This window comes from Meriones unguiculatus, chromosome 11 (genome assembly GCF_030254825.1).
Source record: "Meriones unguiculatus strain TT.TT164.6M chromosome 11, Bangor_MerUng_6.1, whole genome shotgun sequence".
NCBI classification, from domain to species: Eukaryota; Metazoa; Chordata; class Mammalia; order Rodentia; family Muridae; genus Meriones; species Meriones unguiculatus.
This window is the reverse complement of record NC_083359.1, coordinates 82,229,811-82,516,330: the sequence shown is the minus strand read 5'-3', so window position 1 is coordinate 82,516,330 and position 286,520 is coordinate 82,229,811. Positions and strand designations below refer to the sequence as shown.

At 41.5% G+C, this 286,520-nt stretch overlaps 10 protein-coding genes, 1 long non-coding RNA gene, 9 other non-coding genes and 1 pseudogene across 24 annotated transcripts; 6 read left to right on the top strand and 15 right to left on the bottom strand.

Annotated features, from left to right (window-relative positions):
* Window positions 1–6,404: 6,404 nt before the first annotated feature.
* Window positions 6,405–17,493, top strand: Prdx6 (peroxiredoxin 6). Its single transcript, XM_021656475.2, has 5 exons — window positions 6,405–6,597; window positions 10,019–10,175; window positions 13,427–13,573; window positions 14,987–15,133; window positions 16,587–17,493. Exons 1-5 carry the CDS (start codon window positions 6,503–6,505, stop codon window positions 16,713–16,715), a joined length of 675 nt encoding a protein of 224 aa, XP_021512150.1. The 5' UTR covers window positions 6,405–6,502; the 3' UTR covers window positions 16,716–17,493.
* A 4,967-nt stretch (window positions 17,494–22,460) lies between these two features.
* Slc9c2 (solute carrier family 9 member C2 (putative)) lies at window positions 22,461–92,361 on the bottom strand. Its single transcript, XM_060365093.1, has 27 exons — window positions 92,223–92,361; window positions 90,342–90,442; window positions 88,126–88,254; window positions 86,794–86,959; window positions 77,462–77,578; window positions 75,765–75,926; window positions 72,940–73,039; window positions 70,630–70,773; window positions 69,776–69,944; window positions 68,171–68,252; window positions 67,073–67,236; window positions 66,027–66,146; window positions 64,710–64,807; window positions 63,439–63,558; window positions 54,307–54,505; window positions 53,284–53,472; window positions 48,641–48,790; window positions 43,126–43,177; window positions 40,437–40,585; window positions 39,555–39,680; window positions 37,434–37,532; window positions 33,010–33,177; window positions 31,808–31,939; window positions 28,519–28,704; window positions 27,566–27,650; window positions 26,097–26,152; window positions 22,461–22,864 (listed from the first exon to the last, which is right to left on the bottom strand). The coding sequence occupies exons 1-27, from the start codon at window positions 92,359–92,361 to the stop codon at window positions 22,829–22,831; spliced, it is 3,438 nt and encodes a 1,145-aa protein (XP_060221076.1). The 3' UTR covers window positions 22,461–22,828.
* A 6,088-nt stretch (window positions 92,362–98,449) lies between these two features.
* On the bottom strand, window positions 98,450–126,467 carry Ankrd45 (ankyrin repeat domain 45). 2 transcript variants are annotated; one of them, XM_060364554.1, is made up of 6 exons: window positions 126,394–126,467; window positions 117,102–117,441; window positions 111,735–111,902; window positions 106,036–106,130; window positions 103,357–103,495; window positions 98,450–101,614 (listed from the first exon to the last, which is right to left on the bottom strand). In XM_060364554.1, the coding sequence occupies exons 2-6, from the start codon at window positions 117,424–117,426 to the stop codon at window positions 101,583–101,585; spliced, it is 759 nt and encodes a 252-aa protein (XP_060220537.1). In that variant the 5' UTR covers window positions 117,427–117,441; window positions 126,394–126,467; the 3' UTR covers window positions 98,450–101,582. The 2 variants fall into 2 exon arrangements, with proteins under 2 accessions (XP_060220537.1, XP_021512144.2); XM_021656469.2 differs by lacking the exon at window positions 126,394–126,467 and adding an exon at window positions 122,034–122,152.
* On the top strand, window positions 107,185–110,066 carry Tex50 (testis expressed 50). Its single transcript, XM_021656473.1, has 2 exons — window positions 107,185–107,508; window positions 109,824–110,066. The coding sequence occupies exons 1-2, from the start codon at window positions 107,185–107,187 to the stop codon at window positions 110,064–110,066; spliced, it is 567 nt and encodes a 188-aa protein (XP_021512148.1).
* A 6,645-nt stretch (window positions 126,468–133,112) lies between the features above and the next one.
* Klhl20 (kelch like family member 20) lies at window positions 133,113–172,786 on the top strand. The gene is given in 13 exon segments (XM_021662586.2): window positions 133,113–133,330; window positions 133,333–133,363; window positions 134,241–134,304; window positions 149,432–150,005; window positions 154,625–154,783; window positions 155,883–155,977; window positions 157,284–157,399; window positions 160,081–160,264; window positions 162,320–162,463; window positions 163,424–163,557; window positions 165,264–165,472; window positions 167,062–167,168; window positions 170,830–172,786. Coding segments are annotated over 13 exon segments (2,085 nt in total). The 5' UTR covers window positions 133,113–133,147; the 3' UTR covers window positions 170,915–172,786.
* A 1,752-nt stretch (window positions 172,787–174,538) lies between these two features.
* Cenpl (centromere protein L) lies at window positions 174,539–189,690 on the bottom strand. The gene is made up of 5 exons (XM_021662580.2): window positions 189,139–189,690; window positions 182,766–182,939; window positions 181,178–181,429; window positions 176,462–177,004; window positions 174,539–174,891 (listed from the first exon to the last, which is right to left on the bottom strand). The coding sequence occupies exons 2-5, from the start codon at window positions 182,934–182,936 to the stop codon at window positions 174,820–174,822; spliced, it is 1,038 nt and encodes a 345-aa protein (XP_021518255.1). The 5' UTR covers window positions 182,937–182,939; window positions 189,139–189,690; the 3' UTR covers window positions 174,539–174,819.
* Window positions 189,691–189,826: 136 nt separating this feature from the next.
* Dars2 (aspartyl-tRNA synthetase 2, mitochondrial) lies at window positions 189,827–218,559 on the top strand. Of its 2 annotated transcripts, none has more exons than XM_060364547.1 (17): window positions 189,827–190,436; window positions 191,429–191,528; window positions 195,256–195,322; window positions 196,871–196,972; window positions 197,550–197,645; window positions 199,804–199,927; window positions 200,812–200,858; window positions 202,383–202,489; window positions 203,679–203,748; window positions 206,758–206,937; window positions 209,438–209,545; window positions 210,686–210,745; window positions 212,707–212,859; window positions 214,416–214,634; window positions 215,020–215,130; window positions 216,041–216,116; window positions 218,171–218,559. In XM_060364547.1, the coding sequence occupies exons 1-17, from the start codon at window positions 190,313–190,315 to the stop codon at window positions 218,386–218,388; spliced, it is 1,962 nt and encodes a 653-aa protein (XP_060220530.1). In that variant the 5' UTR covers window positions 189,827–190,312; the 3' UTR covers window positions 218,389–218,559. The 2 variants fall into 2 exon arrangements, with proteins under 2 accessions (XP_060220530.1, XP_021518263.1); XM_021662588.2 differs by having other exon boundaries at window positions 210,683–210,745.
* Window positions 218,560–218,709: 150 nt separating this feature from the next.
* LOC110565007 (small ribosomal subunit protein eS27-like) lies at window positions 218,710–223,358 on the top strand (annotated as a pseudogene).
* Window positions 222,522–222,597, bottom strand: LOC132646564 (small nucleolar RNA SNORD81). The gene has a single exon (XR_009584830.1). It is a non-coding gene; the product is annotated as a small nucleolar RNA SNORD81 (small nucleolar RNA).
* Window positions 222,751–222,828, bottom strand: LOC132646580 (small nucleolar RNA SNORD47). The gene has a single exon (XR_009584843.1). It is a non-coding gene; the product is annotated as a small nucleolar RNA SNORD47 (small nucleolar RNA).
* On the bottom strand, window positions 223,212–223,293 carry LOC132646583 (small nucleolar RNA snR60/Z15/Z230/Z193/J17). The gene has a single exon (XR_009584846.1). It is a non-coding gene; the product is annotated as a small nucleolar RNA snR60/Z15/Z230/Z193/J17 (small nucleolar RNA).
* Window positions 223,359–223,474: 116 nt separating the features above from the next.
* Window positions 223,475–223,558, bottom strand: LOC132646565 (small nucleolar RNA SNORD79). The gene has a single exon (XR_009584831.1). It is a non-coding gene; the product is annotated as a small nucleolar RNA SNORD79 (small nucleolar RNA).
* A 348-nt stretch (window positions 223,559–223,906) lies between these two features.
* LOC132646622 (small nucleolar RNA SNORD78) lies at window positions 223,907–223,970 on the bottom strand. The gene has a single exon (XR_009584876.1). It is a non-coding gene; the product is annotated as a small nucleolar RNA SNORD78 (small nucleolar RNA).
* A 235-nt stretch (window positions 223,971–224,205) lies between these two features.
* Window positions 224,206–224,266, bottom strand: LOC132646582 (small nucleolar RNA SNORD44). The gene has a single exon (XR_009584845.1). It is a non-coding gene; the product is annotated as a small nucleolar RNA SNORD44 (small nucleolar RNA).
* A 565-nt stretch (window positions 224,267–224,831) lies between these two features.
* LOC132646380 (uncharacterized) lies at window positions 224,832–226,045 on the bottom strand. The gene is made up of 4 exons (XR_009584608.1): window positions 225,907–226,045; window positions 225,280–225,327; window positions 225,062–225,090; window positions 224,832–224,868 (listed from the first exon to the last, which is right to left on the bottom strand). It is a non-coding gene; the product is annotated as an uncharacterized LOC132646380 (long non-coding RNA).
* On the bottom strand, window positions 224,939–225,021 carry LOC132646562 (small nucleolar RNA SNORD24). Its single transcript, XR_009584828.1, has one exon. It is a non-coding gene; the product is annotated as a small nucleolar RNA SNORD24 (small nucleolar RNA).
* Window positions 225,165–225,226, bottom strand: LOC132646624 (small nucleolar RNA SNORD75). The gene has a single exon (XR_009584878.1). It is a non-coding gene; the product is annotated as a small nucleolar RNA SNORD75 (small nucleolar RNA).
* Window positions 225,614–225,690, bottom strand: LOC132646581 (small nucleolar RNA SNORD74). Its single transcript, XR_009584844.1, has one exon. It is a non-coding gene; the product is annotated as a small nucleolar RNA SNORD74 (small nucleolar RNA).
* An 817-nt stretch (window positions 226,046–226,862) lies between the features above and the next one.
* Zbtb37 (zinc finger and BTB domain containing 37) lies at window positions 226,863–251,699 on the top strand. Of its 3 annotated transcripts, none has more exons than XM_060364551.1 (4): window positions 226,863–227,001; window positions 228,437–229,367; window positions 231,612–231,711; window positions 239,622–251,699. In XM_060364551.1, the coding sequence occupies exons 2-4, from the start codon at window positions 228,439–228,441 to the stop codon at window positions 240,105–240,107; spliced, it is 1,515 nt and encodes a 504-aa protein (XP_060220534.1). In that variant the 5' UTR covers window positions 226,863–227,001; window positions 228,437–228,438; the 3' UTR covers window positions 240,108–251,699. The 3 variants fall into 3 exon arrangements, with proteins under 3 accessions (XP_060220534.1, XP_060220533.1, XP_060220532.1); XM_060364550.1 differs by having other exon boundaries at window positions 226,876–227,001; window positions 228,411–229,367; XM_060364549.1 differs by having other exon boundaries at window positions 226,885–227,001; window positions 228,408–229,367.
* Window positions 232,626–236,277, bottom strand: LOC110560728 (small nuclear ribonucleoprotein F-like). The gene is given in 3 exon segments (XM_060365004.1): window positions 232,626–232,631; window positions 235,928–236,226; window positions 236,229–236,277. Coding segments are annotated over 3 exon segments (354 nt in total).
* A 5,784-nt stretch (window positions 251,700–257,483) lies between the features above and the next one.
* On the bottom strand, window positions 257,484–272,495 carry Serpinc1 (serpin family C member 1). The gene is made up of 7 exons (XM_021656756.2): window positions 272,336–272,495; window positions 270,052–270,412; window positions 265,377–265,592; window positions 263,857–263,994; window positions 261,503–261,893; window positions 259,500–259,564; window positions 257,484–257,757 (listed from the first exon to the last, which is right to left on the bottom strand). Exons 1-7 carry the CDS (start codon window positions 272,374–272,376, stop codon window positions 257,581–257,583), a joined length of 1,389 nt encoding a protein of 462 aa, XP_021512431.1. The 5' UTR covers window positions 272,377–272,495; the 3' UTR covers window positions 257,484–257,580.
* Between the last annotated feature and the right edge of the window lie 14,025 nt (window positions 272,496–286,520).

Sequence of the window (286,520 nt, the reverse complement as noted above, 5' to 3'; positions counted from 1 at the left end):
GGCTTAATGCCCTTGGCTTTCAAACCTGGAGACCTAGAGCCCTCAGTGCTCAAGTCAGAGGCTTAATTCTCTGGACTTTTAAGTGTGAGTTGCCCTGTACCCAAAAGAAAGTATTATAACTCCAAGCTTTCTGTGTCAGGAGCCATCAGCACTTAACCTTCCGTGGCTCTCTAGAACCCCTCCAGCAGCTGGGGTCTGCAATCACTTCTCTTGGCTCTTTGCAGTCTTTTGCCCTCCATCTTCTCGGCTCTTCTCAGAATTTTCCCTGTCAGCACTTCTACAGCCATTCATAGTCTCCATTCCTGACGGTTCTCTAGAATTCTTGAGTTAGTCAAGAGCATACAGCCTCAGGAGCTTCTCAGGGCCTAAAATGCGGGCATCACTCTCCAACCGCCTTGTAAATGACATTACTAAATGCCTACTGAGTGCCAAGTCTGGAAGCCACAGGGTTTTGTCTGCTCTAAGTGCAATTGGCTCAGCTATGCTGCTTGTTATAAAGACAACAAGCAAGCAATAAAAAGCAATTGGGAGGCTTTTATTGGGGCCTTCTGTTACCAGACAGATAAGATAATATACAGGAAGGAAGCCTCCCAGACTGATGTGAGGAGAGAATCAGGATGCTCATTTGTTCAAAAAAGGGGCATGGTATGCTTGTATCCAGCTTTCGGTTCTACCAGCCACAAGCTTTTGCGTAGAGGAATTTAAATTCAGAACATGACTGATCTGGCAAGGGATCATATCCAAAACGACCTTTTAGGTCTGTTTGACCTGGCTGGAATACAGTCATGCCTTTAATTCTAGGAGACAGAACCAAGCAGATCTCTGAGTTCAAGGCCAGCCTGGTATAGAGGAAGTTTTAGGTAAAGAAACACTTAGGTCCAGGCAAGGTAGCACATACCTTTAATCCCAGCACTCAGAACACAGAGGCATGCAGTTCTCTGAGTTCCAGCCAATTCGGTTGAGTCAGTGAGTTGAGAGGCAGTGCAATGGAGCTGAGTTTGTGGCAGTTCAGTTCATGGAATTCAGGGGCAGTTTTGCCAGGAGAGTTTTACAGAGACAGGATGAAGAGAGAACAAGCTAGACACAGATGAAGACAGAATGAGCTAGAGAATGAGAAGGAGACAGAAGATTTGAACATATTGCCAAAGTTGGTATGAGGCCAAACACAGCAATTAAGTCAGAGGCCGAAAGAAGTCAGATTCAGTCAGCTAGAAAAGGAGTTTGAGCCAGAACAGCTAAGTTGAACCAGCCAGGCACAACTCAGAAAGAAATAGAAAGGGTGAGTTTATTCAGCAGTAAATTTCACCAGCTGGAAACATTCTAGGCCTAGATTAGATTGTATGGAGGCCAGAAGTTTCCAGGAGTAGGCCTAGGTTAGCAGATGGAGGCAGTAAGCCTGGGAGATGTCAATTAAATCAGATGAATAAAAGATACTTGAACACTTTTAATATAGTTTCCAGTTTGCCAACCACAGCCTTTTGCTAAGTCCTCAGGGAAGTGTTTTCTTCCACTGACGGAAGATGGCTGGGGCTATCCACAGGAACTGCAATAAGATCATGGTCAAAAAAAATCTCTAGAAGTTATTGGGTATCGTCTACAGCAGTTTTGACTGGAGCAAGTCCCCTTAAAGCAAATATCGTGGCTGCTGACGACACTGGTTTTAACGGCTGGCATGGATTTTTCTCAGGGTATCCATGAGGGAATCTAAGCAGCCCTGATGACAGTCTAGCTGGTTGCCAAATTAAAAATTAAAAAAAAAAAAAAAAAGAGGTCTTCTTGTTTGACAGGCTACCACCTAAGGTGGCTGGGCACAAAGAAAAGATCCAACAGCTGTCAACCAATAAGTCAAATGGTTCACTCTTGACAGCGTATTCAATGAAGATCTGCCACAGTGATGGGGACACACCAGTAAAACACCAGTGCTTAACCCCCAGCCAAACAACAATGAGAGACAGCTATCCTCCCGCTCTGTCTCACAAAGGCCAGCTGTAGGACGATCTGTTCTCTGTCACGTGAAAGGGAACAAACAGAACAGGAGAAAGATAAGGCCTTTCATCTTTCTCCAGCCTGGACAGTCCGTTTCAGCACACCCTGGCCTCCAATGGACAGATCCTAACAGATGGCCAGCTGTCTATCAGAGCGGGTAGATGTAATTTACAGAGTTCTGATCCCATGACTAGGACAATGAAAGGCAAGTGTGCAGCTAAAACTGAAGAGCATACCTCCATAAAGAGGCTAAGGGCCAGGCAAAGGTCAGCTGTTCTAAGATACGCAGCAAGAATCACTCATAAAAAAGAATCACCAATGACACACATAGGACAAATAAGTGTGTGGGGTGGAGGCAGTGAGAATTAAGGATTACATATTGGGCATATGTGAAATGAGCAGGTGGTTTTTTCTCAAGATAAAAATGGGCATTTTCTGGGCTCCCTAGTAAGGAGAACAGGAGCTATCTCTGACATGAATTCAGTGGCAGGTTCTTTGATCACCTCCCCCTAAGTGGGGAGCAGCCTGATCAGGCTACAGAGGAAAGCTATAAAAGACAGTCCTGATGAGACCTGATAGGCTAGGAAGGGGAGGAGGTCCCCCACTATCAGTAGACCAGGGAAGGGGCATGGGAGGAGATTAGGGAAGGAGAAAGGGCGGGATTGGGAGGGGTTGAGGGTGGGGTTACAGCTGGGATACAAAGTGAATAAATTGTAATAAATAAAAAATTATATTTAAAATGGATATTTTCAGCATATAGACGTAATTTAAAGCCACGGGACTAGATATATCACCCAGAAAAACTATGCTTTTTTTTTTTTTTTAAAGAATATGCTCTGGAAAGAACCAACACTTGAAAGAAAGAAAAAGGAGAAAGAACTGCCAATAAGAGAGGAGGGAAAAGTTGGAGAATTTGGTGTTATGGAAGCCAGAAAGAAGTGGCTCCAAAATTAATAATCAAGTTGTCAACTCCCCCTCCCCCAATATATAGAAAGCGGAAGAGAGATGAACAGAAAAGTGAGAGCAGGAAAAACTTTCTAAAAATGTATTTTTTTTTTAATGTATGAGGGTGTTAACAGGTGGCCACTGAGCCCCAAGAATGCAGAACACCCCTTTCGTGTATTCATGCCTTTTTGTCCTATTTATACCCAGACCAGACGAGCCCACCCGTCCACACACTGCCTGCTAACCACACTCGTTCTACTCGTTTGTAACGAAACGTGATGGAGGACAAATAGAGAGACGGGATGTATTTGAAGAAGATACATTGAAGAAGCCCTCTTCTTCAAGTCTGTGAGATGCAACCGCGCTGCTTTGTGGAGTCACGGGGGCTCCATTCCACTTGCTGTTCAATACTTTACTGCATGGCTAACCACAATTTATTTCCCTTGTGACACAAATGAATGATGTGAATAGTTACTTTGTCCCTGGGGCATTGCTCTTAGGAATATTCTAGTATAATCTTTTTGGTAAACATACATGCACTTTAAACCAACATTTCTGAATTTTTTGGTTAGCATACAAAGTGTTGGGTTTCGATATCTATACTTTGCTCTTGTTAATCTTCTGCCCTATCCCTCTTTTCCAAACCCTCCTGTCCCTGATCCAGATGGTCCGTCTTCCTTATAGTCCCCCTCTGCTGCCATGTACATAAAGAGAGAGAGAATAGGCCCCATTATCAACACTTCTATCCTTTCTTGAAAATTTTTGAGGCAGTGAGAACGGGACAGACTATGTAAATCAGACAACAGCTCCACTGGAAAGCCCTGCACTTCCTTGTTACCCCTTAGGAGATAGTTCTAATGACCTCAGCATTCTCTCCAAGCATCAGGTTGCTTGAAAGTATTTTCTCCTGATAACAGAACCTTCCACCCTTCATAGCAAATGCTTCCTTTAGCCTGGTTCTTTTCCACATTCTGTCCTCTTCCTGGAATCCCTCTCCCACAGTGCTTCCTTCCCTTCTGTCCCACTATACTTCCCACTTACCCTTGAGAAAATGGTCTTAAATTTCCTCCCGGGACTCCCTTGTTACATAGATATAAGTCAAGGTTAAACTCACTCACCTACAAGGGCCAAACAACACAGTGGTCTTCCAGCTTTTATTCACATGCTAACTACATGGGAACATTCTTTGTTTTTGCAAGGAAAAATACTGTGCTAGTTTTTTGCCTTGAACGAAATAGCCTTTGTTTTTCATGTTCACAATACGAAAATCAGAAAGAAGAAACAATAATAAAGAAAAGAAAGCTACTCTCTAGCCACTGTTTGCAAGCAGACCATGGCCTGCTGTTGCTAAATCTTCAGACTTCTCAGAAGACAGAAATCCAAAGTGTTTTGTGAAATACAGTGTGTTGTTAAAAATATCAATGTCAACTGGCCGGTGGCAGTGGCGCACGCCATCAATCCTAGTACTTCGAAGGCCGAGGCAAGTGGATCTCCTTGAATTGGAGGACAGCCCAGTCTACAGACAGTGTTCCAAGACAGCCAGATATACACAAAGAAACTCTGTCTCAAACAAACAAACAAACAAACAAAAATGTTAATCTCTACCTTAAAAAGAATTTCAGTTTTTGCCAAGGCTAAAGCACTTTGCCAAATCATCACTGGCATGATAGTTCCAGCACTGTAAGTTAAAATAGGTGGTTTTTCTTACTCTATTTGCTTAATTTGCGACTGGTGGCTGTGCAATTATGCCTTTGAGAGTGATCAGTCATTCGCTTCAGCATCCATTCTTTGTGTTGTGGTGCATCTGATTTTTACCCCATTTTAGGAACACGTTCATAGTGCCTTAAGCTAACCCCACTCACTGTATTATGGTGTGTTTGGTTTCCAGCCCCATCTTTGCCCACTGTGCCCTAAGGTCAACCTGCTTTCCTTCCCTACCACGAAAATAAATGAGATATGTGCCTTCAAAACGCAAGGGTGGAGTCAAACTGGAAATTAAGTCTTCGTAACTTTAGAATGTCGGCCAGTAATCTCACTGTGAGTTTGCATACTGTGAGGCAGGTATGATCGGCAAGCATGCACACATAAACACAGGGCACCTGATAAAAACACAGGTCTCCGGGGCTGCTAGGCCCAGCACTGCCACAGGGTTCCTTTAAATCTGTGGAGTCTGTTCCAGAGGGTTCCTCACACTGACTCCCAACCAATCGTAACTTCCGTGTCAACATCACCTTACATTATATCATAACTGCATGTGGTTCACTTTTCTTATAAGAGCCGGAGCTGTGTCTCACATCAGGCCTAGCACAGTGTCCTGCTAACAATAGGTAAGAGTTATTGCATGAATCATATATAAATAATAGCTACCACTTCCAGAGCGTTGGCCATGTGCTGAGTAGCTTGCCTACCAAATTACCCTGCCGGCTTTCCCAGACTGGACCACACCATCTGAAACCATCTCTGGTCATCCTTACCTGGCTTACACAACCTTACCTTTGTTTTTCCAATTGGGACTTGGGGCTGTCTACCATATTCTTCCCAACCCTGCCCTAGTCCTGGTGACTGGACCTAGGGCCTCCCTCTCACATTTGAGGCAAGCATGTAGACCTGCTTCCCCATCCCCTTCTTCACTTTTTTATTTTGAGACAGACGCTGAGTTCCCCAGGTTGGCCTTCAACTTCCTCCTTAGCTTGGAACTTCTGGCCCTGCTTTCTCCACAGTAACTGGGGTTTCAGGCTTGCCGTCAAGGGGCTGAGCGGCTAAGAGAGTCTGGTTTCTGCATGCCCTCCGGTCTCTAGTGAGAGCAGGCACCCTCTCTGCTTTGTGATAGGGAAACAGAACGTGGAATAAAACCTCCCGCTTGCCCAGGTGGAAACTGACGAGCATACCTTCGCTCTCAGGAAGCGGTTTGTGAAACTTGTATTCAAACTTCAGGATTAATGCGTTGAGGTTTTATAGCTCATGTGGAACTCCAAGGATGGGGAGGCAAAATAAAAAAGGCTATTTCCATTGCCCTCTTACTGACATTGGTACGGAATTTTTGCTGCAATAAGAAAGCCACTTCCTCAGACTTCGCCTCCACACACGTCTGACGCTTGCCACATCCTGAGAAACCTCTGAAGACTAGGTTAGCCGAGTATTCAGGCAACTACTAGATGCTCACGGTAAAAAAGGGGTGGCACCGCAGCCCCCTCGGTTGGAAGTCTGATAGGGGTGGGAGTACTGGAGGGTCTGTGCTGCCTTCTACTTCCCCTAGAACATCTTTGCAGAGCCGCCAAACCCTACAGGCCCCGGCAGTTGTACGAATTAAGCTCCGTTCCCTTCTCACTCGCCCTGCACGCTCCACGTGAGGGACCGGAGCTGCCGGACTCGCGGTCGTCCCGCCCCTCCCCTCCCGTCCCGTCCCCTTCTCTCCCCCCTTCCGTCCCTTCCCCGCCTCGCCCCGCCCCGCCCCGCCCCCGGGCCCGCCCATTCGGCCCGAGCTGATCTAGGCTTCTCCTCGGGAGCCCGCTGGCTGCTCGCTGCTGCGGCTGCGCCTCCCGTCCGCCGTGTCACCGCCGCCGCCGCCGCCATGCCCGGAGGACTGCTTCTCGGGGACGAAGCCCCCAACTTTGAGGCCGACACCACCATCGGCCGCATCCGCTTCCACGATTACCTGGGAGACTCGTAAGTGGCCACCACGTCGCCCGGCCAGGCGGCGGGGTCCCCAGAGCTGCCTTCCCCGCCTCCGTTTTCCGCGCTGCGCTCGGCCGCGGCGCGCCGCTGGCTCACCCTTCACCGGTTCCCGCACGTGCCGGCCGCCGGGATCCCGCCCAGCATCACCGGGCGTTACTGGGGACCTGTGACCTCCGGCTGGCCCTGCGTGGATCACCAGATCCTTCCCTGACCCAGCGTGGCTGGGCCGGCGTGGGGAGGAGGTCCTTGCCCGGGACGGTTTGTAGTCCCTGTAGCCTGGTTTTGTAAACAGTGCTAACTTTGTTCGGAGGTCTGAACGAAAACCCGGGGGAGGTGGGGCGGGGTGGTTGGAGGTCATTTCCTGGGACGCTTGCCCGGGGTCGCACTGCCCGCCCTCCCCCCCGCCCCCCGCTCTAGAATTTGCACCCTGCGGAAGGTGGGTGCCCAAGGCGAAAGTTAAAAGCACACAGCTGCAGATGAGGGTTGGGCCCGGTGTTAACTGAGCTCCTGCTTAACTTCGGGGAGTGGTATTTGAGGACTTCTGAATTTTTTTAAAAAACCACCGTGTGCCGAGTAAGTGGCCAGAAGACTTTTTGTCCAGAACCTCCTTCGGTGGTCAAAATAAGATTTTGCGTAACAGCCCTGGGAGGAACCTAGAACACTTTGTGTAGGTGTGGCGGTCATTCCAGAATAATCAACACTTGGAGGGAGGGGCTGTCCAGCGCCTTGCGACCATTTTGCCACTGTGGGCCATTCCAAGGCCAGGACACGTGTACATGCCTACTTTGAGACTCTTTTGTTTCCCAGTGGTCCCCTCCCCCTCTGCCTTGCATCCAGCGCCGGGCCATAAGGGCCAGAAGTACACTGGTGTGGTCCCAGTTTCACAGCTCCTGAATGCACAGATTGTAAGGTGCTAAGTTTCTGTCAGCGAGTCACGGCTCCGCTGTGGTTCTGGAGTTTGCATGCCCCTACTACACTCTTAGGACTCTTAGGTTTGTGTCATATATATATATATGGCGCAGTTTTTGAAACTCATCCATGATCAGGCAGGGAAGCTTTAGATTCGGGTGAGGATTTTTAACTTGGCATCCATTTTCCACCTACCAACTAAGGGAAAGCAGCTTTTAGAAGAGAATGGTAGGCTAGAAAAAAAAAGTTGCAGATGGAACTCTCAGAGCTTGCTGGAGAAGAGTCTGGAGATAAGCATGACTGCCAGCCTCACGTTCAGAACCCAGTGTTGACAGTTATCCAGACCGCTGAAGGTTTGTTTACACAGTGTTCTTCCCTTCCTGTCTGCAGCCCACACCCCCGGGAAACCGGAGGTCTTGCTGGAACTCTTCGTCTCTATAGATTGGAGATAAGTAAGACTCCCAGAAGCACCTGTACTGTGAAGATAACTTCAGGGCAGGGGGGGGGAGGGTCGTGGTGATCGTTTATTGACCCAGATCTGATCTGAAATGTTCAGTGTCCGTGATGCACTGTTATGCCAGCTAACCCAGGAGACAGATGGGAAGATCCTAGGTTCAAGGCCAACCTGGGTCACTTAGTGAGGCCCTGTCTCTAGAGAAAAACTTAAATAAGCAAATGAAGTAGCATCTTAGGAAGAGGAGGTGGATTTATAAGCAAACACACACAACAGCGTCCTTTGCGCCAGGGAGGCACCGTACACCTGCCACAACCAAGAAGGGCGTTTCCGCCCTGTGCATCGTTATAATCCATGGAATTTGCCTAATTTTTTCCAAACTCCATTCTGTAGATGGTTTCAAGTCAAACTGCCAAATACAGGCTCAAATACCCTTTGGAGAGAAAAAAAAATGATCTTTAAGATTACTCTAACCGTAACTGAAGGTTTTGGGTGTTGGGTGTATTTGCTTAGCTTAGTATGGTCTCTGTAAAGTACTCTGTGGAAAAGTATCTTTACAATATTTCCCAGGGCTCCTCACTAATCAAAACACCTGCACCAGAGGTTTCTGGTAGAAGTGTGGCATAAAACTAGCTCCCCAGCTCGACTCAGCAAAACATTTGCTTCACAATTAAAAAAAAAAAATCTAATTCATCACTCCTATAGTAGTACACAAAGTAATGCCCTGTTCCATTTCTTTGCTGAAACTTTTATAGCCTTTCTCTTAAGTCTCATCTTAACCCCCATTGGTCCGTTTCCATAGAATCTAAGGCCTAAGTGTCACAGCTAGATTAAATCTTGAAGGACATATGTCACCGTGCTAAAAACTGAACACCATCATCTCTTCACAATCTTCAAGTATTGCCCAGTTCTTTCTTACCGTGGGGCCTTACATCCTTTTAAAAGAAGGCCTTGCCTTGCCTTGCCTTGCCCCGCCCCCAGGAGTTGAGCGCAGGAATAGATAGAAGGCAGTAGCTTTGTCCGCTTTGTTCTTCGTGCTCAGGGAAATATGCCAACCGGCAGCAACTAGGCCAGATTGAGCAATCTTCTGGTTTGGGACCTTGCCCCTGGATGGCTCTGGCAGTGGAAGTGTACAGGCCTGGGTGCTCAGTTTTCTTTTACCCTTGAAAGAACCGTGTCTGTCACCAAGGAGAAGGGAGTAGGACTCCCAAGTTTCTTGGAACTCACCTTGAGTTATCCTAAAACTCTGTACAACATTAACCTTAGACAACAGCTTGATTTTAATCTTTACCTACGAACTGTAGATGTGGAAGTCCGCATTGTAGGGTATCTGTGTTTTCTGCCTGCTTGGTCGAAAGTAAGAAAAGACACTGCGACTGTTAAAAAGTGGTATTTTGTCATGGTGCAAATATGGGTGCCTTGTTTAACAGGTTAGGTCAGTCCGCTGGCTTTGTGAAGGATTTTATATCTACCTGCTTCCAGGAAGCCAAGTGCCAACCTAAATTTTTACCTACAAATTGAGGCTAGAGCCCTGTCTGTGCTGAGTTACATAATCTGTTTATTATTGTAGTCACGCATCTTTGAATTTGGGGCATAGTAGGCGCCCAAAATCAAGGTCTGTGCTAGAAAATAAACAGAAGGCCTAAGGAGTATTTCAATAGGGTGCCTGACTTGAGTAGCACAAATTTTATTGACTGGAAAGGAGTTGCGTTACAGCTAGGTGTGATGGCTCTCTGAGTTCAAGGCCAGCCTGCTATTTTAGATTAAAAAAAAAAAAGTGACACCCTAAAATGAATCCTTTTGAACCCTTCATCGTGAATGTTATATATATATATATATATATATATATAGTTTTATATATCGATAGGTGTTTGAGCAGTCAACTTGGGCTTGTCTGGAGGCAAGGTTGGAACTAAAGAGTTTAAATGTCTTCATTATGTGCAGATAGCTTAAGGGAGGAAAAACTGTTTTAAATGCAGATATCGACTGTTTCATTCTGCGTGGTGATGGTGACTGCCCACTCAGTTGTGACCTTCTTCTTCGTTCCAGATGGGGCATTCTCTTTTCCCACCCACGGGACTTTACCCCAGTGTGCACCACAGAGCTTGGCAGAGCTGCAAAGCTGACGCCAGAGTTTACCAAGAGGAATGTTAAGTTGATTGCTCTTTCAATAGACAGTGTTGAGGACCATTTTGCCTGGACCAAGGTATAGTCCTATGATCTGAGGGGTGTGTGTGTGTGTGTGTGATTTATATCCTTCCTTTCCTGTTCCCTCCCACACATTCCTTATAGCCTGACTATCTTCCAAGAGGCAATGTCTTAATTACGTGCTAGTGATTGGATTGCTGGCCACAGCTCCCTCCACAGCTTTGAACAGAGCCAGGCAGGACTAGGGGACTTTAATCCCTACCCAGTCTGTGGGGAGAAGCAGCTGGAGGTTGAACTGTGCATCAGTACTTGATGATTTAACCAACTATACCTATCAAGTGTCCATAGGAATCCTAAGAGGTAGAGTTCCCTGATGTTCTTTATTGCCAAACGAGTGTGCTTACCTGGGGCACTGAGGCTCCATCCTGAAGTTTGTAGTCTGTTCGTCTGCATTCTCTGTAAATGCATTTCCCTACATTCTGTAAGCTCCCAAGTTACAGTCCCAAAGGGAGGAGCATAAGAGTCCCAAATTTTTAGCCAGCTTGGAGCTTGTGATTGGTATCAAAACGGGGGTATCTGGTTTGGTCTGAGCCTTCTGTAGAATCTGATGCCACCTCGCCAGGTAGATAATGGCCAGGCTGAGTCAAATTGAAGACTCAGTGATAGTATACATTGCAGAACTGATTGGTTGCTGGAGGGAGAAATGCCTGTACACTTCCTGGTGGCCAGAGATGTCACCAAAGTCTTTATGTTCCTTAGTAAGAGGCTAGGAAAACCCACTTTGCTTTCCCCACCTCTGTATCAGAAGTATCAGTTGGCGTGCGCTTTGATTCTGAAGTCACATTTCCTTCAGAATATTTACTCTTAGCTACACAGAGTGGAACTTGGTTTCTGAGGTAAGTGTACACCCACCCTGGGTTCAGAGTTCACTAGTCAGCTGAAGTCAGACTTCAACTCTGTCGCAATGTCTATGTTGTTCTCTCCAGCGGTAGATTCCCAGTCACCATCTTCCCTGGTTTACCAGTAGCCTTCCGCCCAGTTGATCTCTCTGAACCCCGCTCTCCTGGCGTTCAGGACACTGCCTCCAGCTAGCCATGCTTAGAATTGTTTTCCTTTTCTCCTAAATTGTGCTGAAGTTGACCAGAACCTATTTCATGGCCTGCTTCTCCCTTTCTATCTGTACTCTCTCCCTTGGTGTGCTCTTCCACTCACCAAGATAAGCTAAAGAGAACATCCACAATTGCTTCTCAGAGTCCCATATCAGTCCGCACTCTCTCCTGGCCTCCGTTCAGTAAAACACACCGCCTTGGCACCTCCCGAGGGGTATCCAGACATGTTAAACCAAGTGTGTCTAAAATTGGACCCCGTTATTTCTTCCAAGATTTTATTCATCTCGGCTGATAGCAGCTACATTTCTGGAGTTGTTAAGTTGAGGCTCCAGAGCCATTCTTAACTCCTTGTGTTTTCACAGCTTCTGTCTGGTTTATCCACACAAACTCACAGGCACTCTGTATTAAATATATCCATCTGCCTTGCCTATAGTGCTGTTGGCTTTTACCTCAAATGGCACCTCGTTAAAACCCTTCTTTTTGTCTTCATCTGAAATTATAATACCTGAGCATACTTCATACCTCCTCTTTGGCGCTTGTCACTGTCTAAATCTCTGCATGTGGCTCATCCAGTCCCTGTGTTTTTCCCTCTTGGAGTGGGGCCCAGCAGGAATAAGCTTTAGCTCACTGCTACAGAAGTAATTGGTACAGTTGGTATTTGTTGAATGAGTGGATTGAAATTGTCTGCTTTGGACAAACTTATTTACAGGTATTTGGATATGATGCTTTAACTGACTTCGCTACAGTACACCACATAAGGCCTACCATTTGTGTGTGGGTACTGAGCTCTGCCGATCACATACAACTGAGTAAAAGCTGGCATTTTGGTATGTGAGCTGGTCTGCATCCCATGGCCATTTCACACCAGTTAATCCTAAATGTCTAGGATGGAAAGGGTGATGGGTAGGAGAATAAGGGTTGTTGTCTTCCCTGGGCTATATTTTTTTTTTCATTCTGCACACCTTGACAGTGAATGGTAACTGGCCTTCCCACGGCCGCCTCACAGGCAATTTCTCATTAGAGCTCTTTACTGTAAGCTGTTTTTGTAAGTGAGTATTGGAATGACTTGCTCCACCTCACCCAGGTGAAAAGGAGATCCATGTCATCTGAACCTCAATATTCTTTCTGTGCTAGTGGCAAAGAGTGAGATTGTCCTGACTTAGGGTAAAATAAATACAAAATAATGAGGCTCTTTGGTGTCTGAGTATAATGTACTGTCAGCTAAACACGTGACAAGGTCAAGAATTAGTGTATACCAATATTAATACATATATCCATATACAGTAATGTCTGTTAATATCAAAATATAAATTGCAGATTGCCAAAAGAGTTCAAAGCTCATTGTTACATAACACCTCTAAATATAGGAACATACCTGGGTTCATTTTCTCTGCCTTAGACATTTCCAAAATTGTGTTTATCCGAAATAGAAAATAAGCCCAAACGTCCAAAAGCAGTGCCAGCTTTGACATATAACTGATTACATGGGAAAGTTCCAGATGTCCTGGTAGGAAACTATTGGCTTTTCTTTAGCTGGTGACTAGATAGATAATAGTCAGCTAGTGACCAACAACAAAAGGTGATTTCAGGTAATAAAATCAATGAAGATCAAATCTTTTGCTGTCCATTCCAGAGTTTGTCACCTTTTATCTCCTCTCATCCCTAAAGAAATTTGAAACGGTTTCAAATCTGCCATCCTATCAACCCCATTTCCAGGCTGATGAGCGTCACATGAGTAATAAACACCTTTTTCTAACATTAAATCCACTCTCCTGTCACTTCTAACCCCCCTGGTTCGCTTCCTCCCTGTCCCACAGTAGATGATGCATGGACTTGCCTACATGTCTCTCCTCCCCAAAATGCCTTGCTCTTCCAAGTGAAAAGTCTCACCTGTCTTTCAAAGCCCAGGTAGACGTTACACTCCTTTCTTGAGGCCTTCCCTCCCCCCTCAGTCCTAGAAGTTTAAAGAGAGTTCAGTGTGGAGAGGGCTTTGGCTTATGAATACCATACCCTGCAAATATCCCTTTGAGCTAATAAATTGCCGTGAGAAGTGTCTGGTCATGCATCTTACGAAAGTTCCTTAGAGAACATTATTGTGATGATGGCTCCTCAGCTGTCAAAGAGATGCTTTCCAGCTGGTGAAATGCAGAGAACCCCGTCAGGTTTAAGATTTTCTCTCTCCCTTGTTCCTCTGTTTCAGGACATCAATGCTTACAATGGCGAGGATCCCACAGAGAAGTTTCCATTTCCCATCATCGATGATAAGAACAGGGACATTGCTATCCTTCTAGGCATGTTGGATCCAGCTGAGAAGGATGAAAAGGGCATGCCCGTGACAGCCCGTGTGGTGAGTCCTCACAGCCCCGTGTAAATGCTTGAGCCAGTGCAAGGAAATGGAGGAGGACTGTGTGCGGTTATGAAAGAGCTATGTGCCGGTGTCCTTCATTATGTGCTGCTGGAGAGTGCCTGAAATATTCAGCTAACATGTCTGTTTAATCCAAAGCTGTTCTCTAGAGCTAAAAAATCTTACCTCCTGCCAGCCATCTTTAAAGCAGCTCTTGACAGGACAATCCAGAATGTTATTGTTCTGTCATTTACTCACTGGGGAACAAGCCTGAGCTCCTGTAATACAGAGCTGTTTGAGGCCCCATATCAGCTCACACTAGGAATCTGCTCGTGATAACCATCTAGGTAATCACCCAGGGAACCTAGTACATCTACCTGAGGCTTGTCCCTGAAAATTTGATTACGGTTTCTTTCTTTCTGGAATAGCAAACTTTGACGTGCACATAGAAAAGAGAGTGGCCTGTGTCCCAGACAGAACCTTGTCCATCCTTCCACTTCTTTGTTGTGTTTCTGGTTTTTTTGTGTTTTTTTTTTTTTCTGTTTTTCATTTTTTTTTGTTTGTTTGTTTTTTGTTTGTTTTTGCATCTCTGAACAGCTTTGAATCAGGCCTTAAAACAATGGACCCCCAAAGAATTAAAATTTCTCCAGGAATCTTGGGCTAGAATGGAAAGTCTAAGGCATCCACACCAACATAGGAATTTTCTTTGTCACAGGAAAATTCCTCCACCATTTGGACGGCTGAGTAAATGGACATGTGGGTGTTTCTGTCCCATCTCTGCTGTAACACTGTTACAGTGGAGCAGCTTAGCAGATGAGAGCACTTGCCGCCAGACCTGAGGATCTGGGATTGGATTCCTGGAACCCACAAGGTCCAGGAAGAGAACCAACTCCTGCAAGCTAACCTCTGACCTCCACTCTTACGGTGGCATGTGTTTACACCCACACCCTCACACACAAAAACAACTTCTTTAAAAAAAAAAAAATTATAGAATTGTCAGAGCAGTGGTTCTCAACAGTGGGTCATGACCCCTTCAGGGTCTAACAAGCCTTTGACAGGGGTTATGTATCCTATCCTGCATCTCGATGTTTACATCATGATTCATAACAGTAGCAAAATTATAGTTGTGTAGTAACAACAAAATAATTTTCTGGCTGGCGGTCACTGCAACTTGAGGAACTGTATTAAAGGGTAAGCTTGCAAACCACTGTCTTGGAGAAAGGATGGGCAGACTAGGAGTCGTCTGTCCCGGGTCTGGCTACCCTGTAAGGAAGTCCATTTTCCTTTCCCAGTTCTGTTTTCTTCCTCTCTTGGGCCAGGGGGAAATGAGGCATTGAACTCATGAACTTGAATGTCCAGTAAGAGCTTTACTGGCGCGTGTACTGAAGAAACCCCTCGTGTCTGTGTGCTCCGCAGGTGTTCATTTTTGGCCCTGACAAGAAACTGAAGCTGTCGATCCTCTACCCAGCCACCACGGGCAGGAACTTCGATGAGATTCTCAGAGTGGTTAACTCCCTCCAGCTGACGGCCACAAAGCGGGTTGCCACCCCAGTTGATTGGAAGGTAAAAGCTGCTCAAGAACTAGGAGCCCAGCTTGCCCGAAAGGTCCGAAGGACGGTCTGTCATGGCCGCCTGCAGGAGCTGGGTTTTCTGGGGCTGTTTCTCTTGTCCCGGTGTGGTGTGCCAGGAGGATGTGTTTAAGAGATCGTTTACGCTGTATGTATCAAAACACAAACTCTGGGTAACCCTTGTGTAATTCCAACACATCGGTCACAATGATCCCTTATTCATCTAGAAGTTGAACATCCCTAATCCAAAAATCCCAGATCCACAGTGCTCCAAAATTCAACTGAGATATGCACATATTCCGTATCCAAAAATGCCCAAATATGAAACACTTCCTACCTTTCTAGATACAGGATAGTCAATATTTACAAAATTAAAAAAAAACTTTCATCTAACCATTACCTGATATAAGAAAAATATTTAGAACATTCCTGGGATGCAGTGGAACTTGTTGTAATCCCTTGCACTCCAGAGGCGAGGGCTGGAGGATCACAAGTTCAGGCTCAGCCTATGCGGGTCCTGTCCCAAAAGGTCGGGAAGAAGAAGAAAAGCTTAATTAGCTGCTTCACGTCTGTCATGGTGGCTGTGTAAGGGTCGGTGTACTGGTGTTATAACATCTTATTCTCTAAGCTCCAACCTTTTAAACATACAGGCTTTGAAACTTGCTCAGAAGTGAGGGGAGGGTGTGAGAGAGAGAGAGTCTCATGGTCTCATATAGCCCATGCTGGCCTCAAAACTCACCAGTTGCCAAGAATGACCTTGAGTCTCTGATCCTCTTGCTTCTACCTTAAGTGTCAGGATCTCAATCATGTGTCACCATGCCCAATTTTACATCGTCCTGGGGCCCGAACCCAGGGCTTCATGCATGTCAAGTAAGCACTCTACTGTCCGAGTTAATCCCCGCACCCACTCCTTTCAAAATAGGAGCTCGGTATTATAGACTGGCCCTCGACTCTTAATCTCCTGCCACAGTCTTTATTAGGCTGAGATCTACAGACATGCACTGCCACACCAAGATTGTTCATAAACTTTTAGTACCTAAGAAATAAATAAGACATAATAAATAAGCAAATAAATAAGATAATAGACCAAGCACCTCTTAGTGTTACTTTATAACCTGAGTACGGGGTTTTGATGAGAGAGGGTGAGTCTAGTCTGACCTAATCCATTAGGATCTGTAAACCAAGGGGTAGGTTTTGAATTAAACGTTAAGGTCTGGTGGCCAGAGAGGATGGGCTTTAAAACAGGACTGTTTATACTTACAATAGGGAAATACTTAACTAACAAACATGTCAGATCAGTTTGTAAAACCAAAGTAAGTTTCTCAGAGAGAATAAAGCATACTTGCTTACTTTCATTACCACCTTCATTCACAACATAATTAATTCTTAAAGACCTTTTTCCCATTACTGTAAGATTGAATGGCACCATTCTTAATGTCTCCCAACAGGAAGGAGATAGTGTGATGGTCCTTCCCACCGTCCCTGAAGACGAAGCCAAACAACTTTTCCCTAAAGGAGTCTTCACCAAAGAGCTCCCGTCTGGCAAAAAATACCTCCGTTATACCCCCCAGCCTTAAGTCTTTGTGGGAGTTGGGGCTGCCGCTGCTCTCCCAGCACGGTGTACCTGAGGAGGCCAGCTGACAGTCACGTGTCCTCACAGCAGTTCCGTAGAAACATCCCGGTGTGATCACAGCCGAAGTCGTTTAGGTCACTATACTACTGGCTCATTAAATGGAAATGGCACCAAAACTTTCTCGGGGTTCTTTTCTGTGTGCCTTCACCAGCATTCTGCCCCTCTGTCCATCTCCAGGCCCTGCTGCCTGGCTTTCCTGGACACACATTCTGTACTGGAGACTCAGATCTTGTTAGGTCTGTGAGAATGTGTGATCGATAAGGTAGTGTCAGGTGGTGGTAGAGGAAGCTCACTCCACTCCGTTGTAGAAAGGTTATCAGAACCTTCTGTAGCTTTTCAGATTGAATCTGCTGTTGCCTGTTTTGGAGAGCGCTAAAATGGGGGCAGGGGCTTTCAATTCGGTACTTTTAGTCAATAAAATGGGAACAGCACGAGGAGAGTTCTTTATAAGAAATCTGTGGTGAGTTTCTATTAAAGCAAGATAAAAGCAGCCTTTCTTTTTTTTTTTTTAACCTCCCTGGGAGGGAGGTGCACCCAAGCGTGTAAGCAAGACAGGGCATGTAACTCCTGGCATTTCCATGTCTGCTCTTATAATATGTGCATGTGAAGACAGGCGGTGACAGAATGTTACAGCACTAAGCTGGCCTAGTGGGTTGCCATTTTCAAAATTTTGCTTTTCAGGGTTCAGCAAATAAAATCTTTGTTTAAACTGGATCAGAAAATTGTGTTGTCACATCTTGAAGTACTAGCTTAGACTCATACCCTAAGGGACAGGGGCACACTTCCCTCTTAACTAGGATTGGCACAGCTGTCCTTCCCGAACATAAATCAAATTTCATGTGAAGTGTGCCACCAAAGGGCAGGATTCCCGTATGTATGCTGGGTCGCTTTGCTGGGTCCTGTTTGCCTAGTCTTGTGAGTGGGTATGCAGATCACAACCTTCTAACGCAGTGGTTCTCAACCTGGGGTTCCAACAACCCTTTCAGGGGTTAATGGCTGGGGGTCACCACCACATGAACTGTATTAAAGAGTCACAGCATTGGGAAGGTTGAGAACCATTCCTGGAATGGTTAGACTATCTTAATGTGGGGCTTAAAAATAAGAACTTTGAGATGGTGATTTTTTTTTCTACTCTGAACTGAATGGTTTCTCTCCAGCATATATATAATGCTACTAAGTCAAGGTAGAGAGGCATGTGTGGATCTGCATTATAACCAAGATACCAGGTACTGGGTGGCTTGAGCAGTAGATGTTTATTTCTGGGTGTCAAGCTAGAGAGTACTTTTATTTTTACTTATTTTACATCCCAGTCATTGCCTCCTCCCTCTTCTTACAGTCCCACCCTCCCTGTTTGCCCTGTCCCCACTCCCCCACTCAGAGAAAGCGATCCTCTTGCCTCCCACCCACCCAGCAGCCACCTCCTTTGTGGCCTGGTGAGGTAGCCCTTCCCAGGGGCAGTGATTGAAGAACAGGCAACAGAGTCCATGTGAAAGATAGCCCCCATTCCTCTTACTTGGGAACCTATATGAGGACTGAGCTATCTGTGTAAGGGACCTCGGTCCAATCCATGCCTGGGCCCTGGTTAGTTGGCTCTGTTGGTCTTATGGACCTCCTGTCCCCCTCGGTCCTTCTAAACACCCCCCCTCCCAACTCTTCTACAAGACTCCCTGCCCTCAGCCTGGTGGTTGTAGGTCTCTGCATCTGTTTGCATCAGCTGCTGGGTGAGGCCACTCAGAGGACAGCTATGCTAGGCTCCTATCTGGACCCATTGCAGAGTAGCAACCATGTCAGGGGTTGGGTGGCTCCCGTAGGGTGAGTCTCGGGTTAGGCCAGACATTGGTTGGACATTCCCTCAATCTCTGCTTTATTTCTGTCCCAGCACATCTTATAGGCAGGGTATATTTTGGGTCAAAGTTTCTGGGAGTGGGTTGGTGTCCCCCTCCCTCCACTAGGAGTCTAGTAAGTCTTGGGTAACTCAATTGATAAGACTCCTGACCCTTAACTGAGAAGCTGGGGAGTCGTAAGGTCAAGGCAGTGGGTCCTCTCCCTACCAATTAGGTACTTCACTGCTCGCTCGCTCTCCTCCCTTAAACATTTGCCTAGTTTGGTCCTTGCTTTCCATGGGAAGTCTGACTTCCAATTCCTGTTGAACACATTTTTAAATGCCTTGTTGGGTGGGGAGGGTAAGTTTGGGCCTGGATTTTTCTTTAGCATGAATCTCATTGTCCATGTGAAGATTTGTTTCTCCAAACTGAATCAGGGCTGTGAAAAACGGAATTTTCTTGTTGTTGTTTGATTTGAAATAGGAACTCGGTAATGTAGCCCAGACTCTGCCCTCAAATTCTCAAGTGCACTTGCCTCTGCCTTCCGACTGCTGAGATTAAAGGTGTGTGCCACAGCCTCTGGCCCAAGAAACAAGGAATTAAGGAGGCAGCTCTAATGATGCTTCCTGAATTAAGAAATGCTTTAGTTAGAGCAGATAGCCTTCTGAGGTCCTCACGGCGAAAAGCTGAACTCTGGCCTTGAGAAAGTTGGCTTCCTTTCCATCCTTACATAGAGATCAGTGAACGGAGAACTACCACATCTAAAGGGCCAAGTCTTGCTGCCAGCTCCTACATGCAGCACCCTGGCGTGGTCCCCTTGTTGTCTCTACTTGTTTAGAGCCGTGCAAGCTGAGGAAATGGAATTATGATTCTAGTTTGAGGGCGTGTTAACTGGCTTAAAAAAAAAAATCATTACCAGGGACCTTGGTGGAGTGCTTGCCACACAGACCCTACAGTCTACAGAAAAAGCAGATATGGTAGGGTATGCTTATAAACCCAGCACTGTAGAGGCAAAGACCGGTGTGTCTCTGCGGCTCCCTGTCCATCCAGCCAAAGCTAATCTGCAAGCCCCAGGCGCCAGTGAGAGATCCTGTTTGCAAATAAGATGATTGGCTCCTAAATAACACCCATACCTGCGTACACACACACACATACATACATACATACATACATACATACATAAAGACATGTCATTACCAACTGTGACTGACTGGTTCAGAAAGTGGTGTGTGGAGGGCCTCTGAAAGCCTCTGCCCTACAGACTATCAAAGCAGATGCTGAGCCTTATGGTCAACTGTTGGGCAGAGTGAATGGAATTTTGTGTAAGAAGTGGGAAATAGTAAGAGCTGGAGAGGACAAGGTCTCCACAAGGAGAGCAACAGAACAAGGAAATTTGAACACAGGGAACTTCCCAGAGACTCATACTCCAGCCAAGGACTATTCATGGAGATAACCTAGAACCCCTTGCACAGATGTAGCCCATGGCAGTTCAGTGTCCAAGTGGGTTACATAGTAATGGGAAGAGGGACTGCCTCTGACATAATCTGATTGGCCTGCTCTTGGATCACTTCCCCCTGAGGGGGAAGCAGCCTTACCAGGCCACAGTAGAGGACAATGCAGCCACTTTTGATATGAACTGATAGACTAAGATCAGAAAGGAGAGGAGAACCTCCCCTATCAGTGGACTTGGGGAGTGGCATGCATGCAGAAAGGGGAGGGAGGGTGGGATCGGGAGGGGAGGAGGAAGAGGCTTATGGGGGGGATACAAAATGAATAAAGTGTAATTAATAAAATTTAAAAAATTTAAAGAAAAAAAAAAGAAATTTAAGACTAGCCTACTCTACATTGTGAGTTCCAGGCCAGCCTGGACTACATAGTGAGACTCTGTCTCAGAAATAAATAAATAAAGTAATAAAGTAAAAAAAAAAAAAAAAACACTAGATACAATAAAAATAGCCTAAGATTAACAAACAGACTTAAAACATATTTAAGTACATATGTTCAAAAGTTTATGTACAAGCTTCACAAGAAAGAAAATTCCTGAAATAGAAAAAAAAAAAAAAAGAAAGAAAAAAAAAAAGAAAGTGGTGTGTGGTTACTTTTGCCTGTGAGACACAAAGATGATTCCTAGGATTTAGATATTTTTTTTTTTTTTTTTTGAGTCAGCGTTGTGTAGGCAAGGCTGACCTCAAACTTTTGATCTTTCTGCTTTTACTTTCCAAGTGCTAGGATTCTAGGTGTGAGCCACGATGCCCAACTTCTAAAATAATTCTTTAGCTAAAGAGTAATTAGCAGGGCTTAGGGGGTTTAATGGAGTTTTTTTGTTTTGTTTTGTTTCTTTTTGTTTTGTTTTGGGGGTGGGTTGTCTAAAACTGGATGTGATTTAAAAAATATGCAACCACAAAATAAAGCTGAACTGGTGAGTAACAGAGTAGAAAGAGAAAAGCTAAATCTTTGATAGTTTCCACACTGGGAAATTTCTACACTAGTTTAGGTTGGTTTTCTATTCACCTGAAGCACAAATTTCTGTACACATAGAGTGAGATGCCATCTTCTAATCATTTCAGGTACATGCTAATATACCTCGTAAGCAAGACTGTAAAGCTTAACACCTTTTCTAGTGCATCTATACCACCTACACTTGACTGCAAAGTTAAGTATGCAATAAATATGCTGAGCAGGGCATCAAAATGAAGAGCCCAGAGATTGAGACCATAGAGCCATATGGAGTCTAGGACCTGGTGACAGGCGGAGCAGACACTGTTGTTGCTCATCATTGTCTGTTCCTCTCTTGGGCCTGATGAACACCCCCGGCTGGTCAGAATATCCAGGGGAAGTGCCCGCTGCTCTCAGAGTGACAAGAGCAACATGTGATCACATAGCAGTTCTGGGCGAGGATGAGGTCCCTTCCTAACCGGAAAAGGACAGAGGCATCTGTTCTTGTTTCTGGGCTACAGTGCTAAAACACCCTGACCAAAAGTCACAAGAGGGGAGGGTTTATTTCATTTATGGTTCTAGGTTACAGTCCGTCATTTTGGGGAAGTCAAGGCAGGAACTGGTCAAGTCATATCCACAATCGAGCAAAAAGGATAAACGTGTCTTTGCTTGATTGATGCATATATTTTTTTCACTTTTAAACAGTTCCAGGCCCAGCCCATGAAATGGCACCACCCCATCAGGCTGGCTCTTCCCGTATCAATTAACAATGGGGGCAACCCCCACTGCACCCAGGCCCACAGGCCCACTTGATTTAGGTGACTCCTCAACTGAGGTTCTCTCCTCAAGAAATTAATTCTGCTGTGGCAAACTGACAAAACTTACCAGCCCTTCCCCAAGAATGAAAGCTCTTCCCAACACTCCTGAAAAGCAAATGGACACGACCACCCCGACCCCCACCCCACCCTGGTGATACAGGTGTTTCACTGATATGAGAAGACAAGGACGAGTGAGTGGGACACTAGAAGAGGCTTGGTCGGTGACACCCTCAAGCCAAATACCAGACGTCGCATCAGGAAAATGAACCTCTGTGGTCAAGCACAGTCAAGATTCTGTGGTGTGCGGCCACACGTGGTATTTCCTGACACAAGTGAAGGCCACTCAATTTTTTTCCCTTACTTTTTTTTTTCTTACCCTCTATCATGGTTTTCCCAGAACTATCATATATTCTCAGTCTGGTTGAAGTGTAAAGGAATAATGGATTCTAAAAAGTTATTCATTGGCCATAACATTCAACTTTATTTGACTTTTAAAAATGAAATGGAAAGTTTGCATCAAATAGGAGTATGAAATGGAAGAATTTTGATTTCTCCTGAACCTTGCTTTCAGTAACCAAGATTGTAGAACATTTCCCCACTTTTCGGCACATACTAAGTGAGAGAGGGAAGATACAGACTATCAGAAGGACACTAACTATAGCAATGTCGCAAGGAAAGATTGCAAGTATTGTGATTTAGATCACCATGCTAGCTGCACATCTCATTTGCTGATTTACTGTTGTGGCTCGTGCTCAGCTGGGGGAAAGGCCCCATCACTAAGTTTTAAAGAATTTTATATTACCCTGAAGAATTCCGAGTATCTCGAGTATGAGGCAACTTCTCTGAAACCTTTGTGGTAATCAATTAATTGCTTATAAGATAAACGCAGTGGTGAGCCGTTGAGCAGTTCTAAGTCGGCGTCATTTGCACCAGGGTGTCAGCTCCGCCTTTTTCTGACTCCACATGTCATAGCTGTCTCATTAGTACGTCTTTCTAAAATGGTGTCCACCTTCAGGCTGCAAAAGAAAGCCAAAAATATTAGACCATGAACACTTTGGGGGGAAAAAAAAAAGCTTTTTACCAAATGGAATAAAAAGTTAATGGAAGGTTTAAGGTTTTTTATTTTACTACCTGGAACATTTTCCCTTAAAAGAACCTACATACTAAAGACTAACTCTGAGTTACAATATGACTGACATGCATATTTCTAATTTTTATTTCTTTGTTTTTAGTTTATGTGCACCATATATATGTGCCTAGATCCCCTGGAACTCTGGATCCCCTGGAACTGGAGTTACAGATGGTTGGGAGCCACCATGTGGGTACTGAAAATCAAACTTGGGTCATCTGCAAGAGCAGCAAATGCTCTTAACCACTGAGCCATCTCTCCAGCCTCACACATGTACTTAAAGAGAAACTGCATTGCCAGGTAGTTGTGGGGCGTACCTTTAATCCCAGCACTTGGGAGGCAGAGATAGGCAGGTCTTTGAGTTTGAAGCCAGCCCTGTCTACAGAAAAAGTTTCAGGACAGCCAGCACTACACAGAGAAACCCTGTCTCAAGAGAGAGTGAGAGAGAGAGAGACTGCATTAATTTAATTAGCAACTGATACATTAATTCAACTATCAAAGGAGTACTTAAGAAAAAGAGAATACCATGAAATTTAAATTCTAGTTAACGTTATGACTGAGTATTGAGTATTGGGAACATGACTCACTGGGACTCTGTACCCCTAGCACGCTTGAGACCCCAGCACTACAAGTAACACTGGTAATGATGACACCCGGAAGAGACAGGAGGAAATGAGGAGCCCAGTTGTTTGATTCTCAGGATCTCAGCCTACGAAATAAGGTTCCTTTAAGAGGAAGGAGAGAGTGCCCCAGAAGAGCTACCTAAAAAGAGCTCAGTTGGTCTTTTTCAAAGGAATTACCGCCCCCTGACCTTGACTGGTTCAACTGCCCTTTCTTCTGACAAGCACACTGCGTATCACCTCGATCGTAAATGTAGGTGGTAGAACTAAATTCTTTTCTTAAAAGAGCATTAGCATGGACATCTTGAGGATGGAATGAGCTAGCGTGTGTGTGTGCACGTGTGTGAGTGCGTGCGTGTGTGCATGTCTGTGTGTGCATGAGTGACTTTTGCTTAGAGGGCGGTCTCATTTAGGGTGACTTGGCACCTAGTCATTAGAAATCAAAACGAGAGAGGCTACTGAAAGCCCATGAGGCCTGTCTTTAGCACCCGTCACTGCTGTACCCAATAGCCCTGTCAGGCCTACCTGCCCACACACTCCACCCAGCGGTAGGCTTAGTTTCAAAAGAACAGAGACTGAACAGAGACCCTATCATCCTGAGAGTTGTAGACAGCTCCACCACCCAGGTTCTATTCTGTTCTGGCCCCAGGTAACAGGTCCTTTGCCTCCACAAAGCCAGGCCTGGCCTATAGCACTGGTCAGATTTCCCTACAACAGCCCTGACAGCTGAGGAGATCAAGAAAAGTGAAGGCAAAACTACACATGGCTTGAAGAACATGTTTCAAGACTTCTGGGGTTTGCTGTGATGTCTGTGAACCACAGCAGTGATCAGCACTGCAAGGGATCCCTAAAAGAATGATAATGGCATGAGGTAAATGTAGATCTTACCCTTCATCAAAGAAGCTTCTTTTGCAGCAGACAGAGACCATTACAGAAAGCCCCAGTTAGTCAAAGTGTAGAGAACACTGACTGTGGGGTTCTCTGCCCCAGTTGATACCCTACAGTACAACCCTTCAACCTAAGGCTCAGCAAACATCACAGAAGGTGGTGTTCGAGGATTGTCATAACCAAAGGAACAGGAAGTGTGCTGCAAGACTGTGCCCCACATCCATGAAACCTCAACAACACGGCTGTCTAAACAAGACCTGAACAACGGGCACCCAGCTGACATGCCAGTGTCATGGGAGAAATCACCCTGAGATGTGACTCAGACAATTACAAACTTCTGGGCCAGGGAGAACTAATCTTCCCAAGAGATGACCAAATGGTTATCTAATCCCAAGTGGCCGGCCCTACCACCCCTAAAATATACATATAAGCAACACCAAGCAAACACTAAGTACATTTATATATTTACTCACACATATATAAATGTGACAACAATAATTAAAAAAATAAGGGGCCATTCATTTGAAAGGGAGGGGACCCATGAGAGGGGTTAGAGAGAGAATGGGGAGGGAGACATGATGTAATGATATTTTAATCAAATAAAATAAGATCTTCTTACATTTCTGGTTTTATCTTTAAACAATCCAAATAAATTTGCCGTCCTCCTCAACAACGTTTAATAGAAAACTGTTTCTTGGTTTAAGCAAACGAACAGTTAAGTTGGTTCTTGCTCTTGGAGCATACCCACACTCCACACCCGCAGCTTAGCAGACTCAGCCTGACGGACGGCCAGACGGCGCCCTCCGAACCGGAGAAGCACGGATGGCTTAGACAGCGATGCTTGACTCTGCACTGGGTGGCTGTCCCTCCTCTCCCCACAGACCCTCACTTTCTGAAGTAGCTCTCAAAGAAAGAGAACGAGGAGAGGAAGCCTGGGTGTGTCGGTTACACATGTCTACGTCTGTCCATGCGTCTGTGCACACAGGTGAACTCCACCGTGCTCGTACCCGGACGGGGAGCGGATGATGTCGTCGGCTGTCTACCCCATCGTGTCAGTAAAAGACAAGGCCTGGAAAGGTTTTTAGACGGGCTGGCCCGTGAGCTCAGCGATCCACCTGTCCTCCCCATTCACAAGCCACAGCAGTGTGCTGCCGCGCCTTGCTCTTCCGTGAAGACTGGCGATCCAAACTTGGGTCCTCCGGACTGCACAGGAGGCACACTAGCCTCTGAGCCATTTCCTCGGCCCTCAAAGTTACCCCTTTCAAAATGATGTTCCCTAATTTTGGTTTTTAAGTAATACAGATTGGCTTTGTCTCAATTAGTCCAATGCAGTGAACTGCAACAAGGCGTCTTTCCTCACTGCCTGCATGTTGCTCCTCCATCTCACTATTTACTTACAGCCTTATTTAGGGACAGGGTCTCACACAGCTTGGGCTGCCCTCAAACTTGTAAGGTAGTCAAGAATGACCTTAAAGGTCCTCCAGCTTCTGCCTCTCAAGCGCTGGGATTATAGCTGTGTACAGCCACCCCTGACTTGTGCAATTTAGTTTTCAGCTATGTAGATTAATATTCACAATAAGGAAAATCTATTCCAGGTGCCCAGTTTATTACCTCGTCTTTTCTCTTCCAGTTATAGTCTCTCTTGGTCGTTCGAAGACCAGTGCTGACTGAGGTGAACAGAAAAAAAAAAAAAAAAGTTAGGAATATTTGGATAAAGATAGCAAGAGGTTCTGGGTATCTGCCTGCTCTTTGCAACATAAGTCTTTTTCTTCCCCTTCTCCTTTCCAAACAGCATCTCCACTTTCTCCCAAGCAGGTCCCACAGACGAAGCAGGCTGAATACAGGTAAGGGGGTGCAGAGTGGGATGCAGAGGAGGGTACCTGCTCCCACAACAATATCTCACTAATTGTTGCCACATACGGGAATGAGGGCTGCATGCTGGCAGAATTCTTTTTTTTTTTTTTTTTATGAAAATTTTTCATCAAAATCTACATTTTTTTAAAGATTTATTTATTTTATGTATATGAACACTGTTTTCATGCACAGCAGAAGAGAATGAGATTCCATTACAGATGTTTGAAAGCCACCATGAGGTTGCTGGGAATTGAACTCAGGTCCTCTGGAAGAATAGCCAGTGCTCTTACCTGCTGAGCCATCTCTCCAGCCCCCAAAATCTACATTTTTAAACGTGTAATTTCTATGTTGTTTTTTTTCCCCATAGCAACTTATTGAAATTCTTTCAAAGCAAATATGTGTCAAGGAACTGGATCCAGTCCTAGTCTTACCGCTTGGGAGTTTCGTCTCAAGCCCACCAGAGAATTCTAATGGATGTGCTACCCTTTGTCTAGTATCTTGCCAGAGGGCCTGATGAAGAGGAGGTCTCCTCTCAGATTAGCAACCCATTAAGAACTGCATGGTCTCATGCGCCACCACACTCACAGTCACAACTCAGGCCGACTCTGTGGGACGGGGAGATGGTGCTGACACTGAGCCCAGCATGGCCTGGACAATGAGCACGGAATGAAGTCCTTGGGTGTATTTTCTCCAGTACAGAGCCTTCCTGCCTCCTCTTCTCTGTGTGATCAGTGCTCAGCAGCACGATTGAGCGTTGCCTGCACTGACTGCAATTATGTAGTGACCCTCAAAGCGTAATTAGAGCAAAAGCCATTGGATTTGTGGTTGTGACTGCAGCTTGCAATACACAAGCAAGGTGGGTCAGGTTCCATATTCCCTTCTGGTTGCCGGGAACAGATCAGTTTCCTATCCCTGCCTGACCCCACTGTGGAAGTACTCCTCTCTGCATTTCAACAGCGCCCCAACAGTACCTTGTCAGTCCACCCATGCAGCCTGGGCTTGTGGTCTGCTATCAAGAGTGTGGAGGGAAGGACAGAGGAGAGGCCACAGGGATTATAGAGCCTGGACCTTAGTCTCTGAGGTGACCTCTCAAAAGCAAAGTGGAAGCCCGTGTGGGCCCCAGGGTGGGGACGATGTCCAATAAACTTCCAGACTTAGAAGAGTTTTGCGTTTGCCGAAATGCTTTGCAGTAGTTTTCTCGACAGTAAAAGGCTATCATCCCTTACCCATGGCATGCGAGGTCGCGTCATTTTTGGCAGGCTCAGATGTAGGGATTATGAGAAGTTTGCTTACATCTGAAATTCCCTGGATCTAAAGGCAAAATAAAATAAAATAAAATTAGTCAAAAGACCAGACATCAATCCCCAAGTGGCTGCTTCCCAACCTTCTTTGTAAAGACTGAAAGGAACAAGCTAAAGCCTTGAGCTAGGTCTCCAACCTAAGCCGTGTGTGTGTGTGTGTGTGTGTGTCTGTCTGTCTGTCTGTCTGTCTGTCTGTCTCCTGGCTGGCTGACTGTTTTCTTGTGTTCTGAGGCAGGGGCTCATTAGGTAGTCCAGGCTAGCCTCCAACTTGCTAACATCTCTCTCTGCCAAACTGCTGGAACTCCAGCACTCACCCTGCAAACCTAGTCAAGCCCTCTTTTTTAACTCTGAAATCCCCCTTCGTGTTGTTGCAAAGAAATCTTAGGCCAGGAAATTGTCTTCTGCACATTTAGGAAAGCTAGAGCAAAAACTTCTACTCCTTGCTTATAACTGGACCAGAATACCCCATTTGGGAAGAAGGAACTAGCCAGCAAGGCATAGGTTGCTTTTACACCTACACCGACAGTCAACGAATCAAGACCAGCCTCCTCACTGGCCTCCCAGAACACAAGGAGCAGAAGAAAAGGGATTAAACTAACATCTCTAAACACTGAATTATCTCATCTAGTCCTCGCAATAAACTAACAACATGGCTGCTGCCGGTACCTTCGATGTATTAAGTAGCAAACTAAAGATCATTAGAGCTAAGTAGCTTGCTTTTGTTCCTGCATCCAGTAGGCACCAGTCAGCTGTTAAATCTCGATCCCAAACCTTACCCTCTTAATGGCTAGCTATTTTAAATACACAACTAACTGCTGTCATCTGAGTTTTAAAGCCACTTAGGGTGCTTTACACTTACAAAGCAAATGGCTCCTTACCTGCTCACAGGACTTAGGAATAATGTAGGGAGCGACATGTGGCTCTTCCGTCTTGCTGTTAATTACGTGGCCGTACACCAGGATAACAAGTTTCATGGTCACATGATTAAGAGTCATTTCGTTATAACTTGACAGAGTCTCCACATATGCGTAATTGAACATCACACACTTCTGAAAGTTTAAATCCTACAAAGAAATTACAGTTTTTTTCCCATAAGTCAGACAAGTGGATACAATGACATCAAGGAGGAAACAGATTCACTGGCCTGAGGTCCTTGAGGTTGACAGAACGCATGCAGTTACTGGAATCGATAGAACTGGTTTAGAGGTTAGGCTTACTTGTGTTAAGTGGCCCTGAAACGCGGTTTCCCTGCCTGATCAAAGAGCTATCAACTTCACCATGTGATCAGCTATGTGCTATTGGATTTCTAGGCTTGATCAGGCTTAAGACCCATAGGTTTCTCTTAGCAGTGAGCAAATATCCCACATGACTACTGAATAAGCAATAAATAACAGAATCCAAAACCAGAGCAAGAAGACACCTCATCTGGGCCATACATGAAGGCTCTGAATCGTGGACTTTAGAACTTGAACAGAAGCTGTTGTGGATGGAACTGAGTCTCCTTCCCTAAAGGTCTTACTTGAAGTTCTAACCTTCAGCATCTCAGAGTGTGACTTTATTTGGAAGTAGGGTTATGCAGATCCAGTTGGTGATGAGGCTAATGCAGGAGTGGGAGAAATTTGTAGACAAACTTGAATACAGGAAAGAGACTGTGTGACGACAAAGGCAAGGAAGGAAGCCTGGGCCAGTTGTTGGCTCCTGTTGGCAGGAGCCAGCCTCACTTTCACGACAGCCCTTGGTTGTCAGTCACTGACAGGCAAGTTAAGTGGTTATTTTCTGAGGGCATCAGCACAGCCAGGACACCAAAAACATAACAAAGTCAGCAAACATCTTATCTAAGATTTTGCAACAAGAATAAAAAAAAAAAAACCACTAGAAGTATGATATTTGAAAATGCATGTATATTTTGACGTAGAGGAAGACTGACAAGACTGCTTGTCTGGGGTGTTGCAGGTCATTTGATCACACTGTGACCCCCAAGATTGTGTTGTTGACTAGAAAAAAACCTGTTTCTAGTTGTGGTGTGGCTCAGCCCTAGTGCACACCTTTGATCCAAGAGCTTTCTGTTTGAATATTGTAAATAGGGTTAAATAAAGTCAACTATAGATCAAGAGATGGAATAAGCAACTGGTTGACAGGGAGTGAACCAAGAAAAACCCATAAAGGTTGAGAGGAAGTCAGTAGGACGGATAGAGAGACGCACAGGAAGTAGATGGGAGGGACATTTAGTTTGAGAGATTTTTGAGACAGGGTAGGGAAAACGCATTCCCTTTTTCTTTTGGGGACGTTGACTGAGGAAGGTCAACTGGGTACTTTTGTTGTCTCTCTGGGCGGGCAGGCTTTCACATCAGCATCTTGGCTCCTTAGTCTTCATTGGTAAAAATCAAATGATTGAGATTCTATTAAAAACAACACTGGTATGCTAAAAATTCTTAGCTGATTAGCTTTTTCATGGACTGATCAGATGGAAATAGTTCCTAAAATCTTCTTGAAATGGATCTATGTTTTTTTTGTTATTGTTGTAGCTTTCTTCTCACTTCAGTTTTTTATACCTAAATACTTTTGTTTGTTATATTTTTAGTTTTGTTTTAAGACAGAGTCTCAGCCTGTAATTGAGGTTGGTCTGTTGCTCTTGATCCCCTTGCCTCTACTTCCCCACCCTCAGTTGAAAATGAGGATATTTTTTAAGACTCACTTACATAACCATAATGTCATTAACTACCTAATAATAAATAATTATAACTCTTTAGTATCAATCATCTAATAGCCAGTCCATACTCAAGTTTCTCAAGCTGTATAAAATAAAATTTAAGACCCAAAGTACAAAATTTGGGTGGTTTTCTTTTTCTGTATTTACATTCTTTGACCTGGAACAGTCTCTCTTCCCCTTTTTAAAGTCATTGGATTATTGGGGGAAAAAATGAAATGAGTTTGTTGATAGGCAGAGTAAACTAGATTCTGAACTTCTCTGGTAGGGTAAGGTAGATCCAATAGATATTCCCTGAGGAGTAAGGCTGAGGAGGTAATGGTTAATGTCATCAACTTGTGAGAATCTAGAATCACGTGGGAGGTAGCCCTCTGGGCATGCCTGTGAGGGATTACCTTGTTTATGTTAATCAATGTAATCTTAATTAATCAATGGAACCTCCACTGTGGGCAGGGCCATTCTCTGGACAGGGGATCCTGAACAGGCTCAGAGTAGAGAAGGGAGGCTGAGCACTGATTTGCATCCCTTCACCAGACAAGTGACTTCTCTTCTTCAATGAACTTAACTTTGAACTGTGAGCTAAAATAAATGCGTAGGTTGCTTCTGTCAGAGTATTTTTACCACAGAAATAGCAAAATTGAGCGGGTTGTGGGTGAACATTATTGTCCTTAACATTTTCTATTTGACCACTCTCACTTACATCAGGAATTTGTGAATCAAAATGTAATTATGGCGGACAGTTGCCCTGCTGTCGGGAAGGTCAAACACCCTGCCCTTAACTTTCCCCTCTGGAGGTTTATTCTAGTCTATATCTTACTCCTCATGATATGGCAGTATCAAAGGCAACGAATCTTAGTCTCCTTACTCCTCCACTAAAACTTTCCTGAGCGTCATTATTGTAGGGTTGTAAATGAAACCTGACTGGCTTGACGGACATAGTCTTTTTAACCCAAGATTAAGAGTTAATCAGTAAAAATTGTTGAACTTTTAGATTGTCACCTCCTCAGCTCCTGAATCACAGTAGGGGTGGGAATAAATCCTAAGTCATATACAAATACAGGACTACAAATTATGCTGGTCTGGGGACAGACTTGGGCCATTACTCTCTGGCAAAAAAAAAAAGTTCATAGACAGGACTTAATCATTTCAACAAAGTTTTTGAAAAAATTAAAGATATATGTCCAGGGCTGTTCATTAACTACCAGTTGGTAATATGCTTGGCTTTTGGGGGTTCTTATTTAATATTTTCTAACTCTATTTTTCTTAATCTTTCAGGCAGCTGAAAAAATAACTGTGACAAGAGGGTATTTAAGATGAGTAGTTAAAACTCTGAGGTTAAAACTCATTTTAAAGACTCAGACACCACCTTCCTTTCTTTCTTTGTCTGAAAAATACGGGATATACTTTATTTTAAAAAATGGTAGCTACAAATTCATTTATATTCTCTTTATATAACTTACCTCGCCAGCAATAGTTGATTCAAAATACTGATTGGCAATACCAAGAGCAAGTTTGAGCCACATTTTATATTCCAGAGATGGCCAGAAGACATCAAAGCCTTCATATAAATCCTCCAAGGGGATGAAGAATGCCTGAAACAACAGGGTTCCAGGATATGTACTCTATTTGTACAGTGTATGGTACTCTAGCACTGACATAATACTCTAATATCTAAAGGAATTGGCATTGTGGAAAGACTATGTAAGATAATAATGTGTGTGGTCCAGTGAAGGCTATATACTTAAAAAGTAGCCCCAGAGGGACTGTAGAAATGGCCCAGCAATTAAAAGCACTGGGTTTTTCCCAGGGGGCTTAGGTTTGGCTCCCAGCTCCCATATCAGGTGGTTTACAATCATCTGTAACTCTAGCTCCTAGGACTCTAATGCCTCTGGTCTCTGCTGGCACTGGAGCACACAAGCACACATGTATGCACATGCATACACACACATACACAATTAAAATTAAAAAAAAACCAAATCTTTTTAAAAAATATACCCAGGATATTCATCACTCAATAGATTGACATTTTGGCTCACAAGCCTGAGATTCAGGAACTGAGCTCTCACAGTAGTTAATCCACAGTGCTCCCTACTCACAGTGCTCCTTTCCAGAGGTAAACTGCTTGTACTCTGTCAGGATTCAAGCTCATGAATTGTCATGAGTTCATTCAGACCTGTGACTAAATAAATGCCTTCTCCCATCCTGCAGAAGCAACATGGCATAATCTGATGAAGTACCACACCTTTCTGCTGCTCCACAGTGCCCCTAAGACCTTCAACTTTCCCTACTCTGTTCCTTCTATCAGCCTCAAAAACTGAGAGCCATTCATAGCAGGAATTTTGGCTCCTTTTTAATGGAATTATTCACACCAAATGGAGTTTCAGGTCACTCATTTGTTGAACAAATAACTTATTACTTGGCAAGTGAAAGAGCAGGGTGAGGTTACAATAAAAGAGTCTTCTTACAGAATGCTGCTTTCAGAATGGTGACAATTTCAAACAACAAAGCACTAAAAGCAATTTTCTAATCTCTATAACATCAAAGGATAAGCATTCTCTCTACTTAATAAGGAAATCAAGACTCATCCACAAGTAGACTGCAGCAGAGCTCAGCAGAACCTCATAATCGAGAGATTAAATCTTACAACAGAACTATTTCATACCTGCAAAGTGGTTTCACAGATGGCCGTATATTCAATTTCACGCTTAAGCAAACAGCTCAGCTCCCCAAGTATGTCACCGCTGGTACAGTACTCTGTATACGTAGTCTTGAACTGTCTGTCAGCCCTCTGATTTGCCTCTATCCCAAAGGTGGGGGATGAGCTATGTAACTGTGGAGGTGAAATTATGACAAGGGAAATAAAAGTGTTAAGTCGTTTGAGTACACCAATAGCTTCCACTCTTTATTACAACTGTTCCAGAGGAAGTCAAAGGGTCTTTAATGAACTGTGTCAGGAATGGAGGGAATGTTAGCTTTCACAAAAGTCATGGTTTACTTCATATTTCAACAGCTCCAGGCAAAAGTTTTCCTTATAGAAAATGTCAGCTTATTGGGCTAGGAATGTAGCTCAGTGGTACCACACTTGCCTACCATGCTTGATTAGCACTGAAAAACAAAACAAACATACAACCCAAGACTCTCATAAGGATTAAATAACGAAACACATTGCCTTTTCTTGATTACTTTTATAAAAATTAAACTTAAACTCTTCATACCTGTATTACTTTTAAGATACGGAGGGCCCAACTCTGAAATCCAAAATGCTCCAAAATCTGAAAATCTCTGAGGACTGAAATAACACTACTGGTAGAAAATTCCATACTTGATCTTAGGGCTCACAGTCAAAATGTAGGCACAATAAAAATACTGTCTAAGATTATATTTCAGATACACACAAGAAACAAAAATGAATTTCATGTTTAGATTTGAACACTACTCTAAAGAGATATTGTTATAAACATACCAAAGTCTGATTCCAAGCTTGGGGGGGAGCATTCTGATGAGTTACATGGCAACAGAATTTGGGATTTCCATGCTGAGAGTAAAAATGAGGCACCCAAGGATCACTAGTGCCGGGAGACTCACTTCCCAGGAGAAAAACTACTGCCATCTGCATATTTGGGGGGGGGGTTCAAGTTCTGTTGATTTTTATGAGAAATGCATAGACACACTGAGAATTTTCCTCTCCCCAGTTGTCCATAAATTATATACAAAGCTTTAAATAAGGTAATTTCCCCATTCTTTATGTTATGTTGTTTTCTTCATAAACAGTGAGAGGCACCAACATTGTAAAATGAGAGCGAGAGAGAGAGAGAGAGAGAGAGAGAGAGAGAGAGAGAAAGAGAGAGAAAATATGATGGTGCACATATTTAATCAAAGCACCCAGAAGCAGAGGCAAGTGGTTCTCTGGATTTGAGGCCTGCCTGGTCTATAGAGTGAGATCCAGGACAGCCAGAGCTACCTAAGGAAATTCTGTCTCAAAAAATAAAACAAACAAACTTCTGAGGACCAGATAGCCACAGGTGAAATTCTAGGAGTGCCATATCCAAAAGACTCAAGATATTGTCCCTTCATGGCCACTACTTTACTTTGTTACTAGAGCCTCCACTCACATAAAGCCTCATTTTGGACTGAAATGTCAACTTCTCAGAACATAGAATCATCTGAGATGAGTCTCAGTTGAAGAATTATCTCAAACAGGCTCATCTGTGGACATATCTGTGAGGGATTATCTTGATTGTTTATTGACCAAGCCATTGTGACCAAGCCATCATTCCCTAGGTCAAACCCTGAACTAGACAAGAGTGAAAAGAGCTAGTCTGAAGTAGAAGTTTCTGGTTTCTCTGGAAACTCAGTTGTGTCATGTGCCTATGGTTTTTTTATTTGAGTCCCAAGTGTTGGATGTAGGAATGTTTTTCCCCTTTCAGAAAACAGCCCTGGTGAAAAGGCTTGTGATGTTGGTCAGCTGAAACCTCCCTCCTGTGAGGGACCTGAGTTTTGTGAGCTGCAAAACATCCTTGTGTGGACTCTGAAAAGGGATACATAGAAACCCAGAGACAGACAACACTTTCTGCATCTCCACGCTTTTGTATTGCTGTGGTTTGCATCCTTCACTGGTCTTGGCAGAGAAGAACGCTCCAAAGAACTTCTCGGGCTGCTTTGGCAGAGCTTTGCTGCTTCGGTGGTCTTGTGTCATTCGGGTGGAGTCTAGCTGCTTCTCCGATGCTGTTGACAAGTGTTGCTGCTGCTCCTTTGCTGTTTGACTAGACTGCTAGTATCCTGGCAACTGAATTTGGTAATCCCCCTTAGGACTCGTGGACCCTAATCAGCAAGAAGTAGATAAAAGAGGTCTATAGCCCTATGTAAGGTAGGGGAGGGCGTAAAGGCATTTAAGAACCTTAAATAATGTAGGTGTTTGAAAAATCTAAGGCTAGACTAGTTGAACATAAGGAATGTGTTTGTTCATTCTTTGCATCAGAGGTGCTATGAGTAGCACCTCTTCATTCCCAGCATGAAGTTTTCCTAGAGAAATCCTAATTCCTAGGACATCTCTTATACAATACTAAATGCGTATACATTTAACTTATGTTGTACATTGTGCTCTCTCCCTTTATCCTTCTACTGGAAAATAAGCTCCAGATGAGCCAAGATTTTTCTTTTTTAGTTTTGTCAATCCTGTACCTAGAATGACCAGTGCTTGCTCGTGATAGTAACAAAGTAATTATCTGTTTAATCAATGAACGAAACTGTCTAGAATCAGATACTCTGTATTATATTGTCTTCATATTATCTTCATCACACTAGTTTATTCTCTCAATAGTAAGAGGTCTGAAAAACTCATTTTAAAATTTGGAAGTCAAATATATTCTTTTCCCTAGGATAAGGAATTCAAGCATCAACTTGGAATTAGGAATTATCAGTGTACAGGCCAAGAGGAACACTTCAGTCAGCTACTAAAGAACCAGTATGAAGACACAGCATTCTTGCCCCACTACTGAATTCATATCCCCTTTCTCCCTCCTCTCACCTCTCTCTCCCTCCTCCCCTCTTTCTTTCTCTCTCCCTGTCTCTCCTCCACTCTCTCTCCTCAAACAAAAGCCTCAAATTAATCAACTGAAAAGTTTTATTTTGATCTTCATCCAACTTGACCTCTGTGAGGCTCTGAGTTGCAGCCAAGCCCTTATGCCTGAACTCTCATTTAGGTCAATGAGTCCACATACTTACTGGTTGAACATCCTCAAAGCACTAATTCCTCCACTTTTCTTCAAAGAGTAAGTAACAACTCTGAGAGAACTTTGTAAACTGTGTATTAAGTGTGAGCATTCCTAGGGTTCTCCTTAGTGTTTAGCTTCTTTAGGTCTGTAGATGGCTATCCTATATTATACAGCTAATAACCACTTACAAGTGAGTGGATACCAGACCTGTCTTTCTGTTTCTGGGTTACCTCACTCCGGATGATCTCTTCTAGTTCCATCCATTTGCCTGCAAATTTCATGATTTCTTTGTTTTTAATAGCTGAGTAGTATTCCATTGTGTAGATGTACCACAATTCTGTATACATTCCTCCACTGAGGGACATCTAGGTTGTTTCCAGATTCTCGCTATTACAAATAAAGCTACTATGAACATAGTTGAACAAATGTCCTTATTGAGTGGTGGGGCATCTTTCGGGTATATGCTCAGGAGTGGTATAGCTGGATCTTGAGGTAGTGTTATTCCCAATTTTCTGAGGAAGCACCAGATTGATTTCCAAAGTAGTTGTACAAGTTTGCACTCCCACCAGCAATGGAGGAAGGTTCCCCTTTCTCTATCTCATTCATAATGGCAAGCAGGATAGACACCAGAAGTGATGGAAGAGAAGAAACAGTATGGGAGGATCCTCTGAAAGAATTCACCCAACAGGGGATCAAAGCAGGTGCTGAGACTCAAGGTCAAACTCTGCGCAAGCAGAGGGAGTCTTATAGAGGAAGAGGGGGCTGGGAATAGAGGGACATGGAGGGGACAGGAGCCCCACAAGGAGACCAACAAAATTAAAAGATCTGAGCCCAGGGGGCCCTGCAGAGACCGATGCACCAATGGAGGACCATGCACAGAGAGGACCTAGACCCCCTGCTCAATTGGCAGCTCAGTCTCCTTGTGGATCTCCATGAGGGGAGCAGGGGCTGCCTCTATCATGAACTTGATTGCCTGTTCTCTAATCACTCGTCCTGGGTGATGCGGCCTTGCCAGGCCACAGAGGAAGAGTCCTGATGAGACTATGGGGAGATGGCAATAGTGGAGAACTCCCCCTTTCAGTGGACTAGGGGAAAGGGATAGGGGGAAGAGGGAGGGAGGATGGGATAGGGAGGAGTTAAGGGGCTTCAATCGAGATATATAAGGAATAAATTGTGAAGAAAACGTTAAATTTTAAATTAAAAAAAAAAAGGTGTGAGCATTCTGTCTCAGCCATCACTCTTAACTCTCCACAGAAATGGTTTCACGTGGGAAGGATTCATGATCCAAACTTTTCATCTCCAAAACATACCCCTGAGTTACAACCACATATTCAAAATGCATTTAAAATTTTTAAAAATTAGTCAGTCTTACGCTTGCCATTCCTGAAATAATTAAGAAGATTCCTTGTGGCATTTCACCTTCTCTACAAATGATGTCTCCATAGTCAAAGTAGGTGAGTCTAGTTCTTTCCTGAATGAAAAACAAAAACAAAAGTGGGGGGGAGGAGTAAAATTAAATCCTAAAATTTCATAGGCCACTTGCGTAAACAGAAATAAGATCTTAAAATTAAAAAGACTTTTCAAGTAGCATAAAAATTGGAAACATATTCTTGGATTGTTATAGTATATATCACATCAGCCTTAAGAAATAAAAATAATGCAAATAAGCAAAGCGTGATTACTTTGTAATCAGTACTTGCACCACAAATAATGCTAACACACTGCAAATATTTGGGGGCTGATTGTACAAACTAACAAACAAGAAAGTGTTTAGCCCTCTCTGGGGCTTGGGCTCTAAATGCCATGCCAGGAAATCAACTTCTTGTCTACAGAAGGTCTTTTAGTTAGGCGGGAGAAGGTATTGCCAATAGAGTGCGTTCACTCTGTATCCATGTTCACGTTTGTATGTGAAGTCAGAAGACAATCTTAAGGGTTTGACCTGGCCTTCCACCTTGTTTGAGGCAGAGTCTCTTGAGACACTGCGTATACTAGGCTATCTGGGCACAAGCTTCCAGTTTTCCCATGCCCACCTTCCGTCTCACCATAACGAGCATTGGGATTACGGAGGAATGCTACCATGTCCAGCTTTACATGTGTTAAGGATTCAAACTTGGGTCCACATGTTTGCCATGGCAAACACTTCACTATCTCCCAGGCCTAATATACTTAGCTTTATGGTAAGTCGACAGATGTGAAGTAGAAGTTTCTATATATTTTTATAACAGGCCTACAAAGGCAAAATTGCTAAGGTCCCATGAAAGTCATAACATATCCCCAGTGGAGACAAGGCCAGAGCCAGGTCTTAAAGAGGCTCATGGGTATTATAAACAGTTTGGGCTTTAACCAGAGTAAGTGGGCCACTGAAGGGTTTTTTTAATAGGAAAATTATGATAGCAGTTAGCATTTGAAAAATATGTTCAATAAACAGGTTTTCAAACCTCCAATAAGGGCCATCTCAGAACATGGGGTTTAGATCCAAGAAAGCAGCTCTCACCTCTCACTTCCCATGATTCTGATTGTGTAATGGCAAATAAGCACCAGCAATTCTACAGATAAAAAATTCAACTGCTTACCTAAGGTTAATTACTTGCCTTCTGTTTTCAGCCTTGATTGTTCTACCATCGTCTTTGCCCTCATCTTTATAGACTATGCGTGTGTGTGTGTGTGTGTGTGTATGAATACTGGTATGCACATGCCACAGTATGTGTGTGAAAGGTAGCAGAGGACAATGTCAGGTGTTGCTCTCCACCTTCTACCTTGTTTGAGACAAGATCCTGCCACACTTGGTCAAGGCTGGACATGTGCTACAAGCTACACCAACTGGACTTCCCAAGAATCTGAACTGAGGCCCAGAACCTAGGATTTGAGAACCAGTTTGTTGAACCTAATCATTAGAAAGAAAACTCCACAAATTCCTGATAGGCCTTTTCACCCTGAGCAAAGTTGTTGAATGCTATAGACTGAATGTATCTCCCTAGAATTCGTATGTTGAGGTCCCAAATCCTAATGTGAGCATATGAGGAGGTAGATCCTTTGGGAAGTAATCAGGTCATAAGGGTGAAGCCCTGTTTGGGATTAGTGCCCTTATGAAAGAGGCATCGGAGAGTTCTCTTGCTTCTTCTACCAGGTGAAGACAGTCACTTAGGAACCAGATGCCGACCTCACCGGATACCACATTTGACTGTGCCCTGATTTCACATTTCCCAGCTTCCAGAACTGTGAGAACTTTCTGTTGTTTGAAAACTATCTGGTCTGGGTTGCTGTGCCATAGCAAATCAAGCTAAAATAGCCAAGCAGCTCTTCACCTGTGAAAACAACCACAATTCTTCAGAACATTTTCTCCTTGCTTCAACTAGGTTTCTGATGTTTTCAACTGTTAAAAAAAAAGGCTTAATTTAACTATATTTATGTTTTTATATGCTTTTCTTTAGCCATTGGTTGGGGCGGGGGAAATGTTTACATCAAGCCTGAGCCAAAACAGAAACACTATTACCTTGAAGAACTCAATAAGAACGTCTTTATTTTCCATCCAAAGGATGTTGGGAAGGTATTTGTCAGGAGTGGGAGGTGGGATCGCCATTGGAAAGTTATTCAATGCTTTTACTTTTTTAAGAAGTACCTAAAAATAAACAGGCAAAGTTATGGTGATTGTTTCTGTGACAGAAATTGAACATGAAGTAAAGGAAATCTAGATTTAACTTGAGTTTTGACTCACAGATTCTCCCCTCACATGCATTATACCCTTTCTGTCCCTATTCTCTTCCTCTTATTTTCACCTATTAACTCAGATCAAACTTGTCATCTTTATAATTCAATTACGACATCCTACCCTGTCTTAGAAGCACAGACACACACAGTTAGTCCCCTCCAAATACTCTCTGTCTCCATGTTAGTGTCTCCATGGATGCCTCACCCAAGGGAACCAGGCAGTACAGATTCCACCAGTGTCTAAAGAAGCAGGAAAATAAATAAATGAATACATCTACTGAGTCTAGAGAACAAGCCAGATGAGGACTTCACAGAGGCAATCTTGATAAGAACGAAGGAATCTGGAAAATTTTCTAGATCTTTCTTTGAGTCCCTTCCTGAAGCCTGACCAAACAGTCCTTCTTATTGAACCTCCAATCCTACTTCTTCACCGAGCTTCGCTGCCGTTGATTTCTGTCACTTGCAGCCACTTCGTTTCTACCTGCTGGAGCATGCCAGGCAGCACTGGTTTGATGGCCACAGGCATTGAAAATGCTGCAGGGTATTATAGGCGTAGCGCCTACGGCTAAACCCTTCACTCAAACAACTTACACTCTGTTACATCCTGGGGTGTCTGAGGGGGTGTCCGAGCTGATGAAACCAAATGAAGTGGGAACTGCATTAGTACCTTGTTCATCTCAATGCCCTCGTGCTTGTCAATGATGCCTCTTGACCAAAGGAAGGTGAGGTTTTTCAGGGCTTTCGCAATCACATTGCGGATTGCCTGCTTTGTCTTCAGAGCAATCACAACGTCACGGCCTTCGTGCTCTATGAGCCCTGAGGAGAACTAAACTCGATAAGCAACCTGGGCAATAACCACAACAATGGCTAACACTGTGTTAGAATGTTCAAAGTATCTGCAGAGTAACCAACTGTTCGCTCTAGCTTCACACAGAACTCATGAGGCTGGCAGGATGAAGATGCACCCCCACCCTATGGATGAGAAAATTGAAAACCAGCTTCCCCCACAGCTAAGTGACTCTGCTTTATCCCCATGGCACCTTCTACCTACTTCTACTCCAAAACTCATTTCACTGGAGTATTGTTTTGATGTCTCTGCCTCTTCCTCTACCTATTTTTTGTTGGTTGGATGAAAAAACAACAACAAAAACAAAAACATTTCAGTCAAGAGAGCATCTGGACTTAGGTGGATGGGTCTGGTAAGATCAAGTGGAATACTCACTCCCTTTTAATAAACACAGGAAATTAGGAACTAGACTCACTTCATCTTTACACTGAGCACAATGTCTGTTATATGGATGGAAGGCACTTACACTTCTTTTCTCACTAAAACGAGTTGATCAGTAAAATAAAGGGTAGCCATGGTAGTCTAGAGCACAGGTTTTAGTAGCAGAGTCACCAGAGCTAGAGATCTGGCTGCCACTTCTTGGTCACGTGACCTTAGGCAAGCTAACCACAGTAAGCACCTGCTTTCAAAAGCTGCTGATGAAGGCCATTAAAACAACAGTGAAAGCAATAAGAGTAACTATTTTAAGTATTAAATTAGATAATATATATGTATATATATTTTTATATATTTATATATTTATAAATATATATTTATATGATTTATATATATATACATACATATATATATACCATATAGCTCCTTATGAAATTCTCATTCCATAACCACAGACAGTAGCCATGTGGAAACAGACACTCCATTTTTCAAGACCATATTGAGAAAACTTCCTAGTACTCCAGATCATCTAAAACCACAGCACACGATGCTACACAGTTCCTCGGCCCTGCTCTGTAAGAGCATAGAAGTAAAAACCTTCTGCTAAGTAAATGGCCACAATGGGCATGGGGTTTCCTGAAATGGTGCCAGAATGTTTATCCAACCCAAGCACTGACAGCCATTAGGCTGTGTTTTTTCCACTGTGATCTCGAAAGCATGATCACTGTAAGGCCAGACAGCATCTTACAATGTGGCCGTGAGTAGGAAGCAGCCTTTATTTCTTTTCCAATGACTTCCATTCATTAAGGGTCTACCTTCGGCCAGAGCCATGGCCTTATGCTTTAATGCTCACTACAACTTGGTCATAGGAGGAAGAGTTGTTCAGCACAAACTCCTTGGGCTCCTATTATCTCCTTCAAGTAAAGCAGCCTGAATGTAGACGCTCAAACAGAAGCAGCATTTCTTGCAGTCCTACATTCTAAAATATCCTTACCAAAAGGGGTGGGGGGCATAGAGTAGGGGGAGAGGCTTAAGAAATGCCAAGTGCTGACCTACTTTCTGAAGTCTACTGGATGAAGCAAAGCAGAACAGCTTCTTGTCAAAGCTGTAGCAACCTTCATGTGCCTTTTCCTAAAAACCTTAAGGACTCTGGCCTTGCCATCTTCACACACCCCTGCTTCCGGCCTTTCCCTACACCGCCACAGCAGCTGACAGGATCCCCTCATATTCTGCAGTGATATCCTCTGGCATGCTCAGACGTGCCACCAGGACGCACATTTTTTTTTTTAAGAATCTGTATTTACCCAACACTGCTTTTGCATCTTTGGACCTTACAGGTGGTCAGTAAATGCTGGCTGGATGAATGGATGCATGAGAAAATGAAGTGGAAGACTTCGCACGCTGGAATGCCCTGCTTTTTCAGGTGCCTGTCCTGAAAGAACAAAGCTCTCCTGGGATGTTCCTGTACTTACCTGCCCTAGGAGAGCAGAGTGAGGAGCTTGTGGTGAGAATAAGTCATCCCCAGAGCAACAGAGCTCGGAGGAACAGCTGTCAGGAAAAGGCTTCCCCCAGGGAGACGGGTGTTATTGCTCAGTGCAACCTTCCCAATTACAAGAGAACAAACACTCACTGCAGAGAGTTGGAAAACTCAAATAATAGAGGATGTACACACATATGAAGTAGAAAACCCAGCCTATCTGTGGTTTGGTTCTCCAGACACATCTGTGGATGTTTGGGCCTTTTTTCTTCCCAGATCCTTTTCCCTCCATCATGGACTGAACTGTGCCCTGTTGATGTGACACACTGAAGCTTGAACCCACAGTGACCATATGTAGAGAAAGAGCCTTTACAAAGGTGGTGAGACTTATGGTGTCATAAGGGTGAGCCCCTACCTTGTAAGAATAGGCCCTCACTAGAGAAACTGGCACCGAGTTCCTGTGTGTGGAAAAAAGGTCAAATGGGGTCACAGTAGTAAGATAGTCATGTTTGCTCTACGAGAAGCCAGTCTTCATCAGAAGCCAACCTTGACAGCACTATCATCTGGGATTCTGGTCTTCAGAACCACAAGAAAATAAAATCTACAGAGTACATGAAAAGAAAAGAAGGAAGAAAAAAAAATTTTCCAAACACTCACCTAGTTCTCTAACAGCTTCTCGTTTGTTTTTTTCTAAAATGTCATATAATTTCTGTAAGAAATTAAGAAATGTTTATTACTACAGCAAGTGTAATCACATAATTAAAAGCTAAATAAGCATCACAGAGGAATTCTCACTTAGTTTGATTTAGGGGAGTTTTTGTCTTCTGGAACATCCCCACTGCATTCCCCAGCCTGGGACTCAAATCGCACTGAGTGTTGCATGGCTGGCATTTTGCATAAGTTCTTTGTTTCACTGTAAGTATTATTAGTTCTCAAGACAGACAGAAAGAGAGAGAGAGAGAAAGAAAGAAAGAGAAGAGGGGAGGGACCAACCGACGGATGGATGGACAGGGGGACAGAGGGACGGACGGAGGGACAGAGGGATGGAGGGGACCCTGCACTTCACTGTGCACCACTAAAAATATTCATAGGCAGAGACCAATTTGGATATATGCCAAGGGAACAGCTATTTGGGGATTTATTCTGCCAAGAGTACAAAAGACAAGAGAAATGATGTGAACATGCCCTAGAAATGAGTTCATGCTCCCTAAAGGCCACTCCTTTCTTGTTTGTTTGTTTGTTCTCTGTTTTGTTTTCTGAGACAGGGTTTCTCTATGTAGAATTGGCTGTCCTGGACTCACATAGTAAACCAGGCTGGCCTCGAACTCACAGAGATCCGTCTGCCTCTGCCTCCCCGAGGGCTGGGATTGCAGGCGTGTACCACCGTGCCCAGCTAAAGGCCACTCTTTAAATAGTTGAAGAAGTAACTCCACATGGAGGCAAGCAGATTGTGTGATTGTTTTTCTATCACACAACAGATAATGTGGGGTGCTCACTGAGTCCCGGGCACTGTTCCTCGCTGACTTCAAGTTTTTCTGGAGCATATTCTTAGCCATGCCAACATTTCTGAGGCAGCAATGAACATTTCTGTGGGTTGACACATGCAGGTACCTGCAATGTCTTCAGATACTGCATACCATGGGACTACTTATAGGGAACCACTGGTCTGTTATCTGAGGCTTAAACAAAGCAGTTTTTTTTTTCATTTTTGTTTTTTCTGTTTGTTTTGGGATTTTAAAATTAAACATAAAATAGGCCCCTTGCTTTGAATGTGCAAATGAATATGTTTTTTATGAAACAGTTCAATATTAATAATAGTTATTAGACTTCTTTTTGGCACGAACATACTCATGTCCAGCCCTTTTTGCATTGTATAAGGCCCCTTCATGCAGAATTGAATTTATATTCACACTGAGACTGTGGGCAACAGTAACTCCCATCTGCTACTGGGCCTTTCAGTCTGTTACTTCTCTGCAGGTAAACTGCCAGGGTCCAGCTTCCAGAAACACAAGTTGCTTCGAAGGAAGCATCCATCTAAAACACACCTCAAGAAGCCATTTAAGTTCTTACTGAAGTCCTCTGTTTCTTAATCTCTAGATTCTTGAATGTGTGCAGGTACTTTGTCTGAATTTATGTCTCCACCATAGGCATGCCTGGTACCTGTGGAAATTAGATGAGGGCACCAAATCCCCTGGAACTGGAGTGGGTGCTGAGAATTGAACCCCGATCCTCTGAAAACATTCAGTGCTCTTATCCACTGGGTCATCTCTCAAGCTCCCTGGTCTACTTAAAAGTGCCAGTGAAGGTCTGTTTTATACCTGCTATCGAGGCAATTCCCTCTGCCCTCTCCTAAACATCTCAAAAACATTTGTAGTTCCCTCTCCAACTCCTGTTTGTCTTTTCTAATCTTCCTCCTGAAGTCTTTTCTCTTGCTGGACTTCTCCATGCTGTCTGTTGTTGTTGTTTGTTATTGCTGTTTGGAGAGGGCTATGGCAGAAGAGGGACAGGTTCTCATCGTGTTACCCTGGATGACCCGGAACTCCCTATGTAGTCTAGCATAACCTAAAACAATCTTCCCTCTTTTAACCTCCCATCTGCTGAAATTACAGTCATGAACCACCACACTGGAATCTCTATATTCTTTCTAAAGAAGAGCAACCTAACCTTTCAGTAGCTCTTTTAATTTCATTCTCCATTTTTGAAAATAAATCAACAGGATAAAATTGTGTTCCACGTTAATGTTGATCCCGTAAAGAAGATCAGTAACTTCATAATCTCTTTTCTGGACAGAGGCCTGAGGCCACTAACGGTCACTGTGCCAGGTATGCATGGCAAGAAGATACACTCTCCAGCCCTCTAGCTACATAACAACCCATCAACATTGCTGTGTTAAGGATGTAATGCTTAGGATTAAAACTCATTGCTGTGTTTAAAATCAGAAGTTTTATTTGAGCTGAGAAAGCGCCTCTCAACTATCATACCATTTAGTTTAGACTTTGGTCTACACTGACATCAAGAAGTATTGGAGTGAGGGGAAAAAAAGAACAAAAGATAAGAGACAAATATAACATATATGAAATGAGACTTCAAGAAAGCAGAATTCATGTACAAAACAGAGAAACTTTTAAAATAAGAGATTCAGAGACTATTAATTTTTTTGAAGAGAGAAACCATTGCTTGGAGAAAGAAGAGATTTTAGTTTTTGAAGAAGGGAACATGACTGTCACATTTTTAAGACAATGGTTTACTAGGTCCTCAGAAGAGCAAAAGGGAGACAACAGAGGACTGGAGGACACAGCCGAGGACTGGAAGAGAAATCTAGAAAATCACCCCAAGGAGTTCTCGTGGCAAAGGGGGAAAAATCTGGAAGTTCTAGAAAAAGCTGAAACAAGGGCTAAGCCTAGAGATCATCCATGTGAACGTGATTAAATGATTATGGCAAGCAGGAGAGGTTTGACACAGGCTGTCTCTGACTAGGACTGGAGTAGCAAGCTGAGTCACATATTGGACTTTTTACTTGTCAACTCTTTTTGGACCAGCGGCTCATCTTTGACTTACCCAACTTTTTTTTTCCTCCATAATTCCCCCTGTTAGTCTACTAAAAGCCCCCCTTTACATATACATCTTTATTGTCATACTATATACAATAAGCTACATACAGCAAGAAGAATCACAAAACAACCAGGAAAACTATGTATAAAAGTTACAATCATAGTGTTTTACATCTTTGTATTTGGCAAGCTTGAAGAGGAGAGAACCTCTTCTTTACTATCTTGGTGAATCTAAAATTCTGAGCCTAAATCAATCTCTATCAACCTAAAAACATCTATCTAGACTTAAAAACATCTTAACTCCTAAAGCAACTAAGCAACTAAAGCAACTAAGACTATATCTATCTAGTTTTCAACTCCATCAGAGACTTGAGAAGAAATAAAATTATTAAAAGCACAGGCAACAGCTCCCAAAACTATAGAGATGACAGAGGCAGTCTGCTGCCTGGACAGTCACCTAAAATTTCTACATGATGTTGGAGCATCATCTTCAGCGTTCTAGCTCAGACTATTTGACAGACTCTTCTGTGAAGCAGGAATTATAAAGGACTTATCTACCTTGTCCTTACAAAGCTTGGCAGTCAACTCTCCTGCATCCAGTCTGCCCAGTTTTGGACAGTATTCTGTCTTTGACATAAGGGCATTCTCTCACTCAGTGACTAGCTTGTCACACATGAAGCCTTTGCTGCTCTTTGAAGTGGAGTGGGGGTGTTTCCAGGAGCAGACTACCTCATGTCAGAAAGTCTTAAGTTAATAAAATCTTTAAATGTCACATTGTGTGGATCTCCAAGGTTTTAGAAGACCATCTATCTATCTTACCTGGATTGTTTTTTTCTAGCTTTTTTTTTTTTATCTGTCAAGCTAGGAAACATGTTTTTGTAATTAACTAAACTAGTATTACCATGAGCTTTATTGTGTAACTGCTAATATGCATTTCTTAATTATCCTAAATAGTTGGTTATAACAGCTTTCAAAAGGACTAGAACTTAACATTGTAGTTTTAAGAGTTTCATAGGTACGATATCTTAGCATGTTGTAACCAAATATTATCTTAAATCTGTATCAATATCCAAAAATCTACACCAATGAAAACTTTAAATCTGTACCAATATACAATAGTCCATATTAGTGTAAGTGAACTATATTTGAGAATGACAATAGTACTAAGTTGAAGAGCAGATTCGATGACCTACCTTTATATCCTATTATTTCTGTATTACCCCTATATTAATCCCCGCTTTCTTCTTCTCAACCCCCTTCCCCTTACCTATGAAGGAAAGAAGAATAGAGAAAAGAAAAGAGAGAAATACCTGAGTCTAAGTTCCTAAACCTTGCTTTTTCCCTGATCAAGACTACTTCATAATTAACTCCACTAAATGATGACGAACATCCATAGCCCAACAGAATAACCAAAACCTACCCACCCCAACCTAAGGGAATGAGACATTGTTCCATTCCAACCTAAGGGAATGGGACCTTTGTCTTCTTAAGATTGCTTTCTGCTGATTTGAGGCATAAGATGCCTTATTGGAGGGCCCAATGGAAATAGGGGAAAAGTGGTTGTTTAAGTTAGCACTAACATTTGTGGTCCAGTCTCCAAATGTTGAGAAATTCCAGCCAGAACCTCAGCTATGCATAGTCAATAAATATTGTTGGCTACAAAATCCTCAAGACTTATCATGCCATTCTTTTAAATGGTATAGGGAAGATTGGTATGCTATCCAGAATGGCTTAAGAAAGATAAATATCTTTCTTCTGCTCATGCAAAGAACAGAAAAAGAAAACATCCTTAATTGATTCTATGCATCCTGTACATACCTTACAAGACTACGTATTTCTTGTAAGAGATCTTATGTTTTCAGGGCAAAAGAACTGGACACTGGTGATGTTGGATCAGACCTGACAGGATTCATCCTGGAAGATGCTGAAATGCTGACACAGCTATTCCAGCATCCTACTCTGTTCTGCCTAAGACTGCTTCAGTTGCTCTTCATCAGAGCTTGCCCTCAGGACAGCTTCAAATAAAGCTGCTGATCCCAACTGGTCCATCCTTTCAGACTGCAAAACAGGACTTGACTTACTCAACTTTCGCCTCTATCTCATCGCCAGCAGTGATTCCACAACCATGAACTTCACCATGATGCTCCACCAGCGCCCAGTTCGATTCTGGCTTCCTTCAGTGTTTTCAGTTCTCTTTCTGGTGTTTTTTGTTTGTTTGTTTGGTTGGTTGGTTGGTTGGTTGGTTCGTTTTGGTTTGGTTTGGTTTGGCTTTAGTTTGGTTTGGGTGGTTTTGTTTTGTTGTGTCTTGTTTTGTTGGAGATAGGGTCTCACATAGCACACCCAATTGCACCCACCCACACACAACCATGCATCCACATGCGAGAGCACACTCGAGATCACAAGCTTGTGTGCGCACACCCACACGCAAATTAAAAGTTCAGACTGTTCTCTGAAGCATCTTGTATAACAAATAGTTGAACCTGTTTGACTACTGAAATCTGTCTGTTGGTCAAATACATGACAAACTGACCTTACAAGATATGAATACTTCTAAGTAAAGCCATTCCCATCCACACCATCTCCTGAAAAAAATTTTAAAAAGGCCACTGCTTGTTTCTTACCTGATAAATTGATTCACGACCAGAAATTTGCCTTACCAAAAGTTTGGCATCTTCCTGACTTTTGACATAGCCTTTTGTAATACTGTACATCAAGCTGAGGCTCTTTTTGATCTGTACATCTGCCATATTGATTAGTATTGGTATTATAATCTGGAATAACAGGGGTGGGAAAATCATACATTTCATTCAGTATATGTTCTTTCATGAGGCTCTAGTTTGCAATGGTTATGTGCATAAGCAGGGGTGAGTGTGGCTACAGGCCACAAAACCACGATGGAGACCTCACAGGAGGGCTAGAAGGCACTGAGGACAGTAGGGAGGGCAACAGAGCATGTGCGATGTAAAGTAGAAAAGAGCCTGACAAGAGGGGAGTTACAAGAAGAGGAGAGGGTTGGGAGAGAAGAGGAGAATTAATAAAAATATAGTTTTATTTGAAAAATCCCATGATAAATTTTTAACAAAGAAAGGAAGAAAGACAATTGTGAAGAAAAACATCATCCCCAGCAAAGGTTCTCAGTGTCATGTATAGGCCAACAAAAACACGTCCAGGAACTTTCTAGAAATGCAGAGTTTGGGTCTCTCCCTGAAGTAGAGCCAGACGCTGCGGGGTGCGATCTGGCAGGGCCTGTCTCCAAAGGGCCTCTGATTCCACACACACTTGGGTTTGCAGTCACTCCCTGAAGAAATCAAAGTTTTATGAATAAATGACTCTGTGGCTTTAGGTGGACTCTCTAGCATGCACCTGTCTCTCAGTCTCTAGACTGTCCGATTTCAGAAAGCACAAGCGGTGGGTGGCCCAGTAACCCGGGTAACCGCTGGGGAAGAATAAACCTGCTCTCTGCACCAGGCAGGCCACCTTCCTTCCTTGTTCCACAGGTCTCTACTTTTAGGCCGAGGCCAGCCAGTGCAAGGACTTAAGAGAATAAGGATCTTTTCTACCAGCTCTCCAGTGGCCAGATCTGTGACCTTCAGCAAGTAACCCATGACTCTGAGGACTCCATTTCCTCCTGAGCAAAATGCGTACAATACGTAAGGTCTGGAAATCTGCTGAAACCACTGTCAATCACACAGCAGGGCTGTCAATCACAAACCACTGTCAATCACACAACAGAGGACATGCTGGTGGTAAGGAAATATTAAGAGGAAATAAAAAGAAAATAGTAGTGAAGGAATTAAAAGAACAGAAGAAGACTTTCTTAGCTGCCTTTTGGACTATGAACTTGGGGTTGGGGATCTCGTTTAAAGAAAATATTTCCAAAGCTTTCCTCTGTGACACACTGATGCCCACTGAGCTAACTACTGAAAGGGTTAGGCTAACTTTGTAACCTATATGTCCTCTAAAGCCTATAGTTTTGAGTTTTAGGTCCAGGTTAAGCTAAAGCCTCTTAGTACCTTTCCAGAGAGTGAAGGAATGTGACCCTATCTGTGAGGACAGATATAAAAAAAGGGCAAGCAAGCAATGACCTTCACTCAGCAAAAGAACGACCAGACCCTTGTCCTTGAGATAGCGTTTCTTAGCAACAAACCTAGACTTCTTCTGAGTAGCTTTTGATCTCCAGCCAAGAGCCCGCAGCCCTAATCTTCAAGGATGAACTAACCACCCCCACCGTCAATTGCAGCTGCATCCACACTTAGCAGGACTGGCCAAGCTTGAGCACCTAAGACTAACCAATTATCTTACTTTATAGCTTCCTTATCCAATCCTAAATTGCCGAAACTAGAACTTCAAATCTCCCGCAATTTTTCTTTTAAAAACCTAAAGGCCTTTGTCTCTGGTGCCACTCTTTGCTGACCGGCAGGGGTGACCCCATTGTACAATGGTTAATAAACCTCTTGCTTTTGCAACAAGTCTTGGTCTGGGGGAGTTTCTGGGAAGGGCGCGATTGAACTCCTGAGCTGTGAGACCCCAGGTCTTACACTACCACTCCTAGGGCAAATAACATCAAGATCTCCAATATTCTCCCAAGCTTCACTGAGGCAGATAAGTTTCTTTTCAAAGTCACATTGGGCTGAGTCTAATTTTTAGGGTGCCTAGCTTTATGTAGAAGCTGCATCTACCTCACAAGGCTATCACAAGAGTGTAACTGGTAAGTTATATAAAGTGCTTTACCCGGTTCCTGGCAAAGGGTAAACGCTCAAATAAAAAACCCAAATATATAATAATATTGATTTCTTAAATATACTTTATTAAGATTTTGTTCAGGCAGTACTAAACAGAAGGGCTATCTAATTGAGAATTGCTGGGGGCACTCTGAATAGATTTGTTGTTTAACAATCTCCTCTAAGGGCTTTGCAGCCAGTCCTGAAGATACCTGATAAAACAGGATCAGATGAATGGGGAGGAGGTCCCCCCTATCAGTGGACTTGGAAAGGGGCACGGTGGAGATGAGGGAGGGAGAGAGGGACTGGGAGGGAATGAGGGATCGGGACACGGCTGGGATACAGAGTTAATAAAATGTAACTGATAAAAAAAATAAAATAAAATACATTATTGGACAAGAATGACAAAAAAAAAAAAAAAAATCTCCTCTAAACTGAAACATTCTATTCCGGAGGAAGGCTCCTTAAGACTCAGGAAATAAACCACTCAAAAGTATCAGAAAGTCTCTGAAACTTACAAGGGTCACAAAGCCTCTTCCTGGACTAGAGAGATGGCTCAGAGGTTGCGAGCACTGGTTGAACTTCCAGAGGCCCTGAGTTCAATTCCCAGCAACCACATGGTAGGCTCACAACCATCTATAGTGAGATCCGGTGCCCTCTTCTGACCTGCATGCAGAACACTATCTACATAATAAATTAATCTCAAAAAAAGAAAAAAAAAAAAGCCTCTTCCCAAAATTATTTAATGGCAAAGACTGCTGGGAAAAGGAAACTTTGAGTCACCCACATCTCTGTAACACCAATAAACTCATAAGTTTGCCAGGGTGGACTGGAAATCATTCCTTTTGCCTGTCATTGATGCCCCATTTGAGGTGTACAGTCAGTTTTTCCACATCTCTGCCAAAAAAGTCACACAAAAATTTGGTTTACACAATAGTATATCTCTAAAACCTTATTCCATCTTTAAAGCTTTTCATAAAGTACTATTTCTAAAATAATTATCTTGTACCAGGTGTGGTGGCACATGTCCTTAATCCCAACACTTGGAAGGCAGAGGCAATGGAATTTCCAAGTTCAAGGCCAGCCTGGTCTAAAGATTGAGTTCCAGGACATCCAGCACTACAGAAAGAAACTCTGCCTAGGAAAAACAAAAATTATCTTAACCAGGTGCAGTGGCACACACCTGTAATCCCAGCACTCAAGGGAGGCAGAGGCAATCAGATCTCTGTGAGTTCGAGGCCAGCCGATGGTCTACAGGGTTGGTCTACAGGATCTCTGTGAGTCCAGGACAGCCAAGTCTATGCAGAGAAACCCTGTCTCAAACAAACAAACAAACAAACAAACAAACAGGATGGACATTGGAAGAGGGAGAAAACAGGAAACAGGACAGGAGCCTCTAAAAGACTCTACCCAGCAGTGTACCAAAGCAGATGCTGAAACTAATAACCAAACTTTGGGCAGAGTGCAAAGAAAGAGAAGATAGTAAGACCTGGAGAGAATAGGAGCTCCACAGGGAAAGCAACAGAACCAAAATATCTGGGCACAGGGGACTTTTCTGAGACTGATACTCCAACAAGGACCATGCATGAATATAACCTAGAACCCCTGCACAGATGTAGCCCATGGCAGCTCAGTATCCAAGTGGGTACCCTAATAAGGGGAGCAGGGACTGTCTCTGACATGAACTCAGTATCTGGCTCTTTGATCACCACCCCCTGAGGGGGTGCAGCCTTGCCAGTCCACAGTGGAGGACCATGCAGCCAGTCCTGATGCGACCTGATAAGCTAGGGTCAGATGGAAGGGGAGGAGGACCTCCCCTATCAGGGGACTTGGAGAGGGGCATGGGAGGAGATAAGGGAGGGAGGGTGGGATTGGAAGGGAATGAGGAAGGGGGCTATAGCTGGGATACAAAGTGAATAAACTACTATTTAATATTTAAAAAAAAACAATTATCTTGCACTTATGTGCACAAGATAGCTGCATAAAACCTGACTGTGTAAAGAGAATTCTTCCATGCTAAGTCCTACCCTCAGTACTCATTTTGATTTCCAGTAGTTTGTATCACACATGATCACATATCTTACAAATATGTATCATGATACATATGTATGTCTCATATATGAACCCTTAGCTCATATCTCAACTCATAAGGCAAACATCACAGAATCAAAACTATTCCTTTAAGTGGATTTTACATATGAAACTCTGAATAGCAATTCTTATGAACACTAAATTTTTGTCACTAATAAATAGAAGGAAAATAAAAATTAGGCATACAGATGAGGACAAAAAGAATGGGCTGTAAAGCCAAGGGTGTAGAGCCCAGGTCTCTGCCTTTGTCTAGGGTGATTGGGAAAACCTCTGTGAAGGCAAGGTGTAAGCTGTGAGAAAAACATGGTATGAGTGCAAACCAAACAAGCATCTTTTAGAGGAACATTCTGGAAGACACAACCCCTTCTCTTATTTCTCTCCAAACAGTGAAGCTTATTAAATCATTTAGTAAACTGTACAGAAAAACAGTATTTTAACATAAGCAGCCTTACCTTGAAGATAGGAAAAAACCTGATTACTCTTAAATATCCTATCACCACTGTGACCTGGATGAGAAGCAAGCTGTCTGGTCTCAGCTTGATGAAGTACATGCACAGTATATCAACAATTCCAATAAGTATGATGAAAAAATCCAAAGTGTTCCAATTCTGAAGAAAATATTTCCTTTTTAAAATTAGTATCTGTTTAAAAAAAAACACAAATAGAATGTCTGTTACTCCTTGAAAACTATATATCGACATGTATAGGAAAATACTTAAAATTGAAGTAACCTAGAAATGAGTTGTATCCTAAATGTTACTTTTTTATTTTATGTGTGTGTGTGTGTATTCACCTGAGTTTATGATTGTGTACACCAGAAGAGTGCTGGTGCCCATACAGTCCAGAAGAGAGCATCAGATGTTCAGAATCTGGAGTTACAGTTGTGAGTAATTGTGAGCCACTTAGTATGGATGCTGGGAACTGGATTTGGGCCCTCTGGTAGGGTGGTGCCTGTCCTTAGCCACTGAGCCATCTCTCCAGCCCCATGAGTTACAGTCTAAAAGCTGAATTTTAAGGTGCTTGTCTAAAATTCCCCTAAGTTATTAATTTTCCACATCAGAATGCTTAATGTGGTTCAGAATTTTAAAATCAGTAAACAGGGTTGCTGTAATACTATTAATAAGGAAGCATGGTGATCTACTATCACTGAACCATCTGTCTTGACGTGTGGCTCTCCATCCAGTCCATGTGTATCTGTTTATTCATTTCCTGCATTATTTCAGGAAGAATTTAAGGGAAGCATCTATGTCTGAAATGTTCAGTTTTCTTTCACCTAATCCTTGGGAGTCTCTCTACCTTTATGAAACTTAGCTGATGTCTAAGACTAGGACTAAGGTTGTTAACATTCCAGGATCCCATCAGATGTAATAGCAAATAGCTTCTGATGTCAAGTTATTTAGGTAATAAGGTGGAAAAAGTGGATTCGGAATATCTTAATTATCTTTTATGCAACGTATTTCTATTTTCCACAATACCTTCAGTGCTGATTCTAATGCATACAAAAACATAAAATAGTAGTTTATGGATATCAGTGCCGATATGTTTAACTCTCTTGCAACTGGCCAAAAATGTATTATCACAGGGAAAATATACATTATTGATACAACATGTGTTGCATATTCAAACTCTTCTGAAATTATAACGCGATAGACAAAAATCAGAAATTTATTATTCCTGAAAAAAATAACAGCAAATAAAATATTAGGTATTTGAAAGTATAACCAGTAAGCAGGGAAGTCCAACATCTGTCTAAACAAAATAGAAATAATATGAAGTAGATAAGTAAGAATAACAAGCATACAGCAGAGCATGGTGGCACATGCCTTTAGTCCTAGCACTTGGGAGGCAGAGGCAGGCAGATTGCTGAGTAAGAGGCCAGCCTGGTCTACTGAGTGAGTTCTGGGTCAGCCAGAGCTACACAAAGAAATACTGTCTCAAGAAAACCAAAACAATAATAGTAATAATAATAACAACAATAACAAGCATATTTTATGCACAGATTATAATAGAGGAAGGCAAAAGGATGGCTCTGTTAATGGATATAATAAATCAAAAACAAAAAAAAAATGTAGCCAGAGTTTGTCTACTTTGTGGGTTCTTCCACCCCTTTTTCCAGCTTTTCAACCCTATAACACTAGATAGGAGACCAAAAAAAAAAAAATAGAGAGAGATGAAAGGGGGTGACGTTTCATAGACTGCTTCCTGTGCTGACTAGGAGCTCTGAGTTCCTTGGGGTAAGTTTGATATTTGCTGTCAGGATATCTAATTTCTTCTTATTGTTGTTTCTTCTTCGCACATGACTACTTAACAAACTGCAACCAACAACGACCAACAGCAACCAGCCAACAACCCAACAACAACCCTGCCACCACCAACAATCCGGATACCCTCTGAAGAGTCCTCAGAATTCCAAACATCACACACTCACAGAAGCTATCTGCAGCTTGCAAAATCACGCCTCTGCTAGAGAACGAGACAAATCATAGTCAGCTGCTGTGGACAATCTGGAACACCCCCATATCCCACACCTGAGATTAAAATAAAAATATATTCTTACAATATTTGTGGTTTTTTTTAAAGAAACTAAAATTCTCACTACAAAGAAACAATAAGCATAGAGGAAAATATGTTATTTATCAGCATTGTTTAAAAATTTTTTGTTGTTGTTGTTCACTTTATATTCTGGTTGTAGCCCCACCCCTGTTCACCTCCAGTCCCACTTTCCCTGCCCTTTCACCCTCCCATATTTCTCAGAAAAGGAACGGTCCCTTTACCACCAGCTCATCAAGTCTCATCAGGATTGAGCAGGTCTTCTTTCCCCGTGGCCTGGCAAGGCATTCCTGCCAGGGGGAGATGATCAAAAAGCTGGCAAGAGAATCTATGTCAGATACGGTTCCCACTTTCCTTATGTGAGGACCCACATGAAGCCTAAGTTGCCCATTGGTTACATCTTTGTAGGGGGATCTAGATCCAGTCCATGCATAGTCCTTGGTTGATGCCTCAGCCTCAGCAAGCCCCTCTGGACCCTGGTTAGTCGGCTCTGTTGGTCTTCTTGTAGAGTTCCTGTCACCTCCAGGTCCTTTTCCAACTTCTTCCACAAGATGCCTACAACTCTGATAGTTTTTGTCTGCAAGCTTAGTAGGGTATTGTTCATAGCGTCAGGGGTTGGCAATCTCCCATAGGGTGGGTCTTTGGTTGAGCCAGGCATTTGGTTGGACATTCCCTCAACCTCTCTCTATCTACTCTTATCTTTATCCTTGTGCATCTTGTAGGCAGGGTAAATTTTGGGTCAAAGTTTTTGTGGGTGGGTTGGTGCTCCCCTCCCTCTGCTAGGAGACTAGTCTAGTTAGAGGGTGTCCTCTTCAGTCTCTATGGCCTCTGCTATTAAGAGTCTCTGCTTGAGTCACCCTCTTATCCTCCCAGGAGCCTACCCTGACTTAGGTCTCCAGCTTGTCACAGAGATGTCTCCACCCTCAGTTTCTCTTTTTCTCTACAGGCCTTCTTTCCTCTTGTCCTCACTCTCCCCAGGATTTGATCTCCACCCCCATAATTCTCTGTACCCCTCTCCTATCTTGTTCCCTCTCTTCAGCCACTACCTCTGTCAGTTCTATTTCCCATTCCAAGTTAGATTTATGCATCCTCCCTTGGATCCTCAATGTTACTTATCTTCTTTGGGTCTGTGCCTTGTAGTCTGTTTATCCTGTACTATATAGTTAAAATGCACTTAAAAGTAAGTACATACCATGTGTGTCTTTCTGGGTCTGGGTTACCTCACTCAGGATGATCTTTTCTAGTTCCATCCATTTGTCTGCAAATTTCATGATTTCTTTGTTTTTAAAAGCTGAGTAGTATTCCATTGTGTAAATATGCCACAGTTTCTTTAACCATTCTTCAGTTGAGAGACATCTAGGTTGTCTCCAGATTCTAGCTGTTGTAAATAAAGCTTTTGTGAACGTAGTTGAGCAAATGTCCTGGTTGTATGGTGGATCGTCTTTTGAGTACATACCAGGAGTGGTAGCACTATTCCCAATTTTCTGAGAAAGCATCAGATTGATTTCCAAAGTGGTTGTACGAGTTTGCACTCCCACCAGCAAGAAAGGAGTGTGCCCCTCTCTCCACATCCTAGCCAGCATGTGCTGTCACTCGAGATTTGATCTTAGCCATTCTGACAGGTGTAAGATGGAATCTCAGTCATTTTGATTTGCATGTCCCTGACGACTAAGGACATTGAGCATTTCTTTAAGTGCTTCTTAGCCTTTCGAGATTTCCTCTGCTGAGAATTCTCTATTTAGATCTGTGCCCCATTTTTTAATTGGGTTATTTTGTTTATTTGTTTGATTTCTTGAGTTTATATTTTGGATATTAGCCCTTTCTTGTATGTAGGATTGGTGAAGATCTTTTCCCAATCTGTAGATTGTCATTTCATTCTATTGACAGTGTCCTTTGCGTCTTGGAACTTTTTCACTTTCAAGAGGTCCCATTTATTAATTGGTGATTTTTAAAGCCTGAGCTGTTGATGTTCAGTTCAGGAAGTTATCTCCTCTGCCAATGAGTTCAAGGATCTTTCCCACTTTCTCTTCTAATAGATTTAGTGTATCTGGTGTGCTATTCAGGTCTTTGATCCACATGGACTTTAATTTTGTACACGGTGATATATATGGATCTATTTGCGTTTTTCTACATGTAGATACCCAGTTAGACCAGCATCATTTGTTGAAGATGCTGTCTTTTTTCCATTGTATAGTTTTGGCTCCTTTATCAAAAATCAAGTGTCTGTAGGTGTGTAAGTTTATTTCTAGGTCTTCAATTCAATTCCATTGGTCAACCAGTCTATTTCTAAGCTAGTACCGTGCAGTTTTTATTACTACTGCTCTGAAGCACAGCTTGAAGTCATGGGCGGAGATACCTCCAGAAGTTCTTTCATTGTATATGGTTATTTTAGCTATTCTGGGTTTTTTGTTTTTCCATATGAAGTTTAGAATGGTTCTTTCAAAGTTTGTAAAGAACTGTGTTGGTATTTTGATGGGGATTGCACTGACTCTGTAGATTGCTTCTGGTAAAATGGCAATTTTTACTATGTTAATCCTAACAATCCACAAGCATGAGACATCTTTCCATCTTTTGAGATCTTCAGTTTCTTTCTTTAGAAACTTGAAATTCTTATCATACAGGTCTTTCACTTGCTAGGTTAGAGCTATACCAAGATATTTTATATTATTTATGGCTATTGTGAAAGGTGTAGTTTTCTAAATTCTTTCTCAGACTGTTTGTTGTTGTGTACAAGAGGGCTACTGATTTTTTTTTTAGTTAATCTTTTAATTAATCTCTGCTGAAGCTGTTCATCAGTTATAGGAGTTCTCTGGTGAAATTTTGGGGGACACTTATATATATTATCATATCTGCAAATAGGAATTCTTTTACTTCTTCCTTTACTTCTTCCTTCCTGATTTGTATCCCCTTGATCTCCTTTAGTTGTCTTGCTGCTCTAGCTAGGACTATGTTGAAGAGATATGGAGAGAGTGGTCAGCCTTGTCTTGTCCCTGATTTCATTAGAATTGCTTTGAGTTTCTTGCCATTTAACTTGATGTTGGCTATCAGCTTGCTGTATATTTCCTTTATTATGTTTAGATATGGGCCTTGTATCCCTGATTTCTCTAAGACTTTCGTCATGAAGGGGTGTTGGATTTTGTCAAAAGCTTTTTCTGCATCTAATGAGATGGTCATGTTTTTTTTTCTTTGAATTTGTTTATGTGGTGGATTACATTGATGGACTTTCGTATGTTGAACCATCCCTGCTTACCTAGGATAAAGCCTACTTGATCACGTGGATGATGTAGTTGATGTGTTTTTGGATTTGGTTTTCAAGTATTTTATTGAGTATTTTTTCATCAATGTTTCTGAGTAAAATTGGTCTGAAATTTTCTTCTTTGTTGAGTCCTTATGTGGTTTAGGTATCAGGGTGACCATGGCTTCATAGAATGAGTTTGGCAATATTTCTTCAGTTTCTATTTTGTGGAATAGTTTGAGGAGTATTGGTATTAACTCTTCTTTGAATGTCTGATAGAATTCTGTGCCCAAATCATCTGGCCCTGGTGTTTTGTTTGTTTGCTTGCTTGCTTGCTTTATGGGAGACTTTTGATGACTGCTTCTATTTCCTTAGGGGTTATAGGAATATTTAAACTGTTTACCTGATCTTGATTTAACTTGGGTAGGTGAAATCTATCATTTTTGGATTTTTTGGAGTTCCTCATTTTTTTGTCTGTTGCTATGTCCCCCTTTTCATTTCTGATTTTGATAATTTACTCTCCCTTTGCCTTTTAGTTAGTTTGGCTAAGAGTTTGTCTATCTTGTTGATTTTCTCAAAGAAGCAGCTGTTGGTCTCATTGATTCTTTGTATTGTTCTCTTTGTTTCCAATTTATTGATTTCAGCCCTGCGTTTGAGTATTTCCTGCCATCTAGTCTTTGGTGTTTTTGATTCTTTCTGTTCTAGAGCTTTCAGATGTGCTTCCAAGTTACTAGTATGGGATCTTTCCAATTTCTTTTTTTTTTTATTACAGTTTTTTCACTTTGTATCCCAGCTGTAGCCCCGTCTCATTCCTTCCCAATCCCACCCTCCCTCATTTCCTCCCATGCCCCTCTCCAAGACCACTGATAGGAAAGGTCTTCCTCCCCTTCTACCTGACTCTAGCCTCTCACGTCTCATCAGAACTAGCTGCATTGTCTTCCTCTGTGGCCTGGAAAGGCTGCCCACCCCCCTCAGCAGGAGGTGATCAAAGAGCCAGACACTGAGTTCATGTCAGAGACAGTCCCTATTCCCCTTACTGGGAGACTGAGCTGCCATGGGCTACATCTGTGCAGGGGTTCTAGGTTATATCTATGCACAGTCCTGGGTTGGCATATCAGTCTCAGAAAAGACCCCTGTGCCCAGATTTTTTTGCTTCTGTTGCTCTCCTTGTGGAGTTCCTGTCACCTCCAAGTCTTTCAATCTCTTTTCATAAGATTCCCTGCACTCTGCCCAAAGTTTGGTTGTGAGTCTCAGCATCTGCTTTGATACCCTGCTGGGTAGAGTCTTTCAGAGGCCCTCTGTGGTAGGTTCCCGTCCTGTTCCATTTTCTCCCTCTTCTGATGTCCATCCCATTTGCCTTCCAATTTCTTTATGAAGGCACTTAGTGCTATGAACTTTCCTTTTAGCATTTCTTTCATTGTGTCCCATAAGTTTGGGTATGTTGTACCTTCATTTTCATTGAATACTAAAAAAGTCTTTAATTTCTTTTTTTATATTTCATCCCTGACCCAGCGGTCATTGAGTAGGGAGTTGTTTAGTTTCCATAAATTTGTAGGCTTTCTGTTGTTTCTGTGGTTGTTGAGTTCCAGCTTTAATCCATGGTTGTCTGATATGATACAAAGGGTTATTTCAATCTTCTTGTATCTGTTGAGGCTTGCTTTGTGACCGAGTATATGGTCAATTTTGGAGAAGGTTCCATGTGGTGCTGAGAAGAAGATATATTCTTTTGTGTTGGGTGAAATGTCCCATTGATATTTGTTAGGTCCATTTGATTTATGATGTCTGTTAGTTTCATTATTTCCCTATTTAGTTTCTGTCTCAATGATCTGTCCTTTGGAGAGTGTGGGGTGTTGAAGTCTCCCCCTACTAATATGTGGGATTAGGTGTGTGATTTAAGCTTTAGTAATGTTTCTTTTATAAATCTGGGTACCCTTGCATTTGGGGCAAAAATGTTCAGAATTGAGACATAATCTTGGTTGATTTTTCCTTTGATGAGTATGATGTGTCCTCCATATATTTTGATTAACCTAGAATCCCTTGCAGCTTTTAATATTCTCTCTTTGATCTGTACATTTAGTGTTTTGATCATTATGTGGCAGGATGATTCTCTTTTCTGGTCTAATCTATTTGGTGTTCTGTACGCTCCCTGTATGTTTACAGGCATCTCTTTCTGTAGGTTGGGAAAGTTTTCTTCTGTGATTTTGTTGAAAATAATTTGGGGCCTTGAAGTGGGAGTCTTCTCCTTCTTCTTCTATTCCTATTATTTCTTAGGCTTGATCTTTTCATAGTGTCCCAGATTTCTTGGGTGTTTTGTGTCAGGAGCTTTTTATACTTAACATTTTCTTTGACTGATATATTGATTTCCTCAATCGTATTTTCTATGCCTGAGATTCTCTCTTCCATCTCTTCTATTTTGTTGGTGATGCGTGCATCGTAGTTCTTGTTCTCTTCTCTACATTTTCCATCTTCAGGATTGCCTCAGATTATGCTTCCTTTATTGCTACTAGTACCATTTTTAGGTCTTAAACAATTTTATTCATTTCCTTCTCCTATTTGATTGTATTTTCCTGTATTTCTTTAAGGGACTTACTCAGTTCTTTTACCTTTTTTATTATGTTTTCCTATATTTCTTTGAGGGATTTATTTTCCTCCTTTAATGCCTCTATCATTTTCATAACCTCAGATTTTAAGTCTTTTTCTTGTACTTTAGGTGTGATAGTATCTCCAGGGCTTGCTGTGGTAGAACTGCTGGTTTCCGGTAGTGTCATATGGCCCTGAGTTTTATTTCTGTGTTCTGACACTCGCCTCTAGGCATCTGGCTGTCTCTTGTGTTAGCAGGTCTGTTGGTCCCTGATTGTCAGGGGGTGCCAAGGCAGATGCTGCTCTGGCACCCCACAGGCCTCCTCCAGATGGCAGATGGCAGGCAATGGGGTTTGGGCCCTGCACCCAGCTCACCTCCACTAGTTCACTCTGTGTCCCAGGTGAACCAGGCAGAAAGGGAGCAGTCGGAGAAAGCTGCCTGCCACAAAGGCTGCTCTAATACCCCACAGGCCTCCATGGGATGGCAGGCAATGGCAGTTGGGTTAAAAAAAATTTAATAGAAAAAAACTATTTGATAATTACCATATTCGTTTTTTAAAACTTGCTAATCCATTGAAAATAGAACTGAACAAAAGAGGCTCTCTGATATGATAGCTATTTACTTAACTGGGTTAAGAAACACCGTGTGTGTGGGATTTCCTCCTTCTGAGTTGTTGCCCAAGCAGCTCCCACAAGCTTTCAAAACAATACAGGCTATTGCCACTGTGCTTCCTTGCCCACTGGACAAGGAAGACACTCTCAGTCCTTATTGCTGAAGACAGCACGCATTCTGCATACAGAACACAGAGGGAGGAAGCTGACCCTGAGCTGGAAGCTTCCTCCCTGCTGGCTCACATTCAGAGTGATGGAAGGTGCTATCTAGGCAGGCTGTCGACAGAGCAAAGTCATCAGCAGTCACAGTCATCTGTAGACCTTGACTGTTTCGGTGCTGAACTGCCTAGCAAGATATGCCCACTGCTTCAATATCAGCATGAATGTTCTGAGAGAAACAACCATATCTCAATTGGATTTCTCCTAGAAGGAATATATGAAAGCCCATGGCCAGGGATCTCACAATCCTTTCAGTGGACCTGCAGCTGATATTTTGTCCAATGCACATGTAGTTAAACTGCCTTCCAAATAATATGTGTGTATACCCATAGCGCAGCTCTCAGCCTCCACCAGAGGAACAGCTTTTATAGCGTGCCACAAACAAAGCAAGGACTGATAACTGGTCAAAATTATGAGAATAAGGCACTACTGAGTGCTTGGCCTCAAAAAAAAAAAAAAATTTATGTCACCGTCTCTGAGGGCCAGAGAACATCTAGGAAGAGGGGTGCAAAGATTGTGGGAACCAAAGGATGAAGAAGAATGTGGTGGGGAGATATCATCAGGGGGAGAGAGGGACAGAGAGAATGGAGAGAATGAAAGACAGACAATCATCTCTCACATCTTCCTGGTCTGCCCAGATCTGATCAAGCAGCCTTACTCTCTCAGTCTCATCCCTCCTCTGCCATGATGACTGCCTCCTCAAACTGTGAGCCAAAATTATTCTCCCTTGAGTTGCTTCAGGTCCAGTATCTCATCAAAGCAATAAGAAAAGAGATAAATGCTCCTGGACATATCTCAGAATGCTAGGGGTTTAATTTTTTTATAATTATGTTACTTTTTATGCTTGTTTTCTTTAAATTTATTCAATGGAAGAAAACAAAAACAATTCCTAGTATATTCTTGTTTGGACATCCTCTGTTGGGGGGAAAAAGTTGTTTTCCTACTCTAAAAATTATATAAATTCACAATATATAAGTGAAAACTCTACCCAAGCTGAACAAAATATGTATTTTATAATATTTGGGAAAATCAGCGATAGGCATTCTTAAAGTAGTGTTGATGTTTCCTTAATTTTTAGACATTAATACAACTATCCTACCCCACAAATGGAGTTTCACTAAACTATATTTAGTCCATCATAGATATAGTGCACCCTTGCTCAGACCTCTACACAGATGAATAGCAACATGGCATATAAGCAAACCTTAAAATGCCATCATTTTCTCTGATAAGGGTGTCAATGAAGTTGATAAGACAGAACAGAAAAGGCAAACGCACCGTCCAGTCACAAGGTAACCTGTTAACATCTGCCACAAAATTAGTTTGGAAGGGGGAGAAGTAGTAATATATTCTAAAATGTTCAAATGGTGATATTGTGAGCATGCCACTATTAAAGATTCATAATACTTACCCAGGTACACTAAAAAGTACCCTTTCTTTGTGATATTCCAAGTAATTTAACATGTTTTTAAACTTTATAAGCCAACTTCTAGCTCTCACATAAGTTGAGACATCAGAAATACTCATGAATCTAAAAAAAATACACATATATTATTTAAAATAGTGTCTCAGTCAGAACAATAAAAATGGGAAAAATATGCTAAATAGAAATTTAATGTGGGATTACTGAATATGCCTACTCAGCCCTTAGCTCCTGAAACTATTCACCTGTCCACCATGGTCATGTTTCAGTAACATTTTTAGCCTGAGATTCTTGTGCCCCTGTTCCCAGATGTATTACTGACCTGGGACAGAACCTAATTAAAGCTTTTCTAGACCAGCCCCGTTTGGAGTTCTGGAACTATGCTTCTTTTTGTTTCATGTTACCCTACCCTAAAGGCAACTGAATGCTCCAACTTTCCCAAATGTAATCCATGGGTCAAGATAGGTCTCCCACAGAGATTACCAGACTGTTGAAATAGTAATGACTGCCTAGCTGTTCTCTCTACCACTGTCTCAGACTGACCACTCACTGATGCTTGCCAGCACGGTGATCAGATATTGACACGTCTCTAAGACACTGAGCTTTTCCCACCAGACTGAACTGCATCTAGCATTGCGTCACCAGGCCAACTACTCCAGTGTTCATGCCATCCCCAGAGGGAAGTCTATGAAGACTATCCAGGCTTCTATAACTTTCCCAATAACTTAGTGAAGATGATACAAAAGCAAAACAATTCTAAGAGCAATTAGAGCTATATTGGTTCTCATTCCTGAATCCCCTTGTCTCTTAGCTAAGCCTGAATCCTCTCCAAAATTATGAAACTGATGAGAGTAGGAGGCAGGGTAGAGAAAGGCATTCAAACAAGACAAATAGGGGTAGGGCTGCAGACAGTGATCAGCATTTGTCTAGCATACTCAAGGCCCTGGGTTCAAGGCCCAGCATAAAAAAGAAAAGGAGGGAGAGAGAAATAAAAGGAGGGAGGGAGGGAGGGAGAAAGGGAGGGAAAGATGGAAAGAAGAAAGGTGGAAGGAAGTAGGGAAGGAAAAGGGCCAGAAGGGAGAAGACAAAAAATGTTAATTGGATAGATGAATGAATGGACGGGTGAACAGATGGACAGATAGGTGGATGCAGATAGGTGAAATGATAGATGGGCTATCCGGACATTTAATTCTCAGTATGTTCACCGTCACACATTCATTCTACTTGAAACATGTCAATTAAAGAAGCGTCCCACTTACTTTCCTTGAATGGGGCAGTAGCTTTTCGTTGCACCAATTAATATCCGAGCTGCCTCTACTCCGAGGATTCCATCATTACACTGCTTTTCAAAGCTACTCTAAAACATTTTTTAACATTTTAATATTTTATATTTATGTCTATTTACATATATTTATTTTTAAATGCAAATTACAAAGGATCAAAGCATAAATGAAGTGGCCTAAAACTGTACCTTACACCTGTAATCCTAGCACTGGAGAGGCAGGAAGATGGTCATGAGTTCTAGGTCTGCCTGGGTGACAGTGAAATCCTGCCTCAAAAAAAATGTTTTTAAAAAAATGCATGTAATATTGTTTGTGGGAGCACAAGGAGGCCAGAGGACAATCTGTGGGAATAAGTTCTTTCCTTCCACTAATGGGTTCTGGGGTATCGAACTCACGTCTTCAGGCTAGGTAATATGTGCCCTTACTCACTGAGCAGCTAGCTTGCCAGCTCCATTGTATGCTTCTTGGTCCAACTCACACTATAATTACTAGCCCCAACAATCAGTCATGAGTACACCACGGGTTCTGTCGACTCATTGAACTACTGGAAGTTAAGCAAACACGTAGGAATCTCATATAAGAAGAACTCGGCAGATTACATTTACAAAAAAGCCGTTTCAACTGAGTGTGGTGACATACACCTGTAATTCCAGAACCCAGGAGACTGAATCATCATGAGTTCAAGATCAGCTTGGGCTACCTAGTGAGACCCTATCTCCAAATAATAATAATAACAACAACAACAACAACCTTTCAACTATTTAAAGAGACCACAAAGTGACAGTTAAAACTTTCTATGTTAAAATGTTTGTGACTTGAAGTCAAGGCCCAAGGAAGGAAGGTTTGGTTTTGCCTAAGTTTTCATAACTCAGGCTACAGAGACAGCTCAGTCAGTCAAGCACATGCCATGCCAGCAGGAGTGTGAATCCCCAGCACCCATGTGAAAGGCTGGGCTCAGTCCTAGCCTATACTCCAGCAATGGGGGATGAGGAGGGCTTCCTGGCCAATAGTGAACTCTGGGTTCAGGAAAAGATACTGTCTCCAAAAACTAAGGTGGAGAGCACCTGAGAAAGACACCCATTATCAACTTCTGGCCTTCACATGTGTATACACATACAAACACACACACACACCAATAAATAAATACATTTCCATAACTCCAAGACTAATTTTGACAGTCAGTAGACTATATAAGGAAACAGAAAGGTTTATTAGTCACCACAAAATTGTGAGGATTAAAGGCATGTAAGACAAAAAAAAAAAAAAAAAAAAGATTGTTTGAATGATACCAACCATTTGTATAATAGCTACATGCAATCTGGCCTCTTCTATTAAAACCTCATCTGTTGGGGACTCCTCATTCGAACTGCTGGGAAGATGGGAAACCTGAACAGTGTGTGTCTGTTTTAAAATCTGAAAAGACAAAGTTAAAAATCAGTAAAACCGGTTCAGCACTGACGTGCTGAGCTCTGCCTAACTGGAGTAAGGCTCTTCTTCCCTAGGAAACTGTTGTTTTCCATTGGCATGACAGAAATATTCCTTTGGGAGATTTAGCAGCCGACTTCTCCTCCAAAGCCATCTGACGTTCACTACTCTGCACCTCGGTCTGGGTTTCCTGCTTTGTCTAGTACACAGGGAGGGCTCTTCTCAGGAGCTCAGCCTGATGGAAGTATCACCTCAGCAAAGGTCATTGCTTGGAATTCATTTTGACAGATGTCCAGTCTCCTTGTACCTGACAGGAAGGCCAGTCACCAAGACTGTCTTTTTAGGGACAGAATTAAAGTTGCTTCACCAGGAGAGCAAAGCTAATAAATAGTTTCCCTCTTTTTCCCCAGCATGTGTGCCTGTGCATGTACACAAATGTGGTTCATATGTGTGTGTCCGTGTGTGGGTACATGTGTGCACATGTGAGCAGAGGCCAGAGTCTAAGCTCAGATGCTGTTCCTCAGAAGGGCCATCCACCTTGTTTTTTATTTTTGTTTATGTTTTACTTCTCAAGGGGGCCTTTATTAAGTAAATTTGTTCCTTGACAATTGTAGACATTCAGCTTTTGGAACCAAGTTGGAAGCGGGAGCCCATGGAGTAGGGTGGCTGTGGCTAGCTGGTGAACTCCAGGGCCCCTGGCACAGATATCATGAGCATGCACTCATCACCAGGCTTTTCTATGTGCGTGCTGGGAATCAAACTCGGGTCCTGAGGCTTGTGTGAGCCGTCTCCTGGGCCCCAGAATCATGTTTTTAATATTGAGTCAAGAATATAAAAAAAAATAAATATTGAATCAAGAAAGACAGGAAGACCCCAATAGGGAAATAAGACTATTGTTGTATGTATCAACTCACAGGATTATATTCAATCGTTGCTTTTTCTTCTACCACGTTCCAGTTAACGTTTGTCAAAATTTTTTCTGTCTTATATAAATTGATTGTGTTCAGTATAATCTGCTGTATGTGATGGATGGCATTTTGGATGGCCATTTGTCTTGGAAGGGAGAGAGCACACAAACCTGTGATTTAAAACACAAAAATAAAAAAAGGAAGGCCTTAGCAGAGTACCCACTCAAGCTGTTATCCCCTCCTCTTGACCCCACTGCTACCAACGATTTTATTTTGGATTTTCTACCTGATATGTTTATTTGTTATTTCACTGTTCCTATGTATTGTATTATAAATAGCTTCAACTTCCTCTTAGACATTATTAAATGTTCTCATTTGTGATTTTATTGTATCTATGCATATTTTTGTCTCCAAATTCAAATGCCTTTTGGAGATCGGCAGCTATGGCAGAACCTGGGAGACGTCTCCCAATGTCTTTTCCCTCCTTCATCCTTTTGCCAATAGAATCTTTGACTTTTGACTAAAAACACGGCCAGCCAGAAAAAAATAGACTTCCAGAGTCTGTCACCCATGTATCTCAGGAAATGAAGCTCTAGCCAATGGGATGTGCATGGAAATGATAGGTTTATTCTTGAAGAAAAGCTGCTCCTCCTCCAGTCCCCACATCCAAGCTTCCTGCTAACTGCTTAGACAGTGGACACAAGCAGTTCGTCTCATATTAACTAGACCGTAGCCACGGTAAGCTCTTACCCTACAAGCACAAAGGCAACCTGTAGAACACAGAAGCAGTAAGAAAAGGGGAATCCAGGTCTCTGGACAGCCTGGCACAGCAGAATCACCCTATTACTCTAGACATTTTTGGTACAAGGCGAAAGACCTGTCTTTTTTTTTTTTTTTTTTTTAATGCTCTATTCACTTGGCTTCTATAACATTTATATAAGCCAATGTTGCAATCAATGAATTATCTATACACAATCCATTAATGAAGAGAAGCTGTTTGTAAGCCAATTCCTGGGGTCCATGAGAAATGCCTACACAATCCTCCATTAATACTTTATTTGCATTTTCTCTCCAGTAAACCTCTGACTACTACATATACTTTACCTAATATCTTGGCTGACTGAAGCATCATGTATGAATTTATTCCTGTCGTCAGTAAAGATAGTAGTTGCAGATAGAATATAAACTAAAAACAAAACATAGATGTTAGAGCCAAGATATCAAATATCTTTCCCCGCTGTGAACAATGTTCATTTAATCACTTGCAAAATTTTAACTCAGTCCATATTTCTAAATTCTGTATCTAATAAGTAAAAGTAAATGGGGTTGTTTTGTGAACACTGTACACAGGGGTAGAAATTGACTTTCAATTTTAATGAGGGGGGAAAAACTAATTATGTGTATTCTTTTTTTAATTTTTTTATTTAACTTTTATTAATTACACTTTATTCATTTTGTATCCCCCCATAAGTCCCTCCCTCCTCCCCTCCCGGTCCCCCCTCCCCCCCTTTCTGCATGCATGCCCCTCCCCAAGTCCACTGATGGGGGGATCCTCCTCTCCTTCTTTCTGATCTTAGTCTATCAGTTCTCATCAGAAGTGGCTGCATTGTCAGGGTTCTAGGTTATCTCCATGAATAGTCCTTGGTTGGAGTATGAGTCTCTGGGAAGTTCCCTGTGTTCAAATTTTCTTGTTCTGTTGCTCTCCTTGTGGAGTTCCTGTCCTCTCCAGCTCTTACTATTTCCCACTTCTTACATAAAATTCCATTCACTCTGCCATCAGGCTCAGTATCTGCTTTGACAGTTGGCCATCAGGCTCAGTATCTGCTTTGACAGTCTGCATGGCACAGGCTTTCTGAGGCCCTCTGTGGCAGGTTCTGAGGTTGTTTCCTGTTTTCTTATGTGTATTCTAAGATAAGGACCTTGAGAGATCTTTCCAGAGCTATCTCATCTAGCAGAAGCATTATAAGGTCAGCCAGGCTGTGGCCACCTGCATGGTGGGGAGAAAACTCCACAGTGAACCAATGAAAAGACATCAGCTTTAGCTTTGTCACCTATTTGTCATGTGCTTTGGAGCCAGATAGCCCCTTATAACCATAGCCAGTCCCTTCACTGAAAAATGCAGTTAATAACAATAACTCCTTCAAAATGTTTCCCCAAACTGATGGGAATTGTTGGAGCTAAGTGTCAGACACTCCAACTCCCAGGTCCCTGCCCAGAGACCATGACTATAGGTTTGGAGTGAGTCCAGGGGATTTCTATTAACAAGGCAGCCCTAGGACACACAGTAAAATGATACCCAAATGTTAGCTACCAGTTCACACATTCTGACAGCTATTGGGGGGAAAAATGTGTGCTCAGTAAAACTTACTGAGCATTTATTAGGCGTCAGCTATTTTATGAAGCATCATCTCAGTCCTCAATTAGAAGCTGAGGTTCAGTGAGCTGAGGAGTGGCCCAGCCTGTGAATGGTAGAGTCAGGTTGGAAATCAAGTCTACAAATAACTCTGCTAATAATCCCCATGTGAACACTGGCCCCTTGTCACTGTCAACATAAGCTTCTCTCTGACAATGTCCTTTTCTAATGAAAAGAACGTGTTTAAAAAAAAATCTAATTCAAAGTTGGTTAACTTGAAGATCAGGTATAGTATGCTACAAAATTAGTAATAATGAGTAAATAAAATCATCGTAACACGTGATCGCTTTCCCTACCATATGTGGTGCCTCTACTTTATTTTCAGAGAAATTGTAAATATCAGGAGCCAGGAGTAAGCTAAAAACGCCTCTAATTCCAGACCATGCAATAACAACTCCCCATCGCCAGTCATACTCGTAACTTGAGTGCATCAAGATAGGGCTCACTAAAATTACAGTAAGCAACCTGTGGGCAGAAGAATAGTATACATAAACAAAACATACACCATTCAGGACTGTTATCCCTGGCTAAAACTCACGTACTCAGCACTAAGCTTCATTCAAAAGGTTCCAGGAATGAGAAAACAGCATAGGTTATCAATAAGTCACTAGAACCAATCTGAAGGCAGAAGCAGTGGCCTGTGCCAGTAGCCCCAGTGTTAGGGAAACAGAAACAGGGACAGCCTTGGGACCTGATGGTATGTCAGTCTGGCTGAATCAGGGAGTTCCAGGTTCAGGTCCAGAGTCTGCCTCAGAAAATACAGCCCAGGGACCAGTAGAGCTAGGTCAGCGGATGAAAGCTGAGTTCCATCCTGAAGAGCTACACGGTGGAAGAAAGGAGTCAACTCCTGCAATGTTTCCTCTGACCTCAAAATATGTGAACGTGTGTGTGTGCGTGCAAACACACACAAACAAATAATAAATAAATAAAAGTGTAATTTTTTTTATTTTTAAATAAGGTAGAGAAAGATGTAGAGGAAGACATCCAACATCAGCTCAGGTTTCCACATGCACACACACACAAACACACACACACACACACATGCATGCACAAATGCACACACACACACAGAGACCTGAATACATATATGCACATATACACAAAAAATAATCTAAGCCCAGCAAAAGAAACTTTAAAATATAATCATTACCTTACAAAATTCACTGTTATAAATAAGACGACAGTGAAAACCAGAGAGTGAAATCTTAAATATTTGATTTCTCCACAGCCAACAACGATTCCAAAGAACACATATATTAAATGTTCATACACAGAGGAACACATTATTAAGAACCTGGGAGAGTTGACAAGGAAATGACATTTTAATCAATGCACTTTCAACGTACTCTTTTTCACATAGAAAGGCACCTACAGCATGCCCAATCAGTGTTCTCTCAGTGGAAGCCGTGCCTCCGTCATTATCTTTTCACCACAGCAAAACTCATGGGGTGCCTCTCGCAACACAGCGGTAACAGCAAAGCAGAGAACTGAAGCTTCCCAGGCTGGTGAGGTGTCAGCTTCTCTGGTATCAGCCAGCACTTTACCTAGTTCCTGGCGAGGCCACTTCAAAGCCCAGAGCAAGGGTGTTTTACAAAAAGGCACCCGGGCACCTTCAGCTGATGGTGACCCAAATGCCTCATCACCACGTCTCTTGCTGGGACGTGCACACGCTCCTCCCCTTACTTTGGAAAACCTCGCTTGTCAGCTATCCAATCTGCTGAATTCCTGCAAGTCTTGGAAACCCGGTTCTTATCCTGTTTTTTCAATCCGACCCACTCTGGTTGGACCTTTTCTGTGTCCCTCAACTGTGGTGCTGCTAATTGTCTGCAGCGCCGCAGTTAAGCAAGAGAGAGCAGTAGACTCCTCTCAGGTTGCTTCTGAAGTACCCATGATGTTCTCAACATGCTGGCTTGCATGCGTCAGGGCCAGATCTGATATCTACAGGCAGATGGCAAGTCCTGCCTCCGATGGATTCCCTCTCTGGGGACTTTCCCTTTTGGCTGCCCCAAAGCAGTCTCCTCTCCAGATCTACGCTAGGGAAGAAGCATTAGGAAGCCTCAGTTGAGCTGCAGATAAAGCATATTATCTGATGTAATTAGCACATGGTGTAGTTCTCCAAGTGATTTCTATCTCCTAATTCAAGCCACTCAGAGCGCCTGTGGAGAAAGGTATAGAGGGCCTGAAATCCCAGCGCTTACTTCTCAGCTGTCATAGAAAAACTGATAAATCGAATGATTTTTTAAAAATATCTTACATAAGGTCTAACAATCCCTTTGCAAATAGTAGGATCCAAAAAGCACATAATTTTAGAATACTTATCATTAGTTTTCTTTTATATAAACATGTACGCCATTTAACAACAGCATGGTTTTGTTGGGGCTATTTGGTTTTTTTGGGGTTGTTCTTGTTTGTTTGTTTATTTTGTTTTGTTTTGTTTTTCCTTAATGTCTTATTCCCATTGCCTCAGGCTTAAAATTCAATAGCCAGGCCATAATACAGGAAAAGATGATTGGCTTAAGTGAAAAAAAAAAAAAAATAAGCAATTGAATGAATAGAGTGAGTAATTATAATCATGTTGAAAGGCAGTAAACCAGTCTCAAGAGGATATCCAAGTTCAGTCGTTACACTAATCAATAAGCTTTATGAACCAGTTAGTCCTAAGCTTTATTTACAAACACAGTAAAGTAACAAAAGTTCTAGGTGCCAATTTTGCTTCATTTTGCCAAACCAAAATATAAAAGAATTTAAACAAAAAACAAAACAAAACCCTTGCTCTATCACAGGTGGGTTTTTTACAGGATAATTTAAATGCTAAATAATAGAGGAAAACATTCTCTTTTTTTTTTTAAACATTCTTGAAAAGCAACTTTTACACTGAACAAATTTCCACGTGAAAAGTCAAAGTTAAGGCATATTGTCCACATCTGCTTTCATTTGATATGAGAACTTCTTTAGTAGATTCCAACTTGGTGCCTGGATTCTCAACAATTCTGTGATTTTTCATGGTTTCTCAGAGAAGGGCTAATCCATTTGTCTGAGAAGACACTGATCCCCAGCCCCTGACTCCCACCCCACCCCCACCCCCACCTCCATCCACATGACATTTTTTTAATACCAAGTGGGAAAGGTAGGTAAGAGTTTTGCTGATGCTACATCTTGCTCTGACCTCCTTCCTTCTTCCTTCTTTCACACGTTAGGATGATGTCACCCAAGTGTGATGTGAAGGAAAAACACCCACAATTCAAAGGGTAACTCTATCAGTGTGACATAGAGAAGGCACTGTGGCACTATGGTCTCTGAACCACTGATCCTTTACTCAGAATGAGAATATCATTCATGCTAATCATCGTTGGCACATTGAAACTTTTAGAGATAGAAATATGTATATAAATGGAATTGCATTAGCCTCCTCAGAGACAAGACTGCTCAAGTTCTACTGAATACACATCAGGAAACTCACTTAGTAATTATGAACTCCATCCTCGGTTTAAAGCTTAAAGAATCTAAATTCAGGCCTACCGTGACCAGAGCAACAATGCCTGACATTCCGAAATATTCCACTGAGGAGAGAGAGAGAAAAAAAAAAGTGAATTAAAATTAAATGCAAGAAAAGCTGCGCACTGGTGTGCCCTGAGTAAAGATTCTGTGGGGAAGTTGAAAGGGGTGTTTCTTATCCTGAAAGTTGTTTCAAGGGACGAGGCTAATACTGTAGATCAGGGGCTAGCAATGCTTCTTCCCTAACAGGCAAGATAATAACTATTGAGCCTTTGTGAGCCACAGGGGACCTGTCATAGCTACTCACTTCAGCTGTTATTCTGAAAGAAGCCGGAGATAGCATGCAAATAAATGACCAGCCAAGAAAACACTCTGAACTTTGAGCTTCGTATGATCTTCATCACTATGAGAGGTTTTGGGGGTTTTTTTTGTTTGTTTGTTTGTTTTGTTTTGTTTTGTTTCTGCTCTTTTCATGAAGCTGTTTTTAGCTCAGAGCAGATTTGACCCACTTTGCCAACCAGTTTGCAGTCGCTGAGGCTAGGGCTGGTGGTTAAAGAAATTTCATAATCCCTACTCTTCACCTCGGGGACATGGTGCTGCATTATGCCAGGAGCTGCTGATAGAACCCATTGCTTCCCGGAGCTTTCGTCCTCACCTCCCTGACTAAAATGGCAACTCATTGGACTCTAAACGTTGAAACGTAGTCTAGGGAGACTGTGTGAGCACTGTAAATACTAAAGGTGCCAGACTGCAGATTCTCCAGAAAGCCCTGAGGAACAGCTGGCAGAAAGGAAGAAAAAGACTGTTTAAAAGAGCAGCGGAGGAACTTTGAAACAGGGCACAATGGGCTGCTTTCGGAACATGACCCCTCTTTCTCCAAGAGCGTCTTTGCACCTGCCAAACAGGTGTCAAATACTAACACACCGTATACTTTCTGCAAACGTTAAATTAGATGAAAGATTACTTTGCATATTTGCATGGCAGTGGGTGACCCCTGCTGTGACTACGGTATTGATTTTAATCCACTGGTTTTATGGCTCTGCAAAACTTGTTAAATTCAGGAAAGAAAACTTCATCATTCTTTTCATTTATTTATTCACTTAACTGCAGTTTGGACTTTTTTATCTACTTAACCTAATTTAACTTAAACAATCAAGTCGAATTAAGCTAACAGTTCCCCAAATGTGATGGTAGGGAAAACCATCAAACTCTCAATTTCCAGTTTTTTATAATGAGTACATGCTATCTTTTTTTGTCTGATGCTGAGTTTAAAACACATTTTTGTCAAATGTTTTTGTTTCAGTGACTTGAGCTGAACTGATCAAACATTCCGGTTACGTAGCTAAATAAAAATAAGGAACCTGCACCGTAAATTATGTGACAACCCATCCCAATTTGAAAACTTGTGCGTCGGGACTGGGAATCTTCCAATGTGAAAATGTGGCTCTAGTGCTTTTTGCAACCCAGTCTGGCTGCTCTACCCTCAGCTCTCGTTCATTGACTCTGTTTAACCGAGCACCAAGCATTGGCCGGAAACGCCTCCGTTCCTAGAAGAGCAAGGGAACTAGCATCTATGAGTCACCCTGTCTTGAACCCAGTGGTGAGCTGGCAAAGGCTCAGAAACAAATCTCTGGGGCAGGGGAGAAAGCCTTGAGATGCGTGGTACGAAGGCACCACGAACAATGTCACTCAAAAGGAGGTGGGAGGAGATGAGCATACTGAGCTCTTGCTGGCCCTGAGGCTCCAGCACACAAGCACAGCCCGCCCCACCACACACGTCAGTAATGCCTGCAGTGCCCCATACAAATCAGGTATTAATAGACGGTTTGTACAGACGAGGAGGCAAGCTTAGAGAGGCTAAGTATTTTTCCAACGTCGCTGATTGATGGAGTACATCTGGAATCTGCCTACCCGAAAACGCTTTGAGACGGAATGTTGGTTCGTTCAGTCACGACTATGAGCCCCACTCATACTCAAGAGGCTCACAGCCTGGTGGGGAGATGCAAAGACTGAATGGGATCTTCTTTAAAAATAAGGCAACCACAAAACTTTCACAGAGGTGAAAAGAAATAAAGCTCAAGGGAATGAACCTTCTGTGAACGTGAGCGTTTTCTCTAGTTTAACTGGCTCAGGGCAGTGAGCAACCACTAGGTGGCGACATACGCGTCAGAAAAACAGTGCCTTTCACTGGAACACCTCAAGTCCCAATTTTACAGGACTGAACTAACTGAGGACTGAACCACCGGGGCTGGGTACCATTACTCCTGCAATTATCCCACCCGCAGCTTCTCTTCGGACAGAAGCACCCCTGATCTCCACCCCCCTTCCCTTCCGGCCTTCCAGATTCAGGAAAAGATCGCCCTTTCAACAGCCTTCTCTGCTTACTAAGAGAAGGCTGTCGAGCTGGGAAAGAAAGACCTCTGGGAACCAAGCTGGGAACTTCTCTGCCAACCTTCCCGTTTTACGGGAGAGCTGCTCAACAGTCTTAACAAAAGCAATTCCATACTGATCCCACTTCTAGGGCACTGCCAGGAACTTACCTATAGGGTTAGGGAAGAGAGTACAAAGAGGTGAGAGAATACCCAGACGCAGGCGTGCAGAGGGGAAGGGGCATGGAGTTCAATGAAGAGACCAGCAGAGAACTAGAGATGACAGAGAGGTGATGTGACAAAGCACGAAGGGAGACCACAAAGAGGAGATGTGAAAATGTATCTGGAGTAAGCAGCAGGGCAAAACCAAGATTCATAGGCTCTCTGGCAGGGTGGTAGTTTTCGCGTTTGTTTGCCTTACCAAGGTAGAAAGTCATGTACACCAGTGAAAAACAGAGAACTACGTTAGTCAGTGTGTTGCTGAAAAGGTCGGTCAATATAATCTGAATGACTCTCGTGCAGCAATATCCGCATATTGTGCTTCCAAAAATATCAAAGCTGAGTCCGATGATTACATGTAACTCTAAAAAGAGAGAGAACGTGAGAAAGAAAAACTTAGGTTAAACGTCTGGGGTGTTTGTTTTTCACTGACAGAGCACTTTGGTTTGCTCTTGAGGTTTGTGAACAAGGAGCCTGTTCTTCAGCAGGCCAAGTGCCCAGCGAAAGCCTGAAAAAAGAGGCTCCCTGGAGTATCCTACCCGTTCAGTCAACTTCTTAAGGTTGCTTTCTCCAGGGATGTAAACTAACTCCCACCCACACTCCTGTATACAATCCTAACGAAACTCCTTGGGTCTCACACACACACAAAAAGACATTAAATAGAAGGGGCTAGTTGAAAAAGAGAATAAATGAGAGTGGGGAAGAGACGAAGAGAATAGCAAGGATGAATATAATTGAAATACGTTATGTACATAAATGAAAACATAATGAAACCCATTACATAATTAATATATGCTAACAAATCATTTTTAAAATTAAAAAAAAATTTAAATACCCTCCTGGGCTGGAGAGATGGCTCAGCAGTTAAGAGAGCTGGCTACTCTTCCAGAGTTCAATTCCCAGCAACCACATGGTAGCTCCCAATCCTCTATAATGTGATCTGCTGCCCTCTGGCATCAGAGGTACACGCAGATAGAGCATTCATATATATATATATATATATGAATATATATACATATATATACATGTATATAAATATACATATATATACATGTATATACATATATATATGAATGTGTTTGCTGGTGTCATGTCTACAACCAGCAAGTGTTTGATTTTTTAAAAATACATATAAAATTATCTTCCCAAATTCCTCTAGCTCCTTATCTGAGAAACACTACAAATGTCTCCTTTTCCACCAACATTTATTTCTGCTTTCAGTCCTCCTCACCCTCCTCTTGCAGCTATCACAAATATATACCAGGAGGTCACTTTTCTCCTTCACGCTATGATTTGATTTTCCCCTTTCTACTCTAGCTACCAGTAAAGCGTCTAGGAACCTCTCAAGGGACCACACTGCACATCCCAGTGATCATTAGCCACACAAATCTGGCTCCTGTCATTCTTAGGACTGTCTTACCAATGCTGCATTAACAGTCTGCTTCCGCCCTCAAATCTAGGACCAACTCAATTCTTAACATCCACTGACTGAGAAACATAGTCATCCTAGCTCTAGAGCTAACCTGAGCCAAATGATGCAATTGTGTATGTATGCATGTAAGCATGTATGCATGCTGAGAGAGAGGAAATGGGTTCTTTTGATTATTAATATAGTTATTTCTTTCATGTTTGGAGATTATAAAATCACATCGTTTCCTCTTTCCCTTTTCTCTTTCCAGCCCTCCCATATACCCCTGCTTGCATACTGCTGATCAGTAAAATGTACACTTTGTATTTAGTGATCAATAAAATGAAAAGATGGTAGCTATTTTCTTGTTACCTACTTGTCACTTTAATTGGCCCAAGAGCAATGTATAAAGATACAAAGACAAATGCACTTCCATCTCAATAAGAATAATTTTACAAAATATACAGACAAAACACAACGAATGATCTTACCCCTGAACATGGCAACATTAGTTGTGTGGCCCCGAAAAATTCCTAAGAAAATGCATGTGAAACTACAAATGATCAGTGACTCTCCTCTGATAATATCAGTGTACATCTTAGAAATGCCTGGGAAAGGAAACACAGAATATAATTTAATGCCGTGCATGGAAATGATGTTTTCTTGCATAGAAAACAGAGAAGAGCTAGAACATGACAGGGAAAAAAAAAAACAGAAAGAATACCATCATAACAGGCATGCATCTGTGAGACAACCGTGACTAACACTTGTTAAATCTCCTACTCTGCCTTCTGACTTTTCAAGAGCAGAGAAACAGGACAGGAGCGTCCCTTGTACTGTCCTGCCCTCGTTTCATTTCTGTTGCTGAGATAAAAGCATCCTGACAAAAGCAACAAAGTGTTTATTTAAGTTCACCTAATTTAATTTGTAAATTAAGTTTTACCATAGGTGTAAATATGTAAGGCAAAACGGTAGGTCGAGGATTCCATACTATTTGCAGTTTCAGACAAGTACTGAGGGTCTTCAATAAGGAAGGCTACTACATTGTATGCTTTTACTTAGGCGATGTCCAGAGCAGACAAACCCACAGACACCAAAAATAGGTCAGTGGTTTCCAGGGGCTCTGGTAGATCATATTCCACAACCCAACTTCCATCTGACACAATTTTCTCTCTGCCTAAAGGCTTCTTTTAACATTTTATATGGTACAAGTCAGCAAATGAGAAATTCCTTCAGCTTCCGCCTATTTGATAATGCCTCTGTTTCGTTTTCACCTCGTGATACTCTCACTGAGTACAGAAGTCTAACCTAACAGGTATTTTTCTCTTCTAATGCTCTTAAGAAATGTTGCTACACTGCCTCTTCGGTTGCATCTTTTGTTTCTAAAGAGTTTTCTCTAATCATTATTATAATACTCTATAATATATATCTGTACCATTCCCTATGGCTGCTATTGGTTTCTTTCTGGATAGTTGATTTTAAAGGCCTCTATTTTAATTTGCTATGGAATAGTTTTGTTTTGTTTTTCTTGGGCTTGGGAATTTTTTGAGATATTTGAACCACTGAGTTCCAAAATAAAAATTTTGTATTAATTCAAAAGTATACCCCTTTTTCTTTGTCTACCGTCCTGGGGGACTCATAGAGTCCCCTGTGTTTGTCCAACAGCTTACTGAAGCCTCTTTCTCTCGTTCCTTTCGGATAGTTCCCACTGTTGTGTCTTCAAGTTCACTGGCCCTTTCTTTGCAGAGTAATCTTTTTCCTCACTAACCCTGTGGTTCGCCTCTCTCAAAATTTCTTTTGGGCCTCCTCTATCTCCCATGTCCAGTGGTATACCAATAACCCAGCTCTCCAAAACTAAAAAGGACTTCATCTGGGCTGGGGGTGTAGCCAAGCAATAGAATTCTTTTGTCTGGCATCCATTAGAGCTAGGTTGCTAGATACTCTTTTAAAACCAGAAAAAAAAAAAAAAAAAAAAAAAAAAAAAGCTTGATGTGCAGTGTTTGCCATGTGTAAATACACTCATTCAACGTTACTGTTCTGGTCAGATTTCTGTTGCTGGGATAGATACCACAACCACAAGCGACTCGGGAAGGAAAGGGTTCATTTGGTTTCCATTCCCTTATCACAGTCAGTCATGGAGGGCAGTCAGGACAGAACTCAAGCAGGAACCAAGGCAGAGCTCATGGAGGATCTTATTGCTTGATTCCCTTGTGTTGGGGGTTGGCCTGGTGCTATGAAATGCTGATTTCAGTGCAAAGTTTCTTAAGAGCATTAGAAGAAAAAAACAAAAAACAAACAAAAAAACCTGTTAGGTTAGACTGCTCTACTCAGTGAGAGTTACTACCTTGCCATGAGCATTGTTCTTAATGTTGAACTGTCTCCTGTACCCAGGTGATGAGAAGGACGTTCCCCAGTTATCCCTGATTGGCTGATTAAAAGGTAGGAGGCATGGCTAAGGTTCAGGGGCTTTTGGGACAGAGGATATTGGAAAGGAGACAAGTACAGGACGAGGAAAAAGGAAGAAGCACATGGCTGATAGGCATGCATAGAGGAAATTGGCCCAGAGGAAGGATAAGCAAGTTTTTGTGGAATGATGGATGGGAGGGATGGGGCTGGGAGTTTAGAGGGTTAATATCTGCCCTGCTCCAGGTGAAGTAAGGCTGTTCTAAAATCTGTCTGTGTCTTTTATTAATTATGATAGGCTGTTGGATAGACCACCGTAATAATTGTAGAGCTAATAATAAACATTATTATTACCACCTGGGCTCTTCCACATCAATCATCCATCAGGAAAATGCCCCAGAGGTTTGCCTACTGGCTACACTGATGGGAACATTTTCCTAATTGAGGTTTCCTCTTCTCAGATGACCCCAGCCTGTGTCAAGTTATCAAAAAAAAAAAAAAAAAAAATCTCAGCCACCAATGGCTTAACAATGTGCTTAGATTCATAATTTATTACACTTGATATAAGGAAAATGCACACACATAAAATAACAACTGCATTGAACAATGCCCTCAGAGCATGCAAGCTGCTTTGTCAAGCATTATACAGGAGTTATGGCAGACCCAGTCCTACTGAGCTAGTTTAGCTCGGCTCACATGCAATCCGTTTAAAAGGCAGAAAGTTCTTAGTGGAAACAACTTCTCTGGTAGACTTAAGATCTTCACTTTAGACGTGAATTTGCTTTCTTCATTAGAAATCATGGCGTTATAAAGTGATCTCTTCTGTTTAACACTGTGCGCCATTTTCTCTGAGAAGAGACATGGCATGAATTAAATTGCTGTGGAATTTGGCAATGAACAGGTTACAGGTTTCACAAGTCAGGACAAGCAGCCAGAAGTAAAATTTCAACCTCTGAATTTTCTGATATTACCCTCTTGTGATGAAGTATTTTTTTCCTTCAGTTTTAGTGGTGGCCCTTGAATCTGATACTTTCCTGCCAAAACTGTCACGCTGGTCATTCTCTGATTTTCCTGTAAGTCTCCAGGCAGTGTCTTTCATCTCCTAAGAATTAAAAACTGATTTTGACTGGAACGGTTGCCTCCTTCCACACTGAATACTTGCTTTAGTGATAACACAAATCAGTCACACTATCACAATGATACTGATGGTGTGAAGAGTTTGATGTTTGGACACAAACACGATGGTGCTTCTGTACATTCTGATGAATACAGCTGGCGCCATGTGGGGAATGGAGAGCTTCCCCTGTGGGGAATGGTGCTGGGAACTGGATATGAATGAACCTCCCTGGCACAAAGCCGAACAGTCTCTAAGGACTAGAAGACAGTGAAGACCCCACACTGACTGAATCTGAGACCATACCCCTTCATTTATGTAAGAAGGAAGGTATCCATTATAATCTCCTGTCTCCCTCTCCAATGCTTCCACACTGTGTAGAGAAATGCCCAGGCTGGGCTGGTGTGCTCCTTGAGAATGAGAAGGGAGTGTCAATTTTTTTTAGTTACATTTAGTTAGTTTTAGCTGATTTAATTAATTACATTTATTAAATATATTGATTATATGTAAATATATAATGTTTTATAGTATAGTAACCATACATTTAAAATGTATGTGGCTATATATGAATTAATTTAGTTAATTAATTTTAGTTAATTACTTTTAATTAAGTTAATTAGTTACTTTTCTCGTCGTTGTGACAAAATACCTGACAACAAACAGCCTAAGGGGGCTGGAGAGGCGGCTCAACAGTTAAGAGCCCTTTCTGCTCTTGCAAAGGCCCCGGGTTTGCTTCCCGGCACAGACACTGGATTAGCTGGCAACCGCCTGCAATGGCAGCTCCTGGGTTTCTGGGGCTGCTCCTGGGTTTCTGAGGACACTTGCACGCTCATGCTGCATATACATATACTCAGCCACCCCCCAACACACATAGAAAAAAAAAAAAAGAAAGAAAGAAAGAAATGAAGAAGCAGGAAAGGAAGGCTAATGTGGCTCACAGTTTTAGTATAGTGCCCATCACAATGAGAAATTCATGGCAGCAGAAATACGGGGCTTCCTGTTCTGAGTGAGTCAAGAAGCAGAGAAAAATAAACGCTAATGTTCAACTGTCTTTACCCTTTTCCTCTTCCTAGTCAGTCTGTATCTTGGTTACTGGTCTATTGCTGTAGTAAGACATGACCAAGGCAACTTAAATAAGAAAGAGTTTATCTTGGGTTTACAGTTTCGGAGCTTAGAGTCCATGACCATCATGGCGGGGAGCAGGGAAGCAGGCAGGCAGGCAGGCATGGGGCTGGAGCAGTAGCTGAGCTTACACCTGATCCACAAACAAGAGACAGAGAGATAATTGGGCAAACGAGAGGCAGAGAGATAATCGGGAAAGGCATGGGCTTTTGAAATCTCAAAGTCCTCCCCTCAGTGACACGCCTCCTCCAACAAAGCCACGCCTCCTAATCCTTACCAAACTGTCCAACTAACTGCGGACCTAGTATTCAAATATATGAGCCTAAGGGGGCATTTCTCATTCAAACCATTACATTCCATTCCCCGACCTCTATATACTATAAATGAAAAATGCTATTAGCCCAACTTCAAAAGCCCCCATTGTCTTTTACAGTCTCAACACAGTTTAAAATCCAACATCCAAGGTCTCTTCCGAGATGCAAGGCAATCTCCTAACTGTAACCCCCTGTAAAATTAAAAAGCAAATTATGTACTTTCAACACACAATAGCACAGACTATACATTACCATTTCAAAAAAGGCAGAATGGAGGCAGCATGTGGAAATACTGGACCAAATTCAGAACAAAACCTGGCAGGGCAATGTCTGGACCTGTAGCACCACATCTGATGTCAAAGAGCTTAGATAGCTCCACCCTTCTGGCTTTGCTGACTGTAACATTCTTCTCTCTCACTTAGGCTGGTTCCGCTTCCTGTCTACAGCTCTCCTTGGCAAGTACCCCACAGCTCTGATTCCTCTAGCATGTTGGGGGCTCCAACAATTCAGGTCCTCCATGCAGGGAATCTTTTGCTACATGCCTGGCCTCCGTGGCTTTCCTTAACCTTGGAGGAAGATTCCAGAACCCATTTATTCCTGTATCCTTCATGACTCTAAAGTGAGAACCACATGGCCGACACTGTCAAGTTCAGCTGCCTGCTTAAAATGAAGCCTGGCCTGCTCTTTGAATTACATTGTTGGCAACAAGCAAAAGAAACTTATTCTAAATGCTGCCATTTTGTTTTCAGAGTCCATCAGTCATGGCGGGGGTGGGGGAGAGCCAAGGTCCCAGGCCCCTAAGGGAACTAGGGATTTCCCAATAGCTGAACAGCTTCTGTTGTAAGAAGACAGTTGTCTGAGTGTACCCATCTCAAGGACAACTTCTCCGTCTTGCTGGCAGGATCAAATTAAGTTCATCTTCCCAAATCCAGGAACCAACTCCTATCCTGATTGGTGGAAACTCCCTTGCTCAACAAAATACAATTGGACAATGCTACCACACCCCCACCCCACCTCCGCCCCATCCCCATCCCACCCCCACCCCATCCCCATCCCACCCCCACCCCATCCCCATCCCACTCCCACCCCATCCCCATCCCATCCCCACCCCATCCCCATCCCACCCCCACCCCATCCCCATCCCACCCCCACCCCATCCCCATCCCACCCCCACCCCATCCCCATCCCACCCCCACCCCATCCCCATCCCACCCCCACCCCACATGCCTGCTGCATCCTTTAAATGTGCTCTATGACTTCCCTTCAGGATTGCCATTCAACTCCCCAGTCTGTTCTTCGACCCTGATCCATCAGTAGAGGCTTGATTACAATAAATTGTTTGTCATCTGTCTTGACCTGGTGTTTGAGTTATGTTGGACTTAAGCGGACCCCTTAACAACACCTGCATAAGCTTTGATTTGTTGTTGCTTCTTAGGACCACAAAATCCCTCAGACATTTTATTTCCAGAAATTTCAGAATCAGCTGTATAGGGTTTCCCTCTGAGGTCACCACTGCATTTTCTTATCAGGCCTCTCCTTACTGCTTTCAGCACAAGCCTCTGCTCCAAGATTACATATCCTACTGCTTCCCTCCCTCCCGAACTGTGCTTTTTTTTTTTTTTTTTTTGTATTTCTTTTCTGTGCTGTTTGTTCTCTCTCATTTAGGCTTGCACAAGAGTGATTATCAGAGACCATGTGACAGAGCCAATATTATACTGTCTGGAAAGCACTTTGCTGAACTAAGTGGGATGTCGCTATCAGATCTTCCTGGCTAGGGAAACTGTGGAAGAGGAGGCAGGAAGAGTGCATCAGTCAGTGGGGATAGAAGACACCAAGGAAACAAGGCCTTCTAGACACAGCAAGGCTGACACCCATATGGTCTCACAGAGACTGGCAACGTGCACATATTCTCCATAGGTCTAAACCAAAAAAGGTCCCAGCACTGAGAAAGGAGGATGCAGCCCCCAGCCCCTAACCTGGAAGCCAGTTCCAAATGACAACTGCTTTCAAAGGAAAAAAAAAAAAAGTGTTTTCTCCAAAAGAGTCTCACTGGGTGTACAAACCATACTGAGGGACAGGCCCCAAACCCAGCAGTAGTTGACTGACATAAAAGGAACTCAAAGGTATTTTTGGAGATTTTGTTGGTGCTGGTGGTTTGGTTTTTTTGTTTTTGTTTGTTTGTTTGTTTGTTTTGTTTTGTTTTATCTCATAATGCTTGGTCTGGGATGTTCTTTTAAGCTGTACAGAAAATTATGGTTTCTGATTTTGTATTTTTTGACGGGATTTCTGTGTGAATGAATATGTGTGTCCCCAAATCTATATGTGTTTCTTGTGTTTTTTCTTTGGCTCTTGCTACACCCACTCCAGCGTCGTCAGTGTAGCATATCAATAGATTGCACTACTAGATTGCGCTACTAGGAGATACGTTTCCCTTGGGAATAGGCTACCTGGAGGTCACTGGCAATGTGTTTCCCCTGGCCACCTAAGCCAAAAAGACGTACTCTGAGATTTCTACGCTTCCTCGATTGCGGGATTGGATTAATGAGCCTTTTGTTCTTTCTCTGTGATTCTTGGAACAGCACAATTAACTATTCAAGGAAACATATTTTTGATAGATTATTAAAAGCTTTAACAAGAATAGAATGGGAGAAAAATAAAATTTTAAAAGAAGTAATGAATCAGATTCAGTATCAAAAAGAATTACAAGAATAGTGAAAAAATAGTGGGCTCCTCTCTAGGAAAAGATAGCATAAAAAAGTACAGCTGGCTCGAGCATATGCCCCTTGGCATATTTTTCTAAGGAAAATCGTAAATCTTTAACAAGACATATGGGAGGATGGTTAACAAAGGTGTATTTAGACTTTGATGCAGAGAAAGATTTTGGCAGGTATCCGACCTGGCTCGGAGGACTATTACGCTCCTGACTTTCCTCTTCACCAGTTAGCAATAATGAAACTGCAGTTTGAGGGTTTTTTTGTCCTTTGTCTACTTTGATCAAAAGTTTTCAGGCCAAGATTTCTTGTGGGCACTGCCCTATGTTAAAAAGTAAACTTTGAATTCTTGGTAAAAGTCTAAATGTTCCGGGAAGTATGCCGACTTTAAGGTATTTCCTCATGTAATCATTATAAAATTATTAGCTTGACTTCAGTAAAATTGCAGCAGATTCAAACATTTCTTGGTGTGCGCATCTGTCTGTCAAACCGCCTAAACTCGTGTCTTCCTGATATCCAAACCTCTGATTTCCCATGGCTGTGAGACCCTGGCTGGGTCAGTTCGAGGCAGGCTCTTTTTTTTTTTTTTTTTTTGGCTTGCTTGCTTGTTTGTTTTGTCCTATGGGGTTTTTGTTTGGTTTGTTTGGTAATCCTGTTTGTTTTCTACTGAGAGAGGAAAAAGGGTATGAATTTGGGCAGGAAGGTAAGGAGAATCAGGGAGGAGTTGGGGGAGGAGAAACTGTGAGCAAAATATAAGAATATATTGTGTGCCAAAAAACAAGTCTTTTTTCAACTAAAGAAGAGAAAGAAAAAGTCAGAGAGAGAGAGCTTGCCAGGCATGCACACCTTCAGTCCCAGCACTTGGGAGGCAGAGGCAGGCAGATCTCTGAGTTCAAGGCCAGCCTGGTCTACAGAGCAAGTTCCAGGACACCCAGTGTTACACAGAGAAACCTTGTCTCAAAAAAAAAAAAAAAAAAAAAAAAAACTAAAAAGAAATGAGAAAGAAAGAGTTTCGAGGACATAAGGTAGCCACATTCTTTGCCAAAACATTACAAGACTGGTACATAACCCAATTAAATTACTTGGAAACATCTTTTTTTTTTTTTTAATTTTTTGCGATAAAGTCTCACTATAGAACCCTGACTGGTCAGGAACTTGCTAGGTAAACAGGCTAGTCTTGAACTCAGAGATCCATCTGCCTTCTGCCTTCTGAATTCAAAGTGCTAGAATTCAAAGTGTGCATCACCACACCCAGCCTACCACACAGGGCCTCTGAAAGACTCTACCCAGCAGGGTATTAAAGCAGATGCTGAGACTCATAGCTAAACTTTGGGCAAAGGGAATCTTATGAAACAAGGGGGTGATAGAAAGACCTGGAAGGGTCTGGAGCTCCACAAGGAGAACAACAGAACCAAAAAATCTGGGCCCAGGGTTCTTTTCTGAGACTAATACTCCAACCAAGGACCATGCATGGAGATAACCTAGAACCCCTGCACAGATGTAGGCCATGGCAGCTCAGTGTCCAAGTAGGTACCCTAGTAAGGGGAACAGGGACTGTCTCTGATATGAATTCAGTGGCAGGCTCTTTGATCACCACCCCCTGAGGGGGGAGCAGCCTTACCAGGCCACAGAGGAAGACAATGCAGCCAATCCTGATGAGACCTGATAGGCCAGGGTCAGATGGAAGGGGAGGAGGACTTCCTCTATCAGTGGACTTGGAGAAGGTTATGGGAAGAGATGAGGGAGGGAGAATGGGATTGGGAGAGATTGACGGAGGCAGCTACAGCTGGGATACGAAGTGAATAAACTGTAATTAATAAAAAAAAATAATTTTTTAAAAAGAAAATATATAATTGAGATACTATCATCATCATCATCATCATCGTTATTGTTATTCCTAAAGTAGCATATTTCTAGTTTTTTATTTAAGGGAAACCAGTTTTCCACTTATTCTACTGGAATGCCTCCACATGACCTCTGAATAATAGGGTTAAACACTAGATTACTCGGACTCTGATTATCCTTGAGAAAATGAAGCACTGAGCCATATGCAAAAACCATGAACACATAAACCATGCAAAAAAAAAAAAAAATGTGATCCAAAGGAAGTAGCATAAGGTCATCATACCCTCAGAGTTAGCAGAGGGAACCTGACGTACCAATAGTCTTCAGCGAGTTGACGGAATGCAGAGGGTCTATCATGCACAGGGTGATGCTGAAGAGTAAAGAGCACTGCAGGTCCCACAAGTCTTCATTGAACTTCAGAACCACATATACGATTGTGACAAACGCTGTGCCAAAACTAATCACTCCTGTTAGCAAGACCTGTGAACCAGTGCACCACGCAGCGTTACATCAAAATCGCCCGAAGACAGCACGGCTGCATTCTGCTCGTTCACCGCACAGCATTACATCACCCAGAGATAACATGGCTTCATCTATTCGCATTCAAGAACTATATTTTGAATTACAGAATTCCTTTATTATTTTTAATAATTTAAGGTTTTTTTTACTTACTCTTTGAGAATTTCATGCATACACACAATGTACTTTGGTCATAGTCGCCATTTTATTCTTTTTAACCTTGTTCTTTCTTTTATGTTCTGTGTCTGGGTGCTCTACCTGCACACATGTCTGTGCCATGTGTACTACCTGGTCCCCCCGGAGGCCGGAAGTGGGCGACAGATCTGCCATGTGAGTTCTGGGGACCAAGTCCAGGTCCTCTAGAAGAGCAGTGGGTGACTTAAGTATGAGCCATGTCTCCAGTCACTCCGTCGTTATTTTTAACTGGCATAGAATGATCAGAGCTTGGGGATACAGCGTACCACAGACCTGCTCGTCTCCACTTAGCTGCCGAACGACCCGCACCCTGTGCGAATGGTGGTGCATGCCTTTAACCCCAACAGGCAGAACCTTGTAAATTCAAGGTCAGCCTGGTCTACGTAGTGAGTTCCAGGTCAGCCAAGGCTACATAACTAAGAGAGAATGAACGTGTCCCCCATTCCCAAAAAGCCTTTTTTTGAAAACTAGAATTGAGTACTAACAAAAACACTAAAAGTCAAAACATGAGATCAGGTGAAAGGAGGAAAAAATTACACCCTGCTTATGCAAAATACCATTAAAATGCTACAGCTCAATTAATTATAATTCAAGATTCTAGAAAGAACACGGTTAAACCAAAATGGGGGGGGGAATGTTCTCTGAAAACACAAAGAGTGCAATAAGTGTAATTAAGGAAAAAGAGAAAGATAAACACAACAATCCCAGAAACAAAAAGACACAGTCAAGATGAAAAACTGTATTAGGACTGGAACCCAGACCTAAATATTTTCTGACTCTCTTGTGACCTCTGTGCTTAGTTTGCTCGTGGGCAAAACTGAGATGCTATTTACTCAGATCTTAAATGTGGCAGTCCTTCAGCAAACATTAATTCCATCCCCACCCCACCCCACAGAGCAAAGATGGTTAGCTGTCTTAAGATGTTTTCTTACCTGCCACAACACGTTCTTGACTATGTAAAAGTCCACATCCAAAGCAGCCACAAATACAATTAAAGGTAAAAAATAACAATAGAGTGAAAAACTTGGTGTTTTTAGAAGAGGGTAGACAATTTGGTGCACCTAAAATAACAGATACAAGGAAAAATCAGTCTATTACTGTGGTGGTTTAGCAGCATGCCCCGCCCCCACCCTGCCCCCGGAAGGAAAAAGTTTGTGATTGAGGCCTTGGTTCCGGCAAGCAGAGACAAGCGATGTTATGGACTGGGGCGTGGATCATGAGGATGCTAACTTCATCTTTGGCCTTTTAGGATACGGGCGCTGTACGGAAGGACACTGAGGTGACATTCTAGGGCATATCTCGGCCTGACCCCTTCGTTTCTAGCTCTTTCTGTCGTGAGGTGATAGAGCAGCCCTGCTCTATCCCATCCTCTGCCGTGATGATGAGTGCGCCATCTCCCCACATACCACAGCAGCCATGGAGCCAACAGCTAAGGACTGAAAAGTATAAAACCGTGAGCCCAAGTCTATCTTTCCTCCTTCTGAAGATTTGTTTTCTAGTTGTAAATGTGTAAATGTTTTGGCCTTCCTTGTGTATGTGTGTCCACTACATGCATTCATTACCCCCAGGAGGCCAGAATGGAGTGTCAGATTCCCTAGAACTGGAGTTACAAAGAGCTGTGAGTCAGCACCCAGATCCTCTGCAAGAACAGCAAGTGCTCTCAGCCACCGAGCCATCATCTCTCCAGCCCTTTCCTCCTTTTAAACTGACCTTTTCCGATATGTTTTATGTGAACATTGCTTAGAACCTGTAACTGGTACTTTTGGAAACAGTATCCCTTCCCATTGGTGTCACTATCCAATCCACAGAAAAGTATTTTATTAGGTTGTTAGATACTTGTTTTAATATATCTGTTGTATATCCTCGCACATGTATCTGCGGCCTCAAGGGAAACTGCTTAGGATTGGAAAGAAATATCCCATTTCGTCAGTAGAGAAATAGGATGCTTAGATGGTGGTGTGATCTATATAAGGATAGGAAAAGGTGAACATAAAGTAAGAGAAAGCACAGCGGTGTTGGAGGCGCTACAGTTGTTCTCTCCTAAAAGTTTATTCCAGACCACTCCAGTTTCACAGCTGCATCATCTAACCTCTCTGTGTCCCATTTCCCCATCTGCAGAGGGGCTGGAGAACACTACTACCTACCTTCGCATTCCTGCAGGAATGAATGCATCGACTCAAGGGTTAATGAGTTGGTAAATTCGTAAGTACAGAGCACTTAAAAATGAGTGTGGCACATAGTAACGATGTTAGCTCGTGGGAGTGGCGGGATTTGGGGAGCCTGGTAGGCCTTCGCAGCCCTATAGTACTTAAGCTTATAAGTGTTATTTGCCATCTTAAGAAATGAAACCTTGGATGGAGACAAACTGTTAATCTACATTGCATTGCTAGTAAAGCCAGGCATTGCTAAATTGAGAAAATGAAGGAGTATTTTTTCTCGTGGCTATGTTGTGGGTGATGCATGCTTTGTATTTAATCTGAAAGAAAAGAGCAATGATGCTTTATCGTGAGGATAACTGCGATGGGAACTGGAGATGTGGCTTAGTTTAAGAACAGGTGCTGCTCTTACTGAGGACCAGGTGAAGTTCCCACACTCACAGTGACTAAAACTGTAACTCCAGTTTTAGGGGATCTAGCACCCTCTTCTGGCTTTCATGGGTACTAGGCATGCACACGGTGCACTTACAGACATGCAGGCAACACACCCCATACACATAAAATAAATCCTAGAGAAGGACATCAGGAAATAAGCCAGTGTAGCCACAAAGGAAAGGAACAAGATTTCAAAAGGAGTAACAAGGGGGAAAGGGTAAGTTTCAGAGAAGAATGACAAGGAGCCTGCCAATGCAGCTGAATTTTCCTCACTTCCGAATTACTTCTTAATTTTAAGACTTCCTAACGTATGACTCTCTTATTGTATTTCCTACGTGTCTTTCTTTACAAAAATGCTCAATGCTGTATGAAATTATTTGAATACCTGTTCATTTTTTTAATTGATGTGGATAATTGATAGAGTGCTTCTTCCTGGCATGCATGTGGTCCATGCTTGATCCCCAGGATTACAGAAGAAGAAAAACTTATACATTAGGAATGGACCTTGTTTGAGGTGTTTGACCTTTGATTTACTCTCTGACTTATGTATACAGTACCTCAACAAAATGGTAAGCCAGTCGCCCTATCACAAATCCTGACAGAGAGAGAATCATCAAGACAAGGGCCTCAGAATTCTTTAAAACCATCCTTGAAAACCCTAAAAAATAAAAATATAGATTATAGTTTCAAAATAATAATTACCCCCCTTTAATCCCAGCACTTGGGGAGGCAGAGGCAGGTCAATCTCTGTGAGTTAAAGGCCAGCCTGGTATACATTGTATACCTGTGTCAAGCTGTACTGTTACAGCTTGTTACATGTATAATAAAAATTATATATATATGTTACATGTCAATAAAAAATTTTATTGAAAGAGAAGGTTATTTAATTTTCAAAATAATGTAATTAATATTCAACCTAATTATTTAATTTTCAACTTCTTCTGAATCATAGTATGTGTGAAAGTTAATAATTGTTACAAATGCTATTTGGATTTGTGACGTGTGTGTGTGTGTGTGTGTGTGTGTGTGTGTGTGTGGAGAGATTCAAAGACTCTGCACACTTGTGGATTTGGTTCTCTCTCCACCATGTGTGGATTCTGGAGATTGAACTCAGGTAGACAGGCTTACCTCCTGAAACCATCCTACTGGCCACAAACACAATTCGTAAGTATAAGATGCACATTAATTAGGCATCTCTCACAGAAGAATACGGAAAACATTGATGCTTCACCAGCCTCCACTTGCTTACCCAGAAACATGTTAGGATCTCTCTTTAGGCATCTTACCAATGGTTTGGATGGTGAAAATTTTTAAAAAGGCCAAACTTATTATCCATATAGTTAATCTTATGTTAGTAACTATTTGTTCTGTGCTAAATAACATATACCGCACAATTTTTCATGAAAGACAAAAATATTTGCAATGATTGTACCATGAAGAAAGCCTCCTTTATAGGACGAGTCGCAAAAGGCATTTGTCACTATCTGGCTGCCTTTAAGTCTGTTTTGTCAGAGACTTTCTTTTTCTCCCCAAGACACACAAGATGGAGACTATAATCCTGTGCATTTGTGCATAAATGCACAAATGGGTTACTTTCAGCTCACTGGGTTACTTTCTCTCTGTGAATAGCATTCACTATACCTGCTGAATTCTTAATCAGTGTTTAGGGGGCCTCTATTTACAAAGCCCTCTCTAATTTTCTTCTAGGCAGGTAAAGTGGGTGGAGTAGAGAAAAATCCCATCAAAGGCCATTATAGGAGCTGGAGGGATGGCTCAGTGGTTAAGAACACTAGCTGACCTCCCAGAAGGACACAGGTTCAGTTCCCAGCTGAACTGGTATTCCTAGCAGCTCACCACCAGCAGTGACCACATCGCTCTAGGCGCTTCTAAAGCTCTCCTGGTCTCCGTTGGCACTACATGCACATGGTACACAAACATGTACGTAGGCAAAACATTCCCACATGTATAATAAAATGAAATCCTTTTTCTTTAGGCCATAAGAAATAAAATTAATGGCATCAATTATGTAAATTGTGGATTGTCTGTGTTCTCCGGCCAGCTGTCTCCCCTCATTTCAGATATTTGGTTAGGGTAGGCCTGGTCATGTGGGCATTCTCAGGACCTCCCTCCTCCTCGTTACTAGAGAATCCTGACAGTCTCTTTATGTCTACACTTAGCCCATTGCCTCATAATTACCAGCTTGCCTACCTCCCCCATGAGAAAGCTCCGTGATCGCAGCCGCTCTCACTCTCCCTAATCCACCTACCCCCTAACATGCTCAGCTACACAAGTGCTGCTCAGGAACTCAACGAAGCTGTACTGATGGCCTTCGTTCACATCTCGAGGTTCCGCTGGCTACCCTCTAGCTGTAGCTGCGGTCTCCTTCTACAGTGAGAAAAGGTTCGAAGGATGAGGGAGAGCCTCCCATTGCTACTTACCTCCCAAAACAGTTGTGGCACAGATAAGAATCATGAAGTGCTTCTGGACCACAAAGTAGTCAGCTGGCCTCCCACACAGCAAATCGGGCTTGTTGTCATTTTTGGCTATCCAGAAAGAAAAATTGCTGTGGGCTGGCATTGCTTTTCCAGGACTAACTGGCACGATAGCAAACTATCCTGTTGTAAGAAGGGAAAAAAAAGCGCATGAGGCCTGCTGGGATCCGGGTCATCCACCCTCCCTCCACCTGTCCTAAGTTGTCTGGCACACTCAGCTCTGAGCACGCTAATGTCGCTCGTTCTCCTTCATATTTACAGGGAACTATCAGCAGTCAGCAGTGTTGGCATTTTATTCTCACAGTTCTACCTACGCGTGGATGGCGAGTGCGCTGCTACTGTGGTAATCTGACCCCATGCTTGCTTGGAGCAGTGGGTCTCTCAGAGGCGGAGACTGAGTGTCTGACTCTCACTAAGGCTGTGAGGAGGACCACCATAAACACTTGAACGAGTGAGATCTTTTAAGAGAAAAGGAGCAAAGATAAACATCTTCTTCCTCGTTCTCCCGGAGAACAGATCACTCTGGAATTCTGCTTTGCTTCTCTAACTTCAAATGTTATTTATTTTCCTCTCTCAGGAAGTTAAAAAAACAGGGTAAGTTGCTTCATGTCAGTTAAGGTTGGAAGTGAGGACGGGGGCGGGGATAATATTTTTAAAAACCAGAAAAGATTGAGGTTTTATTGTGTGATGCCTTTGATTAAATTAGGGAAAAGTATGGCTTCCTCTGGGCAATGAGGCCTGACAACAGGCGTGTGGCTTGTCGCATCAACGGCAAGCTAGATTTCACGCGTGATGCCCGCACGGACTCGGTGTCCTGTGTAAGACATAGCCCGCATAAACGTTTGGGACGGTCCTGAGAAGGACTTGAGCTGTTTTGCTTTTCTTTATAGCTAACCCTAACCTAAGACCCTCCTAAAGGTCCTGAGTCGCCTCAGGAATAGGCCTTATTTTCTGCCCCCTGTTTTATACTTGTTTGCTGCCAGTCACAAAGACTCTAATACAAAGAAGGAAGTGCGGTGGGGGAAGCATTACATCTTCAAGTTATTCCCCATCCCTCAAGCAGCCTTTCAGGTCTGTCCTCCAAGCCCTCATCCCCATGTGAATGACCTTAAAACCAAGTTCTTCACCAGAAGTGTGTTCCTCCAAGCCTAAGCTGGCTCAGAGTGGAAATCAAATGCAGCCTCTCAAACTCCCAAAGAACAGGGCTCAGTTGGGCTGAGTGGTGCTGTTTGCCTGGGTCCGTACCACCAACTGATTCCAAAGCCAAAGCTGTTTCCTTCCTGGCTTCCTATTGGTTTCTTGCCAACCTGCTTTCGTTCTGATTGGCTACACTCATTATTCCCACCTCCAATCTAAGAAGAGTTATTGCGTTGCAGAGAAGCATGGATTTCTTAATGGCCATACTGTTGTCTGCAACTACAACTGTTTTTAACTGATTTTTCCTTTGCCTGCTGTAACACATAAAAGGGTTTTTATGTGTTTTTAAAGCGTACATGACGTTTTTCTGATGCCAATTCCGTCCAGTTTAGCCCTAACACTGTTTAACACTGCGTTGCCTTCTCTCTGACTCATTTTCTTTAAATTAACTTTTAGTTGGCATACAAAATAATGGGTTTCACATGTACATTATTATACTTTGCTCACATTTCTACCTCCCTCTATCCTCCCACATCCCTCTCCCCTTCTGCTTTCATGTCAAATCTATCTTAGCCACCCATTACCCTTTCGGTCCCTTCAGACCATTTTCCTTTCTTCTTCCCTTTCAATATTTAAGGTTCACATTTTCCCCCATTAAAGTCATCGTTGAATTTTAGCTTTTTGCTTGAGGGTGCAATGTCACCCACTCTTCTCAGGACATACTCATCAATAAATTCTTGGTGTCTAACATGTCATTTGCGGGGGGCGGGGGAAGCTCCAGCCTAATTACTAGAAATAATATAATTAAATATTTCTTCAGTGAACGCTAATCATCAATCTGAAGTTTACTGCCATGATGGGTTGTGGTGTGTGTGTGAAATTCTGTTCTTCCCATGCCTTACTAACCAAGGTTGCTCTTGCATACATGCGCTCTTCCACGGAGCACCAAGGGGAACATTACACCTGACAGAATCTATTATCTTTTGCATCGCTTACGTGCTGAAGAAACTTCAAAGGACATCTCAATTTCTAGAGACCGAATTTCAGCCAACAGTTTTATATAGGCCCCTGAATAATAACTAATACATCTGCGTCACCCTAAAATAGTCTCTGCAACTTAATGTGTATAGATGTGAAGTTCTTTTAAAATCACAGGACCAAATTTGCTGGAGATCTTTTGTACTGCTGTCTTCATTTATCTCACCCTATGCTCAGCTCGATATGCTTTCTCTCATTTGAACTTTCAATTTAGATAGCTGTCACTTTGACTCCTCAACTGCACTCCTTTAGATCATTTAAACAATGCCTTTCCCTGCCGTAGTTAGCTCCTGTCCAACTGTTGTCTCCTCAAGTTCTCATGGTTCCATCAAACCCTGTGAGTACAACTCTCATAGTTTTTTTCTTATTTTTTATTTAACTTTTATTAATTATACTTTATTCATTTTGTATCCCTCCCCAGGAGGACCTGATAGGGGAGGTCCTCCTCTCCTTCTTTCTGATCTTAGTCTATCAGTTCTCATCAGAAGTGGCTGCATTGTCATCTTCTGTGGCCTGGTAAGGCTGCTCCCCGCTCAGGGGGAGGTGATCAAAGAGCAGGCCAATCAGATTATGTCAGAGACAGTCCCTCTTCCCATTACTATGTAACCCACTTGGACACTGAACTGCCATGGGCTACATCTGTGCAGGGGTTCTAGGTTATCTCCATGAATAGTCCTTGGTTGGAGTATGAGTCTCTGGGAAGTTCCCTGTGTTCAAATTTTCTTGTTCTGTTGCTCTCCTTGTGGAGTTTCTGTCCTCTCCAGCTCTTACTATTTCCCACTTCTTACACAAAATTCCATTCACTCTGCCCGACAGTTGGCCATCAGGCTCAGCATCTGCTTTGTTAGTCTGCAGGGCAGAAGCTTTCAGAGGCCCTCTGTGGCAGGTTCCTAGGTTGTTTCCTGTTGTCTTCTTCTTCTTTGGATGTCCATCCTCTTTGCATTTCAGGATGGGGATTGGGCATTTTAGTCAGGGTCCTCTCTCTTGCTTGGTTTCTTTACATGTACAGATTTTAGTGGGTTTATCCTGTTGTATGTCTATATGAGTGAGTATTTACCATGTGTGTCTTTTTGCTTCTGGGACAACTCACTCAGGATGATCCTTTCCAGGTCCCATCATTTACCTGCAAATTTCATGATTTCCTTATTTTTCATTGCTGAGTAATACTCCATTGTATAGATGTACCACAATTTCTGCATCCATTCTTCAGTTGAGGGGCATCTGGGTTGTTTCCAGCTTCTGGCTATTACAAATAAAGCTGCTACAAACATGGTTGAGCAAATGTCTTTATTGTGTACTTGAGCCTCTTTTGGATATATGCCTAGGAGTGGTATGGCTGGACCTTGGGGAAGCGCTATTTCTAGTTGTCTGAGAAAGCGCCAGATTGATTTCCAGAGTGGTTGTACAAGTTTACATTCCCACCAGCAGTGGAGAAGGGTTCCCCTTTCTCCACAACCTCTCCAGCATGTGTTGTCACTTGAGTTATTTTGGCCATTCTGATGGGTGTAAGGTGAAATCTTAGGGTTGTTTTGATTTGCATTTCCCTAACAGCTAATGAGGTTGAGCATTTCTTTAAGTGCTTCTCTGCCATTCGATATTCCTCTACAGAGAGTTCTCTGTTTAGCTCTGTTCCCCATTTTTTAAGTGGATTACTTGGTTTGCTGCTTTTTAGCTTCTTTAGTTCTTTATATATACTGGATATGAGTCCTCTGTCAGATAAAGGGTTGGTGAAGATTCTTTCCCAATCTGTAGGCAGTCGCTTTGTTTTGATGACGGTGTCCTTTGCTTTACAGAAGCTTTTCAGTTTCATGAAGTCCCATTTATTGATTGTTGCTCTTAGAGCCTGTGCTGTTGGTGTTCTGTTCAGGAAGTTTTATCCTGTACCAATGAGTTCTAGGGTATTCCCCACTTTTTTTTCTAGCTGATTTAATGTGTCTGGTTTTATGTTGAGGTCTTTGATCCACTTGGACTTCAGTTTTGTGCAGGGTGATAAGTATGGATCTATTTTCATTTTTCTACATGTACACATCCAATTGGACCAGCACCATTTGTTGAAGAAGCTATCTTTTTTCCATTGTATGGTTTTGGCGTCTTTGTCAAAGATCAGGTGTCCATAAGTGTGTGGGTTTATTTCTGGGTCCTCTGTTCAGTTCCATTGATCTACCATTCTGTTTCTATGCCAGTACCATGCAGTTTTTAAAACTGTTGCTCTATAATACAGCTTGAGATCAGGGATGGAGATACCTCCAAAATATCTTTTATTGTAGAGGATTGTTTTAGCAATTCTGGGTTTCTTGTTATTCCATATGAAGTTGAGAATTTTTCTTTCCAGGTCTGTAAAGAATTGTGTTGGTAATCTGATGGGAATTGCATTGAATCTGTAGATTGCTTTTGGTAAGATGGCCATTTTTACTATGTTAATCCTGCCAAGCCATGAGCATGGGAGATCTTTCCATCTTCTGATATCTTCTTCTAATTCAACTCTCATGGTTTTAAGTTTCACAATTCAGGTTCTCCAAGTCCACATACCTTCGGAAATCTGGACAAAATTTATCTTCACTGGACAAAATTTGTCCCAACTGAAAGGTGGAGACAGCACCTAACTAAACTGCAGAGATGGCAAGCTATTCTTCATTACAACCTCTCTTGTAAAAGCCATAATAAGTTTACATTTTTGCTGTTTTGAGCAAAACCAGCCCAGAGTCTCTGGTAGCCTTGGGGAGGTGAAGGCTGAAGTGTGCTCTGCCCAGATCCTAGCTTCTGGTAGTAGACTGCACAGTGCGGCTGAGACAGGCATGTGAGACAGATGAGTTACTCATAATTGTTCTCCCAATACGCTGATTTGGGCAAGAGCGAACATTAGACCTAGAAAAGGTGGGTCAGACAGTTCCTTAAGCTGACATGTGAGTCTTAGAAAAGAGATGTGGTGGTTCTGTTTCCATCAGGGTGTACCATGATGCCCATCCTAGAACACCCAGAAAACATCTTCCCAGCACATGAAGACAGCCCGGATAGCTGAGAATCCCAAGGTACCATCTTCGGTGTTTCTGAATTCTTAACAGGTACCCCTGTACCTCTGCCCTGGATTTTATCTTTTCCCGGAAGTCATTCCTTACATTAATGACTTCTGTTATCTAGCAAGGCTGGGAAGTGAAGAGCCACTTCAAGTTCAAACCCAGTAGCTACTGGCACATTCACATTTCTTTCCAGTTTTGCTTGAAAGTTGTGTTCCCTCTGCTCGGATGTAACCCATGGTAACTCAGTATCCAAGTGGGTGTCCTAGTAAGGGGAACAGGGACTATTTCTGACATGAACTCAATGGCAGGCTCTTTGACCTCCCCCACTCCACAAGGGAGGAGCAGCCCTGCTAGGCAACAGGAGGAATTTGCAGCCAGTCCTGAAGATACCTGATAACACAGGGTCAGATGGAAGGGGAGGAGGTCTTCCCCTATCAGTGGACTTGGAAAGAGGAAGGGAGGAGATAAGGGAGGGAGAGTGGGATTGGGAGGGAATGAGGGAGGGGGATACAGCTGGGATACAAAGTTAATAAAATGTAACTAATAATAAAAAATAAATAAATAAAAATGAAAAAGAAAGTTGTGTTCCTTCCTTCAGCTCAGTTCCTTTCTTCCTCTCACACTTTAGAAAAGGCTAGGTGGCACTGGGGCAAAGTTGGACATAGTCACCAAATCATTGGGTTTATTACTTAACATCATGGAAAACCTCCAGTGACCTCATAACGAGAGCCTTTTCCTCTAGCTTGAAGGGACATTTTCCTCTTCCGTATAAACTCCCACTAATGACCTCTTAGGGCATCTGAAGGTTCTCCCTTGGCTGTACTTGAGCCTGGACGCTGTCACTCACATTCCCCACCAGACCTTTGCAGCTTCAACCCACCACCCAGTTTCAGAACCAAAGCCACACATTCTGGACTCTGTTGTGCCACTTCACACTTCTGAGTTCTGACATGCACATGCACACATAAACACAACACTGGGTAGCTTAAAACAAAAACATTTATTTATCTCAGAAGTCCAGGATTCTGGTAGGACTCAGCAGAAGTTTGCCCCCACTCCACATAGCATCAAATAGTGGCTTGATTGGAGAACCCATTTCCAAGATGACTCACTCACAGTCTGGGCAGGATGTGATATCTGGATGGATGGAGTGCAGTCAGAGCTGCAGGCTCCGGCCACGGGTCCTGTCCTTGCTGGCCTCCCCACAGACCAGTGTCTTAAGAGACTGAGGCAGAAGCCGCATCACCTCTCAAAACCTAGCCTCGGAAATGACACAGAATCGCTTTCAACTATAGTCATGGGCTCCCTGGATTCAAGAGAGATCAGAGACTCATAGTTCTACATTAGAAATGACAGGGCCACACAGTAAGAGGAGTGTGTGAAATGGGAGGTCAGGCTGGCCTGGACAATGTAATCTACTGCAGATTAGAAGAAAACTGGGGTAACTGTCAGCCTTTTACAATATGGGGTTTAATGTTAAAATAAATGTCAGTCTGCCTACATTGTTCTAGAGCAGTAGCTGCCTAAAGTTAGACACTAGGTCAGTTCTGGTGTATGATAAAAGCTATATCATAGTGGCAAAATGAGAGAAGTATGTCTAACATAAAATCCTATAATGAAGCTTAACTTATTCAGTTCACACTGTCATCAGATAGTCCCTACTTTTTTTGTGTTAAAATGTCTTTTTTACATGACAGTGATAACAAGCAGCATTTATTATTTTAATATGCTACAATAATATCATTTTATATCTTTACATTTTTTATGACTAGTGAAACACAAAATCTAAAGAACTACCATCTAGAACTGATCATAACATTAAATCAGCCTTTGACTACCTTTCAAATACTGGGGTGGCATTCCTGAATTGTTAGCATGTGCTTTTATAAGGGAACTAGTCTATCAAGTTCAGAAAACACCATGCAGCTAATGAAATAACAGCAAACTCACAGCATAAGGGCAGCTAAATCTCCTCTTAATCTCTAAGTCAGTGCAACAATAGGTAATAATTAATATCATCACTTGCAAAACAGAAGTTATAGATATACAGACATTTAAAAAGTGTTCAGATCCCCTCATCAAAGGAATCTCTCAAATAAGATCCAAGAATCTCTCAGAAATCACAAGATCCATGACATTCAGGATGAAAGTTTAAAGAACACAAAGTTGAGAGAGGACAGACACAGAGCCATTATGTTTGCTGTGCATGTGGCTCATCTGTTAGAAGAGTAGGTATTGCAGTGGTACACTGACATAAGAAAGGCATAAGATAAGGTTGACATCATTTCTATAATGATAATCAAGCTTCATAAATGAATGAAGAGGTACTAAGTTCTATGAATACTAGGGAGTACTAGGCAATGCTAAGTACTGGGAGTAAGGTAGTACTGAGTGAGTCAACTTTTACTTGCTGACTTACTATTTTACAAGCTCTTTAGGTAAGAGGAAAAGGTCTTTCTTTCATAAAGGTCATTATTCACTTATATGGAGACACAAGAATGAAATTACACAGAACCCAAAATAGTGCTTCTGGCACTATTAACGTCCCAAAGAAGAAAAGGTTAGATCTTTGTAATATTGGAGACAAGGATGGCCATGGGGTGAAGAACAACAAATGTCCCACCAAGAATCAGAAGTGAATTCTGAGGTTCTGACAACGAGGTTAAAAAAGAGAAGCTAGTGGGGAGTTAGAAAAGTAGATCATAAGAAAGTTGGGATGTTGGCCTAAAGGTGCCAAGGCAAGAGATTGTACAAATACTGTGTTAGCAACTGTATCAAAGGCTATAAAATGTCATAGGACAAAGACTGAGAGACAAAGGAAAGAGAGAGAAGTTATTCCAGCAGGTTATTAAAAATGCTTCTGTCTTACCTAGAAATAGGAGTGAGTTTTCGGACTTCCTTCCCACTTCCAGGAGCACAGACCTGGAAAGCACTGTTGTATTTATGACCAAGGCTCAGAAATTGTGGCTTAGGATAAAAACAACAACAAAAAAAAAAAAAAAAGGCATCTGCCCTCTTCCTAATGATCTCAGTGATGTGCACCGAGTATCTTGAAATATACTGTATTAAAAGGGTCAAACATAGATCTCCTTCTAGCAGTGACTACAAAGAGTGTTGAGGAGGTGGGCTAGCATCAGCGGTGCTGAAGGAAGCCAAATGGGAATTGCTCGCAGAGTGAAAAGATCCCAAAAGTGAAAAAACTTGGGGAAACATTTAAAACAAGATGACCTCAATACCGTGACCAAGTGGAAGTCGCCTAACAAGTTTTACTGAATGGCTCCCTGTTCTTTTTCTCCTAAAGAGTGAAAAATAGTTTGCACAGCAAGACAGGAGGAAGTGATAAAAACAAGGAATAAATATTCTCTCTCTCTTCTTTTATTTTCTACAAAAACTTTCCCAGAAAGTCACAAGATAATAGGAAGTTCAGGGTCCTGCTTAACTTGACTAGAAAAAAAGACTTTCTGAAGACCCTTTTGGTAACCATGACCTTTAAAATGCAGGGAATCTAAAGAGAATGGTAGAAAGTGGCACAGTGCCAGTTACAGTATCTATAGTACCAAACCCCTGGAGAGGGAAATGAGACAGATCCGGGAATCTTAATTCAGACACAAAAAGTAACAGCTAAAACCGGAGTACCCTGTCCCAAACATTTTCTAGAGTTTGCTTCTTGAGAGGGAGTAAGCGCTTCTCTTTTAGAAACGGCCTAGTGCATATTTTTAAAATGGAATACCCTACTCAAGTGGAAATTTCTAGCCTCGGTTACACATAAGTTTATTAGCTTCTCTGTGTGGTTTTTAAAGCCTCTCTCAGCTCTTCTGAGGGAGCATGGGAACCCAGGAAGAGATGTGCTTGGATGACACAGATGTGCTTGGAGAAGCAGAGGTCCCGCCCCTGATCCAGGTGAGAGTTTTCTGAACAGCCTAACACAAAGCCTGGGTGACTAAATTTACACCCAAGCATTTTTGCAAAACCCTGTGTCTATTCCTTGAGTTTGGCAGGAACAGGTTGGTCGTATTCAACACTGGAATATAACGAAGGCTTCTTCACCATGTGGAGTCTGCATTTCTCTGCAGTCTTCAGAAGGTGCAGTCTTCATTTCTCTGCTAACCACAGCTTAGTTTATCGATTTGGCGCTTTTCACTAGACCTGAAAGAAGGAGATTTTTTAAATGACGTTTAACTAGCTTGAGGTATGAAACACGGTGAAGCCAGCTTTTCAAACAATGGGCATGCAATACATCAGAATACCCTACCCTGAACCAGCTGCTAATTAAACCCTAGCACTTGGGTATGCAAGTTCCAATGCCCTATGCCTTTTTTCCCTGTATGTAAAGTTGCAAGGACATCTTTCCACATTCTCACTATTCCTAGTTCTTGTTTTGACACTGCCTAGAGGAACTCTGATTAAAGATGCTGAACCTCTGTCATCTTCACTTCTTTGTTGTAATCATTTCAGAGGTTCCATCAAGACATAACATCTGATGTCTCACATCTATAATCCCCAGCACTTGGTAGGGTGAGGCAGGAGGATTACAGCAAGTGTGAGGTGAGCCTGATCTAACTCACAAACCCCAGTCCATGCAGGAGTACATAGCAAGACCCTGACTCAAACAAACTAACCCATAAGGATAGAAGGAAAAGCAATGATTGCCAGGGCTTGGGTAGAGGCAAACGGACAATGCCTGTTAGTAAGTGTAGGCCTTCTTTGTGAGTTAGCAAAATGGCCTAAAATTAGAGATGGTGATAATTACACAACTTTGTGAGTATACTGAAAAGCACTGATTAGAGCCTTTAAGGGGTAAATTTTATGAAATCTGTTTGACAATAAGGCTGCCATTTAAAAAATGTTAGGTTTACCAGTTGTCTTAGGGTTTTATTGCTGTGAAGAGACACCCTGACCAAGGCAATTCTTATAAAAGAAAACATCTAATTGAGACTGGCTTACCGTTTCAGAGGTTTACTCCATTATCACCACAGCAGGGGGCATGACTGCGTGCAGGCAGGTATGGTGCTGGAGAAGCTGAGGTTCTACATCTTGATCTGAATGCAGCCAGGAGGAAGCTCTGATTCCACTCTGGGTGGAGCTTGAGCACAGTAAACCTCAGAGCCAGCCCCCACAGTGACACACTTCCTCCAACAAGGCCACACACCTCCTAACAATGCCACTCCCTATGGGCCATGCATCCGAACTCATAGATCTATGGTCAAACCTACTCAAACCACCACACCTGCTAATAAGATTCTGACATGTCCACTTCTTCTGGTGTCAGGATATTATTTCCACAGCAGTTTTACAGAATTATAATACTGAAAAATCTTTTCCAGACTCTGCCACCCTGTCTCCCAGAAGAGTATCCTCTCCTGGGTGAGAATCTCTGGTCCAAATCAATGGTATAAGCCAGGTACAGGGGTACCTGTAATCCAAGTACTCCATGCGCATAGGCAACTGGAAACGTTACTTCAAAAAACTCAAGGGCGGACACAGGGAGATTATTCAGCATCTAAGAGGGCTGGATGCTCTTGCACGGGACCGGATTCCATTCCCAGCACGCATGTGGTGGCTCACAACCATCTGCAGCTCCAGTTCTGAGGGATCTGATACCCTCTGACCTCCGAGGGCATATGAAGTCTATCCGCATATGAGGGTGCACATACATGCATGCAGAAAAAAGACACTTAAAATAAAATCATCTTTCAAAAGGACATTATAATCATATAAACTTGAACAACCAATAAATGTAATATCAAGATTGGAATCGGGCATGTCTTATGAAAAGAATTCAGTTACTATTAACTAAATTAAGATAGTTAAAATTATGGTGCAGCAGAAAAAAAAAACAACACTGAACTGAATTATTATATTCTCTGACATTCGAGACTAAAACTTACGTGGTGTAGACATTCTCGTGATGATGGGGACCATGAGGTCTTCCAGTTGCTGTTTCTGCTCTAAAATCTGACTGATGGAAGCTTCTGGATGGGTTTCCAACCACTCGCTTCTCGTGCGGCACGCATTGAGGATGGTGTTCTGGGGACAGACGTAAATGTACTTCCACATGGGTATTGGAAAATGAGACTCTAATATCTCTCTAGGATCAGCAGGCAAGCTTAGGCTAAAGGCACTTTCATCAAACCTGAGGACCCAAATGAAATACCAGGAACTCACACCGTGGTAGGAGAGAACTGATTCACCCAAGCTGTCCTCTGACCTCAGCGCATGTGAGTGCCTCACATGAGCATATGCAAGTGTACACACACAGAGACATACACATGAGCATGCACACACACATATACACATAGGCACATGCATACACACACATACAAAATAAATAAATATAATATTATTTTTGCAAACCAAGGTTCTGGTGGTACCCGAGAGAACCTCATCTGAAACAGTAACCCTTACGCATATTTACCTCTTAGGTATTTGAAGTCTGGCTAGTATAACCGAAGAACTAAATTTTAAATCATATTTAATTTTAGATACCTATATTTGAAACAGCATACGGCTTCTGGTACTGAACCGTCAAATAGTAGCAGAATGAGAAGTCATGAAATTCACCCTTAAGACTAAAGAAGCCTTAAACCAGTCTGTCCTTTCTCCCTGATTCTCCTTTTTTATCCAGCCCTCTTGATGAAAGAAGGATTTGCAAAAGCTGAAAAAGAGTGGGTAGATAGTAAGGCTGGAGACATGGCTCTGCAGTTAAGAGCACTTGCTGCTCTTGCAGAGAACCTGAGTTCAGCTCCTGGTACTCGTGTGGCAGGTCACAACCATCTGTACCTTCAGTTCCAGGAGCTCCTGTGCCCACTTCTGACCTCTACAGGTGCTGCACAGCATAACATGCTGACAAACTTACGCACATAAAACAAAAAACAAAGATTTAGAAAAATGACGGATGGTACGAGCTACAGGAAACTTAGTCAAAATGGTATTTACTTCCTCTCATGGGTTGATAGAGGAAGAAGTTCAAAAAATTCCACATTTTGATGACACACCTGCAACACATTCCTGATGTCTGCTTAAAGACAGTTCTCACAGGTTCCCTGAACAAACAGACACAATGTGTCAGCCAAAAAAGCTTAAAGTAGTAAAGAAATATGTGTTCATTGTGCTAAGGTTTATAATGATGACTACAAATTAATATCCTGCTGGTGTGTACTTTCCACAGTGCTGGATAAAACGTACAGAAGTGGGTGAAAGAGGCAGAGTCAAGGAAGTGTCTATAAGATACCCAGAGAGGGGAAAAGCAAATTAGTAATAATAGTAACCTATAGCAGGGTCCAACTTTTATAGCAAAAAGATCTCCCTTACAAAACTCTATTATCTGTGTTTATATAAGAGGAATATGAAATTACAAAATCATTATCAGAACTCCAGGGTAATAAGACTGGAAATGAAAAGGACATAAAATTCAGTCTAGATATTTTTACTTTTTCTAAGTAATGGTGTGTGCATGTTACATTTTTATTGAAATGTAAAGGCTTTCTAGTAACAATTTGACAAGGCACCATTTCTTCACGGTGAGAATGCTGTGAACTGCAGATCCAACAGCCCTAGGACCTGCTCTAATCTACTGTGTTCTGGATTTGCTTTCACAAATTTAAAACAAAGTTGTTTATGAAGATACAAGTCCAGTGTGTACTTTGGTAAGATTTGTTGATGCCCTTTAAGAAGCAGATAACCACATTTCATCAAATAATGCCAGAACAAATTCTCAGGGATATGACACGGCAACACAGAGAGCAATTTAGAACCATCACACATTTCTAATACCTGGAACATACTTAGTTTTTGACACAGGGTCATGTTATGTAGCCCTGGCTGGCCTGGTTCTCAGAATATAGCCAGACTTGCCTAGAACTAAAGGAAATCCTTCTGCCTCCGCTTCCCAAATGCTGGAATAGAGGCAAATACCAAATTTCCAAATTTTCACTCAACAGAACTTTTCTAACATTCATCTATGTTATGCCCAGCTTAATGGACACAATTTTAATGTATATCCAAATCATTTTTTTCTGATTGTGGAAGATCTGATACATTTGCATATATGCTAAAGTGTGTTGTGTGTGTCTATACAGTATACACATACATACTGAATTGTATCATGTATGTGTTAAGGTTTGAAGCAAAATATGGAAATGAGTATCAGAGGCGCACAGTACTCCAACAGAAGAACAGAAACCTAACAGCTCCTGAACCCTCCTCACCACTCAGAACTGGCCCCAGGGATACAAGCATGATCCAGGCCTCTTCCTTTGTATTTTTTCTGTTAAAACAGGCTTTCAATGATATGCCTTGGGAGGGTTAGCTTTAGAAAAACTTTTGCGAGCTTTGGTGGGTTTGTTTGTTTTTCCAAATTTTCACTCAACAGAACTTTTCTAACATTCATCTATGTGGTCAGCTGTGATATTTTATGACAACATCATTTACTCTGTATTGTTTCATCTCTTCTCAGAAGCTTACTGAAGAAGGGAGAGAAGGAGGGAGAGGAAGGAGAGGGGAGGAAGGAGAGTAGAGAACCAGCTACCTCTATAAGGTCAGGACAGGCAATGATCACAAAGAGGTACCTTGTCTTCCTTGAGAAGTTTCCCTGGTCCCTTTTCTGGGTCTGTAACAAGGAGAGAGGCCTTGGTAATGCATTTTTTCAGAAGCGACTTTGCATCTGAAAGAACAGGACAGAAAAACACAAAATAAGACAAAAAAAAAAAAAAAAAAAAAAGAGCAAGTCATTCTCTTTGAAGAACCCATTACACAGCCAGAATTTGGTGAGGTTTGTGTAGACGGTTCACTGTCGATGTCTTTGAGGAATTGAGAAAAACAGCCCTCGGGGATACATCACATCAGAACGCTCAGTGTGTTCCTAGAATTAGGATAGGCTCCTTTGAAGAACCAAAGAAATATAAAACATGACATTGGATCCCATGTCTGTCAAAATGTTCACTATGGAGAAAAGAACAACAACAGAATAAAATATTTCTGGGAGGCGGACTGTCACTTTGAACACACACACACACACACACAGACACACAAGATCTGCTTAAAAGTATACTTTGCTGAGAAAAATAAAAGCCTGAAATAAATGGAAGGGCTCACTGTATTTTTAGGATAACTGAATGCTGGAAATTTTAGATTAGTCCCAAATCACATTAGACATGATAAAGTAGTTTCCCCCAGTTTATCCCTTGCCTTTCACATGTCCCTACAGACAGCAAGAAAAGGACCAGCTACACTTTAGATCCAACCTCTTCATCTAAATGTCCAAGTTCTCTGAGTCTGCTTTTCACGATGGCAGGGGTCCAAGACAGCCCACCTTTCTGCTGTTCTGCAACAAGGGCTCACTCCCTTTGGGAGGTGGTTTTGCTTTGTTTTTCATGGGGTTCCATTATTGTGACTGCACACCTATTGCCAAACACTCCCTGGCAAAATATTAGCAAGGCGCTCATTTTCAAGAAACTTAAGGTGCCTATCTGTGTACACCTTTTCATCCCAGTGCATTTTTTTAATGATGTCACTGAACTCACCCCTGAGTCACTATGACTGACGATGTAACAATGATGGTCGCTGTGTGTTTTTCTGGGTGTGTGTGATGGGCTGACCAGCAGGATTATCTGAAAGGCCTTGATGGGAGCACCACGTTACCTAGTGCTTGGGGCACCTTCTGCTCTGCCTGACCAATTTTTTTAGCTCAAGATTTTCTTCTCAGTGAAGACAAAAAGATGTCTAACCAAAGACTATTTGTGCTTTCTCCCCTGCTGTTCTTCTGCTTCTTCAGAGAGAGCGTCTGCATTTGTGACGGGACAACCTGGACAAAGGTCGGATGGGAGATTTTTCCAGAGGAAGTACACTACCTGAAAGTTAAGGCTCCCCCGTCCCAGTGTCTGCCTTACCCTCTGGACAAACTCTGCTGCAACTTTGCTAACTTGGACATATTCCAGAGTTCCTTACACCTCATTTACATCATAGTACAAGCGCTCTTCTTAATCCTATTTGTTTTATCTGTGCATTACCTATGGATGAAATGGACAAAACACCAGAAAAAGGTGAATTTGTGATGCAAATAGGAGTTATAGAATCTTAAGGAGTGCACAGCACAAGGTTCTCCTGTTCCCTGAGGTTATCCATCACCACCTTCCCTGCTCCCCAATCAACCTGCCCCACCCCATTATCTAGCAGCGTAGGCACTATTTTTTAAACTGCTTTATTTGGGGTTCCTTAAACCTCTACCTCTCTTCCAAACCTCCAACCCTAGGTAGGAGAGAAAGAAGGCTAGAAGGGGAAGGGGACATAGACCTCTTTAAACTTAGTTCCCGCTGGCTCAGGTCATTGGATTTTTTGGAAAAATATCAATCTCAGTCGTCAGGATATCTAGCAGCCCAGCAACAGCAAGACTTACAAGAAACCTTCCTCCTCTAGCCTTCCTCTCTCTGGGCTCTGGCATTTATACTCTCCCAGGGTCCTCAGAATTCCACTAATTCCAGCTGGCGAAGACCACGCCCCTCTCTGAGCCACATGAGGCAACTATCAGCTGTGGACAAATTAAGACAGCCCCATGTCCCATACTGGGATTAAAACAAAAACATATTTACAGAATATAACTGAGTTTTTAAAGAAACCAAAACTTCGACTACATAGCAGCGTCATGCCCACAGTTAAGAGTTCCACAGATGTGTGTTTAATCAGAAGGTGCCTACAATCATCTCTTCCAACCCCTACTTCAAGTTAAAAGACACACCAAAACATTCAGATGCGGTGGCTAGGGTTATAGGAAGTGAGGTTACCTGTGTGTCTTAGCTAATTCATGTGGCCTTCCTCAGTCTCCTCCTAAAATGACCTGAAACGGGGGTCTCCTGGAGAACCTGTGAGTCTATCGAAGAAAGCGCACTACAAAAAATGACATAAGCTTCCCAAGCCTGCTGTAACCTGCTTTTTTACATGTTAGCACCTAGTGGGAAACAAATAGCTTAATTCCCAGTTCTGCCAATAGATGGCGCTATAGTCTGGGCCAATAGCACACTCTTAACAGGTGCGTGACCTAGATGAATGTTTGTTTGTTTGTTTGTTTGTTTGTTTAATGTGTACTTACTATACGGTGCTATTGCTTAGTAAAGGGAAATATTTTTCTTCTATTTATTTGATTTATTTGATTCTGGGACTCAAACCCAGGGCTTCCTACATACTAGGCAAGATCTCTGTAACTCACTGAGCTATAAATCCCCATCCCCCAACAACAGTCTTAGGGCTCATTTTATGCTACAGGTACTGATGAGTGTTTTTATTCAGGTCAACCTGCCAGGAACCACACACTTAAAGAAAACTAACTCCCCCTTCCCTGAAGTTGTCAAGTGTCCAAAGATCCTCATTTAGGGGTAGGGCTTATGAAACCTTTCACACTGCGTGCCAAAATGGAATTGGCTTGATCTTGTGCAGGCAACGCCAAGCACTGCTAAGTTCACGAGTGCAGAATCCCTGCCCTGATCGGAAGGTGCTTTTTTCTCTGGTTCTCTCTGACTTCTGGCTCTTTCATGCTTTCTGCCCCCTCTTCCATGATGCCTGGGGAGGGGATATGATACAGATGTCCCATTTATGTCTGGACACTCCACAGCCATTTAGTCTCTGCATTTTGACCAGTTGTAAGTTTCTGCATGAACCTTCCTCCATGGCACAAATAAATTTCTCTGATGGGGTCAAAGAGTTACACTAATCTAAGTGTAGAGAGATACACATTTAGAGGGCAGTTCAATATTATGCCCATTTAACAAAATAATATTAGTAGGTTCTCCAACGGGACACCTGTGAGCTCCCCAGCCACGGGTTCTTGGCCAGTTCAGCATCACCAGGCATGAGTTTCCTCTTGTGGAACAGGCCTTAAATCCAATCAGAAGGCAGTTGGTTATGCTGGTGATATTCATGCCATTACTGCAACCCTGGACACATTCTGCCATCCCAGTCATTACTGCCACTCACAGGACTCACAGCTGGGCAGGACGAGGGCAAGATGTCTAGCACCTTCTAATGCTGTGAGAGCCAGCCAGTTGGTCAGGGAGGAAGGCATCTGGCCAAGACTGGGTCAATTTCTCCATGTCCTGGAGGAAAACATTTTGTTTACATCTTAATTTCTTTTTTGGCAAATGCTCTAACCTTAGAAAACACTAACCACTGTTTGCTGGTGGTAACAATGATAAGTCTAGTCTTATACATGAAATAAGAGCATCTCTTCTGCACTTAGGCCTTCCACGGTGACCTTCCTTTTTGCAAAATATGGGATGTGTACATTTTTGGGGTGTTTAAGTTTGCTTATCTGGAATATAAGTTTAATTTGAAGTAAGACAAAAAATCATTTGTTTTGCTCTTCCAGCTGAAAAAGCAGGCCTCTTTAGAGAAACATGGTAATGACCTAAAGAGCCCATCCATCTATGACATTGAACAAATTCTCTGCAGACTACTGGCCACGACATCAATGATGACCAAGTTCCTGAAGCAGGTGTCCCAACATTCTTCCTCTAAGAAGAATGTTAAGCAACAACGTCAATTAAAGAAGAAGAAGAGGAAAGAAGGAAAGGAGCCAAGGGATACTAAAGCTAAGCACACGCAAATGTAGCTCAGTCAAATGAGGAGAGTAGAAAAGAAACCTATTGTGAGGGCCCCCTATGCATGCAAAGGGTTCTTTGAGGGCTGTTTTTGTTGTTGTTGTTGTTGTTGTTGTTTTTCTTCCTGCAATCTTTGCTGAAAATTTTTCAGACAAGCCTGGGTTTCCATTCAACTGAGAAGGAATCCACACTTACTAATGTGGCTCCCAGAATAAAATGAAAACACTTTAACCTGGCCCTCAAGGGTATAATCTGGTGGTAATTATAGCAGCAGCAGCAGTTTGGTTTGGTTTTTCCAGCCTGAACACATGACAGGTAGTTGCTATGTGCTTTATACTGTATCATTTAGTTTTCACAGCTCTCAAAAGGAAGGAGCTATCATTAGCCTCTCTTTTCAGAAAAGGAAACTCAGGTGCAAAGAATTGAGTACTCTGCTCAGTATAGTATTCTATAGTACTCAAACCCAAGTGTCCTCCAGGGATATCGACCCCTCCCACCTACACTATAAATTGCCCATGGAAGCTCCACAAGATAATTTTGTCACTGTCCCCTAACATGTCACTTTCATTCCCAGAACTAATGTTTTGCTTACGCTCTTTGCTCTGATACTGTATACTCAAGTCATATTCATTTTGCAAGGCCCAGCTGAACCCCAACAAACTGCCTTTCCTACCAGCTATCACCTTTAACCTTTCTCTTAATACATCTTTCTGATACTGTTATATAATTGCCAAATGATTGTTTCTCCTAAAACAAAACAAAACAATGTCCAGAAGGCAGAAACAAGCAGGTGTGCCTACAGCAATATTAGCATATTTGGTGGTGGGCATTCCGTGAAAGCTTGCTAAGCACATGAATCAGAGAGCCACACAAAAGCGGTTTGAAATTTATAAGCACACACAGACAGTTACTCAGTTATGTCTTCCTAAAGTCTCTTCAAGCTATATTCTACAGATCTGGGGAATGAGAGCAAAATGAAACAAAAACTCAAGGTAGCACATAGATTTTTTTCTTAATACTCTGTTGAAATAGAATATGCATAAAAGATGTGAAATTTCTAAGTGTATATTTCAATGACCTTTCAAAGATAAAATGCCCATGTAACCAGTAGCCAAGTTGAAAGAAAAAATGCCAGGTCTCAGAAGTCCTCCCATGCTACGGGGTAACTACAGTTTGGGTTGCTGACACCATAAGTTAACTTTTCCTAGGAAAATATTTTTCATTTTCAATAACAACTTTTCTGCCTGTGTGATCAAATATATCACTGAAATATGCTAATATGTAAATATTCAAGGACTAGTGTACTTTGCCTGGGTTTTTCAGAAAACAGTCTCGAATATATATTGTGTGTTCAGCGCTATGGAAATCTATTGCTTAATTGTCAGCAGTTGGCAAGCCAACAAGACACTCACAGACACACACACACACACACAGTCACAGTTCTCTCAGAAAAAAAAGTTGATAAGCCAACAAGACATACAGAAACACCCACGCACACTCTCAGAGTTACAATTAAAGAGCAATGCTTTATGGTCATTAGCAAAGAGAAAATAAAAACATTGGAGGCCATCTTCATATAGTACTAACAACAGAAAATACAGCACCTAGCTGGAAGGTGGAACTGTCAATCATCTCATTCCATGACTCCAAAGCATCTTAACACCACATGTGCTCCTTACCTGCCCAGTCCAAAAACTCTACACACTCGGTCTGGGAATATCGAGCAGCAACATCTCGAGCTTTCTCTCCCAGGAAGTTCAAAGCCTCTATATCAACATCCAGTTCCAACAGGGCCTTCAAAGTTTCCAGACGGCCCCAGGCTGCTGCACAGTGTAAGAGCGTGTACCCTGACAAACAGAGTGGGGATGGTCAGGTCAAACAGGCTCAAGATGGCTTCAGGGGAGTTTTTAACTTTACAGTGGTAGAAAAGGCATACACATTCTGTAGAAACCGCATGTGAAACTTTGATGCTGGACGCAAGAGTGAGCAATATAGCTCACAGGCAGCCATGCATCACAGGGAAAAGCAGCTCCCAGGCATGTTCTCTGGTGTACAGTGTTGCTAAGCTCTGATGAATGCTAGCTATGTTATATGCATGCTTCTGCTTCCAGTACTTTATCATGGGTCCACTAGCTCATTACTTCATCCTAAGTCAAGGTACATCTGTATGTTAGTCCAGACTATTTTATGTGGCAGATCATAAACAGAACCAAGTACTGAATGATTACAATGAGCCAGGCACTAAGTGTTCTACATAGTAAACTCACTGAATTTTATAAACTCTGAAGCATCAGAATTATTATAATCCTCATCTTACAGACAAGGAAACTAAAATTCAGAGATGTTAAGAAGCATGACTCAAGGATCGTAGCCAATGATGGATGCAAGATACCAACATGGCCTGACTCCTGAGCTCCTCCACATCTGCTAAGAGAGATGGTAACCTCTCTAGAGGTCATCCAGTTCGGAACAACCAGCCTATGACTTTAAGGAATTTTCGTCAACCTCTAATTACCCTCGCCTTACTGTTAACACAATCATCGAAATCACTCTAGCTGTGCATGCTTTGGTTTGGAAATTAATCTTTTGAATTAAAGCTGGAAGCATGACTTACCAAGTTAGAAAGTAATTTCTTAGACTTATTGTGACTTAGCTATAAAAATGGAAACATGGGATGCACTTTCAAGAGTTTTCACACCAAGTTTTATATAAATCAAAACCCATTGTTCTGTTTCAAGAAAAGCACAGTTAAATCGGGGATTCAGGGCTATAACACAGCTCTGTGGCATAGCTCTTGCCTATTATGTGCAAGATCCTGGGTCCAAGGAAACAATTTAAAATTTATCTAAGATGGGGCTCCAGGACCAAAGCTTCTAGCAGTCCTATTAGACAAGCTTAGAAGTGGGAGCTTCACAGCGAAGGAGCTGTGGCGCACCCCTGTAACCCCAGCACTCAGGGAGACAGAGGTAGATGGATCTCTGTGAGAGCCTGAGGCCAGCATGGTCTACAAAAAGTGAGTCCAGGACAACCAGAGCTACATGGAGAAACTGTCTCAAGGAAAAAACAAAAAAGGAGTAGGGGTCTCACAGTGGGCCTTCCACAAGCCCCATGCACAACCAGAAAGTCCTTCGGACAGGAAACATGTACACTGGCGGGTGACCTGCAGGCTCTCATTTGCTTCCTCTACGGTGTCTACCTGGTCAGCCTTTGTCTTAAGAACCCAACCTTGCATTCTTGACACATCCAGGAAAACCTTGTCATTGGGCAGCCTCTGGTTGTCAGAACTGCAGATTTAAAACACCAGTACCACAGGGAAATGACTTTTACTTATAGATCCTGGCTAAGGGAAAGTAGGAGTCCTTTGTTCACAGGTCACTCAAAACAAAGTGCGGCAACTAGTGACATAAGGGAATAGATTATAATTTTGAAATTGTGGCAAATTCCTGAATTAGAAAAAAAAAGTGAGAAATGTATGCACTCGTGCTCATGTACACACACACACACACACACACACACACACACACACTCCTGGCAGAGGCAATGCTGCTACATTCTTATCTCTAGCCACAAGCCTGAGCCATTTGGATGTGGTGTAGACCTAGCATCAAGGGTACTGGGTCATGCTTCAGGTATGAGAAATTTCAAAAGAGATGCCGAGGCTATATAAACCCTAACAATGCACCACACTTATTCCCGAGAACATACTTATGACTCCGTTAAACACACAAAGAGGCAAAAAGAGCAGAGCAAGAGCCAATGTGTTGAAACTAGTATGTGCCAGGATTTTGTGTGTCCTTGATTTAATCACTGCGATAGCCCTATAAGGAAGGTGTCAGCCTCGTTACCGTATATAATGGGAAGTGAAGGTATGCCTTTCCCAAGGCCATACTGGTAGCACTAGCCAAAGTAAATTTAAAAACTGGGTATGTTTCTATATAGACTTTATAAAGAGAAGAGACACACACCCCTGCGCTAATCTAGGAAAAAGAAGATATAATAGTGACTCTACTTCATCAGAAACCTCTTGGCTCCCTAGTCACCACAGTGCCTCAACCCTGAGACCAATCTGTAAGCCATCATGACAAGAAGGGATAATAAAATGTTAATAAAGAATCCAAAGTGGCCTGGTCTATATAGTGAGTTCCAGGACAGCCAGAGCTACATAGTGAGAACTTGTCTTTGGGGAAAAAAACTACAAAGTGAGTGAATTACATTTGGCTCGGCCCTACATGAGGACTCTCTGGAATCCTCAAATTTTTTTTTTAACATCCCAATAAGCAATATATTTAAGAACTCTAGCAGCCGGAAACTGGCTTGAGAATTGTATGGTATCTTTATTCTTGACAATCTTGATCTGTTACAAAATAGCACTGTCCAGGAAAATCAAAATAGAGTTTATCCCTCAGGGTTCTGTGGTATGAGAAGTCCAAGGTCAATTCATGAGGACCACTAGCGAGTCACATAAAAGTTCTCCAATGTGGTGCTCGCCTGTATTCCCAGCACTGGAGAATTATTGTTCACTAACCAAGTAGCTTAGCTAGAGTGTTCCTGTCACAAAATATAAGGTGAAGCATGATCAAAGATGAAACCTGAAATTGACCCACGGCATCTAAACGCACATGTACCCTATGAATGGATACATGCACACACATACAACACACATGAATACACATTAAAAAAACAGAAGTATTTTGAAAGTCTGTAACTAGCATAAAGAAATGTTTGAAAAAATAAGCGTATCTTACACAACTAAAGTAACACACATATGTCAAACCATCACACCATCCCATTAATATGAATAATTTTATCCTATATAAATAAGTAAAACTTAAATTTACTTTTTAGGATTTATTTACTTCATGTGCGTGAATGTTTTGCCTGCACATATGTCTGTGCTCCTCATGTGCTCCTCATGCTTGCAGAGGTCAAAACAAGGCAGAAGGTCCTAGAACTGGAGTTATGGGTGGTTGTGAGCTGCCACGTGGGTGCTGAGAAGCAAACCCAGGTCCGCTGTAAGAATAGGTGCTCTTAGCCACTGAGCCACTTCTCCAGCCCCTCAAAAAATAATTAAATTAAAAAAAAAACTTTAAAGTCTCCTAACATGCTATCTAAATTAACAAATTAATTAAGAGAAAAATAAGACATCTCTGGACTTAGGGAGTGTGTCTCAGCAGTAAAGTGTGTCTTTCTCTTTTTTCTTCTTTTGAGATAGGGTTTCTTCGTATAACCTTAGTTGTCCTGGAACTCACTCTATACACACTCAGAGGTCAGCCTGCTTTCTGCTTCCCAGATGCTGAGATTAAAGATGAGCAGCACCACCACCTGGCAAGCGTATGTTTTTTAACCTGTGTGAGACCTTAGGCATAAAGTAAAACTGGACACCTTTATAATATTTAGTATCAGTATCTGAACCATACATATATTCAGTTTCAAGTAATTTAAAAGTCTTTTACATTTATATAATAAATGTCTTGCATTTGCTCTTTATAGATTTTATAATTGGCTGCTAATGGTCCATAGAAAGCTATTAATTTAAAATATTGATCTAGCATTGATATTTGGGGGAATAATTAGTGCTAACGGCAAATTTTTGCATTTAAGTCTGTGTGGTCATGAGTAAGTTTCATTTCTCTTTTGATGGGGGGCCGTGGTTCAAGACAGGGTTTCTCTGTGTAGCCTTGGTTTTCCTGGACTCACTTTGTAGACCAGGCTGGCCTCAAACTTACAGAGATCTGCCTGGCTCTGCCTCCCGGAGTGCTGGGAGTACAGTGTGCACCCTTATACCCAGCTAAGTTTCATTTCTTATACTCTACTCCTATGTCCAGTAACACACTGCTAAACAGATTTTTAAAACTCACTGTCTGGAGAGAAAAGCTGGTTACTATGGCATTATGACTCAGAATGGCTAATTTTCAACTGCCAATATGATGTCAGCCATTCACAGAATACCTGAAGAGTTGGCAATCACTTCTTAGAAAGAGAGAGAGAAAGGAAGAAAACTGCTTACAATGTACTGTATTAGTCTTGCTTGCTTTACTTTCAAGGATCTCCACTGAAATGTGCAAGGAGTGGCTGGCAATATGGTTCAGCAGGTATCGGCCCCTGCTTGTACAGTCCTGATGACCTGAGTTGGATCACTGGAGCACATGTAAAGGTGAAAGGAGAGAACCAACTCCATACATTCTCTTCTGGCCCCAGTAGACACACCATGGCGGGTGCTTCGCCCCTCCCGCACACAAATAAATTAGTTCCAAAATAAAGTTGACTGAAAGCACCCTATGTAATTTTAAAACCTATAATTTTTATAGACAGCATTTTAAAAGTTGTTTGTTGTTGTTGTTTTGTTCTGTTTTTCTGAGACAAGGCTTCTCTATGTAGCCCTGGATGTCCTGGACTCACCTTGTAGACCAGCCTGGCCTCAGACTCAGAGAGCAGCCTGCCCCTACCTCCCAAGTGTTAAAAGATTTACTATATTCGTATTTCTTTAGAAATTAATATCATGAATAAGTGTGACAGTTCTTTCAAATGACCTTTGTACATTTATTAATACAATCACATTTCGCTTAATTTTTTTTTTTTGAGACAAGTTCTCATGTAGTACAGGCTGGCTTCAACTCCTTAAGTAGCCTAGCCAATGACCTTGGTCCTCTTCTGATCCTCTTGCCCTTTTCTTCCTTTGTGCTGGAAGAGGAGGCTTGTAGCGACACACCTGCTTTGTGAGGCTCTGGGGCTCAAACCCAGGGCCTTGGACAAGTTGAAAGTGCACTCTACCAACGGAGCTGCAGCCCAAGCCTTGCTTGCTTAATCTTTTGGTGTAGGGAATTACACCAGTTTTTTCTTTTTCTAATGTTATAACCAACCTCTCATTCGTGGCATAAACACAACTGACTGATAAGTTTGGGCTTGATGAAAATGGATTTAACGGTTTTCATTTAAAAATTTAAAATTTCTGAAATAGTTATGTAAAGTATAAAGCAAGCACATCAAAGCTATCCTAAAGACAGTGAGGGGCACCTTTAGGTGGTCCCAAGTAAAAGATGAAATACCTCTAGTAGTTTTTTCATTCAGATTCACGCCGTACTTTGCCAAGGCCCTGATTACATCACTTTTGCCAGCCATGCAAGCTGCATACAGCAGGTTTCTCCCAACAATGTCTTCCTCCAAAAGCAACTGCAGAGCGTTCTCATGGTGGGGATTTTCAGGATCTTCGAAAATCTCCTGCAGAGTTTCTATATCCCCTGTTAGAGTAGGCTTCAAGAGTGGGTTCACTCTCTCTGTTTCATCATCTTCTTGGGATTCTTCATACTCTTGCTGTGAGGAAGATAGTGACTTCTCTGAATACTCTGATTCTGGAGTTTCTTCTGGCTCCATGAACTCTAAAACTACCTAGTACCAAAGCAAAAGACAAAACAAAACAGTAGTTCAAACATGTCAGTATGTGTTTATTTATCGAGACAGTGTCTCACTATGTCATTCTGGCTGGCCTGAACTTGCTATATAAGCAAGCTGGCTTTGAACTTATCAAGATCTGCCTACTTCTGCCTCTGAACTCACTGAGATCCACCTACCTCTGCTTCTTAAGTGCTGAGGTGCTACCACGCAGGACTACTTATTTATCTTCAGTCAGCCCACTGACAATATAAGATAAAAAAAAAAAAATAGGCAGGAAGAGTAATGAGGGTCGGTATCAGACCTGAAGAGAGCAAGGAGCAGGAGGACAGAGGGCTTGCAGAGAGAAGAGAAAGCTTGGGAGGGGCCATCTCTGGGCCAGACTGGAGACCTACGACAGGATAGGCTCCTGGGAGGATATGAGGGTGACTCTAGCTGAGACTCCAAGTAGCAGGAGTCATGGAGACTGAAGAGCCACCCTCTAACTAGACACAACTCCTACTGAGGGGAACTTCGATCCAAAATTTACCCTGCCTACAAGATGTGCAGGGACAAAAATAAAGCGGGGATTGAGGGAATGGGAGACAGCCAACCACTGACGCTATTAACGATACGCTGCTATGCTTGCAGATGGAAGCCTAGCATAGCTCTCCTCTGAGTGGCTCCACACATAAGCTGGTATAAACAGATGCAGAGACTCACAGCCAAACATTGGGTGGAGTGCAGGGAGTCATGTGGAAATGTGATGGGAAGGACAGAAGGACTCAGAGGGGACAGGACCTTTCATAAGAAGACCAACAGAGCCAACTAACCAGGGCCCCGGAGTCCTGTGAAAACTGAAGCACCAACCAAGGACTATGCATAGATTGGACCTAGGTCCCCTACACAGATGTAGCTGATGGGCAGCTTGATCCTCATATGGGTTCCCTAGTAAAGAAAGCGGGGGCGAACTCTGACATGGACTCTGTTGCCTGCGTCTCCATCACTTTCCCCTGGTGGAGCTACCTCACCAAGCCACAGAGGAAGAGGATACACAGTCCTAATGTGACTTGATATGCTGGTGTGGGTGGGAAGGGTAGGGCTCCCCTTCTCTGAGTAATAGGGAAAGGGGATGGGGGAACAGAGAGGGAGGGTGGGACTGGGAAGAAAGGAGGAAGGGGGCTACGACCAGGATGTAAAGTGATAAATAAATAAAATGTTTAAAATGAAAAAATAAATTAAGAGCTGGAGAGATGGCTCAGAGGTTATGAGCACTGGCTGATCTTCCAAAGGTCTTGAATTCAATTCCCTGCAAACACATGGTGGTTCATAACCATCTGTAATAAGATCTGGTGCGGGTCTTTTCTGAGACTGACATTCAACCAAGGACCATGTATGGATATAACCTAGAACCTCCACTCAGATGTAGCCTGTGGTAGCTCAGTAACCAATTGGTTTCCCAAAGTGAGGGGAACAGGGACTATTTCTAACAGGAACTCGATGACTGGCTCTTTGGTCTCCCCACCCCTGAAGGGAGGAGCAGTCCTGTTAGGCCACAGAGGAGGGCTTTGCAGCCAGTCCTGAAGATACCTGATAAATCAGGATCAGATGAATGGGGAGGAGGTCCCCCCCATCAGTGGACTTGGAAAGGGGCACGGTGGAGATGAGGGAGGGAGGGAGGGAGGGACTGGGAGGGAATGAGGGATCGGGACACCGCTGGGATACAGAGTTAATAAAATGTAACTGATAAAAAAAAAAAATAAAAATAAAAAAAATAAGATCTGGTGCCCTCTTCTGGCATGTAGGCACACATGCAGGCAGAATACTGTATAAATGATAAATAATCTTTTACATTTTTAATTAATTAAAAATAAATAAAATACTTGAAAATAGAGCCAAGCGTACATGGTGCACACTTGTAATCTCAGCACTCAGGGAGGCAGAGGCAGGCGGATCTCTGTGAGTTCAAGGCCAACCCAGTCTACAAGGCGAGTCCAGGACAGCCAAGGCTACACAGAGAAACCTGTCTCAAAAAGCAAACAAACAAAAAGAAATGAAAATAATTATAGTCATCAGAAAAGCTACTTTAGCCATTCAATCAACAAAATCTACGATGAGTAAACACATGGCCTCACTATATGATAAAATACTAAATGTAAAATATAAATAGTATATTCAATAGGAACCAATGAGAGATCAAATTGAACTAAAATTCATTAGGAAAGAATCAAAAAAATTATTAAAGAAGTTTATCTGCCTAAACATTATTCTTGTTGGGGAGAATTAAGAAATTAGATCACTAGAGCTAAGTTACGAAGACTTTTAAAAAAAAAAAAAGTCTTTTAAACGGAATCCATTCAAATAGAATTTATTCACTTACCATTATTTATTGAAATCTTATTAATGTTATTTAAATGCTTATATAAGGGCCAGAGAGCTGTCTCAAGGTTAAGAACCCTCACTGTTCTTTCAGGGTTCAATTCCTGAGTTCAATTCCCAGCAACCACATGGTGGCTCATAACCATCTATAGTAAGATCTGGTGTGCAGGCAGAATGTTGTATAAATAATAAATAAATCTTTTTTTAATGCTTATATAAATTACAAATACATATTTTTTTGGTTTGGTTTGGTTTTGAGATCAGTCTTAATAGGTAACTCTGGCTGCCCTGAAACTTGCTGTGTAGACCAGACTGGCCTTGAATTTGCAGTGATCCTCCAGCCTCCACATCTCTAGTGCTGGGATTACAGGTGTGAGCTACTACACCCAGCTTAAAACTCACAAGTTTATCTTCTGCCCTCAACAATGTAATATATAGGAGAAAATAATAGATTAAACAAGATATATGTAACAAAGGTGATATATGGTAAGTACCATAACGTATGAAATTCTATGAAACTTTAGAAAGGACAAAATTAATTACTGTCAGTTAAGGACGTCTTTAAAGTGCTCACTCTGGCGACAGTGGGCAAAAAGAGAGGCCCTCAGCCTATGAGGAGGTTTTAATTCTGCCAGAAACATTTAATGTGCTTGAAAACAATCTTCGGTGAACTCTGGCCTGCAGCCTCCTGAGAGACACTGAAGTAGAGGATCCAGTTAAGCTGCACCCAGACAGCCGTGCTGAGAACCAGGTGATTTCAATATAATTGACCCAACAAGCCTAGATATGAGTTTGACAGATCAGAGAGGAGAGGCAGAAAAGAAGGGCCAGTACTTCAAAAGTTCAAACTGAAGAGAGCAAAGGCTCTAATTATTCACTTATCTAAGGCAGTACCTCCCAGAACAAGGTTCCCTCCAATCATGGTACTTATGGATAGGGGAAGAGACAAAGAAAACAAATGAGGCTATTTTAGATCTGGATGTGGTAATAAACATGATGAAGAAACAACAGGGAAGGATAGAGGGGGAAAAAACTTAAAATAGGAAGGATAAGAAGATACGGACACAGTAGTGCAGAGGATGAGAGAAGGCCTCAGGAAAATTCCAAACAGCGCATTTTTAGGCTTATGGGGCCCTGCTGTTTGTGTGTCACATGATTACTCTCTGTGTAGCACCGGAGCAATCACTGGCGTCACACCAATTAATGGGTATGGCTGTGGCTAAAATATTTACAAAATGGATAGCTCAATAGCGGCCCACAGGACATAGCTTTCCTATCCTATTCTTAAGGACACAAAACAAACTAATGTTCTCTATGCCCCATACATAATAACATAAGCTTCGCAGACTGTAACGAGTACAGAAAAGGGAGAGTAGCGTGGACGTAGGAAGGAGGAATGTCCCTGATTTAATCCTCCTTATTTAATAGAATGTTCTGAAATGAGGATATAACGTGCTCTGAGTTTCTTAACGGTCATGAGAGATCCAGAAACTTCCCGCCTACACATCAGGAACATCTTGAGGCTGCAAAGTACCAAAAACAGAAAATAACACAGGTCTGGTTGCCAACCCACAATCTAATCAGCGACCGCAGAGATGAAGGACGAAAGGGCGATAGGCTGAGCTCATTCTGACTATGAGGAAGATGGGCTGCAACAGCACGTTGGAAGCAGAATTCCCAGAGGGTGATAGTAACAGGGTGGAAGGAGGATTAAGGGTGATGAGATCCGAATCCTATAAACAAAGAACTAGGAGACAGATGAAGCCTCCCGAAGTTGTGGCGAAGTCGACCCCAATGCCTCTTGTAGCCAACTGAATCTTTCTTCCAAAATAATAATGATAACGATAAGAATGTTTCTTAAGGATTTTTAAGTCCCCGGTCCCCAAGGGGTCGGACCCTCACCCCGTCAGGTCAGCCCTAAGCACCCAGGATTCAAAGAAGAATGAAGGCCTGAGGACCCACACAAGGAGTGCCAGCCCTGCTAGGTCACGTGGAGCACTGTGGTTCCCGAGGGGCTGGTGAGTTCGCGGGAATCGCCCGGGGCCTTCTGCATTGCCCTTTGGCTGCGGCGGGAGGCTCAAAGCCGGAGCGGGATGCACAGAGGCTGAGGATTCCTGGGAAGGCGCCTACCGCAGCAGCCCCTTCCCTAGCAGCCCGTAGGGATGATACGGGTCTATCCTGCCCGGTCGACCCCCGTCGCCCACCCAGGATCTCAGCTCTGGGACTCTTACCTCTTCCAAGGCCCAGGCTTCCGCAGTTACCATGGCGACGGCGCACTTCACGCAGCCGCGCCTCACCCAGAGCCCAGCTTCTGGCTGGGCGGGAAGGTCAGGGATGCCAAGGCGCAGGACTCTAGAGGGGAGAAGTGTGGAGGAATTCTTCCAAGTAACGAAAACCTATGTTCCAACGGTGGTGGGACGGTGTTTTATTTTGTCTAAATGTAATAGATCTGTATTTAACTGCTTTTATTAAAATAATAAAAAGTGGTGTGTGCACGCTCGCTCATGGCTAGTTTGATCTCTTTTTGTCTTTAAATAGTTTTGTTTTTTGTTTTCTAAAAACGTGAAGATGAATTCTATTTTTTAAAACGCAACTGAACACCTTGCTTAATTTTCTACCTATTTGGGGAATTTATACAAAATCAGTCTCACCTAAACTCCCGACAACTTGCAAATGCCAAAAAGGAGGAGCAGAAGAAACTTGGGAGTTACATGTATAGATTCTTTTTTTTTTTTAATTCAGAAATTTAAAATCCAAAAAAGTCTTAAGGGTGGGGAGGACCGGGAGAAAATTGGAGAGAAACGAGCAGAAAAGTGCCACCTTACTCGTTAAGCAATATACATATTCACGTGGTTTGGCAGAAGAAAAATCAAAAACAAAACACAAGTTTTGTTCTGAAGTTCTGTGAAGGGAGACATCATTTGTTTCTACAATGACGTCCTTAAAGAGGACGTAGTAGTCCAAAAGGGCTCGCATTCGCGCTGAAGCTGAACACCTGTTCAAAAAAAAGAAATCAGCAGTGTTCCTCTCTCTCTCTCTCTCTCTCTCTGCTCTCCCTTCTCTCTTTGCCTCGGTTTCTCTCCTAGGAGCCCCCCACCATGTCTCCCTTACCCTCCTTCCCTCTCTCTCTTTACCTCCATCCAATAAACTCTTTCCTGGCAGGAAAAAAAAAAAAAATCCGTGTTGGAGGCTGGAGGCTGGAGAAACGGCCTAGCGGTTAAGAATATGTATCCTTGCCGTTTCCAGCACCCACCTCAGGCAGCTTGCAGGGAGCTGACGCTCCTCCGACATGCTTAGGAAATACACATATACACATGCAGGCACATAAAAATAAATATGCCTCTCAAGTGCTGAGATTAAAGTTCTGTACAGAACTTTAAAGGTCTGTACCACCACCATCTGGCTGAAATCTTAATTTTTAGATGTTAAGATTTTTTTAATTTAACCAAGTTGTAGTGGTCAGAATTTGACATGATAGGCAGGGACATAAGCCAGAAGCTCTACGAGCTACAAGCTTACTCCTGTAGTCACACTTAACAGATTTGTTCTAATGAAGTCCCTTTCCATTACTGAAGTTGATGGTGAGAAGCCAGATATAGCTTAGGCATTAACACATCATTTTGATATGTTCTTCCTTTACGGTAGTCTTTTTTTTAAGGGAGGTCTGTTTGTTTTTAATATCTGGATAGAAGATGATATCACACATAACTGTATGTAGTTTTATTTTAATTAATTTTTAGAGGCCGCAAAGGATTTGCAAATATAAATATTTCTTAAAAGCTTTCAGTGGAATTAAGTAAAAGTCAGTGTTTGATTTGCTGCTGTTTGCTTTGTTCTGACTTTTTACACATTTATTGGAGCAGGGGGCACCCTCCCACCACAGCATGTGAAGGTCACAGGCCAGCTTGCAGAACAGGTTCTCTCTTTCCACCATTCTGGTGCAAAAGGTCAAACTCAGGTCATGGGCACTGCCACAAGTGCCTTGTGACCTGCTGACTCATGTTGCCAGCCCTGGTTTTGAGTTTTTGAAACAGGCTCTTGCTATGTATCACAAACTGTGTCTAGAACTCAGTCTGAAACCTAGGCTGGCATCAAAAAGGCAGTAATCTTGCTTTGATCTACTGGGATTAGAGATGTACAGTTGGCTCTAAATAGATTGTTGTTGTTGTTTAAGATTTATTGTTAACTATGTGTATTTGTGTGTCTGGGAAGGGGTCTGTGTGTGTGAGCGCAGGTGCCACCGGAGGAAGAAAAGGGTGTCAGAGCCCCTGGAGTTGGAGTTAGGGGCAGTTGAAAGTAACCTGACACAGGAGCTAGGGCACAACTCAGTTCTTCTGCAGGAGTAGCACATGCTGAGCAGTCTCTCCAGCCCCAGTTTCTCAAAGGTGGTTTTTGATGCTCTGAATGCTAGCACTCTATAGGAGACCAGAAACTAAATAGATTTGAGAAACATCAAGCAATTGAATCCTGTTCTCTGGTTGAGCTCGTGTCACGAACAACTGTGTGGAGCATTAAGGCAGATGGAGTAAAAAATGGATTATGAAGGCACTTCCTGGCTGGTGTGTGGCCCAGGTACAGCAGACTCGCTTCCATTGTTACAGCTTGCATGTAGTAATACTCCAAAAGTTCAAATGATAAAGACTTGGTCTGGGCTTTAAAGAGACTGCTTGTTCAGGCTCTGACTCTCAGTGGACTCACAAGCTAATGGCATTATGGAGATGATGGGCAATAGGAAGTTGAGCATAAATAAAGGAAGTAGGTCACTTGTGGGGTGGGAGGAGACTCTGGGAGGGTTTGTTTTGTTCATGGCCCCTTCCTGTCTGTCTCTCTGCTTCTTGACTGCCATTAGGTGCAGAACCATACTGCTATGAGAACCTGCCTTGCTCAGGACCAAATAAGTAGAACAAGACAGACATAGAAACCTTGAAAACGAGGGGCCAAAATAATCTTTCCCCCTTAAGTTGTTGCTCTCAGGTATTTTGTCACAGTGATGAAAAGTCTGAATAAGACATTCACAATCCCCTCCATCCTCTAGCCACATTCTCCCAAGCTTGACCTGAGAAGGTTACCCTAGAAGGAGCCACTGGCGCTGAAGGGGACAAATACACATGTACAAAAGACATCTCAGCAAGAAACTGGTGATGGTGGTGATGGTGGGGGCTCAGCTCAGACACTGAAGGCCTGCAGAGCAGACACTATAAGTGCCATTCACACCACCAGACACTGTATCAGCTCCAAAATTATGGTGGAAAAGGGTTTCCTAACTGAAATTGATTTTTTTTCCACCCTAGAGAGGATGTCCTTCAAACATCAATTACCTTGTTGTAGAAAATGTTATATTTCTATATATTAAATCTAGGAATCATGTCTTTGGGTTTTGGTTTGGTTTGGTTTGGTTTGGTTTTTGAGTGAGGGTTTCTCTGTGTAGACTTTGCTGTTCTGGACACACTTTGTAGACCAGGCTGGCCTCAACTCACAGAGATCTGCCTGCCTCTGCCTCCCTAAGCACTGGGATTAAAGGCGTGAGCCACCATGTCTGGTGGAGTCATGTCTTTGTACAGTGTTGGTTCCTGATGAACTAGTTCAGGAAGGATACTCCCATTGTAACATAATATATTAATAAAAGTTCTTTATGATGCCTTACCCATCAGACCACAGCAAATTCTTCACAGAAATCTCATCATTACTGGTAGTGTGTGTGTGTGTGTGTGGTGCATGCATTCATCCATGTTCAAATGGAGGCCAGAGCTCAGTATGAAATGTTTTGATGTTTTCCTCCATTGCACTCCACTCCTATCCTCACCCACACACTCTCCCCACCTCCCGCCTTTTTTTTAACTCAAGGATATTTTATTAGAGTTTAGGAGAGAAACAACAGGACAGGAAAGCTGCTGAGAAGAAGATAAAGAGAAGGAAGAAAGTAATGCTTTTTTGAATTAGGGTTCAAGAAAGCCAATAAACTCAAGGACAGAGTGATGCCTCAGCAATTAAGAAAACTGAATTCAGAAGACCTGGGTTCAATTCCCAGTGCCCCCATGGCAGCTCAAAACCATCTGCAACTCCAGTTCCAGGTAATCTGATATCCTCTTTTGGCTTCACAGGCCCTGAACACACATAGTACACAGACATATATACAGGCAAAACACATACATGCATAAAACAAAATTTAAATTTTAGAAAAAGTCAAAAGCTGGAAAATTCAGCAATGGAGGTTAGCAAACCAGTTGGCAACCTATTGCACAGTGGTAGAAGAGGAGCTACAGAGAAAGAGTATGAGGACCCAGAGGGGTAGGAAAAGGCATGCTTAGAATTTATAAAAGAAGATAGAAGGAAAATAAAAAGTTGTGCTTTGGGGGTTAGAACTCAGAAAAGCAAGCAGCTTGCCAGTACTTCATGACAAAAGCTCTGTAAGAGGCTGCCATGACTTTGTTTGTTTGTTTGTTGAGACAGTGTCTCTCACTGAACCTAGAGATCGATGACGGGCTAGCAAGCCTCCAGAAGTCTCCTTTCTCTGTTTTCCTGAGACTACAGGTGCGCACCACCATGTCTGGTTTTCTATGTAGGTGGTAGAGATTGAAAAGAGGTCCTTACAATGAACAAGCACTTTCCCCAATGGGCCGTTTCTCCATTTCAAATCCTGAAGAATGGCTTGGGTCACATGGTTCCTCAACAAAGCCTGAAAAAAAAAATCTTTAAGCCTTCAAAGCCACTGTATGAGTCAAAGCAGCTTCCTAGATGAAAAAGCATGCCAGGTATTGTGGAAGTCTGAAATTTGTCCTGTCCTATAAAAAAAGGATCCCCTTTTTGAGCATATCTCAACATGCTCCAGACAGCCAGGCCCTAAAATTATACAGATGTAGACAGGTCCTCTGGATACCCACAGGTTTAACCTACCCTTTGAAGCATATTTTTTAATACACCAATATATTATCCACATCTTAGGTTGGGAACCTAATTAGTGCTATTAGTGACAGAATGGATCGATGTAATACTTTATGGAATTTCTAGCTGGTTCAACTCTATTCAAATTATGTTGTTAGGAGTTGTAAGGTTGTAAAGGTTTGTGCTTCTCCTTTTCAAATGAATGTGAACTGTTCTGATCTTTCTCCAAAGAAGAAATAGCTCTCTGACGATAGCTGCATGCTATGTCCCTGAGACTGTGCTAATATCCTAAAACAAAGTACCACTTTGCCATAAGAGCTGCAGTGCTCACTGCATGGATGAGTCTGCACAGTTCATGCACATCTTCTGGGATCCATTTGCCTACAGTCAGGTCTGGATGGTAAACCCAGCAGGTGGGATGAGACTACAGGACCCATGCATCCGCTGAGTCTTGAAGTGACACAAATATCTATCATTTCCCTCTCCCTGGATTTGATATGGCTTTTGTTTTGCTCCCTAAGGTATGGGAAGGAGTTCCACTTGACTTTCCAACTATGATCATTCTTAGCCTGGTGTCCAAGGAACCAATGTGAGGGCTATGCTAAATGCTGAGTGTGCCTATTCCAATTATACAGACAGGGATGGGGGAAATGACTGTTGGAAAATCTCATGTATCCAGTGAGACCTTGGCAAACCAGACCTTGGGCAACATTCTATTTATTGATACCTTGTTCCATACAGAAAATGATCCACAATAAATAAATAAAACCCTGAGTTTTAAATATGTGAGTTTATTAAGTATGTAGCAAGCCAAAGTAAAAGAACTAATAGCAATTAACAGATAAAAGTGCTAGCAAGGTTGGTTTACATCTAAAGGCTCTGAGAAGAGGATCTTTCCCAGGTGCCCAAACAGCCACCATCTTTCTCCGTCTACTTATCACCTCTTATGTCCATGTCTTTGTTCAGATTCCCTCTGCAAGTCAGGACACCAGTCACACGTCATCCGAGCCTGTCTCCAAATATAATCACACCCTAAGGTACCCTAAGCTAACATGTCAACACAGAGATTTTTGAGTTGAGGGATTACAATTCAGTCCATGATAGACATTGTTTCAGAGATAAGCCAAGGATCTAGAGGGTTATACATTATAGGGGGCTGGATCAAGAGGGACAGAATACAAAGTTGAATAAGGAAGTTTAATAAGTCTGGAGGCATTCTCCTCCAGATCCCTGGGATGTGGGATCTAACAGCAATGCAAATAGGGCACTAGGATTGCTTTGTAAGCATGAGAAAGTGATGATTCATGCTATAGGGACAGAGGTGCCAGCGTTGCTATTGAAATGGAAGAAGGCATTTAAAAGCTCAAAGAACTGAGTAGGACTAGTGTACCGTGCAAGCAGGAAACTAACTAGACAACGGCATTCTGCAGGGCAGTCCATTTACCCAAATAGCAAGGCCATGCTGCAAAGTGGCCAAAATCACTGAGAAGCTCAGTAGTGGTTCTTAACACACCAGCCTCATACTTAGAGATGCTGCTACCGGGCTGTTTACTAATTATAGTGGAAATGACTGGGTCATAGGATCATACTCTTGAAGAGAATGTTGGGGGCTTGTACCTGCTCAGACTCTCTACTTGCTTCCAAGCCATGAGGTGAGAACCGTTGCTTTAACATGTGCTCCCACCATGATAGTCTCCAAAATGAGGTGAATTGAACATGGAAGTTTCCTAATACAACTGAAGAGCATTAACAGATGTTTCTCTTTTCTTATCTGATAGCGCAACTCCCCACCATACGGCTGCCTCACGTGTTTGTTTAATCTCTCCCCTCTTGACAGGCTGCTCATTTATCTGCTATTTTTGCTATTACGACAAGTCTTACAGTTAATAACCCTGTGTCTATCCTTTTATTCTTACCTTCTTCTCATATTTACCTTTTCTTTTCTTTTTTTTTTCTGCGACTAATTTCTTGGGATAACAGAATTATGAGGTCAAAGAAAATGCAAACGTAATTTTGCTAGAAGTTGCCAAATCTCTCTCCATAAACATTTTACCATTTTGTGAACACACATATACACACACTCCAAGGCCCTTCCCCAGAGTTCTGTCAGCAAAGCAAGTTGCCCAGTTCCAGGCACTTGCCTGCTTGATAGGTGGTAAGTAGATCTCAGTATAGCTAGAATCATTTAATTTGTGAGAAACAAGACTGAGAGGACCAGTGAGCAGAGGAGGCCAGACAGCTGGGTGAAGCATCAAGACCATTTCTGAGTAAGTCGGGAGCTCACTAGTACACAGCTCAGGGACAAGGGAGTCACTAAAACAAACTGAACATCCACCACTGCCATACTTCTGTGGCCGTGTGAGGATGCAGGCACCTGAGAGCTAAGCTGCCTGAAGCACGTTTTCCATGTTTATTTCTATGTATAGTTTGATAGGCCTTGACAGAAACACATGAAGAACTGATTCACATTGAACTGATCCCCTCTAAAAGGAAATACAGTAGTAGAAGCATAAGCCAGATTCCAGTGGGTAGTGGGTGAAGAATGAATTATAGATTGATAAGAATAGGAAATATTATTCTTACTCTGCCTATTGGCTTAAAATTCCATCTTTAGTCACAGGTTTTTTGTCCAGGCTTAGGTGTGGAATCTGAATTGTTGTTGGTAAAATAAATGCACTATCCACAAATTCAATTGAAGGCATTTCTCTTGGTCGATCTGATGCTAGCAAGCTAGAGACCAGAGACCATCACGCAGAAGATCTGTGTACACCTTAGAGGAGATTCTTGTTTGAGGTTGTGCTCTGAGGGTCACTGGATTCTTTAGTGTGGAGTTCTGTCTGAGTTCTCAGAGACCCATGACATGTAGGATTTAGGTGTTCAGCTAATTAGAGACAAAGGAATGTGCTGCCGTGGCTTTCTGCTTCCCTGAAGAACCTGGGAATGAGCCTGTTCTCTTTATAGCCAGAATTTCAACAGACAGCATAAGATAGACTGACAGCAACCAGTACAATAATATACATTGGTGGCCTGGCTTGGAAGTAGACTAAGTTTAAAAAAAAAAAAACAAATCAGACAAAAGTCTAATTTTCTTTAAAGATTGTTTAAGAATTCACCCTAAGTAAAGAATTTTGGAATTCTGAATCTTTTGAAAGATGAGCCACGGCCAGCTCTGAAACCATGGGCAGCAGAGCCTGGTCATGTAATGTGTGTGGCTTTAAACACATGTGGATATGCACAAGATCCCTGTACTGCTCTCATGAACACGAGCAGTTGTGTATACAGCACATAAAATGCTTTGGTGCTTGATGTCAAGGACTTCCTGGGCAGTTTGGACAGTACAATAGTAAAGCCATAATCAACGTGCTTCAGAGGACTGCTCCTCCATTTGCTAACCCTCTGATTTGGCCTCTCTAATACAATGAAAATCAGATGTGAGAGCCAGAAGCTAACAATTCCAATTGCTAGCATAAGAAGCCCAGTGGTTTTATTTGCAAGACTTCAAAACCATTTGTTTGCTAAAGGTCCTGCATTTGCAGGTTTCAGCAGCTGTAGGGACAATGCCTAGCTTTGAACAGGGTTCTCTTGCTCCACCCTCCCTAGTGTCAGAGGGTTGGCAAAGGACAACTGTCCAGGAAAGCTGTGGATTCTGTTTCAATGCATGAGGAGGAAGGACCTCTGCAACTTCTTGTAAAAATAACTTTTATTTGCCTGACTTAATTGTTGTCTCTGAGGCTTAATGCCTCTGTCTGCTAACCCTGGCCTAGTCCTGGAAGCTTCCAGCCTCCGCACACTCTTATCTAGGCCCACAATGTTTTCAGTCTTTGAGACTTAGTTCTGAATAAGCTCACTCTTTTATTGTTCTTTCTGAACTCTGGCTGGCTGGTTCAACTCATCTATTCTGGTTCCAATTGAGTGATTCAAATTTGGTTCTCTCAGCTTCTGACTGAATTGCTCAACTTGGCCTCATACTAACTTTGGCAACATGTTCTAATCTTCTAGCGTTAGGGTCCGAGAATCACTGAAGGAAGAGCCCAGATCAAGCAGTATGCAAAAGCAAAGAGCATTTATTCTGCAGAAGTTTCCAGCATGCAGGGATCACCATTAAGGCAAAATGGCTATCCAGAAATTAATACAAAGACTCTTTTTATAGACAGGAGGGGCTTTGTGTGGTAACTCTTAAACTAATTAGTCAGGAATGACATAGGGGCACAAAGGGATTCAGGATTGGTTAATTATTTAAGGATTTTCCCTAGATGCTGGGGACTTTGTTGACTCACTGAGGTTTGGCTTTTACTCATGCATTGACTTTTAATGTGATTGGTTAGGGCCAGTGCACCTTACTTTGGGAATGGTCATAAAGTGTTCATAACATGAAGTATTCATAAACATAGCTTTTTGGTCAGTTTAACCTGTAAGCTGATTGGTTGTCCTCAGGTTGTAGCTTTTCCAGGAATTCTTTGTTTGAACTCTAAGAAACAGAAACTCAGGCCTAGAGACAAAGTGGAGAAAAGAAGCCTGCCGTGGCATCAGATTAGCCAAACAAATTGGGCTTTTAGGGGGCTTCAGGGGGAGGAGCTGGGGTAATCAGCCCTTTCATTGGCTCCTTCTCATTCCCTGGCTCATTCTCTCTTCAACCTCCCTCTGTAAGACTGCCTCCTCTCTCCCTCAATCTTTGTGTTCTTCCCTTTCCTCTCTCTTCTCATGAGAAGACTCTCAGATGAGAAAAGCTACAAAGAAGTGTTTCAGACCAGACTTGCTGCCTGGAAGAAGTAGAAACCAGCTAAGCTGCCTGAAGCACGTTTTCCATGTTTATTTCTATGTATAGTTTGATAGGCCTTGACAGAAACACATGAAGAACTGATTCACATTGAACTGATCCCCTCTAAAAGGAAATACAGTAGTAGAAGCATAAGCCAGATTCCAGTGGGTAGTGGGTGAAGAATGAATTATAGATTGATAAGAATAGGAAATATTATTCTTACTCTGCATATTGGCTTAAAATTCCATCTTTAGTCACAGGTTTTTTGTTTTTGTTTTTTATTTTTTTATTTTTTGGGGTTTTTGTTTTGTTTTGTTTTTTTGAGACAGGGTTTCTCTGTATAGTAGCCCTGATTGTCCTGGACTCGCTTTGTAGATCAGGCTGGCCTCAGTGCTGGGACTACAGGCCATGCCCAGTGTCACTAGAATTCTTTAATGGTTTTTATACCCACTATGTCGTTGAAGTTTATAGCTTTGAAGAATTAAAATCCGGCCAGACATGGTGGTGTAAACCTGTAATCCTAACACTTGGGGAGGCAGCAGAAGGCAGTCCTTGGTGAATTCAAGGCAAGCCTGGTCTACAGAGTCCATGATTGCCAAGGATACACAGAGGAAGAATATTTTGAAAAAACAAAACAGAACAGTAAGAATTAAAATCAGGCGGGGCACGGTGGTGTGTGCCTTTAATCCCACCAGAGTTCCAGGACAGCCAGGGCTACACAAGAGAAACCCTGTCTAGAAAAACAAAACAAAACAAAAACTAAAATCATAAAATAATTCATATTTTGGAGAATCTAAAGGTCACTTTGAAGATGCCTTTTAGACAATTCACACAAAAGAAGCCTTACTGGCAGCTGCACATGTAAAATATCATTTCAATAGATCAGAGAAATGAACAACTATTTTATTTCCATCACATTGGCAAATTAATTAATTAATAACATTGAAAGTACCAACGATATAGATCAACAAGAATCCTTAAAGCTTTTTGGAGGAAAACACAACATAATTATAGACAGACTCTGGGACCATTATTGATGGCACTGAGTCCTGGCTCTAACCCTTACAAGCAATACATCCCAAAAAGATGCTCCGAGAGTGCCCTTGCCATTTTTCAAGTTATATAATGCTTCGGTACCATCTGGAATGGTACCATCTGAAACATAATGCTTTGGTACCACCATTTGGAATGAAGGTTAATAAATCCTTCTTCAATAGGAGAGATATTATAACTGATAAACTAATACAAAATGCTCTATATTAAGTATTTGATAATAAATTGAGTACCCATAGATGTTACTAGTACATATATTACTTATTATGTCACATGTACACATGCAGACAAAAAAAATTGAACAAAATGATAAAATTTATCATAGAACTAGAATTAGAAACTGGATCTAAAAACCAATCATTCCTTGCTACAAGTTTATTAATAAGAGGTATATTTCCTATCACAAACAACTGCACAGAATCTGTAGCTGTCAAGTAAAGATCAGTTAAAGTAATTTTGGTTAATGATAAACCTAGTATAGTTTTCAATACATCAGCAACAGCCTTTTACTGATGATATACTCAAAATCGTAACGCTCACGTCACACATATTTCATTTGGTTGCTTTCTAAATATATTGTAAAAATCAGATACTGTAAACGCATCAGTCCCGGGAAACATACTCATAGAAAACGCGGCTACTTCCGGAGTCATGCCGGAACCACTTGTCCCAACATGTGCACTTCCGTGGGAAGAATTCAGGTGTAGGACCACTTCCTGTTTCTGGATGGGGGGGGGGCGGGTGCAGGGAAAGGAAATAGCTGCGGGAGCCGCATCCTGCCTGCTCTTGCGGCGCCAGAGGTGGAGGCAGAGAGGGCGGAGAAGGCAGAGAAGGGTGCTGCAGAGAAAAAAAAAAGTGTCAGAGCCAGTAAGTCAGAGCCTTAGAGCAGGGGATGGAGAGCAGAGCCCCAGGTCTCGCTTTGCAGATCTGTAATATCAACTTGCCGAACTGTCCAGTGGGATCAGGGCAGTGCTTTGTAGGTCGCCTGTCAGTCAGCGCCTAAAAGGGAGTGTTGGGGCTCCTTGGTCGGGCCTTGCGGGGTGCCAGACTGCGCTACTGCCGGCAGAGGTGTCTTAAAGCCAAGAGAAGCCTGTGCCGTGCTTTCTGGGAACGCCGGGGCTCTCCATCCTGGACAGCTTCACTTGGAATTGGAGTGAGCGCTATACCTCCCATTTTACCAGCGAGACGCTGGTGGTGAACAGTATTTCGGGGATTAAGCCGAGAGCTTGGGAGGGCGTTAGTCTAAAACTTATACTTTCCCTGTCCTTGTTCACACTGCCCTGGCTGGTCGGAAGGGGAGTTGTTTTTAAAGGCAAATGCCTCGGCCTGCTCCCTGTCACCAGAACTAGTTACCAACCTTCACAAGCAGTGTTAAAATGTTTCCTATCCGAGCCATTAAGTTAGTACTGCTGTGGGTATCAAGTGATTGCTTTGCAAATATGTTTGATGGCGGAAGTTTAAAAAAAGACTCCCAAGCGCATTTTGAACAGAGACAAGACCGATTAGCGATCATGACTACTTTCACAATTTCCCTCACCGTCACATATAATCAATTACCTTAGCTTCCTTAGTTAATTGTAGTCATCTTAAAGGCATCACATTCCTCTGTGGTTGTGCATCTGCACAAAAATTATATTGGGATGTAAGATTCCTGATTACAGACGAAATGAGTGAAACTGTTATAAGAGGTGCTGGAGAAATCAGAAACAGTTTTTAGTAAGCTACTATTTTTCTCTTGTTTAAGGTACGGCTTTAGAATACGGTGAAGGATACTTTTCATGGTGCATGGAAGGAAAGCCAATGCGCAGGTAAGCCTGTTAAGAGGTAAAAAAAAAAAAAAAAAACCATTGGTTTCAGCGATTTTTAGCGTCTAACAACAGTGCCTTGTTTTAAATTATTTTATTCACAAACCTACTAAATCCAGCTTGGAATTAATCATTCTTATTTCAAGTAAATAGAAACTAGTAATGTCAGAAATTATTAACTTCTACTGTTGGTTTTTTTTTGCTTTGTTTTGCTTTTGTTTGTTTTTTTGAAACAAGAACTTACTGTGTCGTTTTGCTTTGAACTCACAGAGATTCACCTGCCAGTCTCCCAAGATTAAAGGTGTATGCCATCATACTCCACAGCTTTTTAATGGAATATAGGAGTTAGATTTCTAAAGACAGTTTGAATTTTATGTTTCTTAATATTTAAGTCTCCCTGTTTGCATAGTGATTTTTTGGTACAAATAACCACTAAGTGTCCAATGATGATTTGTGTGCTTATTATAAATTTAATTCCTGTACAATATAGAGGACTCTGTTGCCAAGTAAAAAGTAATATTTGTAAGACACTGCTGCATCACTAGTTATGGTTTGTTTATTTTACTGGTGTTCAATAATATCTTACGTTTATTAAAATAGCTGCACTACAGAGAAGATTAAAGACTGAAATAAATATAGAAAAATCTAAGTGTGAGGAAACTGCAGTTACAGGCTCTTTTACCTCTAGAGTATACAAATGCCCTTTCTCAATCTGTTTTAACAAATTATATTAGAATCTTTATTAAACAAGTCAATTCTGTTTATTCATTGTTTAAACTTGTATTATAGTTATCAAACTATTTCATCATATGTAACTTAACATCAAAGATAAGCAACACAGAGAACCTTTAAGAAAAGAAACATTCTGTTATAGGACATGGCTTAGTACTAGGAGAAAGGCTGGACATGGCCATGCAAGTCTGTAAATTCCAGCACCTTACAGGGAAAAGCAGCAAGATCTGAAGATCAAGTAAAAGGAATATATATCCTTTTCCAATTTTGTTATTGATATATCAATTGGCTTTGAACTGTTCTTCTTTCTCTTGTCCTGTTAACTTCTCTGGTGTATATGCCTATAATATAGAACTAGTAAATATTCGCAAATGCTTTAAGATGTCCAAATGAAAAGACATCATAGAGGTGACACATTTCATTGTCTTACTTTTATCTTACCCTATAGTAAGAATGGTATTAGGTTGTAAAGTATAGAAGAAACTAACCATACATATACTAAGTACTTCACCACTTCATTTCTAGCATGATTACAAAAACCACTGATTTTGTTTTGTCCTCAGTTGCCATAAATGTCTTGTCTTATCTAATTGCTAAAATAAGAACTTAATATTTTTTAATTAAATTTTAAATTTAAATTGTGGTACATGCCTATAATCACAGCACACAGGGAGGCAGAGACAGGTGGATCTATGTGACTTAAGGTCAGCCTGGTCTACAAAGCAAGTCCAGGACAGCCAAGGCTATACAGTCAGTCTTGAAAAACTGAAAACAAACAAAAATTTTATATAATATAGTTTGATCATATTCTTTCCCCTCCCCAACCTCCTCTCAGAGCCTTCCCACTCAGATCCTCCTGCATCCTACCCATGCAGCTTCATGTTCTTTTTCTCTTTTAAACACACATACACAAAACAATAGGTTCTATGGACAAGAAGAGGTTGAAAGTAACCATTAAAGGTATTCCTCTATAGTTTTAATTTTTTTTAAGATTCAATTGTTTATTCTTTTTGGAAATGTTTTTCTGTTATTATGTGCATTGGTGTTTTGTCTGCATGTGTGTCTGTGTCAGGGTGTTTGATGAACCCTGGAACAGGAACTGGAACAGGAGTTGCAAACAGTTGTGAGCTGCCATGAGTGCTGGGAGTTTTAACCCAGGTCTTCCAGAAGAGCAGCCCGTGCACTTAGCTGCTGAGCCATCTCTCCAGCCCCCTTAACTTTCTTTTTAATTATATGTATTTATGCAGTAAGGTGTTATAATTCAATACATATATACAATGTATAATGATCAAATCAAAGTAATTAGCTTATTCATCTCCTAATATAATTCATCTCCTAATATTTTCACCCATTATGGAAAATACTATGAAAATTCTAAAAACAAAACAGAAACTATCACTTGGACAGCTATCCCATTACTGCACGTATATCCAAAGACAATGACATCACTGTATCAGAGAGATTCTTGCCTGCCATGTTTATTGTAGCACCCAGACAGATCTATAGTCTCCTGAAGTATCCATTGAAAGTAAAATCATGTGTGTGCGCACACAAACACACACACACATTATTTAGCCATTAAAAAGAAAGAAATCATAACATTTGCAGCATCCTAGATAAGAGAATGTTATCATTATGCTAAATGAAACAAGCCAGATATAAAAAGACAAAACTGCATATTCTCAGATGTAGAAACTAAAAGAAACATTGCAAATAAGTAGAAAATAGAATATTGACTTCGAAAACAAGAGGATGGGAGATATAAGGAGGCTGAATAATAGGAACCCAAATACAGTTAGGTAGGAAAAATAAGATCTAATATTTTACAGCATAAAGTTTATAACAATTTATCATATATTTTATAAAAAACAGAAGAGAGGAATTCAAAGTTGTCCAGCACAAAGATAAATGATAAATATACATACTTAAGGTATTATAATGCATAATTGTATCGTTTTATGAAATCAACTGGTATTTTATTAGCAAAGTGTTATTTATGTGTATGTATTTGTATATGATATTACATTTAAAAGATAAAATAGTGTATTCAAAGTTGGCATAGTAATGCATGCCTATAATCTTGGCATGTGGGAAGTAGAAGCAGAAGGATCAGAAATTCAAGATCATCCTAAGCTACATAAAAAGTTCAGGGCCAGCATAGACTCTACAAGATCTTCTTTCAAAACAACAACAAAAACAGTGAAAAATAAGTCTCCTGGGACAGATTCTAGGTCCCACTGTTCTTTTCCAAAGGCGTAAACAGTTTCTTCTGCATTATTTTTAAGACCATGCAATTCATGTACAAGCATATATAGAATATCTGTCTTCTTATATATGTATATGATAGGGCTGAGATATTGGCTTAGTTGGTAGAATTCTTGCCTATGTTTGAAGCCCTGTTTAATCCCAAGCACTGAGTAAACCAGGTTGGGTGGCACATGATCGATGATGTGACTCAACTATATAGCAAATTTGAAGCCAGCCTGTGCTTTATGAGATGCTGCCTCAGAAAATAACAACAAAACCCTGAGCTTTCTCCCCCTTTAGCTGCAGAAGGACAAACAAAAATTGTGGAAATCAGGACTGGAATCATGAAATAGTTTAGCCTTTATCAACTTATCCCTTTAGGAGCCAACATATGTGACATACAAATCAGACTCTAACAGGTGCTGTCCAGCAGTGGCTAGAGCTGAAATTGGAGTCTGATTAGTTCTGAAAGGAAGAATTTTGTTTAAAAAAAAAAGAAAAAGAAAGAAAGAAAGAAAGAAAGAAAGAAAGAAAGAAAGAGTCAACACGCACAGTATTTTGTATCTTTAGTGCTTTACAAATTAACTGTGAGCCAGTATGATGACACACTTCCTGTGATCTCTACCATCAGGAGCTGAAGCAAGAAGACTCCGAGTTTGAGGCTAACCTATGTTATACAGCAAGACCCTGTTTTATTTTTTTAAGTGACCAATATATATAAACCTCTTATTTTTTTATAGTTCTGGTGTTCATATACACCATACTAAAAACTCTATAGTAAACATCCATGTGGGTAATTTTTGCTCAAATGTGTAAGCATAATATGTGCTTCTTCCACTTTTACGTGGGTTCCCAGGATCAAACTCAAGTTTTTGAGCTTACACGACAAGAGCTTTTACCCATTGTGCTCCAAGAATCCTAAAGGGATGAGGGGCAGGCAAGGTGGATCAGTGGATAAAAGTGCTTAGTGTGTACGATCTGACAGCCTGAGTTTATTCCTCAAAACCCACATAAAAAGCTAGGTGCTGTGACAGGCATCTTGGATTCTAGCATTCCTACTGTGAGCCAGACGGGAGAATCCTCAGATAGCTTAACATATATAGCAAGGCAGAAACAGGTGACCCTTCCTCAAGGTGGAACATGAGAACCCATTCCCAAAAGTTATCCTCTGACCTCCAGACATGCACTGTGACACCACACAAACAGACACATATGCATTCATGCATGTATACACATACACAGAGACAAGTAAATTTTTAAAAATTTAAAAATGTTAGAACTGGAGATGTAGCTCAGCTCAGTGGTACAGCACTTGTCTTTGTTGTGCGAGGCCCTTGGCTCAATCCCAGCATTGCAGACAAAGGGGTAGGAGTGCAAAGGGTGGGGATAGAGGTGAGCAAGGGATAATTAAGGACACTGTAATGAAGGAGAGATGCAGAAGGAAAAGCTTAGGAGGGAGACAGTAAGACTTAAGTGTCTGAGTTGCATGCATGGTACGTATATTTTAAATTTAAGTATGTAGTTTACAATGGAAGAAGAGCAAACAAAAATTGTGGAAATCAAGAGTGTAACGATGCCTGGCACAGTGGCACATGCCTGTAATCCCAGCACTCAGGGAGGCAGGTATAGGCAGATCACTGTGAGTTTGAGGCCATCATGGTCTACAAATAGAGTCTAGGGCAGCCAAGGCCACACAGAGAAACCCTGTCTCGGAAAACAAACAAACAAAAAAAAAAAGTAACCACGAAATAGTTTGGCTTTTATCATTTTATTACTTCAGGAGCCAGCACTAACATGTAGATCAAATTCGTTTGGGCTGATTGTTAGGCACATGGTAGATAGGCAGGAAAAAGGAGAAAATAATAGTAAAGAAATGAACATGAAAGAGTCCTGGTAGTTTAACTGAAGGATTGCCTGGGGGTAGATCTATGTTGAATAGATTCTAACAGCTCCAAAGACTTCAGCTTAGAAAATTGAGTGCTGCCTCATGGGATAAAATACACAGAAAAATGAGCGGCTTTCATAAGCCTCCAGCAGATTCCCATATGTTCTAGTTTTGTTGTCTAAAACAGAGCCCAGTAGAAATATATGTCTTATAAATAGAGAGGAAAGAGATTTCTGCTGGAATGTAATAAATCGTGACTCAACCAATATGCAGAAGGTTCTTCAAGCTGTGGGTATAAATGAGAGAATGGAAAGGAATAACATCAAGGACAGAACCCTAGGAGTACCATGGGAGTTTAAGTGGGGCTTAAAAGGAAGATAAGTAAACAGTCTAAAACAGATGCAATTCCTGTTTAGTCTAGCTAGTCTGAACTGCATGCTTAAAAATTGTAGCAGATAGATGTGCTTGATTTGACTGTTCACCAGTGTAACATGCATATACTGTATGATTCTTGCACATGACACCTCTTCTTCCCTTTCTGGGACACAAGAAAATTGAACACTGTGCTTCAGTCTTAGTCTTGTTTTTATCTGGAGATTGCTCTGTTGCCCAGCTTTCTTCTAATGAAGGGTTAGGACAGATTGTTGTTGAAGGGTACTCCAGAAGTTTTCTACTTTCTGGCTTACAAGGAAGGCAGTTTGCTTGTATGGCTACTTTCCTTTCGTCTTCCTGCCTTGATCACTGGGGTGGAACTTACACTTTTATCCAGTGAGCAGCGATGGGAGTGTCTTGGAGTTAAAACATTCATAACCTATTTCTAGTGTAAAAAATAGGCAGGGGCTAGAGAGATGGCGCAGCAGTTATAGGTAGATGCTGCTCTTCTAGAGGACCCAAGCTTGGTTCACAACCCCCATGCCAGGCATTTCACAACCACTGATAACAATCTAGCTCCAGGGGAATTTAATGCTATGGCCTCTGCAGGCATCTGCACATACACCCACACATACACAAGTACACATAATTAAACATAACGCAAAGACATCTTTTAAGAATAGGCAGCTAGGCCTTTTGATCTGGAATTAGATATAAAAAGTGTTCATGGTATATAATGTCATCTAGTTGACAGTGTTCTCCAACAATTATTCTGCGAATCCTTAGTCATTGCTTCATCATTCTCCACAGCAAATATTTTACATCCTTATCCATTCTTCCCATGATCTATTACCTTTCCTTCTCACTGCCCACACGTGATCTGCAAATTAATTTCCAAGGGAAGTTCTTCCTTTTGCCTAAGACCCATTTCTTCTGTATTTTAATTCTATACCTAATTAATTATTCTCCAGTAGGCCACCTTAACTTCTCAGATCTTCAGGACATTTATTCCACCAGGCAAAGAAGCCATGGGCATAAATGAACATGATCCATTTCTGGGTCTCTTATAATTTCTTATCTCAGGTACCTAAGAAAATATAAAATATACAGGGAAAAATGCTTTCCTCCATAAAACTCTTTGGAGAAGATAAGACTAGGGAAAGAAATTAAATTCTTAAACACATTTACAAAGATAAATAGCAGAAATCATTTCTATTTTAAATATTTGGTCCAGTTGTCCAAGACAGCTTGTGAGGATAAAGCTCTGCATTTGAAGTCAGAGAACCTAAGTTAGACAAATTTCAACATAGGCAGTCTTTATGAATTAGGTACAATTATCCCCACATACACATAATGGGCATAGAAATGAGACGTGTACTGGCTACTTTTCTGTCAGTTTGACATAAGCTAGAGAGAAGGGAGCCTCATGTGAGACAATGCCTCCATAAGATGGGGCTGTAGGCAAGCCTGTAGAGCGTTTTCTTAATTGGTGATTGATGGGTAGGACACAGGTCATTGAGGGTGAGGCCACCTCTGGGCTGGTAGTTCTGAGTTCCAAAAGAAAGCAGGCTAAGCAAGCCAGGGGAGCAAACCAGTAAGCACCTTCCATGGCCTCTGCATTAGCTCCTGTCTCCAAGTACCTGCCCTGTTTGAGTTCCCGTTGTGACTTCTTTGAGTGATGAACTACCATGTGGAAGTATTTTTGTCTGGGCCACATTTTTATCTGTGTTTATTCCTTCCTTCCCCTTTTCCTTTTCGTATGGGGTTATATTTGGTTGGTTGGTTGCTGTTGAATGTTTTTAGTTTGGAGTTTTTTATTTGCTTGGTTCAGATTGTTTGTTTTTGAAATAAGATCTACTGTGTTACTGAGTTGGCCTCAAACTCACAGTTTCCTACCTCAGCCTACTAAGTGCTGGAATAGAGTGCTGGAATAATAGCACAAACCTAACAATCCCAACTTGTTTGCCCTCTTTTTGATTATTTGTGCATTTCTACTGTAAATAATTAAGTTTGCCAGTTGCTTCTTGATACACATTTTAATTTTCTTCAGTTTAGAGCAAAAAGCTTTGTATATTATATAGCTGATAGACATAGGTTCTATTTTTCTGCGTGTTCACAATATAATAATTGTGAAATGCAAAATTTTAATTCTAATTATTTGCCAGTTATTTAAATTACTGTTTACATACCAGGCTCACACCTCCATTTCTAGGTCATAAGCTATAAATTGCTTCTCATATTTTAACTAAAATTACTTTTTTTTAAGATAATAAAACCATAACCAAATTTTAGAAATTAAGAAATAATATTGAAATGTGGGGGCTGGCAAGATGGCTTGGCAGGTACCCATTTGACACTCAAGCCTGATGATCTAAGTGTATTCTCCAGAACCCATGGTAGAAGGAGACCACCAGCCTCAGAAAGTTGTCCCTTGATCGCCAAGCACAATTGTTCTGTCTACAGACACAGAGAGATACACTAATAGTAAAAAATAAAATATATAAATCTTCTTCCATCATTTCACTTGCTTTTAGCTGGAAGGAGGGATCTTAAGTTCAGTTTTGTTGTGCCAAATCTTAAGTTCATTTTGTAGCCTCTTTTTCCAAGTTATTCTACTCTTCCCATATTTTACTATGAAGGCTTCCGAGATGACTAAATCAAAGCAATCTCTATTTGGTACAGTTTCCTGGGCTTTTAAAAAGTTGGAGTGGTACAGAAATCTGCATTAATAATAATAATAACAATAACATTCATTTTGAATTGCAAAATAATCCTACAAACTCTTCCCTTCTTATAGCACTCACATGAACTGACTTCAGGCGGAAACTATGGTTTACCCCAAAGCAGCAGCAGCAGAACTGCTCCGAAAGGATCAAGGTTTTGATTCTTTGAAAGTCACCAAAGTCTTTAATAATCAAAGTGGCTTCTTTATCTGTAGAAGAAAGATACTATTCTAAATGAGCCCATGATATATTCTATTTCAAATGTTGAAATAGTTGAACCACTCTATTTTGACTGTGGGATTTGGGGGTGGGTTTTTGTTTTTTCAGATCTTAATAGTAATTTATGTAGCCTCTAGAGCTTGTCTTTTTTTAAAGATTTATTTATTTTTATTTTATGTGTATGGGTATTTTTGCTTGCATATACACTGTGTGTGTGTGGTATCAGAGGCAGAAGAGCATGTCAGATGCCCTGAAACTGGAGTTATAGCTTGGACCACACATACTTAATATACAGGAAATACCCAGCTTACAGGCTTCAGCATGGTTATTTATATACAAATACAGTCTCTAAGCTCCAGCTGTCACCCCACCCTAATATATTTACTTCAAAACCAAAACTAATAGCAACAAGCTTTAGAATAACTTTTTCAAAGAGGTCTTTACCCCCTTTCTTATACCCACTAAACAGAATGTATATAACTATTTTCTTATCTATTTTTTTTTTAGCTGCTTGTGAGGCACTCTGCATTTTACAGCTAAGTCTAATCCTATATATAACACTCTTGTTATAGAAAAATCCAGACCTCCAAACAGCTGATGTAAAATTAAACTTTTAAAAGACTATATATAAAGTAAAGAATGCCTGTGGACTTACATAGTTTTTCTATGATCATAGGAAAGCCTGGCTGATTCAAACTGATCTGACACATGTGGTGCTTTTAAATAAGGCTTGTTATATTTAGAATTCCTGGGCCCAAAGTAATCTAATCTAATGCTGGTCTCAAAGCTTTTAATAGTGGTTCAGTTCTTAGCACCCGCATTGGTCACAACCATCTGCAACTCCAGTTGTAGAGGATCTGATGCCCTGTTACAGATTTTATGAGTACCCACACATACATGATACATATGCATATACATATACATACAAAGTAACAGTAAATAAATACTTTTCTTAAAATTTTGAGTCTTTAAATTTTAGAGATGTTGGTATTTTTTGAGACAAGATTTCATGTGCCCAGGCTGACCTCACACTCTGTGACCTTGAACTTCTGATCTTCTAGCTTCCATGTCCCTTTTGAAAGGATTTTAGGCCTGCTCATAATGCCCAGCTTTTTTATATAATTTGACTGGGGGGAGGGGGACAGTGCTGGGGAATTGAACCCAGAACTTTGCACATCGTAGGCAAAATGCCATTGGTCTGCATTCTTAATATTTGACTAAAGAGTTCTTAAATAAAAATAGACAATATTCAGATAATATTCATAATATTGTAGAATTTCTGAATTCATTTTTTTTTCTGGGCGGTGGTGGTAAATGTCTTTAATCCCAGCACTTAGAAGACAGGCAGACAGATCTCTGAGCAAGTTCTAAAATAACCAGAGAAAGCCCCTGTCAAAAAAACAAAAAAAAAGTTTTTATATAGTATATTTTACTCATATTTTCCCTGTCCCAACTTGTTCCAAATCCTCCCTACCTTCCTTTCTACCTAACTTCATGTTCCTTTTCTTTCTCTCTGAAAAAAAAAGCAAAAGAAGAAAAGAAAACAAACCAATAAGACAAACTTAACAAAAACAAAAAACACACAAAAAAACAGGGAGTCTGTTTTATGTGTTGGTCAACTACTCGGGGCATGGGACCTGCCCCAGTGGCACACCATTGGAGAAAACTGATTTTTTTTTTCCTTTCCTAGCAGGTATCTATCAATTTCAAATAGCTTCTTGGTTAGAGGTGGGACTTTCTACTCACTTCCCATTCTCGGTGCTGTGATTTTGTCTAGTTTGAACCTGTGCAGGTCTGATATGGCTATTGCAGTCTGTGGGTTCATATTGTATCCATTCTGTTGTGTCTGGAGACACTGCTTAGAGTTATCTACCACTTCTGGCTCTTATAATCTTCCTGCTTTGTCTTCCACATAGCTCGCTGAACCTTGAAGGGAGGGGGTTGTAAAAGACATAGCATTTAGAGCCAAATTCTCCAAAGTCCCTTACTATATATTGTCTAGTTGTGGGTCTTCGTGTTAATTACCATCTGATGAATGTTGAGCTATAGTTATAGCAGTATATCATTAGAAGTCATTTTATTGCTACATCCCTTTAGAAGAATAATAGGAGTAGGTTTTTTCCCTAGGGCCAGTGATCTATCTAGTCCAATATAGTGTTATAAGGAAGCAAAAGGGAAAGTAGAAAAGGAAGATCATAAAATGGAGAATGGGAGAGCAGGGTAAAGTAGGAATATGGGGAGGGATAAGTAACACTAAAAGCTTTTTGGAAAGCCATATGGAGAGGTTGGAGAGATGGCTCAGAGATTAAGAGCACTGGCTGTTCTTCAAAAGGTCCTGAGTTTAATTCCCAGCAATTATGGTGGCTTATAACCATCTATGGTAAGATCTGGTGCCCTTTTCAGGCCTACAGGCATACATAAAGGCAGACAACTGTATAAATAATAAATAAATCTTTTTAAAAAGAATTCATACTATTAAGAAAAAAAAGAAAAGCCATATGGAAGCTTCTACTACTATAGAAGCTTCCTAAAATATATACATATATGAAAGAAATTTAAATGGAATCACCGTATAATGGAAGAGACAATACACCAACTAGACACCCTGTGCCACCAAGTAAAACCCCAGTGCCAGGAATGGATTACATCTTGTTGAGTTGTTGGGTCCCATAGACCCCACTAACACTGTCCAAACATTGTTGGCTATTACAAGGCTTTTGGTGCTCTCTATAACCTGGTCAGGCCTTACTGCTGGAGATACAATTTGCTTGTCATTGGATATGGAAAAAATTGAGCTAGTGCCCAACTAGAAACTTCACCCTATTGACTAGTGTACATGGTGCTACCAGAGAAGAAAAGTAATCATCAGTATTACCAGCTATAAACCCTGTGACCTACAACAATGACCTGCCTTCAAGATGTACTAGTACAATAGAAACACAAATGTTCTGGGAGTAACCAACTACTTCTGTATTAGATATAAGACCCAGTAGATAGAACACATACCTAACACTGGTAAAGTGGTCAAGGATTGTAGAATTCTTAATTCAGAATTAGTTTAAATATTAAGCAAACTACTTTTAATTTTTCTATTTGTATATGTATGCATGTGCTTGTATACAAGTGGAAGACAACTTGTAGGTTCTCCTCTTCCGCCATGTGGGTGCTAGCTATTGAACTGAGGTCATCAGGTTTGGCAGCAAGCCCATTAACCTGCTAAGCCAACTTCCCACCCTTTGTATTTTGAGGCAAGGTCTCACTCTGTTATCTACTCATAGCATTCCTACCTCAGCTGCTCAAGAATTCCCCAAGACCTACCTACCTCTCCTCCTGAGTGCTAGGATTAAAGACATACACAACCACACCCAGTGTCTTAGTTAGGGTTTCTGTTGCTGTAAAGGGACACCATGACCGCAGCAGCTCAAATAAAGGAAAACATTTAATTGGGGCTGGCTTACATTTTAGAGGTTGAGTCTATTTTCATCATAGCGGGAAGCATGGTGGCATGCAGGCAAACACGGTACTGGAAAGGTGGCTGAGAGTTCTACATCTGGATCCCCAGGCAGCAGGAAGAGACATTGCCACACTGGGCCTGTCTTGAGCATATGAGACCTCAAAGCCCACCCCCAGTAGCACACTTCCTCCAACAAGATCACATCTCCTAATAGTGCCATTCCCTATGAGCTTATGGGAGCCATTTTATTCAAACCACCACACCCGGCTAGAAATTTAATTTTTAATATGAAAAGTATAACCAGCTTACTTAAGGGAAATTTAGATGGTTATATTACAGTCATATTTCTAATTTAAAACTGCTAAATGGGAAGCTTTTGTGTTCATCATCTTACTTATCTGTGCAGTGGAGACCCATTTTAGAGTTAAAGAAACTAGAAGCCAGGTATGGTGCCTCATGTCTGTAATCCCTATTGGAACAGAGAGTTTGGAACAGGAGGATTATCATGAGTTCCAGGCCAGCCTGAGCTATAGAGTTCCAGACCAGTCTTACATATAAAAACCCAGTTTCAATAAACCAAAATACAACAAAATAGAGTGCACTAGACTTGATGAGGAAAAAAGAACTCTTAAGATACAATAAAATGTATTACTAACGGTATTTCAATCCAGATCTACACAAGGAAAGGAATTTTAATACTTTGCACTGCTCATTTCTTCTGTAAATGTGTTTTAAAAACTTCATTTGCTTCTTTCACTTTTAATGAACAAACTACAATAGTTTACTTAACAACTGTTCATAAGACATGTTGATTTAATAACTTTAGAAATGCACTATACTAAAGTTATTCAGTTTTTCTTTCTAATGAAAACCTAGCACTTACTAAAATTAACATTTTTCCATTAGTCAAAGTTCGGTTTTAAGCTTTCCTTTCATTGAGAGATTGCTGAATCTTCTGAATTATGTTTGGCTCTCAGCAGTTGCCAGCATCAAAATGGCATGCTATTCTTTATGTAACTTGTGCTTTTGATTTTTGTAATTGATTTTTGGGTGTGCATATGGGTGGGTGTATGCTGATTTTTAAACGTTCTTTAGAACCATTATAATTGACTATATTTTGGGCACATACTTTATTAGATTAAATGAAGCTGTCTTTGAGACAAGAGTTTGCTATGTAGCCAAGACTATCTTTGATCCACTTAACTCAGCCTCTTAAGTACTAGGATTACAGGCATTCCTCGCTACGCCCGAGTGATAAGATGTCTTAAAATGAATTACATGTCATTTGGTGTAATATCTCATCCCTTGAAAGTTAGAATCAAAGAAGTTGAGTATTAAATTTAAGTTTAATTTTGGAGGTTGGTGGCTATCTTCTTTTCTTCCTGTCTTTTCATGTAGCATAAACTGTGTATTACAGAATTTGTGCTGAACTGTAACTAGAAATATTAAAATAGCACCCAAATGAAAAGGAGAAATAAATACCAGCTACTCTAGGAAAGTAACAGATATCAAGATTTAAATCAAACGAGTTTAAGAATTAAAATTTGGAGCTGGGTGTAGTGGTGCATGCCTTTAATCCCAGCACTTGGAAGGCAGAGGCAGGTAAGTCTCTGAATTTGAGTCTAGCCTAGTCTACAAAGTGAGACTAGGACAGGACAGCCACGGCTACACAGAGAAACCCTGTCTCAAAAGAAAAAGAGGAGGAGGAGGAGGGATTCTTAAAATTTAGGGCCAGGCAAGGTAATACATGTCTTTAATCCCAGAAGAAGCATGTAGAGCTGTGGCAGTTAGAGGCCAGCCTGGTCTACATAATGCGATCCAACCAGGACTATGTAGAGAGATTCTGTGTTAAGAAAAGAGAAGGAAAAAAGGAAGGAAGGAAAGACATTTTTTAAAAAATTAAATTGTGGGCCTAGCAGAAAGGCTCAGTGCATAAAGGCACTTGCTACCAAGCCTAATGAACTGAATTTAATTTCCAGAACTCACATGGGAAAAGTACCTCCTACAAGTTGTTGTCTGACTTCCATACATGTGCCGTGGCTTATATGTACATCACACATGTGCATGCATACACACGGAACAAATAAATAAATACAAAAACTTAAAACTAAAATAAATGTAATTAAAGTTTTTAAACAATTTTATAGGTCTGGTTTGTCTTATTGGGAGGGATGTTTGGCTTTTTTATTTATTTTTTTGTAGAGAGAATAATTTTAAATGGTTTTCATGAATTTAAATTTTTTATTTATTTTATATTTAAAACGTCATTTTTTGAAATTACATCTGTTACAATTTTGTAAGTTTGAGAAAGCTCCTTTTTAAACATATACACAGCGTTAATAAAAAAAATACAGAGAGCAAACCCATCAAGCAAACCCATCTTAAAACATAAACAAAATGATCTGGTGGTGGTGCAGTAGCAGCAGTGGCACAGGCTTTTAATACCAGCACTTGGGAGGCAAAGGCAGATGGATCATTGTGAGTTTGAGGTCGGCCTGCTCTACAGAGTGAGTTCCAGGATAGCTGGGGTACACAGAGAAACCCTGTCTTGAAGAAAAAAGGGGGGAAAGTGCATGAAAAATGTAACAACAGTATCCAAAAGCAGCCATTCAACTCCAATGAGGTAGTGTCATCCTCATATAGTTGGTATCAGGGTTGTTAAGGCAGCCTTAGTTATCTAGATTGACAGCTTGATTCCTCCACTTCGGACCAAAGCAGAAAACTTAGATAATCCAACAAAGAAACAAGTATTCTCAGCTAACATCCTGGTTGGATCCCAAAATTTAGCACTTGCGATGATGTTGAGAGTTTTTGGTTTGTTTGTTTTTTTTAATTTTTGTTTTGTTTTGTTTTGAGACAGGATTTCTCTGTGTAGCCTTGGCTGTCTTGGATCTCGCTCTGTAAATCAGGCTGGCCTCGAACTCACAGATCCACCTGCCTCTACCTCCTGAGCGCTAGCATTAAAGGCGGGCACCACCACTTCCCAGCTGATATTGAGTTTTTTCATTGTCAGTGGTCCTAGGATTGTTTCCCGTATGAACTTCTATGTTCACTACCACTTTTGCTGTAAAATTAAATCTAAGCTTTCTTCAGACAGAACATGATATTGGGAAATAAACTCTGACATTTAAAATCACGGGTCCATAAGAGAGAGAAGTGTCAGTGAAAGTGCCCATTGAAGAAATTGTGTCCTGATGCCACAAGAGGCAAGAGGGTAAATGAATTCCAAGTCAGGCAGGACTCAGCTCACAAGTGGGCTGGCTAGGTACAACTCAAAACCGAGGCAGCATCTCATCCACGTAAGGTTGTCCTCTAACTTGGACATGGAGCCAGAATTCCTAACATTCTATAAAGACATTTTCATGCACATAAATCAAAGCACCAGCTCTCCCACAGCCTCCCAGCTAACTTCAAGTGTTCTTACCTCTTACGAAGCACCTTAGAGCAAGAAGAGAAGTAATAATATTTCCATCTTTCTCCATCCCCTCATTCCTGTAGGTGTACCAACATTCGACCAGGAGAGACTGGAATGGATGTAACAAGCCGCTGCACCCTTGGAGACCCCAACAAACTGCCAGAAGGGGTTCCCCAGCCTGCTCGCATGCCCTATATCTCAGACAAGCACCCTCGGCAAACCTTGGAAGTAATCAACCTTCTGAGAAAGCACCGAGAGCTATGTGATGTGGTGCTAGTTGTGGGTGCTAAGAAGATATATGCCCACCGCGTCATTCTGTCAGCCTGCAGCCCCTACTTCCGAGCAATGTTTACAGGAGAACTGGCAGAAAGCCGACAGACAGAAGTAGTGATCCGAGACATAGATGAGAGGGCTATGGAGCTCCTGATAGACTTTGCATATACCTCTCAGATAACTGTGGAAGAGGGCAATGTGCAGACCCTCTTGCCTGCTGCTTGCCTCCTCCAGCTGGCGGAAATACAGGAAGCCTGCTGTGAATTCTTAAAGAGACAATTAGATCCTTCTAATTGCCTGGGCATTCGGGCTTTTGCTGACACACATTCTTGCCGTGAGTTGCTAAGGATTGCAGACAAGTTCACTCAACATAACTTTCAAGAGGTGAGTTGTGGGCTAGGGAGATAGCTCCCTGGGTAAAGTGCTTGTCATGCAAGCACAGAGACCTGAGGTCAGCTCCTGACAACCAGTATAGGAGCCTGGCATGTAGCTGACATCCCCAGCAAAGACAGAAAGATCCTGGGGCTTGCTGACCAGTCAGGCTGCCTGCAACAGTTCTAGGTTCGATGAAAAACCCTGTCTGTCTCTAAGTAAACAAACAGACAAATCAATAAGGTAAAGAATGATAGAAGAAGAAACCCAACATTGACCTTTATTCTCTACACAAACATGCATGGGAAAAGTGCAGCACATACGTGTATGTGCATGCACACATACACAACACACACATACACAAGTTATACCAAATGATTTAAATGTATTTATAACCTTTCATTAAAAGAGCAATAGTACATCATTGAGTTCAGTTGGTAAACCTGAGTTCCATCCTCAGAACCTATGGTGGAAGAAGAGAATATTGTCCTCTAACTTCCACACTCATGTCATAGCATGCACGCATGCACACATGCACACATATAATAATAATAATAGTACTTTTTTAATTCAAGAGATGCATATGGGTTTATGTTCTCCTAACTAACACCTGTCTTGTATCCTGGTTCTAGCTCATACTATAAGTTCTAAGGCTGTTAGTGACTTTTAAAGGCAAATTTTATATTTACCAGCAAAAGTTGTTTCTCCCTAATCATCTTCAAGAAGGGCTGATAAGTAAGCCAAACATGGTTTATTTAAGCATAACAGGACCTGTGCATCTTAGAAGTGGTTTCCTACAATTCAGCACAATAAGTTATACGCCAGACTACTTGTTATATTAATAAATTTTTAAGGCAAGTTTAGGTGTTTAGATTTTTCATTATTCACTATTTTTCATTTATTCAACCTGACATGTGATGATAATAATAAACAATCCCTTATGATCTTGAAATGAAGAAGCATTTCTAAGTAACTAATCTGGAAAGGCCAAAAGTTAAAATCTATCAATTTTATCACATATAGAATTTTTCTGTGATACTAAAACAATAGCCAAATACAAATTGAGGAAATTGTTTGTAATTTGTACCACTATCAAAAAGGCTAGTCTACTCAATGTATTAAGAGCACCAATAGCTCATACCAGTGAGCAGAAAAGTAGACAGGACACACACAGAGAAATTCAAATTGTCCTTAAATATCTGAAACTCTACTTGTTTGTTCAAGATAACTGAAAGACAAAACTACACCAAAGTCCTTTTTTTCTCCAGTTATGATTTTTGAGACAGTATCTTACTTCTTAGCCCAGGCTGGCTTGAACTCAACATCCTCCATCATCAGTTTCTTAAATGCTGTAATTATAGACACATGGACATATCTGGCCAAAGTACCATATTTCAGGTTACAAATATCCTTAAATATAAGATACCCTCTTGGCTAGGCTTTGGAGACAAGTGAATTGCTGGTATAAATATGCACTGGCACAACCCTTTCGAAAGAAAATTTAGCAGTATCTATCAAAATTGCTCTTTTTGTTCTTTTCTTCTAGCCTTGAACTCATAGAGATCCGCCTGCCTCTGCCTCCCAAGTGCTGGGATTAAACGTGTGTACCACCACCTGGCTTCAAAATTACTTTTTATTTCCACTTTTTAAACTCAGCATTATCAGGAATTTATACTACACATACTGGAAAATAAAAGAATTCGAGGAGGAGCTATATTGAATTTTGTGTTCAGTATTGAACAAGCAACTCTTTCTATGGATCTCTATTCTTTGAAAGGTTAGGCTGAGATTAAAGTTGAATTCAACGCTCTTGGCTCCTCTTGGTCCCTTCTCTCTTGCTCCCCTTCTCTTGGCCTCTTGGCCCTCTTCCCTTTCTTTATAGGGGCGCCCCCTCTCTTTCCCTCCTCTTTCTCCCCATTATGTCCTGCTCTCCCTTCTCTCCCCCTCCCTTTATATCCACCTAATAAACCTCTTCATATAAGAAAAAAAAAAAAAGTTGAATTCAACATTATAAGTATGGGCCTGGTCTCTTATAAGTGAGATATAATCTAGAAGCCATAAAGGAAGAAATTGGTAGATCCAGCTTCCCTTCCTAAATATGTGAAACTTTTTATTATTTAAAACAGCTTCATAAACATAAGCAAAAAATCAATGCCAGTGAGCACCTCTGAGGTAAATAAGGAGAGCTTTGCAGCTTTCCCAGTACTGAAGGGTGGTTAGCAAAGGAGCAGCTGGCAAACAGACACTGGTTAATAGAAAGGAGAAAAGAAAGCCAGAAGCATAGGGTCAGGAGTGCAAAGAGTTTCCTTTAAGAAGAGTTTCAGAGAGCTGAGCATTGGCTCAGCACTTAAGAGCACTGGTTGCTCTAGTAAAGGACCTGGGGACAATTTCCAGCACCTACATGGCAGCTCACAACTGTCTATAACTCCAGGCCCAGGGATCTGACACCCTGTGGCCTCTGTGGGCACCGGGCTTGCACATGGTACATATATGCAGACTGAATGCTCATATACATATAAATAATAAAATGAATATTTTTCAAAAGAAAGCTTGCATATATTACATATATTTCCTACCTATAAGTATATCATATGACCAGGAATTTTCTAAAAATTAAATTAAGGTCACTGGCCTTAAGTAAATACAAGCGTTTTAGAACTAGAAAAGAATCAGATTGGTAGTGTTAGGAGCCCATGGTAGTGGTGAACTGACAGTAATCCTTCTGCTTCAGCCTCCCAAGTGCCGAGATTACTGGCATAAGCCACTATGAGAAGCTAATTCTGTACTTTGTAATAGAAAAATATTCCATTGTATATACTATTTTTTCTTCATTTGTCCATCGATGGACACCTAGACTGATTCACTAACTTGACTCATAAGGAGTGCTGCAGGAAGATGAGTGTCGGTGTCAACTGAATGCTAATTTGATTCCTTTGACTATGTTCATGCAGCACACATCACTCTCTTTACTTCTGAGAACTTGCATACCAATTTCCATGCAGCTAAATTCATGTACATTCTTTGTAACCATGCAGAAGAGGTCTTTCCTACCCTCGTTTTTCCAGCATTTAAGATTGCTTGCTTTCTTCATTACAGCTATTCTGACTGTGGCAATAGAGGATGTCAGTGTAGACTTTGTGGTGGTTGGTAGTAGGATAGAGCCCAGGGCCTTGCTCATGCTAAGCAAGACCTTTACCACTGGTCTGCATTCCCCAGCCTGCTAACATTTGGCTTTTAATCCATATGTTTAAAAAAAAATTATCTTCTGATGGAATTTTAAAAGATACTCGATACCAGACTTGTACTTAAATGAAGAAAGTGGGAAATACACACAGTCAACTATAACTACCACTGAAGTTCATGGGCCATGAAGGCCAGAACTCTTACAAGAACTAGACCTAAGTGTTGCTTCTGGACATTGTAGAACCCGCAGTACCCAAATTAGAGTTACCAAGTAAAATATAGTGCTCCACTTATATATAAATTTCACAGCTCATTATTTGTTGTGTAGATAAGTCCTGGTTCAGGGGTTTATCCCCTAAATCTGACAACCTGACAGGAAGTGAAATTAAAACATGTTCATTACTAGTTACTTGGCTGAAATATAAAGGTTACCTGTTGATTATACTGGATCCTAGAAAGTCAGATCACTTAAATCTTTGCCCTATAAAAAGGTAATAAATAACTCCGGCCCCTGACTGCTTAATTTTGTGATTTTTATTTTCTCTAATGTTTTTGAAAAAATCATTCTTAATCAAATATTTAAAAGATGATTAAGCCCTATCATGTCCTGCTAAATATTCTAACTTTTTGATAAGCAAGAAAATGGCCCTGTCCCAAAAGCAATCCATTGTGCTCATTAAAGGCAACACCACAGAGTCTGAACATTTAGAATATCCTGCCTGTGCTACCAGACATCACATGCAGTGTAATAGAGAAACCATGTAGAAGGTAGCAATGCTGCTTCCCTTTCTTGTGTTTCACCCTGCCGTTACATTATAATAAGTAGACTTAGAGGATCTTAAATTTCATGGCTGGCCTGTATGAGGCCATGTCATCTCCATCCTGACAGTTGTATAGACCTGGGTAAAAGCAAGCGTGGTTGTGTTTGTTACTTCTTACTAGAATACTGTCATAGTGGTTTGGTCCTCAGAAGTTTCCCTTGCTCTAATTCTTCCTTCATTTTATTCATGCTTGCAGAATTGATATATCTTCATTCTTTTTGGAAGCTGAGTCCAAAATGTTTCTGCCCTTTTAGCAGCTAACCTTCTTCTAGAAGCTTTTCCTGGCGCTTTAGAGGTCTTATGATTCTGAAGCTTTAGTTTAGTATTGTTATTCAGTTTATTTTGAATATGAATCTTTATTTTATTCATTGGTTTTTTTTAAGGGAAAAAACTCATTTACACTAAATAACAATTTGCTTTGGTAGGTTTTAGGTTTTTTGGTTTTTTTTGGGGGGGGGAGTGGTATGTTTTCTATTTTCCTTGGCTCTCTATTGAAACTGTTCTTTTCTTGTTTAAAACATCAACTCTATTGGGGAATGTAATTTTGCCCTATGACCAAAAAAAAAAAAAAAAAGCAAAAATTGTGCTTACAGGATTTTCTTCTTTTTCTTACCTACATCTGAGCAGGTAATGGAGAGTGAAGAATTTATGTTACTTCCAGCCAACCAACTCATTGATATAATATCTAGTGATGAGCTCAATGTTCGGAGTGAAGAACAAGTGTTCAATGCAGTGATGGCCTGGGTCAAATACAGTATTCAGGAAAGACGTCCTCAGTTACCCCAGGTAAGAGTCAAAAATGTTTCTTTAAGAAATTGATTTGTACTACTAGAAAAATAATGTACTTGCCTTACAGAGTCGGAACAGTCAAGACTCCTTATAAGCCCTTAGAAGCATGAGACTGCTTATTGTTGGGAACTTATTGCCCCTTTGCTTCCTGTCTGTTTTTGAGTCATTGTATGTTTGAATGAATTCTGTTACATGATTCAGAAATTATATAAAGCAACAAAAGAAAGCAAGAATGTGTCTGCTTCCATAGCTTGGAAGTTCTGCCACACTCCAAACATATATGAATGGATGGGGCTGAGTGGTCACTGAGTGACATGTTTAAATTTCATTTGTGTGAGTATAAATAGTCTTCTTCTTATCAGAGGAGATGCATTCCAAGATGTTAAAAGGATGCCTAAAAACCTTCAAACCCTATATATACCGTGTTTCCTTCAGAGTATATACTCTGTGATAAAGTTTTTAAAAAAAACTAGATCCTGTAGAGATTGTAACTCAAAGATCCACATGCCTCTGCCTTCTGAGTACTGGAATTAAAGGAGTGCACCACCACTGTCTGGTGAAAAGTGTATTTTATAAGATTTATTTTATTCTTTTATATGTATGAGTGTTTTGCCTGTGTGTATGCATGTGTATCACTTGTGTGCCTGGTGCCCACAAAGGTCAGAACAGGGCTTTGGGGGACCCTGGGATTGGAGTTACAGACATTTTTGGACTGTCATATGGATGCTAGAAGTTATGACCAGGGCCTCTGGAAGACCACCAAGTTCTTTTAACCTCTGAGATATCTCTCCAGCCCTGGAAACAGTATTCTTTAGTAATCTAACATGATACAATGGTTGATGAGCTTGAGTCCAGTTATAGACAAGCTCATAACATTGTTTGAAAGCTAAAAGTAGCATTTTAAAGAGATGTTAGCATGCATTGGTTTGTAACTAGTCTACATTACAGCTGTGACAGAATAAATTTAAGGTTCACTCTTTATGCCTTCTACCCTTCTTTACTTAGTGTGTCCAGTCTGATTCCCGGAACACTGGGCTACACAGTTGGTAAGCACGAGCCATTACTCTCCTAACAGACTGTGCTTATTATCTCACAGGTGCTGCAGCATGTTCGCCTGCCTTTGCTTAGTCCCAAGTTCCTGGTGGGCACCGTAGGCTCCGACCCCCTCATTAAAAGTGACGAAGAATGCAGGTATGAGTGGTGAGAAAAATACGCATTCCTAATTTCTGTTACTCTCCTTACTGGTATTGCTTCTAAAATTTCTCATGCCAAAACCAGGGCAGTATTTAAGAAGTTTTCTTCTGGACTAGGGTCAAAAGGAGAAAGAGAGTACTGAATTTCCAGTATTCCATACCATCAGGAGTAGAAGTAGCAATAAAGAAGTAGATTTCTGAAAATTTCTGATGCAAGTCTGACTTTGAAGAGTCAATTCTCTACTATTGCTTTTCTTTGAAATAAATTAAATAATGCTGTGAGTCTGTCCATGAGTTCTTTCTTATTGATCACATAATGTCTCAGTGAGGAATAGGATAGCCCACTCTGCAGAGCTGTTAATTACATGAGTGCATGTATTAAGATCTTAAAACAGAAGCTAGAAGATGGCTGTATTTTTGCTGTTAATTTGTGTTGGGTAATAAGTTATCTATGGTGTAGTCTGACTAGGAACCCTTGAATGGAGTAGAAACTGACTAGGAAAAACTATTGATCTTTAGTTTGACTTCTTTTTTAATTTTTGTTTTGTTTTGTTTGAAAAATATTTTTTTGGGTTATGCCTAGCACCAATCATGTATGAATAAATCATTCAGTATAAATAGTGGGAAATTAAAACACAGAGTAGTTGAGGGTACATTTAGAGGTGAAGTGTAACAGATAATAGAATTTGCATTAATCAGACACTAAATCACCTAAAAGACGCACATACAGAATACTGTACTATGTATAATCTCTAGGCTCTTCTCTTAAAGGAACATTGGGAAATTTTTGTTCCATGTCGGTGGACTAGTTATATTAAACCATTCATATGATAACTAGGTAGTACCTTAGTATTAGTGGCCTAACGTGTTACTTGGCCCAGCTTTATTACTGCGCTTAAATTAGAAGATACCTACTGCCCTTGCTTATGTGGTCCTTTCCCCATATCTTGTAGGACCTAATAAAATTCATTAGGAAACAGTGACTGCAAGATGGTAATGGAGTTAGATATTTGGGGGGGCGGGGTTTGCAGGAAATTGTCTACTCTAAGATTGTTGAGCCTTAGGTTAAACTTTGCAATTGGGTATGAAGTTATGGTAGAAATGCCAATCAACTCAGAATTCATAGTATGGCTTGCATCATGGCTTTAATGTATGTGCCAGCTTTTGTATTGACCGGCATCAAGGATTTGGGTTGATTTGTGCTTGTTTCCTTTTGCCAACATTTATTTTCTTATACCATATAGGGACTTGACTTGCACTGTTATTTAGCCATTTGGAATAACTGCAGGATTTCTTTTCCATAGAGACTTGGTGGATGAGGCTAAAAACTACCTCCTGTTGCCTCAAGAACGACCACTAATGCAGGGACCAAGGACAAGACCACGGAAGCCTATTCGATGTGGAGAAGTGCTCTTTGCAGGTTTGGGTCTTTTTATTTGTTTTATTTAGGTTTTTGGGTTTTGTTTGTTTTTGAAATAAAACCACACTGTGTAGCCCAAGCTGTCTTGGAACTTTCAGTGTAGTTTAGGCTGGTCTCAAACTCATAATACTCTCACTTCAGCCTCCTAGAGCTAGAATTGTGGGTATAATATACCACATGCCCAGTACAGACTTGAATTTTAGTATACTGTGATTAAACCAAATATTTTCTCATATATTTGAGTAATTACCTTGTTAGTTGTGGTAACTGCTTTCGGAAGGGTCACATAGTAAGTCAACAGTGCTAGTCTTCAAAATGTACTCTGAAAATCCATCTAAAAATATCATACGATGTGTTTGTTACATGCTTTAATCTAAGTAGTAAAGTGCAGGTCACTTCATAATTACATGGTGTTGTCAAAAACATTTTCTTACATTAAAGACCCTTTCCTGGCTTATTTGATGTTGGTTGAGCTCATGACAACCTTACATATTATTTTACTGCTACGTTTCCCCCTAAATGTTTGAAACCTTTACTTTTGAGGGCACTTCAATTGTATCCATGTATACTAGTTATTTTACATGTTGCTGTAATAAAAATATCTGACATGAAGAAATTAAGGGAAGAAAGCTTTACTTCAGCTTACAATTTAAGGGTATATAGTCCATCATGTTAGGGAAGGCATGGTGACAAAAGTGGCTCTCAGCTGTGGCAGCAGGGCCATGAAGCAGCTGGTCACGCTGGCTCTGCAATCAGGAAGCAAGGAGAGTAAATATTGATGTTCAACTCACTTTTTCCACTTTTTTCTTTTTATTCAATCCCAGACCCTCATTTATGGAGTGATAGCACCTGCATTCGGGCTGTTCCCACCTCCTTAGTTGGTGGTACCCCTCCCCCTCCGTAGCTGAACTCTTTGGGAACACCTTCATTGACACATGCAAAGATAGGTGTTCTAGGTGATTTAATTGGCTTTCAGATTGGCTTCCCTGATCTGAAAATCTGAAGTCAGCAGTCTTTCAAAATCATGTTAGTACTCCAAAAGTTTTGCAATTTGAAACATTTCAAAGTTTGGATTTTCAGATTAAGGATGTTGATTCTTACTGATATATTCGTTTCTTGATTTTACTCCTCTTTTTCATTAGGTTTTAATAGGCCTGAAAATTTTACATAGCCTTTTTAATCATAACATGTTTTGGGCGAATCTGTCTGGCGTAATCGTAAAGTAAACATCGCATATATACAAAAGTGTATGGACTCTTTCTGAATGTTTTTCTTTAGGTACATTACTTAACAGAAATAAAGAGTTTCCAGGTTTGGGGTTTCATTTTATTAGTATAACTTGGTCCACTGTAGCAAGTGGCTTAATAGAACTCTGTCTTTTTATAGTTCTGTAGGCTGAAATCCAAAATCAAGGTACCAGCAGAGTTGGCTGCTGCTGAGACCTCTCCTCCTAATCAGAGTGCCTTTCCCTGGCTTCAGCCTAACTTGGCCTTTTCTCTGTGTGCAGAGGTGGGATGAGAGAATTCTCTGACATCTTTATCTCTCCTAAGGACACACTTATTGGTCCTACTATAATGGCCCCACTTTATGACATCATTTAATTTTAATTACCTCCTTAAAGGCAGTCTCCAGGCCATCACAGTGAAACTTTGGCTTTGATATATGATTCACAGTTAAGTCTCTAATATGCAATTATGTCATCAGGTATTGTAGAAATCATAGTGCACACAAAATCACCATGAGGCACTAGAACTAACAAACCCTGTCTTTGACTTCACTAAGTCAGCAGGCAAGATTTAAATTTTATTCCTGAAGAGTCTTCCTTTTGATATTGTAGAATTTCATTTATGAGGTAGTATTTATTTGATGTGAAACCTATACAGTCCAATATAAAGCTGATTTTAATGGCTTTCCACTATACAGTTGTGCCAGAGATTTCATGATTAGGCTGTTTGATCTCAAATATCATAAACCCTCACATTTCCAGCCTAGATCCATTTTAGAGTTTAAGATGTTTCCTCTGACACTGAAATCCTTATATATGCCCAATTACAGAATCCACAGTTAAGCAAAGTATTGACTTGCTGTAATTTAGTACTAAGTGACTCTTCTGATTTAAATGAAACAATAATAAAGTAAAATTATATCACATTGAGATTTGAAATAAAGAAAATTAACATTTAAGTCTGTCTAGAATATTGTTAACATTATTCTGCTTTTAATGTGACTGAGGGATCATTTAATACCATGTAGAAACTAATAGTTTCAAAGCGTTTTAAGCTTAAAATAACCTTGTATTTTTTTAAGCTTCAGAATCACTCTTATTATCACAGTCCATCCATCCGTCCCTCCCATCTCCCCCGCCCCACACACACTTTTCCTGTGGTCATTTAGAAAAGGATAATGAATCTTAGGTTGGCAGTTATAAATCTGTTTTAGTTTACTGAGGCTGCCAAAACAGAATAATATGGACTAGGTATTTCAGACAAAAGAAATGCATTTTCTCATAGTTTTGGAGACAGGAATCCAAGATCATGTTGACAGTTCAGTGACTGTTGGTGGCTATAACTTGTCCTTGACCTACTTTTGCATGTACTTGGTTAGTCAGAGCATTAGGTCACAATGAGGTTAGCAGTCTACCTTAGGACAGGTATTCTCTTAATCATTCTGTTGCTTCCTAGTTGGTGGTTGGTGTAGTGGAGATGCCATTTCCAGTGTTGAACGGTATGATCCACAGACCAATGAGTGGCGAATGGTAGCTTCAATGAGTAAAAGGCGATGTGGGGTTGGAGTCAGTGTTCTTGATGACCTGTTATATGCAGTGGGCGGCCATGATGGATCCTCATACCTCAATAGTGTTGAAAGGTAAGGTTAATGTGGAAAAAAAAATATCCCTATTGTCCCTATGATTTTGTTTGAGGCATTAATTAAGAAACAGATGTGACTTACTAATTTAGTATTTCATCTGTAACACCAATTAACAGTCGACTTCTTAACATGTTATACAAGACCATTATGATCTGATCTCTACCAATTTTTCTGGTCTGTTCCCCATTGGACACAATCATTCTCTCAGCATGCTACTGCAGATTGCCTAGAGCTCCTTGGACGTACTGTCTTCTTTCCTTCTCCTGTCCCTGCATGTATGCAAACTGTTCTTCCTCCCCTGGAATTTTTGCTCCTTTAAGACTTATAAGAGTTAAAGGGTTACTTCCTGCAAAAAACCTTCTCTGACTACGGATGAGTTACTAATTTATTTGCTCTTTCATAAGTATTTTAAGCATGCTTGTATAGATCATACTATATAGTTGCTGAGGTACTTGGCACATTAGAAATCTACAGTGAGTGATTTTTTTTTAAGTTTCTTGTTACTACACATTCTCTTTAATTAAGCTATGTTGATCTACAGTGATTTGTCATAGCATATCTGTAAAAACTGGTATATCCAGTTCTGGATATTGTTTCTAGATGTGGCATAGCAAAAAAACAAAAACAAAACAAACAAAAACAGAAGACTTGAGTCTATACATGGTGGAGGGAAAGATGATAGGGAGAATGACACTTAGACATAAATCAGTAGGCTAAGTAAATCAAAGTACAAATGACTAAATATTTATAGCTTAAGAATTAAGTCAATATATACCAAAATATCTAAAATGTAACTAAAGTAGTACACAGAAGCAAACATGAATGATATGTTACATGCATTTGAAAATAAGAAAAATGAAAGTAACAGAGGTGGGTGTGGTGGCATACACCTGTAATCCCAGCACTCAGGAGGCTGAAACAGGAGAAGGTCACACGTTTGAGGCCATTCTGAGCTACATAGTGAGACTCTGTCTTAAAGAGATAAAGTAGATTGTGCTTTTAAATCAAGAAGTTATAAAGAGCAACAAATCTAGCAAAGAAAGAAAAAAAAAAAACAAAAAAAGACAATGAGGAAGAAAGAAAAAGTAATGAAATTTTAAGTAAAAATGGATATAGCTACAAAAGGAGCAACCTGATAGTATTATTTTGGGTCTTTGTTTGTTTTTCAATGTTTAAGAGTCTTGCTCTTGGTAGATAAGCACTCTAATATTGAGCTATGTGCTCAGCCTTGTAATTTCCATTTCTAATTATCAAACTATCGGAAACAACCTAACAATGTAGCAATAAGAATATGATTAAGGGACTGGAAAGATGGCTCAGTTATTAAGAACACTGTTACCCTTCCAGAGAAACTGAGTTCAGTTTCCTGCACCCATGCTGGGCAGCTCACAACTGTCTCTAACTCCCACTTCAGGAGCTCAACACTTTCGCTTGGCCTCAGTGTGTACTTCACTCACAGGTACATACACACAGATAGGCATGCATACACATAAATAAAAATAAATTATTTTTTAAATAGGATTAAACAATTCATGGTACATTATAATGTAACAAAATAGTTCAAAGGAAAAAAATCTAAAATTACATTAACAAGAGATCACAAAAATACATCAAAGGAGAAAAACTGTATTGTGTAGTATTATTTATGTAAATAAAGCTTTCTTACATTTAAATAAATGCATTTGTGGATAATATATTTTATTGCAAAGGCCTAAGAGATGTATGCCAAATCTGTTTAAATCCAAGTAGGGAAAGACTAGAATTGAAGTGAAATTCTGTAGCATTTGATTTTTTAAAAGGAAAAAATATATTCAAAATAAATTTAAAAATATAAATTAGACTGGTGATGTAGGACTGCGGCAGTGTCGTTACCAGTATACGGGCCCTCAGTTCCATCCCCAGCACTGCTCAGTTCCGTTTTCATATGCTTTGATTGTTAATCAGCCTATATTTGAGAACAGCCCTTAAATAGGAATATGCTATGTGTTCCAAATATCATAAGCACAGCCGAACTCTACCACGTAATACAAACTCTCAATGTGTTCTTTGCAGATATGACCCCAAAACAAACCAATGGAGCAGTGACGTGGCCCCTACAAGTACCTGCAGGACAAGCGTTGGTGTGGCAGTCCTTGGAGGTTTTCTCTATGCTGTGGGTGGACAGGATGGTGTCTCTTGCCTCAATATTGTTGAGAGGTAATTTCTTTCTTTTCTTTCATTAGTAGTAGTACTATTACTATTATTACTATTATTTTGGTTTTTTAAGACAGGGTTTCTCTGTATAGCCCTGAATGTCCTAGAACTTACATAGACCAGGCTGGCTGGCCTAAAGCTGAAAGATGCACCTGCCTCTGCCTCCCATGTGCTGAGATTAAAGGTTTGCACCATCAACACTCAGCTAAGGTGATTTTCTTTTAATCTAGATAATTTTCAAGTTTTTTAATAGACATATAGACTTCTTTTTGCATTTTTATGTAGCCCTACATGGCCTAGATCTTACTATGAGAGAGAGAGAGGAGGTCAGAGAATGACTCTGTAGATTGATTCTTTCCTTCTACCATCTTATAGCTCCCCCAATCAATTCTTTAATTGATAAAAATATATTTGTGGTAAACATGGTATATTTAAATATTTAAACAATTTGGAATGGCTAAGTCAAACTAACTGACTGATATATTTATTACCTTACATACTGTGGGGGTTTTGGTAAAAACAGTTAAAATCTACACTTAACAATTTTCAAATGCATGACACAGTAGCTACTCACCATGTGAACTTTAGATTTCTTGAACTCACTCTTTGACCAGCATCTCTGATTCTGCTAACCACTCACCCAGCCCATTGAGAGTGAAATCCATTCTACTCTTTGCTTCTATCAATTAGACTAATTTTAGATTTCATTTTCAAGATCATGTGGTATTTTCTTCATGTGTCTGATTTATTTCACATAACAAAATGTCCCCCTGTCTGTCTTATTGTCATAAATTGTAGCATTTCTGGCTTTTGAAAAAGCTTAATAGTAGGTGTGTGTGTGTGTGTGTGTGTACAAGAGTACATTTTTTAAAGCTCTGTCAAATCTGTGAACATTGTATCTCTTGTGATTTCAGCCCTGAGGCAACTACTTGGGCTACTAGGAATTGTTTTCCCTCCCTGCAGGTATGATCCAAAGGAGAACAAGTGGACTCGGGTGGCTTCTATGAGTACTAGAAGACTAGGAGTTGCTGTGGCTGTGTTGGGAGGGTTCTTATATGCTGTAGGTGGCTCTGATGGAACATCCCCACTCAACACAGGTTAGTCCCTCCCTAAGGCAGTCTGAGTCGCAAAAGCACCACATTTTCCCAGGGAAAATCCCCCTGTACCAAAGTATAAAAAGTTCAGATTATTCTGTTATTTTCAATATAACATCTTTATTAATTCTTGGAGAATTTCATGCACTATATATTTCATTATGTTCACCCTCCTACTCCTCCCAAATCCACCCCCATTTCCCTTTCCCCTCCCACATCGTATACCCTCTTTTTTTTTTTTAGGTTTTTTTGAGACAGGGTTTCTCTCTGTAGCCGTGGCCATCCTCCTGGACTGGCTTTGTAGACCAAGCTAGCCTTGAACTCATAGAGATCTGCCTGCCTCTGCCCCGCTTCCCCTGCCAGGTGCTGGGATTAAAGGTGTGAGCCACCAGCCTCTTTTTCTTTTTTCACTAACCCCCTGAGACTAATCTGTGCTGCTCATATACTTATGAATGTATTCTATATTTTTTTTAAAAAGTTTTATTTTTCTCTCTAGGAAAATGTAACTCATAACTCCTAGTATGTTCCCCAAGGTTTTCTTTCTCTACATATTTATAAGCTGCTAGAAACTTATAGTGAATTAATAAAAAAAAAAAAAAAAAAAAGAAGAGGACTGGGGCTGCAGAGATGGTTCAATGGTTAAGAGCACTTGTTCTTTCAGAGGACACAGTGGCTTTGGTTCCCACTGCTTGCATAGTGGATCACAACCCTCCGTAACTGCAGTCCTGGGGTCTATTGAGTACACTAGACGCGAACATGGCGCATGTACATACATGAAGGCAAAACACTTAGACATAAAATAAATAAGATGTGGGCACAGTTAAAAGATAGATAGATAGATAGATAGATAGATAGATAGATAGATAGATGTATTTCCTAAATAGAATGGTTTCCCTTCTTCCCATAACCACCACCTCCCCTCAGTAAAAAAGAATTTATTATAAAAATAAATAAAACCTTAGAACTACAAATTTCTTTGCCTTTTCTAGCTAGACCAGTGGTTCTCAACCTTCCTACAACCCTTTAATACAGTTCATGTTATGGTGACCCCCAACCATAAAGTTATTTCATTGATACATCATAACTTTAATTTTGCTACTGTTGTCAATCATAATGTAAACATCTGATATGTGACCCCAAACAGGTTGTGACCCACAGGTTGAGAATCGGTGGCCTAAACATAATAGGTATTTTATTTAAGGATATTGTCAGTGGCACCTATGAAATTCATTGTTGTGTATCTTTAGTGGCTCAAAAGGCAAACTAGGCATGGGAGAGCATGCCTATAATCCTACCCAGCACTTGACAGGACAGGAGAGGAGGATCATGAGTTTGAGGCTGGGCTACAGTGATTTCTAGGCCAGTACTACTGACCCCATCTAAAAAAAGCAAAACATGAACAAATAAGTAATTAGATAAACAATGTGAGAAGTCTGAGAGTACAGAAGCTGTCTAATTATAACAATAAACTTTTAGTACTAAACTGTTCTTATAATCCAGTTCCATCTCATTGGAAGATAAAGTGAGTGCATATAATTAGTTGTGTAGCCAAAACTAGAACTTAACACATGCCCTTTCCTCAGAAGATGACTGCAAGAAACTGCTTCCCGATCAGATTATTTACTGAAAATAAATGTCATCGCAGTTTTAGTGGCTATGAAGAAGACAGCAGGTAAGTGGTTACTTACTGGTCTTTCTTTTCACTGCAGTGGAACGCTACAACCCTCAGGAAAACAGATGGCACACCATAGCCCCTATGGGCACCCGAAGGAAACACCTAGGTTGTGCAGTGTACCAGGACATGATCTATGCTGTGGGAGGGAGAGACGATACTACAGAGCTTAGCAGTGCTGAAAGATACAACCCCAGAACTAACCAGTGGTCTCCCGTGGTGGCCATGACATCCCGCAGGAGTGGAGTAAGTGCCAGCTACTGAAAGCTTTGAGCTTTGAAAACAAGCACTGAGAGGGCGCTGTGCAGAGGAACTCTCTGAACTAGAAGCTGCACGAGGGCACTGAGGAGGTGAAGTGCTGGTGTCTGTGGGCTTTGTTTTCAGTTGTTAGCTGCCAGGATGCTTTTAGGCAACACAGGAGAAAAAAACCCAAAACCCAAAAAGCTTGTACCTCTTTTGATTGCTTTTAACCTCAGTAGCTTCATATTTTCTATCCATTCATATATTGAATTGTGTAGTTATTCTTTTTATTATTTGTCTTCTATCAGCTACTTCTGGAAGGTATCTTCCCTATATCATCTACTCTCCTATTTAACCTCTATATGTTAGCACTAACTACTATTCCTGTGTGATAGTTCTAGCTATTTTTTCCAAGTGGACTTCACATACTAATACAAATATTTAGGCAAAATGTTCCTGGCCCGTCGAGTCTTCCAAAGCTGGTCTGTCCCATCTGTAATGCAGGCCACATTTGGCTGACCTGCTATCATGCTCTCAAACATGAATGAATGACCTTTCACTAAGAGATGTCCGAGATGGAACATAAAATTCACCCTTCTGGCAATATTTGTCTCAGTGAAACCTAACTATTTATTAACACTGATCACGGCAGAAGTCCATCAGCATAGGACACATGCTCAACAGGAAAGAGAAGCGAACAGCACCTAAAGACTCCATATCTAAGGGTAAAAAGGAACAATTCTGATTTGCATATATCAAGTTGTCTCACTGAAAGGCATCACCAGCAAGTGAAGAATCATATCTGTTGCTATTTATTACTGGAAACTCACAGACGTTTACTTATATTCCTGTTATTTTCACTGTTTCATCTTGATTATATTTTAACTCATTTAGAAGACAGAAATGTCTACATGATTCTCCTCATGGAGCTCCCAGTCTGGTGAAGGAGACTGAAATGTTTACCGTAACTACAGTAAAGATGTGCAGTAATAGGGAGTATGTGATAGAAGGACATGGAAGAATAGGCTTAATTCACATGAGTTACTAAACCCTGTATACTATTTCAGAGACTAACAGTTGATCCAGTATTACTAGAGCACAGAGTATATTAGGAGAGGAGGAAATATAGGTGAGGCCAAACATCATGACCTGTAACAGATTTCTGAAAAACCTGAGTAGCATTACAGACTTTAAACTATCTTCGGCTATGGAGAATGGAAGTAGAATGGAGTCTTAGATGTTCCCAAACAGGAGAGACATGTTTAAGTTTGTATTTTGAATAATATTTTAGTAGCAATTTAGAAAGTGGATTAGAGTGAGCAAACCTGAGGGGAGAGCAATTTGGAGGTTCTTGTTCTTACCTTGTTGTGGGTTTCTAAATTTTACAAATACTTGTTCTGACTCTTGTGTACATATATTAGTAAAATACATAATTTAGTGGTTTCCATGATTTCATAGCTTGCTGCTTTTTCTCCCTGATTTTATGTAAGGTAGAATTTGAAACCATAAGAGATCTGAGTAGTCTATCTAGAGACAGTCTGAAATTCCCCAGTAGTTGTCTCAGTTCTCCAGCAGCCACTGCTTTGCTCTTACAGGTTGGTCTGGCGGTGGTCAATGGACAGCTCATGGCAGTAGGAGGTTTTGATGGTACAACATACTTGAAGACCATTGAAGTTTTTGATCCAGATGCCAATACGTGGAGGTAACCTTTTGACTGTTGCAAATCTTTTTATTACTAACTTGAAATCATGACCACCAAAACTGGAATGGTCAGTGTGCAGAAGTCCTCGTGTGGTTTCCTGAAGGGGGCTGAGGTTACCCAGATATGATGACACACTTAGACTTAGTTGTTCCAAAGAATTGGATAAAAAAAAAAATTCCAAAATTCTTCCAGTAGCCATCCAATTTTATATAAGTAGAGGTGAGAAAAACAATGAACAATATCCTTTCTATTCCTGTCACATACTGCTGGGAAAACCAAAGCACCAAAAAATGAAAGATGTGCAAGTGACATTACTAGACTTAGAACAGGGCACTCCGATTCTCAGGCTGTCCGTACAGGTTCTTGTTTTTTGAGAAGCCTTGTTTCTAGGGAGTAAAAATAGTCATTTTCAAAACAATATTTTAAAACCTATTCCCCCTTTAGCTTTTAAAAGTGCGTTGATATAGATTCTTCTGTTTTGAAGGCCTGTCTGTTTTAATGTTTGCTTTTAGATGGGAAGCTACATCTTATTTTCGAGAGGTTAACTATGTTAAACTTCATTTTGTAAATTTAATTTTATGTTGCTTTTAAATCCTCGGGGCTGGGGTCGGGCACAGTGGTAGAGTACACTCTGGCTGGATAGGAGCCTGGGCTTAACCTCTAGCACTTTCCCTAACCCAAAAATCAAGGTGTCAGATGCTAGGCAAGCACACCCTCCAGTTCCTCTCAGAAACTGAGTGTGGCTGAGTAGTTGCAATACTAAAGTCAGAGTAATGACAACATCGTGGGTTTTTTTTGTTTTGTTTTGTTTTTTATCAGATTTACTGATTCCTTGCAGTCCTAGTACTATAGTGTCATTCTAGGTGAAGTGCTGTGTGATTAGTAAGGAAAGAAGGGGGCTAATATCTATAAAGAATGGCCAGGGAAGCCTCACTGAAGTAAATGGTAAAGGACAGAGAAGAGCAGGTTTGCATAAAGCAAAGCCTCCCACTTGTGGAATGTTTTTTTCTTTATACAGCTTTCTTTCTTTTTGGTTGGAACTTAAGAGTATGCATAATTTAAAAAATAGCTGTATCTACTGTCTCATTACTATAATTTATTTATGGACTTTTATCAGTAATTACCACTATAATTAGTAATGTGTGGTAAATAATATTCATGGAAGTCGAAAAGTAATTTATAGATTATATAATATAATCTACAATTTATACATATAATCTGTAAAACTAATCTTTTTTCTTGGTTGGGTTGTTTGTTTTGTTTCATTGTTTATGACAGGGTCTCTTTGTAGCCCTGGCTATCCTGGAACTCACTATGTAGACCAAGCTGGCCTCAAACTCAGAGATCCACCTGCTGGAGAAACCGAAGCACTGCCTGCCTCTGCCTGCTGAGTGCTAGGATTAAAGATGTGTGTTACTATGCCTAGCCCAAACTTTTTAATTTTGTTTTTGTTTTGGGCTTTTTGAAACAGAGTCTCACTATGCCCAAGCTGACCTGGAACTTGCTCTGTAGCCCAGGTTGCCCTCGAGCTCACAGCAATCCTCGTACCCCAGCCTTCTCAGTGCTGGGATTACAGGCATGGTTTACCATGCTTGATTGTTTCACTTTATTTGTTGTTGTTGTTGTTTGTTTTGCTTTTTAAGAAAGTATTCCTCTATAGCCCATGTTAGCCTAGAGCTTTGTAGGCCAAAGCTAGCCTTAAGCAGAGATAATCATCCTGCCTTATCCTTTCCTGTTTACTCCATGTTCAGTGATATCCCAAATCAATTTTATCTCATTGCTGAATGGGGAGCTAATATTTTTTTCCCTGAAAGTCTTTAAACTTTAAAGATGATCTTGTTCACATATCACAAACTAAATGCTGATACTATATAGACAAAGGAACAAAAATGAGTAACTGATGGGCTGGGAAGAAAAAGCAGTTACCAAGTGCTTGCTTATGCAAGCATGAAGACTTGATTTTAATCCACAGAACTGACATAAAGAGCCAAACATGGTGGCATGCATCTGCAATAGCAAAGCTGCGGAAGCGGGGACAATGAGGATCCCTGGGCTCCCAGCCAGGCCTACTCGATGATCCAGGCTACCAAGAGATCGTGTCTCAAAAACAAATAAGATGGATGTTAAATGTAACTTTCATTCTCTATTTTTTTAAAAAAGATTTATTTATTGATTATGTATATAGTGTTCTGCCTGTGTGTATGCTGACATGCCAGAAGAGGGCACCAGAGCTCAATACAGATGGTTGTGAGCCACCATGTGGTTGCTGGGAACTGAACTCAGGACCTTTGGAAGAGTAGCCAATCCTCTTAACCTCTAAGCCATCTCTCCAGACCAACTTGATGTAATCGTCGTCTCAGAGGTTTACTGCCTCCATATGCTAACTTAGTCGTGGAAGCTTCTAGTCTCTGTGCTTTCAGTCTCTGAGACTTACTGCTGAAGCTCACCCTGTCTAGCTTTTGCTGAACTCTAGCTGGCTAGCTCAACTCAGATGTTCTGGCTCAAACTCCTCTCCAAATGACTGATTCAAACTGGCTTCTCTCACTTCTGACTGAATTACTCTGCTTGGCCCCATACTATTGGAATCTGTTCTAATCTTCTGGGTCATTCTGTCTTCACCTGTGTCTAGCTTGTTCTCTCTTCAACCTGTCTCTGTACAGCTCTCCCCATAAAACTGCCTCTTCCTTTTTCTCTCTGTGCTGCTTTCTCAAACAGCTTCTCTTTCCTCTCTGTTCTCATGAGAGTTTGGCATATCCTATTCTGTCAAATATTTCTCTGATTTGTGTCTTTGTCAGCCTCTCAATTAGATGTCACTTTCAAACATGGGTGCTTCTTTCTACAAACTAACTTTACCTTCATTGTTTGGAATTAAAGGTATATAACTAAGGGCATGCCTGTATTCTAGAAGGATCACACAGACCTAGACGGTCTTTGAATGTGATCAGAGCAGCCATGTTGCTAGATTAAAATTCTTCTACAATAGATGTAATTCTTCACAATAGATGTCATCTGTAGAATGACATCTAATGTGACCTCTGGTCTCCAGACATAGGTGCATATAGTATATATAAATATACAAAAAGAAAGGATGAGAAGGGAAAGGGAAAGGGAGAAAGGAGGGGAGGGTATAGAAAGGGAAAAGTTGAGCTGTTTAGCTTGGTGGAAACCAGCTCTTTGGAAACTGAGGCAAGAAGACTACCAAGGGTTTGAAGCAACCAGGGCTAGAGTAAGAACAGCTCAAAAATAAAATAAAAATAATTGAGGCAGGTACAGTGGTACATGCCTGTAAAACCAACACTTCCACAGCTGTAGGCCGAGGAAGATCATAGCAAGAGGAATAAGACATTGATTAATAATTGAGAAAGTTTCAGGTAAAGAGAAAATATGTCTTGAAAAATAAATAGCCGGGAATAAAATTAGACACAAAAATATAGAACATAGGTTTTGTGTTTAGAAGCTAGTCTAGGTACAAAGCTCTAGTGCAAAAAGGAGGGGAGTCAGCCTCATTCAACTGAGAGCTTTTCAGTCATAATCTGAATTCCTTCTGCTACTTGCCTGTGTTCAATTTACTTCTTACTTTGGAAGAGTTACATAAAGCTGAAAATGCTGTGACTAATGCTTTTTCCAGTTAGAAAATATGCTTTTGTTTTTATCTTTGCAGGTTATATGGAGGGATGAATTACCGTCGACTAGGAGGTGGCGTAGGAGTTATTAAAATGACACATTGTGAATCCCATATATGGTGAACCCAGAAGCATACACTCCTTTATATTTGGAAGAGCCTTGACTTTGAAGCTTTGTACAGCTCAAGAAAACATTAGAACAAATTTTATTCTTTGCCGGTGCCTCAACATTCAGAAATACCAGTCTAACGACGGGACTCACCTGCAAGATGCCACCTTTGCACAAAACCTTTCTGCTCTGTATACAGAGTATTTATTTTTGGCTTTAATTTATCATGGAGTTTTGATGGGTATTGTTTTTGTTTTGTTGGCTTGGTCCTTTGGTTTTTTTGTTTAATTTTTTTTTAACTTATCCTTCCTACCATGGGGGGGAAAAAACAGGCAAAAATTCCAAGCTGCAAAGTTTTCTTTGCTTTCTAGGTTTTGGGTTGATTTTGAAAATACTGATAAGGGCAGAAGGGCTATTTATAACCTGGGTGTTATTCCTATTAGACACTATCCATCTACAAAGATTACCAGTGATAAAGATAGATACGCAATGCATATTCGCTAGTTATCATTCTTGCACTAAATATTAGAGCACATTAAATATAAACATAAAGGGGGCTGGAGATGGTTCAGTAAAAGCATGTACTGCTTTTGCAGAGGACCTGGATTTAGCTCCCATCACCCACAATTGGCAGCTCACAGCTGTGTGTAACTCCAGCTAGAGCAGTGGTTCTCAACTTTCCTAAAGCTGCAACCCTTTAATATAGTTCCTCATGTTGTGGTGAACCCCAACCATAGTATATTTTCATTGATACTTCATAACTATAATTTTGCTACAGTTATGAATTGTAAACATCAGACATGCAGGATATCTGATATGTGACCCCTGTGGAAGGCCCAAAGGGGTTGCAACTCACAGGTTGAGAAAACAGTGGGCGCTTATCCAGGGCTGTCTTTTGGCCTCTGCAAGTACCTATACTCCTGTGTATTCACACACCCAAATGCACATAGGCCCCACAAATACGAGTAATTAAAAGTAAAATTTCTTTTAAATATAAAAGGAAAACAAAACAAGGACACATTTCGCTAAATAGGACAATTCATAAGGAATATTAAATCCATAAAAGCAGGACTTGGATGCTACAGTTTTCATTCACCAGTGGATGTTTACATCTAACTGAACTTGCTTCCAATTCCCACCCCAACACACACACCTCTTTTTTTTCTGCCACGAGTACCTAGGTCTCGCTCAGTGCCTCTTACTAAAACAGTGTGAGTCTCATTCATTGCTTTGAGACCACAGTAAAATCAAGTGCTCACAGATCTTCCCACCTGCAGCTTCCCTCCTATCTCCTCATTGCCATCAAGGAGAAACAACCTCTCTCCAGCCATGAGCTGTGTTTCAGTTTACACTGGATGTTCCAGCCTGGTGGATCTGGGCCGACCTTTAGCAACACCTCCAAAGGAATGATCTTCAACTCCTGTTAGCAGGACCTGTGAAGGGATGTCAAGGCAGCCAAAGCGTAAGAACAGAGCTGGGGTCCTTATGCTAATTATCTATCACTGTCTTTCATCTAAGGCCACTGTTACTATGTCTCTTAAGTTGCACTTTCTGATGAAAGGTTAAAATTTTTAAGGAAATAAGCGAAAATTTTAGTGCCTATGATTCTCCCCATTATAATCATAGACTGATTTCTTTTTTTTCAATATATTTTGCAGGAAAACCTTTGAATGAGACTTTAGCCACAACCAAAAGGAATAACCTTTACCTTCTTCCTCTCCCCTACAACAAAATGTTTGACAACTTTTGTGTTTACATTTAAACATCATTTGCACCTTTTTCAAAGAAAAAATAAGTATTTGGTAAACAATTGTTTACATGTATCATTTATGCTTTTTTCTAGCATGTATAACTTTTTAAAATAAAGGTAGTATTTACCATAAAAATGTTTTAATTTTTGTTTGTTTGGTTTTTTTTCTTCACTGTGTGTGTGTGTGTATAGGGGTGCAATAGAGCATGCCACAGTTCCAGAGAACAACTTGCAGGAGTTGATCCTCCTTCCATCATGTGGATTCCAGGACTCGAACTCAGTTCATGAGGCTTGACAGCAAGTGAGCTGCTGAGCCTTCTCTCCAGTCCTAGTCACTGCTGTTTGGTACTTCTAACTTGACTATTTGTTTGGAATTTTTATTTTTGTATGTTACACAGCTTCTTCATAAAGTTACAGGTGCTTCATCCTGACAGTGATACAATTAAGATTTCTATGTATCTCACATTATCTAATCTATAAACATATTTTTTGGTATGTAAGAGTCCTACAGTTTGGGACTGAAACGACTAATCATCTAGTCCAAACCCATTTAGTACACTCATCACAGTCTGTAATTCTTTTTCTTTGTTGGGCCTTTATGTGGTTTGGGTATCAGGGTAACTAACTGTGGTCTCATAAAATGAACTGAGCAATGTTCCTTGTTCCTATTTGTGGAATAATTTGAGGAGTACTGGTACTAAATCTTTTTTGGAAGTTTAGAATTCTGTGCTGAAACCATCTGGCCATGAGCAGTTTTTGGTTGGAAAATTTAATAACTGCTTCTATTTCATTGTTATGAGTCTGTTTAAATTGCTTATCTGATCTTGATTTAACTTTGGTAAGTAGTATATATCAAGAAAATTATCCTTTTTTTTTTTGAGAGGCTTTTAAAGTATGTCCTTATAACTGTGGATTTCCTCAGTGTCTGTTATTATGTCCCCCTTTTTCATTTTTAATTTTGTTAATTTGGATTTTTTTCTCTTTGCATTTTAGTAAATTTGGATAGGGGTTCATCAATCTTACTGATTCAAAAATCAACTGTTTATTCCATTGAATCATTATAGTTTTGCTTCTATTTCATTGATTTCAGCCCTGAGTATGATAATTTCTTATCATTCTAGAGCTTTCAGGTATGTTGTTAAGTTGCTAGGATGAGATCTCTCCTTTTTTTTTTTTTAATGTTGGCACTTTAGTACTATGAACTTGCCTCTTAGAACCACCTTTACTGCCTTCACTTAGAACCAAGTTTGGGTATGTGTATTCATTACCTGGAACTCCAATGGCCACACCTATCAGGATACTAGAAGATTTTCCCACCATGAAACACACAGCCCCCACTCTCTCTTAAGAACCAGAGAGGGCAATAGAAACTAAGGAGCAAAACATCCACCCAACAAAGACAAGACCAGATACCAGCATCATGAATTACAATCTTCCCAAACCCAGATGCCTAGATGCCATCATAAAAACATAATCATAACCACCAGGACAATATGTCTCTACCAGAGCCCAGCAACCCTACCACAACCCTACCCTACCCTGAGAATTGTAACATACCAAAGCACACAATAAAGACCTTAAAATAGCTTTTATGAATATGATAGAGGTCCTTAAAATGGAAACAAATAAAGCCTTTAAAGAAATCAATGAAAACACAAAAAGTGGAAGGAACTGAAAAAAACAGTTCAAGACCTTATAATAAATAATAATTAATAAAAAATGCAAAAAAAAAAAAAAAACAGTTCAAGACCTGAAAGTGGAAATGGAATCAATCAAACAAAAAAAAAAAAAAAAAAAAAGCTGAGGGAAATCTGAAAGTGAAAAATTGAGGAACTCGAACCTCAGAGGGAAGCCTCGCTGACAGAATAAATAGCCTAAATCAAAAACAGCAAATTTTAGATAGTTTATTTGACTAAATTGGATAGGTTTATATTAACAATTGAGCATCTTTTAAAACATTACATATAACATAACCACAGCGATACAATAGGCATACAAGCACGTGAATGCGGCTCACCCACTACCACACTGTGTTGTAGATCCACTGGGCAACTCCGAAGGCACCATGAGAAACAGGTGCTATGGTTCTTGCACTGTCCCACTTGGCATAGCAACTCAGCAAATAATCAAAAGGGCTTATAATGTTGCATTTAAAGTCCATACAAGAATTTACTCAATTTGAAAAATTGCCAGTTCTGTCATATATGCCAACACACCAATAAGGTATTTATGACACAGAATCTGTAAAAGAAAAAAAAGATTATAGGTTTAAAATTTAAGACAGTAATTATTATGATGACAAAGCAATTTGATGCATATGGTTTTTGTTGATTTTTTCTTATTTTTAATTATGTAGTTGTGTTTGTAGGTATATGCACATGAATGCAAGTGCCCAAAGAAGTCAGAGGCATCTGATCTCTTGGAGCTAGTTACAGGAAGTGTGAACTGCCTGATGTGGGTGCTGAGAACCCAATTCAGATCCCCTGCAAAAGCAGTACAGTTCTCAACCAGCTGAGCCTGGTGAAAAACGGCTTTTAAAAGGCCAGAAGAGGGTATTGGATCCTCTGAAACTGAAGTTATAGGTGGTTGTGACCTGCCCAGTCTGGGTACTAGGAACTGAACTCTCAGGTTCTCTGCAAGAAGACTAAGTGCTCTTAAATCACTAAGCCATTTCTCCAATCCTTGTTTTAGTTTTCTGACACAGGGTTTCAACTAGCCAGTGCTGGCTTTGAATTCTCTATGTTGCCAAGTATGACTTTGGACTATTGATCCTCCTGCCTCTACCTCCCAAGGTCTATTATTATAAGCATGTGCCATTATATTAAGTTTCTTTTGTTTTTAATGCTTAACTCTTCTCATCAAAATCATGTTCCAGCTGATTATTTCATTTTTACCTCCAGTTTGAAAATGGGAGTTATACAGTACTCGTGGAACCTAAGACATAAAAGTTCAAATATTGACTCCTTTTTATAAAAAATTATTTATTTTGTGTCTTTATGTATGTGTATGCTACAGCACATGTATGGAAGTCAGAGGGTAACTTTCAGGAGCTAGTTCTCTCCTTCTACCATTAAACTCTTTGAAGAGTCTGAATAATGACAAAATAATAGGACACATTCGCCAGATGTATATAGGGTTGTGTATTTAAATATATCTTAAAGGGACCAGAGAGATGGCTTAGTGGCTAAGGGTACTGGCTGCTCTTCCAAAGGACCCAGTATGTTCAATTCCCAGCACCCACATGACAGCTCACAAACTCCAGTGTCAATGGATCCAAAGGTTCCCTCTTCTGGCCTCCTTGAGCACCAGGTGCAGCACACACATGTTGCATACATACATACAAGTAAAACACCAATATACATAAATAAAAAATTAAAAAACAAATGTCTTAGGAATCAACTACTTGTTTCTTTATAGAACATAAAAACCATGTCTATGTGACTTCCTTTCTAATGGCAACAGAAAAGCCTAGAAAGCAAAGATGACATTCTGTTGCTGGCTCTAATTTTATGCCACCCATAAAAATGCTGTTATTTTAATAATTATTTCAAAATTTGGCAATTTTGAAATTTTTAGTTGCTAGAGGGTAGCTCATATTACTCAGCTTTACAGAGCACAAAACAGTGCTCTTACACTTTAAGGCTAGCTGTAGGTGGCTAAAGACATTGGTGGGTCATTTATAAAGCATAAAATAAGTCTCTCTAACGTTGTGAACTACTATGCATTCAACTATGTTGCTCCATGTAAAAATACAATCACATTTGGAAAATATGACAAAAAAAATTAAACAGATATGTTCATTCAAACTAACCTTTATTTTCCCATCAGTATGTGCTGAAGCTACAGATGTTGAAACACGAACCAATCTTGTGGCTGATAAGTGAATTTTAAAATGTCTATGGAAATGTGAACAAAGGCAGTCCATAAATAAGTCAACTTCGTCCTGAGTGACCTCCCCAGGTGTTTTGTGGACACTGTCCCATAAAGCTTTTGCATCCTCTGGATGGATTGCATAAGAAATATCCAGTCTTTGAGGGCTACAGGGCACAGACCAAAAAAATTCAGTAGTTGCCATATAATGGTCCATTTTGCATGCAGTCCACATAGCAGCCATCCAGGAAAGATTAAATGCACTGATTGTTAAAGGACTGAAGCAACAGTCAAAGGTTTTCTGAAACCAGCTTCCGATTAAGGATGTATTGGACTCTGCTCCATTTGCAAGGAACAAGGGTAGGCAGGTGAAGTCTTCTGAGACAGTCTCCAGGAGACTGTCTCCAAATACACAACAGAACCAACCAGTCCACAACACTTTACCTTCTCTGTGCTCACGTGATGACTGAGATTTTGAGAGAATCTACAAGCAAAACAAATTATTAAGTTCAAAAGACTATTTATTCCTAAACTTTATCTCCTAAAATTAATGAGTATATTAAAAAACCAAGCATGGTTGGCACATGCTCATAATCCCAGGCTGAATCAGAAAGACAAGGAGTTCAAGGCCAGCCTTGGCTCCATAGCGGGTTTGAGACTAGCCTGGCCTGTGAAATACTGCCTCAAGTAATGAATGAATGAATGAACGAATGAATGAACAAACAAATGTACAATAATGGGATAACTGTTGTGGGAATAACCAATTACTTTCTTACTAGATTTGAGCCCTGCTCCACAGGAAGAAAATCATGTCTGGGATTATAAGCCTAGGCTCTACTGGGCAAGGTACTTATTGATAAGTGGACATATTGTCCCTTTCAAATTACTGTCTTAAAATATTTATGTTGTACTCATAGATGAATACTGCTGTCAGCTTTGGTCAGGAAAGTTTCTTTTAGCTGTGGCCAGAGTTACCACAGAAGCTTACAACAGGCCAGAGAGTTGTAAGCTGTAACAGAGAGTTAAGCGGTGGTTAAATAGATATATATTACTTCCTCTAATGCTTAGGGAATATGCATGAAGAGTAGGTGGGGAGAATAGAGCCAGAGGAAGAGGTGGAAGCATTATGGGATCCTGTCTCTGGGCATGACCTGGCAAACTGCACTCTTGAACTCTCCACAGCTAATTACTTGCAGAAGATTAGGTTCATCAACATTCTCACTTGAAAGAGGGAGAAACTCACAGAGCTCCACTTATCCCTGAGGATATAGAGGCAGTTAATGACTGCTGAGAGAGACGTTTTCTTTAGTGGAACAGCTAATGTTAGGTTGTCTGTATTACTACAATAAATAACCCCCAACCTGTGCTCCTGTAAACAGCCCTAACAAAACTCATGGGGTAACCAAAAGAACAAGGGAGGAGAGTAGAAGGGGAACTAGCTGGGAAGAGAAAGGAAATCAGCCAGAGTGGGAGGGCATAAGGGGTTAATGATCAAAATAGATCACATACATGTATAAAACCCACTATCATGGGTAATTTATATACGCTAAGAAAAACACATTTAAAAAAAAAGAACACAAAACAGCCCAAAACAAAGTGCTGTGTAAGCCATGTCCAGCTTCTTTTCCTTTTTAAATACTGTCATTTTCTATGTCTCACTCTCCCTATTTTATATCTGTAATTAAGTATTAAAACTAATTAACTCTAACTTCACTTCATTAAAAAACAAAATTAAAATATTAGTATTAATAACAATAATAATAGCCGATATAAAATGACAAAGAGAAGCTTCTCTAATCATATTAATAGGGCTTATCAAAACTTTGACTTTTGGCCAATATTTTTCTATACCAGAATGAGAGCATATGGCAAGATCTTACCAAAAAACAAATTAGAAACTTTTTAGATAGCACACTCAGGTACAGTATCATGGGGAAGAAAAAAAATCTCAACTTTAGAAGGGACTACAGAAGATCTCCAAGTCCAACAGCTTACATTTGCCATCGACCATTTCCCACAGCAACTCTTTTCATCAACTCAATGTTCTTCCATATGTTACACAGTTCCCATCCACTCGTCTCCTTCTTCAGTACGGGCATGTAAGACAAATAAAACCTAACCTCTCTCCTATAAGAAAAGCCCTTCAGACACCTGCTGATCTGTAACACATACACTGTCAAGTTCAACAGCTCCAGTGTCTTCAAGCCATTCCTCCTAGGACATACACTCAGTGCCTCATCTCTGAACTTCTTATGCATAGGAGCCATCCAAATGTGAAAATACTTAGTTCAGAAAAGTTTAACGACAAGGGCCTAAGAATCTAACTCAGTGGCAAAGTACATAGTGTATAAAAGGCTCTACGTTAGGAAAAAAGTCTGATTAGATCTTTGACCTAGAATCTACCATTAATATAATCTCAGATTACAGACCTCTGATTTTTAGTTGGCATATTTGTATTAAAAAAACAAAACAAACAAACAAAACCCCAGGACTGAAGAGATGGCTCAGCAGTGAAGAGCACTTATTGCTCTTGATGAGGGCCTGTGCTCAATTTTCAGCACCCGTATGATGGTTCACAACCATCCATAATTCCAGTTCCAGTTGAGCTGATGCCCTCTTCTGACCTCTAAGGGTACCATGCACACAAGTGGTGAGACATACAAACAGGCAAAACACACATAAAATGAATAAATCTAATTTAAAAAATTAAAAGGCCCAATACATTCATCTTTGCTATTAATGTGTAAAATGTAAATCTCCCCTCAACCTAAATCAAAGTAGTAAACTTAATTCTACTAAAATTTAAAGGTCTTTCAGTTTGTCCCATTGTGCTAATCTGTTCAACATGGTTTAAAATCTTAATTATATTCCCATGACTAACCCCTCAAATTTCCCATTGTAAATTATATAGTTAACGCACCTTCAAAAAACTCATAAAAGTTTTTGTTAAAGTACTAACCAGGGCAACATTTAAATCATTGCCCCAACATATTTCTTAATAAAGAATCATTTAAACAGTTTTTTTTTTAAATCATAGCTCCTTATTCAAGAGATTATGAGGGATTTAAACATCCCCAAGACCAAATATACTCTATGTATCTCACTGTCATGACCTAAGAGTCCTGAAAGCTTATCAAGAAATAAAAATTTGAAGCCCATTGCTTTCCAAAGTGACTGCTGAAATTTTTATGTTCCCACCAGAAGAGATAAAAAAAAACCAAAAACCTGCATTCCTGAGAGTTAACATGGTATCACATACCACATGGAAGGATATAATGCACAGAATTTTAATAACATTTTGCTTCTGGGAACTAAAACCTAAAAAAATACAGTGATTTAAAGTTCTGGTTAGTTTTTAGACACCTTAACACAGCTACAGTCATCTGGGAAGAGGGAACATCAACTGAAAAATTTCTATACCAGAGTGGCTCATGGACAAGTCTGAGGCCATTTCCTCGATTGATGATTGATGTAGGAGGCCCCACTCACCCTGGGCAGCTAGACCTGATTGTGTAAGAAAGCAATGAGTAGCCACGGGGAGAACGCCAGTAATCAGCGTCCCTTCTGGTCTCTGCTTGAGTTCCTGCCTTGCCTTCTTCCATCATGGACTGAGACATGGAATTTATAAGGCAATATATAAATTCTTTCTTCCCCAAGTTGCTTTTGGTCAGTGTTTTATCACAATAAAAAATAAACTATAGCATATAGCTGTATCTACAAAAACGTAGAATTTCCGTATGAATATTATAAACAACACTGATTAGGCAAAATGCCATAATGCAAAGTATGGACAGTGAGATCCCAATTTTAAGACTATACTGATTCAGATAAATGAGTAGATGTATATCAAAATGTTAAATCTGAGTTTTAAAAAATTATTATGTGTATGTGAGTACATAGTTGGGGGGCATGTGTGCCAGAGTGGAGTATAAGGACCAAGAACATCGTTGTGGACTCACTTCTACCCTTCTACCTTTGGTTCCAGGTTATCAAATTCAGACCACCAGGCTTGCCCAAGCCAGCACTAGTTTATTAAACTTCCTTTATACTTCTCTGTGTTTTCTAAAACCAACATCATATTACATCCACAAGAAAAATTTCCTATACATGTAGGAGACAAAAATTAAGTTGACTATTTTAATTATTATAATATAAAAAGAGCTGAGTGTTGGTGGTACATGCTTTTTAAATCTCAGTACTTGGAAGGTAAAGGCAGTCAGATGTCTGTGAGTTCGAGGCCAGCCTGGTCTACAGAGGGAGTTCCAGGACAGACAGGGCTACACAGAGAAACCCTGTCTTGACAAAAAGTGAAATAAGTAGATAAATTATAAAATAAAATTTAAAAAAAAGAAAAAAAAACCACAAGCTTTGGGTCAGCAAGATGGCACTTGGTGTCATGCCTAACAACATGAGATTGATCCCAAAACCCTACATTAGAGAGAACTAATTCTAGTAGGTTCTCCAAATTCTACAAGCACATTATGGCACACATGTGCACACACAATTAAATAAACAAAAACATCAATGTAATAAAAAATGTTTTTAAATGAAAAAAAAAAAAAGAAGCCAATAAATACTTTAATTTCCATTCCAAACCAACAAAATACAGCCTTTTCCCTCCCTCTGCAAAGCAAATGTTTCACATATTCCACTCTACCTGGACAAGAAAGGCTTTCGGGTCCCTTTGCGTTCCCCTCACTCCAAGCAGAGTGGAGAAGCTCACTTTGATGTTCAAGTCTTCTCCCACTTCCACAGCAAGTCCTTTTTGCTTTTCGGCAACAATAAATGCACTGAGAAGTCTAGAGTACTCTTTGAGATTAGTATAGGAGAATTTATACAGGGGAGTTAAACTATATACAGTCCACTGTTTGTGCAGGAGAAATGCAACCTTCTGAGGATCGATATCTTCCTAAAAAAAAAAAATTAAAAAAAAAATCAAGACATGGGTTTGAAAAAGTAAGACCGCTCCCAATGTTATCCAGATCCGTCCTTAGTTCTTATCTCAGAGGCTACTCGAACACAAATGTATTACTCCAAGTCTGTCACTGTCTACTAACCATTTTGTTTTTCTTTAAAGCACTTACTATGATATGAATACATATGTCTTATTTTTCTTGTCTTCCAATCAGAGTATAAGCTTGCTGGGGACAGGGTTTTGTTTATTTCATTTACTCTAGCTGCTGGAACATAAAACAGTAGCATCTCACAGGATTTCATAAACATTTTATGTTCTACTTTATATATATCTTGGAAATAGTGATGCTGTCACTTAATGACAGAGGCTTGCCTCGATGTGCACAGTCCTGGGCTTGTACACACACAAAAGGATTTCTGAAGGACCTAGTTTGATTAGCCTTAAGTAATTTAAAAGCTTTTTTGACAGCAAGTCCCCCTTATACAACAAAGCCTAACTCAGTATAATAAATAAAAGGATACTTAGAAATATGCTTGTCTACGCTATTACAGTCATGAGTGCCATCAAAAACCAAACACTTTGGTAGAGATGTAAACCAGTGCACACTACAAAGTCAGGGTAGAATTTCTTTAAGACACTAAAAAATATGACCTAGCTGGACCACTCTTGCTGTATATGCACAGGACTCAGAGTAACATACCATAAGGGTACATGCTCAATTCATGTGCATACTAAATAAAGAAAATGTTTTAAGCTGGGCACACCTTTAATCTCAGCACTCAGGAGGCAGAGGCTGGTGGATCACTGTGAGTTCGAGGCCAGCTTCGTCTACATAGTGAGTTCCAGGACAGCCAAGGCTATACAGAGAAACCCTGTCTCAAAAGAAAGAAGGAAAGGGAAAGGGAAAGGAAAAAAGGAAAAAGGGAAAGGGAAAAGGGGAAAAAGGGAAAGGAAAAAAAAGAAAGGGAAAAGGGAAAGGTACTAAAGAACACAATAGAACTTATGCAACCTGCTAGACAAGAATACAATTTCAATTATTTAGAAACATCGCACAAATATAAAAATGAGGGATATTCCAGTCAAACAGGGGAAAGTATGAGTCTGTATGCAAATATCACAAAAGAAAAATATTAAGGAAATAAAATAATGTGGATTAAAGATGATTAGGAGGAACAAAAGATATTGTGGTTAAAATGAAATTATTTAGTTAGCTATTCCTCATTTATCTATTGGGTGAGAGGTTAAGATACTAAAAGTATTATGGGTATGTAAGTTGATGTATTCTTATTCATATACTTTCATCACTATCTCAAAGGGTCACAAATCATACCTGCAACTGTGAACACTGGGGAATTTTCCTTCGAGATGGACTGGGAAAAAATGAACTCTGCCTTCTGACCGATTCCAGCCGTTTCTGCAGAGGGGTGGCACCTACAAAGTAGTCTTTAAGATCTGAGGTACTTTGTTTAGAAGTTGATCCTCGCGAATCATAAGAATCCATGGTCTGCATTTAAAGAAAGAACTATAATCACTAAAAAGCTAATCCATGCACACTGCGCTACAGGTACTTCTTACTCTTTCCCTCCCGCTCCCCACTGTTTCCACAACATCCTCGTTTCCTGTCTTAGCCCCTGTTCCACTGCTGTGAAGAGAAATCCCAAAGCAAGGCCTTTTACAATATGAGCTCTAGAATAAGTCAAATAATGTGATATACGTGTTGTAAAGGAGACTTGCAAGACCACCATGAATGATGGACACAACAGGGGCTTCATGATGACCCTAAAGAGCTGTCTCTAATCTGGCTTACCAACTTCAAAAAGTGAGGGAAAACTTATAAGGTGAGTTTATATGAGCACATGGAAAGACAGTATTTATGACACCTGATATGGTGGGTGGATGGTTCTCCTCCAGGGTCCCTGAAAGTTGGAAGGCTCTATCAAGGTAGCAAAGGCCAGTCCTAAGCAAAAAGACAGCTACATCACAGTTTGCTCCCCTTTCCTGAAGGAGGCTGCAGAACAACAGCAACAGAATGACCATTCACTAACTGGCCCCAGATCACCAGTAAAAAGAAAACCAGGTTTCCAGGTTGGAGCCCTGCTCACCCCTGCTGGCTCTGCCACTCACCACTCTCAGTAGACAGAAAGATGTGTGATTTCTAACCAGAAAACTAGAGGGCATCTTTACAGACACAACTCCACATCTGCAATACCTTTAATTAGAACTTGACCTGCAGAGAAAATGCCTGCTGCTTTCCAAACCTGCCTGTATAAGACATTTCCTTTCCTACCAACCCTCCTTCAGCCAGAAAAGTGACAAAACTGAGCTGAATGTGCTATAAAGTACAATTGTCAATGAATTTGTTCATGGATATTAGGTCTTTAGCAAATATTCTCTCCCCCTGAGGTGGGAAGCAGCCTTACCAGGCCACAGAGAAAGACAATACGGTCAGTCCTGATGAGACCTGATAGGCTAGGGTCAGATGGAAGGGGAGGAGGACCTCCCCTATCAGTGGACTTGGAGAGGGGCAGGGAGGAGATGAGGAAGGGAGGGTGGGATTGGAAGGAAATGTAGGAGAGGGCTACAGCTGGGATACAAAATGAATAAACTGTAATTAATATAAAAAATAAATAATTAAAAAATATATTCTCCTTTTGTTTGGGGGTGTTTTGTTTATATAGAGTGATAGCCTCACTGTGTAGCCCAGGTTGGCCTAGAACTCAGCAATTTTCTTACATCAGCCTCCCTAATGCTGGGGCCACATCTGGTACTACTGTTCATTTACTCCTCAAATGACCCCATTATGTAAACTACTATGTAGCCAGTTGACAGAAGGGAAGGGTCTGAAATACTCCCCAAGACTTGCCCTCTCAGAAGCTTTCTAGTATCCACACAACTATATCGCTCACCAAATTCTCTTGTACTCAGTTCCTAACACACAACTAAACCTCAGTTGTCTCTCTTGTGGTCAGTTCCATGAAGAAAGGGCGCCTAAGTTAATCATTGCAATATTGCCACAAAAGTCAACTGACTGCCCCATACCAATGCTCTCCTGGACATTAACTTCAGTTGGGAACAAGCAAAAGAAACTTATTCTAAATACTACCGTTTGGTCTTCAGACTCCATAATCAAACTGAGTTCAAGGTCCCAGGCCCTAGGGGAGTTGGAGACTTCCTAATAATTGAACAGCTTCTACTGTAAGGAGTTAGTTGTCTGAGTCCAGACATCTCAGGGATGTCTGTTAGTTTTTATCTGTAGTTTCATTTGGTTGCTTGATTGTTGTTCTGTGTTTCCTATTCAGAGGAAAGGTCCAAACTTCATCTGCTGGCCATTCACCCCTTGACTTAGTTTTAACTCAATTCAAGGACTTTCAGAAAAAAAGCAGCTGAATTGAGACAATAAAAACTGATAAACTGGTGCTGCTCTTGGAGTCCTGTACCTGCAGCTAGGAGCCTAGCACTGCTGGAGAAGCCTCACCTCCTGCCTGGATCAAGCTGACAGCAAGTCTGGGACTGCCTGATCTGTACAAACTGCTCTTAAAGGGGCACCAGCAGCTTCTCAGCTTGTCTGGTGAGGAAGCTGATGTCTAGTCCTGCTACAAAACCTCTGTGCCCATGAGAATTTAAAACTAGACTTGATTAATGAGATATTAAAGCTGTACCTCCATGAGTTCATATACAAAAACTTTTCTTGCTGGCAGCCAAACTTTATAACATAAAAATAGTGCACTTGGTATTAGCTTTAGAGACACTGAATTGCTTACACTGTTAAAACTTGGTTTGTCTTCTAAAAATTATGGTTATGCTCTGTGTCTTCACTCTTTAAAAAGATACTTCCTTTTGATATTTCAAAAACACACAACTGAGAGTTTTCAAGTTCTTTAAAGAAAATTTTGGAGTTTTATAGAAAATTTAAAACTGTATTAAAAAAATACAGCTTTTAAAAATGTTTAAATTTATAAGGCTATGGGATATTTTAAAGTTTAACAGGTATTTTATTATAATATCTTTATTAACATATGATCTTGACGAATAGATGAATAAAAAAACCTAAAAATTAGGGCCATGGCTAAACACCAGAGACTAAAGAATTCCTAGCTTATGATGCAATAAGACAATGACCTTGGGCAACCTGACAAAGAACTTATAACAGTTTCTCAACCTATAGGTTGAAACCCTTTGGGGATCAAAAGACCTTTTTACAGGGGTAGCCTAGGATTGTCTACAAATCAAATGTCTATTTTATGACTGATGTCACTACAACATATTAAAGGGTTACAACATTTTAAAAATAAGAATCACTGGCGTAAAAGTATGTCTTTCCTACATAAACTCTATTCAGGCTAACAGAGACAGATTTAAAGATAAATATTTAACCTCCCTGTTTTTACTAACATTATTGATATATAGCTATTTTTTTGTAAACTGAGTCATACAAAGAACTGTTATGTTCTGTAATAGCATACCATAAAAGATCAAGAAAATCCCAATCTGAGGAGGACCTCCCCTATCAGTGGACTTGGAGAGGGACTTGGGAGATGAGGGAAGGAGGGTTGGATTGGGAGGGAGTGAGGGATGGGGCTACAGATAGGATAGAAGTGAATAAACTGTAATTAATATTTAAAAAAAAAAAGAAAGTCCCAATCTCTACATTTAAATCTTATCTTGATACTGAAAGAGCTTTAGTTCAGAAATTATCATTTTATTATAAGCTGTTAAGGATAAAAATATACAAATTAATAGTCAGTCATAAATGATTAAATTCTTTAAGATGTTCAGAAATATATTTGTAGTCGCGCTAAGGACTAATATAATTAATTATATATGTATATGTTTTCAAGGTTAAGCCTAGGTTGGTAACTAAAAACAACCAAAATTTGTCTATTCAAATATACTTTAGATGATAGACAGTCCTCAGACACTTCAAGGATCTGCAGAATATGGCATTTTAAATGTTTAATAAGAAATGCTTTCATGATAGACATGCCAGCTCCTGACTGCACTCCTAATCTCCTCCAAAGAAGATGGGCACAGAAGAACCTTCACCTTAAGCTTGCTTCAAAGGTGGCAAAGCTGGCCAGTGGGCTGTAAACTGCCCTTTACCTCAACTGCTCACAGCACGCTGTCCAAACTGTGGACAAGCAGGACACTGGAAAGTGAACTGCCCAACTTTGCCAAGACAAGGTAGGCTAGTCCTTCAAAATGCATGCTTCACAAAAAACTCTGATAAGAGTTTAACTCTGATAAGAGTTAAATCTAGCAGTGGAAGCCTGATGCCTCACCAACAGAGGACCTGGGGTCCAGGTAGCCGATCTCTGTCAGACTCGGAAGCTGCTTGGTCTGCACTTCCTGCTTACTTAGGTGAAATTTATCTTTCTCAGATCTCTGATAGGTTTGAAGACTAGACTAATGAAAGATTTATCAATTTAACAGCAGCAACCAAGGCTTCAGCTGCCCTGTCAGTTACTTTCACATGCAAAAATCAGGCCACAGGCCTTACTCTCCTACAGCTGCCACTACTAGGCCTTGTTACCAGACTTAGGAAACAGGTTTCAAAATAGCTTTTTGCTATCCCTTTATCTAAAGGAACTTACTATACAGTGACTGCTCCCAGTAATCAACCACCTATGTCTCATGATAAATAATTAGATAAAAAAAATAAAGCTTATATAAAGTCTAACGATACAGAAATTTAAGTTGTGAGGATCTAAGAAAACATTTAGGATCTAAGAAGATTTTTAAGGCTGGTAAAAGCAAGTTATGAAAGTTGGATGATATGAAAGCTTAAATGTTGATAAGAAAATGATTTAAGGTATATAAAAGAAATAAAAAAATGCTTAAGATTTCTTTCCCTCACTATGCTACCGTTATTTTAAGACCTCAAAGTTCAGAGCTTTACTATTAACCAATGGAATTTGGTTAATCTAACTCTGGTAAAATACTCCACTATAAATCCACTGTCCTAGTCACAGGCTCAAGATTTTAAATTGTTTCCCAAGCTTCTACTATGGCACTAAGGTGTAAGAGTCTATTGCCTTCTCTACAATGTCGATTTTAATGCAGATTATAAACAGTAGTAATACTAACATATTAAAACGTATCTAAAATTTTGTAAACTTAAAAAGATTCTTATAAGCTTCAGTGAACAACTTGGATCCACTTGCCACAGGTCAAATGGACTCCAGGTAAGTATCTCTACCTACCTGTTCCTGAAAATGGAAATTTCCCCTGGTCTTGGAATTCTTTACCTTCCCCAATCACTAGGAAATTTTAATTCTCTCCCTAGTCTTGTCTCAGCTGATTTTCACTTGACTGACAGACTCCATCCAGGGATCACCTGAGGAATGAAAACTGCTAAGCTCTGGACTTCCTGAAAACTAATGTAAACCAGTCCAGCCAATGTGACTGCTTCCTGTCTTTCAGCTGGATTGGCTAATCAGATGCTTCTGATATTGCCCAGCCTTTCAGCCTTCCTAGGTCCCAATAACAATGTCCTCATGTCAGCTGGAAGCAGAGAATATGCCATCCACTGTCCCACCTAACAAACAGGCTGAAATGCTAAGTCAAAAGGAGCTCCCTGGCATAAGGGACAAATGGTTACCTATAATGCCAGATGACATACCAAAAATGGGCCCAGATTTGTCAACTGATAAGAGTCATTACTTAAATAGTCTACAGTATAATAGGGCACTTACTTAGTCTGCTTTATGGTAAACAAAAGATATTATATGGCTTTTAAGAAATTATTATTTCTATACTAACCAATCGGGTTGCTAGGGATACTCTCTGCAGAATTAAGGAGAATAATCTCTTGCAGAGGGAATGGGACAAGATGAATGATCAAAACTGGTTCGAGTCTCTTTGTCAACTGGTTCCCATGGCTATCCACTCTCATCACCAGCTTGATTGGGCCCATAGTCCCTGTTCCTCCTCAATTATGCCTTATGCCCCTTGCATGAAAAATTTCATTTCACTTCTTTTTCAAGACCGCATTAATGCTATCACACTTATGGTTTTGAGGGCACAATACAATCCCTCATAAATGGATAGACGGCATAACATCTAATATTTGATTAAGGTACAAAAACAAGGGGGAAATGTTGGGAACAAGCAAAAGAAACTTATTCTAAATATTACCATTTGGTTTTCAGACTCCATAATCAAACTGAGTTCAAGGTCCCAGGCCCTAGGGGAGCTGGGGATTTCCCAATAGCTGAACAGCTTCTGTTGTAAGGAGACAGTTGCCTGACTCCAGACAGCTCAGGGACAACTTGTAAGGAAACAGTTGTTTGAGTCCAGACAACCCATCTTGCTAGCAGTGTAAAACTAAGTTCATGTGCCCAGGCCCAGGAACCAACTCCTATCCTGATTGATGCAAAGTTCCTTGCTCAACCCTTATGTCAACCCTTATGCTACAGCTCATCGGGCTCCCCCTCGCTGTATGGTTTCATCCTTTAAATATGCTGGACACGGTCGCAGTTCAGTTCCCGAGTCTGTTCTGTGGCCCTGATCGATCGGAAAGTAGCGGCTTCAACATAAACTTTTGGCATCTGCATTGACCTGGTGTTTGAATTATGTTGGATTTAAGCGTACCCCACAACAGTTTGCAACCCATCTAAATACACAAAAGCATTGAAACGACAATAGCCATAGAACAGATCTCACTGCAGAACATGGCCAGTCCAGGACCCACACAAACCTCTCACCAAAAATATGTCGTAAGGGCGCTGTCATCCTTTCCGGATTCACGAATCATTCTTCCAGTCTGGTTCAAGACTACGTCGAGACGAAAGGTTTTCTTAAGAAAAAAAAAAAGACAGCGGCCAAAATGACTGCTTAGAAAGACTGAAGCAATCCCAGATGAGTTCAGAAGAGAGTTCAGGAGCCCAGCGAGGGAACCTGGGCTCCCTCGGACACCGGCAACGCCTGCGACTTCAGCCCGGGAGCGACAGTTCCGCTTCCCTGGCGGCCCGGCTCTGCGACCCTCACTCCTCAGAAGCTGGCGTCTGCCCACGAAAGACAAGGCGTCCCCAAACCCCTTCTCCGGAGCTCTCTTGCGATCAAAGACAGACTCGAAGCCTCCGTTCCCAAAGGCGCAACTCCATATACAACTTGCCTTCCACAGTTTAAAATTATTTCCCGACTTGCCCTGCGGCCGCGGAAAGCCTTCCTTGTGGCCCGCCGACTTCACGTAAATTAGCAACTGACGCCGCCATTTTAGCTGAGGGCAGAGCTTGGCGACGTTAATCAGTAGCCTCAAATTCCCAATCGCGCTGCCTTGCTCTTCCGTCTTACAACCGGCGCGAAGCTTTCTTGCACACTTCCGCCCAGAATAAACATGGCGGAGGCGCGCTCACTCTGATTGGCCGAATACCTTAACATGGGCTTTGGCGCTCGCGGGGCGTTGGCGAGACCAGCTTCTGAATGTGGCTTGTGCTTGGCTTCGAACCTCAAAGCATTTCGGATTTCAAAAAAGTTCCAGACGGGCCGCCAGGATTGGGAGAGTTGAAACGCGAGGCTGTACCTCCTTATGATTCTGTTTATGCCCTGCTCACCTTCCAGAAAACGTGGAAATAAAGAACGAACGAGCGCCGCGTGACCGGCCTTCCCTCTTGGGGCCGCAGCCCTGTTTAATTAAAGTGGGAACCGATGCACTGAAGGAGGCAAAGGTTTTACCCTGCCCACTCACCCAAGGCCCCTTGAGACCTTGCAGATTAATCTACGTTGTAGCTATTCGGACGTTCTGCGGAGGAGGGTCTGGGTGTGTTTGAGTGGGAACTCGGAAATCAGGTTCCCGGGTATTCCGGAAACCGAGTTTGGACACCACCACACCCACAGCGTGGGATTCGTGATTGTATCTCGAGTTCCTGGGACTTCACCATGTATCTTGGTTCTTGGTTAGGTCGTCTATGCAGGGGTTTATCCAGACCCATCGGAAAGACGCCCCAGCCAGCCTGGGGTTCTCTCTCCAGAAGTCTGGCGTTGAGTTCACAGAGAATTCCAGGTAAAGGCAGCGATGAGCTTCCGCCGGGTTTTGACAGCTTTTTTCCCCTGATTACAAAAAAACAAAGGTAGATAGGACAGTCTGTGCACAGTTGGTACTATTAATAGAAAAACTAAAATTAAATATTTTTCACACGGTAGTTTATTGATGTGCAAATGATTGTTATAAACTAGATTTGTACTAAAGCTAAATCGTAACTTCCCTGACAGGTAATTCTAAGATCATATTTCACTTATTAAAGAAACATGTATTTAAAATTGGACAATTATGATTTGGGGTCCATGCTAAATGCTACATTATGCAAAAACTAGATTTCTAACAGAATGCAAAATTTTACTTTGGGGCAGTTTGGGGTTTGATACATGCAGGTAAACACAGTAGGGAAACTGTATGATCTAGCTGATAGAATGGTGCAGAAGAGTTACACAGGGGGTTCACAAAACATGCCATGCGACTGCTTCCACGTGGGAGGTTTATTAGGGGAAGGGGTTGTACAGACCGTCTCTGGACAAGGCAGGAGAGGAAAAAGGGGGAGAGGAGGAGAAGTTTTGAGTTCTCTTATAAGGCTGCCCAGATCATGTGCAGGTAGTTTCCGGTGGACAGCGGGCGGTCTGCAGGTAGCCTCAGTGCCTGATAACCAGTTCGTCGGGTCCCCTAAGGCTGGCCGTAGAGATACCTGCTTAAGGATCCCAAACACTATGATTGAGTGCGTTCATGCACTTGCTGCCAAGCCTAAGGACCAGGGTTCGTTCCCAAGAACCACACTGTGGCTGGAAGAAGAGAACAGAATCAAACAAATTGTCTCTGACTGGTGCACAGTGGCATGTGGGCCAACACGAGTGGGGACACACACACGTACACACAAATGTAATTTAAAATCTTTACTAACTTCACCAATTGACCTGTTAATATACCATGAATGGAGAATGTTTTTAAACAAACAACTATTCTTACTATTGCAATGTATTTTTTTTTTTTTTTTCTTTTTCCAGAATTGAGTAGCTTTGTTGCTCGGACCAACACATGTGGAGAATTGCGTTCTTCCCACTTAGGCCAAGAAGTCACTCTGTGTGGATGGATTCAGTACCGAAGGTAAACTGAAGCAAATAGTTTAGGAATACGTGGAGGCTGTTTTCCCAAACAGTTCCAGCCTTTACTAATTTTTATCCAGGCAGAGAATTTATATCTTACCAGTTTTGTAGTTTCTCTGAAGCTGCTGCATTTTCGGTTCTGTTTTGTTTTGTTTTGAAAAGTTCTAATAGTGTCACTGTCAATAAATACCAGTGTCATCTGTTAAAAGGTGTAGGGATAAAACCTGATCCACCAGAAGACTGAAATAATCTTGAGCTAACTTAGTAACCAGTAGCTGGGAATTGACTAGAGTTCTGTAAGCCAGATGTGAAGCAGCAATAGCATAGAGAAAACTTACTCTATTCAAAATATAAGTAAAGAAAAAGCTTAAAAAACATGAGCAGTAATTCCTTAGGTTCAAAACCCACTGTTGTTTTTATTGTTTGTTTTATTCATTTCTTGTGTTCAGAAGCGTATTAGCATATTAACTCATATTGAAAAAAGTCCAAAATGTGGGTAGATATTTGTCACATAAAAGAAGTTACTTTGGCTCTTAAAGTGTTCAGCATACTTGGTACAAACATTGATTATCTTGGCAAGAATTTTGTCCTTAACCTGCTTCTTTATAACTGTATCAACAGTACGCTGAATGACAGTGTAGACTCTTACAGTTTTACTGTAGTACCATTCTGGGAGCCTTTTTTTTAACTGTATTCATTCCCTTAGTGTCTGCAATATCACCCTTATAGAGTCATATATATGTGGACAAAGGAATACCTCTGTTCTTTCCAGAAGCCCTGAAGAAGATTGGTTGTCTCTTCTCTTTCCCTTTGTATTTGCTTTTTGATGAATTACTGGAAGATGACTATTCTATTGCTTTCTCTTTCTTTCTTTTTTGCGATTTATTTGTTTTTATTTTATGTGTATGAGTATTTTGCTTGTATGTATGTCTGGGCATGCGCATGCCTGGTGCCCACTGGGGCCAGAAAAGGGTGTTTAATTCCATGAAGCTAGAGTTACAGACAGTTGTGAGCTGCCATCTGGGTGCTGAGAATCAAACCTAGGTCCTCTGGAAGAGTACAAAGCACTATTAACCTCTGAGCTACCCCTCTATCCCCTGTTTTCCCTTTATTATTTATTTAAAATAAAGAAAATTGTATATTATCTCTTTCAATGTAGGGAGAAAAAACTGGCCAATGAAATGTTTCTAATTCTCTAAAATATTATCTTTGGATTTTACTATGTGAAAGAAAAGTTTACAAAATTAATAAAACTTTTTTGTGAGGACTTAAGCTAATGTTTTTAAGTTTTTTTGTTTTTTTTTTCCCGAGATAGGGTTTCTCTGTGTAACTTTGGCTGTGCTCGACTTGCTTTGTAGGCCAGGCTGCCTCTGCCTCCCTGATGGAATTACCAGGCATGTGCCACCATGCCTGGCAAGTTTTATTTTCTTAAATAATAAAAGTGTACTGTTAGGGAACTGAAGAGATGGTTCAGTGGTTAAGAGCACTGTCTGCTCTTACAGAGGTTCTGAGTTCAATTCCCAGCAACCACATGGTGGCTCAACCCACCTACACCCTTGATGCCCTCTTCTGGCATACAGGGGTACATGCAGATAGAGTATTCATATACATAAAATAAATACATAAATCTTAAAAAAAAAAAGGCATTAACCATGATTTGTCATTAATATCTCTGAACATCAGTGGACTTAATTCCCCAATTTAAAAAAAAAAACTTATTGTTAGAATTTATTCTATTTTCATGATTACAGGCATTATAAAAAAGGATAGGCAAATAAAAACAAATTAAGTGCTTATTCCCTTTCAGCCTGATACAGTGTTTTGCTCTTCTTCTGATAAGCTGGTTAGTGTAGCTCACTGACTAGAGCAACAGAGAGTCCTTGTGCTTTAGACTGTCCCTCCACAGGTACCCCACACACTCCTGAACGACAGTGTGGGCTCTAGAATGGTGTTTGGTGTTCTTGAAGCTTTCACATCTGCACCAAGCACCTCTCACGAAAGGAGGGTCCTTCCCCTTTACTATCCCAGGCCACCAGCAGTCTTGTGTTCTGTTTTTGTTGTTTCGTTTCGAGAGAGTCTTACGGTGTAGCTGGCTGGCCTGAAAAACTCACTCTGTAGACCAGGCTGGTCTGAAACCCACAGAAGTCCACCTGTCCCTGCCTCCTGAGTGCTGGGGTTAAAGACGTGTGCCTCCATAACGGGTTACCAGCAATCTACCTGTTAGTTATTATATAGAAATAAAACCATACTCCCAAGTTGTCTAAAACTGCTATGCCTAGATTCCTTCTTACAACAGAGAAGACTTCATAGCCAATTGCAATCAAGAACAGTGAACCCAGTACAGTGTACCTGATTTTTTTTTTGCAGCAAAAATTAAGTCAGGAAGCCTTAACCATCATAATTAGTATATCATTGTTTGCACACAGGGTGTAGGTAAAGCTGATTCTCCATCTTCTGTTTTATTTTTGTTGTTATAACCAGAATCCCAGGATTTGTTTGATTTTTACATATTGAGTTCCTATATAAGGTGCTGGAGCAAATGAGAAAGATAGTTGATTATCTTCTACAGGTAGGAAGAAAGGCATCAAGACATAAAACTCTTCTGCAGAACCCATCAAATATCATGGCTGTTTCATAGCCTTACTTTACAAAATCCATAGTCTCTGTTTCCTTAGATGAGGAATCTGTTCTCAGGGAAGCCGACAAGATCAAGAACCATTTTCACCACCTGGAGGTATGGCTCAGGAGTTAAGGGTGAACACTACTCTTGCAGAGGACCCGAAGTTGGCTTCCCAGCATCTACATCAGGCTCACAACTGCCTGTAACTCCAGTTCCAGGGTGATTTCATGCCACTGGCCTTCCAGGAAACCTGCATGTGCCCACATATAGACAAATAATAGAAAACAGAATTATCTTTAAAAATGGGTAGTTTTCAGGCTTTTCTTTTTTTTTTTTTTTTTTTTGAAACAGGGGACAGGGGACAGGGTTTTCTGTGTAGCCTTGGCTATTTGTATACCAGGCTGGCCTCTGACTCACAAAGATCCACCTGCCTCTGCCTCCCTGAGTGCTGGGATTACAGGCGTGTACCACCATACTAGGCATTTTCAGGCTTTTCTCTGTCATGATTCCAACTTCTAGTGAATAGAAACCCTCGCTGCTCTCTCAGCACACTAGTGATGGTGCTGTAAAAGCCTGGTGCTCAGGTCGGAGTCTCCTTGAGGAATTTCTCCACCAACAAGTGATTGCGTACTTCCCTGACGCTTCAAAAGAAATGTTGGCAGCAACAGCATTGAAACAGTTTAGCTACGTATGGCAATACATGCCTATAATCTCAGCTACTTAAGCTGAGCAGGAAGATGTCAAGTTCATGGACAAACTGCTCACAATACCAGACCCATTCTCAAAAAAGGGGGCCATAAAATAATTGTATGAATATAGCTTATGAAAGTACATAATTTTTCATTAAAAAGCTTTATTATGTAGTGTCCTGCCTGCATGTACGCCTGCACGCCAGAAGAGGGCACTAGATCTCATAGATGATTATGAGCCACCATCTGGTTGTTGATATACCTTTGGAAGAACACCCAGTGTTCTTAACCTCTGAGCCATCTCTCCAGCCCTAGGTGGATTTCTTTCTTTTTTTTTTTTTTTTAATTACTTGTTTTGTCTTTAAATTTTTAGCTGAGAGACTTTATCCTAAAATATTCTTTCTTTTTCCATTATTTAGGCAAAACACCTTCTTAGTCCTAAGAGACTGGCATGGTCTTGTTCAAGTCATCATTCCCCAGGATGAGGTAATACAAGGTTTCCTACCATTTCTGAAAGCTTCTTGGTTAAGAGGGTAGTGTAAGCTAAGTAGTTTGATCAGCGAGTTTGAAGTTTTAATTTCAGGAGTTAATTGTTAATAAAAACTGAACAGTACTGTGTACAACATTAAGACATGATAAACTGAGGCTCTTCTGCTAAGAGCACTTGCTGCCCCTGTTAAGGACCAGCATTCAAGTCCCAGCACTCTCATGGCAGGTTACAACCATCTGTAACTCCGGTTCCTGGGAATCCAGTGTTCTCACTGGCCTCCAAGGGTACCAGTCATGTATGTGGTATACCCGTATACATTCAGTCAAGCAGTAATACCATAGACTAAGGGCTGTTTCTCTATTATTTATACACACACACAAAGGGGAGGTGGGGGCCAGAGGGTATCAGGTGCCTGCCACCAAGCCTGACAACCTGAGTTCAAAACCACCTGGTGGAAGGAGAAAAACAACTCCCACAACTTGTCTTCTGAGCACCCTATGTGTGCCATGGTACTCTCATGAGAGTGCCTGTGTGTGCACACACATATGGAATAAATGTAATAAATTAGCTAGCAAAAAAAAAAAAAGGACCCAGAATGTGAAGGTGAAATTTATAGAAGAGAAACCGTAACCTAAAAATAATTTCAAAGAAATTATAAGGCAGACATGGAAGCATCCACCTATAATCTCATCAGTAGGAAGCAAATGCAAGAGTATCAAGAGTTCAAGGCCAGCCAGGACTACATGAGACCCCATCTAAAATAGATACAGATATGTATGCACATGCACACACACACATGTACATGAAAGTATGCCAAAGGTAGAGGTGTGGTTAGGGCTGTGAAGGTAGCCCAGTGGGTAAAAGTTCTTGCCACCAAGCTGATAACCTGACATTGATCCCTGGGACCCACGTGGTGGAAGGAGAGAATCAACTCCCACAAGTTGTCCTCTGACCTCCACATGCAGGCTATGGCATGTGCACAGATATGTCACACACTCACAATAAAGCCAGCTTGGCAATTTAGAATCTGTCTTAAAAGGTAACTGGCAAGCTAGGCATAGTGGTGCATACCTTTAATCCCAGCATTTAGGCAGAAGCAGGTAGATTTCTGAGTTTGAGGCAAGACTGACTGGTCTACATAATGAGTTTCAAGACAGCCAGAGCTACACAGTGAAACCCTGTCTCATGTGGGTAGATAGGAAGAGAGACAGAGAGAAAGAAACAGCTGTGGACATGGTAGTGCATACTTATAATAATCCCTACCTGTGGAAAGCTGGGTCAGGAAGGCTGAGAGTTCAAGGCCAGTATGGACTTTATAGTGAGACCCTGTCAAAGGGAGGGAGAAGGATTCTTGGTGGCTTTACTGGCTATGTTATATGGAGCCAAAGTGGCAATAGGGTTTATCAACTTCTGTGATAACAGAAGACAGTTCCAGTATTACAGCAAGTAAGCTGTGAGTATCGTTTTCCTAAACTATAGGCTCTTAAAGATTTCTGTAAGTTCAGTTATTCTTGGAAATGCCCTAACTTCTCTTTATCTTGCAGTCGGCTGCGTCTGTGAGGAAGATCTTATGTGAAGCCCCTGTGGAATCTGTGGTGAAAGTGTCTGGGACAGTGATCTCCCGGCCTCCAGGACAAGAGAATCCAGTTAGTAGTTAGGAAATGGAAAGTTGCCTTTGTGCATCTGCAGTGTCTGCTATACATTAACAGCTTGAGTCCCCTGTGGACACTTAGCATTGTAGTTCCTGAATTCCACAGATGAGCTCACAGATGTTAACACACCCATGTAAGTGTGCACAAAAGGATATCTGTCACCCTTGGCAGTTACATAATGATATTCGCTGGCATATGATCTTATGAGCCACAGATATAAATAATAATGTAAAAGTTAAGTGGATGCTTATTATTTATAATCTACACTTTAGCGTCACCCATTTGACATATGTATACAAATGCATATGCTTTACAAATGTGTGTTGCATACATGTCCAAAAAAAATTACTTTCTGGGCTAGAGAGATGGCTCAGAGGTTAAGAGCACTGGCTGTTCTTCCAGAAGTCCTGAGTTCAATTCCCAGCAACCACATAGTGGATCCCAACCATCTATAGTGCAATCTGGTGCCTTCTTCTGGTATGCATACACACATGCAGGCAGAACATTGGATGGATGGATGGATGGATGGATAGATAGCTTTCTAAAATAAGTCTTTTTTTTTTTTTTTAAGAAAATGCCAACAGGTGAGATTGAAATCAAAGCTAAAACAGCTGAGCTCCTGAATGCCTGCAAGAAGCTTCCCTTTGAAATTAAAGACTTTGTGAAGGTGAGACTGTCTTATTCAGAAAATCCACTATCTGGAAAGTGATCTAAAAGTATCAGAATTTTTAAAGAAAAGTTTGCCTTCTATAAAATGAGTATTTTATTATCAGTCTACAATAAGACAGCTTATTATGTTCTTGGTTTGCAGACAGGTTGAAATGTGATTCTGACTTTAAGACTTGGAAATATTTTATTATTCAAGTTTTTCCATTGCTACTGTTTTAAGTGTTGAAAGGAAATTTACATCTAGCTTAGAAATGGCAAGGTTGCATAGGGGAATCTTTTCCCTGTATGCTTAGAGTAATTCTTAGCAACCATAGAATTGTGGGTTTAGGAGTTTCAGAGCTTGATGGAGGTAGACAGCACTGATTGAGCATACCCAGATTTAAACAGGAATAAAAGAAAAAAAAAATGTATACACAGAGAATTTTTAACTTTGTCAAAATTTTAGACTTGTAAATACCTAATTTGTTCATTTGTTTGTTTATTTTGTGTTTGACTCACTGTGTAGCTCTGGCTGTCCTGGAATTCACTCTGTAGGCCAGGCTGGCCTCAAACTCACAGGAGATCTGCCTGCCTCTGCCTTCTGAGTGCTGGTACTAAAGGTGTGCCCTACTATACCTGGCGTATGTACCTAATTTTTAACCCAATTATTAACATGTTTATGTGTGTGCATGTGCACACATGTATGCACAAGGAAGCCAGAGGAAAGCCTTGAGTGTGATTCCTCAGCACTGTCCACCTTTTGTTGGAGACAGGGTCTCTCACTGTCTTCACCAAGTAGAATAGGCTGGTGGCCAGCAAGCCCCAGGGCTCTGCCTTTCTGCACCCACCTTTGCTAGAACCACAACTGTGCACTACCACCCCAGCCTTTTACCCAGGTCCAGAGCATTGAACTTGGGTGCTTGTCACAGGACAAGCACTTTAGCAGCCGTGATGGTTAGTTTTCAGTCAGCTTGGCACAACCCTGAATCACATGGGAAAGTCTCACTGAGGGGCTGTCTGGATTAGTTCAGGCTGTGGGCATGCTTTCAGGAAATTTTCTTTTGGTGGGTGTTTGGATTTGCTTTTGTTTTTGGTTTTTCAAAACAGGGTCTCTCTCGGTGTAACCTTGAACTCACAGAGATCTGCCTCCCTCTGCCTCCTCAAGCACTGAGATTGCAGACGTGCGCCACCACACCTGGCTTGTTAAGGGCTTTTTAAAGATACTCAATACCAAATTTGTACTTAAATGAAGAAACTGGGAAATACACAAGTGGACAGTCAAATATAAATTCGAGCTAGGCCCAAATTCCCAGTGAGGGGAATTTCCTTAATTGAATTAATTGATGTGCGAAACGAACCCTGAGTGTAGGTGGTGGCATTTCATGGCCTGGGCCCTGGACTGAATAAAGGAGTGAGCTAAGAGGCATTAATTCCTTGCGCTGTACTGGTAACTGTGGTGTGGTGTGACCAGCTGCTTAAGTTCCTGCTGTCGTGACTTTCCTGCAGTGACGGGCTGCAACCTACAATTGGGACCCAGTTAGCCCTTTCTCCCTTAGGTTGCTTTTGTCACAGTATTGTAGTATGGCAAGTGGAACTAAACACCAACTGAGTGATTTCCCCAGCCCTATTAAGAGATTTTTTATGATATCACCACTAAGTCTTATATTTAAGTTCATTGATAGCAAAAGACAATATGATTACAAAGTTGAACTTATTATAGAAAAGAAAATAAATTTCCTAAGGTAAACATTCAGAAAAAGAAGTTATAGGCATTTGTTACTATTTCTATTTCTGGTATAAAAGAATTGAGCTACCCACAGTAAAAGGGCTTTTTTTCTTAAGTTTTCAGCATAAAGATGAATACAAGGATTTACAGCCTTGAAAATAAACAGCCCTGAGCTGGAGAGATGGCTCAGTGATTAAGAACCAGCACTGCTCTTAACAAAGAACCTGAATTTGGTTCTCAGCAAGTGCATCAGGCAGCTCACAATTGCCTGTAACTCCAGCTCCCAGGATGCCTCTGGCTCCAAGGGCACCTGCACTCAGGTGCACAGACTTGTGCACACACACCCCTACACATATTCCCACCAGTAAATAAATGTAAGTTTAAATTTTAAAGGTAACTACGTTTTTAATATTCAAAAATCTCTGGAGCATAAAAATCTTCATTTGTATAGAAAACAGAAGCTCTTCGTCTGCAGTATCGGTACTTAGATCTGCGAAGCTTCCAAATGCAATACAACCTGCGGCTAAGGTCGAAGATGGTCATGAAAATGCGGGAATATCTCTGTAATCTGCATGGTAAGGGAAGGCTGAGTGTTCATTCTGTTTTATTGTGTACTCTCATCGTCGGGTCACTTTTGGGTGTTCCCAAAGTCTACTCGATCATTGTATAGACTGGTCACTCACTGGGTCACAGACATACCCCTTTAAAGGTAATACTGTCTCTTACAGTATTTAGAATTTCCCATCATTACTGAGGACAGTCTATGGTTGTTTCTGTGTCATAAGCTAACCCTTCCCACCCCCAGTCCCCTGCCTCTAACAGTTTAAGTTCTTCTAATTCCTTTCTGTTTGACAAGTCCTCAGTATTGCACTCCATGGTGTAGGACCTTACTGTGTAGCCCAGGCTAGAGTAAACTTGAACCAGTCCTCCTGCCTCAGCCACCAAGATATTAGAATTACAGTCATGAGCAACTACACCCAGCTTTATTTCTTTATTTGAGATAAGTTCAAGCTGACCTTGAACTCACAAGCACCTTAGCCTCTTGAATTCTGGGGTTACAGGTGTAGACCACAGTGCCCAGCCAAATTTGCAGTTCTTTATAATTCTTGTATGCCATTTGTTGGGAGGTCTGAGATTTCCCATGAGATAAGCTAGAGCACTCCTTGGTACTTGTTCTTATGTCATCACTGCTATACTGGCAGAACATTTCTATGACCACAGCACTTTCAGTGGACATGAATTCATCAACTATTTTGGATAATCTCTTATCATAAATGTCAGCTTTATGAATAGGAATACATTTTATAAAAGTCTTAGTGTTCTTGGATTTGTAGACACCAAGCTGAGTATGTCTTACTTCAGACATCTTCCTAATTAAAGGGAGCCTCTAATTTGTACTTCACTATTGACATCATACTTGGCAAATCCCTATGTGTTAACTTATTTTTCTCTTTTTTAGGGTTTGTGGATATAGAAACCCCGACGTTGTTTAAGAGGACCCCAGGGGTATGTATACTACTGACCATTTTACTCTTGATATCCTCTTCCTTATGAAAGTGATCACTTTGCTTTTATATTCACTTGGCCCACTTTGTCTACTTTTATTATTACCTCAGGATCTTCATATTAACTAGGTTATTTTAAGAATTGAGAAAATTATGTGAGTCAACATTTTGAATCAGAATACTTATTCTGCATGAGTTTTCTTTCCCATGACTTTTACAGATTCAAATCATTAGTGACTGTTTTATCACAATCTTGTTCATTAGGAACTGTGTGAACTGAGCTAAAGGGATTGCTCAGCGGTTAAAAGCATATACTAAAACTTCAACTCCAGGGGATCAGACACCTTTTTCTGGCCTGTAAACATTGCATTCATACACACATACCCACATACAGACATATACATATACACGTATTTGAAATAGAATCCTGGGCTGGAAATATGACTAAACTATTAAAAGCTAAGGCTCACAACCAAAAAGGTGAAAAGGAAAGAAAGGAAAGGAAAGGAAAGGAAAAGAAAAAGGAAAGGAAATGAAAAAGGAAAGGAAGAAGAAAAGGAAAGGAAAAAGAAAAGGCTGGGTAGTTTGAAAAAAAAGGCTGAGTATGATGATGCATGCTTTTAATCACAGCACTCAGGAGACAGAGGCTGACAGATCTCTGAGTTTTGAGTTCAAGGCCAGCCTGGTCTACGGAACAACTAAAGCTAAACAGAAATACCCTGTCTCCAAAAAATAATAATAATAATAATAATTACTTGCATAGCAAATGATACACAAACTTTGTTCTGCTAATAATAAAATTGAGACTTTGTTTACACACACACACTTAATAACTATTATATGTAGGCAGTTTTTAAAGCTTATTTTAGGGCCTAGAGAGATGACTCAGCAGTTAAGAGCACTTGCTGCTCTTTGAGAGGACCCTATTCAGTTTCTAGTACCCAAGTCAAGTGACTCTCAACAGTCTGTACCTCCAGCTTCAGAGGTTCTGATGCCCTCTTCTAGCCTTTGTGTGTACCTACACACACATGTAAAAAATAAAGTTATTGTAGCTGGATATGGCACATATCTTAATTCTAGTAATCAAGAGACAGGAGCAGGTAGATCTCTGTGAGTTCCAGTCCAGCCAGAGCTACATGCTGAAACTCTGTCTCTAAGTAAATAAATAAGTTTTATTGTTTGCAAATCATTTTAGGGGCTATAAGAAGGACAAGAATTGTCTGTCATTGGGAACTTTGCTTCTTATTTTCCTGGTACGCTTAAGTATTAATTTGCACTAGTCATGTACACCTTGAGTTTGTTTTGTTGTTGTTAATTTTGTTCCAGGATTTTTGTTTTGTTTTGGTGAGACAGGGCCTTGCCGCTAAGTCAGGTGCCCTTGACCTTTTATTCCTCTACCTCAGCCTTCTGAGTGCTGCTGGAATTGCAGGCATTTGCCATACCTGGCTTAGTTTTTTTTTTGGTTGTTTAATTTTCAATAATGTCTCTTTTTTCTCCCTCTGTCACCTCTCTCTCTCTTTAAAAGGGTGCCAAAGAGTTTTTAGTACCATCCAGGGAACCAGGAAAGTTTTATTCTCTCCCTCAAAGTCCTCAGCAATTTAAGCAGCTTCTGATGGTTGGTGGTTTAGACAGGTAAATCAGCTTTTTGTTTTTTGGTAATGCTGTTATTCCTCCAAAAAGGGAGGAAGAAAGACCAAGGGGGCGGGAAGGGACAAAACTTGTCTGGTCTGGGACTGGTGACATAGCTCAGTGGGTAAATGCTCTTGCCACACAAGGCTGAAGACATGAGTTCAATCCCTGGAATGCACATACAGGTGGAAGGAGAGAACTGGCTCCACAGAGTTGCCCTCTGACCTCCACATATGTACCCAAAACCCTCACTCGAAAATAGTTTAAAAAAAATAAAAGTTTTCTGATTTGAAGAGGTTAAATTTTTATGTGAGCTTTGAGGTTGTTGTTCCCTGGAAATGGCAGTAGTCATTATTTACTTATGACCTATTAGGTGGCAGTAGTGTAAAACTAGTAGTTCTAGCAGGGGATTAAAAATAAAGTTGCGATCTCAAGTGAGCAAAACTAGTCAATAAAATGGGATAATAAATAAAAGCTATGAAACTAACCAAAATAAAAGTTGAATGTATATTGAAATCTATAGGATATTAATTGTTTGAAATGATCTTATCGGGGAAATACAGTAAGTTTTGTACTCAGGCTGGAGACTGCTCCTGCAGAGGCCCTGAGCTCTGTTCCCGGGACCCAGGTCAGGCACTTCACCACCATCTGGAACTCCAGTTCCGGGGTGATTGGACACCTCTGGCCTCTGTTGGCTTCTGCAGAGGTCCTCCACACACATGTACACATAATTCCTTTTTAAGTCATTTCTGAAGGTGAAGGTGAGAGCTGCAACAGCATGGCACAGGAAGGCTCAGTGCCTTCACAAAGCTGTATTTCAGCTCGTAAAGGTGCATTTTTGTAAGGAAACCTGGACTGGTTTGCATGCCCATCTAATATATAAATACCCAAAGTTATTATATTTTGAAAACCATCTATATGATAGTAGCCTCTTGTGGGTCAGCTATGTTTCTGATTAGATTTCAGCATGATAAAATAAAGTTTCTGGGGCTGGGATACGGCTTTATGGTAGGGTGCTTGCCTAGCATGCATGAGGGCCTGAGTTATGAGCATCACAAATAAAATAGAAAACTAAAGTTTTTCTTAAAGACCATTATTAATCTGTTTCATAGCCTGTACTGCCAAAACTTTGGAAAAAAATGTTTGGCTAATTTAAGACCAAGACTAGGGTAACTCCAGTTTTCAATCATAGGTATTTTCAGGTTGCCCGGTGTTACCGAGATGAAGGTTCAAGACCAGATAGACAGCCGGAGTTTACTCAGGTACTGACTTACATTTACTTGGCTCTTACAAATTCATGCCCGGGATTTTTCAATACTGGGTCAGTCACTTTATGAGTTTTTGAAAATTAACATAAAAGATAATGAGTCTCATTTTTTCATACACATGTCATTTTTGTTCATTGCTCTCCATTCCCCTGCCTCTGCACTGGTCTGCTTCCTTCCATTCCCCTCCTGCTTTTTTATCATGTGCATCCTACCTTGCTTTTTAATCCTTTCCCGTAAGATCTCTTCTTTCCCCTCTAGTAGTCCCTTTTATACTTCCAGGACCTATACTTGCACACATACATGCACATATTATAAAAATTAAAATCCAGAATCTACCATATGAGAGAAAGCATGAGGTACTTGTCTCTGCACCTAGGGTACTTTACTGAACATAATTTCCAATTCCATTTTCCTACAAATGTCATGATTTTATTTCTCTTTATGGCTCAATAAAATTTCATTGGGTATATGTAACATATTTTCCTTACCCATTCATTGAATAATTGATATCTAGGCTGTTCCTTAGCTATTGATCTAGGCTATTCCTTAGCTATTGTGAACGGTACAGCAGTAAACACAGACATCCAAATATCTCTGTGCTAAGACTTAGAGCTTCTGAGGATTTCCCAAGGGTGGGAAAATTGAATAGTAGCTATTTTTTTGTGTGTGTTTTAAAAAACCTCCATACTGGTTTCCATAATGGCTGCACCAGTTTTACACTCTTACCAGCAGTGAATTCCTTGTTTCCCCAAATCTCTGCCCAACATTTATTTTCATTTGTGGGGTTGTTTTTATAAGTTTTTGTTTGTTTGTTTGTTTTTGGGTTTTTGTTTTGTTTTGTTTTGTTTTGTTTTAATGCAGGGATAGGGCAGTTGAAACAAGGTCTCAACTTGAGACAAAATCTTTCTATATAACCTTGGCCAGCCTTGAATTCCCTACTTAGACCAGGCGGCCTTGCTGGCCTTGCTTGCTCCTAGAGATCTGCCTGCCTCTGTCTCTTAACATTAAAGGGTGCCCCACCATGCCCAGCAAGATTGCACTTTATATGTATGACTATTTTGCCTGTACATTTGTGCCTGGTGCTCATGGAGACCCTAGAACTGGAGTTACAGGTGGCTGTCTGCCATGTGGGTGCTGGAAACTGAACTCAGGTCCTCTGCAAAAGCAGGAAGTGCTCTTGATTCCTGGACCATCTGTCTATCCCCATCCTTTGTTTTCTTGGCATTCTGCCTGGGGAGAGATGGAATCTCAAAGCAGTTTTAATCTATTCCATTTGTCCTTTTTATAAGGAGTGTGGTCATCGATTAAGGTGTCCCAGTATTTTAACATTTATGACAAGATAAAGTTCTTAAAACAAATCTTATCCATCAAATGTCAGTATTCCAGTGAGCAGTGAGGTGGCTTAGCAGGTGAAGGCACACTCCTGAAGCATGAGTGTGAATCCCAGAGTCCATATAATCGTGAAGGCAAGAACTGGCTCCAAAGCTGTCTTTCGACTTCCATATGTGTGCTATGGCACACTTGTGCTCACACCCACACTATACATACACAAACAGACTAACATAAAAAATCAAGTTAAAGCTGGGCATGGTGGTGCGTGTCTTTTATCCCAGCACTTAGGAAGCAGAGACAAGTGGTATCTGAGTTTGAGGCCAGCCTGGTCTACAAAGCAAGTTCCAGGACAGTGGGCTACACAGAGAAACCCTGTCTCAAAAAACAAACAACAACAACAAAAAATAAAGTTAAAAGAAGAATCAATATTCCAAAAACAGGACAGAGTTGGAACTGGAGAGATGCTCAGCAGTTAAGAGCACTGGCTGTTCTTACCAGCCACATGGCAGCTCACAAGCATCTGTAACTTCAGTCGCAGTCGCAGGGCATCAGACACCCTCTTCTGACCTTCATGAGCACCAAGTATGTATGTGTACATCCAGGCAAAACACTCATACATGTAAAATATTTTTCTAAAAGACAATAGTAACTTTAAAGAAAAATAATTCTACATTGCTAAAGTAACTTTTATTTGCCTGATTTGTCTCCGAGGTTTACTGCTTCTGTCTGCTAACCTAGGCCTAATCCTGGAAGCTTCTAGCCTCCTCCGTACAGTCTAATCTAGTCCTAGAATGTTTTCAGCTTCTGAGACTTACTGCTGAATAAGCTCACCCTCTCTAGCTCTTTCTGAACTGTGGCTGGCTGTTTCAGCTCAGCTGTTCTGGCTCAAACTCCTTTCCTTGCTAAATGATTCAATCTGACCTCTATTTCAGCCTCTGATTTAACTGCTGTGTTTGGCCTCAGGCTTTGGCAATCTGTTCTCATCTTCTGACTCCTCATTCTCTAGCTTGTTCTATCTTCACCTGTGTCTAACTTGTTCTCTTCCCAATCTGTCTCTGTAAAACTCTCCCAGTAAAACTGCTTCCTCTTTTTCTCTCTCTGTGCTGCTGTCTGGCTTCAACTGCCTCTGCTGACCTGCAGTGAACTCCAAACTGGCTGCCTCCTCCTGCCAATTAACTTTACTTTCATATTTTGGGATTAAAGGTGTATACTAAAGGAATGTCTATATTCCAGCCAGAATAGCCATGTTGCTGGATTAAAATCCCTCTATACTATGTATTTATCTAATCCACAGATTTATTAAAACCCTTTTTTGACTTTGTTAAGATAGCGTTAATCAGTGTGATTAAATGCAAAAAATCACAAGTTTAGAATCGTCACAACTAGTATCAGATGTAGCCTAACTACTTACTAATTGCACTATGCAAGCAATTTACTTCTCTGAGCCTTCAGCCATGAGATAGTTGTGAAGTTAACAAGTTGGTGTATGTTAGGTACTAGCAGTCATCGACATAAAAGTGATGTATAATAATATTTGTGTTACATACAATACATATATGTACATAAACAAACCATGTATTTTTTCTGGGCAAAGTTCTTCATATGCTAACTAAAAGCCAAGAAATATGTGTTGTGACTCTTCCTGTTGTTTCTATGTTGTTTTGCTTTCAGATTGACATAGAGATGTCTTTTGTAGACCAGGCTGGCATCCAGCATTTAACTGAGGGTTTGCTGCAGTATTCCTGGCCTGATGACAAAGAGCCTCTCGTGATTCCTTTTCCTTCTATGACTTTCGCTGAGGCACTGGCCACCTATGGCACGGATAAGCCAGATACTCGCTTTGGAATGAAGGTACTGTCTTCATGTTTCCAGGACTGCCCCCAAGTAATTCAGCTGTCTTTTCAAGCATTTTGAGGAAATTTACAAGTGTTATATACTGTTGAGTAATAGTTTTAATATTCCTTTACCTTGGTACCTCTGTTGTTACCAAACTACAGTATCTTAGTAGTAGTAATAGCATGCTGGTATTGCACTACTTATTCTTTCAAGTTTTATTTCCAAAGGCAAGTCTGTGTGTGTGTGTGTGTGTGTGAGTGTGATGGGGGTTCGTGAAGTATGCTATGTAGCTGAAGCTACTAGCTTCAAACTTGAGTTCCTGGTGCCTAAGCCTACAGGTGGTGGGGGTTACAAGTGTGTACCATCATACTCAGTAAGAGCAAGATTAAGAGTTAGTCCCAGCACTCAGGAGGCAGAGGCAGGCAGATCTCTGTTCAAGGCCAGCCTGTTTCACAGACTGAGTTGCAGGACAGCCAGGGTTACATAGATAACACCCTGTCTTGAAAAAAAAGAGTAAGATTAAGACACTCGCTTATGTCAAGCCTGACAACCTGAATTTGCTTCCCAGAACCCACATGGTAGAGACAGAGAACTGACTTCTAAATTCTAAAAATTGCCCTCTGATCACACATGAAAGGAAGGAAGGAAAGAAGGAAGGAGACATAGAATTGAATGAATGAAAAATGAAAAAGAGAATTAAGAACAAGATTTTCACTATAAAGTTTTATTACAGTACTTAACAGTTACTGATTTTATGGGCATGAATAATATTTAAAGAAAAAGTAAAACAATATTCATTTTCAGTTTTTCTATGTCAATATGGCTCTCAGAAGGGAATTGGTTATGTTACTAATTTTTCTTGGTCTGTAAAGAGCTTGAATGTGTGGACATATTCAGATTACCAGTATCTGTAAGAGCAAGAGTAGAATTTTTATGCAGTGGTTTTATTACCAAGTCCCCATTACTTGTCTTAGAGAGTAACATCCCTTGATTTCTGTAATGCTGGCACCATTTCTGAATCTGACTTCTTACTGCAAAGTCTTTAAATATTGAAATCTTCCCAGTCTGTGAATAGTCATTACCCTGTCTTTGTTTTAAAACAGGGTCGCACTCTGTAGCCTAGGTGGGCCTCAAACTCACGATGGTTCTCCTGTGTTCACCTGCCACATTCTGAGAATACTGCCATGGACTACTCCTAGCTCAATTCTTAGAAAGGAAAAGTCATAAGTACATTTTTGTTTTGTTTTGTTTTGTTTTCATTTGGCTTTTGGTTTTTGGTTTTTCAAGATAGTGTTTTTGTGTAGCCCTGGCTGTCCTGGAATTCACTCTGTAGATCAGGCTGGCTTAAAACTCAGAAATCTGCCTGCCTTTGCCTCCCGAGTGCTGGGGTTAAAGGTATGAGCCACATTCTTTGCTTGTTCATTTGTAATACAAAATACTGGTTGAGATGGCTTGAAGTCAACCCTTGGTCTACCATAGCAGTATATTCTTAGGCAAAGGCTGAACCTGCAGTAACCCTCTATGAATATATTCTTTAAATGCTACATTACATAGTTCTTTTAACTTTTTAAAGCAATCTCTCAAGATCCATCTTGTCTTTGCTTCCCAAAGCTGGGGTTACAAACCTAACTTTTACATGGGTGCTGAGGATTTGAACTCGGGTTGTCCTATGCAAGCACTTTTACCTTCTGAACCACCTCTCCAGCCCTAGATGTTTCTTTAAAATCCTATTTCTGGGCTGGCAACATGGCTGAGGAGATAAGATAATTCTGGCAAACCTGATGGCCTGACTTTGATCCCAAGATTCCACATGGTGGGATGAGAGAACTAACTCCCTCAAGTTGTCCTCTGGCCTCCACCTCCCTCACCCCCAACACACACTTTTTTCTCCCTGAGTTCAATCCCTGGAACACGTGTAAAGATGCAAGGAGAGAACAAACCTCACAAAATTGTCCCTGACCTTCACACAGGCAGGCCCTGTTTCATACGCATATACACACACTGTGAGCATACATCCCTCCCACAACAATAAATATATAAAATCATAAAAGATCTTACCTGTGGAGTAGAGAAATGTCTCAGTGGTTAAGTGCTTGCCACACAAGTGGCAAGATCCCAGAACCCATGTAAAAGCTGGGTAGTTGTGGCACCTGCTTGTAATTCCAGCCATACGGATAGAGACAGAACAAGCAGATTAGCGATATTAGCTATATCGTGAGCTCTGGGTTTGATTGCGAGACCGCCGTCTCAATAGATACAATGGAAGAGCAACAGAGGACGACTCCTGACATCATCCTCCAGCATCTACATGTACACATGTACATATGTGCATGTGTTCCCATACATGTGCCTACATATATGCAACAGTGCAACCATGCATAAACATATACACATGTATACACACATCACCTACACATGAAAAATATAAAGAAGCAAAAAAAATCTTATTTATAAAATGTTTTGAGGTGAAAATGACTTTGTGTTTAGTCCTTCCTTTTTGTTATCCATTTTATAGATTGTGGATATCGGTGATGTGTTCAGAAACACAGAGATCAGATTTCTTCGGGACGCACTGGCCAAGCCCCAAGGAACTGTCAAAGCTATATGTGTTCCTGAAGGAGCAGTAAGTGAAGTACAATTGTATGTTTTCTCTAGAATGTATATTTTGAAATAAAATGTATTTAATACCGGCACATGAACACTTGATAAAGAATAGTATAACAATATGTTTTCAGTCAGGCATGGTGGTCACACCTTTGATCCCAGCACTTGGAAGGCAGAGGCAGGTGAACCTGTGTGAGTTTGAAGCCAGCCTACATGGTGAGTTCTAGGCCAGCCAGAGTTATATAGTGAGAGCCTGTCTCAAAAAAGAAAAAATGTTTGTAGGTCTAATTAGAGTCTCTAAAATCATTATATAAATAATGATAAAATACTGTGGGGTTTTTAATTTTTTTACATTTACTTCTTTTAGACAGGCTCTCATGTGGCCTAGGCTGAGCTTGAACTTCCAGTGCCCTGCCTTAACCTCCTAAGTGCTGAGATTATAAGTGTGTGACACCAACCTAGTCCTGAAATTCCTATTTTGAAAGGGATGACAGGAATTTGAAAACACTGAGAAATTTGCTTTTGAATTCACTGTTATAATTCTAAAAGTATTATTCTTGCTGAGGAAACACACTTGTTAACTTAAAATTTATAATAATAAAAACAAAGACTATACCGAAGAAAGACCACACGCATTTGGATACATAAGCAGCTGAATATATTTGTAATGGTGGTTTAAAACTCAGACTTGCTAACCGTGGTGGTATGTGCCTTTGATCAGGGATTAAAGGCAGGCAGCTTGCTATGAGTTTGAGGCCACCCTGGTCTAGGTAAGTCAATTTCAGGTGAGGCTGAGCTACATAGTGAGACCCTGTCTCAAATAAATAAATAAATAAATAAAAATAAAATTATTCAGATAATTTTAAAAATATACTTAAACCTGAACTAATCCAACTCTGGACCCTGCTGATCTGAGAGTTGTAGGGCCACCTTTGCACTTCCCTGCACACTCCGCAGCAGTCTTCTGGTGATGTCACGGTGGGCTCCGTGTAATTGGAAAGCTCCTGTGCAAGCGTGCCTTAAAAACAGGTCATTGTATAGAAGAAATTATGTTTTTATTAAATTCCACTCTTGGTTCTATCTTACTCGACATTTTGAATCTGTTCATAAAGCTGAGTCCCATATTGTTGAATTTACTTTAATTTTCTTTCATCAGAAGTACTTTAAAAAGGAAGACATTGAGTTCATTAAAAATTTTGCAGCTCACCATTTCAGTCAGGTAAGGAACAGTGTTTTAGGGGAGTATGTATCCCACTAACAATTATACGGACTTTAGTTTTGATTTTGTTTTGTTTTATTAGATTTATCTTTGTGTTATGTGTGTTTTTTCCTTTTGTTGCTGTCATTGTATTTATTTTGCTCTTTTAAAGCAGGGTCTCATGTAGCCAAGGCTTCCTTGAGCGTTGGAGTTATGGGTGTGCACCATAATAGCCAGCTCTCAATTTTTTTTTTTTAAATGGACTACTTACCTCCCAGCTCAAGCTCAAAGAAGGATAAAAATATTTTTCAATAAGAAGGAAACACAAGGGCAGATGCTGAGGCAGGAAGGTAACAAGTTCAAGGCATACTCTCTACTTAGAGAGTAAAGGCTGCCAGGGTTACCAGCTTGTCCCAGAGCTCGATTTGTAGACAAAGCTGGCCTTGATCTCATAGTGACCCACCTGCCTTTGCCTCCTGAGGGCTGGGATTACAGGAGTGTACCACTACTGCCAGGCTCTGTCTCAGCCTTTTAAAAAGAGAGAGACTGGGGATGATGCCCTGTGGGGAATACTTGCTTAGCAAGTACAAAGTCCTAGGTTCAGTCATCAGTACAGGAAGGAAGGGAAGAAGGAAGAAATATCCAAAATGGGTCAAAGCAAATGTTTAAAAAAAAAAAAAGGCTGTGAAAAGCTATTCATAAAGTTAAATTAAAGAACCATCCTTTCTTTTTCTCTCTGTAGAAATATTCTTTCAGACTGGCCATGGTGATACACATCTGTACCTAGTATTCAGGAAGGTAAAGCACAACCACTATGAGCCCAGAGTAGGAAGCAAGACCCTGTTGCAGACAAAAAAAGAAAAAGTCAAATGTAGTAGCACATGTTTATAATCCCTGCACTTGGGAGGCCAAGCCAGTCTCTGTTTGGTGGGACTATTTATTAGTATACAGAGGAAGGGAGATGTAAGATGGGAGAGATCACATGTAGAGGTCACAAACTTTTACCACTGAGATCTCACTGGCCTTTTCCATTTACTTGTGATCTGCCAAAAGGAAAAAAAAGTCACAGAAGCTTCTAAGGCCTCCCTCATGTAGGGAAGTGCTCTTCCACTAAGATCAATTATATCCTCTGCCATCCTTTTTTCAGTTTTTTAGACAGGATCTTACTAAGTTGCCTCTGCTAGCCTTGGACTCATAGTGTAGCTCAGGGAGGTCTTGGAAAAGTACAGGCCTCCTGTTGCAGTCTCTTAAGTAGCTGAACTTACAGGTCTGCACGCCAGGACTAAAGTTAAAAAATTGTGTTTGAAGCCAGGTGCAATGGTGCATGCCTGTAATCCCAGCACTCGGGGAGGGAGAGACAGGCAGATCTCTGTGAGTTCGAGGCCAGCCTGGTGTACAAAGAGAGTCTAAGACAGCCAATGCTACACAAAGAAACCCTGTCTTGAGAAGAAAAAAAAAAAAAAAAAAAAAAAACAATAGAATTGTATTTTTGAAGGGATTTTGAAGGGGTTCATGATGAAAAAGAAATAGTATCATTGAGCTAGCTAGAGTCATCAGAGAGGAAGGAGTATCAGTTGTAAAGTATTTTCTCAACTAGTGATCAGTCTGGGGGGGGGGGCCAGCTCATTCTGTGTGGTGCTATCCCTGTGCTGGTGGTCCTGGGTTCTATAAAAAAAAACCAGTCTGAGCAAGCCAGTAAGCAGCATCCCTATGTAGACTCTGCATCAGCTTCTGCCTCCAGCTTCCTATCCTGTTTGAGTTCTAGTCTTAACTTCCATTGATGATGAACTGTGATATGGAAGCCAAATAAACCCTTCCCTCCCCAACTTGCTTTTTGTCATGGTGTTTATTGCAACAGTAGAAACCCTAAGACAATCATGTAAGTTATCTTCTACTTGGAACATGTAATCTTTTTTACTATGAGAAAACAAATACATCTTACTTCTGAAAAAAAATATCAATAAGCCTTTTTCATTATCAAGGAAGTCCTGCCTATATTCCTGAATGCCAAGAGGAACTGGAGTTCACCATTTGCTAAATTCATAAAAGAGGAGGAAAGATTGGAATTAGCCAAATTGATGGAGATAAAAGAAGAGGACATGGTACTACTGACTGCTGGGGAGCATGAGAAAGCAGTAAGTAAAATTGTCTCCGCTCACGGGTATGTGCTAAAAGCTGCCTCTATCTCTTGTTTATTTAAATATTTAAAATGGACTGTTAGTTTCATAAAGACTGCTCTGCGTAAGTTCCTTTGCAAATTCTCCCTCACACACACAAAATGAAAGTTTCAAAACTGGAGTCTTTTCATTAGTTATTAATCTCACTGGTATTATATACATCAGATCTCACTCTTATTAGGAAATCAGTACAACTACAAAAAATATTTTGAAGGTTTGCAAAAGAAAGAAATTTGGCAGCCAAGGACAGTGGTTCACGCCTGTAATCCCAGCACTCAGGAGGCAGAGGCAGGCAGATCTCTGTGAGTTCAAGGCCAGCCTTGTCTACATATTGAGTCCAGGACAGCCAGAGAAATCCTAGACAGAGAAACCCTGTCTCAAAAAACCAAAGAAAGAGGGAGAGAGAGAGAGAGAGAGAGAGAGAGAGAGAGAGAGAGAGAGAAATTTGGTAAATAGAAAATTTTGTATACACTGCATTCCTAAAACTATAGCGGGAGAATTCAGATCACTGAGAGGAGGACTACTGGACTGATGCCCTCAGCTGGTATAGTTGAGGCAGGACTTTTCAGCTATAGGTGGTAAATGCAGCCATGTACTAACAAAATCACTTTTTGTCGGGGAATGGTCAGGAAAGTGGATGCAGTTTGAAAGGTCCTTGTAAAATATACAAAACACAAGTGAAACATGGATATTAAAAGTTAGAGAACTGGCCATACCAGCTTACACCTGTAATCCCAGCATTTGGGAGGCCTTGGTAGGCCTAGGCCACATAGGTGAGACCATGTCTCAAGGGAGTACCAAGGAGAGGAAGGAAAATGGGAAAGGAGGAGGGAGAAAGAAAACTAAGGTGTAGAGCTTAAGTTACCTCATAGTAATGCAGCCAGTAAGTGGAGAAATAAGAAGTAAACCATTAACTACTTCCTGAATTCCCATTTTGTGTACATGTGACGAGTGTGTGGTGTGTATGAGTGTGTGGGTGTGTGCACAGGTGAGGGCCTGTGTGAAGGCAGAAGTTAATATTGAGTAGTGCATTCTGAGGCAATGTTTCTCACCTAACCTGGGACATAGCCATGTGCACCTGTGGGCCCAGTCTCCCGGGAGGTTGAGCCAGGATTGAGTTAAGTAGTTCAGGAAGAGCAAGTCTGAAGACAGACAGGGCTCCGTAGAGAAACCCTGTCTCGGAATAGATGGATGAATGGATGGGTCAGTGGGTGGGAGGGAGGATAGGTAGATAATCACTTCAGTGTTAGAGTAGGTATTTTATCCCCATTTACTTATGATGGGATGCAGAAAAATTAGTTAAGTAAACAAACAGGCTCAGAGCTTAGTCTGTAAGGCTCTGGTGCCTGTGTTCCTTGTCCATCTGGCAATTAGATCTTTGTCTCCTAGAAAGAGTGTCTCATCTCCTAATTGACCAGTCTTTTCCCAAAGAGTGGCCTTCAGCATTTAGGGTGTGTCATCAGATGTCCACTCTGACAGGAAGCTAACTTAAGGTTTGTGTCTTCTGTTTGCAGTGCTCTCTGTTGGGAAAGTTACGACTAGAGTGTGCAGACCTTTTGGAAATGAGGGGAGTGGTACTCCGTGACCCAGCATCGTTCTCTTTCCTTTGGGTGGTAGACTTCCCACTCTTCCTTACCAAGGAAGGAAGTCCCACAGAGTTGGAGTCAGCCCACCACCCATTTACTGCTCCTCACTCCAGTGACATCCACCTCCTCTATACTGAGCCTGAAAAGGTACTGATCTCTTCCAAATGAAAAGGAAGTATCTAACTAGATAAAAAGAACCTCCAGATTCACTTAGGAGAAACAAGGAAAAACTGAGTCTACTTGTTTTTTTGGTTTTGGTTTTTAATTTTTTTTTTTTATGTGCATTGGTGTTTTCCCTGCATGTATGTCTGTGTGAGGGTGTCAGATTTTGGAGTTACAGACAGTTGTGAACTGAAATGTGGGTGCTGGGAATTGAACCCAGGTCCTCTTGAAGAACAATTAGTGCTCTTAACCGCAAAACCAGCTCTCCAGTCCTGAGCTTACTGTTAATAAACTGTGTTTTAAGTGCAGTATCTTGACCCTATAGAATTGAAAGCCAGGAATTTTCTCTAAAAGTTCTGTCATCTTGTAGGTTCGTGGCCAACACTACGACTTGGTTTTAAACGGCACTGAGTTAGGAGGTGGCTCCATCCGAGTTCACGATGCACAGCTACAGCAGTACATCCTGGCAACATTACTAAAGGTAAGGAGTGCCTTCTAACCTTTCCTTTACCCACATACTTGCTTTATGAAGCATTTGTTTTAAATGGAGAGTTTACTAGATACAGAATATCAGCTTTTAACATAGGTCTGGGAAGAACAAATGATAATAGTTGCTCATTAATGCTTACTGTGTGCCAGGGGCTACATGCTACATGGCCAAATGTGATGACTCATGCATGTATTTCCAACAGTTAGAAGGTTGAGAGATGAGGATTGCCCTGAGTCCCAGGCCATCCTGGGCTATGTAGCAAGACTGTAACTTTAAAACAAACAAACAAAACATATTACACTGTATTTAACCCTTGCAATTAATTTCTATGGATAGATATCCTCATTATTCTCATTTAAAGATAAGAAACTGAGAGGTCCTTGCCCAAGTTGTGAAGCACAGAGCCAGGCATGCTGGCATAAGCCTGACATCTCACCTTTCAAGAGGCTGAGGTGGGGTTGTGGATTTGAGTCAAGCTTAGACTAGCAAAACCCTGTCTCCTGTAGTACAGGAAATGAAGGATGGCCCTGAGACCAAGCTCCTAAAGTGTCATTTCCCATGAATGATAACATTAAGAGAAAGAAATAGTAGGCCTTTACGTGTATGTTTGGTTTTTATGTTAAGGCTCTATAGCTCAGGCTAGGCTGGTACTCATTATAATCCTGCCTTCTCTGGAGTGCTGGAATACAGCTGAGTGAGTGAGTGAGTCACTTGTCTTATTCCACAGTCCCTCAAACCTCAGAAAATTGTTTTGTTTTGTTTTTTTAAAGTCTCCCCCTGCATTATCACTGTTAGGTCATGTCATTTCTTAAACTCAACTTCACTTTCTCCTTAGTATTTACTGTTACATTGTGATAGAAGACTTTCAGTATATATTTAAATAAAATGTTTTGCATTTCAGGAAGATGTGCAACTGCTTTCCCACCTGCTCCAGGCTTTAGACTGTGGAGCACCCCCTCATGGAGGAATTGCCTTAGGTAAACAATTTGTCTTTTCTGCAGTAAAGTCCATTCCATGGCACTGTATCTCAAATTCAGACTCTAAGTTTAAAGGGGAAGGGATTGATTGTCCAAGAGTTCCATGTGAGATGAGTCTCTTATTTCAGTAATTCATGAGAAGCGAGACTGAACCAGAGCCTGTGCATCTAAGAACACCCTACATTTATTTTACTGCCAGGTGTGGGCACCCATGCATGCAGGCGCGTGTGTGCCTATTTACAAGCTACATAGACACACACACACACACAACAGTTGGGAGGCAGAGGCAGGCAAATTTCTGTGAATTCAAGACCAGCCTATTCAACATCAAAAATTCCAGGTCAGCCAAGATCACATTAAGAGCCACATCACACACACACACCCTTAAAAACAAACCAACCAACAAAAAAGTGTCTATTACTCTTCCATAGGACCTGAATGATGTTGTTCCTTATTGCTGCTAAATAACAATTTAAATAAATTGGAGAAAAAGAAAAATGAAGGCCTAAATATATGGCTCAGCAGTTAAGAGTACTGGCTGCTCTTCCAGAGGACCTGTATTCAATTCCCATCACCCACAAGGCAGTTTATAACTTGTTTATAATTCCAATTCCAGGGTATTTGATCCCGTCACACAGATATACACACAGGCAAAAGCCAATGAACATAAAAGTCATAAATAAATCATTTTTTAATATTTACAAAAAAAATTATATGATATATTCTGATCAGTTTTCCCTCGCCCAACTCTTCCCACTTCCCCAACTCTTCCCACTTCCCCACCTACCCACCCAATTCTACATCCTTTCTTTGCTCTTTTTAGAAAGAACAAACAGGAAAACAAAAGAAAAAACTGTACATTCACACACATAAAAACATAAAATCAGCTGGATGGTGGTGGTACATGCTTTTAATCCCAGCACTCAAGAGGCAGAGGCAGGCGGATCTCTTTGAGTTCAAGACCGGCCAGGTCTACAAAGTGAGTTCCAGGACAGCCAGGGTTATACAGAGAAATCCTGTCTTGAAAAGATTAAAAAGAGAGAGAGAGAGACCCCTCACACACACACAAAACTAGAAACCATAATATACAAGCGAAACACCAGTAAGACAGAGAATGCCCCAACAAAGCAATGAGACAAAAATCTACAAAATTATGACTGGATCCTTTTTGTGTTAGCCATCTCCTGCTGAGCATGGGGCCTACCATTAAGTGTGGTATGTACCCAGTGAGACTATTGGAGAAAACTAATTTGTCCTTTGCAAGCGAATGTCAGTTGCAGTTAGCGTCTTGGTTAGGGCCAGAAGCTCATGTCCACTCCCCACTCTGACCATTGGTCCCCATCTGACTTGAGTCTGTGCAGGTCCTCTGTATGCAGCCACAGTCATTTCTTATGTGCATCAGATATGACCTGATTTTGAATTCCAACACCCACCTCAGGCAGCTCACAACACAATTACTTATAATTCCAGTGCTGGAGAAGCGAGGGGACCGGACACCTCTGGCTTCTGTGGGCACCTGCAGTCATGTGCACAGACACACATGATAAAAATATCAGAAAGTTCCAAGCTAGCCTCAATTACTTGACATCCTGTCTCAAAAACAAAACAAAAAAATTATTTTAATTCTTTACAGGCCTGAGGGTGTAGCTCAGTGGTAGAGCACTCGTCTAGAATGTATGAAGCCAGGGCCAAGAAAAAAATTTTTTCTCTACATCTTTTAAAGACCAAGGCCAGTAGTGGTAGGCATGTCTTTAATCCCTGCTCTCAGAAGACAGAAGTAGGCTGATCTCTCCAAGTTCCAGGCCAGCCAACTATATATTGAAACCATATCTCAAAGGGGAAGAAAAAAAAAAGTTAGGCCAATTAGCCCCAACACTTGAGAGCAGAGGCAGGTGGATCTTTGAGTTTACAGAAAGTTTCTAGCTTACAGAATGAGTTCCAGGACAGCCAGAACTACAGAGAGAAATCCTGTCTTGAACCACCCTCCACCAAGGGAAAAAAAAAAAAGTTGCTAAACATTTCTCACTCTGTTACCTATGTGTTTTATGTCACAGGGTTAGACAGACTGGTGTGTCTTGTCACAGGAGCATCCAGCATCAGAGATGTCATAGCCTTCCCCAAATCCTACCGAGGGCATGACCTCATGAGCAATGCCCCCGATTCTGTGCTTCCTGAAGAGCTGAAGCCTTACCATATCCAGGTCTCGTGGCCAACAGACTTGGAAGAGGAGGAGAAAGCCTCAGCCACACCTTCCAACCACCTGAGCTCCTAATAAGATCCAGACCTGCCACAGACTTTAGAATCAAGTCTCTATGGAAGCAATCATCTCTGAGTAGAAAAAAACCACACTGTGGTGATTTGGTAACATGTACTGTTAGGACTTCTGTGATTAGGATTTTCGTGGGTGTTTTCTAATTGAAGAATTGTAAAACAAAACAGAAAACCTCTTTATTGGATCATTTAGTCTTCCTGTTTTCAAAGCATGTTTTCATACCCAGATGTGCAGTATTCAGGACAGAGGAAAGCAAGTCAAACAGGAAAATGTTTCCCTTTGTAGACCGGCCTGTTGATGCTGGGAGAGGGTTTCCATTCATCCAGCCTCATTAGAAGAACCAGATAAATTGGTGGTGACCTTTTAGCTAGCAACATAATATACTAAGAAGTAGCGCAGCAGAATTTTAAAAAAAGTCACAAATCACAAAATTCTCTTCAGTGTTTCCCCTTGAGCAAGTGACAAACATTTCAGCCTCCCTTCTGCTTATATAACATGAATGCCACTGGTCCTGGCTATCTCACAGGTCTCTTGTTGCCAGAAACAGGAGGTATGTTTGTGGAAGATACTGAAATACTATAAAGCAGGGCTGGAAGTGCAGCTGTCTTAGTCACTGTTCTATTCTTGTGAGGAGACAACACGACCAAAGCAACTCTTATAAAAAAAAGCATTTAATTGGGGCTGGCTTACGTTTTCAGAGTTTAGTCCATTATCAAGCATAGCAGTAAACACACAGACATGTGCAGGAGAAGTAGCAGAGAGTTCTCCATCTTTTTTGGTTTTTCTAGACAGGGTTTCTCCCTGTAACGCTGGGTGTCCTGGAACTCATTCTGTAGACCAGACTTGCCTCAGAACTTAGATAGCTGCCTGCCTCTGCCTCCTGAGTGCTAGGACTAAAGGTGTGTGCCACCACCCTGGCATAGACTTTGGAAACCTTAAAGCCCACTCCTAGTGACACACTCTTTCAGCAAGGCCACACCTCCTAATTCTTCTAGTCCTTTCAAAAAGTACCACCCCCTGGTAACTATACATTCAAATATCTAAATTTTGGGGGCCATTCATACTCAAACCAACACAGCAGCTCAATAGTAGAGCAGCTGTATAGAATGTACACACCAGCATCATGCCCGTATACATACAACAAAATCTAACAAGGGCCTGCTGTGGCACAGTGCTCAGGAGGTTGAGATGGAAGGATTAAAGGAGACAGATGAGAGCCTATTTGGCAGCTAATTTTCTCTCACCTCTTTTGGTTCCTATAAAAATAGGCTAGCCAGGTAGTAGTGGCATACCCTTTTAATCCCAGTACTTGGAAATAAAGGCAACTGGGTCTCTGTAAGTTCAAGTCTAAGCTGGTCGGTCTACAGTTATACACAGGCCAGCCAGGTATACACAGTGAAATCCTGTCTTGACAAAACAGACAAAAAACGGTAATAAGCTTCAACAATATTGAGATGCAACATTTCCCTACTGGAAAGATCAGATCTTGTGGTCTATCTAGGAGAAAGTAAAAATATCAACAAAACCAAAACACTCCAAGTCCATCTGGACTTGGTACCACATGCCTTTGATCCCAGCAGTTGGAGGCAGAGGCAACCCCGATCTACATAGGGAGTCCCCAGTCAGCCAAGGCAACTCAAGGAGACCCTGTTTCCAAAAAGACCATAGGCAAGATAGCTTACTGGGTAAGGTACGTGCCTTCAAATCTGAAGACCTGGATTTGATACCTGGAATCCACAAGGTGAAAAGAAAGAACAGGCTCCTATAAGTTGTCCTCCGACCTTTGCACATATGCATACCACATAAGAGGAAAATCTAAAAATATGGGCTGGAGCTTTCTGGAAGTGACAACCTCCCTACAAGAACATGCCTCTCCTCTCACAAAGGATCTCTTTCGTCCTTCTCCAGAAGAGATGAGGAAACACAAAAGTGCCTGTGGCAGAACCCCAATTCCTACTTTTTGGATGTGAAACGCCCAGGATGCTACAAAACCACCATGGTCGTTAGCCATGCACAAACGGTAGTATGTGCACTGGTTGCTCCACTGTTCTGTCAGCCTACAGGCAGAAAAGCAAGGCTGACAGAAGGATGCTCCTTCAGGAGGAAGCAGCACTGAAAGCACCTAATTCAAGATGAGTGGGAACCACCCCCAAAACATTTTAGATTAAAATAGCCAGATAGATAGACAAACTGATAAGCTAGCTAGATAGGCTGGCTGAGGAAATAGTAAATCAGTAAAGTGAGTATAAACATGAAGGACATAGTTCAGGCCCTCATGACCCAGGTACGGTGGGGCATATTAATAATCCTAACACTGAGGGAACAGAGATCTGTAAACCTGTCTCAGGAAGATAGAAATCTAGGAACACCACTATCAATGTGGCATATACACATAACTCTGAAGCTTACTGTAATTAAAGTTCTACTGATACAGTAAAGTGAACGCCTGTAGGCGTTCCATGGTAGCCGACAGGCCGTGCAGGCCAGGGAAACCGGCAACTGCAGGTACTCACCTCTCCACTCCTCTCAATCCTCTAGCCTCTGCTAGCTCTGGAGCTGCCTTTCCCCTCCAGTCACTCTCCAGTCGATCACACAAATCTTCCCCTAATTTCTCTCCCACCAATTCACTTTGTCCCAACTCCTGAGAGCCCATAGGGAGAGCCGTAGACAAAACGCAGAGCTTCCCCATTTCAGTTCTAATCAGCCTTCCAGTCTTATCCCCAGCTCCTCACTCTGCCCTATTCCCAGGGTACTAAGCAGATCCTGATTGAACACCCTGCTCCCCTCAGCCTACCCTACACCCATGTTCCTAAGTGTCAGCTCCTAATACCTTTTACTTAGAAATAAGTTTACCTGGAATTATCACTGCACAAATCTATCAGGATCCCTGACTGAGGCCAGCATGCCCCATAGGTAGTTCTTTCCAAGATGACTACATATAATTCATGTTAACAAGTTTAAGCAGCATAGCTTCAACTCCCCGCTTTGGAGGGACCACAGCCAGCATCTACAAGATTGTTTTTCTCATGAAAAACTCATCAGGTCTTTTGCCTCCACCGCCTTGGTATCTTTCCATCGGTTGCCAGGGATTGAACCCAACACAAGCTATACGCTATCCCTCTGCAATGAGCACAGCTAGAAACTCAACTTTGTTACCATTAGCCAGGTCCATGTGTCACTTGTATGTGTACCTCCCAAAATCTGTACATGCACTTGTTAGGTATGGTGGCATAAAGCTCTTAATCCAAGCATTAAAATGCAAGATTTAGATAGCCTCAGCTGCACATGCTTTCAACTATGCAAGTACAATGTTCCAGCTAACACAACATTGCACTTAACTAGGGGACAGCATGGTCTCAGACTAGGAACTTCAGTGTCAGGAATTTGGGCTTAAGACTTTATTAGGGTTTTTCCAGATCCATCTCCTGTCCCTTCTGAAGATGCAGCTTCAAATGTTGCCAGATGCCCAGAATGCACTTACTACCACCTTCAGATTACTGGAGGAAAACTTCCTGCCTGCATGAGTACATCACCAGAAGAGGGTACCAACCAGGTATCACTATAGCTGTAAGGCACATGGTTCCTGGGAATTCAACTCTTTAGAAGAGCCTGTGCTGTTATCCTAAACTACAACCCTTACCACCTACGTACATGCCCATTTCCTACACCCCTCACCTCACTGCCAGCAGCAGCAGCTTACTTTCAACAGGGCCCCAGACTGCAGAACCTTTCTGGCTATAAAACTTTTGGCACCACCTCCCAATCCAAACCCCCATCCGTAGTCCTGTTCTGTGGCCTTGCTTTTTGGCTTCTGTAGTTCTGCTTCCAGTTAACTGATCTGCAACTTACAGGGATCCTGAACTTCCAGTCACTGGCACTAGCTTAAACCAATGTTTGAGCAGTCGTTCTCTGGAGAATGCCCCACCCACAATTAGCTTGGTGGACTTCAACCTCAGTGAAAATGAAAAGGCACACTTCTCCAAATGCAATTTATTGTTTTAATGGTAAAATTCTTATTACAGCATAACAAGATGATATAATCTACTGGAGCCTCCATTCAGCCACCTGCAAAAGAGGTATCTGTTAGACACATTTCCACAATTTTAATTTAAGCATAACTTTAAAATTTTGCACAGAATATCAGATCTTTACTGTCATCAAATAATCAGTGTGAGAGTTCAAGATGAAGTTAGATCATCATATATTCTGGAGTGGGTTTAAGTACAGCAATTTTCAGTTCTCACCTTTGAAATAGAAAGGTGCATTGCATGTCCACTTCTGCCATCAGAGCCCTTAAAAGAGTAAGAATCAAAATCTTATTAATCTTGCTTACAACAGTTGGAGGTTACATGCTACTACAGTAACCTCAGAAATAAAATGGAACGGTTTTAAAGGTGATATCACTTTGTATCATTTGGCAGAATCATCACATCACTGGTTACAGGCCATATTACCTACTATCTGTACAAAGCTGACTTACCTTGAAAATCAGAATTGAGGCTGTCTGAAGATAAAAAAAAAATAAAAACTAATTAGCCCAGGCATTTATCCTAAATTCTTTACATTCTATACTATTGTTTGGGTTCAAAACACTGGTTTCAATGGGCTGTGAATTCTCTTGACTAGTGGCTGTGGCACTATTACACAGCCTTATGCTTATATTGACATGTAGATTGTTCTAATGGGTTGTCAGAGGCAGAGCAAAGTTTACAAATCCTTAGCCTCAGGTTCTGGTCTCATAATCACTAACTAGTGCCGGGCTTCCAACTAGTACTGGAAACTATTAAGACTCTTTGAAGGAGGCTACAGTGAACAATTACAGCCAGATACATCAGATAGGAGCGAAAGACTTAAGATTGTTCATCAGGACAAGTCTGCTGAACTATGTTATCATCACTGTATCGGCTTGTATTTGGAAACTGTTCAAAGTGCTTTCCAACATGTACGTATTTCACCAGTAAATACTTACCTTAGCATAAAGCTTGCAGTGCCTTCTGTTCTGGGGGACACACATCCTGCTACCTGCAGAAATTCAGGTCCATTTAGAAACAGCTATTTTTAAAGCAGATTTACAGAAGTTTGTAACTACTGTTTCAGACTAAGAATCAATCTTCAATCTTATTCAGAGAGATTCCCATCTGTTTAGCTTCGTGGGTCATCACTAACAGTACTTTATTTGTAAATAAGCATACAAAAATTCTTTCTTACCCTCATTTGAAAGACCAACTTGTAAGGCCAGCCTGGTCTACATGACAGCCACGGCTACAGAGAAACCCTGTCTCGGAGAAAAAAAAATGTAAATTAAGATCAATTTGGACCTGAAAAAATTTAAGGTACAATTTAGAGCTGATGTAGCACATGCATGTTCAAGAGTTACATGTTACAGTTACATACTGCAAATGGCTCCAAAAGCCTTACTGAATTATGCCATCTAAACAAAAGCATGCACATAGCAGCTAAAATTATACCTCTTACAAGCATGTTTAGCATCGATTATTTTTATTTGCCTGCCACAGGGTTCTTCAGTGTTAATTTGTCCACAGGTTATTTTCAGCTCAGACATTTGACCAACATCATTACAAAAACCCTGATTAGAGCATGGTCCAAGAAAAAACACCCATGAAGAAAATACAGCTGTCTCAAAATCTTAAATCTTGGCATGACACTTTATAATGGCCTACAATCAGTTTATATTGGCCTACAATTTCCCAGTACTTACAACTTGTCCAGACAACTTCAACTGAACCTAAGAAAGAAAAGATAATTTTAATACAGTCAAAAGATTAAATTTGACCTACCAAAAACTAAATGAGCCCAGTATCAGATAGAGCTAATTAAGATCTTCATGTTAGTCAGCATTTGCTTGTCATCATGCAGGCTGTGTTCAGAGGAGACATGGCTGCGTAACGCATGGCAAAGACAGCCTTGCCAATCCATGTTCATTTGTCCCCTAATCTACATATTTTAGTTTTACTCACTGCTTCATCTTCTGGTTTCCCGTTCTGTCAGCCATTTTTTTTCTACCACCTACAATTTCAAACAGATTAATAAAGGAGTCTTGAGTATGTCACAGTAATTTGCAGACAACTTACACATGATGTAATCTGCATGCACCCACCATTTTACTGCATTTTTCCTATACCTTGGAAAAGTCACCCACCAATGTTACATGGCTGATTGTGCACTTGGGAGCCCAGCAACCTGGCCTACCTCCATTATGGCACTTGCAAGAGATCTAGTTCCCATAAATGCAAAAACCCTCAGCTTGAGACTGTAGCAACCCAGTGCTAGGCTTCAGGCCTCCCTCCTATTCTGCCATCTACACGCACTTTGCAAAATTGTACTGGTTGCAGGTTCCCCAATCTGTGCTCATTTGACAATCTTTTCTCTTCCAAACAATTCTGCTTACTTTTTAAACAATTCTGCATTCACACCAAAACTTACCCTGCACGCTCATTACATACAGCTTCTTCATAAGCCCTGGAATGAAAACAAATTTCTGTATAACTTCTGCCTAATCTTTAAGTAGCCCCAAATAATTAACTCTGTATGCCTCAGTTACAATCATGGTGGTTTAAATCTATCGTCATCCCCACTGTCAAGAGTAGCAAATAATATGTCATCATTGTGGCATTGCTCTTTCAATGTCTTCTGGGACCATTTCGGTACTTACATCAGTTTTCATCCATCTTTGCCCCAGAACTAGAAATAAAAAGAAATGTATACAATGAAGAGACCGCTTCTACAGCACTTTCCCTTTCATGTACACGAATTAATGCCTCAGAACAGTGTTTTTCAGAAATCCCTTCTGTCCACTACTCTCATACCATCATAGGCTTTGAAGTTAAATATAATACTTTTTCTAGTATTCCCTTCCCTGGCTGGACTTACCTGCTTGAGATAGCACACACCCCATCACAGAGGTCCACAGCATCATTCCTAAAAGAAAAAAAGATTTGCTATTTTAGGCCTCTTAATTATGCCAGTTTTACTCCCAAAAAAACTAATCAACACTACAAGGAACTGCGTTCAGTGGTAATGCGGCCCACCCAAAGACGAAACTGTAGGCTATTGATTACTGAAAACGCCTACTTTGGGGCCTTTTGTTAGCGAACTCCTCATACCTCATGTTCATCTGGGAGAAGACTACAGTGCTGTGCATTCCAGATTAGCCGCACAACACACCCACAAGAAAAAAAAAAAACCTCTCGAGGTGACTCAGCACGCTCCGCCATCAGAGTTGTTGGTATTCATCAACAAGGTCAGTTGTCCCTACCAACATAGCCTTCATCACAGCGAAACCCTCATGCCGAGTCCTCTTTGTACGTTTTCCAGAAAAGGAGTCTGCACCGCTTTACATTACGTACACACTTAACGCCAATCCCCATAACCTTCAGTCTGTGCATTACATGAAACTCACCACTGGCCCCCAAACTCCGCCACTTTTCGTAGCTTGACCTGCAAAAATCCAGCCTCAAAAGGCACGAGACCATTACACGTACACCAGAGCATACATACCTGTTCAATCCTGAGAACAGCTCCGAAAGGCCGATATGGCGGCCGAACCGAGTATATAAGCGCTCCGTGACGTCATGACGCACCGCCGTCCGGGCCTCCACTTCAGCCCCGCCCAGTCCACGCCCTCAGGCTCCTCAAGCCCCACCTCCTTCCCGCCCTCCCGCTCGCCGGCTGGCCACGCCCCGCAGCGCCTGGAGGGCGGAGTTTCCGTGGGCACGTCGAGCCCGCCCCCTGCCCTCCCCGAGGAGTTCGGGCTGAGGCGAGGGGGCTCCCGCAAGGAAAGCGCTGGGGGGGAGGGGCGGTGTGAGGGTGACTGATTTCCTTCCGGCACGTCGCCCGCTGCGGAGGAGGGGGGCGGGGGGTTTCACTTCCGGGACGGTGTTCCGGCCCATTCCGGCCCGTTTCCACCCCCGGAGGTAGGTGCTGCTCCTGGCCTGGGCTCGGGCCCCGCACCCCCACCCCACTGGCCTCTCCCGAACACTCCCGGGCCGCGTCTGGGCCGCAGACAGCTCCCGGGGCGTCCAGCCGCGCCGCCCCACCTCCCCTCCGAGCGCGGGGCGACCTTCCACCCCTTCGGCTCGGGGCTGCAGAGCCCGTGTGCCCGCCCCCTCGCGAGCCCCTCCCTCAGGACCCCACGGTGGAGACACACCCAGACACACCCCCGCCGCCGCCGCCTCTGCGGCTGTACCGGCTCCCGGGGCGCCGCCCCCTTCCTCCTCCAGAGCCTCACCTGTGCGCCTCTCCTCCTCGGCCCCGCGCTCCGCTCCCGTCTTTTCCCGGGTCCTGTGTCACCTCTCCGCTCAGCGTGGCCCCCTTTTCCCATGCTCCCCGACAATCCTGGATGCTGCCCCAGTACCTGACTGGCCAACCCCAAGCGTTCCCGACTCTCCCTTTTACAGCTCTCGCCCCTCCAGTGCCGACGCTAGAGAAAGACTTTTACTCCAGGGGCTTCTTCCTCACTGGGGAATTGCTGGAGAGAGCAAACAAAAAGGCGTGGTGTAGGCTCCAAAATATACATCTGAATTCGTGATGGCATCGACAGAGGCTCTTAATGGATTAAAAGTTTCAAAACAAACAATAACGCTTTGGAAAAAGGTCAGAGTGGTTAAAGTTGCAGTGTTTGCACTTCCCTGTTTACTCAATAAGTGTGTTGTAAATGCGAGGTGGTTATGTGAGCTTGTCAGGACAACTTCCTGGTGTGCTGTATAGTCTCATAAATTTAGAAATTAAATTGGATGCACGGGGAGCCTAAACCTGTAAGTCATTGTGATATATCCGAACTACCCTCAACTAATTGTGATTATTTGATGAAGTTGCAAACTTTTAGTGTAAAATTTGGGGCTTTTATTTTTGTCAGCTGTGGGGAATCAACTTTCCTAATTGAAGTATCACCACTTTGGAATTCCAAAGTTACAGTTTGTTGTGTAGAAGTTTTACTTAGTTTTTGCTAAATCTTGAAACTAAGCTCCAAGTTCTCTGCATGTTAATTGAATGCTAACAGGGCTGTGGAATTTTTCTTAACCTATAGATCATTCACCTCAGAGTCCCATATCCAAAAAGTGGACGCTTCAGTTGGTAAACTTAAAAATACTGGCAAGTCTAGCATGGTGATCGCACATCCCTGTGAATTGGAAGACTAGCCGGTCTACATAGTTCCAGGAATAGCCAAAGCTATATAGATCCTGTCTCAAACCAACAAATGCCAGGTGTAGGGGCTTAATTCTAGCACTCCAAAGGCAATCCTGGGAGGCAGAGGCAGATAGATTTCTGAGTTCAAGGCTAGACTGGTCTACAGAGCAAATTATAGAACAGCCAGGGCTACACAGAGAAACACTGTCTCAGGAAAAAAAAAAAGGTAGGATATTAGTTACTTTATAGTCATAACCTGTGCCACACATAAATTATAATCAACCTGTATATAATTACATTTCTTCAAAAATTTATTTCCTCCTCCAAAAACGGACATGGATTTTTATATTCAGTATGAAAAATACCTTGTGTTTAATGCCCTTCTTGATGAACTCCTATCTTTGTGCTATATAGCTTATTAATAAAGTATGGTTGTAGCTTGAATTTTTAGTGGTCTAGCAGGCACATTTTTTGTGTTAATTCCATCTTACTGTGAACTTAAAACACCTTGTGCCAGGCTTAGGGGCTCACACTAATCCTAGTTCTCGGGAGGTGGGATCACAAGAATTCCCACAAGTTAGAGGCCAGCCTTAAAGTAAGACCTTGCAACTAACAAAACACCTGCTCACAGTCCTATTTCTACATCCAAACATAAGGAAGGAATGTTTGTACAAGGAGATTTTTTTTTTTTCCTGAGACAGGGTCTCACTTATATAGCCCAGACTTATGATTCTCCTGCCTCAGTGTCCCAGGCACTAACATAACATATATGTACTTGGCAGTCCTTGTTAGAAGATTTAAATTTTTTAGGGCTATTTGAACTCGCACAAAGGGAGTAAAACTACTACTAAGAATAGGGTTTGCTCTTTCAGCAGGGTTGAATGTCTGCCTGTACTTACAGGCATGACCATGGAGAAAAGTGGGAACATACAATTGGAGATTCCTGACTTCAGCAACTCCGTACTGAGCCATCTCAACCAGCTGCGCATGCAAGGCCGTCTCTGTGATATTGTGGTCAATGTGCAAGGACAAGCTTTTCGGGCTCACAAAGTAGTACTGGCTGCCAGCTCCCCTTATTTCCGGGATCACATGTCCTTGAATGAAATGAGTACTGTGTCCATTTCTGTCATCAAGAACCCTACTGTTTTTGAACAGCTCCTTTCTTTCTGTTACACAGGGCGGATATGCCTGCAACTAGCAGATATCATCAGCTACCTGACAGCCGCTAGTTTTCTGCAGATGCAGCATATCATAGACAAATGTACACAGATCCTAGAGGGCATTCACTTCAAAATTAATGTGGCTGAGGTTGAAGCAGAACTAAGTCAGACAAGGACAAAGCATCAAGAGAGACCTCCAGAGTCCCACAGGGTTACACCGACGCTAAACCGCTCACTCAGTCCACGGCATAACACCACAAAGGGAAACTGGAGAGGACAGGTCAGTGCTGTGCTGGACATCAGAGAGCTCAGCCCCCATGAGGAGTCCACCAGTCCTCAGATAATTGAACAGAGCTCTGATGTAGAGAGCCGGGAGCCCATTCTTCGAATCAACAGAGCAGGGCAGTGGTATGTGGAAACAGGAATAGCAGACCAGGGTTCCCGGAGTGGAGATGAAGTTAGGGTTCTCGGAGCAGTGCACATCAAAACTGAAAATCTGGAAGAGTGGCTTGGGCCAGAGAATCAGCCTTCTGGAGAAGATGGGAGTAGTGCAGAGGAAGTCACAGCCATGGTGATTGACACCACAGGCCATGGTTCTGTTGGACAGGAAAGTTACACTTTAGGGTCTTCAGGAGCCAAGGTAGCTCGGCCAACCAGCAGTGAAGTTGACAGGTAAGTTTCATTTCCCCATTTAAAGCTATTGTGCAGACATTAAATGAGCCCTCTCTGTGTTACAGACAGCATCTTTCTTTCCTGATGTTCTTATTCAGCTTACTTTGGGCGACTGGGCATATGCCAGAAGACTCGCACTGTTTTCAAAGCAGGAGGCACATAGTTCTGAAGTATTCACGATGTATGAGAGCTGTGTAAGATCAGCCACTTCTGTGAATCAGAATAGCACTGCAGCTGCTCTAGGTCAGCAATTGCCAGGGCTCTCTCATCCTGGTCAGGCAGCTGTAGTCAGTCTGGTAACATTGCCCTTTCTCACTATATAGCATCATATGGGTAGGTAACCCTGGGGGGGTTTACTTCCCTTGTAGCACTGTGTATTTCTCTTTGCCCTTACCTACCAAATTAGAGAAAGTCTGTTACTGTCAGTAATTGTTCTTTTTCAAGTTAGAGTAAATACAGTTCAGTAATCCCAGAGAAAAGGTTTTTTAATGTTTTTCAAGTATAAGCTAGTGATGTTTCCATTGAAGCTGCTATTACCCCAGGTGCTGCCATAACCTTGGTCTTGACTGGTTTCTTCCTAATACACTGGATCTGTTAGAACATTTCCTTTTGATGGAAATAGCACTGGCTTTCATCTAGTTAATTGAAAGAAAAATGTTTCTAGTTTATATTGGTAATATTTTATGTTCTTTAATTTTCATTTATTTTTTGGGAAAAAGGTTTCTGTGGGCCAGGCTGTTCTAGAATTCAGGGTAGTCCTCCTCCCTCAACCTCCTAAGTGATGGGATTACTGGCATGAGCCACCATGTTTTTATTTTTTTGTAGTAGTTGTATCTGGGAGTGTTTTTGGTTTTGGTTTTGGTTTTTTGTTTTTGTTTTTTTTTTCCATACAGGGTTTCTTTTTGTGGCCATGGATATACTAGAACCCGCTCTGTAAACCAGGCTGTCCTTAAACTCAACTCACAGAAAACCACCTGCCTCTGCCTCCTGAGTGCTGGCATTAAAGGAGTATGGCACCACTGCCCGGCTCATGTTTGGGTGTTTTCTCAGAAAGGGTCTCACTCCGTAATTCAGGATGGCTACATAGCTTACTATGTAGCCTAGGCTAACCTCAAACTCAAGCATTCTTCCTGCCTCAGGCTACCAAGCACTAGAACTACAAACTGGCTTATTCTTTCCCCTGCTTAAAATAGTTTGAAATGGGAAAAGGCACTTAGAACCAAGCATAACCATCTGATTTCAGTCCCTGGCACATACATAGGAGAAGGAAAGAATGAACTCTAGTAAGTTATTGTTTGACCTCTACACACATGCTATGGCATATACATGTTTCATAAATAAATAAGTGAAATTTATCTTGAAAACAATTAAAACCAACTAACTCATTTCTTTGGTTTATAGCTGTTGATGCAGAGATTGAGGATTTTTTAACCACTTAGGTATTCTTGATTTGATGTGACCTTAATAGTCTATAAGTATTCTTGAGGACAGAACATATTCATCCCAAGTGCATGGTAACTGTTGTCCTCCTGCATTAGAACTATATCAGAAGAAATACCTTCTTAAATGCAAAAAGTAATAGTAATAATCTTTTTTAATACTTTATTATGTATACAATGTTTCTATCTGCATGTACACATGCACACCAGAAGAAGACTCCACATCTCATTATAGATGGCTGTGAGCTATCACCATGTGGTTGTTGGGAATTGAACTCAGGACCTCTGAAAGAGCAGCCAGTGCTCTTAACCTCTGAGCCATCTCTCCAGCCCCAATTATAATCTTTAATCTATATAAACTATGAATAGATTACCATAAAAGAAGGAATAACCAAAAGCTCAATAAGTCACATAAAAGAACCAAAACTGCCAGGCACCATGGACCATGCTTGGAATCTTAGCACTTGGGAGGTTGAACCAGAAGGATTGCTATGGGTTGAGGAACACAGCCTTGGAGACTAACCTGTGTAGTGAGTGCCAGGCCACCCAAGGCTTGCTAGCAAGACCATAGCTCATAAAGCAAAACAGAACTACAGACTGGGTTTTATTACATTTTTACCCCCTTTTCAGTAGCTGTTAGGGTAGAGGGCTTTACCTTCTCATAGGGGTCTACTTGCTTTGTCACTTTGAAAATATTTCTGTATGATTTAGTTTCATTCCTCAGCTATAAGATAGCGTAGAAACAGTATTCAAGTTCTTTGACACTCCTTGTCTATTGGTCCCCTTTATGCTCCTCTTCCAACAGATTTAGCCCCTCCGGCAGTGTTGTTTCCATGACAGAAAGACACAGAGCCAGAAGTGAGTCTCCTGGGAGAATGGATGAGCCTAAGCACCTTAGCTCCCAGGTATGTTGTTTTGGACTCAGGTTTGCTGTGTTGAAGAACTTCTCACTGAATAAATGAATAAGAAAGAAAGGTGTAGGAGAAACAGCAGTGGCCCTGTTAAATATTGGATTTGATAAATATTAGATTTTCCTTAATCTTGCTGTGAGCATTCTAGAATTAGAATTTGAGAAAGAAAAAATTAACAGAGTGAGGGTGGAATAGTGGCTCAGCAGTTAAGAGCACTTGCCAGTGTACAACCGTCTGTAACTCCAGTTCTGACGTCTGCAGACACCAGGTACACGCGTCCCATGTGTGCATGTAGCCAAAGCACTCCTACACATAAAAATAAGTCTTTTTTTTTTTTCTAAATGTGGAACTTTTTCCTGGTTATAGGAATATACCTGTAAACATGAGAGTAAAATTAACTCCCGAATGTTACATACCTTTGGGTCATTTAGAACCTGGATTAAAAATAATTTGATTTGGGTTAGGTAGAGAATATATATATATATATATATATATATATATATATATATATATATATATGTACGTAGTTGATAGTGTATATAATATTTGTTTGTGTATCTGTATAAGCATATTGCTTGTGTATTTGTGTGTGTGTGTGTGAACATATCTTTTTCTTTATTTACTTCCTAAATCATATTACACCATACTATAAAGTCCTAAGGGCTGGATGTGGTGGTGCACATCTGCAATCCCAGCACTTGGGAAACAGGCAGGATTGCTGCAAATTTGAGTAGCCTGAGCTACTTAATGAATTCCAGGCCAGCCAGGGCTGTAGAGTAAAACCCCATCTTAAAAACAAAATCTTGGGAGAATGGCCTCTTCTGTATTCTTTCCAACTCTCCTTAGCTAAGTGGTTGGTTGACATTTTTGTTTGTTTTTTACAGATACTAGTCATTGAGGATTAATTTTCAAAGCTGCAGACCATATAAAACACAACAAATTAGACACTTTAGCCCTTAAAAAGGAAATACAAGTAGGTTGAGATTGTATTGCTAGGCATAGTAATGCATGACATTAATGCCAGCACTGGGGAACAGAGGCAGGTGGATGGATCGCTGTCATTTCAAAGCCAATCTGGTCTACATAGCAAATTCCAGGCCAGTCAGGGCTACATGGTAAGACCCTGTCTTAAAAAAAAAAAAAAAAACAAAAAAAAAAAAAACTAATTTTTTATAATTTCTTGTTATCTAAACCACTGATTTGTTGTGTATATTGGTATACCAATAGCAGTAAGAAACTAAGTTTCTTAGTTTTGAAGGGTTTTGTTATTGTTTTGAGGCAGGGTCTCTATAGCCCAGGCTGACCTCAAACGTGACCCTTCTGATTGTCCCTCTCTTGGGCTGGGATTATAGATGTGTGCCAATACTTTCTGATGTTTTTTGTTGTTGTTTTCATTGAGTGGTAAAGAAAATGTTAAGAGCCAGGTACAGTGGCACACGCCTGTAATCCCAGCACTCAGGGAGGCAGAAGCAGGCAGAGCTCTGTGAGTTCAGGGTCAGCCTGGTCTACAAAGTGAGGACAGGACAGCCAAGGAAACAGAGAAACCCTGTCTCCAAAAAACAAAACAGAGAGAGAGCGAGTGAGAGATAAGAGGAAAAAGTAATTAGAATGCTTTTTCTCCCTATCTGTCAAATCTGGTATAACAAAGAAAGGTAGCTAGTTATGCAAATAGATGCAGTGATAAGGGCAGATCTTAACAACCTTATAGACTAATCACACAAACACACAAAAAGAGTATAAGTGCTTACTAGACTTACTATGCATGTAATTGACTTAGTGTCCACATAATTAAAGTACGTTTAAACAGATTTGTGTATTTGTATGTGAAGGCACATGTGTAGAGGGTGGTCACATGTATATATGATGGCTAAAAGTCAACCTCACAGTGGGCAGTGGTAGCACAAGGCTTTAATCCCAACACTCAGGAGCCAGGGGCAGGTGGATCTCTGAGTTTGAGGCCAGCCTGGTTTACAGAATGTGTTCCAGGCCAGCCAGGGCTACACAGAGATACCCTATCTTGGAAAACCAAAAAGAAGGAGGAAGAGGAGGAGGAAGAAGAAGAAGACCTCAGATAGTGCACCCTTTTTTCTTGAGAAAGGGTATCTTGCTGTCCTTAGACTCAAAGACTTGGCTAGGCAGGTTATCCAGGGAATCCTGTTAATTTGTGCCTTCCCAGATGCAGTTCTAGGGATTCAACGCAGTCCTAATTTGTGTGTGGCTTGGCAAGCACTTTACTGTTTGATCTGTCTTCCCAGATGTAGATTTTTTTTTCTTCTAACTAAACATATTTTAAATGTAGTTTCCATCTTCCTTCCCTTTTCTTCCTCAGAAAGAAAGAAAGAAAGAAAGAAAGAAAGAAAGAAAGAAAGAAAGAAAGAAAGAAAGAAAGAAAAAAGAAATTATTTTTAATTATCTGTGTATCTATGTGTAGTTTTGTGCACATGAGTACAAGTGCCTGCAGAAGCTAGAAGAGGGCCTTGGCACCTGCAGTAGTTTGAATGAGAATGGCCCCCAGAGGCTCGGTTTTGAATGCTTGGCCCTCAGTTGTGGAAACGTTAGAAGGTATGGCCTTGTTGGAGGAAGTGTGTTACTGAGGGTAGGCCTTGAGGTTTCCAGAGCCAACACCAGGCCATCTGACTCTCTGCTTCCTGCCTGAGAATTGGATCAGATGTGAACTCTCAGCTTCTACTTGAGCATCGTGCCTGCCTGCTGCCACGATCCCCACCGTGATGATCCTGGACTAGCCCTCTGAAATTGTAAGCAGGCCCCCAGTTCAGTGCTTTATTAAATACATTGTCTTGACCATAGTGTTTGGTCAGAGCAATAGTAACCTAAGACAGCACCAGGTGTTCCAGGAGGTTGTGGGTACTGGGAACAGAACTCAGGTCCTCTAAGAGAGCAACAAATGCTTAATTACTGAGCCATACCTCTAGCTCCATCCTCCCCTATTTTGAGGTAGAAAAATATGTTACCCAGGCTGTTCTTAAACACTTTGGGTTAAAGATCTGCCTGCCTTAGTCTCCCAAGCAACTGGGGCTACTGTTATGTATGCACTGCTCTGCCAGGACTTAAATGTTTCTGGGTTTTTCTTCAGCGTCCCAAATGCTGGAACAAGAGTACAACACTGTGCCTAGCCTAGATGTAGTTTTTAATTTCAACTAGGATAGAGATCATATTGTAAATATACAAGGGTATTTACCTGGCTAAAGCAAAAGATAAAGTCTGGAAAGAAATAAAATATAAATAATGCTATGAAATAGCTCATTAGGTAAAGGCAACTACTGCCAGGCCTGACAACATGGGACCAAATATTGAAAGAACAAAACTGATTCCTGTAAGTTGTCCTTTGATCTTCATACACACCACACACATACTCTGTCTTCCTGTCCCCGCTCTCACTTTGTGTGTGTGTGTGTGTGTGTGTGTGTGTGTCTGTGTGTGTATGTCTGTGTGCGTGTGTGCACGCTTTTGTGTGTGCCTAAGAAGTCCACGTGATGTAGGCGTTGAGAACTGAACTTAGGTCCCCTGGAAGAACAGCAGTGCTGTTAACCATCAAGCCATCTCTCCAGCCATAACAAACAAACAAGAAATGTCTAGAAATGCTGTGAAGGATAAATTACATTATAGTAAGTCCATTTACCAGTCATTTTCCTGTACCATAAAAGACCAAAGTAAGGCAAAATTTTATATATTTTATTGCATTTATTGCTTTTGCGCATATGTGTGGATGTATACTTATGCATGCCACAAAGCTTGTGGCTGTCAACTGGCAAGAGTTGGTTCTCTTCCATCTTGTGGGTCACTGGGACTCAGCTTTCAGTTGTCAGGCTTGGAGGCAGGCACCTCTGCCTGCTGAGAGATCTCACTGGCCAACTTACATTAGTATGAGCAAAAAAAAGAAAACTGATGCATTGAAATACTGGAACTGCTGCTCTGGTAAAATGCCTGCACTGAAGACAGGAAACATATGCTCAATGCCCAGCACTTCAAAAAAAAGAATTTTATGAGGCCTTGGATTTGAACTCTAACCCTTAAAAAACAAATGAACAAACAACAACCAAAAAAAAAAAAAAAAAAAAGTCAGGGCCAGCAAGCTAGATCAGCAGATAAAAGCACTTGCTGCTAAATCTGATGAGTTCCATTCTGAGGGCCATGCCCAGGACCTACATGTTGGAAGAAGAGAACAGACTCCCTCAAGTTGTCTTTTGACTTTTTTTTTTTTTCGAAAGAAAAAAACAAACAAACAAACAAAAAAAACCAGATCTTTATTGTATATGAATACATATATATAACAGTTTCCCCAGAGATGCTGTTTTCTCATTTCCCCATCTTCTGCCTCCTCTTCAACACCTCTGATATGAAGGACATTATTATACCTTATTTGAACTTCACCCAGATTCCCAGACAATGCCCCATCTTCTGTATTTGCAAGCTGCATGTTAATGCAGCCATCTACAGAGACCAGGTAGCCCTCGTATTCCAGTCCCCACCTAAGTTTTACCATCACTGCTTCCCTGTCAGTCAGTTGAGAAAAGGCTTGGGATTGGGGGGTAAACTCATTGTGAAAATCGCAAGCAGTGAGCCCCTCTAGCCTCCAACCCTCCGTGTCTGGCCCTTGGTGAGTGGAACAGCTGCTGCTAGGCAGAGCTGACCAATGCTAAGAGGAAAAAAAAAAAATATGTGTTTTGACTTCTGTGTACATGGTTCATGTACAAACATACAAATAAATAAATATCGTAAAAGATTTTTAACTTCATAGACTGGACTTCCTGACTATAAAGGGAGAATCTGGAACTGATTGCCCAAGTTAGGTCTTAAAATCATTTTCTGCTACCACTGGGAGGTTAAAAATACTTGGCCTAATTTTGCATCTAACTTACAGTTTTTCAAGCTCAGCTGTCCACCTGCTCATCAGCATTCACTGTCTGTTTTGTCTATAGACTTCTCAGTGCATGCTAAATTCCTTTCAAATTTTTCTCGTTTTCACTGAGATTCCTCATTCTTCTGAGTCCATGTAAAGCCCCATTCCCAAGTTCTACCTACCCTAATCAGTCCAGTGTTCTTTGATCTGTTGTGTTTTCTTAAACTACTGTTAAAGCATTTTACACACTGCCATCATTTTTCTTCTTCTTTTGGGGTGGGGAAGGAAGGAAGGCAAGCACTCTGTACTGAAGAAAATCCTCTGCCTCTTAAATTCTCCTGATTCTCTACTATTTCATACAAATTACTCCTTTCCTGTTTGATTTTGTTGTTGTTGTTTTTTTTGTTTGTTTGTTTTTTGTTTGTTTGTTTTTTTAATGTACATTGGTGTTTTACCTACAGTGTCTGTATGAGGGTGTCTCCTGGAATAGGAGTTACAGACAATTGTGAGCTGCCATGTAGATGCTGGGAATTGAACTGGGGTCTCTAGAAGGGCAGTCAGTACTCTTAACCACTGAGCCATCTCTCCAGCCCCTGATTTTGTGGTTTTTATTAAATTGAGGTCACCTTGGAAGCAGACTTTCTAACTGTATATATCTTTGACATTATCTTGTCAGTTTTACTTGAATATAATGATTCTAAAATAAGTATTCCATAGTTTGTCATTGCAAATACCATAAACTATGAAGGATATATCTACTAAATAGGAAGTTATTTGGTTGCTTATGAAACTTCCATTTTAAGGGGACAGCTAAAATTCCCAGTTTTGAAGATCTTTAAAATAACATTAGTAAAACTATACACACACATACCGAAAAAAAAAAAAGCTGGGCACAGTGGCTGGCACATACTTCTAAACCCAGCACTCAGGGAGGCAGAGGCAGGTGGATCACTGTGAGTTTGACGCCAGCCTGGTCTACAAAGCAGGTCCAGGATCAAGACTACACAGAGAAACCCTGTCTCGAAAAAGATAATAATATTAATGATTTTTTAATTTGTTTTCAGTTCTTTGAGTATCTGATAGCAATTAAAGATTGAAGTGATGGGAAACTTCAAAGTCCATGTCAAGTACATGGGATACTTGTTTAGAGAGTGTAGAGCCTTTCAGGTGTAGTTGTTTAACCCCTGTAATCCCAGCACTTGGGAAACTGAGTCAGCAGGAGCACTTTAAGTTCGAAGCCAGACTTAGTTACATAGAGAAGTCAGCCAAGGCTGTAGAATACCACGTATCAAAGTGACAAATAAAAAGTAAAAGAAATTATTTTATTTATATATATTTTTGGTGGTGTTTTGGTTTTGATTTTTCAAGGCAGCCCTCGTTGTAATTATTTCCTACAGGATTTTGTTTTAAAATTAATTTTAGCTAGCCAGGTCAACAAAGTGAGTTCCAGGTCAGAGAAACTTTAATGACTTTAGTAGTCAGCAGGCAAAAAAAAGAATTAAATTAGTAGTTTCTGATTGGTGGTATTTAACATAAAATTTTGAGCTAAAAGTGTTAATCACTCCAAACATTTTAAGATTTATTTCTATTGTTTCATTTTACTTTTTTATTATCACTGTCTATTAAGACAGAGTCTGGCTATGTAGTTGTGGAGGCCAAGCTGGCCTGGAACTCCAGAGCTCCATCGGCCTCTGCCTCTAAGTTTTGAGATTAAAGACATGCATATTATACCCAGCTTTATTATTTTTCAAATTCTGCATATGTTTCTTAACGACTGAGCCATTTTCTGGAGCCCAATCCCAAACTTTGTAAGTTAGTTGTTTAAAGGAATATATTCTTATCCTTCCAGTTGTCAGATGAAAAAGTCCCATGTTTTCAACCACTGTACTCTGAAGTCAGGTAAAGCTTGTTAGTTTTTAGGGGCTGGAGAAATAACTCAGTGGTTAAGAGCACTGGCTGCTCTTTCAGAAGACCCAGGTTTAATTCCTAGTGTCCACATGGAGCTCACAACTGTCTGTTAACTCCAGTTCTAGGAGCCCTGGCACCCACTTCTGGTCTCCCAGAGCACCAGGCACATGATGCATAGACATACATGCAGGCCAAACACCCATCCACATGAAATACTAGAAAGTAGAAAAATTGTTTTTAGTTTTTAGAATGATAATGATGTGCTGGTATATTACATTATTGCCTATACATCATATATACATATATAGTATAAAGCTAGCTACTGCTGGTTAACATGGTAATGATAGTATCATGAGTGAAATTTTATTGTATTTGCCTTTATATATTCTATACTTTCTTATGTAGTAGACAAAAGCCACGTTTGAATTTTTGCTTTAATTAGTTAAAAGTAATTGAAATTTTTTTTCTCAGTTGCATTAGGCATATGACAAATCCTAATAGCCATGTGGTTACTCCATTGAGTAGTTCAAATTATAGAACATTTTCGTCACAAAAAGTTGTATATACTCTGTAGTTGATTGTTTAGAATACAGTAGTAAGGATAGAATCAAGGGATAGGATTGTGGGCTCATATTCTCCTATTACTATAAAATAGCAATAAGCAGAAGGTTTTGGTTTGGCTTTTGTTTTGAAGCATGTCACATGTTGTCCAGGCCTTTCTTCAACTCCCTATGTGGCCAAAGGTAGTTTTGAACTCCTAATCCTGTTGTTTTTACTTCCCAAGTATAGCAAAGGCTTAATAAGTACCCAGTTCACAAGTCAGAACTTTGCATTGCACTTTTTATAGCAATGGAATAATACTCTCAGAATTCCTTTTTCATTATTATGTTAATATCTGTACTTTTTGTGTAGTAATAAACCTCTCTTTTGGCTCTCCATTATAAGTGTAGATGGACTAGGGATTTAACTAAGGGATAGAGCACTTGCCTAGCTTCCACAAGGCCCTGTATTCTATTCCTTACACTGCATAGATACAGAGAAGCATACATCTTAGAACAGGTACAAGTAGATTGGGTTGCTTTTAACTATGCTTAATGTTATGTAATATTCACGTAGGTTCTTTTTCTGGCCTCAGGTAGAGGAGTCAGCTATGATGGGAGTAAGCGGCTATGTGGAGTATCTCCGAGAACAGGAAGTATCTGAACGGTGGTTCCGGTATAATCCCCGACTCACCTGCATCTACTGTGCCAAATCTTTCAACCAAAAGGGAAGTCTGGACCGCCACATGCGCCTGCATATGGGAATCACACCATTTGTCTGCCGCATGTGTGGGAAAAAGTATACCCGGAAAGATCAGCTGGAATATCATATCCGAAAGCACACAGGCAACAAGCCCTTTCACTGTCATGTGTGTGGCAAAAGTTTCCCCTTTCAGGCCATCTTGAATCAGCACTTTCGAAAAAACCACCCTGGCTGTATACCCCTGGAAGGGCCTCATAGCATTTCTCCTGAGACAACTGTCACATCTCGGCAAGCTGAAGAAGGGTCACCTTCTCACGAAGAAACAGTTGCTCCTGGGGAATCTGCCCAGGGCTCAGTGTCTACTACTGGGCCAGATTGAAACGTGGAGGGGGAGGGGGCAGACCCTCTTCCCCTTTGGGCCGTTACCAGCCCCTATCAGGACCATGGGCTGGTACTTAGATTCACAAAATGCCACATCGCTCTACTAGAAGATGTTTCTATGGTGTTGCCAAATTAGAAGACCAACATGCAGAAAGCACTAAAGGCTCTTCTCCTCTCTCCACCTCACACTTTGGAAAATAATCAAGCAAATCAGCTTCTAATTCAGGGATCAACAGCCTTGGTTTGTTAACTTTATAAGAAAAAAAAAATGTTTTTAACAAAACTGATCAATGAATGGTCATTTATCTACCAGTCATGATTGAACATTGTACTTAGGTCCATATCATCTTGAAGGGTTAAAACCCAGATCTAAAAAAATACAAAAAGCAACAGGATCTTTGGCCAACTGACACAGCCTATCAGAAGAGGGAAAGGTAGTCACCATGGTGAGAAAGGGGAATCTTTCCTTCCTTTACCCTGCCAGAGCATGCATTTCCAATTTAAGGAAGAAAAAAAAGGGGGGCTGGATACTGGTGGTTCTTAATACTCTAAAAGGTTATAATTGCTCTTGCCCTGTCAAGGCTTCTAATACCTTGCCTGGTTGTTTGATGTGATCAGCTACCGTGGAGCAGCATTCTAGCGGGCAGTGTCACCTGAAGCACTTTAGGCACAGAGAAGTAAAATGAGCAGCCAAGCATTACAGTGGGCACTTCTTCACGTGGGTGCTTGAGAAAGAGGAGCAGGGAAGGAAGTGCTTTTGTGCTTTGCAAATACTGTACAGCACAGAGGTGAAGTGCAACTTCCTGTTTGGTGTTTGTAAACCATAGCACTTGCATACATCTTTGGGTGTTAGAAAGATGTTTCTAGTTCTGTGGATTAACCTGTTAGGCTGACTACCAAAAGTTCATCCTCTTCAGCTCCTAGTTTCATATAACAGCAATATTGTACTGGAAATACCACTTTCCAGTGAAATGAGGCTGGATTGTATTTTTAAATCCACAGGTCTCCACATTTGATAACTTTTATATGATGTTTTTAAACAGTTTTTTCCTGCAATCTTATAGTTGGAGATTCAACACTATTGTTCTTATTGCAACCACATTTCATTTCCTTCTACATGTTTTGTACCTTATATTTTCAATCCAATGAAGACCCTCACTTAAAATCTGTCTTGGGCCTGCATCATAAACCCATTAGAAAATTGCTGGTGATTCCAAGAGCTTTGAATTTTGTTTTGTTTTGTTTTTTTTATAATACACTACAGGGCACTTCACTTACAAGAAAATACCATGCCCAGTCATGTTGCAATAAATGAGCAAGGGATCAATTCTTATCAGGTCTAGTTACATAATCATTCCTAAGACTTAAAACTCCAAGGGGTTTTCTTTTTTTTTTTTTTTTTTGTGATACTGCATTTTTCTAAGATTCTTAATCCAGCTCTGAAAGAATTTACCAAACATGTAGAGCTTTATATGGCCTGTCTTGCGTGCAGAGAGAGAAGGAGGGATGCTAAATAATACAGGCAAACAGATGCCTGCCGTCTACAGTACAAATAGGAAGAGGTCTCTAGCTAGAATGATTTTAAGAGCATACTTAAATGTGTAGTTGTTTTGGTACAGGGATGCGGATGATTCTAAGAGCTTTGGGTGATGGGCTGGTCCTACCTGCACTAGTGAGCCAATTACGAGAATGTGAAGTTTGTGTGCTCCTTTCTTGTGAGCACTGTGTGGTGTTTGGAAAGGTGGGAAAGGCAGTTTTGATAAGAAACTGCACCGTTTATGAGAATGTGAAGTTTGTGTGCTCCTTTCTTGTGAGCACTGTGTGGTATATGGAAAGGTGGGAAAGACAGTTTTGATAAGAAACTGGAGTGCAAAGAGTGGCTTTAAACGATCTGAGACTCAGATATACTGTTAGAACTAGAGAAAGGTTTACTCTTCTGAAGTATAGAAATGCATCTTTGTTTTGTTTTAGTTTTGTTTTTGAAATTCATCTTTTGAAGGAGTGTTACATTGCTCTAGTTGAAGAGCCTGCCCTCAAAAGCAGCACTGGAGAATAGTATCTCATCCTTCATAATAGTGGGCTTCTTGCTACTTAGTTGGGCAACAGCACGGTAGAGTGAAACCTGTCTGCTAGAGCCACCTCAAGGATTACTGTGCTCGGTGGCACAAAACTGGAGGGTTAAAGCTCTAGAGAAACTTTTTAGCTTGGATTGGAGGCTTTCAGTAGACGGATCTTGTCATTACTGATCATACGGTAGCTGGGATGTACAGAAGATGCTGCTTTAGATGGAAATTTTTTTTTAAGCAAACCAAAAATATTTTAAGTCTACTCTTCTTTTGAAAAGTTAAGTTGTATGCTGCAAAGTTGTTTTTTGCATTGTTAGCTTTTTAGATTATTTGTGAGAAAATGCAGCGTTTAACTACTACCAAATTATAAAGGTAAAGTGCAGTAATTTCTATAAAAAGAAACTTGCAAGCACTTAACAGCACTCCCTCCAGGTCAGCCAAAAACAGCTTGAATGGGGTAGAGTCTGTTGAATGCATGTTTGGCGGGTTCCCTTCCGTTTTCACTCATTCTAATAGGTTTTTACTGTACTGATACTGTGAATAGTGTTTCTTGTCCTAGAACCACAGCAGCCCAATCTTCTTTGCTGGTTCTCTCCTCTAATTAGCCGAATCAGAGCCATGAAATTCATGAGACTTCTACCAGGCTACCTTTGAGACAAATTAAAGTTTGCAAAAAAATAATCTTCCGTTAGAAGTGAAACCATTCTAAATATTCAGGATTCTTATCCAGATTCACTGTGACATTGTCCTACTTCTTTGCTGACATCACTGTAGGGTCATAAGGGTTAGCCAATAGTGGTGCATACCAGCAGTAGGCTCATTAAGGGTGTACTAAATGGACTTTAGCTGATGCTGAAACTAACTACCAAATCTTGACTTGCACACGTCACCTTGTGAGGGGAACTGTATTAGCAGGGAGAGCTAAATCATCAGTAGGTAACTTAATGCAGTGACCGTTACCACTGAGTGGCACTTGGAAAGCAGAGGAGCTATCCAGTATTCTCAGCAAAAGCAAAAGAGAGTTGACCACATGTGTATCTGTTTTCATTCTAAATAGACTTTATTCTCTCTGAATTCTGATACTGGTATAAACGATGTCATTCCCACATGGCAGTATCACTGTATTTACACAGAAAGGCTCTTCCTAATGAATTCTTCTCCTTTTACTCAGAACCATAATTACCTCTAAACTGAATTGACTTTTATGTAAGTTAGAAGGAACTCCATAGTCTGGTTTTTTTTTTTTTGTTTTGTTTTGTTTTGTTTTATTTTGGTTTTGGATATTTTGAGACGGGGTCTTGCTGTGTAGCCCCTTGCTGTCCTGATCCTCACCACATTGCCCAGCAGGGCCTTGACCTCATAGCAGTCCTTCAGACTCAGCCTCATGAGTACTGAAATTACAGGCATGCAGCACCACACCTGGCCCCTATTCCATTTTATTGTACTAAAGAGCTAAATCTAGTCTTGACTACATAAAACTGAATTAATCTGAAAAGGACAAAGAAGAAAGAAAGCAGTTAGGAAATTTTTTCTTGTATTGCTTTGTTTGTTTCCAGCTATCAGTGAAACTGTTCCCAAGACAATAAGAAGTAAGTATAGACTGTCCCTGCCTCACAACAAAGCAAATCTAGCTGCGGTCAGATTGTCTGGTGGGAGAGTGACTTTTGGAACTTCATTTTCATTGTTGAGTGGTTCTCTGTCCAAGAAATGGCTTTTACACAGTCATACTAGTTTTGTTTTGTTTTGTTTTAACTTGTGTAAATTACTTTTTGTTTAACAAGATCTTTTTCTTTTTTCTTTTTTTCTTTTTGTTTTGTTTTGTTTTTCAAGACAGGGTTTCTCTGTGTAACCTTAGAAGTCCTGGACTCACTTTGTAGACCTCAAACTCACAGTGATCCACCTGCCTCTGCCTCTCTGAAAACAAGAAGGTCTAATTTAAAGAAATAGAAGCAGTGGAAAATGAAAAGACTTCTTAATTGTAGTAGAAAAGCACTTAATCAGAAAAATTTTAAATCCTGTAAGATATGTAAGCAGGCATAATTTATTTTCTCTTCTGAATATGCCCTTTTTCTTATTTGTATACTTATTTATTTAAGGAATATTGACTGAGTCATAATTGAACAGTCTTTGGAAATGGGGCTTTTTACATGGGCCACAATGGAAAAGAATTTAAAATACTAAAATATTTTTATAGCTGAGAGCTAGGAAAAGGAACAACAGCTATTTCCAGGTAAACCACTGAGTTTGAGTGTAGCTCTTAGCAAAGCAGATCCCTAGGGCTTGAGTTAGATCAGGGTTCGGCAATCCATGGCCCTTAAGTCAAATACAAAGTCCACCTGCTTACATGAGAAGAGTACATCGGCACACCTATGTGCTTACTAAAGTGAAGTACATGGCCAACAAAGTCTAAAAGTACTCAGTGTCTAGAAGGTGGCAGAGGAGGTTTTCTGTCTCTGGTTGACTTCCAAACATTTAACTACAAATTACTTCTCTAACATTTTGCCTTTACCATAGTTTGGTAGAGGCTTTGACTTCATAGTCGTATCTGCATCTGGTACTTGAGTGCATCATCCTTCTCTAGATCCCATAAGCTCTCTTGCTTTTTCTTTTGCTTGAATCCCATTCCAAAGGGCATTTAGAATGGATTATAAACCAAAAGGAAACAGGATTATGATTTGTCATTGTCTAAAAGGTGTAAGTAGATTAAGTTTAGAAAATTGTTGCTTAGAACAGGGTATTTCTTACTTTAAAAAATTCCCACATATAACAGTGGGGCTAAATAGGTACCCTGTTTCAAAAGCTCTTATTGTTTTAAGTAAGTTTTGCCATTTTTGACCTTGCTTTAGCTGATTTGCATAACAATGATATAAGTGAATTTAACCTCCCTAGAATGAAAGCATTTTCTGTCGTGGATACATATTACTGGTTGTGGTAGCTCTTGCCTGTAATCCCAGCACTTGGGAGGGAAGGTGAAGATGAGGAGCAGGAGTTCAGAGTTATCCTTGGCTACTTAGAGTTTATGGATAGCCAGGGCTATGTGAGACTCTAGACTCAAAAGCAAAACAGAGGTTTTTTGATTTTTATCAAATGTACTGTTTTTCTAGATTAGACAACTATACTTTTCCCTTCATTTTAATATTTTTCATTCTGTCCATTTGTGGACTAACAAAAAGTCCAATCTTCCTATTTCTTTCTTCTGGATGTTTTAAAACCTAGTAAAACATCAGAATTTCAAATTTTTCTTAGATCCATTCTTGCATATCTGTTATTGTTCAACTTGTTAAAATACATATTGGACCATTACATATTTGCTTTGTGAATATTCATTCTCATTGTTATATATAAGATGTGGGGAAATGTAGAATTTTAACTGTGTTCATAGAAATGCTTACAAGAGGAAAATATGATTTCTCCCCATTTGGAAATAGTACAAGGGCTTCAGAGTTTTATCTGGGCAGAGTTTTCTAGGCTATGCTAATGCAGTATAGTGAGTTTGATTTGTTGTTATAAATTCTATCATCATAGATAAAAATGGGATGTGTCATTAATCTCCACGCAGGACATGTCTTTGCTACTTTTAGTTTAGTTCAGTTTAGTTTTTTGTTTTATTTTGTGACAGGGTCCTCACTGTGTAGCACTGGCTGACCTGGAGCTCCCTAGGTAGGCCAGACTGGCCTGGAACTCAGAGAGATATGTCTGCCTCTGCCTTCCAAGTGCTGGAACTAAAGGCATGCTGACCACCTCTTTGTTCTTATCCAGTAAGATACTACTATGTTTCATGTGATGTAGCCTCTGAAGAATAGATAATCCTCATTTTAAGTTTCAGACTAGTCATCTAAGTTAAATCAACCGTGTCCCAGAGCACATTACACTTAGTAACAGAGGGAAAGAACTTGGATGCAGATAACTGTCATACAATTATGCCCTATTTGGCTAACATTGGACCAGGATTTTTTTTTTTAAGATTTATTTATTTATTATGTATACAATGTTCTGTCTGCATGTACACCTGCACGTGAGAAAGAGAGCACCAGATCTCATTATAGCTGGTTGTGAGCCACTGTGTGGTTGCTGGGAATTGAACTCATGACCTCTGGAAAAGCAGCCAGTGCTCTTAACCTCTGAGCCATCTCTCCAGGTCCCTAGATCAGGATTTTTAAGTGGTACTTTTCCCCAAGCTGGTGTTGGTACTTAGATAATAAGTAGGCTTTCTTCCTCAGGACAAGCCAGAGTTGAATAGTATGAGTATGTTAGCACACCTGAACTTGTTACATTACAAAGAAAGTAATTATTGCTAAGGCTGATGACCTCAACCCCTTAGAGATGTCAGTACAAATCATCAATGTCTGTTGTGTTGGAAGACCCATCTTTTCTCAAATGACATTCAGCAATGCTGGGAAGACAATATTATCTGAAATCTACATTATCTTTACAGAGGGTACAAAAATAATTTTTTTAACAATTTATTTAATTTTATTTTCTGTGCATTGGTACAAAGGTATTAGAATCCCTGGAACTGAAGTTATAGACAGTTATGAGCTGCCATGTGGGTGCTGGAAATTGAACCTGGGTCCTTTTGAAGAGCAGGCAGTGCTCTTAACCACTAAGCCATTTCTCCAACCCACGAAAATAATTTTTATAAATGATTTCTAATCTCACATCCTTCCCCTTGTTTACCAAAAGTTCTTAACTTCTTAACACAGTTAAAAGAACCCCAGTAGATCAACTAGTAGAAGCTTTAAACAGCAAAGCTAACTTAAAAAGGCAGAGAGTGGGGTGAGGGAGTGGGGGGTACTTTTCTAATGCTTGTTATTTTGTGTCTACTGAGTAGGTCCTGAGGAAGAATCTCAAGTGTACCAGCCAGTTAAGGGAGTCTTATATTGAGCATCACATGTGACCAAAACCTTAATTTAATACCCTGGATCTTAGGATGTGAATTATTCCATAATGCCAGAAGTTAAAGTATCTCGTGGAAACATGCAATTACTTGTCTTCACTGGTAGGTAATATTTAGGAGACTGTATTCCACTAAATAAATACTAAATACTTTTTGGTACCAGACAATATACTTGGAATTTATAAACAAAACCAGCTCTAATTAGTTATGGCTTCCCAATCTTTTAAGGGGAGTTGTTTGTTTGTTTAGTTGGTGTTTTGTTTTTGAGATAGGGTCTCTCTAGGTAGCCCTGGCTATCCTAGAACTCACTACATATACCAGGCCTGCTTTGAACTCACAGAGATCTGCCTGCCTCTGCCTCCTGAGTGTTGGGATTAAAAGCATGCTGCACCATGCCCAACATGGCTTCCCATTTTTGAGAGTCCCAAACCTACTTGTTGGGAGTCTAAGACATGATTTTTTAGAAAGCTTGTACTTTTTCTATATAGAGAGATGTTCTAAAAAGTCTTACTGTACAGTGTGCTACTAGCATAGCTGCAGTTATGTCAAAACATTTCTGAGGTAATAACACAATGTTTATGTTCTATTAATTTAGCTGATCCTCATGTCAGTCTATTGTGATTTTTTTTTTTTTTTTTTTGAGACAGGGTTTCTCTCTGTAGCCTTGGCTGTCTTAGACTCGACTTGTACACTAGGCTGGCCTTGAACTCTCACAGAGTTCTGCCTGCCTCTGCCTCCCAAAAGCTGGGATTAAAGACATGCCACTATGGCTTGACTTTTTTTTGGGGGGGGGAATATATGTGATTATTGTTACTTTCATTTTAGACAGAATGACACACTTTGTCTTTCCATGGGTGATCTTAACACCTGATACTCTGAATAGCCTCTAGTGCCTTTTGTGAGTATAATTATGGCACATTTTCTAGATGAAAAAACTGATGAGCCCATGGGTACCTAACTTGAAGAGCTAGTATTTACCAATCCAATTCCAAATCTAGACTACCTCCACTGTATCACTTTTACTTCCTGTGTCGTGTCTAGTATTGTTCCTCCTTTAGTGAACTTGTAATCAAGAGTAGGAGCTGGAGCGATGGATCAATAGTTAAGAGCACTGGCTGTTCCTAGGGACCTGGGTTTGGTTCCTAGCACCCACAGGACCACTTACAACTGGCCGTTATCCCAGTCCGGGGCATCCAAAGCCCTCTTTTGGCCTCTTCAGGGACTGCATATTGTGCAAAGACACATGCGAGCAAAACACCCATAGACGTGTAAATAAGTAAAATTTTGGATAACCCAAGAGCAAGTTATCAGCAGATTTTTTTCAAAAGATGATCCAGTTGGCCTCTCTGCTGACTTGAGTAGGAATATTGCCCGCTTACTCAGAAGAATTACCGACTTGGTAGGTCTGATTATGAATATGTCACGTGAGTTAGTCTTTAAAAATGAAACTGCTTTCTGGTTTCTTACTGCTGTGCAACAGACTATAAAGCTTAACTCTAAAGTGGCTTAACAACCATTCTATAAATCTTGACTTTGTGAAAAGTTAAAATTAAGAAAGAGGCAGCAGGTTGACTGGTCAGGAGGGTCCAAGATTATGTCATGCATGCCTGATGAAAACCTGTGCTTACTGCTGTTCAGGGACTCCATGGTAGTTGGAATTGTTTTTTGAGGGGGGTTTTCACTCTGTAGACCAGGCTGGCCTCCAACCCAGAGATCCACCTGCCACTGCCTCCCAAATTCTGGGATCAAAGGCATGAGCCACCACCGGCCTGCAGGTAGTTGGACTTCTTAACATGGCAGCTGGGCAAAAGATGCCACTCTTCTTAGAGGCCAGGCCTATAGCATCATGGAGGCACTGCCATACCTGAGTCAGTGCTGAGGGAGTCCACATCTTAGGGAGAGGAAATAACCCTAACACTGTATGTAGACACATGTAGAGATTTTCGATCATATTTGTTTACAGGTAACGTTAGGTTTTTTATTTTTTTTCTAAACCTTTTGTGAACAGTTACTAGTGCCATTGAAGCCGTTTATTTCATCTGCTGTGGGGCAGTAAAAGATCTAGAAGGAGAATGAGACAAATGTTTAAGGCTCATTTATGTCTGCCTTCTTTCAAGTTCCTGAAGCAGTCATTCCTTCCCCACTCTGTACTGGGTTCTAGGTTACAACCTTTTGCTGTGCTTGCTGTGAAGCCACTATAGGTGTGCGTACTGAGCCAAAAATATTCCCTAGGACATACATTTTCAGGAATTTCTATTGTGCGGCTTAATAGCCTATTGTTAAGACCATAAGAGGTTGTTGTACTGAGGTCTCTCTAACCACTAAGCTGCATCTCCAGCTCCAGATAGTAAGTTTTGCATAGTTGTTTTATCCCGTATCTATCTCTACCACTTCTCTCATATAATTTTGTTCTTCAAGATTAATTGGCTAATCCCATCCTCACTGCTATTCTTACAGGAGAGTCAGTTGTCCAGTTTTGTGTATCAGTCTCTGATTTAGTAATTGTTAGCAGCTTCTCTCATTCAAAGTCACGGATCATTGAAGTTTTTTTGAGGCTTGAGTTGTCAGATTTATAATGCCTTATTTAAAGCTTTGCTGACTTAAAATAACTAGACTAGAAACTTAAACTAGTCCTGCACTGAGAAGAAGATGGTAGAGAATAAATTGTACTCTATTAATTATCCCCAAATCAGTACAGTTCTGAGAGAAGAAAAGGTTTGAGATAGCCTGTGAGTAGAGTCCCAGAGAAGTAAGTGTAAAGGCTTCCCAATTCTCATATAGTACAGTGATCTCTGTTGCTAAGTGAGGCCTAGAGGAATAGAGGGGCACTAGAAGCCAAAGGCTTACTTTAGGACTTTACAGAATGCTAGGAAGTAGGAAAATCAACAACAAAACAAACAAAGAAAAACTGTGGTGTAGTTAGATATCCAAAGAGTTGAGACTGATTAGTTGGTTGTTTTTTTGTTTTTTTGTTTTTTTTAAGTTTATTTATTATGTATACAATGTTCTGTCTGCATGTACACCTGCACGTGAGAAGAGAGCACCAGATCTCATTACAGATGGTTATGAGCCACCGTGTGGTTGCTGGGAATTGAACTCATGACCTCTGGAAAAGCAGCCAGTGCTCTTATCTCTGAGCCATCGCTCCAGCCCAGTATTGATTAGGTTTTATCATGTAAAGATTAGGGGGAGTTTTTATTGAATGAAAAGAATAGAATTTAAATTAAAACTTTTTAAAATACTCATTTCCACCCAGATAAAATCCACTCATCTCTGCCTTTCTTGTCAGAGCTTTAAAGTTCCAGTTTCAGGAAATGACAGATTTACTGTGATACGCTATGTTGTTACTCACATGCTGTATTCTGGCTCATGGAGAACTTCTCTGGAATCTCTGTGCTGTGAAGTTTGGGTGGTTGCATAGAGGGAGAGAACAAGATGAGAAAAGGGGGAATCCTACAGATTGACAATCTTTCCTTTCAGCATCACGAGTCTAAACCATTTCAGCCAATCATGACAGCTCAAGTGAGTAGTCGCTGTTTGAGGGTTAGGGTTCTGCATGTAGTTTCATCTTCAAGCAGATGCTGATGACATTTGAAAATGATGTTTCCTATAAGTCATAGAAACACACCTGTAGTGGTTAAGAACCATTCAAAACCAGAGATGCTATGCAGGGAACAAAGCTTAAATGTGTTTCCTCTGGAAGCCAAATTACTAACGAGCTCACTGAAAGTGTGCAGAAAGTCCACCTCTGAAATGCTATCAGATGGCAGACATACTTAGAATTTATACGGAGTTTCTAGTATTTTTACAAAAATAACTCTAAATCTGGTAATGAGTTTTGTTTTAATGAGCCTGTTTTCTTTTTGGAAAAATGGCTCAATAAAAATATCACTAAAGAATTCAATTGTATATGCATGTGCATTAAACACAGAATGGTATACTGATGATAGTTCATGCAGATAACTTTTATGGGAAGTTAGCTATTTTCTTAAAGTCTATTCATAAATGTATGCTAATAAATATATTTACTCACCATGATCTTGGTAGCATAGAAGCATTTTGTTAGCTGTGTTGTACTAAAAATTAAATTCTTGGTATAATAGGCTATGAGAGCTTTTATTAACTTTGTATTTGGGCTGAAAACTATTTCTTGCACTTTCTATTTATAAATATATGTTATCTCATATCTAACAGTTAGTGCATCTGGTTTTGTCTCGTTTTGAAGAGCTAGCAGATGTAGGTGTTAAAGTGAAATATGTGCTTAAAGCCCTGGCAAAAGAAAAAGGAAATGTGCTTATAGCGACCTGAGACAGGCTAGAGATCAGTACAGAGACTGAAAGTAGCTGTTGGGATGGACATACTTTTGCTGTGAACTGCAGTACTGCTGTGAGTTGTCAGGTGTTTGTGTGAGGAGAAGGTGTTTAATGAAGGCAGATAAGTCCGTGTAGAGTATCCTACCTCCCACTAAATACTGAGCATATTCAAGAGTTCCCTGTATTCCCCTACCCCCATTCTTTACTATTTACATTTCAGCTCCTCTACCTCTGAGCCTCTGGCTGAAGAAATAGGGTGTACCTTTCTATAGCAAGGAATGCTAGACTCAAAATAAAGTCTTTACAAATGCTTATTAATGCAAATATTAATGCTTGATTCTTGTTGCCCATACGTACTTGTCTGGTAGGGGTATCTAGTAGAGGTAGGAGCTTTGCTCTGTGTGTACATGCACATGCGCAGAGTTTTACTGTGTTTCCCAGGCAGGCCTCAAACTCTCCATCCTTCTCATTCACCCTCCACTTTTGCTGCTTGTTTGTGACGTTCCCAAGACAGAACCCCAGACCTTGCTTTGTAGCTCAGGCTGGCCTTGAACTCCCACTGTTCCTGCCTTGGCCTCCGAAGCACTGGCCCCACCAGCAAGTGCCGCCACATCCACTTTCTGTGTTTGTTCTTAAAGATGGCCCCGCCTCCTTGAACGATGCGGAACACCACTGTTCTTTCATTGCGGCTCATTTCGTAAAGATTGAAGTATTAGCAACATTTCCTGATGGTGAGCCTACCACCAACATCTTACATCCAAGTGCATAACAAGGATTTTTGGATGATCCATTTTGCTTTTAATTACTCCAAAGAGAGATGTGCTCTTTTAAATGCCAAATTACTGTCATAATAGTCAAGACTTGAATTTTGTACATGGCAGAAAAGTTTATTTCAACAGTAAAATGCCACGTAGTCACAACTAAATTCCCCTTGACGTACTAGTTCCCAGAGTCACGTCGGCTTACCCACCTTTTGAGCGTTTGTTACAGGTGAGGAGCAGCTGTTGACTCTAACATTCACCTGTCCTGGAATGTTTCTCACCTTTTCATTCTGTTGCTCTGTCCTGGTTATAATGTCTAACAGCAGCAATTCTCTGGTAGGAATGAAAATTAGAGAATTATCCATTTTCAGATCTTTAGGGGTTGCCACTGTCCTCTGGGTATTAGAAAGCAGGTAGGGAATATAGGCCATGTGAAATTCCCAGTAGGAAGAGAAGCATTCCACATAAGTGACTGTGATCAGTTTGTGACTAAATCCAGGGTGAGTCCTCCAGGGAGAAAGCCGGGGAAAACACGTGAGTCTGTTCACACCTGTATTATTGCTAAACCACAGAGTAGTTCTCAGTCTAGAAGCCATGCTAGTATTTCAGACTCAGGAATTTACTTGTGCTTAGGAAACTTCCCCTCTGGCTTATTATAAAAAGTCTTGTCCTAAGCCTACCCTGATGCCCTGCTATAAATTATACTTTAAACGCATACTTAAGTCTTAATAATACATTATTGTCAGTATTGTTGCCTATTTGGTCAAACTAATTTAAAAAAGAAAACAAACTAAGAATTGCCCGGGTACTTTTCTTGAGTTACATTAAATTCATGAATGTAGACAGAAACGGATTCATACCCTCTTCCCCTGGTTTGGGTGAGCATTGGGCCTTATGTTGCCTATTTAAAATCACCTGAAACCCCTTCCAGACATTCACATTTGACTTGCTGTGCAACCTGGGCTTAAGAAGATCCCTAGGAATGGAGTGGAGGGCAGTGTGTGGCTTTGGTACAGAGCGTGGCGTTCCCAAGACCTTGGGTTCCATCCCCTAACAACAGGAGAAATCTGATGATTCTGATGGATATCCAGGCCTGGAAATCACTGTGTGGGTAGTCATCTGTGACCGTGGGCAGGATAACCTCAAACTAGTAACATCTCATTCTCTCCCTAGATGCTCCAAGTGAAATGAAGGAGTTTGTTTGTTTGTGTTGGGGGGTTGTTTCGTTGTGGTGTTTGTTTGTTTGTTTAAAGAGAAAGAATTCGTTTGGAATGGAAGGGACTTCTGGAGGGAAATGCCTGAAGCTAGTTTTCTTGACATAGATACCTTTATAGGCGTGGCTCTCAGCTTACAGCTGACAGTGGGCCAGAGCTCAGGCTCATCTCTTTCCTCTCAGAATAGGTCTGGAGGAAAATTCTACAATGGATCCAGCTCTGTGCCAAGTACAAAGTGTGTATACATAAACGAAAGCAGTTTCAAGGGCTGTTCTCTAGAGTCTTTTCCTCTGCATATCTGACTTAAATGATTGCTCAGTTCTGATAGCTGAAACAGAGCGGCATTTCAATGTCCTGTCGGGGGGGAGAAAACAAACAAACAAAATGAAAAGTCTTTCCCAAGCTAACTGTGGGCTGCTTTTCTCTATAAAACAGGTAGTGTTGTTACGTAACAGAAAAGAATAATCCTGTCTTGGATGATCAGGACACTTCTGAGTATTTGTCTCTTGGCCTGGTAGGATCTCTTTATCAAGCAACTTATACTTTTCCGTAGCTGTTTCTTTCTGAATAAAATGAACCAGTCAAGGCTTAAGTATTTCTGACTAGTATGTGAAATGAGCACATCTTTGTCCTAGGATGTTAAAGACCCAATGCAATAATTCCCAAATGAGACTCAGCAGCTTCCATTCTTACCCTGAGTAGAAGAGATGTGTAATGGTTGTGACACTTTCCTACCCGCCTATGGCAACAGGGAGGGAAGGCTTGTTCCACCCGCAGAAAAAGTGAAAAACACTTTCAAAGTAACTACTAAGCAGCTTCTGGCTGCTGAAAGAATGCTTCCAGGGCAAGTTCTGTGCAGCAGACACGGATTATCCTGCACACAGAAAATTCTGTTCCTGCGTTGCTTGTAACTGATCGTTTGGACTTAAGAATGGGTGGTGTGAATAGAAACAAAAGGAAGGTTAAGGGAAGAGGCAGTTAGAGCAGAGAACTAATTAGCATCAGAATGCGAACACTTGCTAAGTAGCCTTGAGGCCTTGGCCTTGCCTAGCGTGAATGCTGCAGCTTCTGGAGAGAACTGCCTCCCTAGCCTTAGGAGACTTCTGGCCTCCGGCAGGATAGGAAAGCAGTTACTGTCTAAATCCCCTTAGGGTTTTCAAGCTGGAGTACTGTGGAGTACTGTGAAACTTGTTGATGTTTATGCAAATTCTACCACACTGGACTTTAAGATTTTGAAGGGACGAAAGGGGAAGGCGGGGAAGTGGTAAATGGTGGATGAGTTATTTTGAGCAAAGGGTAAGAAGACATTTCTACCACAGCTGTAAATCAGATCGTCATCTGCCCTACTGCAGTGTCTCCATCATTCATCCTCTGATTCATTTCCCCTTTGTCCTTTTTCTAGTGCTGGGTGTTGAGCACAAGAATCTAGGCCCCAAATACTTTCTGAAACGGCAGTGAGTGCTGCTCTGACTGCAGGGTGAGCCCCAGTGAAAGCGAAAGCCATTACAGAACTAAAGGCCAAGGACTGTGCGCTCGGTTCATTAACTTGTTACCTGCTGTGGCCTCGTCACAGCTTCCACCTTTCCCTTGTTTTGTGTTCTAGTGGATTTATTACTTAGGACCCAGCGGCTTCCTTTTCCTTTAAAACATCTTAAGAAAGTACTCTGGACCTAGGTTGTCCTAAGTGAGGGGAGGCACATTGGCAGAGCACTGAGACTGCCTGGCTCCTGACATTTAGGGTGAGCCACTCCGGCACTGCCTCTGAAAGGCAAAGGGAAGGCCGAGGATGAAAGAGGAACGGCAGTTCAGCAGAAGGTGGATTTCCTTCAGGTGGCTCTATTCTGAAGTAACTATCTAGCTCTTCTCCATGGTGCTTATTTAATGGGTGACAGCTGTCTCCCACCTCCCTTTCCCTGGCAGTGTGCCTTCCTACTGGTCACTGTGAAAAGTAGATCACACTGGACTCAGAGGCCAGAATCCAGGACAAGATCCCTCTTCTTATCTTGAGCCCATTACTCCTTCACGCAGCTTACAGTGTAGCATTAACTTCTCTTTGAGGACCTTGGGGGGTGGGGGGGTTCTTCCTAAGAAACCAGGAAACAGTAGCACGAAAACAGGACATTAGATTTGGGTTAGAGCTGTCACTTTAAGAAATCACAGAAAGATTTCACTTCAGCTGCTACTGAGGGACAGTGAGAATCAATCTGTAGCGGCTTCCTATTCCTGAAGCTGACAGAGGAGCGTTTTTTAGGCAGCACTTACCTGATAACAGTTTCCACAACTCATTCATTAAGGAGAATTCATATTGAAACAGACAATCACTTTCTAAAACACTGGTCCTGGGCGGGAGCAGGATAGATTATTTTTTAAATACCAGTCTGTTTTCTCCCTATGAAGAGAGTCTAACATTTGAGATTTGTGTCTGTCATCTGTAGCAATCACTCCGTTAGTAGTGAAGCTGCCTCAGCAAAGTACTCCTGGGTAGCGCTCCACACCCCTGAGAGTGCTGGGCTGCTTGTGTGCATCTTTCCTCCTAAGATTTTTTTGTTGTGACCCCAACTAGAAACACCTATACATAGGAGTAGGGTTTCCTCTCAAGCCTCCTTTAATCATACTTAAGTGTAAACCCTCCCTTCCCCTTTACTGGGGGGAAAAAAAGTATGCACTTTAATTCCTAAGGAGTGTGGCTGTGCCTGGCCCTGAAGCCAGATCACTCAGGAGGAGAGTTGAAGAGGGAAAACTCTTGCCAGACCCTGTAAGATTTAACCAGATTTCTCTGCCCCTACCCCCTCGTGCTGAGGATTGAGCACAGGGCCTTACGTCTGCTAGGCCACAGCTCTCCCAGTAACAAATGTCATAATGTGAACACAAAATACCTTCTGTTTTTAAGCTGCTCCCAAGCGGTCCCTGCCAAAGGGGAAAAGAATCACTAAACAAAATAGTTCAAAATACATACACTGAATTTGGAATTTTTTTTTTTCTGGGAGAAATTTTATTTTTATTGAATTATGTTTTAGCTACCAAATTATATATATGTATGTAGGTATGTATAAAAACAATCTTGAGCCGGGCGCAGTGGCGTAGGCCTGTAATCCCAGCACTCAGGGAGGCGGAGTCAGGCGGATCTCTTGTGAGTTCAAGGCCAGCCTGGTATACAAAGTGAAGTCCAGGTGAGCCAAGGCTACACAGAGAAACCCTGTCTCAAAAAAAAGAAAAAAGAAAAATCTTGTTTTGTGGTATTTTTTTTTAACTAAAAATCAAGTGAAAACACAGTAACATTAAAATATTTTCCAGAATAATGTGCTGGGTTCTTTTCCTCTTAATTTGAAGGCATCCTTCCACTCTCCTCCTGTAGATTCTGTCTTTCCCCTGGTGACAGGCCAATAGTTCTTGGAGGGGTAGCATGTCTCCTAGAGCCCCTGAAGCCCTGTTGTGTCGGGGAGGGGGGAGGGCGGAAGGGTCAGGGGAGGGAAATCAAAGAAGAGTTAAGAGGTGGGTTTATATAAACATATTTAAAGCCGCGAGCAAAAGCTTTCTCGTGGGACAGCTTTAAGAACAATGTGAATGAGACCTTAGTAACTTGGTTAGTAATCTGAAAAGTCTATTAATGTATACTTGAAATTCTGTTTGTATAAAAATGCATTTCCTCTTTATTTTGACACTGTGTATAAGAACATTATGCATGTGAGTGGTTTGAGAAATAAAAGGTTTAATACTCATTTGAATCTCTGTCTTTCTTATAAAGAGATTAATTAAGTTGTTTATACATTTTTGGCATTTTGTAGTATGGTAGGAATACTGAAAATTTTCAAGATGCCTCCAGGATGAAATAGTAATGTATTTACTTACCTCTTTTGTTTTTTATGGTTTTCTTTTCTACTTTTGGGGAAAAGGAAAGACATCTTGAGACAGGGTCTCACTCTGCAGCCCAGCCTCAGCTGGCCTTAACTCCTGATTCTCCTGATTCCACCTTCTGAAGTCCTAGGATATTGTATGTGCTGCCATGGCTGGCCCCTTGCTTTTTATTTACCCAGAAGTGGGTGAATTGAAAATGTCACTTTACCAAATGCCCCATAGCATCTGTGCTTCAGTCTCTTTTCTTCATTTCAAGTGGAAAAGCCCATTCTTGTGAGGTGGCAGTGTGTTTTATTTTTACTTCTGTTCACAAACACCAAAGTAGGAAAAGGTGCAAACATTAAGATGCAAACATTAAGAATATGTTAGTTCACACAAGGATTAGCCACTCTCCCCATGAATATGATAGTATTCAGCGCTACTTCCCTTATAAGAACCAGGAAGGGCCTGTTGGCCTTGAAGGTCACCCTATTGGGGTTCAGCGAACGACCAGCAATCATAACAGAAGTGCTCGCTGCTGCCTCACTGCCTTCCTCATTTACCTGCAGGCCACATAAGAGAAAAAAAAAAAAATTAGCTACCCTGCAGTCTGCTATGGGCACATAAATCAGACAAAGACCCAGCAGCAACTCACATTGCTGTTTTCCGGCAGGATAGACACACTTGGACACAAATGGTTCCCTCCAGAAACCTACTCATTCTCACATCCAGTGAAGGTAATGCACGGGGCTCATCCAGAGCCTTGCAAGAGTTCCACAAGTGCAACCCCTGAACTAGAAGCCACGCTCCAGTAGCGTGGGTTGGACACTGTATGACAGAGCATTGTTTTCAACCAACTGTTAAGAGAAATTCAGACTGTATAGCAGAGATCTGTAATTGAAACAGATTCATTCTTGAAGCATAAAGAAATCCCAGCTGTCACTACCCCAAACAGCCACTCAGAACCGGAGAAGATGGTATCTGAGCGCCACAGCTGGAGGGATGCCTTCAGAAGATACGTGGAAGTTGATGACATTACTGTGATGGAGATAGGCTCTTGTGCATTTCAGTCGCTGAGGCTTCTCTGCCATTCAAGTTCCTCTATGTCATCTATTTCTGGTTCCTTTTTTTTTTTTTTTTAATATAGTCTCACTATGTACCCCTTGCTGGCCTTTAGCTTTTTATATAGCCCTGGCTGGTCTGGACCCTGTGGCAATCTGCCTGTCCCTGACTTTTAATAAAGTACTTGCAATCTCTGTGCTGTGAGGGGCTGTTAATGTTTTTTCCCTCCCCTTTGGTGTCTCACATCTATTTCGTGCTCATTCTAGGACTAGATTCCAAGCCATGTGAAGATAAGATCCAACAGGCTCCAACCTCCTGTCCCTCATGCCTCAGCTTCCCTAATTTCTACTGAGCTTGGGTGCTAGAATTAGTTCTCTGGCACCATACTCTGAACATGCTCTCTGACTGCCACCTTTCGTTGCAAACTCTCACGTTGGCCCATCTCCTTCTGCTCTCCTCTTCCATGAGGAATAGTCTACTCCTGAGTGTCTATGTGAAGAAATAGACTCTTAAAAGAGTTCCAGGACGGCCAGGGCAACATGGAGAAAACCCTGTCTCAAAAAACAAAAAGGAAAAAACCCAATGCTCAGGCTCCATCCTTCAGTCTCCAGGGGTAAAGATGTCCACCCAAAGCTATGGATCCACACTTCAGCATCTAAGATCCAGAATGTCTACAAACTGTCACAACTTACACTCACCTCATTTGAGGGGAGACAGACTGAGCAAAACTCCACTCAAATCTCTCAAGTAGATCAACATGTGCCCACCTAACTGTAGTTCCTGACATGCTTCATGTTGCCATAGTTCTCCTAAAACTCGCTTGAGGACGTTAAAGTGACCCACACCCACTTCACTCAAGCCCGTGCCCCTCCCCTTTCTACCCAGATTCCTTTTCAGCCGTTTACTCCATGTTTTCCATATTCCCGAATCACCTCAGAATCCCCTCTCAGTGGCCTCTGCTGGCTCCTTTTCCTTGGGCTGCCCTCTAAATAAGCCTCTCTAGCAGGAGAGAAGGTCAAACAGCGGAAGCTTGGGGGTTTCCCTGAAGGGCCGAATGGAGGGAGACCTCATGGAGAAGGAGGCTACAAGCTCCCCCGTGTGTACATACGTGATTAAAGGAACACTGCACACAGGCCTCTGCCACAGTCTGGCCTGCAGCCAGCAGACCTGCTGAGGCATAAGAGCAGCAGCAGGAAACTCCACTCACACAGATGGGGAAAAGGCAGAGGGTGGAGGGACTCACCTCAAGAAACGCTTTGTGGAATGCGTCGGAGACATAGAGGTCATCCCTGCCCTCCGTGACAATTCCTGGGAGGAAGGACAGGGAAGGTGACTCTGTGACTTGAGGAACAGAATGCTGAGCATCCCTAATAGTAACCCCACTCCCTCAATAGACGGTTGGAGGGTTGTGGTTTTTTTTTTTTTTTTTTTTTTTTTGTATGTTTGTTTGTTTTGTTCTTGGTTTTTTGGGTTTTTTTTTTTTTTTTTTTTGGCTTCTTTGGCCTGGATCTTGTGAATTTAATCTCATGTTAGCTTTTGTGGGGGAGGTAAAAAGATGGGACTCTGTTTTTAAAGAAACACTTTACTTTAGGTCTAGTAAAAATATGTGTCTTTCCAGGCTGGAGAGATGGCTCAGAGGTTAAGAGCCCTGGCTGTTCTTCCAAAAGTCCTGCGTTCAGTTCCCAGCAACCACATGGTGGCTCACAACCATCCATAGTGAGAGCTGGTGTCCTCTTCTGGCCTGTTGGCTCATATTCAGGCAGAATACTGTATAAATAATAAACAGATGAATGTTTTAAAGAAATAAATAGGCCTTTCCAGTCTGGTAACATTTTTAAGAGCTTTGGTTTTCCAAGCTAAAGGTAGCCCAATAAAGATAAATCTGATTACCCGATTTAAGTCTTTTTAGACAGAATCTTGTTGTGTAGCATGGGCTGGCCTTAGCTGTCTCCTGCTTCTGCCTTGAGTGCTGAGATTACAGTTGTGTGCCACCATGCCCAGCTCTGGGCTTCTTTTTGGAAAAGATGTGCAGGCCAATGAGATAGTTCATCAGGTAAGGGCGCTTGGCACCAACCCTGAAACCTGAGTTTAATCCCTGGGGGGGGGGGGGCGGGAAACAGGCCTTTAAACCCCCAAAAATCATTCCCCTGCCCTCCACGCACACCAGCACTTATGCAGCCCCCTGCATACACCACACATAACAACAAATAAATAAGTGTGTGAGCACATAGAAGACACTGCCAGCAAGAGAGGCACACATCTATAATGCCAGCACTCGGGGTGAAAGCGGCCCAATTCGTTCAAAGCCAGTCTTACCACACAGTGGGTTCTAGGAAACCTGGGCTACATAAGACCCTGTCTCAACCAAAAAAAAGGCAAAAAGGGGGCATTTTTAAGGCTCATTTTTATTATTATTTTATTATTTATTTTGGTTTTTTGAGACAAGGTTTCTCTGTGCAGCCTTGGCAGTCCTGGAATTCTCTCTGTAAACCAGGCTGACCTTGAATTCAGCACTCCACCTGCCTCTACCTCCCTAGTGCTGAGAAGGCCTGTACCAGCATCACCTGGCTAAGGTTCATTTTTTTCATTTTAGTTTACTATCACTTCCTTTTCATTTTATTTTTACGTGTGTGTGTGTGTGTGTGTGTGTGTGTGTATGTGTGTGTGTTGGTGTGTGCACGCACGCACACGTGAGCACATGAGTGTCAGCACCTACAGAGTAGATCCCCTGAAGCTGGAGGACTAGGGCGTTGTGGGCTATCTACTATGGATTCTTATAACTGATCCTGGGTCTCTACAATAGTAATAACTGCGAAGCTCTCTCTCTCTCTAGCCCCTATTTTATTTACTTTTGGGAAAAGGTCTTGTCATGTGGCCCAGGTTGGCCTGGAACACTCTTATCTTCTGTCTGACCTGCCAAGTGCTGGAATTACAGGCCTGTCCCAACAGGCCTTGCTTTTAATGTCTGTCTCTTTGAATGCCAATTCTTCCCCACCTGACTTCATCTCCTCTGTTAGGTAGATTCATAGGGGGACAGTCCTGGCTGGACTGCTAAAAACAAGAGCAAACACCCCCTTTCCCGGGGGCGGGGCTGGGAAGGGCTAGGGATCACCACAGCTTAGCACAGAACCAGGATCAGAGTCCAGGCATCCTGAATTGGCACTCTCTTTTGTGCTTTCCTCTAGTCTCCCACTTTTGGTCAAACCACCTCGGAGTAGACAGGCGGCAGCTCTCTGCCATACCAACCTGGAAGCTGGGACTTCTCGGGGCTGAACAGATCAACAAGGCCCATGTCTTGCAGCTGCTCCTTCAGACTGAAGCTGTCCTCAGTCCGGAAGCGGGGCATGTGGACCACCAGCATCATCTCCGACAGCTCATCCAGCCACTCCTGCAGCAGCTCGGGGCTGAGCTCCCGCTCCACCTTGGCCAGGCTCTTTTCAGCCTTGGGCAGGATGAGCACCATGGTGATGTCATCGCCCTTGAAGGGCAGCTCCAGCACCTGGGTGCCTTCTGCCACACGGCGGTATCTGAATTTGCCTTCCTGGTACATCATAGGCACCTGGCAGGACTGCTCATCAGCCTTGTAGAACTGCTCCTTCCTTGTGTTCTCGGGGCTGAACTTTGACTTCCACAGGCCCTGAAAGATGTCAGGTGGGAGAATCATAGAGCAAGAACAAAAATACCCGAGCAGAGCATTTACTGACATGGGACATAATCATGCTATCTGATTGCATCAACATATCAATGTAGTTATTAGAAAAAACTAAATTTGTGTTAAAGGGCTAATAATTATGTCTGAGTGATACAGTTATTTCTGTATTTCATTGTCTGTTTTTTTTCTATGTTTTTCAGCTTTCCAAAAATATTCTTTTTTTTTTTTTTTTTTTTACATTTGAGAGGGGTGTGCCACTATGAGTGTGTGGGCATCAAAGGTCAACTTCTCAACATGAAGAGACTGGTTCTTTCCTCCCACTCTGTGGGATCCATGATGGCACTCAGGTTGCCAGGCATGATGGCGAGAACCTTCACCATCTTCACCAACCGACCATCTTGCCACCCCAGCTCTGCTTTGTTTGTTTTAACCAGAGGACTGTAAACCTAAGAGTAACCTACAGTCTTCTTTGCAAGTTCATCCTGTGTGGCCTGCTGTCCATCAGTGTTTTTCCAAGTGCCAACCTTCCAAACTCTGTGCTCTGTCCCTGATGAATTAGAGGCCAGACTCAGACAGCAATCCCGGGAATCTGTCTGAAGTCCTACCCAGCCTCCTAGCTGGCTTCCTTCACCCTTCCGTATCACCTTCTGGCTCTTTGCTCTTGAGATATCATTAAACTCTTCTGGGAGGCAGAAGTGAGTTAGGCACAGGAAAAGAGCCAACGACATTAGAGTGTTAACTGTGTGCTCTAAAGATGTGCAAATACCTCCCTAAGTATTTCACATGTGTTCACCTACTCTGTCCCTCTGATGATCCTATAAAGTAGGTGGGTGGGTCCTCCTTACCATTTTATAGATGCAGAAAAATGACCATAGGAAGGTCCCCAATAACTCCTAAGTAACTCACAAGAACTCATACACTTAGAAACAAGGAGTCAAGATTAAAAACAAAGAAATCATACTGCATAAATGACCAAAGGTATCTCTTGCAGTGGTTTAAATGTCAAGAATATTGATAAATAGCAAATTGTTTCATTTTTAAAAGGGGGGGGGGGGGTAACATGTTGTGGAAATGCAGCCCGCTCTGCTCTTGAGTAGAGGGAACCTCCAGGAGGCAGAGGGACTGACCCTAGCAATGGCTGGCTGAGGCTCCTGCCACACAGAGAAAGGGGGGATGCAGACAGCTCATGTCTAAGGATAAACAGTATGTGCCACAATTCAGCTGCTCTGCAGGGACGGTCCAGAATGTCAACAGTGTTCGTTCTCACTGTCCTCTCCCTTCTCCTCAAATGTAATTAGAGCAGTCCCTAGAACCCTGGACTTTGTGAGGAAAACAAGCCATATACGTGCTTACGTCACAGGCCCCTTCTTAGTCTAAGGTGAGCCCAGAACTACGTGAAGCTTCAGAACCCCAAGGAGCTACGTACAATAGAAGTTGCTCTTGAGCTGGGCCCGGTGGCACACACCTACAATCCCAGCACTAGGGGAGGCAGAGGCAGGCAGATCTCTGTGAGTTCAAGGCCAGCCTGGTCTAAAAGTGAGTCCAGGACCACGAAAGCTACAAAGAAAAACTCTGTCTCGGGGAGAAAAAAAAGAAAGGGAAGGAAGGAAGGAAGGAAGGAAGGAAGGAAGGAAGGAAGAAAGAAAGAAAGAAAGAAAGAAAGAAAGAAAGAAAGAAAGAAAGAAAGATAGATATTAGTTAGATGGCAGAAATTATCATACAAGTGCAAAAGTCTGACATCATTCACCTTGAAGGCTGCTGGGTTGTAATTTCACCTATTCTGCCCCAGCCTGGGGACCCTACTAAAGCCTCTGGACCTCTGGGCTCTTACATTTATATGGTTGCCGAGAGCATGTAGGGACCATTTCAGGAGGGACCCGGCGACACACACACTTTACAGAGTAACAGTGAGAGGAAGCCCGGGGTCTCCGCAGGAGCTGCTGAGTACCTTGAAGTAAATGGTGTTAACCAGCACCAGGGCAGTGAGCTCGTTGATGGCTCCTTGCGGGATGACGTCTTTGATGCGGCCCTCAGTCTTGTTAGCTACCCAGCTGTTGATGGTCAGTCTGGATTGCTCTGGATTTTCCTAAAGAAAACAGAAAATAACTCTACCCACCTGCGCAGTTCCGTCAGCTTCAGATCTCCATTTCCTCATGCAGAAGGTATTTGCTCATCATTTCTCTGCTCTTTTTTCTCATGTCTGACTAAGAAGCCATCATTTTAATCCACATGGAGGAAGCCTCACTCATCTTATACGCCATCACTGACTTTTTATATAGTTAATCTTTTATCACACTCAGGGATCACACTCAGGGCCCAGCCCATTAATAAATGTTATAAGAAGAAGAAGAAAACAAAAAAAAAAAAAAAAAAAAAAGGGAGACAAAGGATCGGGAAAGATGAAAGAGGATACAGTCTGGAGGAGAGAAGGTACTATGTTATCTACTCTGATTCTGGAAAACTCACAGAACCATCATTTCCAAACATGGTCTACGGGAAGCAATGAGTGACGACACACACTTAGGAGGATGGGAGGGACGAGAACCCTGTAGCCAGATGACTTCAGAAAATGCTGACCATCTGAGCAGTGGTAGCAGTACACCCCTTTAATCCCAGCGCTTGGGAGGTATAGCTCTGGGAATTTGAAGCCGGCCTGGTGTACAAAGTGAGTTCCAGGAGAGCCAGGTCTACATAGTAAGACCCTGTCTCAGAAAACAAAACACCACCGCCACCATCATCCCGCCCCCAAAAAGAGAAGAAAACGCTGACTGAATGAATCTTAAGTGGTTTGAATGAAAACAAACCCAAGAGGCTCATGTCTTGACATGCTTAGTCCCCAGCTGAGTAAGGAGTTTTGAAAAGGGTTAGGTGTGGCCTTATTAGAGGAGATGGGTAACTGGGAAAGCCCAAGTCAGTCCCAGTCAGTCTCTCTCTCTGTCTGTCTGTCTCTCTCTCTGACTGCCTGCTACCATGTTTTCTGCCATCATGGAAATGGGCTAAGCCTCTGAAACTGTGAGCAAGCCCACAATGAAATGCTTTCTTTTATAAGAGCTGCCTTGGTCATGGTGGCTCTTCACAGCAATAGAACAGTACTCTGACAGAAATCAAGGGTTTAGGGGTTTTATTTGATTGGTTGGTTTTTTGATTCGTTGCTCTATTATTTCCCCAGAACACTGAAAAGGCTTGGGTGCTTCAGGAGTCACCAAGGGAGCATGCAACACACATCATGCACCAATTTTATTTTACCACGACATATTTGAACTTGGTAGATGACATGAAAAAAATAATTCCTTATACAGCTTCTTCAGAGCAGCCCTTATAATGGAAGGCCAAGTACCATTGCTCTCTTAAGCCTTAAGGAAGGGTCAGTGTTCTATGGGTTCTGATCCGTCCTCAGCCTCCACCAGCCACCGGTGTTTCTCTCCATTCTCAGTTTGAGTGGAGAGGATCCTGACATCTGCAACTCACCTTGAAGTCCAGGGGCTGGAGCTTGGCTCCGTAGACAACCTCACTAATGTCCTGATAGGTCTCGTTGAACGTGAGGGATTTGTCTCCAAAAAGGCGGTTGGCTGAGACCAAGTTGGAGGACTTGTTGGCTTTTCGGTAGAGTCGGCAGTTCAGTTTGGCAAAGAAGAAGTGGATCTGGTCGGATGTTTTCTCGGAGATGGTATCAAATTTAAAAACCTATAGATGACAAAAGAAGACAGTGGTGGGTGTGGCTGGGCAGTCCAGTTGCCATGGGTGCAGGGTACAATGCTGGACCAACAGTGGTCTCAGTTATGTCCAGCAGCACCTGAAACAGCATAAACACTTGGCTCATGTTTTTGAGAAGAATGTACAAGAAAAAGAAGAAAGGGCAGAAGCGTAATGGGGAAAGACCAGGAGACAGGCATGCCACCTGCTCTTTAAGGGACTGTAGATCAGTGCAGAGCGCTTTCTGGATGTGAAGGGAGAAGTCCTCTTGGTGATTCAGGGCAGAGGAGCCCAGCTAGTGTATCTCATCATGACAAGTGTTTCCACAATGTCTCCTGGAGTCAGCACATCTTGAGGGCTCTGGACTACTGCTCACAGAAGAACTGAGAAAGGAAAAGATGGTGTCAGCAAGGATATAAAGGAACCCAGAATCAGAGTGTCAGGGTTTAAAAGGGCTTAAAAATTATCCATGGCAGTCAGAGCCATAGACGCTGTCACAGACCCAAACAACCACCTTCTCCATCACCAGCACAAAATGGCGAGGCTGCTGCCCCCTTCTTCCTATGCTCTGTCCTCAGGTGGGAAAGGGCCTTTTGGTTTTGTTAATTCTCTGATTTAAATGTTCCTGATTCTGTTCTGATATGTGCTCTGTGCTTGTGTGTGTGTGCCATGTGCACATGGGTATACATGCACACACATGTGGAGTGAGGACAACCTTGACTGTTGTTACTCAGAACCATATACTTTCCTCTCTTGCTTTAATTATTTATTTTTTTTTGGGGGGGTGAATGTATGCCTCATGTATGTGGGTGCCTAAGAGGCCAAAGAAGGCATTGCATCTTGTGTAGCTGGAGATACAGGAGGTTATGAGCCACCAGACGTGGGAGATGGAAATCCAATGTAAGTCCTCTCAAAGAGAGGGGAGGCTCTTTAACCCCTGAGCTACCTCTCCACACCCACCTTTTCCCCTTTGTGAGACGGGGTCTCTCACTGGTAGACCCGGCTGATTGACAAGGGACCTGCTGGTCTACCTCCCCCGTGGTGGACTAACAAGTTCGGTAATTTAATTTAAAAATTCTGAACATCGGGCTGGAGAGATGGCTCAGCGGTTAAGAGCACTGTCTCCTCTTCCAGAGGTCCTGAGTTCAATTCCCAGCAACCACATGGTGGCTCACAACCATCTCTACTGGAATCTGATACCCTCTTATGGCATGCAGGTGTACATTTGGATAGAGCACTCATCTACATTATAGATAAATAGATAAATTCTGAATATCGATTAACAAGCATGGGCGCCATGCCTGGCTTTCTGGAGATCAAACCCAGGACTCAGGCGTGCAAGGCAAAGCGAGCCCTCTCCCCAGGTTCTTTTTATCACTCTTTTGATTAAAAGCTCTCTGGGTTTCTCTCTGTCTAGAGAGAGAGATAGATTCGCACCCAAGTGTTCTACATCCGACACTGGATGTAGGAAGGTCTCAGGGGACACGCTGGGATTAGCAGCACTGTTGTGTCTCTGTGGGGTTTCCTTTCTGGCATTATTCTGCACCGAGACTATACCATGAGCTCGGCACATTCCTAGTCTACTATTGAGCCCATGTGTCCAGCTCTTGTTTCTTTTTGTAGGAAGGGTCACATTGACGCTCGCATTAGGGACGGTGACAGGATATGAGGAAATGCTTGAGGCTGGTGACAGCGTGTAAACGCAGCAGGAGGCAGCATTGTGACGGAAGTTACCAAAGAGCTGCCAGCTTCCTTCATAAGGGCACGAGGAACGCACAGCAGGGCCAGGGCAGGCCTGCGCGCTGTGCTGGGCACAGCGGAGGCAGAGTACAGAGCCCCCTGAAAGCTGAGTGTTCCGTGGAGCGCAGGTGTGGATAGCCTCAGCCCCGATCTGAACAAATGAGCGCGGTTTAGCGGAAACCGGCTGTCTGAGAAGAGGCGCACCTTCCTAAGGTCCAGATTTCCACGTCTTGGGTTTAGCTGACAGTGTGTGTATGCCACGCTGGAGGGTCGTCTGCCTCCCCGTCATTTATCTTTGTTTCCGGAGTGAGAGCCAACCTGAAGAAAGCCAACTGGGAACTCAAGCCAAGCGCAGAGTGAGGATCTAGGGCTCCACCCGTGGCTTAAGAGTGATACCGACGGCTACTTCATTTCATGGCATTTCTTGTTATCTTGGTCCAATTTTATTTCCCTCTTCCCTGCGCTGCCAAAAGGGGTAAGGGAATCACTGATCTGAAAGGATCAGTACTTCCCATAGCTCCAAAATGTTCTGTCTCTTTGAGGCTCCTCAGCTTCGCAGGATCCAGGTCCCTCCATACAGAGCCCTAAACCTACCCCAAGAGCCAGTCTGAGCTCTCCAGAAAGCAAATTGCCTTTCCCTACCAGGGCAGCGACTAGCATATGGTCCAGCATAGAGCTAGGGCCAGCAAGATGAGTCAGCAGGTAAAAGCATTTGCTCATCAGGCTTGACAAGCTGCTGACTGCATCCGTAACCCCAGCACTCCTATAGGAACATGGAAGCTTGCAGGGCAGCCAGCCTGGATTCTGCAGTGTGACGGAAATGAGAGACTCCCTCAGCAAGGTAGCAGGAGAGAACTGACTCCTGCAAGTTGACCTCTGACCTCTCTCTCTCTCACACACACACACACACACACACACACACGGCACGACACATGAGTGCTCTCTTTCAAATAATTAACTGGGAGAGAATAAAGAACACTTATAAAGAAATCCAGGTAATAACTCTTTGCCTAATTTAAAAAAAAAATCATTAGCCACATGGTAATACTTGTGATTCTTCTAGTCACGAAGCTGAGTCCAGGTGATCACCACAGGTTCAAGGCCAGCCAGAGCTACATAGAGTAAGTTCGGGGGTCAGCCTGGGCTACACCACAAAAAAACAGAGGTTTGAATGGGGATTGAGCATCTTAGCCAGAGTCCTCCTTCCTGATTAGCTTCTTTAGGTGTATGGATTTTAGTATGTTTGTCCTATATTATATGTCTAATATCCACTTATGAGTGAGTATATACCCTGTGTGTCTTTCTGCTTCTGGGATACCTCACTCAGGATGATCTTTTCCAGTTCCCACCATATACCTGTAAATTTCCTGATTTCCTTGTTTTTTTATTGCTGAGTAATATTCCATTGTGTAAATGTACCACAATTTCTATATCCATTTCTCAACTGAGGGGCATCTGGGCTGTTTCCAGCTTCTGGCTATTACATTCAATCCCCATTCAGAAAGGCAAAGAGGATGGACATTGGAGGAGGGATAAAACAGGGAACAGGACAGGAGCCTACCACAAAGGGTCTCTGACAGACTTCACCCAGCAGGGTATCAAGGCAGATGCTGAGACTCATAGCCAAACTTTGGTCAGAGTGCAGGGAATCTTATGAAAGAAGTGGGAGACAGTAAGACCTGGAGAGGACAGGAGCTCTACAAGAAGAGCAACAGATTCAAAAAGTCTGGGTACAGGGGTCTTTTCTGAAACTGATAACTTTAGTCAAGGACCACTCATGGAGATGGCCTGGAACCCCTGCACAGAGGTAGCCTTATGGCAGTTCAGTATCCAAGTGGGTTCCATAGTAATGGGGACAGGGACTGTCTCTGACAGGAACTGATTGGCCTGCTCTTTGATCACCTCCCCCGATGGGGGAGCAGCCTTATCAGGCCACAGAAAAAGACAATGCAGCCACTCCTGATGAGACCTAATAGACTAGGATCAGAGGAAAGGGGAGGAGGACCTCTCCTATCAGTGGACTTGGAGAGGGACATGACACGGGTCAGGAAGAGGGAGAGTGGGATTGGGAGGAGAGGAGGGATGGAGGTACAGGGGGTATACAAAGTGAACAAACTGTAATTAATAAAAATAAAAATAATTAAATAAAAAACCAGAGGTTTGTTTTTGTTTGTTTGGAGAGACGGCTTAGCAGGACCAGAGTCCAATTCCCAGTACCCACATGGCAGTTCACAACTGTCTGTAATAACTCCAGTTTGAGGGGATCCAACAGACACACATGCAGGCAAAACACCAATGCATATAAAATTATATATATATTATATAAATATTTATGTAATTATATATATATATATATATTTTTTTTTTTTTTTTAAGAAAGAGGACTGGAGAGATGGCTTAGAGGTTAAGAGCACTGGCTATTCTTCCTAAGGTCCTGAGTTCAATTCCCAGCAACCACATGGTGGCTTATAACCATCTATAATGAGTTCCTCTTCTGACCTGCAGGCACACATGCAGGCAGAATACTGTACAAATAATAAAAAAATAAATCTTTATAAAAAAAAAGAATAACTAAATACAAAAGAAAAAATCCTAACACATGAAGTACCAATTCAAAGAAAATCGTAACCCACAGTGATGTGTCGCCTTAGACATGAAGTCCAAGCGATGCTTCACAGCAAGGAAAAAGGCAGAGGGCTTCACACTGTACCTCCATCAGCTGCTTGAGAGTGTCGTTACAAGCTCCCAGCTTGGTCATAGCAAAGGCCGTGGAGATGCTCAAGGGTGACAGGAAGATGTTGTCATTGTCATTCTTGGAGTCGGCCAGGTGCTGATAGAAGGTAGTGGCAAATCGAGAATTGGCTTTGGATAGTTCCCAGACCCGACGGTTGGTGGCCTCTGGGACCTTCTGCTCTAGGCCATCCTCCTTCTTCGCCGGGGAGCGGTAAATGCACATGGGATTCACAGGAATGTCCCGGGGCTTCGCAATGCAGACATCATCCACGGGGCTTCCATGACAGATCACACAGCCCCAGGCACCAATGAGTAGCAGAGAGAGGAGACGTACCTTCCTACAGGGACAGAACCGTGATTCCTCATCCCCACTGGCCACCACAGTCTTATTCCTGAGAAGTGTAGGATTCTGGCCTTCTTGGCATTTGAGCTAAGCATGTGTGCCAGGGTAAGACCAGTCCTGGGCTCCTTGCCTGGACATGGTTATATATTAGAGGCCGTGTGTGTGTGTGTGTGCGCGCACACACACGCGCATCCGTGCTAGGATAAGGAAGAACGCAGTTTCTTTTGATGAGTGGAACATCTGGATGTGCCCAGTAGAGAGTCAGAGAGCAAAGGAAGCCACCTGAAGGTGTTCAGGAAACCCCACCCCACCCCCACCCTTGACAGGGATGGAAGTTAGCCGGAGTCTTAAAGGGCATGAAGGCTCTGACGAAGAGTGGTGAGAGAACATGAATGCGGCAAAGGGGCATCTGAGTGCCGAAGGTTCCTGATCCGAAGCTCCAGCCTGAACCCAGACCTCTGGACAGACTCACTATTTGCCGGTCGGGAAGGCCTGCTACTGCCATTGTGAGACATGAGCTGCTGAGCTGGCCTTCTCCCCCGCATACTGCTCTTCTGTCCTTCCACCCGGTGGATCCTGCCTCCAGTCCGCAAACCCAGACATCACTTGGATTCCTCCCTCATTTAGTCTGACCCCAGATTCAGTTAATACCATACCCTCTGACCTTTCCTGCCCCCACCTTAGTCCTGCCCTCATTATTCTCTTTCCCCTGAATTTTTTTAATAGCTTCTTATAGGGATCACTAAAAGTAAACATAATTTCACTTTGAGGGTGGTAGGCATTAGAACAGAGTATCAGTAGCCATGGCTGCCTCATTTTCACTAGATAACTGAGGATGACCTTGAACTTGTGATTTTTCTTCCTCCAGATCCCTAATGCTGGGAATATAGGCATGTGTTACCATTCCTGGCTTGATAGCTCCTTCTAATTAGAAGAAGAAGAAGAAGAAGAAGAAGAAGAAGAAGAAGAAGAAGAAGAAGAAGAAGAAGAAGAAGAGATGATGATCATGTGTGGTGAGGTATATATATACCCTTAATCTCAACATTTGGGAGGCTGGGGCAAGAGGATCATGAATATGTAGCCTGGGCTACATAATTCTTCAAATTAAAAAAAAAATAAATAGAGTAGTGAGATTGGCAAAGGATTTTGGACACTTAATAAAGTAATAACCAAGAAATAGAGTCTCCACTTCTGGCTGCTCGAGGGTACCTGGGTCTGGAGGAGGGAGTCTGTATCTGGGCACTGAGTCTTTCTTTATGAAAAAAAAAGTCAGGCACAGAGTGCAGAAAAGCCTCACTGAGGTAGTCTGCAAGAGACAGGCTGACTGGAGGCTGAGTGAATCCAAAGGGCATGTGCCTTTCTGTGTGGCCTGAAACCAATTCTACTGCTTGAGAAGTGGCGCTGTGAGGGAAAAGGAGGAAGGTAGGGTGACGAGGGGGACAGCGGTGGAGAGAAGGGAAAGGGAACCATATCCACTGTGTGGGGTTTCCCATTTTGTTCTTGGGGCATTTGGAAATGTGAGTGGAGGCTGAATGGGGCCCTGAGCTTTGCTGGGTGTCAAAAGGAACCGGAGTGGTCAGGCTACCTCCTCATTGCCAGCTTCCTCCAACGACCTCCATCAAGAAGGGCTTTGGGACTCAATCAGAGGTCACAGATGGAGAGGAGCAGAAAGCAGTTTAGGAGGCTGCCCTGGAGGTGTCCTCTGGCCTGCCCGTCTCCTCACAAGGAAGGCACCCTTGCTCCTGGAGCTAAGGACCAAAGGTGCAGCTTATGTGAAATGATGTCTCCCATGAAGGTCTTCAACTAACTACCATGGAGAGGGCCTGGTCATCTCCAAAGTGTCAGAGGTCATCCTTGTGAGTCCTTCAGAGGCCAGAAACCCCAGCAAGAGCTGACAGAGGGAAAGCCCACCGCTTACCTCTCTCCAGCAGCCGCCCTTCCTATTCCTTTGGAATACATGGCAGATGTGCTTCTACAGAGAAGGGCCGGTGGAGGTGGTGCTGGATGAGACAATCTGCTTCCTCCCTCTGAATCTGAGGGAGGTTCAGAGGCCAGGTGGAGGAGGGAGCTGGTCAGGAGAGGAGGGCTGAGGTCAAAGGCTGATGACCAGTTCCAGGGTTACGCAAAGAATAGAACTCTGTGTTGTTTAATTAGTAGAAGAGTTAAAGTTCAGTCAGGCCTAGGGAAAGTGTGGCCCCCTTTCTTGCCCAGAGCCCTTCACCCCCCTCTTCCCTTTGTAAAAAAAAGGGGGTGGACATGGACAGTTCAAACCTGACTCAGGAGGGCTCTGTAGAAAAGAATTCTAATCAGGAGAAAGCGGAAATGGAGGGATGTAATTGGGAACAACTGCTTTTCTTGCTCCCTGCCTCTTGAGGGCTGGCCTCACAGTTGCTCTGTAGCCAGAGCTGACCTTGAACTCCTGATCTTTTCTGTCTCTACCTTCCAAGGGCTGGGTGTGAGCTTCCACCCCTGTTTCCTCTCCTGTGAGCAAGAACAGCAAGTATTGGGATATTTTTTTCCTTTTTTTTTCTTTTTTTTCTCTTTTTGAGTATTACAAAGTTTTACTTAGACAAAAGTTTCATATGGAAATGTACATGACCCAATTCTACACCAAGTCAATCAGTCCCTTTGGGGGGGGGCTCCTACGCTGAACAGCGACTGTTTAAACTCCTTCCAAGGCTTCTAGCATGCTGATGTAGTTCCCCTTAGGACCACCACTCCGAAGTTGCCCACTGGTTGCTTCTCCACACGCTCCTCAGACTCCTTGCACATGTCTGCCATCACTTTCCAATAATGAGTCCTCTATAAATTTCTTCAGTTTGGGAGCATGGGCCTTGCTCATGGCGACTCCTCAGCAACTCAACACGACTAGAAATATTTCTTCTTTTTCGTTGGGGGGGGTGGTTTTGAAATGGGGTCTTTCTGTGTAGTCCTGGCTGTCCTGGAATTCACTCTGTAGACGAGGCTGGCTTTGAACTCAGAGATCTGCCTACCTCTGCCTCCTCCTGAGTGATGGGATTAAAGGTGTGTACTACCACTGCTCAGCTGGAAATATTAAAGAGCAAAAAGCTGTTGTGTCCATGTGTATAGTTAGTAATATTTTTTAGTAGTTCTGAGGGGAGATTAAATAAATTCAAACTAATGGAGATAAAGGGCCATTTGTTTCTGTTTTCCTCTTCATTTAGAAGAGGAAAAAGATCATAGCACTGGGATTGCTATAACTGTGCTCAATATCCTATATGACTTGAGTTTGGAATAAGAGGAAGTGTAGGGAAAGCTGCACTCTCTTGGTAGGAACTCATCAGGACTAGAGCACGTAGAAGTTCTTGCCTGATTGGGCAGGACACTTCAAGGACAGAGGCCAGAGTTTATTGCTCAAAGGCTCACCATCACCCCTGACTAAAGATAACTGGAAAGTTGCCAGTTTAGCCAATAGAGGGGTATGACCTGTGCCACAGGCATGTGCTATGAACTGGGTGAGGTTCTTCTCTTGGTCAAGGAGATGTCATGTACAGAACTGTGTGCAAGATGGCTCAGTGGGTAGAGGAACCTGCCGCCAACCCGATAACCTGAGTTTGGTCTCTAAACTCACATAACAGAGGAAGAGAACTGACTCCCACAAATGTCCTCTGTTTTCTCTGTGTAGCCTTGGCTGTCCTGGACTTACTCTGTAGACCAGGCTGGCCTTGAACTCACAGAGATTTGCCTGCTTCTGCCTCTGTAAGTGTTGGGATCACAGGCCTAAGCTACCATGCCCAGCTAATTTATGCAATTTTCAACAGTACTTTTGCTTGATATTTTAAGTCTTATTTCTCCTCTGTTTTTTGTATCACCCTGAAAGGGGTTCTCTCTTTCTCTCTCTCTCACACACACACACAAACAAGAGGTAGTGCATACCAACGCTCAGAAAATTGCAGGATTTGAGAGTTGGGAGGCCAGCCTGGGATACACAGTGAATTTCTGGCCACCCTGTCTTCAAAAGAGAAAGGAAAAGGAGTTCAGAGGAGTCAGGCTAGACCACATAGTGTTGCTAAAGCCATAAGGGAGCAGGCCCTTTCACCCATTGCTCTGAGGAACAGTGGCTGGAACTCCCTGATAGGACATTTGTTCTTCGAGCTGCTAATCTACCCAGGAACCCAGCCTATGGTATGCTTGCATAGGCACAAACACCAACAACAGCACTGTGAAAACGATGGTTCCTCCCTCTCGGTACTGATGGAAAGATCCTTAGGGCATCTAAGTGGAAGAAAGACTACAGGGAATTATAGTGCTGGGCCCTTAGTAACAGAAGGATGTTGGAGGAGGAATGGGCAGAAAAGGGTGTAAGACCCAATGATATTTAAACATACCACACACATACATACATACACACACACACACATATATATACATATATATACACACACACACATATATATATATATATTTTGAGACAGGGTCTGTGCTATTTCAGGTTGGCCTCAACGCATAACCAAGGCTCTTGAACAGTGGCTCCTCGTGCCTCTGCTGCACCATTTATATAGTGCTGAGGATCTACATGAGGGCTTCTCACTGCTAGGGAAGCACTCTACCTACCTGGATTTTCTTTTCTTTTCTTTCTTCCTTCCTTTTTTTTTTTCCAGACAGGGTTTCTCTGTGTAGCCCTGGCTGTCCTGGAACTCACTCTGTAGACCAGGCTGGCCATGAACTCAGAGAGATCTGCCTACCCCTGCTTCCCTTAAGTGCTTTGATTAAAGGCAGGTACCACCATGGTCCCAGTTCCATTTTTTGTTGTTGTTTGTCTCAGTTAAGGTTCTATTTCTGTGATAAAACACCATAAAAGCAACTTGAGGAGAAAACTCTTTATTTCCTCTCACATGTCCCAATCATAGTCCCTCATCCAAGGGAAGTCAGGGCAAGAACCCAAAGTAGGAACCTAAACTAAAGCAGAGGCCATAGAGGGATGCTGCTTACTGGCTTGCTCCTCCTGGCTTGCTCAGCCTGCCACCTTATAGCACCCAGGACCACCAGCCAAGGGGTGGCTACTGCCCACAGTGAGCTGTGCCCCCCCCATCAATCATCAGTCAAGAAAATGTACCCCAGGCTTGCCCACAGGACAAGCTAATAGGGGAATCATCTGAATTTTGGTTCCCTTTTCTGAAACAGTAGCTTGTATCAGGTTGACATAGAACTAGCCAGCACAATGTTCATTTGTTTTCAAGACAGTGTCTTCTAAATGGTTCTGTCTAGGCATGACTTTATGATCCACCTGCCTCAGTGTCTTGAGTGCTGGGATGATATACCACCATGCCTGACTTAGTTTTCTAATTTTTTTTAAACCCATTAATATGTTTGTTATGCAAAAAGGCCTTGACTTGATGGCCAACGAGTGTCTCAGTGCTGTGTAACACAGAGGCTTGGAAAGAGGGGTCCTAGTGCAGGACCTAGGGTGCACTAGGGTGTCACCACCTAAGAGAAGGAGGGAAGAGTAGAGGAAGCCCACTTCAGAGGAAGCCTGCCTGGCAAAATAATTTCTATTAGCTAATAATGTTCTATTGTCTGCAATTTAATCATTATCTTGCTGTTAGCTATTGGAGTGCACCAAATTCCAAATATTCAAGGGCCATTTCAAAATACTGTATACTGCTTTCCCGACATCGACTCACTGGCTCTACCGCGGCCAGCTTACAGAGGGGGGAAGAAACACACAAACAAACTGCTGTTCACTTGGTTTGAGCGCTTGCCCTCATCACAGAGTTAGGGGAGATAAGGTTCAAGCTCCTCACTAGATGACCGATTCATAGGTCTTCTAAGTGTTAATAAAGAATTGTCCAAGCCTTCCCTGGCTGTAACTCAGCATCCACTTGGCTTTCTTCCCTCCCTTTCTGCTTTTTGAGACAAGGTCTTACTTAATATGCATTGAGGCTAGAATCAAAACTCTCAATCCTTCTGCCTCAGATGATTGTTTTTCTTCATATAACTTCTCCCACCAGCTGTTTTCCTCTGGATAGTCACAAGGTTCTTTAGAAAGCCCCCCAGATCAGGGTCTTTGCCCAAATATACTGAATTAGAGTATACTTGTATGCCTCCCAGATGAGCACAGCGACAGCACAGCCTTTGCAGTCATGTGACCAGTTCTTTTTAGAAGTTCAGTTTCCATGTTGCATCAAGTTGTAACTACTCCAACAGGTGGAAGTTACCAGTCCAAGCATTCCCTGGTTCTCAGCGCTCAAAGCCAACATTTTTGGGATATCTACTGGGATTCTATTCCTGAAAGAAAAGGCCCTCAGCATGATTCTTGACCAAGAGGAAAAAACACCTGTCTTAGGCTACGCTGCTCAACATTGCCATCAGGAAGACAACATGGTCAAAAGACAGTGCTTCTGCACTCACCCACATTGTCCTCTGGCTATTTCCCTCGCTCACCCTGTGGCAGCAGGTTTCCTCAGCATCTCCACTACCAGCCTAACATCAGCTTCTCTCTGTCTCTGTCTCTCTCTCTCTCACACACAGCTCCCCTTGGCTTCCACTGGCTCGGATGATCCCAAATCTCTTTTCTTTTGGTTCATCTTAGATTGATTTAAGAAAGGAAAAAGAGCTGGGCGGTGGTGGCGCACGCCTATAGTCCCAGCACTCAGGAGGCAGAGGCAGGTGGATCTCTGTGAGTTCGAGGCCAGCCTGGTCTACAGAGCAAGTTCCAGGACAGCCAAGGCTACACAGAGAAACCCTCTCTTGAAACTTTTAGAAATTTTAGTCCTATCCAGAGCTGGAGGCAAACTTTTTTTTTTTTGGCAAACTTTTTATAAGGGTCCAGAGTAGAGTGCATGCTCTGTAAGAGTAAGACTGAGGGGTTGATTCCCTAGCATTGGAAGCAAAACTCTCTCTCTCTCTCTCGTGTGTGTGTGTGTACGCACGCACGCATAGCTGTGTACATACCATGTATGTGTATGGTCAAAGGACAGCTGCTAGTTGAGTCTTCCCTTCTCCTTTGCTGTATTTGTGGTGCTGCATAGTCCAGCGTAGCTGGCCCTTGAACTTCTGGGCAGTTCTGCCTCTGCTGCCTTTCCCATCTCACTATTGAAGTATGGGGGTTGCAGATTGTGCCACTGCAACCGGCTTTTTATGAGGTTCCAGGAATGGAATCCGGGTTGTCAGGTGTGCATGGCAAGTACTTTTTACCTACTGAATCATCTTATCAGCTTCCAAAATCCTTGTATCCAGTGAAGATTTGGGAGATAATTCCCTGCTTCTATGTGGCCCCGTTTTCCTCCACTCTGAGTGGAGACAAGATAGGAAAGCACACATGCGTCTTCTGGTGCATTGCTCCAGGGGTTGGTTTGACGATCCATTGAGAGAAAAGATCACATTTAATTCCCCTCTCATTTTCTTTCTTTTTTTTTTTATTTAATTTTATGTGCAATATTGTGAAGGTGTCAGATCCCTTGGAATTGGCAGTACAGACAGTTGTCAGCTGCCTTAGGTTCTTTGGAAGAGCAGACAGTGCTCTTAACCACTGAGCCATCACTCCAACCTCTCCCCCTCATTTTCATGACCTCCTTCAGGTCAGTCACTTCTTTCTTCACTAGCCTCCAGTCTGAGTATAGGAACACCCACGAGCAGGCAATTTAACTGGCCTTTGCTGTTGCCTCATATCCTGGGCTGTGGTGTTCTTGTCTTTGGACCCCACAGTAAGACCTTGGCAAGGAGCAAACAGTAGCTTGGGTCCTCCTGTGGTTATTGAGTAACCCCCTTCCATGGAGCATTGGCAAAGCACATAGCACAAAAGCCAGGGCATGCCCAGCTCCTCCAGACTGTCAAAAGATCTTAGGGTAACAATAGCACCTAAGGGTGATAATTAAGGTAGGATGAAGCTTATCAAAAGCTTTCTCATGCTGGCTGCTTTTCACTGGGTCTTGAAGTGTCTTACTGGAATTTGCGCCAGTCCTCAGAACAGTTAGAAAGTTCAGTTTGGGTTTCAGGGAAATCAAACAGCAAGAGTAAATATTTATCGAGCAGGTTCAGTGCACACAGCTGTGGGCCTGAATGAGATAGAACTAATAAATTTTTATGTTTGAAGAGGTGTATTTTTTTTTCTGAATTAGCAGATGATATTTCCTTAATGGAGAGATTATCAAGACTTTCTTAAATAGGCACTACCACTTCTTAAGAACAGAAATACCACTCCCTGGCAACGGGCAAAGAGACGCCTGGTGTTATTCTTCTATCAGCCAGGGGCAGAGCAGAGGGCAGTCTGCTTTGTTCATCCTGGTGGCCAAAGCTGTTTCATGCCTCGGGCACATAAGAAACAAACAAAAAACCACCACCAACAAAAACCTCAGAATACTAAGCAAGGTTGGGAGGTTGCACAAGAGAAAGGTACACGGGGTCAAAGCTCACTGCATGTACATTAGTTCAGAAGTCGTAGGTACTAAGAAAAAAAAAAAACAAAAACACATTGGAGGATAAGCAAAGCATGAAGACAAAGAGTGGAAGAAAGTCCCCAGAGAGACTGCAGTGATTTAGTCTGCCCTGGAAGCAGCAAGAAGAAACATAGCTACAGCTGGGCAAAAGCATGTGCTGTGATGGATGCAGACCAATTACAGGATTACTGCCTCTTAGGCACATCTTCCAAGCCTTGTTCTAGCAAAACCTCACATCTTCATTTAAGGGGCCAGGAAGACATCAGGGATGAAGCATGGCAATTCTGGAACTCAGTCAAAGATCTGAGGCCAAGGCTTAGAGAGAGGGCTCAGCAGGTAAGACCACTGACAACTCTTCCAGAGGATCCAGGTTCCCAGCACCCACATGGCTGCTCACAACTCTCTAACTCCACTCAGAGGATCTGATGCTCTCTTCAACAGGTACTGCATGCATGTGCTTCAGACACATGTATTTTAGAAAAGCTCACAAATTAAAAAACAAAACAAAACGAAATGAAAAAGGCCCTCCAACTATGGGGAAAGCAGGTGTGTCATGCCTTGAGTCTAACTATTCATGCTAACTATTCAGGGAATGAAAGGTTTATTAGCTATATGACATGGCAAGTGTAGAGACAGAGGCTCAAGAGGTTCCTAACAGGACTTGGGAGGTTAGGAGCATGGCAGACTGTAGGTTTTCCCTGCAACTATCTCCAAGGGCTTTGGTGCCATAAAAGAGATGCCCAAACATATCTATTGCATGGTCAAGGGAATTAAGGAACACTGATATCTGTCTTCAAGTTACCACAGAATCAGCCTCCCAGCCCTTTCCTTCTACGTCATCCCTCTGTGCTGGTTCAGGCCCTAATTTCTTGTAAATCGATTGCAACTGGGAACCCTGCTCGATTTAAACAGATTCAGCTCTTCAAGTTCCAGCTTGACATCTGTATTGGTTTCTAATTGCTAAAGGATAAACACAAATGACAAGGTTTCTTTGTGTAGCCTTGGCTGTTCTGGACTCGCTTTTAGACCAGCCTCTTAAAACTATGCTCAGCTCTGGCCTGGAGAGCTGGCTCAGCAGCAAGGCCCACTTTTCTTGTAGGGAGTGTGGATTTGACTTTCATTGCCCACAAGGTGGGTCCAATCCCAAACTCCCAAAGCCTCAATGAGTCTTACTGTGTTCACCTGCTCATGTTCTACTGGGACCCTGACTCTTCTATGTCTCTCTTTCTGATGAAACTCAGCTAAGAACCATACTTAAAGTCTTCAGGCAGACATAATCTTCTGGTTATGCCTTTTTTTTTAAGATTTATTATTTATGCAGCATTCTGCTTGCATGTACATCTGCACACCAGAAGGCATCAGATCTCATTAGAGATGGTCATGTGGTTGCTGGGAATTGAACTCAGGACTTTTGGATTTTTTACCCTCTGAGCCATCTCTCCAGCCCCTTCTGCTTAAGTCTTACATCTCAACACTTCACTAAAATTTAAGTCTCTCATAGAAACAGGATCTATGGTGAGTCTTTTGCAAGTGTGCTCTTTGGACAGACAGAACCCTGGCACCATCTGTGATCACATTCCTCCAAGCCCCACCCTAGACCAGCTTAAACAGACTGCTTTACCAAGGGTCCCAGTGAATGCCATGCACATGTGAGAGGCATGAGTAATTTGTTCAATAACTGTGAATGAAGAGGCACAAATCTAGATTCATTTTCCTGCTTACTACCCTCTGTTTACATTTCTTTTCTTTCAGAACCCATTCTATCTTTAGTTTTGAGACAGGTCTCATGCAGCTCAGGGGTTTGAACTTGCCTTGTAGCTGAAGCTGTCTGGCCTTGAACTTGATCTAACCTGGGATTATAGACTAGTACCACTACACTTTGGCAGGGTCTACGGCCCTTGTGATCTGACCCTCCTTTCCAGCCATTTTCTTTATAGCAGTTGTAATGACTATCCCCATTTCAATTCAGCCTCTTCCCTCAGAAATCACATACCTTATTTTTCTCTTACTGGGAACCCCCAATTTCTAACATCCCATTCCCCTCTCCATACTCCCAACATGTTCCATATCTTACCTTCATTGCAGTTTCCTCAATCACCAGCCAAGGAAAGTTGTATGTATGTCTGCATGCATGCATATATGGATTTCCTTTGGGATGGTGCTAGGGATCAGACCTAAGGGCCTTGTACAATGAAGTTAAGCCTTGTTTAGTCTCACTCAGCTTGTTCTGAAGATAATTATGATTGGTAATTCTGTTTACTGTTGTTATTATCTTATTGAGTCAGAGGCTCACTATGTGGTCCTGACTGGCCCAAGGCTCACTGCCTCTACTCCTAACTGCTGGGAATAAAGGTGTGTGCCATCATACACACCAAGATTAAGCTATTTAAAATCCCTGCACCAAGTTCCATAATTACAGCTCATTGAAGGCAGATGGCACCTTTCTTGTCTTCCATTTTGTTAAGCATACAGAATAGTTTAGTAGTTGACAAATTAACTTTTTGAGACATGGTGTAGCCCAGCCTGGCCTGGAATTTACTATGTAATATAAGTTGGCCTCCAACTCTGTTCTCTGGAGTGGCTGGTTCATGGACATGCGCTGCCATCTCCAGACTGACTACTTTTGGGGGAGTGAGACAGGGTCTGTTTGTGTTGTCTTAGCCATTCTGAAACTTGCCATGTAGCTCAGTCTGGACCTGGAGCTCACAAAAGTCCATTTGCCTCAGCCTCCAAGTACTGGGATTAAAGGTGTGTGCCATCACCCCTAGCCTATTTCTTAAATGTTAGGTGTTCAAAACAAAAAGAGGGTAGTAGCCATTTTCTAATACCCATCCAGATTGGAAAGTATGATTTAACTATCTGACCATCTCAGATCAGCTGGCCACTGGCATACGACATTTATATACACATAGCAAATCCACATTAGTTTCAGCTTAACAGGTCCGATAATTCCTTCCTGCTTATATGATAAGCAGGGCAGGCCTATTTGAAGTGGCAGACAGACCTGGGTTTGGAATTTCCTCTCTTAGATTTCACCATTTTTCAAGGATGGCTACATCACTTTCTTTCTCACACCTTCTGAACTCCCTTTCCTATAGGTCCTTCTGTTGAGGTCGGTAGTCTGCATATTTACTAAGTGCTGGTAGGTGTTAGAGCACCCCGCTGGTGATGCCTACTAATTTTCACTGGAAAGTATTTTAAAGTAAATTCCAACCATGATTAATTTATGCATCTTTAAAAATATATGGGGGCTGGGAAAGATGGTTCAGCAGTTAAGAGCACATGTTTTTTTTTTTTGTTTTTTTGTTTTTTTTAACCAGAGGACTAAGGTTCTAGTCACAATATTCACATAGTGGCTCACAACTGTAACTCAAAATTGCAGGAAATCTGATGCCTTCTTTTGGCCTCCACAGGCACGGCATGCATATGGTACACAGATAAACACATAAGCAAAAACCATGAATACACATGTAACTGTTGTTACCATTACCGTCAACTGAACAGCCCCTCAGTCTTACCATCTAATATCCAACGTGTAATCAAACATTCCTAATTATATAAAAGTATGTTATGTTCAAAACCTGTTATATTTTATTTCATAAGTGTCTTGACATGTGTAATAACCCATCTCCCCTTTTAAGATCTTAGATGGGTCTTAGATGGGTTTTCTGAAGACAGAAAGCAGTGTTGGATCCCTGGAGCTAGAGTTATAGGTAGTCCCGAGCTGTCTGCTGTGGGTGATAGGCACTAAACTCCAGTCCTCTGGAAAATGCACTTTCAACTGCTCAGCCATTTCCACCAGCCAGTCACCTCCCTTTATGTTATTCACTGTTAACGAATGCAAGTTAAGAGACAATATAAACTTACATCCAAGACTTTGGACTGACTGGGAGTCAGCTGGTAAATAAGACAAGCATTTTGTCTGAGGAAGGAAGACCATTTAGTTTGGGGGGAAAAAATGCTCTTGGCTTGATCAGAAGTCATAAAATCAAGCCATGTTAGGTCACTGAATATGGCCTTAGGCAGTCTCAGAAGCAGCCCTCTCTGAACTGCAGCATACTCAAACCTACACAAGTTCCCATGTTAGAGAAAACTGATGACCCCTAGTCCCCTAGTGTACTGACTAGCACAAATTAGAGTTTTACAGTTTTCATTAACAATCCCAAGACGGTGAGATGGCAGACTCATTCACAAGAAAACGACTGCACATTGTTCCTCCTCATTAACTTATCATTTAATATAAATGCTGACAGAAAGCAGATAGAGACCTTGTAGACACTTTCATATATTTACAATCCAAAAGGTGAATCACCTCCTTCTATTTGTTAAAATGAATCCTTTTATCTGCAACTCACAAGAGCCTTAAATCCTAATTAGGAGCAACAAGAGGCTGAGTCAGTTTCCAAGGTAATAAAGGAAATAGCACTTTAACAAAATGTGGCATCTTTAATATAAACAACATGCACACAAATAATACAAAATTGAGAGAGAAGGCCTTAATCTTCTCAAAAATATGCAACAAGCAGAACATGTACTCGTTCAGATCCATAGTTCTGTAGCCCTAAACACACTATTTCTTTTTTTCCACCTAATGTGTTTTGAAGGCCGTTTAAAAAGTGGAAATATTAAACAGATTAAACGAGAAAAGGAATGTTCCATTTCAAGTTAGATTCTTTTTTTTTCCTATAAAAAAAAGAACTTTCAGAAGATAATGCCTCCATATAAAATCTCACCTTTGGCCAGACGCTAAGAAGTTAGTCACAGGCTGGTGAACCCCAACCCATTATTTGTTCTCAATTGGAAACATTTGGAAAAATGTAAATTTTCACAAAATTCATTAATTTAAAAGTCAGCTGTTACTTCAAGACTCAATCCAAAAGAAATCTGAGCAGGTGGGTAGAGAATGACACAAAAAGAATAAAGAACTGAGGCAATGGAAAAATACAGGAATGTAGGAAAATCTTTTAAAATAGTATTTTATATAACAGTGATTCTGAGAAGGGAATTCATACGACCTGAAACTGCAATTTCATAAAGCCATCTCTATTCTGACTCAAATCTCATGGGCTCCTTTATTAGCTTAGATTACTTTTGTTAAGTATACCTCTGCAGGGCACAATCACATACAATCAATACGATTGGTAATTATACAAGCTCTATCCCAAGCAAATATGAATCAATGTTAAAGTTTTTTTTTTTTTAAAAAAAACAAAACAAAAAAAAAACTAAGTAAAATCCACCCAAAAAGGTGATAATGACTGCAGAATGTCTCAGGAGACTAGTATGAGCCAAGAGACCAATTGACCATAGTCAGGGAAGGGTAGCAGGGGTAAAAGGGAAAAGACCACACACAAAGAGGAACCTCACAACTGGAAAATGTTTAGGTGGGTGAAAGGTTTTTCATAACCCTGGTTCACTTTCTGCATTACTCCTGGAAAGTCACAGATTCATTAAAAAGTAAGATTCTGAGGCCTAGGACCTATGAATGATTTTTTTTTCTTTCAAGTTCTTTTACATCCAGAAGGTGGGAAGACAAAAAGTTGAAAAAGAGGATAAGTGAAAAGTTGGAAGAAAAAAAACCAAAAAGCAGATAGGGGGAAAATTTCTCAGGACTTAGCTAAACAGGGAGTGTAGAGCTAAAAAGCAAAAGTTGTTATTTCTCTGTAAATAGAGAAACAAAATTTTACGGTATGTTTGGATATTACTGTGAAATGCCAGCCAACAAACAGAACAGGCTACACCAATAAATTATAAAAATGACAATTTCAAAAAGGAGACTAAAACCAAACACAGAACGCAGACCATTATCCCCAGCATTTGTTTGCAACCATTTCTTGGCCTTTCATGCACTTACTGGAGTTGGGACCACCTGACAGTTTCCAGTTATAAGATGACTCTGAGTGTACAACCTAACACGGGAGCCAAAGACTTGTGAGCTCTGCCTACTTAGCATTAAAAGAGAAAACATAAAACCAAATGATGAACTAACCAGAAAGTGAGTCTTCAATACAAACAAACAAACAAACAAAACTCACTTTATCTACTATACAACATACATTAGGATAACAAACTCCACAGGATTTCATTTTTCTAAATACACATTTTTCTGACACAGTATTGTCTTAAGGTTTAAAATTTCCACCTTGGGTTACAATGCCTTAGTTTCTTGTGAAAATGAGGGTTAAATTCAGGGAAATTCAGTGTGTGTCTGAAATCCAGAGGCTTTAAGAACAATTCCAGTGCTAAGGGAAGTCCCTTTATCATAACGGGATTCCAAGGGCTCTTTACCACTTTATTCAGTGTAGCATTGAAAGCCTACCTACTGAGAACACACTTATTACAAGGTGTCACTTACTCCTGGGGGTGGCAGTTTCCTATTCCTTATTAATGAAATTAGTATTACTAATCAATTACACTCTTACTTAGGAAAACACCTTTAGAAATTACAGAAACAAAATCTTAAATTTTCAAACAGTATTATTTTGTATGCCTTTTGAAAAAAACAAAACAAAACCAGCTTTCTTTGAAGTGGCTCAGAAAAGCTGAGTAAGAACGTTAAAAAAAAAAAAGATAACACAATTTACTCCCAGCAAGTCGTTTCAACAGGAATTTTTTTAAAAGCTAAGCTGAATAAATAAATAAATAACAAAAGTCACAGCTGTCCAAGGTAGACATGGATGCGTTTCTGCAAAACAAGCATGCAGGTAAAATGGTGACAGTAGTAAATTTCTTGTTGTGTTCACCTCTACGGTGGAGAATAAACAGCCTCAGAGAAGTTGGTTAATCTGAGTTCTATTTTCAGGAGCTGAGATCCCTTTGCAACACTATAAGCATGTATTAACAAGATTTTAACACACTCAAACCTTTTATAGGGCAAGTGTGTAATAGTGTAATACTGAAGCTAATTTGCAAGGCCATTAACTCCTCCTGAAAACTAATTAGGCCATATCTTTTACTAAATCATTACAGATGTTTTTTTTTCCCACAAAGATTTTACATATTGAATTCTTAATTTTTTAAAGCCCAAATGGAGAATATGGTAAAATTTCATTCTATCACTATTTTGTACATATAAATAATAGCAAATTAATCCCATTTAGTGAAAATAAGGGGTCCCTGAACATAAGCTGAACAGGTACTAACTACAGTTAATCATTTCTCACAAGCCTCGAGCTCAGGAAGAAGCCCCAGCCCCATGACTTGACCATAGTGAAAGTACATTGTCCTCTAGGCACAAGTGAAAGTAGAAAAACACTGAAGATACTATTACATCAAGACAGTCCCCAAAAGGGTGAGTTGCTTAAACAAATATTGTCAAGGATGACATTTACTGGTTTAGAGAAACTGATAAATTTTCATTACTTTTACATTTTATAAGGCCAGCTAACCTTAACAGTTAACTTCTGACATCTGCACAGTACAATCAACTCACAAATACTACCAGGTTTCATAATCAAAATGGCTACTATTTCCCCTAAAACCAAAACAGAGTAAAGCACAAGTCTTTGGCGCTCCTTAAAGAAATAGCAGGTTATCATTCTTTACCAGACCTTTGCTTGCCTGCCAGTAGGGCAAATACCACATCTGTGCATCACTGAGTAATAACGCCATTAGAAAAGGCAACTTCACAGAAGTCATTGGCTAAGCGAATTCATTTGAATGCTCCGTTTAGAGGCAGCAAACTGTCACTGTTACAGATTGGGT

What these genes read in the sequence shown, in the direction of transcription:
- Cenpl (XM_021662580.2), bottom strand. Translation starts at nt 182,936, where the DNA reads ATGGATTCTTATGATTCGCGAGGATCAACTTCTAAACAAAGTACCTCA. An exon ending in CCCAGTGTTCACAGTTGCAG is followed by an intron (nt 181,430 to 182,765) that starts GTATGATTTGTG and finishes TTTTTTTTTTAG; the next exon opens with GAAGATATCGATCCTCAGAA. An exon ending in ATACTGATGGGAAAATAAAG is followed by an intron (nt 174,892 to 176,461) that starts GTTAGTTTGAAT and finishes TTTCTTTTACAG; the next exon opens with ATTCTGTGTCATAAATACCT.
- Dars2 (XM_021662588.2), top strand. Translation starts at nt 190,313, where the DNA reads ATGTATCTTGGTTCTTGGTTAGGTCGTCTATGCAGGGGTTTATCCAGA. An exon ending in AAATTAAAGACTTTGTGAAG is followed by an intron (nt 197,646 to 199,803) that starts GTGAGACTGTCT and finishes TCATTTGTATAG; the next exon opens with AAAACAGAAGCTCTTCGTCT. An exon ending in ATACTCGCTTTGGAATGAAG is followed by an intron (nt 206,938 to 209,437) that starts GTACTGTCTTCA and finishes TCCATTTTATAG; the next exon opens with ATTGTGGATATCGGTGATGT.
- Serpinc1 (XM_021656756.2), bottom strand. Translation starts at nt 272,376, where the DNA reads ATGTATTCCAAAGGAATAGGAAGGGCGGCTGCTGGAGAGAG. An exon ending in AGGGCGGCTGCTGGAGAGAG is followed by an intron (nt 270,413 to 272,335) that starts GTAAGCGGTGGG and finishes CTGTCCCTGTAG; the next exon opens with GAAGGTACGTCTCCTCTCTC. An exon ending in TCCACAAAGCGTTTCTTGAG is followed by an intron (nt 257,758 to 259,499) that starts GTGAGTCCCTCC and finishes TGTGGCCTGCAG; the next exon opens with GTAAATGAGGAAGGCAGTGA.
- Tex50 (XM_021656473.1), top strand. Translation starts at nt 107,185, where the DNA reads ATGTCTAACCAAAGACTATTTGTGCTTTCTCCCCTGCTGTTCTTCTGC. An exon ending in GGACAAAACACCAGAAAAAG is followed by an intron (nt 107,509 to 109,823) that starts GTGAATTTGTGA and finishes TTGCTCTTCCAG; the next exon opens with CTGAAAAAGCAGGCCTCTTT.
- Slc9c2 (XM_060365093.1), bottom strand. Translation starts at nt 92,361, where the DNA reads ATGCCAGCCCACAGCAATTTTTCTTTCTGGATAGCCAAAAATGACAAC. An exon ending in TGCCACAACTGTTTTGGGAG is followed by an intron (nt 90,443 to 92,222) that starts GTAAGTAGCAAT and finishes TTTATTTTTTAG; the next exon opens with GGTTTTCAAGGATGGTTTTA. An exon ending in ACTGGAAGAGAAAAGACGAG is followed by an intron (nt 22,865 to 26,096) that starts GTAATAAACTGG and finishes TTTCTTTTGCAG; the next exon opens with CCTGAAGGTGGACACCATTT.
- Prdx6 (XM_021656475.2), top strand. Translation starts at nt 6,503, where the DNA reads ATGCCCGGAGGACTGCTTCTCGGGGACGAAGCCCCCAACTTTGAGGCC. An exon ending in CACGATTACCTGGGAGACTC is followed by an intron (nt 6,598 to 10,018) that starts GTAAGTGGCCAC and finishes TCTTCGTTCCAG; the next exon opens with ATGGGGCATTCTCTTTTCCC. An exon ending in ACCATTTTGCCTGGACCAAG is followed by an intron (nt 10,176 to 13,426) that starts GTATAGTCCTAT and finishes CCTCTGTTTCAG; the next exon opens with GACATCAATGCTTACAATGG.
- Ankrd45 (XM_021656469.2), bottom strand. Translation starts at nt 122,066, where the DNA reads ATGGTAACTGCGGAAGCCTGGGCCTTGGAAGAG. An exon ending in AAGCCTGGGCCTTGGAAGAG is followed by an intron (nt 117,442 to 122,033) that starts GTAAGAGTCCCA and finishes CTTTGGTACTAG; the next exon opens with GTAGTTTTAGAGTTCATGGA. An exon ending in AGAGTTTTTGGACTGGGCAG is followed by an intron (nt 106,131 to 111,734) that starts GTAAGGAGCACA and finishes CTGTTCTTTCAG; the next exon opens with ATGCAAAGTCGCTTCTGAAA.
- Zbtb37 (XM_060364551.1), top strand. Translation starts at nt 228,439, where the DNA reads ATGACCATGGAGAAAAGTGGGAACATACAATTGGAGATTCCTGACTTC. An exon ending in ACCAGCAGTGAAGTTGACAG is followed by an intron (nt 229,368 to 231,611) that starts GTAAGTTTCATT and finishes CTCTTCCAACAG; the next exon opens with ATTTAGCCCCTCCGGCAGTG. An exon ending in CTAAGCACCTTAGCTCCCAG is followed by an intron (nt 231,712 to 239,621) that starts GTATGTTGTTTT and finishes TTCTGGCCTCAG; the next exon opens with GTAGAGGAGTCAGCTATGAT.